General features: G+C 41.3%; 11 protein-coding genes, 1 long non-coding RNA gene and 11 other non-coding genes across 39 annotated transcripts in view; 7 read left to right on the top strand and 16 right to left on the bottom strand.

The window, feature by feature from the left end:
* The window catches only part of sema4f (sema domain, immunoglobulin domain (Ig), transmembrane domain (TM) and short cytoplasmic domain, (semaphorin) 4F), a 136,103-nt gene extending 128,425 nt beyond the window's left edge, over positions 1–7,678 (bottom strand). The window contains exon 1 of the mRNA XM_074624713.1: positions 7,567–7,678. The gene's annotated coding sequence lies outside the window, so the exon portion shown is untranslated. The remainder of the gene's footprint in view (positions 1–7,566) is intronic.
* An 899-nt stretch (positions 7,679–8,577) lies between these two features.
* Positions 8,578–57,544, top strand: m1ap (meiosis 1 associated protein). Of its 2 annotated transcripts, none has more exons than XM_074624719.1 (13): positions 8,578–9,022; positions 12,486–12,749; positions 12,864–13,055; positions 17,081–17,252; positions 48,299–48,454; positions 48,542–48,701; positions 50,701–50,842; positions 51,029–51,089; positions 51,344–51,486; positions 53,283–53,398; positions 53,487–53,568; positions 55,364–55,587; positions 55,969–57,544. In XM_074624719.1, exons 2-13 carry the CDS (start codon positions 12,486–12,488, stop codon positions 56,024–56,026), a joined length of 1,770 nt encoding a protein of 589 aa, XP_074480820.1. In that variant the 5' UTR covers positions 8,578–9,022; the 3' UTR covers positions 56,027–57,544. The 2 variants fall into 2 exon arrangements, with proteins under 2 accessions (XP_074480820.1, XP_074480821.1); XM_074624720.1 differs by lacking the exon at positions 8,578–9,022 and adding an exon at positions 9,124–9,166.
* trnaa-cgc (transfer RNA alanine (anticodon CGC)) lies at positions 13,394–13,465 on the bottom strand. The gene has a single exon. It is a non-coding gene; the product is annotated as a tRNA-Ala (tRNA).
* trnaa-agc (transfer RNA alanine (anticodon AGC)) lies at positions 13,595–13,666 on the bottom strand. Its single transcript has one exon. It is a non-coding gene; the product is annotated as a tRNA-Ala (tRNA).
* trnaa-cgc (transfer RNA alanine (anticodon CGC)) lies at positions 13,993–14,064 on the bottom strand. The gene has a single exon. It is a non-coding gene; the product is annotated as a tRNA-Ala (tRNA).
* Positions 14,203–14,274, bottom strand: trnaa-ugc (transfer RNA alanine (anticodon UGC)). Its single transcript has one exon. It is a non-coding gene; the product is annotated as a tRNA-Ala (tRNA).
* Positions 25,763–25,834, bottom strand: trnaa-cgc (transfer RNA alanine (anticodon CGC)). Its single transcript has one exon. It is a non-coding gene; the product is annotated as a tRNA-Ala (tRNA).
* trnaa-ugc (transfer RNA alanine (anticodon UGC)) lies at positions 27,727–27,798 on the bottom strand. Its single transcript has one exon. It is a non-coding gene; the product is annotated as a tRNA-Ala (tRNA).
* trnaa-cgc (transfer RNA alanine (anticodon CGC)) lies at positions 28,089–28,160 on the bottom strand. Its single transcript has one exon. It is a non-coding gene; the product is annotated as a tRNA-Ala (tRNA).
* Positions 28,512–28,583, bottom strand: trnaa-cgc (transfer RNA alanine (anticodon CGC)). Its single transcript has one exon. It is a non-coding gene; the product is annotated as a tRNA-Ala (tRNA).
* Positions 28,883–28,954, bottom strand: trnaa-ugc (transfer RNA alanine (anticodon UGC)). Its single transcript has one exon. It is a non-coding gene; the product is annotated as a tRNA-Ala (tRNA).
* On the bottom strand, positions 29,325–29,396 carry trnaa-cgc (transfer RNA alanine (anticodon CGC)). Its single transcript has one exon. It is a non-coding gene; the product is annotated as a tRNA-Ala (tRNA).
* Positions 29,740–29,811, bottom strand: trnaa-cgc (transfer RNA alanine (anticodon CGC)). The gene has a single exon. It is a non-coding gene; the product is annotated as a tRNA-Ala (tRNA).
* Positions 57,545–65,518: 7,974 nt separating the features above from the next.
* On the bottom strand, positions 65,519–82,290 carry dok1b (docking protein 1b). The gene is made up of 5 exons (XM_074623020.1): positions 81,902–82,290; positions 70,099–70,422; positions 69,457–69,562; positions 68,415–68,587; positions 65,519–67,851 (listed from the first exon to the last, which is right to left on the bottom strand). Exons 1-5 carry the CDS (start codon positions 81,956–81,958, stop codon positions 66,469–66,471), a joined length of 2,043 nt encoding a protein of 680 aa, XP_074479121.1. The 5' UTR covers positions 81,959–82,290; the 3' UTR covers positions 65,519–66,468.
* A 1,367-nt stretch (positions 82,291–83,657) lies between these two features.
* Positions 83,658–87,056, top strand: nagk (N-acetylglucosamine kinase). The gene is made up of 10 exons (XM_074624063.1): positions 83,658–83,768; positions 84,575–84,659; positions 84,806–84,904; positions 85,012–85,153; positions 85,401–85,511; positions 85,594–85,706; positions 85,957–86,044; positions 86,133–86,230; positions 86,334–86,412; positions 86,550–87,056. Exons 1-10 carry the CDS (start codon positions 83,740–83,742, stop codon positions 86,750–86,752), a joined length of 1,047 nt encoding a protein of 348 aa, XP_074480164.1. The 5' UTR covers positions 83,658–83,739; the 3' UTR covers positions 86,753–87,056.
* A 1,300-nt stretch (positions 87,057–88,356) lies between these two features.
* On the top strand, positions 88,357–93,293 carry LOC141760950 (uncharacterized). Of its 2 annotated transcripts, XM_074624064.1 has the most exons (8): positions 88,357–88,514; positions 90,392–90,508; positions 90,590–90,664; positions 90,768–90,963; positions 91,069–91,137; positions 91,376–91,474; positions 92,758–93,050; positions 93,141–93,293. In XM_074624064.1, the coding sequence occupies exons 1-8, from the start codon at positions 88,491–88,493 to the stop codon at positions 93,165–93,167; spliced, it is 900 nt and encodes a 299-aa protein (XP_074480165.1). In that variant the 5' UTR covers positions 88,357–88,490; the 3' UTR covers positions 93,168–93,293. The 2 variants fall into 2 exon arrangements, with proteins under 2 accessions (XP_074480165.1, XP_074480166.1); XM_074624065.1 differs by lacking the exon at positions 90,392–90,508 and having other exon boundaries at positions 88,375–88,514.
* Positions 93,294–95,683: 2,390 nt separating this feature from the next.
* Positions 95,684–111,797, bottom strand: paip2b (poly(A) binding protein interacting protein 2B). 2 transcript variants are annotated; one of them, XM_074624067.1, is made up of 4 exons: positions 111,523–111,797; positions 100,579–100,745; positions 97,881–98,063; positions 95,684–97,779 (listed from the first exon to the last, which is right to left on the bottom strand). In XM_074624067.1, the coding sequence occupies exons 2-4, from the start codon at positions 100,732–100,734 to the stop codon at positions 97,723–97,725; spliced, it is 396 nt and encodes a 131-aa protein (XP_074480168.1). In that variant the 5' UTR covers positions 100,735–100,745; positions 111,523–111,797; the 3' UTR covers positions 95,684–97,722. The 2 variants fall into 2 exon arrangements, with proteins under 2 accessions (XP_074480168.1, XP_074480167.1); XM_074624066.1 differs by lacking the exon at positions 111,523–111,797 and adding an exon at positions 106,235–106,399.
* LOC141760952 (uncharacterized) lies at positions 111,749–118,951 on the top strand. Its single transcript, XR_012592492.1, has 4 exons — positions 111,749–111,884; positions 114,737–114,857; positions 116,415–117,193; positions 118,346–118,951. It is a non-coding gene; the product is annotated as an uncharacterized LOC141760952 (long non-coding RNA).
* A 1,059-nt stretch (positions 118,952–120,010) lies between these two features.
* On the top strand, positions 120,011–138,121 carry hspa12b (heat shock protein 12B). The gene is made up of 14 exons (XM_074624397.1): positions 120,011–120,919; positions 122,455–122,518; positions 123,012–123,094; positions 124,368–124,492; positions 124,578–124,764; positions 125,064–125,168; positions 125,413–125,529; positions 127,101–127,278; positions 130,963–131,049; positions 133,397–133,501; positions 133,577–133,835; positions 135,175–135,278; positions 135,461–135,651; positions 135,736–138,121. Exons 2-14 carry the CDS (start codon positions 122,473–122,475, stop codon positions 136,219–136,221), a joined length of 2,073 nt encoding a protein of 690 aa, XP_074480498.1. The 5' UTR covers positions 120,011–120,919; positions 122,455–122,472; the 3' UTR covers positions 136,222–138,121.
* A 210-nt stretch (positions 138,122–138,331) lies between these two features.
* On the bottom strand, positions 138,332–144,405 carry cct7 (chaperonin containing TCP1, subunit 7 (eta)). 2 transcript variants are annotated; one of them, XM_074624399.1, is made up of 12 exons: positions 144,335–144,405; positions 142,486–142,569; positions 142,309–142,378; positions 141,498–141,631; positions 141,209–141,423; positions 140,891–141,062; positions 140,565–140,729; positions 140,265–140,453; positions 139,974–140,071; positions 139,738–139,870; positions 139,301–139,507; positions 138,332–139,172 (listed from the first exon to the last, which is right to left on the bottom strand). In XM_074624399.1, the coding sequence occupies exons 1-12, from the start codon at positions 144,338–144,340 to the stop codon at positions 138,945–138,947; spliced, it is 1,701 nt and encodes a 566-aa protein (XP_074480500.1). In that variant the 5' UTR covers positions 144,341–144,405; the 3' UTR covers positions 138,332–138,944. The 2 variants fall into 2 exon arrangements, with proteins under 2 accessions (XP_074480500.1, XP_074480501.1); XM_074624400.1 differs by having other exon boundaries at positions 141,209–141,387; positions 141,525–141,631; positions 144,335–144,404.
* Positions 144,406–148,429: 4,024 nt separating this feature from the next.
* Positions 148,430–154,600, top strand: krcp (kelch repeat-containing protein). Its single transcript, XM_074623495.1, has 13 exons — positions 148,430–148,654; positions 149,169–149,330; positions 149,828–149,909; positions 150,220–150,276; positions 151,090–151,321; positions 151,463–151,561; positions 151,968–152,099; positions 152,226–152,413; positions 152,494–152,690; positions 152,793–152,887; positions 153,040–153,094; positions 153,213–153,310; positions 153,724–154,600. Exons 1-13 carry the CDS (start codon positions 148,593–148,595, stop codon positions 153,966–153,968), a joined length of 1,704 nt encoding a protein of 567 aa, XP_074479596.1. The 5' UTR covers positions 148,430–148,592; the 3' UTR covers positions 153,969–154,600.
* A 7,686-nt stretch (positions 154,601–162,286) lies between these two features.
* Positions 162,287–220,750, top strand: mark2b (MAP/microtubule affinity-regulating kinase 2b). 10 transcript variants are annotated; one of them, XM_074624401.1, is made up of 22 exons: positions 162,287–163,517; positions 184,225–184,392; positions 186,056–186,109; positions 186,944–186,991; positions 188,264–188,312; positions 188,561–188,626; positions 189,032–189,102; positions 189,771–189,827; positions 191,678–191,914; positions 193,218–193,337; positions 194,325–194,424; positions 195,118–195,230; positions 195,610–195,684; positions 196,038–196,086; positions 196,883–197,031; positions 199,570–199,664; positions 203,354–203,503; positions 209,411–209,677; positions 211,865–211,891; positions 215,641–215,679; positions 216,408–216,517; positions 217,849–220,750. In XM_074624401.1, exons 1-22 carry the CDS (start codon positions 163,467–163,469, stop codon positions 218,196–218,198), a joined length of 2,445 nt encoding a protein of 814 aa, XP_074480502.1. In that variant the 5' UTR covers positions 162,287–163,466; the 3' UTR covers positions 218,199–220,750. The 10 variants fall into 10 exon arrangements, with proteins under 10 accessions (XP_074480502.1, XP_074480506.1, XP_074480503.1 ...); XM_074624405.1 differs by having other exon boundaries at positions 195,610–195,648; XM_074624402.1 differs by having other exon boundaries at positions 162,288–163,517; positions 215,644–215,679.
* A 2,393-nt stretch (positions 220,751–223,143) lies between these two features.
* Positions 223,144–243,376, bottom strand: rcor2 (REST corepressor 2). Of its 4 annotated transcripts, none has more exons than XM_074624412.1 (14): positions 243,149–243,376; positions 236,792–236,917; positions 234,514–234,570; positions 233,384–233,464; positions 232,988–233,040; positions 232,674–232,835; positions 232,453–232,577; positions 232,016–232,085; positions 231,556–231,795; positions 230,209–230,286; positions 229,813–229,870; positions 227,874–227,941; positions 227,446–227,607; positions 223,144–225,823 (listed from the first exon to the last, which is right to left on the bottom strand). In XM_074624412.1, the coding sequence occupies exons 2-14, from the start codon at positions 236,913–236,915 to the stop codon at positions 225,449–225,451; spliced, it is 1,653 nt and encodes a 550-aa protein (XP_074480513.1). In that variant the 5' UTR covers positions 236,916–236,917; positions 243,149–243,376; the 3' UTR covers positions 223,144–225,448. The 4 variants fall into 4 exon arrangements, with proteins under 4 accessions (XP_074480513.1, XP_074480514.1, XP_074480515.1 ...); XM_074624413.1 differs by lacking the exon at positions 243,149–243,376 and adding an exon at positions 242,939–243,142; XM_074624414.1 differs by lacking the exon at positions 243,149–243,376 and adding an exon at positions 240,409–240,763.
* Between the last annotated feature and the right edge of the window lie 2,101 nt (positions 243,377–245,477).

A 245,477-nucleotide genomic window follows, 5' to 3' on the forward strand; every position in this document is an offset into this window, starting at 1 on the left:
GTACCTGTGAGGGTTTCTGGACAATATCTGTCATTGTTTTGTGTTGTTAGTTGATTTCCAATAACAAATATATTCATACATTTGCATAAAGCAGCATATTTGCCCACTCCCATTTTGATAAGAGTATTAAATACTTGACAAATCTCCCTTTAAGCTACATTTTGAACAGATAAAAAATGTGCCATTAATTTGCGATTAATCGCGATTAGCTATGGACATCAGGCGACAGTCCTAAAAAAACATAATTTTTCTCATAACGTCTGTCTGCAACGCTCCTGAAAAATCTTGCATCTCAGTAAAGTAAGTTAGTTTAGTAAGTAAAGAACATTAACTTTTAAGCTTCTTTTTTTTGCCACCTAGTAAAATCATTGTAAATACTGACGTCTATTTCATGTATTGCGCTGAATGAGGGGTACTGAGGACTGAAGTAATTGCATGGGATCTTCAAGCTTAAAAGGCCCCACATCACCAGTCTGGTTATATAATGGTGACACAATAAGTCATAGGGATATCATAAACTAATTAATAAGATCATGAGACATACAGGACCTGACCTGACCAGAATAACATCATCTATAACTCGCAGCATTGGCCCCGGAGATGTTGACGTTCGGTCCGAGATGAGTCATGCATGTTCACGAGGACTCCCTCCGGAAGTTTTTTCCCCAGAGAGCATCACTCCTGTTCATGTGGTACATTATGAACACTGACTTATTGATGAGGCTGCAGTCACAAGATCATCAGGAGCCGCTGTTGTTTGGTAGACAATCTGTTTCCTCTGCCATGTTCTCACGCACCCGACGCAAAGCCCCTTGGAATGAGTTGTGAGCTAAGAAGAAACACCAGCTGAGATAAGATGACACTGGAAACAGACCTTTTTGAGGGTGTTGTGGTGATGCGGTACAGGCTGGGAGAGAATCAGCCCGTTAGTATCAGTTTCTAGTTTTGAGTAAATATAAGGAAGTGGCCTCAACCTTTACATCCCCTTCCTTCTCTAAAAAAAAAGTCTCTCTGGCAGCAGACCAGCTCAAACTCTCCATCCATCATCTCATTAGAGAGGGAAGTGTCCCCAGGCTTTCAATGACAAATTAGATTGCCACTGGATATGTAATGGCTGATCGCATTTAGCGGGACTTGAATGGTATCAGTTACACACTGAATTAGCTAGACGGAGAGCTACAGAATTAATTCTTCTTGCAGATGTCTTTCACCAGCCAAGAAAGAAAGAAAGAAAGAAAGAGCTATAAAACCTGCATTAACTGATTTTTTTGGCTGCATAAACAAGTTGTAAACACAACTTGTTAGCACACATTTGCATATTTACCAGGGCTGTCAATCCATTAAAATATTGAATATATCGCCATTAATCGCATGATTGTCCATGATTATTTGCGATTAATCACACAAATTAATTGCACATTTTTTATCTGTTCAAAATGTACTTTAAAGGGAGATTTGTCAAATATTTAATACTCTTATCAACATGGGAGTGGGAAATATGCTGCTTTATGCAAATGTATGCAAAACAATGACAGATATTGTCCATAAACCCTCACAGGTACTGCATTTAGCATAAAAAATATGCTCACATGCTAACATGGCAAACTGCAACCCAACAGGCAACAACAGCTGTCAGTGTGTCAGTGTGCTGACTTGACTATGACTTGCCCCAAACTGCATGTGATTATCATAAAGTGGGCATGTCTGTAAAGGGGAGACTCGTGGGTACCCATAGAACCCATTTACATTCACATATCTGGAGGTCAGAGGTCAAGGGACCCCTTTGAAAATGACCATGAAATGGCACCAAAAATTTAGTGCAAGTTTGGAGCGTTATTTAACCTCCTTCGCGACAACCTAGTCTGACATGGTTGGTACCAATGGATTCTTTATGTTATTTAGATGTATATGATACCAGCATCTTCACTCTAGCTTTAAAACAGAGCCCGCAACAACCTCCAGAAGATCGATTGCGTTAACACGTTATTATCACGTTAACTTTGACAGGCCTATTATTTCCACAACCAGCAGATATGAAGCATCATTTGCATTCATGCATTAGCATTCAGTATTAGTATTTGGAGTTGTGTTTTCGGTCAGCTGATGAATGTTGAGTCCAATAGTCATTCTACTTTTAGCTCTGTTTTTGGTCTCCACCTCCTATTGAGGGAAATACTGTATATGACTCTTCAGCTGCTAAGTGCTAACGTTGCACTATGTTCACCAGCTGGTCGCTAACGTTGTCGGTCTGTCGTTTGGTGTTGAGCAGGCCGTGTACGGTGGATTTATCCGAGCATTTTCTGTTGAAAACAGCTACCTGTTGGAAGTTGAGAGTGAACCAAAACGGTAAAGTCCGGAAAAACAAAACAATTAGCTGAAAGACACTACAACGAGTTGTGTTTTCAGAAAGACATCAATGACCTCTAATGAACAAATATGGTCTACATGGACCATAGATCAGGAAAGAAATGGATCTTCCTGTTGTCTGAGAATCATCCGAGCCGAACATCACTTCCCTCCCACTATTAAATTTATGAAACAGGTCATACTTTTGGCTATAAAGACTGCGTTATCTGATGCTGATGCTGGCTTTGTTAAAGAAGACATAGTCAATGTCACAGAAAGCAGAACTCCCCATCAGACCATTAAGTCACAAAGGGTCTGCACCCATCATTTTACTGTAAAGCGCTCCCATCAAGGTGACTCTACTCTGTAGTAGCAGGAAACACAAAAACCACAGTAAACAGGTTTGGCTTTGTTCTCTGACATACAAAGCCATACTTCACGTGTACACAAGCATACACAACACACACACTTGGCTAAAAAAACATTCCAATGAAGTCATTTTCCCACCCAGATTAGTAGAAATACTTTAAGTATTAGTGCTACCATTGCTAAGCCCAAAACACACACACACACACAAATGTCCTAAAGCCACAATTCCCATAATACTCATCACTACATTACGACCCAAACAGATCCTCTGTAACAAGAGGATTGGCTCTGAAATGGGTCTCATGTGGATAATAGAGCAGCGTGGCTTGTCCCCATTTGTACTTCTGAGCCCCAGCAGATTGACACATCACACATTTTCATTTCTCAGTACGCACGCTTCCATAAAAAGGTTGAAACTAAAGCTCCTGCTGCCCTGAGGGCTCACAGCTGCCACCAGGTAGAAAGCTTGGAAAATTGTAATTTCATGAAAATAATTTGCTATGGAGATAGCAACGATGGTCTCTGATTAAATTGTTCGTAAAGTGATGCTCCTCAGAGCTGCCGGTACCGATAATATATAATTTAAAAACTCAAATATGTGCACTTGAATGTAACGAATTCAAAGAAGGCGTTCCAGTTCAGGTAGAAGAGACAGAGTATTTTCTCCTGAGGGTAAATGCCTTCCGGTGGTTTAGGTTAATCCCATTTTTGGCATGTTTACACTTGTGTTTTACATGCCAGGTCGAATTTAGCTACTCTAAAGAGGCAATACAATGCTCCCTGCTGTGCATTTCTGGCAGACGTCTTCATATTCTCAGTCATCAGAGCTGCTGTACCTGCTCCACGACATGATTCATAATAGCGAACACTTCCCTCTCCTGTCTTTCTTGTCCTTGAGGAATGAAATCTAGTTTCAACATAACAAGAACAACCAATCTCTGAACCCGTGCTGTGAGATTTTATTGCCCCTGTCTACAGAACCAAGCAGGCAGATACCTGCAGGAGTTCAGTGGAAGTCTGGCCGACGGATGCGTGAGAGGTGTGCTGTGCCAATACTGTGAACAAGCAATTTTCACAATCCGTGTTTACTTCTAAACCAGCTTGTTACAAAAAGCATTGCAACATTGCATGACCTAGCTAACATGCTGAAACAGGCCCTTTGGTGTTGCACTGACTTCCTGCACAGACATAATGGTCACAGACAGTCAACATGTAATAACCAGACGGGATGTGGGTATTCTTTTTTTTCTAAACATTTGTAACACTAAAAGGCAACCCTGAACACATTACTCTTATTAAAGGAATAGTTTGACAGAATAGAATAAGAGTAGAATGGACATTGAATTGTTTTCCGTCGTCATTTGACCAGTACGAAAGAAAATAGTGATTGTTGTTAGTTGTTACGGTGACAACACATGACCTTAGGGCTGCACGATTACGGCCAGAATGATAATCAGATTTTAGGGACAAAATATTTTTATTGCACTTTCACATTAAATAAACAGATTGCTTTCACTTCAGTGTTGTGCTACATTCCTGCTAATGTACATATCTTTGCATTAAAATAAGACTTACAATAAGGTTCTTCACCTGAATTCAGTGCATTTTCGTTTTGAGTCAAAAATATATATCCATCAATATGCTTGATTTGATGTGCAGCGGAGTTTTCTATGAGCAGAGCACGCATTTCAAACATCAATATCGCATTCAATCATGTTCATTTAATTGTGGGAAGCCAAAATCGTGATCGTGATTAATATTAGATTGATTGTGCCGCCCTACATGACCTCTCTGGCTCTCTCTGCTTCATAACATGACTTTTTACTCCACTGCTCGTTCGAGTCATTACTGCAAAAGCTCACCTCAGTGAGTCCACGACTTGCCGTTAAGTCGGTTTAGTGTATACAGAAGTTAGCCCGCTACAACGGTCGCAATGGCAACAGATCACATAAAAATGTCCGCCGCTCTGACCATCCTGCCACGTTGGTTTGAATTGGAATGTCCATTCTACTCCTGTTCTATTTCTATGATTCAACATTTTGGGATATACTCTTATTTGCATTCTTGCAAAGAGTTGTTAGAGGATTATCATGTTTGTACGGTAAATATGAAGCTAATGCCAACAGCCGCTTAGCTTAGCTTAGCACAAAGACTAGAAACAAGGGTAAACAGCTAGCCTGGCCCTGTCATGTATTTATGTATATGTGCTCTGTCTGTTGTTTTAGCAAAAAACACAAAACTATTCTTTTCCTACATATTGTTTGTAAGATACATATAAATACAGGCATGTATTGGGGATGGGGATTAATGAGCAAATGGCCTAAATAATGATGTATCCTAGCATAAGTAAGTAGCACAAAAACTAATGACATTGGACCCAGCTCCGTTGTCAGCTCATTAAAAAAAAAAGTTGTGAAACAAATGTCTGTCTGCTATCTGCTTCCATCTGACCCTCTTCAACTAAAACAGCTAGGATGTACTGAGGGGGATTTTCTAATTTCATGCTCCTGTTCCCATCTGAGGGAATTAAACTGAACATTTCTCAAGGCAGCAAACAACTTAACACAACCGACTTAACATTCATTTAACCCAAATCACACAGCGAGTAAAACCGAGCCCAAAAGTAAAAGTCAAAACGGGGCAACTGGACTGAAAAAAAAGCAACTAGTGTGCAAAATAAGTAGTGAAACTACCGGGCAAACTTTCCCACAATCCCCCTGAGTAAATCAAAAAGGCATAACGGATTAGAAGCGCTGTCGCAAAGCTCCTATTGACCTAGAAGTATGTTGTGTTCATCACAACTAAATCAGGAAGCATGTGCGTATTTTATTACGTGTGTGTGTGCCCGTTTGCAAGTGTGTGTCTGAGTGCATAAGAGCGATTAAGCTCCAATCATATCGGTGCACCTAATCCCTTTACATGGGCCTTCGTATTGGAGACTGAAAAGCTCAACATCCGTCTCAGCGGAAGATCCTTGTAGTGAAATCTATGCATTCCAGTGTTAATCTTATGCACAGCATATACAGATGGTACTGGAGCTTCAAGCACTGACAGGCAGGTGGGATGTCGAGAGGAGAGTGAACGGAAGAAAGAGGGAGAGAGGGAGCAGGTGTGTGTGGACGTGATGAACCGGCGTGATAACCAGGGAGGAGGCAAGATTGCCAGTGCCCTTCAGAATCTGATTTGGGGAAGAAAACTTGCCTCCCCACCGCCCCAACCGGCAACATTAAGCACCGATCATCTGGTGACACACACGTACAGGCTGTGCTTTCAACTCAGGACTTCCACTGGGCACAAATTCATCTGGAAATGGTTTCGCCAGGTACAGAGAGTTGGCAGAAGTTATTTATTTTTTCTATCTCACATAAACACACACACACCTCATCTTATCTCCCATAAGTAGACGTGCATGTTTCACATTTCTTCATGTCAATCTCATGACAAAGTAACATGTGTGTGAGTCAGAGAGAGAGAGAGAGAGAGAGAGAGAGAGAGAGAGAGAGAGAGAGAGAGAGAGAGAGAGAGAGAGAGAGAGAGAGAGAGAGAAAATGTGATTTCACAACCCAGCGTTCATCAAAGCCTCTTACACAGACCACAGCATTTTACAAAACCTCTTCCACACACACACACACACATTCACCAAAAAATCGGATATTGTATTTTTCCCCCATCTTGATTGTACCTCCACGGTACATCTCACACACCAATACACCGACACACTGACTACCAAAAAGCACTTGAACCGAGCAGACCGGCCATCAGGAACAAATTTCCATATCACTCCTCCGTTCTGTCCCTGGGCTCCTGGCCTCTCATTCATCTTTCTCTCTATTCATCTAAAAATGATGAATGGAAAATAAACACATGGAAGGAGGACAGGACAAGATGCCAAAAGTTTTAAAGTGAAGTTACACATTTCTAAAAACTTATCTGGATTTTCAAAAGAGATCAAGAGAGAAGCAGTACTAGTGCTGGGAATTTGTTTTATGTGTTTGTTTAAAAACTGTTTTTTTGTGAATGATTATTTAAGTATGCATTGCTCAGTTACCTCGTCATACGATTGATTGCTCATTTCTATGTCTAGGGCTGACCCGAATGCTTGGAAGCTTCGACCATTGCCATGGTAATTGACCTCCAAATTAGTATTCAAATGCTTTGTTTTTTTGTTTGTAAGTATGTAATAATAATGTTTAAATCCCCAAATAGTCCATGAAACAAGGAATAATCACACATTATTAGTTATTCTCAGACTGATATCTCTGTTGTTTAACCGAAGCTTCGAAGCCCAAAAAATGGTATTCGGGACAGCTCTATCTATGTCTATAAAATAGGTGTCAGAAAATAGTGGAAAATGTCCACCACAAGTTTTAGAGGCCAAGGTGATGTCTTCAAATTGCTTAGCAACAGTCAAAACCCAAAAGATATTAAGTTTACTGTACAAGACAAGAGGGTGTGGAACATTTCACCTACCTAGGGAGCAACATAGGGCTACGCATTGGTAAAGTACAGCAGGCACTCAAGATACTACGGCCAAGGTTATCAAACCAGCTCTCCTACTGCACCAAAACCACCGTGAAGACTGTCCTGCTCTGTGGTTTTGAGACTTGGAAAACCACCAAGGCTCTCAAAAGCAAGATACAGGTGTCAAAAAATGCTTATGTTACTTCCTAATGGTGGCCCATCAGAACCACGAATGAGGAACTGTGGACGGTTACCAACGAGGAAGACAGTGACCAGTCAAAAAGAGACAGTGGAAATGGATAGGTCACACCCGTAGGAAGGACACAAATAACATCAGTTCTAGACTACAACCCACAGGGAAAGAGGAAACAGGGTAGGCCAAAAAAATACCTGGAGGCGTTCCACGCTTCGGGACTTGGAGAAAATTGAAGTAGCTGGCAGGAAGCAAAATCCCAGGAACAGGAAAGAGCGAGATGTCGAGCTCTGGTGGACGCCCTCAGCTCTTAATTGGGGCAAAGAGGTTCAAGTCAAGTAAAGTACAAGACAAGGAAAAGCAGCACAATCTCACATCTATAGGGGACCAGATCCCAACAAATGACAAAGAGTATGTTTGTGTGGGACACGTTACAAAGGCTGAGAGGTAGACTACAAGTTTGATATAATATCTATCTAACTTAAATAATAAACATTTCTATTCTGTCCTCTATGCTTTGCCTGAATGCATCGGCACATCTCTTTTTGAGCCACACGTTTCTCACATGAACTGTGTTGCTTCATGTCGTATCCCCCTCCCCCCGTGTGAAATTGAGAAATAACTGGCAAATTTCACAAAAAAATTGGAGAATCGCCTTCCACCGGCTTAGTAGTTTCACAGTCTTTGTTGCAGCTGCAATTTTTTCTCCGTTGGGCGTAGCGTAGCAAAGACGGTGAAATCTTAACCTGCACTTGACCCACGTTTGCACAGTTTGACATCAAACACAGACAGCCCTGTGATGACAGCCTTCCCTGCTACTTCACAGCCAATAGGATAATAGCCAGATTTAAAAAAAAAAAAAAAGCGTATTTCCTTCAGTGGTTTGACTTTTGAAAACTAGAGCCGATGAAAATGTGGGACATCGTCTCAATATGTGGGACGTGGGACGTGGGACAAGGGATAAAAATGCTGTGCAGTCAGTCTTAAAGTGGAACACCTGGTCGCCCTACTCACATCTGAGAAGCTGGAACAAGAGAATGATGAGACAGCTTTGCTTGATAGATGACTTAAACGATTAATCAATTATCAAATAGTTGCAGATTAATTTTCTCAATCAACTAAACGATTAATAGACTAATCATTTCAGTTATTCAAAAAACATTTTTAAATGTATATACATATATAATAACATATTATTTTACCTTCAAGTCAGCCTGAAGCAACAGTTCAGCCCTCTGGACACACCCTGTACAATTCACCACACAATTCTGTGTTTTTATTCAGCAGTAATAAAAGGAATGTTTAAAAAAGTTTTTTTAAAGGTAGTAAGTGATGCATCTCACCGATAGACAATCTTTGCTTTTATGCCTCCATGACGGTCCTGGCGCCACTGCACGAGGCAAGAAGCTGCTCTGACTTTATTTATCTAGCCACAGCTAGTTAGCCACAGCTAGTTAGCCACAGCTAGTTAGCCACAGCTAGTTAGCCACAGCTAGTTAGCCACAGCTAGTTAGCCATTGATTTTTTGTAGTTCGTTGTTTTGCTGGTCAAATCTATCTGTGAGTACTTTCAAGAATATTTCTTGCTTTTATATATTTAGCGTGTTTCCAGCAGAAGCCGGCTGAGGAGGAGAAACTTAACCACATTGCTAAGGTAACTTTAAAAGATAGCTAGCTCATGTTTGCTAAACCCTTTCTGCCGTCTCCACGGTCTGTACCGGACTGTACCAAAGTGTACATCTCCCCTACAGTGAAGCTGTGGCTCAGAGGGTAGAACAGGTCGTCCACCAATCGGAAGGTCGTTGGTTTGATCCCCAGTTGCTCTGGGTCACATGTCAATGTGTCCTTGAGCAAGACACTTAACCCTAAATCGCTCCTGATGTGTGAATGAGTATTTAGGTTAGATCCTGATGGGCAAAGTTGGCGCTTCCAGCCCAGTTACTGGAAGACTAGAAAAGCGCTGTATAAATGCAAGTCCATTTACCATTTACACCTTGTCAGCTTTTATAGAGCTTAATTTTAATGCTTATATATATGGCCAGCATAGCTCATCACATATACACGTGCTTTACTGTGATGTAGTGTTGTGTAATACAGGGAAATTTAGAAAAATAACCGGTTTTGGTAATATTGTTCATGTGATAGAAATTCCACTTGTCACGGATGTGGCAAACAAAAGCTATATTATTTAGGTACTGGACTGAATCTGATTGGGTTTTATTTATGTTTAGAGGTCTAAGAGATGATGCAAGATCAAAGGTGCGAGGGTGAAACGTGTGATCTGGGTGGTGAGGACAGAATTTGGCTTAGAAGAGGAGAAGTGAGTCAGAGAAAGATGAGACAGGTGGAAGATCAAACGGCACACACACTTTCACACAATATGCCTCAGTCTGGTTCACAGATTGTGGGCATCAGCAGGCTGGTTCAACTGTTTGTGTGTGTGTGTGTATGTGTGTGTTTAAACCCTGTGACAGACAAATGATGTAAAGCAGGCCCAGTGGCAGATTTACAGCAACATGATGACAGAAAGTTGAAATATTCCATCCTCCTTTAAATTCATTCGTCACTCAATGTATTGACTGGTGAGACCGCAGGCAAAGGACTCAAATGCACGACTCAAAAACAGGATCTGGGTAAAAAAGTCAAAGTCTTTACTTGCCAAAAAGGGTTCGGTACACAGGTGGTCAGTCAGAGAAACGGCAAACAGATCCGTGACAGGGAGATGACAAAGACAAGGTCAGGTAAACAGGTAACACTAGACACAAGGAAAACAAGGCTGGAACACTAGACACAGGGTACCAAGACAAACTGGCACAGAGCGAGGAAAACACACACATTAAATACTCAGGAGAGGGGGAGAATAACGAGGGACGAAAATAAGGTGAAAATAAAAATAACATTTCAAAATAAAACAGGAAACTATGAATAAATGACATGAAACAAAGAAAAGCATAACCTAAGGAGCAGGGCTGGACATAACACTCAAATACGAAAGGGACCTTGTAAACAAAATTAACCTCTGTAAGTCCTTAGAAATGCAGTACCCAAACCTTGGACACAGGCTGATTCATTGTATTTATGCTATTTCCAGCCCAGTTACTGCCAACCAACTGTTGTAAAGCAGTTGAGCTAGGAATAAATACACAAATAGTTAGTTAAGTTTAGGTATTGGATTAGAGATCTACGGTATTATGCTTCAAGATGGTTAGACTTAACCATCTTGAACTGGACTGCAAGTAGTGATTATTTTCATTACAATTAATCTGTTTTTGTTATTTTCTGTAATTTATTCTATAAAATGTCAAAAAAATAAATAATGAAAGATACAGATCATTATTTCCCAGAGACCAATGCAACATCTTCAAATGACATATTTTGTCTAACACACAGTCCAAAACCAAAAGATATTCAAGTTGCAGTGATATAAAAATGATTGAAACAGCAAATCCTCAGTGAATGTTTGGCATTTCTGATTTAAAAATGCCCCAAACAATTCATTTATTAAATGTATTTTTTGTCGATCGACTAATTGCTTAATGAGTTTATCATAGTGTAGTTAGTATACTGGCCTGCTTTTTTATCAATTGGTCCTCAGCACAACTGCCTCCAAAAGCTGTATGTTTGTGGTAATTGTAGTGTAATCTGTTGCCTTATTTCCTATCTCAACTGTTTCCTCTCCCTCTCTGCGGTTCAGTGGGTTCTCGCTCACTGAGGTGTGGAAATGAAGTGACTAATTGTACTGATGTGTGTCACAATGGGGGGTCATTGATGTTGCTAAATAAAGGGGTTTCCCTTCAGTAATGATGATAATGGTGAACAGACACAGAAAGGGAGATTCACACAGACATCCATTCCATAATGACAGGGTTTCAGATGGTGCGATTGACTCTGTGAAGCGTGAGGGGGTTTTTCCCTCTCCGTTCCTCTCTGGCCACATCGTCCATGTTGCATGACTGACTCTTGCCTTTTGACAACCACTCACATTTCCATCTGAGGATGCTTGTGAAGCTGTAAAAAGGGAGAAAATGTGTTGTTTTTCTTTCCTGATACATATGGATTAGGTTTAGGGCTTATCAAAGCCTTGTGTGTCTATAAAAAGCTTAGTGGGTTTTTTAAATGGAATTGAGAACTAAATTTAGATTTGTGTTAAGTGCTGCTAATTCCCTGAGCTACAGATGTGAATAGTTTAGCTTTAAATAGCTTGTTGCAGCCTTAGTGTTAACATTGATAAAACACTATCTCCAGTGCTCTGTAGATGCTCCATTCTGCCCGTCTTGCTTCAGTAATGACCCCTTTCTCCCACAGGAATCCTTCAAGTTTCTGTTTCTGTTATAGTCTCATCCTTGCGTCACCATGGTGGGAGACTTTTGACAGCACTACTGCCAGTGTTTAGCATTTAGCTGCAATGTCCTTAAAAGTTCAGATGGCTGTAAACGATGAACAAGTTAACAATCAACATTCATTCGCCCTAAAGTGAGGATAATACATAATAAACTCTTAGGGAACTTGACCACTTGAGGGGGAATTTGCAACCCAGGGCGGCAAAATATGTTGTCTTCTTCGCATATGCCTCATGGCACAGTTCCACTAGAACTTTCTGGCCTCCAAACGGACTCTCAAAGTCTAATTTTCAGCTGCCTTTCAGTCATTATTGCACAGAACCTACTTTTAGAAGTCACTTTTTTCACATTAGCCTCCTCAGAAGTGAGGAAAAGCCCCTGAGTTGTGTGAAAACAGAAGCATTTATAACCTAGATTCTTACATAATTTCCCATTTTCTTCATAGCCCATTTATTCGTGTTCTATTTACAGTGGTGCTTACTGCTCATGATAATGACTGCAGCTAATGTGCTTTAATGTTGTTGACTGCATGGGCTGATTATCACTACAGGGAAATGGTTTGTTCTGTTTTTTTGGTCATTTTGGTGATTACTGGGTTTCCTCCGGTTGGTCTCCTAGATTTGCTTGCTTACTCAGGTTTTTAGTTATTTGCGCATGTATTTGAAGCCTACAAAATTCAGACCTGGTATCAATTTCAGCACAAAACATGACATGTAAAAGCCAACCTAATCATCATTTGATATTGAACACTAATATTTTGCGTATGTTGCTTTTAAGATGTCCATGGACAACAGAAAGAGACCAGCGGGTTCCTCCAACTCTGGGAACTTGGCTTACTGGTCCTCCTCGTTTCTGCGACAACCAGCCAGGGTCCTGATCGTGGAGGCGCTGCCGCCCTGGTGGTCAGAGACCTGCACGGTGCTCTGTGATGCTCTGGAGAACTTCCTGTCCCTGGCCTGTAGTCTGGATGGACCCTGTAGGATACCACTACTCAGCCTGTACGCCATCAGCAGGCAGCAGGAATGTCTACTGCCATTCGTGGTAAGATAGATGAAGGCAAAGTGTTTCTCACCCTCCCTTCCCTTTGTTGCTTTCTGTCACCCACCTCATTTCTCCCTTTTATCCCTTTTTTCTTCGGTCCCTCTCTATTTGCAGCAGGTTCGTGGTAACCTGGCCAGGCTGCGTTCCTGTGTGGAGGAGCTGAGGAGTATTCCAGGTGAAGGGTGCATCAGAGGAGCAGCCAGAGGAGGCGAGCTGCTGCGTCAGGCGGTGCTGGACAGTCTGCAGCAGTTTAAACAGTACATCAGACATATCAGCAGCCAGGCCAGCAACAATATGTCTGTGGAGGTGAGCGTAGATAAACCCTCTATATACACAACAATAAAACAATATATTTAAAATCACACATTGTACACAACGTTGGTATTGGTCTGTTAGCTGCTATGACACTGAGGCATCATTCTAATGGGCTTTCTAAAATTATCTCCAAATGGCTGCAAAAGTTAGCCTATCATAAAGTGGCATGATACTCCAAACTAAATCTAATTTGGTGACGTATTCTAGGAGGCTTTGCTGAGAGCAAATGCCATTCACTCAGTGTGACTCAAGGTCTGTTCATTTAATGTCAAAGCATTCCTTTGTGTGGTGCTGTGTTTAAGTACCGCTTCCACAATGGCCGTAAGAAGTGGAGATGCTGGGGATTGAACCCAGGACCTCATACATGCGAAGCATGCGCTCTACCACTGAGCTACATCCCCTCTCAACACTCCTTCCAAGCTTAATTTATGTTTATCTGGCTTAAAGTAGCGTAGTGTTAATGTCACAACAGTTCAAACTCAAGTGATGCAGTGCTTAAACAATGATCACTGCCCTTTGTTGTATAGGAGTGGAGATGCTGGGAATTGAACCCAGGACCTCATACATGCTAAGCATGCGCTCTACCACTGAGCTACATCCCCTTGCAAAGCTGTTACATTCACCTCAGTGTCTACAACAGAAGTTTGGACCACGTCCACAGCAGGATAGCTGGTTTTGAAGAATTGATTTATGTATATCTGGCTTAGAATTTAGTTTCATGTTACTGTGACTAAGCTTCACATTTATGAGTGATGCAATGCTTTAACAATGATCAACCTCTGATCCCATGGTGGAGATGCTGGGGATTGAACCCAGGTCCTCATACATGCGAAGTAGTGTTGGTTTGTTATGACAAAGCTTCAAATTTATAAGTGATGCAGTTCTTTAACAATGATGACTGCACTTTGTTGCATAGTGCCACAAGAAGTGGAGATGCTGGGGATTGAACCCAGGACCTCATACATGCGAAGCATGCGCTCTACCACTGAGCTACATCCTCTCTCAACACTCCTTCCAAGCTTAATTTATGTTTATCTGGCTTAAAGTAGCGTCATTAGTGTAGTGTTAATGTCACAACAGTTCAAACTCAAGTGATGCAGTGCTTAAACAATGATCACTGCCCTTTGTTGTATAGGAGTGGAGATGCTGGGAATTGAACCCACGACCTCATACATGCAAAGCATGCGCTCTACCACTGAGCTACATCCCCTCTTCTTCCTATTAAAACTGTAGAGGGATTGCATTCTCTAGGACAAAATAAGTCTTCATCTTTTGCACAGTGTTATTGTGGGAAGTCATTTCCACTAAATATTTGTCTGTTCCTGTCTCTCCAGATCCATTATGAAGGAGCGTCTCTTCAGCTGCAGACTAGCTCAGACTGAATAGACCCCTTTGATATTCACGCTTTGTACTTCATGCTAATGTAGGGAAAAAGGCTCCACTTATATCTGTTAAATGATGTCTCTTCACGTCCAATTCAGTGTATTTAGCAGCTGCGAAAACATATTGAATTAGAAATGTAATTTGCATTTTTTAAAAGCTTTAAAAAAAATGTATCTGTCAACAGGACACTTTGGTGGCTGAGAACTCTTCACATCTTATATCAGACAGTTAAAACCAGCTCATGTACATTTCAAATCCAGCAAACGGGCTTGATTCCTCTGCTGCTGAGCCATCTGTCTAGGAAGAGTTGTACAAATGTTCAGTGCCTTCCTGCTAGAATATCCGCTCCAATCAGCTATCACATTTAAAAGTATTTAAACCACATTTTCTTTTTTAGTTGCACCCACTTTTTTACAGTCAATATTAAACTTGTTTCCATGTCTAATTTGTTTCCACTCGTCTGTTACATGGCTTCATTATGATTAAAGTGGATGGAATCGTTGACATCAATAAAAGGTCATAGCTGTCACATTTAGTGGAACTATTCATTTCTATGTTATGTAATTCAAAGCCAGCTTTGGGCTAATGTTCTGTACCAGGCTCAAAACTTGAGACACCAATACAGAATTTAAGATGTCAGCAAATGAGAGTTTTAGGGGAAAAGGAATATTAGCTGAAAGCATCTCATTTGTTTGGTCATCAGGGGAGACAACTGAGAAACGAGCCAGTCTCTGTCTTTCTAGTTAAATTTGAACGGCGTGTCCTCTGGATACAAGGCTCTGGGTTGTTGTTGATGAGGATTTCTCAAATCCAGCCAGCTTTATTAGGAAGCTCCGGACAGATGATTACACTAAGACCCACTGTTTCCGACAGCAGCAGATATGAATAGCACCATTAGGGGACAGAGAGACACTAAGCAGAGACATAGCCTGCGTATGTGTGTTGCTGATCCACTTACAATGCGTGTCTTCATTCATATATACGTTTCTAGCATTCATGTGTGCGTGTCTTCCTCTTATCTTCAGCAGGAAGCACAGAGCAGAATCCATCAATAATCCCATTATATTATCATTTACTGCTGCTGTTAATGCGATTCAGCAGGGTGCTCAACATCAGCCTAACATTAGTTTATCAGTGCTCCCCCCATTAGGCATGTAAATGTGCCACAAAAAACTAATTTCATCTCTTTTCATCATCACACATTGTGAGGACTTATTTTGAGCAAATCTACTGCAGAAATCTTCATTATTAAAGCAATAATGGATTAGTAAAAAACATTTTACAGTGCATTACCAGCAATTTTGTTCATTCTCGATGCCATGACGTGTGAGATAATGATAGCACAGTTACAGGGAACATTAAAATGACAGATCCCAGGGCAAGCTGTTTCTTTTCTCAGGAAGACATCGTTTAGAGTTGTGTCATTATAACATAGCCACTTTTCAGTTAGGGTGGAAGTTTGCTTTACTAAGTCTACGACAGCGGTTCTGACATCATGTGATTAATTTAGTAACAGTAATTTACTGTACGTCGTGTCCCCGAAGTACAACAGAAACACAACAGTCAGAGCCAAAGAATGCTTTGCTGCGGTGATGTTGTGGCCTGTTCTTCTGAAGATATGAAGAACTTGAAACACAAACTTGATCTTTTCATAACGCCGCCGGCTGTAAACATTCAGAAGGGAGCTTTTGGGAACGAGTTGTGGGAGGAACAGCTATGTGGCTTAATAATTGTAAATTTAAAACTGATTGATGTTTATTCATTGCGGTTAGGAAGGAGCAACAGTGTCGGTTACACTATGTAGTTGTGCTTTTTTTCCTCCTCTTCAATAAGATGGGAGTAGAGAGGCCCTTTAAATTTACCACATTTTCTGACATAAAGCAGTTGTTCAAAAAATGCAGCCTTGGTCCCTGAAATCATATTGCAAATAAATTTTAGGTATGTTTCAAAAGACGTTTGCACAACCACATATGAAGGCAAAAGTGTTATAGTTGTTTTGAACGGCCACACTGGGGTGAAAAGCTTACTGTCAGAGAGACTGGCCAGAAGTGATGAAATATACAATGTAATACTATTTCTGTTTAGGGTTGTCACCGTTACATATTTCTTATTTGAGTTGATGTCCTTTTCATTCAAGACAGTTTGTTTCACAGAACCATCTGAGAAGCCGTCTTTGGAAACTGTTTGGAAACACTTTCAAAAAAATACTGGCAGGTGATTGGATGAACCATCTGTCAGTCAAACTCTTGCCGAAGCCAGTAGGGAGAAGAGAGAAAACATCTTTTCCATCGAGAAAAGCCTTCAGTGTCGTTCTTTGCTCTTCTTTCAATGAAGAAATACTCTCCAGTTCTGATATAACTGATGTTATTGCAGCTACGCTAACCTCTTCAGAAGTCGCCATTGTTGTTAAGAATGAACAGTCGCGTCACACACACCTAAGCCATGCCCGTAGCTGCCGGTAGCTCCTAACAGGACGCTGATTGGTCCATGCTCTGGCATGCCGGACACAAACGCATTACTTGAAGCCTGACAAGATGGATTTTCGTTTGATATGTGATCCTGCAAGAATCCAGCTGCTGTGCAAGGTGAGATTTGCTGAGGCATTTTTCCATTTCCTCTTGCTCTATTTACAGGTTACCGTGGTGACCAGCCAGCCAGGGCGGGGCATTGTTCGCCAGTTGGAGACGGGGCTCAAAGATGCCGACCTGGTGTCGCTTAAGCGGCTCCTGGTGGTGCAGATCTATAGCGCGGCGGATTGGGGCCAGGTCAACCACTCACCTGAAGCCACACACACTGAGACTGAAGGTAGGAAACCAATATACACCTACACAATGGATCACACACACAGTCAAACAGCTTGAAGGAAGTCTGCTATCTATTTCCTTTACTCCCCCTCACTTTCCACGTACTTCTCCCCTGCGCTTTCTTAATCATCTTCAGTGGAGTCGTGGAGCGTTGACCCATTTATTACACGGCATGTTTGTCACATATCTGCAGTCAACACTCGAGACACATGTCACAATTTATAGAAGTTGGCAACAATCCTCTCAGAAAGGCTCATTTCATAATGATATGTCATTCTTGGTAATTACACGAAGGTTCGAGTGGTGTGGTCTGAATAAGTAGAGAGTGCAGCGAGGATTGGATAGGAATGAAGGGGAGGAAAAGAGGAGAAATAGAAAGTGAGGGAAAAACAAACAGGGAGGAGAGCATAAATGAGAGCAAGTGTAAGAGAGAGGGGTGTGGTAAACACAAGCAGCAAAGTCTTTCTTGTGAAAATATTTATGCGCCATCTGAAATATTCATTCCACGGTGATAAACAGTTTGTATCAGCGGAGAAAGCCACTGAACTGACTGCAACTTTGTTTTCCCAGAAGTGTTTGAGATGCTGGAAACATGATACTAATGATGCTGTGGGTTTTAACTCACCTGACACAGTTATGTCAGTTATGTAATGTTTGTTCTCATTACCCACTCTTTTCTTTACATCAGATCCAAAGTGAAACGTTATGGGTTTGCCCCAGTTCTCCCCATTAAACCAGCCATTGTTCCCCTTGGAGTCAATCTTGGTTTGGAGTGGCAACAGACCAACTTGGTCGTCGGTAAAATAAATCTGCTATTAAACGGGGTGTCATTTGTGAATTGCCCACATCAATTGAAGCCAATCATGGAGCCATCAAAGACCACAATGGAAATAAATCCTGAGCTTTATAGTGTGTTCCTTGACGAACATGCTGAGATGTGAATCTTGTTTTTTATTGTCAGACATACTAAATTAAATCACAGAACATGGATAAGGAAGAACCACAAGGGTGTGGAGGACCTATTTGTGTTGTTAAAAGCAGATGGTATCCAGTTGCTCTGCTAGATAATCAATTACAGGAATAAGAAAGAAAACAATCCGTCGCACAAAATTATGTTTATTTTTTCAGATTTTTCTCAATTTTTTTATTTATGTAATACAAAATATGCATTTTTAACCCTTCAAGATCACATCCCCAGTCATATTGTGCAGCTATTTAACAAAAGATGCGAAGAAGTTTACAAATTTCTTCGTATTTTTATATCAAAATCCAATCAACTTTTCTTCTTTTAAAACAAAATATGACGTGTGCTTACGTAAGCTAGTTCCAACCAATAATATCATGACATCTATCCATCAATCAATCTGCAACTTTTAGCGACAACAGAGGTGTGTGTGTGGAGCCACAGTCCTCTGTTGCCCCGTGTTGCGCTACATTCAGCTGCGAAGGATTTAATTTAAATCCCTCTTGTAACTGTACACCTCTCAAACATCCCGTTTCACTGAGGGATACTCACAGTACAGAAGCTAAAGATGCTCTTGCTACCGTTTCACTGGGACTTTAAAATGCTCACAACTCATGCCCATAGTGAGGCCATGCTTTGTAATGGTAGGCTCAGGCAGCAACCTCCGGGTCTGAAAAGTGAAGCCAATGCTGAAGTGCCTTAAACTTGCATTCTCTCTAATAGCCAGCAGGGGGCGACGACTCTGGTTGTAAAAAGAAGTCTGATTGTAGAGAAGTCTATGAGAAAATGAGCCTACTTCTCACTTGATTTATTACCTCAGTAAACATTGTAAACATGAGTTTATGGTCTCAATCACTAGTTTCAAGTCTTCTTCAATACAGCATGATGTTCATTTAGTAAATGATGGTCCCATTTAGAGTCAAATAGACCATAAAGCAGGGGATGCTTTAGGGCGTGGCTACCTTGTGATTGACAGGTCGCTACCACACCGTTGTCCTGTTTGGGAGTTGTCCGTGTTTTCGTCTTACAACTTTAACCCTTTCACAGTGTGTTTTCAGTTCATGAAAGTTAATTGTAACATTTTGGTCGGCTGAAAATGTCAGCGTTCAGTTGTACTTAACTCCACACTCTCGTTTCACTTCTGGTTCCAAAAAACCAAGATGGTGACGGAAAAAAATGCCTGACTTGAGGCTTCAAAATCGTAGTCCACAAACAAATGGGTGCCGTCACGGTGACTACGTCCACTTCTTATATACAGTCTATGGTCTGACTGCAAAAAAGTCTGTAAAAGTTGTAAAGACAATCAGGAATCACTAGTGTCCCTTCAGCAGCTCTTCTACTACAGATTCCTTTGTATTTACTGTATTCATCGATCAATATGAGTGATGCTTATTCTTGTCTCTCTCCAGTGTCTTATAAAACAAAGCACTGGCATTAAACAAAGAAGTGTTTGGAATGGAGCCTTGGAGACATTGTTATGTAGTTACCACAGTTTGATGAGAGAGAGGCCTACACCCTCTTAGCAGCTGTGATGCCGCTGGGACTAGATCACTGCGTTCCTCCACACACTGTCTCCAAGTGTTTACAGCACTGAGCGAAACATAATAGTCTGGAGCTCTTTGATACTAAAGCAGCCCACACTCTCTGCATTATGTCAACACCAGTGGTGCTACTAGACCACTGATGTCCCACATAAAGCTGCTTTATTAGTAATGGTTCTTTCCACAGTGGAGAAAACATGATTGCCGCTACCATAGCATCCTCACACACTGTGTGATTGGTCGCACAAGCATGTAGGTGGCTTCAGATCCTCTCTACTGAGGCAGTTTCACAAAAATGATGTTTTTGTAGCCACTGTGTAACTGTCGGTTTCAATATGCATCTTCCTGTGTTTCCTGTCACCATCAGTTTTCTCATGAATACAACAAATGTTTCAACTCAAAGACTTGGAAACATGACAAATAATTTAACAGCATTATACAGTACATGTCTTCTTCTTCTTTTGTTTGCTGTGATAATTGGCTTAGTAATATATACAGTATAACCCGTGGGAGTTGCTTGTTTGAAAAAGGTGTCAATAAAACCTTAAATATGGGACCACACAGTGTTTTTGTATGAGGACCAGTGTCCTGAATGTACTCCGTATGGTATTTCAGTCAGAAACATTTTGGATGAAGTTCTGTGAGAATGTAGAAAAGGGAATGGGGTCAGCGCCGCGTCCAAGAGCTCCGTTGACCTCACAGTTCATTTGGCTGAAAAGTGAAGCAGGCTTAAATCCAAGATAAGAAGTTGAACTGACTGTAGCCTGTGTGGATTCTACTTACTGGATGCTCGCAAAGGTCATGAAATTGTGTTTCAAAGTAAGTTTAGGCACGGCTACTTAACACCCAAGTGAAAGTTCGACAGGGTGTTTACTGTGTTAGAAAGTAGTTAAGATACCTGCAGTTGGGGTGTAACCCACAAGATGCAGAGCTGCTCAGAACACACACCCAATCTGCGGTTACTCACAGTCAGAAACATCGGTGAAATACACTCTGGTTCGATTCTGCGTCCAGTTGGCTGTCCTGTATGTATGGCTCATGTTGACACCAGAAAAGTGAAGAAGAATGCAGTTGTAACGTTGGTATATCCAGCAGTGAACTGCAATGACCACGTTGGACTCAAGCCCCCAGGAAGAGCGCCGGTCGGTGATGCCAATTATCGTAGTGGCCAAACGGTGGTACTACAACTTCCATGTCCGTCACGTGATGTAATGGGCCCAAAAATGTTTTTTCCCATAGACTTACATTGGAAAAGAGATGTCTGTAACTCAGAGGATAATTTTTTGAGGTGAATCAACTTCCCAGTTTGAACACTTGAATAGTCCTTATTTAAATCATGAGGTTCTAAAAGTTGTAAACCGCACTAATAGCCGAATACAGAGTTATTTCCCTTCCTCCGTTCATGTGAATGAGAGGCTGGGAGGCGGAGATGGCAAGCCGTGACGAGAGCGTGACGTTGTGACCCCGTGACCGAGGTACTTTTCCACTTGGAAGTCGAGCCATTTTGGCATCATGCGCCACTGAGCAACTTTCATAGGAATGAACGGGGCCCCGCCTCCAACGCTGTATCCAGTTCTTTTAATACATCCATGGTTGGACTGTCTGCAGAGCCCTGAAGCCCCGCCCATGCTGCTGAACAGAGTGCCGTTCGTTTGTTTATTCATAGTTTATTAATATTCAATGTGTCCAAATTGCACCAAATTCGACAAAGCACTCCACGGGTCCTCAGCAATACGCCCGCCAAAGTGTGAAGTCGATCCGATGAGTGGTTCTCGAGATATGCGAAAGACACACAGACAGAGATTCCTTGCTTTATAGTTAGATTTACATAACCCTGAAAGGGCTTGTAGCAGAACTTCGCTAATCAGCACATTGGATCTAACAATTGCTGAATGACCAATCATTCAGTTTATTCTCTCCATTTATAAAGCACTTTGAATTTTCGGTTTTGAGAAGGGATGTGAAACTAATATGTCAAATCTAATACGCAAAAATTTAGGGAGCAATGTTTATTCTGGGAATACTCTGGAATCTGGGCGCGTTGTGGAATCTTAATAGTCTCCGTGTGTGTAAGATGCAGGGCGGGAATGCTCTGTGAGAGAAATACGTCTCACTTAACACCAGACTATTTATTTTAGCTGTATGTGCGTGTGTGTGTGTGTGTGTGTGTGTGTGTGTGTGTGTGTTTGTCAGTCCATGGAGTGCAGTATATTATAGGAAGTGGGTGGAGTATCCATTTTTCCTTTTTGTACTGTACCAAAGTGAGACTTGGAGCTAAAGACATAACTTAACTCTTGTCTAGAATAAAGACGAGTTGTTACATAACTGTGTGTGTGCGTGTGCGTGTGCGTGTGCGTGTGCGTGTGCGTGTGCGTGTGTGTGTGTGTGTGTGTGTAAGGCAACAAACAGGACCGAACACACACCCAGTACAGTGCAGCTGTTTGATAGAAACATCCGTTAGAGCCGAGGACAGTTATGCAAATGTCTCATTCTTTAAAAAGCTGACAGCCGTTGTGCTCAAATGTGTGTTTGTGCGTATGTGTGTGTGTGTGTGTGTGTGTGTGTGTGTGTGTGTGGGGCTGAGATGCAGCATATTTGATAGCGACTGGCAGCACAACTGCGAGGTCTGCTGTGTGTGTGTGTGTGTGTGTGTGTGTGTGTGTGTGTGTGTGTGTGTGCTGTTGTACGTCTGCAGCATGCAGTTGTGATGGTTGAGGTTAGGGCCAAGGAAATGCTTTATGTCACCGAGGGTCCTCGCAAGTATAAAAGCACAGACGTGTGTGTGTGTGTCTAAGGGCTGACGCCTTGATAAGCATCCTGTTTTTGTTGAAACTCAACCAATGTATCCTTGAATCCCCGGCCTGTTCTGTAATCGTACAGCGGAGCACCAGGGAGAAGAGAGAGAAATGGGTCACAGAGAGCGAGATCAGCAGAGAGAGACAGAGACAGAGACGGGGATGATTATGGTACCGGTGGTTTTGGTTTCAGCCGAGTTGTTAACGGAAACAGATTCAACAAGTTGTCCCACCGCTGGATGCATTGGTTCCTTAAGGAAACTATTCATTTCCATTGTTTCGATTCGAAGGAGAAAAATGGAATTGCATTGTTTCCCCTCGGCTACAAAGTTGGTTTGAAATGAAACAAATGAAATCTGTTAGTTGTGCAAAACTCTTTTGCAGATGTTTTGTGATGACAGAGTTGCAAGTGGGATATGCTTAAAGGGCGGGTCCATCTGCGATCTATTTTGTCCATTTCAAAAGGAACGCCCCTCAGCCGTTAGCAAAAAGCAGTGACGTAGGTTATAAAATAAGCTAATCAATAAGGTTTTGAATAATGTGAACGCTAGCACTAGCTGAGTTAGCTGTGATAAGTTTGGAAATAACTGAAAGGGTTGGTTCGGATTTTTTGAAGTGGGGATGTATACTCTGTGTTCTGAGAGGTAAAATTACAGTTATTTCGCTGTCTTCAAAGCCACCAGACTCCATTCACAAAAGTAGTAATTTTACCTTTCAGAAAACAGGAGTTGCTGGTCTACCGCTTCTACCGCCTCGATCGGTTACTTTGTTTGTGTTATTCTGTGACTTTTGGATCCGAAATAAAGTGGCGTCCACACAGTAGTACATTGCTTAGCTAAGCTTTTAGAAAGGTTTGGGAAAATATCATTTTGACGATAACACGCATATGTAGTGACTTTTAACAACGAAATAACTATCTATAAGCCACTGAGGGGCGAACGGGAGAACAATGACCAGTACGCTGTATAACGTTGGGTCAGTTATATTCATTCACAGTTTCACATCTCACCATCATACAGATATCTGTGTATTGTTCTTCCCCTGTCTCAAAAACTTTTGTTTGGCTTCCTGTCTCACACACACACTTGATGCTAATCATCTGAGAGCTTACCTATATGCACTTTCATATCAATGTTCCACCCTATGGTCAATGCTATAACTGCATGCATACATTCACTCTGCGTTATCCAAAAATAAAACAAACAAAAAAACACATTAAGGCTCCAACAACATAAATACTTCAACCATAATTTCAATGTTTGGATTTGAATACATAAGGAACACCACTGGGAAGCTACAGAATGATATAAAAAAGACCAAAATAATGGACACGCCCTATAATTGATGATGTAATAGTCATAAGCTTTACAGTATATTGATCATATTAGATATCTACAAATAAGTAAAAATATACTCCAACATGAACTATTTCTATTTCTGAAGAGTAGTATCTATTCTCAGGGCTGTTGCATGTCCTACTCCTCTCTCTCCTGGCATTTCCCGTCTGTTTAGCTCCACTTTCTGCGAAAACTAGTAGTTGCAACTGCATTTTTAGACTCACTGTGTCATAAAAGCCAGACAGATAATAACTGTTGCACACGAAACACACGGTCTATAAGTGCTGGCTTATTTTACACTGGGCATTCCCCAGAGATGTGGCTCCTTCACACTAAACAGAGCAGAAGAGTTTCTTTTATTATTCCCCATGATGAAATTAGGGTCAGAGTTTAGTAAAATTAGAAAAAAAATTATGCATTTTTATGCAAATAATGTTGGCTGGCCAAAATGGGTCAAAACAAGGTTGTTACTGATTGTCCCAAAGGGGGTGTAAATTTGTTTTTCAGAGTTGGCACACTGCATTTAGTCTCTGTTGACCCTTCTGCGTGTTCTGTTGATGCAATTAATTAAATGTAGTCACTTCACGGCTGTCGGCTTTACAGACGTCATTTTCTAAAATGGTCAGATCTCAATGACAAGAGACGGAAGTAGAGGTGAAGGAGGAGAGGCAGAGGAGAAAAGCATTTAGAGCAGAGGGAGAGAGAGAGAGAGAGAGAGAGAGATACAGACATGAATGCTGAGAAAGGGTGGAATACAAATGTGAAAAGAGGATGAGAAGATCAGGAACAGTGTTGATAACAGTGGTAGTAGGTGGGCTGATGCCCTCTGGCCCATCGCCTGATTGAGGACAAGGAGATGGGGTGACATAACCTGAGGCAGGCATTAGCCCAAATGTCTTTTCAGTTGCCAGACTGCATTTTTTGTGTGTGTGTGTCTCCTCCTCAACAGTGAAATATTGTCCCATCTGTGCTGTAACTTCCAGCAGAGTTTGTCCCCAAACTGCCACCTAAAGTTCCAAAGTGGCCGAGAGGATACGGGGGTAGAGGTGACACAGAAACTTTGATTTGGTTAATTATTCCATGTAATTCTGCTGCTTCATGTTAATTTATTCTGCACGCCAAAGGAAGTTCTTGTCTGGTGTCATTTTCTAAACATGCATCACATTGCAATGCAGCTTCGAGACTTCTCTTCGGTCTCGGTTTGGCGTCACACAAGCACACTCTGTACTCACGCAAACACACACCACACTAAGCTTATATTTACTCTTGAGACAGAATCATGAGTTCTAAAAAGAAACATGTGTTTTGGGAGTGATATTCTTTTTTTTTTGCAAAGTCATCCTCAGCACTAGAGGACACCCACCAAGACAGACAGACACGCACACGCACAGACACACGCATACACACAAACACCGTCTGGAGCAGCTACAGTGATAGATTACTACTGTCTGACTGTCTCCCATGAACACCTGGGCCTTTCTCTCTCTGTCTCTCAGAGGCTGCTTAAACCCAAACAAGATGACAAGAGCAAGCTGGACGAGAATTTGATCTTCGTCATGAGTTTCCCCAAAGTCTGATATCACCGCTCCACTTTACTCCATCTCACCCTTTTTGTTCTATGAAATGTGGTGAAAAGTTGCCTGATTTCCATATCCTGCAGCCCTTTGATAGATGTCAACCAGTACTATACGATATTCAGATTAGTTGGCTTTTACAGAAGCAAGAAGTCTTAGAGTCGTCAGTTGTTGTGTCTTTTCGTTTGCCTGTATTGTCATTTCCAATAGTGCACAGTCAGTTTCAACTGTATCGCATCCATTTATGTTCTATTCAGCTCGGTCAAAGCCGATTGTGTTGATCTTATGTTTTCAACGAAATGGAGATGCTGGGGATTGAACCCAGGACCGCATACATGCGAAGCATGCGCTCTACCACTGAGCTACATCCCCTATGCATACTATATCAAATGTCACGGTTTTTAAATTAAAGTAAAGTACAATATTCAGCTTTTTTCAAACTGCCATAGCAAGGTGGAAGGAATCTAACTGCCTTAACAAAAGGTGCTGCGCTTCGCATCTTTGTAGGAACAGCGGCGCATGTTTGAAGGTGAGAAAAGTAGAATGATGGAACGTGTACACAGCTGCTTAATTTCAGATTTATTTATTTGCAGAGGTAAGCTCATGTATTATCTTTGAAAACACTGACTGACTTTGACTTACGGAGTGGATGTTATTAACCTGAGAGGCCGTCTTTGGAAACTGTTTGGAAAAGGGCAGGCACTTTCAAAAAATACTTAGCAGGTGATTGGATGAACCATCTGTCAATCAAACCCTTGCCGAAGCCAGTCGGGAGAAGAGCGAAAACACGTTTTCCATCGAGAAAAGCCTTTAGTGCCGTCCTCTGCTCTTTTAATGAAGAAATACTCTCCAGTTCAGATAGAACTGATGCTACTGCAGCTACGCTAACGTCTTCAGGAGCCGCCATTGTTGTTTAGAACGCCTCTCCGTGTCACACACACCTTAATCACGCCCGTAGCCGCCGCGCAAGATAAGGACATTATCACCGTTCCATCAATCATCATTTTTACTATCAAGAGATAACAAATCCATTTGAGATAAGCTGCAGTGTAAGAAGAAAGATCTCTGTTTCTGTGTGGTTGTGTCTTCCCAGGCTTGAATCCCCATTAGAGGTAAACAGTACGTATACTGTGTAAAATATATATACAGGTTTGTTTATGTTAGCCATGTGTGGCTGGTTTAGGTTTCCCGGCTGTGAGTGGCATTTCCATGTCTTTTCAGTAGTGGACAGATAGTGGATTATTCCACTGTCCATTTATCTCAGCTAGATAACAGCTAATATTCCTTATATATCCAGCAACTGTATAGTACAGTAGTGCAGTATGCATGTAAGAGATTCTCATATGGTGTCACACAATGACTTCTTCACAGTATTTGAGAGTCAGCGGTGAAGTAGAAACAGGCTGTGGTGAATGAATACACCCTTGTTGAAAGCAGCAGATCTCTGAGTCTATAAATGGTGTGAATGTCAGTGAATCACAGTAGGAGTTTGCATATGAATGATTCCACTCCTAACAAGTTGTTCCACCATCAGAAATAGACATTTCCACTGAGACACTCTGTGAAAAATCTCCATACCTGACAAACCATAATGCCATTTCATTGACTAGTGCATTTTTTTTTTTCATATCTGAAGAAGTATCTTGATATGATACTGAGCTGCTGGAGGCTTGAAAAGCCACCAGCGCTTCATGTCACATAGCTTTTGAACTCCTGTGATGGAATGTGACACCATTCCTCCACAGAAAAATGTCATCATTTGGTATTTTATTAATGATAGTGGCAACTGTCTCAGGCAATGATGCAGAAAAGTTCATCTTACACTCCTCTTCCTCTGTTTCTCAACGGAGACAACTCCAAAATAGCTTTTTGTCTCTGATGCCAAATGAGCATGATTCTGTTGAAAGTTAGATGAAAATCCCATCAAGAAATAACTGAGTGCGTTGTGTGTATCCTTGAAGTCAAACAAACGTATTAAATGCATTTCCTTCCTCATAAAACATTGATTTTTTAAATCCTGCATTGTTTACATCCATATCTCTAGCTTGCAGTCTTCTTCACTGCCTTTGTTGGCACGGTCCTACGTTTCTTCTTAGTGCATTACCGTCATCAGTCCTGTGAAACCATTGGCAGGACTCCATAGAGCTACTAGAGGTCAAAAACTCCACAGGCTATCTTTAAGCGGTGTCTTCTATTCAACGCGGTCACAGCAGGTCTAAAGCCCTCTTGTGCATGTAGCCTGTTCTCTAGCAAATCAATACAGTTGGAGATGCTGGGGATTGAACCCAGGACCTCATACATGCAAAGCATGCACTCTACCACTGAGCTACATCCCCCTTTTACCCGCAGTACAATTTGTAAGTCAGTTTCCAGCATATTGTATCCGTAATGCAGCGGTCCCACCCCAAAGTGACACTCATCTACGTGAAATAGGTGGGGGCCGGAAGCTTTGTGACTATTCACAATGCTGGGGGTGACCTGCAGCAGCTGGCGAGCTAACAGTCAGCTCAGTAGCTCACAGAGCTTGTGTTTATTTTCTCTCTGTTGTTCTATTTACTTTCCTGTGTATCTTTTATCCAAACTCTTATTTCCTCATCCAATAAAGGACAATTATTGTAAAAACATCTGGAGATGCTGGGGATTGAACCCAGGACCTCATACATGCGAAGCATGCGCTCTACCACTGAGCTACATCCCCTCCATAACAAGCTTCACATTTAAATTTACAGATGGGTGTCTGAGATAATGAGTTTGTTCAAAGTCAGCTCGTTAGCTTAGCGGCAAGCAGGACAATAAGCATTTGTAGCATCAACTTATTCTGACAGAGGAGATAAAGTAACAATGGATAGACAGAGTTAACAAGCTGCAACAACTTCTTCAGTTTTGGACTGTCCAGCCCTCTGCCCCCTCATCATCAGCGCTGTAAAGACAGCTTGCTTTTGGGCAACTATCACACAACATCTTTTTGCTTCCTCAAGTGAACCCCCTCACTACAGTTGTTTTAAATCCCACTGGGTCTAGTCTGCAAGTGATTCCTTTTACCAAGATGTGGAGATGCTGGGGATTGAACCCAGGACCTCATACATGCGAAGCATGCGCTCTACCACTGAGCTACATCCCCTTCGTGTGCCAGTCTATATGTTTCAAAGATAGCTGTCTGAGCAAATGACCTTACTCAAGGTCAGCTCGTTAGCTTAGCTCGGTCACAAACGGGACAATAAGTTCACACAATATGTATTTGTAGAAAAAAGTCCTTTGTGAAATATTTCTTATTCTGACAGAGGAGGTAAAGTAACAATGGAGAGTCAGAGCAAATAAGCTACAACAGCCCCTCATTGTCAGCGCTGTGAAGACAGTTTGCTATTGGGCAAATGTCGCACAACATCTTTTTGCATCCCAGCATGTCAAATCCACAAAAAGTGGAGATGCTGGGGATTGAACCCAGGACCTCATACATGCAAAGCATGCGCTCTACCACTGAGCTACATCCCCTCCATAATAAGCTTCACATTTAAATTGACAGATGGGCGTCTGAGATAATGAGTTTGTTCAAAGTCAGCTCGTTAGCTTAGCTCGGTCGCAAGCAGGACAATAAGTTCACACAATATGCATTTGTAGCATCAACTTATTCTGACAGAGGAGGTAAAGTAAGAATGGATAGACAGAGCTAACAAGCTGCAACAGCTATTTCAGTTTTGGACTGTCCAGCCCTCTGCCCCCTCATCATCAGTGCTGTAAAGACAGCTTGCTTTTGGGCAACTGTCACACAACATCTTTTTGCTTTCTCAAGTGAACCCCCTCACCACAGTTGTTTTAAATCCCACTGGGTCTAGTCTGCAAATGATTTTTTTTAACCAAGAAGTGGAGATGCTGGGGATTGAACCCAGGACCTCATACATGCGAAGCATGCGCTCTACCACTGAGCTACATCCCCTTCATACACCAGTCTATACGTTTCAAATTTAAATTGGCAGATAGCAGTCTGAGCAAATGACCTTACTCAAGGTCAGCTCGTTAGCTTAGCTCGGTCACAAACGGGACAATAAGTTTACACAATATGTATTTGTAGCAACAAATCCTTTGTGAAATATTTCTTATTCTGACAGAGGAGGTAAAGTAACAATGGATAGACAGAGCAAATAAGCTACAACAGCTTCTTCAGTTTTGGACTTCCCGGCTCTCTGCCGCCTCATCATCAGCGCTGTGAAGACAGTTTGCTATTGGGCAATTGTTGCACAACATCTTTTTGCATCCCAGCATGTCCAACCCACAAGAAGTGGAGATGCTGGGGATTGAACCCAGGACCTCATACATGCGAAGCATGCGCTCTACCACTGAGCTACATCCCCTTCATATATGTTTCAAGTTTAAATTGGCAGATGGCTCTCTCACCTCTTAACGATAAACATGCTGAAATACTGTTTCTTTTAGACAACAGCAGCGTGACAAAACCGTTCTTCACCAAAACTTTTAATAATTTATCCTGATCAAGTAGATTTTGAAAATAACTTAAAGCAGATGTGCTATTAGCTGGACTGAAAGTTATTAAAAAAAGAGAGCAAATGGTAAGCAATGAACAGGCTAACTATGAGGTAGAATTACATCCTCTTCATTTTTGTAATTTTCCAAAACAATCAATCAGACAGCCATACACACTTCTGCAGCGACTGGCCAGATGGGCCTTTTTGGACACCTGCCTGTGTTCACTGCTCAATTACACCAATCACCTCTGTGAGGTCATGTGCTTTCAGACAAGAGAGAGGAGGTGTGGGGCTAAAATAACTACAGACATGCTCTGGTAGCTGGACTCTCCCTTTGACTCCACATTTTTTAATTGAACCGTCACAGTTGGATTTTTCCACGCACCAGGGGGATGTGGCTATGTGTTACCTGGAAAAGCAATATTTTATTTCCTGCATCCCGTTCATTGATCTCTCGTAGCTTTAACTATCGCCTTTGTTCCCCTCCTCACTATGTTCATTTTGACACGGTGGCCTTGTTCTGGATGAGTGTGTTTGCACCTTTACAGACCTGTTCCACTCACCGAATACAAGTAATGTTCAGTGACACATTTTGTGTCTATATTTGTTTATTTTCATTGCTTTTCTACGTAGTATTTCTATCTCTATGCAAATAAGTGTGCTTGTGTATTTGTGTGTTTTGAACCCTTTTGTGTCTTTCCTTATAATAAGGTGCAGTGTTATGAAAATCCATGTGACGCTTGCTTCTAAAAACTCCCTGTAAATCCCTTTCAAACTGCTGCCAAAATCTGTTTCCTCATCATCATATTTTGACAAATATTCATTCAAACAGTTTTAGTCTTTTTTTTCACGTCACTTCTCAGCTTTGTCAAAGCCTTTATTTCATTCCAACACCTTAGTTTGCAAAATGCGTCTCAAAGTGACAACGCAGTCATTCCATCCACGTATATTTAATCCCAAAATCCAGGTTTCAAGTGACAGCCGTTATTCTATTCAAACACAGCAGCAGCCTGCGGAGGTTGCGTATTATCCCCTCATTGATCTGTCCTCCATCCATCCACCCGTCTGTCTCACATCAATAACCTCCTTTATTGCCTCTCTGCTTTTGCTCTGAGCTTTGAGGTAAACATTATTTTCTCATCCACACACACCAACACAAACACAGCCAGGTGTGCTCCTCCAGGAGGTTCACAGCGCTGCTACAGCCAGCATGGGAATAAACTGAACCCACAGTCACATATCTTTGTGCATCTTTCACGCAAATTACTAAATGCTGAAGAAGCATTACATTATCAATAAAGATGGAGATAGTGGGGATTGATCCTAGGACCTCATACATGCAAAGCATGCACTCTACCACTGAGCTACATCCCCTCAATCTACCTGTTACATGTTTCAAGTTTTAACTGGAAGATGGCTCTCACCTCTGTGATAAAAGTTTCTTTTAAAATGTGCAACAGCATTACAGAAGTGTCCTTTTCAAAATGTTTAATAATTCATTCTGATTTCCAATAATTGAAACAATATGTATCTCTTTAATTTCTTTTGAAAAGAAGGTGTCTAGGGCGACGAGATGTCCTGAAAAACTCAGTCCCGAATCACGAGCAGTTGTCCCGTATCCTGTCCTATTTGTCCCAAAAATTAGACTAAACCCAAGTTTTAACCCAATAAAACATTAAATACTGAATGTTGTGAAACATTATTTTGGTGTTGCCAAACACAGGGCACTCTTCTGTCCGTAGCCTACATGAATTATGGCTGTTGTAGTTTTTTTAGCCGTGTAGAAGTGCTGCGAATTGATAAACAACTACGCATAGCGTTGGCGTTGTTGAAGTAAAACATTTACGGAGGGAAATGAAACCATCCATCACTGATATGTAGCCTGGTGTCCTGGAACCTGGTGAACAAAAAACATTACTGCAGGTACTAGTAGGAGTGGGGTGGGAAAGATCCAAAGAGCAAAGTCTACAAGAAAGAATACTACTATTATTATTACTTCGTTGACACTGAATGTAATGTACTGGAGGCCCCGCCCACTGTGACCACGCCCACACCCAACTCCCTTGTCATGAATTTCAACCATTCTCATCTGGTCATCCTACCGGCATCCCGTTATTCTTATTATTTATGTGTGGTTTCTGATGTAAAAGTAATTTGTAATTGTGCACATGCAAATCATCAAATTACATTCAACTTCAATCCATTTAAAATATAGGAGGTCTATATAGGAGGTTGTTAATTTAAACACAAAACTAAAACTTATATATCTTTCTCATGTACTGGTGAAATATCCTCACAACATTGTTGGACCTTATATCACTTTCAGCTATACTACCTGGGAGCAGTAATCACACTACTCTTTAGTACTTAAATTGACAAATTGATGACTGCATTTTCCTTTAAAAAGCTCTGATTTCCAGTGGTCTTATTAAGGCTACAGGATCCTGAATTAAATGTGATATTAGATATGGAATAAACAATCGTTATTCATGATTCAAATAGGATTTGCTTAGATTTATGGAGAGGTCAATGAAATGTAAATGCTGCATCAGTGTTGTCTGTCATCCAAATCAATGTTAATTTTAATATAATCATCAGAGTATTCCTAATTATTACAATTTGACAAAAATCAAGCGTGTATGAATGGTTTCACCTTGAGAACTAGGAGACTTTTCTATTATATTTACATCTATAGTGTAGTGTGGGAGGGCGACTGATTATGAGGAAAATAGATTTGAGGTAATTATAGTTGTTCAAAATTACTGTACATTCATATTTAAAAGCACAAATAAGAATATGTGTTTGAAATGAAATGAAAACAACTGTTCATAAAACCACATTACTGTAAAAAGAAAAAGAGCTAATCTCGAGTGTTATTTTGTGTTTTGCTGGAGACATTTGGGCTTAAAGGTAAAAGAGAGTCTAAAAGCAGACTCATATCTTGGACAGATAGCTCTTTCAAACTGACAACCCATCAGCCATTCTTGGATCCGTCTCTCAATAGAGAAGGATTATAGCCCATTATATCTCCCCTAATCCTCTCCCTCTCCTCGCAATCTCTCCTCCTTTTCTTCTCTCTCTCTCAAACTGCCCACAGCGCTTGCTGCTCAGTGTTTCCCCCTCCAGATTTGTCTTTTCTTTTCCTATCGGTCTGTCCAGTTTGTACGAGAGATAAGTAGCTTTTACAAGAGACAGATGACAGTTGTTGTGGTTAAAAGAATAGAGGGTGTGTGTGTGTGTGTGTGTGTGTGTGTGTGTGTGTGTGTGTGTGTGTGTGTGTGTGTTAGAGAGAGAGAGCATGTGTGTTTATGTAACTGAGCGTGCATGTGTCTGTTTTTTGACCGATTGTGTCTTATATGTGCTTAAATGAGTGACTCCTGAGTGTCTTTGCACCTTTCCTCTCCATGTTTGTGTGTGTATGTGTGTGTGGTCCTCGCCAATATAATTTCCCCATATAATTTTCACTTTTCTTTGAATCTTTCTCTGCTCCACAGGATCTGCCTTGCTTCATCAAAGCGTAACAGGGAGATGAGAGGACTTTTTTCCTCTTCCCTTCTCTTCTCTCTCCAGCTACTTAATTACTTTCTCCTCCTCCGCCTGCGCCTCCCTTTTCCTCTTTTTCCTCTATATGTCTCTCTTTAGGAGGAGAAATTCTCGGCTATGTTTTTTGTCTCCAACTCTCATCCTCCCTCCTACTTTCTGTGAAGTATCCCATTTCCTTTCTGCTTTTATCTTGTTCTCACTTTATCTCTCTTGTATTACCATAGATTTATGATGTATTAACCTAGATTTATTGTACTCCGCTGCCTAAACCACTTGAGATTTAGATTAGAACTAAACTCCATTCAATAAAATGCTGCTTTCACACCAGTCTGCAGCTGTGAAACCTAGTGTTTAGGATACCAAGATCTTTGTAAGGTACGAAATTATGTATAGCAGTCTCAAATAGAATCAGCTTGTTACTGTAATGAAACAATACACTAAGGGGAGCCTGTTCTCAGTCTATACACGCTACATCAGATCACAATTGACTGTGGGAAATATTGTGGGTGTTCTGCTTTGTGTAATCATGTTAACTGTTACACTGCCTGCAGTACTGTGCTTCTTTATTATCTTTTGTGACTGCCACCTTGAAGACGCTACGCTCTTTTTGTTTAGAAGTGCTTTCCATCTCCTTATTTGCCTCCTGCGGATCACTTAAGCCATTTCCACACCCCACACAGTTGCACTTGGATCAGCATACATCCCGCAAATCCATTTTGAGTCGCAAGAATAATGACTCTGAAAATTTGTGTCCCCTGAGAGGAGGATTATAATCCACTGGCCCACAGCCAAAGATTTATAAAAGGGGTAAGACGAGTCTTCATCCTGAGGGCTCACAATGAGCCTTATTTCTTGTATTACATTACAATAATAATGTGAATGGCAACTTCTCCACTCAGTTTCCCTTCACTCCGCAGGGAGTTAAGACCTGCAGAGCAACAACCCTGGAGCTTTTTCACAGATCCTTTTTGCAGAGCAAATGCTTGCAACTGTGATGCATTAGCTGTGGTCATCAGGACAGTGAAGGACAGCTTCCTGACCCCATATGAGACTAAAGACTTAATCGGCTCAGCCTTAAAGAAGCTCTATATGATACCCAGAGCATTAATATAGCAGTAGACAACTATTAGCTATGTAAAGATATAGAGGAGTAATGTCTACCTGAGCAGAGAATAAAGTAACTCTGTGGGTGTTGTAATCAGAGCTGCTTCGTACTTTGTTGACATTGCCGGGCCGGCTGTGTGTGCTTTTAGTGCATGTTAGTGCATGTTAGTGCATGTGAGCGTGCCCCACTGGCTTCAAATGTAAGTGATCAGGCTGGTCTCATACTCGTTTGTAGCTATACCTACAAAAAGTAATGCACTTTGTATCTAATTCGTATATATCCCACAAAATCAATTTTTATGTAAACCACATAATTGTGAACCAGGAAGTATGTAGAGCGACAAAAATGGGGTAAAAAAAACACCAGACTTTCACCAAGGAGACCAAGTTAACGTTGATTTATTTGTCACGTAACTTCCGTACTTAAGTTACGCCACTAACTCGCAGTTATTACAACCCAAACCACCATCTTACTCTTAAACATAAGTCGTTTTATTGCCTAAACCTAAGTAGTTTCCTGTGAAGACGGAAGTTTATTTTGAGAAACGATATGTAATGAATGGAAATGGACACGTTTTGCTGTAAATTCGTAGGAAAACACACGAAAAATTAGGAATTACTTTTCGAAAGATATCATACGAACAGTTTTATGATGATACATTGAAGTGATGAGGGTCCTCCTTCCGAGCACTAATGTATTCAAAAGTTTAGCTGAAGTAGATATGAGGCTTCAGTCGTCAGAGTTGAACAAATCAAGTGGATATTTTGCAAAGTTAAAGTCTTTTTAGTCTAAAATGATGTCTTTTGGTGACTTTCCTTCCACCTCAGCTCAACGGGCAAACAGATATTTTGTTTCCCCCCTTCAGGAAACCTAAAGATTTTAATTAGTTTAATAAGTTTGTAATTTCATCATGATTGTGTGTTACCCTGGGAGTAACTCGAGGATATTATTGGTGGTATTTGTGACCTGCTCAGTACATCAATCTTGTGCAGCAAACTCCAGCGTAAACCCAACTCCTGTGGGATGTTAATAAACACCATTCCTACATTTTTGTGTAATTGGTTCTGCGTAAAAACAGCTTTCCACCCGACTTTTCTTTCTCAGCTACGATTACAACCACACACCTGCAGTCGTTCACTCCCTCTCAGGCTCTTTCTCTCTCATTCAGTGTGTTTTCCATCACAGTCAGCTAGTTCAGTTTAGTGTGTGGTGAGTAAAAGTGCACAGAGGTGCGCAGGAGGAAACCCCACCCAGACCTGCTGACAAACTGTACATGCACACGCCCAAACACAGCTACTGCAGTACGTTCAAACAGACAGGAAGCACACTGCACACACACACACACACACACACACACACACACATTATTTGGCCATAGATTAAACAGCAAGAATGTAGCAGGAATGTGGATGAAAACTGTATTTTCTCTTATTAAATCATACGTCAATATGGTTTCACCTGATTGATACGAAGATGCATGAATTATAGGAGAGCATGTTTTTCATTTTGCCACACACACACACACACACACACACACATACACGCACACACATGTTGCCAAGGTCAGGCTGTTCACACCTCTGTGTGACGTTGGCAGAGCAGCAGGTGGTCGTACAGATGGAGACCGGCATCACTCTTCACGCCAGGATATGGAACCTATTAGTCCCACACTGAGAGACGGCTGCTTGCTCCACATCACGACCACACTGTATTCTTAATCTAACCCCTCCTAAAATCAGTCTATCTCCATATAAAACTTTTTAAATCTCTAACCATTTTCATCCCGGTCTGTCAGAAGGTCACGAGAAAACAAATCTCATAGAGATTAAAACAGATCATTGTAGATCTACAGAACAGCCCGACTGACATATTCATAACTAAAAAGTTGATATCAACCAGCTGATACATTCAAGGGTGGAGTCTTCCTGTGGTTTGCGGTTTTTCAAATACATATTTTGCAGCCCAAGAGAGCAATTTCAGTCTCTCTTGCTCTTTCTTTCAGAGCAACAGATGGTTCGTTGAAGAAAAAAAGAGCAAGAGAGTGAGCAAAGAAAGAAGCATAGAATCAAAATAAGGAAAAGGCTCCTCAGACTGGCTATTAAACACCCAGAGAGTGCTGTTACACTTCCTTTTCTCCATTCTCTGACTACCTGCATCTGTCCACCACTATCTTGTTCTGTCAATCATATCATTCCTCCGTCTCCATCACCTCTCCCTAGTCTTCAGTCTGGACCGAAATAGGGGGGCTGACCAACCAATCGAAAGTCTGATATTGCCATTCATAGAACCACTAAAAATATACTAAAACTTTTAATTTCTGTGCTTTTACGGCATAAAAATCCAACCTGCTGGGATTGTCTTATCATCACAAAACAGCAATTAAACTCTCAATTTCTAATTTCTGTTTAATTTGCCTGAGGTTGGTTTATGTCTTCAGTTACAATCACCGAAATGAGTCTAAACTGTTGAATTGGCTATCTATATAACATCAGTTAATCTCCCGTGCAGTCTCTGCCTTCCAAATATCCCTCTCTCATCTCTCCTGTAGTGACGCACTGTCTCTCTTCATCTTCTTCATCTTTTGCTCGTTTCTCACAAATTTTTCCACCTCTATTTCCATCTCATTTCCTCTCTTCTACAGAACCTTCTCTCTACAGCAGTGTTTCACAAACTTTTTTTTCTGGGGACCCACTTTTTAAAAATGACAAACCATCGTGACCCAATTCGCAACAGGTCTTATCTATAAATCTTAAGGAGAGCGAATTTGTGCGTAAATGAACGCAAATTTTACTGCCATTTCCGCATCATCTCATGTTATCTTGAATAGGTAAACCAGCCATTTTGAAGCGATATATGTTTGATAAATCACAACTTGTTTTTGAAAACATATACACACGTTAAATGCTTTCTAAATAACACCAAATAAATGCATTTAGGCGGAGTTAACAGGCTCTTGTTTTTTTCCTCTTATCAGTAAAACAAACAGAATATACAATATCCTTTCATATTAGATTAAGTGTTATAAGTAGGCTACAATTATCAGAACAATACGAACATTCAGGCTCCTTCATGTGGCTCAAAGGTGTACTGCAGATATAAATGTTAAATTAAAGACTAATGTATGGAAGAAATTCTGCAAAATTTATTTGGCGACCCTAATAAAATCTCCAGAGAACCACCTGTGGATCTCGACCCAGTCTTTGGGCCCATAACCCAGAAGTCGATGGATAGAAACCATTCTCTGCTAACAGCCTTTTACTGTCATCTGGGCGGTCTCTTCCATTGCTTTCTCACTGACATCACTCTGAATGGGTCAACGGCGTAATCCAACCAGAGTTAATGGTCCTCACCCTGGGGCCTGTATCACAAAGCGAGAACGTGATATGTAATATGAAATGAGATGAAACAGTGATATACAAGCAGGAGAATTTGGTTATAGCGCCAGCAAAAAGTGCGAGGGGTGCTGTAAAACTCATGATCGACCTTAAAAAGAAAGTGGGATAGGGCCCTAAAGTGGGGGGTTCCCCTTGGCCCCCGTACTTCTAGTGTTGCTAGAGCTGGGCAGTCTCTTCCACTGCTTTCCGACTGACATAGTGACACATTTATCGTCACTCTGAATGGGTTAACAGCGTAATATAACCAGAGATAATTAGAATGGGGAGGAAAGGTTATTTAAGTGACTTTGAACATGTCATGGTTGTTGGTGCCAGAAAGGCTGGTTTGAGTATTTCAGAAACCACACACTGTCCTTCCTATATTGTTGCTTTATAGTGGAACTGGCTGTATGTCTACAGAACTGGTTAACTTATGGGATGTAAAGCCCCATTGACTACAGTATTTCTCTAACTACTGATTATAAGAGGACCAAATCAGTGCTCTTTGTGCGTATCTCGGTCCCTCTTCCTGTCCTCTTTATCTGTATGTGAGCATACACAGATAGACTGTGTGTCTCTCTCATCTTGGCTTTCAAGCCACTTAAGGAAAACAAGGTCATTCTTCCCTTCTCCTTTGAGAGGTTTGTTATTTGCTATCACCCCTCCAATCTCTCTACCCCGCTCCCATCTCCTCTCTGCGTCCTCTTTTATAGGTCTGCTCTGTCACCAGCATCTTTCTTCCTTTCCTTTTTTTTCTGTTTTCTCTCAGAAGTGCGAGGGAGTCACTATGGGAGTGAGCTTTTGTTGATTCCTGGAAAGTGGATTTTTTTCAGCCATAATTGTTTTATTCAGGACAACTGTAATAAACTGTTGTCGTTGTCAGGTCCTAAAAAAGTACACATCTGTCAATTTCACATCATCCCTCCTGGTTTCCTTCTCTCCTCTCTTATGTGCCTCCATGAATGCTGTCTCCAGAGCTCCTCTCATCCTCTGTCCTCCTGTCTTTCTCTTCAAAGAAGTCGTCCAGCTGCCATCCTCTCTGAGCCTCCGTAGTGTCCTTCTCTTCCATCTCTCCTATTTCCAGATTCTGCTTGAGACCAGGCAGTTGATCTCCTGCCATCCCTTTACTTCTCTGTGACTGCTCATCAAGTATCTGTCACCATATCTCTTCTTTTTTTCCTTCAGTGATGACGGACAGATAACAGCGCTGTTGTCCCCCCCCCCCCAGTCCTCTTGTCCCCTTCGAGTGTCCGTCTGCTTTAATTGTCCCCGTGACTGCATGGCTTTATCAGAAGTGACCGTGAGGCAATTAGGTCACACAGCCGCTGGTGTGTGGAGTGCCCAGACCAGATGATCAATGTCCTATTTGTTGCGGTCGCAAACTACATCAGTGAGCTATTCATCATTAATGCTCGCACACAGACACACACTGACAGAGACAAGGACAGAGCGTGTGCTGTCAATGTCGCTCTGGATGTCAGAGGGAAACTCCACAGACAGACAATTCATCAGCACTTCCTTTGTGTTTATGTATGACGCGTCACAGTATTGCCTCACCTCCATATCAAGTTGATGGATCGGTGCTAAGTAGGGATGTTTTTATTTAGATTACATAATTAAGTGTTACCCGGGTTAATTGAGATTGATTTCCTAACAGGATAATACTTTTTGTAAGATATAAATATTATATCATTATGGAAAGCTGACATATTTGTGTTATTTAACCTGAAGAGATCATTCTGGTTAATTTCATCTGGGGTGCTGTTGCTGTAGCAACATGTTAATTGCTGAGATCTGTCAATAACTGAAAGCGATAACTTGGTGAGTACAATGCCATCATAAGCCATAGACTATATAAGTGGATGTAGTCACCATGGCGTCACACATTGGTTTTGAAGCCTCGAGTTCGTCATTTTGGCCGTCGCCATCTTGGTTTTTTGGAACCAGAAGTAACACGAGAGGGTGGAGCTAAGTACAACCGAACGCTGAATAATACATTTTCAGGCGACCAAAATGTTACAATTAACTTTCATGAACTGAAAACACGCTGTGAAAGTGTTAAAGTTGTAAGACGAAAACACGGACAACTCCCAGACCGGACAACGCCGTGGTAGCGACCTGTCAATCACAAGGTAGCCCCGCCCTAAAGCATCCCCTGCTTTATGGTCTGTTTGACTCTAAATGGGAGCATAATTTACTAAATGAACATCATGCTGTATTGAAAAAGACTTGGAAGCGATTGAGACCATAAACTCACGTTTACAATCAGCAGCGTAACATAATTGATAGCGCACACATGCACATACACGCACAACCACTCCAGACCTCAGCTCACCATGCAACTCCCATCCTGCTAACCAGCAACCTGCAACCAATTTATCAACATGAATTCAACAGCCTGCTCTGAACTCAGCGGTCAAATGTTCTCACAGAGAAAGATTTCAGTACATTTTCCAACATATGAGACGTAACAATTACAGCACCATAGATTTAAATCCCTGATCCCACACCATAATAACAATAAGAACCCAGTACTCACCCATTAGAAGTTTATCCTACAGGTCTTATGCTACGCAAAGTCATTAAAAACACTGCTTTATGAACCATGTTCTGGTCTTGAGCGACGCAGCGCGACGTGGCACGCCGTTTTGAGCTGAACTTTTGTCAGATGCAGGTGAGGAGGTCGGGAATGCCAGGGTGAGCTGATTAGGGGAATGGCGACAGGTGTGTAGATGGGTGTGGCAGACAGGTGATGGTGGACAGATGGAATATGGCAATGGTTTGATTTGGAGAGCAAGAAATGTGTCTGGAGAAGAGGAGCAGAGAGACAAAGTGTGACAATCCAAGTTGTAATAAACTGAAGTTATCCTTAAATGAGCAATTGTAAGTATTCACTGTATTGAAGAATCACTAGGAAAGAAACTCATTTCCTCCCAGCTCAGTTGTTTTGTATCTGTCCTCTGACCTCATTGGAGGGGAAACAGAAACAGTTGTGTTCATCCATCCATTATCCGTAACCCCTTATCCAATTCAGGGTCGCGGGGGGTCTGGAGCCGACACTGGGTGAAGGTGGGGTACACCCTGGAGGGGTCACTAGACTATCACAGGGCTGATAAATAGAGACAAACAACCATTCACACTCATATTCACACCTACGGGACATTTAGAGTCAACAATGAACCTGCATATCTTTGGACTGTGGGAGGAAACCTGAGAACCTGGAGAAAACCCACGTTAACACGGGGAGAACATGCAAACTCCTTAAATTGGAGCAAGTAATGTTGATTCATCACTCGTGATTTAATGAAATATGTAAAAAGAAACGTCTCCACACTGTAGATCCCTTAAGTGCAATTTATTGGCACATCTTAACGTAGTGACGTTTCGAGCAGATGCTCTTCTCCAGACTTAAGATTAAGTCTGAAGAAGAGCATCTGCTCGACTTCAGGGATCTACAGTGTGCGGACCTTTTTTTACATTTGTCATTGCCGTCTTCTAGCGGTCTGGCACCTGTCTACTACGGCTTTGGATGTGTGTTACCACCTTACATTGTTTCACTTGTGATTCAGCTCATATTCTATATATATTGAGGGACACACACTTAATGTTAACTCATCACTTTAACTTTTAATGCCAAATTTTGACAAACTGTTGATGTTTTAATTCACCTTTCAGTAACGTAGCGAACTTCAAAGTAGTTCTCCATTACCATCATCTTTCTGGAATCAGACAACGTGATGGTTTAAAAGCTTCCATGAAGATCTCCACCATCACACAGCCTAGCGTGTCCATTATCTGTACCTGGTAAAGCTGATCCATATCTAAATGAATTAGTGAAAACAGGGTTGTAGAGAAGTGCTCCGCTTCCTCCTCTGATACTGCATTAGCTCACTGCTTCGTCACTAATTCCCCCACACGAGCTAATGTTACATTGGTCGATGGTGATGAGGACGATGCACTCTTCCTAATGCACGGAGGGAAAGGAAGCATTACTGGGCGTGGGCCAGGGTGGGACAGAGAGAGATGGCAATTACAGAAAGCAAGGAATGTAGTTATCTCTCCAGAGTGGGTTATATGTTATTATATTATTACATTATTACCAAGCAAAAGTAAGTGCCTATCAGGTCGTGCAGACAGAAACAAACAGTTTCACACCGATGGGTTTTAAGAGATGTGGATGGCCACAGCCAGTTAGCTGCATTTCTTTCACAAATGACAACTAACAAGTACATTGATCAAATTAGTCTGAACCCAATTTTGAATTCAGAAAGATCATTACAGATCGAATATTTACATGTTTTCCCCAGAGGCGATTTTCAAATTAAAAGTGACAGCCCTACCCCGTTGGCAGAGGTGAGAAAAATAACCTAACCTTCACTGAAAATGATAATCAGTCATTCATTTAACACACAAAAACTGAACGTCTCAGGGGAAATTACAGCAAAATTGAAGTCAGTACATTTTCATGTAATCGGATTGTGTTTTTAAGGTTATTTGTGTGCGTGCGTGGAGGTGAATCACAATTATATTTGCCCTGTTCAAGTTGTATTCCAACAAGCAGAGATGCACTACGGTGTCAAGTGAAGCACAAATATTCAAATGTTTTTTGTTGTTGTGCCTTAGGTGTGCATCAACATCACTCAACATCTGGAGTCATAAATGAGTCATCTGGACAGGAAAGGCTCTCAGCTCATTAGACAGGTGGAGACAGAGGAGAGATGCTGATGTACCAGTAAGCAGGCGAGGCATTAGATTAGCAGTCGTCCTTTTAAAGGACGTGTGTTTCCAGGGATGGGATGAGTCAGCAGTTCCTGTCATTAAGATCCAAACTGTTGCAACAGGCTTCCAGGCAGCTTGGTGGCCTTGTGGTTAAAGTGGATATAACTGAAAAGGCACAGGTCCCCCCCCCCCACCCACACCTCCATTCATTTTTTAAAGCACTCATGTTTGACTCAAACATGAGTCATGAGTACTTATAAATTTACAACACACACACACACACACACACACCGTACTCACCGATCACACCAGCCCTGTCTCCTAAAAATGACCTTCCTTTACAACTAAACTGCGTTGTGAATTACGTTTCAAGGGAACGTATTTTGTAGCAGATTACGTTTGTTTTTGACGTATCATAAATAATAAGAATTATAGTTCCCAGAAGTCCACGTAGGGAGAAGGTCGGGATGGTGGAAGGGTCAAACAAACACAGGACTCTCACCCAGGTGACCACTGTTGGTGCCCCGTGTGAGACTAAAAGTCAACCTTCACTTATTTGAATTTACGTCTGTAACTCAATAACGTAACAACCGTAGTCATTTTAAACTAAACCATGATGGTTTTTTACTAAACCTCACCAAGTAGTTTTGTAGAATTTTTTGTTTTGTTTTGCTTCAATTTACAACGTTAACCACGTGTTTACAACTGTTGTATGATTAAGTGCACTTGTATTTTTTGTAGTCTTTGTTTTAATTTTAATTGGACGTAGTGTATTTGGGCAGACTAATAGACTTTTGGCATATGAGATGTATTTCTCTTCATCAGCTAACATGTATGAGATCCTAAATATGAATTATGTAAACAGAAATGACCACTAACAGTTAATTTGTCCATTTGTACTTGATGTCACTGGGCTTGGTACTTATGAGAATGCATCTTGTTTGAAGCTTTGAATATTTGATGGAAAGTTTATCAGCCTATTTTAGCTGTAGTTTTGGATTTATCCTATAATTATTATTGATGTCAGTGTGTACTTTATTTATTATTATTTATTATTTTTTTTATCTTATTTCTTTTCTATCTTTCTTTTTCTTCTGTTTTCAATTTCAATTTGTTTTTTGTTATTTATCCTTTTTGCATCGGCAATGGGTGAGGGTTGAGGGAAAAATACCAAAATGTGGAGGGACAATCATTTACATTTGTGCTTTATCTGTATGTTTCTGTACACCTGATGTTACTTCCAATAAATTATTATGGGAAAAAATAAAATAAAATAAAACTGTAACCATAAGAAAATGTGACTGACAAACGTAACTGAGAATGCAGTTTAGTTATACGGGAACATCATTTTTGTAGGAGACGGGGTTGCAGCCACACACACTTAATGAGATCCGGCTGACACCCTGCACCCTCACCTCAGCATGTGTGTCACACTTTATACAGACACACTGAGGAGATGCTAATGAGATGCAGGAGCCCATTAGACTTGTAGGTCAGAGGGATGGGTCACTTGGTCTGGCTCATAGTCTAATAGATTCTTAATCTCTTATTATACCACAGCAGAAAGAACGAGAACGAGGGACAGGGAATGCAAGGAGGCATGGAGAGATAGTGTTGGGAGGGACGATCGATAACACATCAGTGTTATTTCTTTTTTAATCTTGCATACCTTCAGTAAACACACACTTAATGAACTCAGCAAAGACTGAGAAGGAGAGACATCTGCGGGAGGATTTACGGTGTAAACACATTCCTCACAGAGTCAGATAAGCCTGCTGGAGAGAGAGACGCAGACAGCGTCGCATCACTTCAGCTACTGAACGCACACATGGAGGTTAACTCCTCTCACCTATCCTCCTCTGTCAGTAATGTACACACAAGATGAGACTGTCTCCAGTTATTTATGCTGCTGTGAGAAGCTCATTTTCTCTCTTCCTCTCTCAAACACACAGATACACACTCTGCGGTCTATTTACAAGCATTTCCGGCGTCATCCCTCACCCACCATACCCATCCATCTCCTCCCTATCTCATCTAGTCCTTCCTGCTCTTTCTCTCTCTGTGTAATTTATACTTTCTTCAGTTCTTTTCTCTACACCAACTTCCATATTTCTTTCTCTCTACTACCCCTCTCTCTCTCTCTCTCTCTCTCTCTCTCTCACACTTACTCTGTCTCCTCCTCTCTCCGTTTCTATTCCCCAGACAGACATTACCGGAGGGAATGGCGATTGATTTGCTTCAACACGCTTTCTTCCATCTCTGTTGTTCTCTAAAGGATTTTTTTCTCTTATCTCTGCATTACAATTTCCGTAAAGGCATTCACTTCTTTCTCTTTGCTGGCCTCCTCTTCCTTTGACTGTACATGTACTTCAGTTCCTACATTCATGCAGGGCACGAGCTTAAGGACATTCTGTCATCCTGGGGCCGGAAAAAAATAGGATTGGGGAGGATGGAAACTACTTTAGGGACGAATTTGGGACGAGAGTTGAAAGAAAATTCTCATCATATTAGAATGTTGATTTATTAGAATGAGAGGCAAAGTCTTTTGAAGTAAAACCCCCAGTAAACAGTCAATATGTAAACAATAAACCAAACCATGGAGAGTATATCTTTTTAAAATGCATCATAAATGTTGTATTTTATTGTATTTTCATCAAATGTATCATTAAAGTTGTAGTCAGATTGTAGTAGAATACATTCAGTTGCATCATTATCTGTAGGATGTTGTTTTTTTGTTTTTTTTAATTATTATTTTGGGGGCATTTTTTAAGCGTTTATTGATAGGACAGTGGATAGAGTCTTGGAAAGGGGGAGAGAGAGAGATGACATGCAGTCCACCGCTGCCAGGACTGAGCCTTGGCCACACATGGGCGCCCGCTCTACCGACTAAGCTAGCCAGGATGTTGGTTTTAATGGTGATATTGCCTTTGAAATGAAAGGTCCCATATCGTGCTCATTTTCAGGTTCATACTTGTATTTTGTTTTTCTACTAGAACACTACTTTATTTTCCAATACTGTCTGCTTGAATATACCTGTATTTACCCTCTGTCTGAAATGCTCCGTTTTAGTGCATTTCAACAAAATTGCAACGGAATTGCATCGGAACTACGTTGCCTGGCAACAGTTTGGGTCCATGTTTACTTCCTGTCAGCTGATGTCATTAACATACACTGCAACCAGGAATAAACTGGGACACATTTAGAATGTTAATGTTTAAAACCGTGTAATGGTCTACATATTGCATATTTGTGACATCACAAATGGACAGAAATCCCAACCGCTTGTTTCAAACGCACAATTTCTGAATACGGGCTGTGTGTATTTCTCTGTATATTGAGCGTTTTGATAGTTTAACAGTATTTATGTAGCACTTAAACCTGCTTTATAATATAAAAGATATGAAAATCTCACTTTTTACAATATGGGACCTTTAAGTTTTTATACTAGACGATGATAATAAATCTTATTTTCTTTTGTGTTGCTTCTCCACTGTAATCTCCATGGTAATAAAGTTTAGTTTACTTACAACTTACAATAATATTCCTTAGCTTCTAACCTTTGAAATGGGACCAGATATATGCATATAAGCCTTATGGTTGAGGAACTGGTCCTGATTAATTATGGGTAGTATAGGTTGGATTTTGGGAGGATGGTGAAAACAGCTAGTTGAGAGCCCTGCATTCATGTCTCTATCTTTCTAAGTATTTAGGGTTAATGTGAATTGATCCTGTTCTTCCCTTTATGCTTTTTTCTCTGCAGTCTGCAGCTCTTATATCACCGCTGATCCCAAGTATCAGAGAATTCCCACCAGTTCTTTAATCCATATTACTATAAGAGCAAGAGGCCACGAGGCATGTGTCAGGACTTAAAGCAAAGTATCTTGACTTTACGAGATTGTTTGACACATAAAAGGAGAACTCGTAAAGCAGAAGTGCCATTAGTACATGCTTTGTTAATCTCCTCTCTTTCTCCCTTCTTCATCCTTGTCGCCTTCACTCAGCAGGGATCTGACTACGAACGTCCATCAGTTCAAAAACCCTAGCAAACTCAATTCTCTCCCCTCAGATGAAGTACTTATTTCTGGATGTGGAAACTTTGGCCCAGAACCAAAAATAGCTTCCGTACTGTAGATGACAGATGAAAGAAGCACAGACATATTTTATTCTAGGAATTTAAAGTTTCTAAAAGTTCCTGGCAGGGAGAGTTTAAATACTTTGTCTATTCTTCATCCATCTTCTCGGTCTTATCCCCCCCCCCTCCTCTCCTCCTCCGTCAGTACCCTCCCTCGCTCTCGCAGTGCCTCCTCCTGATCCTCTCCTCTCCCTCTAGTTCCATTAGTTATCTCCTGATGGGTCATTAACTATTAAACACCAGATAGAAGGGGAGAGGAGAAGAGGGGCCTTCTGTGAGGTTTGTGTCTAGTTTGCGATAATAAATGGACAATGTGGGATGACAGTGGAGGGAGAGGAGGGTGCGGCAGGTCCATAGGGTGTCTTTTCTTTTCGGTAATGAGAAGTGGCAAAGAGAGGAGAGCGGTGCAGCTGCTTTCTGCTTTCCTATGGGATAAAGTGGGCTGCACATACAGAGAGATTTACATTAACATCTCTAAAATAGCCAGAAAAGCAACAGATTTTAGACCACAATATAGGCTGAGTTTTTTTCTCAGTTCACATCCAAAATGCAGCCCTGCTTCTTCCCCTCAGGAAATCAGTGGCAGGCCTCCTCATCCAGTCAAGCTTAAGAAGGTTTCTGGATGATCCAGAGACACTGGAGCCCTCAGATGACACCAAGTTCAAAGAGTCTGAAGCGTCTATCGAGTCACTGTCAAATTTAATTTATTGGAGTTTGCCTCCACCTAGTGGTCATAGATGAAAATGGTTGATTTGTCCAGGAACTAACGGGTACTTTAGCAACTCATGTCTGTGTTAAACATAGATTTGGAAAACAACATGTTTAGGTGATGTTGAAAAATTGAAAAATAAAAAAAAATTAGAATAAAACCACCCGATCTGACTGTTATCAGGCTTTTGAATAGACGTTATCAACACACATCTGTCCCAAGTGTGTAGGCCAGTAGGGGCCTAATAAATTAAAAGTAGTTTCACCAGGCTGTTGTCACCCATTTATATCAGAGAGACAATGTTCACCATTGTCGTGGCTCATTAGGGCCCGACTACATTGTAAAAGTGAAAGTGAAACTTAAAAGCAACACGTTGTAAAACTGAATGAAACGTTACGTTTTGAACACAAAGAAAACAACTTCTACTTTAGGTTTAGGCAACAAAAAACACTTGGTTAACTTTAGGGGAAAACTTAACCAAATGTTTTGGCTTAAATTAACATTGTTGGTTTCAAACAGAACGTGAACCCCGGTCTCATGGGTGAAAGTCCTGTGTTTTTTTTGCTTGTCCAGTGTCTTTTGCTGATTACTGTTGACTTCTTTTATACCTTCTTTCGCTGATTGACCATGTGAATGGATGACAAAACCTACTATTGGGTGTAGCAGGGCCCTACTGACCCACAGCTATGGGGCTTATAGCCACTGATAACGCCTATTTAATAGCCTGACAACCTAATCAGCTGATAAAACAGCGTCTGTGTGTCCGTCTTCAGACTCTCTGATGTTGGGAACGGAGGTCGACCTGCAGCGGGTGGAAAACAGCGTGTTCACCATGGAGACGGTGTTGAAGGCGTGGCTTCAGGAGCAAGGAGGAGACAGAGAGCACCTCCACCTCCTGCTGCCCAGCGCCCTGGACACACCCATCCCAGGTGCACACAGATGTATCATAGAGATAACAGATGTCATGTTACAGTCATATCTTTTCACACTTATTATGAAATTTATGGTGTGCGTAGTGTGCGTGAAGTGTGACATGCAGGAGCGCCTGATAAGCCCCGCTCTCATCCCCCTGAGCCCCGACCTGGGAGTGAAGACCGAGAGCGTGCGGGACTTCCTGCCTCTCGCTAAGGGATCAGCCAATCAGAGCCAACCGCCACGGAGGCTGAAAGCAATCAAGTAAGAGATAATGGTGCATTAAATAGTCACTTTCTGTTGCTTTCAGCTCAGATCTATCCACATGCTTTTTGAGCGTCACTTAAAAGGAATAACAAAATAGTAGTGCTGAAATATGCATTTCCTTCTTCACACAACTACACAAGCAGTTAAAAGTGATTTGATTCAAAGCCGCAGGCTGATAAGAGGCCAGGCAATGTGTTGCATAGTAAGTAACATGAAAAATTAAAGACATGAAACAAATGTTGAGACTTTTTTATCACCTTTTGTGTAAATCTAACCACGCTGATGATCATTTGACATTATTGTTTAATAGTCATGCATTTGTTTTAAAATATAACCCAAAGGAGTGACAGAAGCAACAAACTAAATCAGCGATAGAAGAGAAGATGAACATTGAATTGTTTGTAATGTTGAGTCTATGAATGGCTCCATTCTGACAGCAGGGAGTAGTGGAATATTTCTCAGATGAAATTCTCCCATCACATCAGAGTCGGCTTTGTTCTGCTGCGATGCTGGAAAACACTCCGAACATCCAGCAGAAAAACTCTCTCCATGCTTAAAAGCCAGTCGAGAAGTTTCCTTAACATGTTTGTGAGGAAATGTTTTTATTCTCATATAGTAGAAACTCATGGGACATGATGGTCACAGAGGTAAACAAGGAAAGGACAGGCAATAAATAACAAACAATAACTGTCAATGTTTTATCGGTCACCAACGAACACTAAACAAAGAATTAAGTCATTTTATACATCTGAATTTGTCTTTATACATCATCTGCAGTAACACAGGTGATGTTGGGCTGACTTACAAGTTGTGTAAGTTACAGTATATAGTGTCCTTAGCTTATATTATATATTAAAAATTATTCCAATGGTGCACTCATTTTAAATGGCTCAGAAATTGTAAATGATATTGTTTCAGTATTTTCACATGAATACAAAGATTTTCATTCCCACTTTTCCCTTTTTATCTATTTTGAAAAAATAAAACAAAACATATAAAAGAGGCAACATATACATATAAACAAATTCAGTACACTAATTTGCATCATTTACATGTATTGCTATGTATTCCATCATGCATTATATCCAGCTGTTATCTGTAACCGCTCATTCTATTCAGAGACGGGGGGGGGGGGGGGGGCTGGAGACGATCCCAGCTGACATTGGGCGAAGGCGGGGTACACCTTGGACAGGTCACCAGACTATCACAGGGCTGACACACAGAGACAGACAACCATTCACGCTCACATTCACACCTACGGGACATTTAGAGTCAACAATTAACCTGCATGTCTTTGGACTGTGGGAGGAAACCTGAGCACCCGGAGAAAACCCACGCTAACACGGGGAGAACATGCAAACCTGCAACCATCTTGCTGGGAGGCAGCAATGCTAACCACCGTGCAGCCCAAGCTGAAATCACTCCTTCTAAAATACGCACAACATCACATATACAGGCGAGCGCTGCTTGTAATGTATGTACACAGGCCCAACCTGGGTCAGCAGCTTCTTCCTCTTCTCTAATTTGCATTAATTTAATGTTTTGTGAGAGTAATTGTGTGTGTGTGCGTGTGTGTGCGTATGCGTGTGTGTGTGTGTGTGCGTGTGTGTGTGTATGTGTGTGTGTGTGTTTTGCATACCGGTCGGTCCGAAAGGTATTGTGCTCTGTGCGTGTGCTTTACATACTGATGAGTCATGATTTACAGCAGGGACATGTAAATGAGGCCAGAGGACAGACGGTCACTCTGCTAACTAATCCATCTTGGCGAGGATGATGTCATTCTCCGTCTCTCTGCCCGTGATGATTTGTCGTGTGTTTGCATACAGACGGCGTTCTGCTGGAAAAATATTCCAGGAGTTTAGAGCATAGGGATGACGTCTTCTTTGACATAAAATGAGAGTGTTTGTCTTTGATAGGAGACAGTTGCCGTGGGTAAAAATAAATTTGTGTCCTTCATTTCATGCTAACCAAGGTTGTGTGTGTGTGTGTGTTTTAGGACTCTGCGTGCAGACGGAGTGTGTGAGAGTGTGCTGTACGGCCTGCCGCTGGTGATCCGCCCCACCACCTGCTGGCAGCTGGACTGGGATGAAATGGAGTCCAACCACAACTTGTTCCACGCTCTCTGCCACACACTCAGGGTGTGTGTTCACCGTTTGTTCATCTTGTGATCTTTAGACATTTTAGATTTTATCAACAGAAACCAGGTTCCTGTTACCTTTCAACAAAATAGCTACTAGGATTAGTCATGTTTCTTTTTGTACCTAGTCTTAAGCTCAATACAAATGAAAGGAAGTGTGTGATGTTAGTTGTTTCCCCTCTCTCAGAGTCGTGACTTGTTCCTGCTGCTGCAGGTGGAGCCACAGAGGGCTGCAGCTGGAGGCTCAGGTCCATATGTGTGTGTGTGTGTGTGTGTGTGTGTGTGTGTGTGTGTGTGTGTGTGTGTGTGTGTGTGTGTGTGTGTGTGTGTGTGTGTGTGCGTGCGTGCGTGCGTGCGTGCGTGCGTGCGCGCGCGTGTGTGTGTGTGTGAGAAAGAGAGAGAGTAATGTTGGGAATCAGTCTTTGTGAGTGCACTCATATGCCCTGTGTGTGTGTGTGTGTGTGTGTGTGTGTGTGTGTGTGTGTGCTTATGTGCAACACAGGTGTGTACTCCCACTACGTCCTCCAGCCGTCCCCGTCTCTGTCCCTCCTCCTGAAGCCGGTGGTCTCCAGAGAGCTGCTGCTGCCCTGCTCTCTGCCCGTCTCCACTCAGGAACCCGCACCTGATGCCACGCACACCATACAGGTCGGTCAGGTGACCTTTGTTCATTGTACACTAATTACAGAAGTAGACAGACGTATCCAGAACTCAAAAGCAGAAACAGATTTTATCACCAATGTGTGAACACTGATACCAGGAAATGAATGTGTGGCTGATGAATAACTGTTTCTCTGAAGTAGCATCTGGTCTGATCAAGTTGGAACCACTTACAGAAAATCATTTATAGATATATACAGTTATGATGACAAATTCAGATACAAGTTGTGGGATGCTGTTAGCAGGGGCTTGGTGGAAAATAGGGATGAATACACATCAATCAAGGTTTCAACCAAAAGATTTCTATATTTTTGAAAAGTGGGGAAATGGAGCAAAAAAAAACGAACAGAAATCCTTCCCAGTCCGAGGTAGTTCAGTCTCTGTAGTCTGGACTTCTCCGTCTTCCTAACAGGTTGCTTGGTTCTTTAAGGGGTTCTTAAACTTTATGTGGCCAGTGACCCCTTACAGGGGGAATCTTTCCAAGGACCCCCTCTTAATCGTAACACAGATTAAGTTTACGACTGTACTCTTAGATGCCATTGGAACTATTTGTATTCTAAAGAATTAAATACTTCAGACCGGTTTCATAGTGATAAACAGAAACACATTTCAATTTGAATCATGTTAAGATAAGATGAGAACATCCTTTATTAGTCCCACAGCGTGGACATTTGCAATGTTATTGAATGTTAATACCTCTTCCTTTTAAACAGAAGGTGATTTTATTCAAATTGCATTTAGACTCAACTTGACAGCATGTATAGCCTAAATTTCAAGTAATTAATCTTAAAAGCTTTCGTAAAATGAACAGCAAGACCATCATAGTCCTGATAAATCCAGATATTTAAACTTACTAGTCTAAAGCTGACTTTCAGGAAGTGCTTCAACTTCAAAATCCTAGAAAGAAAAATAAAGTTTCTATTGGCTCAAAGCTAACGTGGGTGGGAGTAATGGACACAATATGCCTGTTTTATTGGCGCAAAAGGTCCCCACATGTAGATAAGCACTTTTTAAATGATACAGCACAATTTGATAAGTTATAGCTAATATATTCTCAGACCCTCTGACTTTGAGAATCACTGCTTTAAGTTGTCTTCCACTGGACTGAGAGAGAGGCCTGCAGAAGGTAGGTTTTGACCGTGCTGGACTGATTGGAGATCAGCTACAGCCGGTTCGCTCCATGACTGAAGCATGTGATGGCGGGGGAGCTACTGACTACCGATCACCATCCCCAGCTGGCGTCGGTTCCTACAGGGTCGTTGTCTCTTACTCTGGCTCCATCTCCTGTTGTTAGTTGACCCTCGGTGTGATAAAACATCACAAAGTACACTAATATGTACTGTGTGTGAGAATAACCAATAAAACAGTATATTTTTTATAGTAGTAGTATTATTGTTTACTTTTATTGTATATTAATCCCATGACTATAAACATCTCTGATTCTCAGCCACTCACTTCAAAGCAGAGATGCAGAAATGGACACAACGCTTTATTAACTTCATCCCATATGTTGTAATGAAACTAGACTTTTTATGATCAAATTAATGATTTTTTTGTCTAAAGAGATTTAATTTGATTTTAGAATGAAACGTTTGTCAAGATTGTTGTGTATCGTGTATGTTTTGGACAGGATATTACATCCTCGTGTGTACATGCTGTACCTCTTTGTCACTGAGTTCAATGGGTCTATTTGCATGTTGCCAAAGTGGAAATAGCGTGCACACATTTCCAAAGCCCACAAACAGAAGTTGAGACATTCAAATGATGTTTGTTTCCTCTATCAGGGCTGTCTCACTCAGCTGGACGAGGAGTGTGTGTTCAACCCTCTCTCTCTGAGCAGTAACCTGTACCAGCACCTCAGGAGCAGAGGCCTGCTGTCACAGCCACGATACCCGTACAGGTCAGAGGGGAGGGGATGTGCAGCCCTTGTGATAATTATCTGGATGTAACAGATGTAGAGGTGAATGATGACATGATGTTGATTCCAGGCTGCAGCCAGCAGCCGCCCACAGAGACCAGTCTCAACCACTAGAGGGCCATAAAGCCACAGCCAGCAGGCCGCTGCGGCAGGTAAACACAACAGCTTTATGACAGAGTAAAGGTCACGAAGATGTGCTGCTCATATAAACGAACACAATGAGTATTATGACATGAATGAAGTTGATAAGGGAACAATATGTTTATAAACCTCATTTAGGTTGCGTGCAGGGAGTGTGTGCTTTACTAATGCAACTTCCTCCTCACGGCTCATCTCTGTATTTACTCAGTAGATGGCAGCACTTAAATACACAGACACCAGCATAAACCAGCCCTTTATGTAAGAGGTTTCATTTATCACATTCATTTACACTTTCAGATTTATTCATTTTATAATCAGGCCCTTTTAGAAGAAGTACTCCGATTCTTTACTGAAGTCAAAGTTACAAAAAATACTTTTTTTAACTCAACTAACAGTCAGCTAACAGCTACATTTACTTCAAGTATTAAAAGTAAAAGTATTCCTTTTGCATAAATATCTCCTGTGACTGTTCTATTATAATACATTTATGTTATTAATATAGATGCAGCGATGTTTAAGCAGCAGAGGTGGAGCCAGTTTGAACTACTTTATATACAGTTTGGTAGTTTAGTCCAGCAGTTCCCAACCTAGGGGTCAGGCCCCTCCAAAATGGTCACAAGATAAATGTCAGGGGTCGTGAGATGATTAATGAGAGAGGAGAGAAGTAACGACAAAGTTCTGATACACAAATATATATTCTTTTTTTTCTTTTTTTTGCTATTATCAGATCTCTGTTTTTTGTATTGTATTGTATTATTGTATTTAAATGAAACCATGTGAGAAGTTTAGAGGGGAAATGTCTCTTTGGTGGAACTACTAACAACTCAGACGTTGGTATTCCATGAAGTTTAAGTTTAATCTGAAACGTGACTAAAGCTGTAAAATCAATGTAGTGGAGTAAAAAGTTCAACGTCTCACTCTGAATTGCGGTGCAGTAGAAGTATCAAGTAGCGTAAAATGGCAATACTGTAAGTAAAGTACAAGTACCTCAAAAAATGGAGTTAAGCACAGTACTGGAGTAAATGTAAAAACTGGGGTAGAACTTGGTTTCATGTGGACTCAAAACTAAAAATGTAAATACAGGAAGAGATTAGATCATCTCATCGAGTCAAACAAGAAATAAAGATTAGACATATAATGCTGTAAATCATTCTTTAGTTTAGTTTTTCATTGTGAGTTATAAAGACTAATCTGACATGCCAGCACTGTGCTACTTTCTGATCTTCTACACTATTTCTAAAGATAATAGTTTATGTATAACCATTTTTGGGGGGGTTTTGTTATTTACTTTTTATTAGGTTTTCACACATAAACAAAAATGACACAATATGTGCCAACCGGACTCACATTTTTTGTGGAAAAAAACAAACAAAAAACTTTCATTCTTCAGTGTAACGTGGTCACACTTGACCCCCTGTGACCTGAGCGTGTGCAGCCGTTGGCAGTGTGACTCATCGGGGGGGTTGATGAGGCTGCTGACATGCAAATAGTCACTACGGCGGCACAGAACACGGAGAAAATGTTCGTCCACTCTGCTTTCGTTTTGTTCTGTTCTTTGGCACGCTGTCTTTTTAACCTAACTCTTACCACAAGCCTGTTAATGTCTTCTTCCTCTCTAATTCTTTATCTCTATTGTTCCACCTCCTTCAGAGCCTCCTCCTCTTCCTCTTTTTTTTATCTCACTCTTTCGTTTCATGTCTTATCAACCCAAGAAGTGACAGCTCAGACTGTATTATTCAAGATAATATACCAACATATTTAGTTGTTTAAATGTCATTAAATAAGTGTTTTGTTGTCTCCGCTCAGCCACAACACCAGGGTCGCCACCTGGGAATGAACACCAAGGTCAGGGCCACTGTGGCTCCCCTGCCTTCATCCCACTCCTCCTCCTCCTCCTCCCTGGGTCCTCCTCCTGCTAAGGCCTCTCGTCCGGCTCTGACGCTCCTCAGCAGCAGCGGTGGAAGCCGTCGGGCCCCGGCCCCGGCCCCTGCTCGCCAGGAGGAAGACAACGATGACTCCATTGTGATACAGTAAGAAGACTGAGGGGGGTCGAGCGGAAGAAAGTGGGCCGAGAGAGCGATACAGTGACAAAGAGAGAGAGAGCAACAAGTCATTTAACACACACACTCTGAAATCCCTCAGCATCCTGACCTGCCACTTCAAAGGGCCCTCCAGTGAACTACAGTATAGCTTAGTCAGCACACACTCACACACATTTGGCTAATCGGTCCCCCATTGTAAAGTGTGAGTAATCAGGCAGCTCATAAAGGCTTTAAAGACTTTGTAAAGGAGGGGAAGACACACACAACACACTGTACTGCACTCTGGTTCTTTTGATACGTCAATTCATCTCTATTTATTCTCACCACACCAACAGTATTAGCTAGAACCTCTGTGTGTGTGTGTGTGAGTGAGTGTGAGAGTGTGAGAAAGGAAAGTTTCCACTCGCTGCCATCTTTAGATTGCTGAGGCAGCAGAACATGCAAATTGTACACACCGTGAACAATGAAAAAGGCAGGAGAAAAGATGAAAAGAAGGGGAAACAGCAGGACAATGGAAGCCTGGAAGAGCCAAAAAACGGAGGCAAGGGACAGAAAGTTGTAAGGAACGACGTAAAAAGGACACAAGGTGGGTGGTGTGGGAGATCAGAGGGAGACGGCAAGATGAAAAACAGGCATAAACCGGTCCCAAAATTATGATTCAGGCATAATAAAGCAGCCATACCGCAGCTATAATATACTGACTTATAGACAAACACACACATATGCACATTCCATTTCCTTTTTGCCCTTAAGCCCCGGCCCGAACACAGCTTCACTGTTTTAATGAGACGGAGAATAAAGCGGGCAGACAGAGGGGCCTCTCTGCTCTCCTTCACCCCCGCAGCGAGCCCTCTCTCTGGGGGTTGAAAGGCAGCGCGAGGGGGGGGTGGATGGAAGGATGGAAGGAGAGCAGAGACGAGAGAAAACTGATTTAACTGCAGCGTGTTCTTTAAATTAGAGAATATGACGATACGTTTCTACACTGAAGCGAAGAAAAATTTCCGTCGTGTGTTTGAGATTTCGTGACATCACCGGCTGATTACATTCACACACACTGAGTCATATTCATACGCACATATAGGTCAGTTTTGACACATCCGTCATCACATTTATTAATTTATCCCGCGTCAAGGAGCTTTGTCATCCACACACTCAGAGGCTTAATCAGTCTCCCGCCATTCCACCCCCTTGTTGAACCTTATAGCTTTACGGACTAGCCAGTGGCAAATTACTTCTGTGATGTCACAGGACTTCCGCATTCACAGATTACACCCACAACGATCCTTTTGTCTCTGGAGAGAATTTGACCGGACCTCCAAAACTGCCCGCTGACATTTTACCCACTTCTCTCTCTCTCCGTTCTTTCCCTTTTCTCTCTCGCTCACTACTTTCTATTTAATCACCACAAGCTCAGAGACATTGAGTCAACGTGTGTGAATTTCATAAATGTGTTCGAATGGAACAACAGCAGCCTCTCTGTCCTCCAGAAGTTCCTCCTTTTAACCCGGACGACATCAGCCACACTCCTCATTAAATGTCACCAGATTAGTATTAACGGGGCGTGAGCGGCAGTTAACAAAAGTGTCCCTATTTGTGTTTGCAAATTCATTGAATTGAACAGGTTTTGGGAAGTTTTGGACCCATAGCGGCTGTTCTTTTCCAACAAAGGTCTTTGTTCGTTGTTGTTTTCTTTATTGTGTTGACTCGCTCATGTTCCTGTTCAGCTTTCACGTTGTGTGTTTTGACTGTTTTCAATCGAATTTAATGTCTGAGCTGTTAAAGAATTCGACCTGGATTGATGTCATTTGTTCACTCTGTAAATTCATATCAGTTGTTGTAAGTTCTCCATATTTATATATATATATATATATTTATTGACCTTCTTCTCAGATTTGTATTTTAACACTGTGTATGAACTGTGGGTTAATAAACTGTTCTTAACTAACATCTCGGTGGGAGGATTGCCTTTGCTTTGCTTCTAACCACTTTTAACCTTTAACACCCACCAGCTGCAGAGCGCCAGCCCTGTGCAGAGCTTCCACAGACAGAGAATATGAACATGTTATATATCTATGGATAGATTAGACTCTCATCTTTGCAGTCATTGTGGGAAATAACACCCTGTAGTTAAAAATAATCCAAGCACAATGCTTGAGTCTACAGTTGCAAGCTTGAAAATAAGGAGTAAATCTTTGAAAACTTTATGCCCAAATTCATCTCAGAGATCTGACCAAAAATATAGAAATATAGAAAATATTTTGACTGTGAATTAAAAACATTTTGGCGGGTCCAAAATGAATGTTTTGTTTGTCTCTGTGGACGATATCTGACGTTTGGTTCCCACATCTAACAGGGCTTGTGAGCCAATAGTAAAACAACGTTGGTATCAGGTGGTATCTCTGTCATCAGCGATCAAGTGGCCAGTTAGGGTGGAATAAAACCGGCTGAGTATTGGTGCCTTCAAATGAAACTTGTGTTGGGGAGTCGTGTCCACGCTATGCTTGGCGTTCAAGTGGTTAAGTCATGAGAACACCGCCGCTAAGCAACGGCAATATTAACGTCGCTGTTGGCGTCTAGAAGCCATTTTATGCATTATGCACCGAAAAATGAACTTCCATGGCCTCCGCCATTTCTGACAACGTCAACAAACACGTCACAACTCGTGAACTCTGAGCTTTTTTAGAAACTTTCCACTTACGAGGTCGTGAATACCACAAGAGGAGGGCGTTCATATGGACTCATCTCGTGGACACGGTCAACACCAACCCAATTGAAGGCACCATTTGACGGTAAGTGCCTGGCAACCACTTGTTTTGAAGTGAATGCAATTGAACGGGGGGGGGGGGGGGGACAATGTGATATCTAGTGGCTGAATGTTGTCAATGTTGTCAATAGCACCTTTAAAGAAACCATATTGAACTTCTAACCCTTTAAACTCCTCTGAGGTGATGTCAAGAAACTGCAACTGAACTATCTAACCACCTTTAACCTTTTACCACCTACTCAGGGTCTGGAATTCACTTTTTTCACTGCCTGCCACTGTGGCAGGTAAGTCTTTTTTTTTGTCTGCCACTCAGAAATTTGATCTGCCACTTTTGAAATCTATGCGCTAAATGAAGGAATTTAAGATTTTAGATATATTTCATCTTACAGTGAAAATCTTTGTGTCAAATCTTTGCAAATATGCCGCTTCCCTCCCACACTGTAAAAAGATATATGACACAAAGATGTTCACTGTACAAAGATATATGACACAAATATGAATATATCTTTCTAAAGTGAATATCTTTGTGTCATCTATCTTTGTACAGTGAACATCTTTGTGTTATATATCTTTGTAAAGTGAATATATCTGTGTCATATATCTTTGTACAGTGAATATCTTTGTGTCATATATCTTTGTAAATATGCCGCTCCCCCCTTCCCACTGTAAAAAGATATATGACTCAAAGATATTCACTGTACAACGATAGATGACACAAATGTGAATATATGTTTGTACAGTGAATATCTTTGTCATATATAGGACACAAAGATGTTCACTGTATAAAGATATATGACACAAAGATATTCACTGTATAAAGATATATGACACAAAGATATTCACTGTATAAAGATATATGACACAAAGATATATGATTGTTCCACCTGCAGCATGCTAGCACTATAAAAAACGTTCTCTGACTGCTAGTACTATGAAAAAGGATATGAGTCTCTTTGTGGAAGGGCGGCCTGTCGGTGGCCTCTTGCAGGTTGCATATGTGGCAACTAGATTGAGTTTGTGCCAGTTTTTCTGTTGGGTCCCTCCTGTTAATAGTCCCGTCCTGCATTGCAGCTATTTCACAGTGAAACTGTATCTTTATACACTGGCTAGTGATATCTAGAAAGTGTGCAAAACGGCAGAAATTGCATCTCAAGGTAAGTTGCCATTGCCGTGACCTTTGCTGGGTGTTTGGCGTGCATTCACCAGACAAGACTTGCTGATTTTGTCTGCACTTTTAAAGTTTTGATTCATCATTTCCTGAGGGTGGAGAGGTGACCTTTCGCTGCACCATTTTGTCTCATTTTGCAGACAGTGAACACATATTTATGTATCTCAGTCAGCGTGGACGGGACACTGATGAGCTCTGAGTATTTTTGTCGATAGATTTATTGACTTCCTGTTTCTTGAGATGTCTCACATTTGGTGCACGATATTTTAGTAATAATATAATTTTTTTTTTTGTCCATTCTGATCTAAAAAAAAAAAAAACATTTGCAGTCTGACTAAAAGTGCAATAACGTTTCTTCTCATCAGTTTCTATATCTGAGTCAGGATAATATTAGTGCTGTGACTTCCTGCTTTATTCTCAGAGAACCATTTCCTTATTTGCTGGAAATCTGCAGAACACAAGAAAACTCTGCCAGACTGTCTCCCAACCTCTAAGACACTGTCTCTTTCCTGTCATTGTCCAACAACGGCGGCACAGGACTCTAATATACATGAACACAGCGGGAACACACACACATAAGAGTCACAATTCATATGTGGGTTACAGGCAGAGAATAATCACAAGCCGAGCTGAGTGAGAACAGAAAGAGGAAGTGCATCTTTGTGAGGAAGTGAGGAGGTGAAGTCAGGAGGCGACAGGACCTGAATTATAATCCTGCTGACAGATATCTGTAAGTCCTGGACTCCTACGCAGGTCTAGAAAAGTCTGAAAATGTGATTTGCTGATTAGCATGAGACAAAATCATCAACATAAATCACCAAATCTGGTCAAGAAAAGAAGCTCTGAAAAAGTATGAAAATATGAACTTAGTTTAGTCTCAGAAAACTTTGTGTTTTTGCACATTTTGCAGAGCACAGTTAGTTGGTTTAGCAAGGTCACAAGGTCACTGAAACATGCTGAAAAAGAGTAAAAATCACGTTATCGTCAAACTTCACCTTGATACAAATATCCAGCAGAGTTTTCTCTTTTATTTTGGAGGCAATGGAGCGACAACCTGAATGAGAAACTGTCATTTCCTTCAGGTAGCGCTGAGAGCCGAGAGAGAGTGAATGAAACTCTTGCGTGACTGAATGGGTTTTGCCCACGCACTCAGCTAAAAATAAAAACCGGTGGTCTGCAGTGTCAAAGAGGAAACCGGACAGTTTCAGGTGCGTCTGAAGGCAGAACACGGCGATCTTCGTCAGATGTGCGCAAGAGAAAGATTATTTTTATATTTACGGGTGTACCTCAGTCTTAAAACAGAATGAGGAAATGCAGTTTCAGCTCGACGGGTGTTTTAAATTCAGAAGTGCAGCTGGCAGGTGTGAAATTTCCACAAGATTAGAAACAAGCGGGGTCTCGACACGTAGCCGCCATTCAAAAAGACGAGTTTAGTCTTGATTTTTTTATATTTGCTGTTAAGAAAAAACTAATTTCTTTCAGTGTTGCAGCTCTTAAAGATAATTCTAATTCATTTAAAAAGTGTTGCATTAACAAACTTAGCAGACAACAAAAAGGGGCAGATGTCACTATGGTAACTTAATTATTAAGAAGTTATTATGAATCTTAGACTGATCAGTTTGTTAGATGAGGTTTCCATAGTTACCCACACTGGATTTACATTAAAGAGGACCTGTTATGCTTTTGTGCTTTTTCCCTTTCCTTTAGTGTGTTATTTAGTTTTTTGTGCATGTAAAAGCTCTGCAAAGTTACAAAGTCCACGGGAGTTCCTCTCCCCCACAGAAACACTGCTCCTGAACTGCCTGAGACACCTCGCTTGAAGTCTCGCCTTTTTCTTCCGTAACAAGGTGATGTCACCAAGTAATACATTTGCATAATACCTGTGCATTTCAGACAGAGGGTGAAAAGAGGTGCTGCAGCACAGCCGCTATGAGAGAATTAAGCATTTTTGAACATAAAAGCATGTAAACATGTTCTAGTAGAAACCCAAAATACAAGTATGCAGCTGAAAATGAGTATAATATTTCCTCTTTAAAGCTGCACCAATCAATATTTGTATAAGGTAATATATATCAGTGTGTACAGCTTGTTTCGTTGCCCCTAAGTAGCTTAAAATATTAAGTAATGTAGGTCTAAAAGCGAAGCAAATATTTGCTTTGCGTCAAGTACACAAATTTGACTGGACCGTTTGTGTTTATTTGCCCCAAACAGCCAACGTACCAACTGTACGTTTCCTCTGTATGTTTACAAATTGAAACATTCTGAAGTCGCTTCGTCTTCACGAGTGCAAACTTTTGTATTCAATCTTTTAAAAAGTTCTATAGATTGGTTCCCCAGCATTGTAAAGACAGACAGCCTCCACCTGTTAGCCTAAAGGCTGGTTTCAGTGCCTCTTGTTGTTGGACTGATCCTGTTCTCTTTCAGAAAGTCTGACATGACCTTAAAAACAAAAAGAGAGACCTTGACGGGAAGAAGACGGTCACACAATGCTGAGGACAGGCCGTGAAGAGGACAGGAAGACTGTGACTGACGTGATAATAGTCGAAGATTGTGCGTATGTGTGATGTCTAGTTGCAGACATACAGAAATGCAGAGACCTCAAACCTGCAGATAGAACTGTCTGGCCAAAGATAGCGCCATGTGGCTAGAAACGGCACGCACACATACACACACACGCCTACACATGCTAGTCCAGCTGTGTGTGTCATATTAAGTGTCTATCTGTACTGAACTGGCTCCTATTTCAACATTTATCAATAAATCACCACTTTTTTTGCGTCCAGTTTTTTTTTTTTTTTGTGCAAAGTGTCCTGCAGCAAAAACATCAAACTTGTCCAAAAACTGAGAAAACTCACAGATCTGAAACTATGACGTGAGGACTCTGATGTGCTTTCACTATGAAGCCACCAACCTTGAGCACACATAATCACAGAGGAATGCACACATGGAGATATGGCAGCATGCAGACACATAGTCCCACCCTGACAAAGCGTAAACTGAACTAACTTTGACAGCAGCAGGCCTGTTTGCGGATTTCTCACTCGCCTGTAGCTGTCACACACACACACGCGCGCGTTCACCGGCGATCAGGCAAGTCGGTTGAGCTGTTCTGCAGATGTGTGAAAGGTCAAAGCAGATGATGAGAGAAATGTGAAGGTAAGGAAGGAGAGAGGAGGTGACAGAAAGCACAGAAGAGCTTTTTATAACACAGGAACAAGATGTGAACCACTTCTGAAGGTCAGATACCAAATGTGCTTTTACAAAGTCGATATGTTAAGATGCTACTACTCTTCTGGTATTCAGGATATTTAGAAACTGCATTAAACCATTATGAGACACTGAAACTCTTCATTGAAACCAAGATAAACTGTGTCAGTGTTGTGTTGTGTCAACCAACCAGGTGCTATTTAAAGGGGACTCCGGCAAAAATGTCTTGTGGATAATGATGTCAACAAAGTTATCTCATACACATTTATGATAGAAAGCCTGCTTTACAAACAGTTTTGAAAGACTTATCACGCAGAGAGGGATTAACAAAAATATGCTATTGGTTGCATTATGGGAAATGTAGGATCCAGTGATTTTGGAGCACTAAAAGTCAGGATATCTCAGCCTCTGCTGAATCAGTTCTGTCGTCTGGAATCCCCCAACTTGTTGTAGGTTCAATACTAAATCACTGGAGTTTCCCTTTAAAGGAACAGTTTGACATTTTGGAAATACGTTTAAATCAATAGCGTAGCCACGAAGGTGTCACCCAAAGAGACAGCTGCCACACCCAAAACTCAGATGCAGAATTCATTTTAAGTTATAACCTTAGCAACACAAGTTACTATTACTAAACAAAACAACCCGTCACTATCCATCTGCAGCCGTTCTATATTTCTACTAGTGGAAGTCGGCAACCCTACAAACACATTTAGCAGGAAAACAAAGTCCTGAGCAGACGTTACGTGCAGCCGGGACCGGGAGAGGCTGCACAGAAAGCTGCCGGGGCCGGTAGAAAAGTGAGCGGCAGCTGGCAGCGTCATCTCCTGCTGCATTCGCTCGCACTTAGACATCGGAGTTTCGCTCTTGTGAAAACCTTTCATCAATATATATGCTGTGGTTCCACTGGGGTGGCTGAATTAGTGTTAAAACTGCCAAACTAATTTCCGCTGGCGCCCTCCGGCTGCTCACATAACGAGGCTCTTCATCTCAAAGTCCACGGCACGCCCAAAGTGTTTTTGTTCTGGCAACACTACTGGTTTATATGCTTTCTAGCCAAGAGTTAGATGAGATGATCGTTACCACCGTCGTGTCTGACCATTAAATATGAAGCTGAATCCAGCAGAAGGTTAGCTTAGCTTAGCATAATGACTGGAAAGTGTGGAACAGCGAGCTTATCTCTGTGGAAAGGTAAAGAAATATGCCTACAAGCAGCTGTAAAGCTCATTATTGAGCAGATTCCCTCTTGTTTGTTCATTAAGTGTAAAAATGTACATTGGTTTCACAGGTTGATGATGTGCGGGACTATTTCTTGGTCGGGTGCAGTGACTTCCCGGAGTGTCTGCTGGTTGCTCGGCAACCTCACGGTGACGACAGGACTCCAGGCAACAGCCAGGCCAGCTGTTTCCCTCTGTTTCCAGGCTTTATGCTAAGCTAAGATAAGCTAATCGGCGGCTGGCGTCATATTTATGGAGTGGTATTAATATTCTCATCTAACTGTCATCCACAGTTAGCACAGTGATTTGATATTAACTATATGGTGCACATTTCATTTACTTATTTACAAAAAAGAAAATAGTAAATGTTTGACAGATCCTTTCTAAGAGCTGAACCAAAGAGGTTATTTGAGATCAAGCACAATAACATCTATTGAAAAAGCAGCCAGGATCAAGATTCCACTGTCCTCTACAAACACTCGGCTGTTTCCAGTTCACTTTATGACCAGGAATTGGGCAAAGTCTTCCACACACTTACTGTAAATGTGTAAACAGCTTGTTTTGGATCTTCCAAAGAGGAAGTGTTGAGCCATGTGAAAGAAGCAAATGTTGACAGCATGAAAACACTACCATGTACTGTGTGCTCTCCGTGTACCATGCTCCTTTTTTTCCATTAAGTTCACCCAGAGTTTAATGAGAAAGACAGAAGTTTGTCGTCGCTCTCTCTTTCTGTTTTTCTTCCCCCACTCTGTCTGAAAGAACAGAGGAGGGAGGGGGGAGACGAGCTCGGAAATATAGCCTCAACGTGTAATCAAGTTACTTTTGGAGGACTTTCCTGTGCAGAAAGTACTCCGGCAGCAGGTGGGTAAATAAAGAAACGGAGAAAAAAACACAGGGATAAAGAAGGATGATGGGGATAAAAGAGCAGCAGTGACGGGAACAGTCTGTACCTGTTATGCAAGCCAACCAGACACAGACAGGTCCATCCTGCCAGCATTCATCATGTCAGCATCTTTTTCATCTCTTTTCTCTCCATCTCGGAGTCGTTTTCTTCTCACTCTTTCATCATCCTCAGCTCGGGACAAACATCCCCTTTTCTCTGCAGCATTCTGTAACACATCGATTAGCTGTTTTTCTTCCTCTCTACCTCGTATTCCTTTCGGTATCTCTCTCTCTGCAGTTAAAATGCACAGCGTGTCCGACACAAACCAGCCGCCATTAACTGTCACCGGAGCAACCGAACAACAGAATTAATGCAGAGAGGGAGAAAGGAAGGAAGAAAGAAAGAAAGTCTTTTGCTTCTTTTTTTTTTCGAACTTCAACGGTGCGATTAAGTGGTTGGAAACCGACTGAAACAACAAAAACAGAGCGTGGCAGTGGGAGGGAAGTGGAGGATGAGGTCAGACTGTTTTACTGTCCCGTTCGGTCCAGACCAGAAAGTCTCTGAAACACTAAAAACACAGCGTCTGATTGGCTCCTGATGGGACACCCACACACTGAGGGGAAGTCGTGATGCAGCAATAATAAGGGCACATCTATTGTTTACACATCCACTGGGGAGAGATAGTTTAAGTTTCTGGAGCCATTTTTTTATTAATAGTTATATTTACAGACAGCACAGCTGTTTCTCACACATGTGACACATTGCAGGGGATTGATTAGTTTCATATTTAGTCTGTACATAGAAACATAAAGGATTCAATAATATTATCTTGTGCAGGAAGTCACCTCTGTAATTCAAAAGCCACACGTGACCTCATGACCTCTTTATGACGCATTTATGTCTGTTTCCAAGATCCAGTCTTAAAGTCCCATTCTTCATGCTTCCTCCAATGGTAGCATCAATGTCTTTACCCATTTTAGTGGACACTAATATGCCACTACGTCGCACATTAGTGTCCTGGGCTGATTATGTTGAGAGTCATATTGGGTTTTATGATGATAAATCAGTCCAGAAAACACAAAGAGAAAAAAGATACTCCAAACCTAAGCAGTGCAAAAACATGTTTCCCAGTTACTTCATAAGCGCGGCAGACATTTTGCAAAAGAAGAGCCAAGCCGCTCTCTCAGCTCGTTAAAGTGAAGCCTGTAGGCCGGGCTCCTTTTGGCACAATCCAAACGCTTTCTGTGTGTGTGTGTGTTCAAGTGAAGTGGCTGGTTCCAACCACACTGTGGCTTGGTACTCCGGTTATGGGTTTGACCATGCAAACACTCACTCTCTCTTTCCCAAACACACACACACACACACACACACACACACACACAGAGGGTGGCCCTACAACAGTTGCGCTCCATGTCTGAAAATGCAGCCGTTATGTGGTTTTCTCTTAGCTGTGAGCTAATCTACTCCGAATGAATCGACTGTCTCAAATAATTATGCCAGTCCACAGATGGAAGAAATGTCTTACAGCCCCTAAAGGAAGAAAGGCATCCACCAAGTTTTCTGCATTAGCTTTTCTCCTCTTCTCACGAAGGGGATAAACATTCGTTTCAGTCTCTGTAGCGAAAGAAGGATGTCAAATATCTCCTAAATTGTCATAGATGATATCAGGTGATCTCAGCGGCGCCTGGTGGTGCTGGCTGTTCCACGAATTAGGAGATTTCTTCTTTGACACTTGACTGTAAAGCTCCCTCCCCCCGTCTCCTCCTCCCCAAATATTGTTGTTGTTGTTCACATTACTTCCAGGACCTGCGTGTTTCCCGGGGGGCAGCGGCATCGGCTCCTTCCGAGCCCTCCCCGGCTTGGGGGCGGTGACGGGTTTGGGCCACCTCGGAGCCGGAGGTTGCGGCATGCCGCGGTTGGGGCCCAGCTGCGGAGGCGAGTGTCTGTGGGACTCCGACAGCTTGCCGTGGGAGGGGGTGCTGTAAGTTCCCTCCGGTCCCGACGGGGCCGCCACCTCTTCCTGTCTCCTCTGGCTGGGGGGCTCCAAACGGGCTTCGTCATAAATACTCATCCCTAAACTAACGGGAATGTTAGCGCCTCCTTTGGCGCAGCCCTCGGGTTCGTCGTATATGTGCTCCGGATGAAGAGCGGGAGGTGATGAGGCCCCTTCTGCTTGACCTCCTGGGAGTCGCCTGTGACTGTTCACCCCTCTTCCTCCCCCTCCCGCCCCGTTTAGACTCATCGCGGTCGTTTTCTGGTTCAGCTCCAGGCTGATCCGGTCGTACACGTGCGAGTACAGGTCCGGTGGCTTCCTGTGGTTGCTGCCTCCGAGGAGATGATCCCCTTGGCCTCCCAAAGACTCGTCTCCTACTGGTCGGACGCGTGGGTTGGGCACCGGAGGGGTGGATGGGTTGCTTTGACCTTTGATGCTGTCCACTGGGTCGGAGTAGAGGGCGTCGGTGCTGTGCAGAGGCAGGCGGACTGAATCTGCTGGCTCAGAATAAAGACCTGCATGTTCATCAGCTGATGAGAGACCTTTTGCTGCCGCCTGCCCCCTGGGAGCCTTTTGAGGGACCACGCCACCTCCCAAAACCCCCAACATGGCTGGTGGTTCTGGTAAACTCCTCCCCTTGAGTCCTCCTGCTGTGCCTTGCCCCCTTCCTCCTCCTCCTCCTCCTCCTCCATCTCCACCCTCTCTCTTCCCGAGCACGCCGTCAGCAGAGCCCGGCTTGCTGCCGCCGGAATCACCGTCCGCCTCCCGACTGCTGCAGCTGCTGCTGTCTCCGCTTCCTGTCGTTACGATACTGGGAACGGTGCCGCGTATGTGCTGCAGCGACGCGGGGCAGTCCGGGTCAAAGTTGACGGGGCAGCTGAGGTGGCGCTCCTCGGCCTGCACCTTCTGCGACTGGATGGCCTGGTCCACCAGCGTGAAGATCTCGTTGCCTTGCTTGGTCTCGAAGGTGAAGTTGCCGGGGCCCGAGTCGCAGCGTCGGCCCGCCTCGAACGAAAACATCACCTGGAGCAAGAAAGAGAAGGAGAAATGTTTGAATGTATTTACATGTGAAAGTGTGCGTGACTAAATATATATATATATATACAGAGGTGTCTGAATAAAGGCCAAAATGGAACTGAAGTAATGGAAGCTAGTCACAGTTCGTCCCAGCACTCTTTTCCAGTCATCACTCATTTATCATTTTCTTGGCACTACAAGAACATCTGCTTCCTTTTTCCACTGAATTGTACTTTTCACTTTTCTCAGAATATCTATTTATTAATACACAGACTTTCTTCCCTTGCTTTCTTTTTCAGACCTACACATTCAGATCAATGTCGTACATCTTCTTGTATGTGCATAACATCTTGCTAGGTCATCAGTCATTTTAAAACCTTTGTCTCGAAGTGTTACAAAAACAACCACAGACTCTAAAGTTAAATATCCTCTGTGACAGCAAGGCTCAGACCGCAAGGACACACACTGCTGCTAAAAGTATCGTTTGCACTTCCTAACTACGACCAATCGTTGCAGTCTGGGCTTAAATTGAACTCAACAAACTTCCTCTGTCTGTACTCGTCACCCACCCGGTCTCGCCCGTATCTCCTCAGCAGCTTGTAGGGCCACACCAGAATCTTCCTCTTGGTCTTCGGGTCCTTCAAGATCAAGATGTCGTTTTCCGCTTTCAGCCAGTAGCTGCCCGTCAGCCCGCAGCGATCTGACGCCTCGGTACGCTGAACGCTCACCCAGAACTCGTTCACTGCAAGGAGGAGATAGGAGGGGGTGTTTTTGCTCAGGTTTACTTCAATTGTTTTCATTTCAAATAGGGCTGTCAAAGTTAACCAGATAATAACGCATTAACGCAAAATCCTTTTAACGGCACTCATTTCTTTAAAGCATTAACTTGTGATTTTTAGGTTGTAGCGGGCTCAGTGAGAGTGAAGATACTGGCATCATATGAAAACAGAAAACCTAAGGAATCCATCGGTACCAACCATGTCATACTAGCTTGTCACGAAGAAGGCTAAATAACGCTCCAAACTTACGCTAAAAAAGTTGTTTAAAGTTGTTAAAAACCGTCATGTCCATTTTCAAAGGGGTCCCTTGACCTCTGACCTCCAGATATGTGAATGTAAATGGGTTCTATGGGTACCCATGAGTCTCCCCTTTACAGACATGCCCACTTTATGATAATCACATGCAGTTTGGGGCAAATCATAGTCAAGTCAGCACACTGACACACTGACAGCTGTTGTTGCCTGTTGGGCTGCAGTTTGCCATGTTATAATTTGAGCATATCGTTTTATGTTAAATGCAGTACCTGTGAGGGTTTCTAGACAATATCTGTCATTGTTTTGTGTTGTTATTTGATTTCCAATAATAAATATATACATACATTTGCATAAAGCAGCATATTTGTCCACTCCCATGTTGATAAGAGGATTAAATACTTGACAAACCTCCCTTTAAGGAACATTTTGAACAGATAAAAAATGTGCGATTAATCCCGATTAACTATGGACAATCCTGCGATTAATCGCGCTTAAATATTTGAATCAATTGATTGCCAACAAATGATGCAATATTTCCTTAAGATCTATGTGAGACTAGAGTGTTTGGTGTCCGTACCCTCCTCTCTGGAGTAGTAGATGAGGTTTTCAGACATCTGCAGGTCCTGAGCTCCTCCATTAGAGTCTGCAGCAGTACTGCTGCTGCTGCCGCTGCCGCCTCCTCCCTGCAGACACACAGACGCACTGAGTCAACCAGCTGAGAAACACGCCAAATTAGGATTTTTCATAGTGTGTTAATCAGGAGTTTGCTTTTGGGTTTATGTGTGGGAAACGTTCCAGTATAACCACTGGAAGGATAGAGTAGGCACAGAGTGAGAGAAGGGAAAGAAAAAAAAGAGTGAAGAGTTAGAGAGGCTGAGTGTGCAACAGAGAACGAAGCGGATGAAGTCGTCCTCCTGGAAACTCCCTCCAGCTTCCTCTCTGCAAATGTGTGTGTGTGTGTCTGCGTGTGTGAGTGTGCACGATAGAAGCTGTGGTCTGTATAGACACTCCAGGGGCATGTGGGAAATTTTGGAAGACACACACAAACAAAAAGAATTGTTTAAAAAGCAAAATTTAAAACAGCAGTTCTTCAGCCGTTTTTCCACCAAACTAAGGAGATTTTTGTTCCTTCATCTAAATATTTTTGGTCACATTCAGGCTCAAAGTGCTCACATAAAGAACCTTAAAGACTCACACATGAGGAGGAGAAGAAGTGTACCTGAAATGCGATGTCACACATGGTATCCATCCAGTCCTTGGCGACGTTCTTCTCCGCAGAGAACACGTGCGTCTTGTCGTTGGTCTCCACGCAGAAAGCTGACATGTTTTCTTTGGGGCAGCTCTCCGTCAGCGCCGGCAGGATGGAGATGCACTCGGACAGGCGGATGATCTTCTTGTCGAGCTTCCTGGTTTTCTCATTGGACCCGCTTCCCGAACCTCCGCCGGCCCCGCCCCCTCCGCCCGATGGCGAGTCGTAGAACTCGAGGCGGGCGATGCCGTTTTGGCTGGCGGGGTAGAGGACGAACCAGTTCTTCTTCCATTTCTGATGAGTGGGAGAGGAGGGGAAGTTATCGATCAATATTTTTGTTAGGGCTGACAAAGTTAACGCGATAAAAACGCATTTACGCATATTTGTTTTAACGCCACTAATTTCTTTAAAGCATTAAAAGCAAGAGTGAAGATACATACATTTGCATAACGAAGCATATTTGCCCATTCCCATGTTGATAAGAGTATTAAATAATTGATAAATCTCCCTTTAAGGTACATTTTGAAAAGATAAAAAATGTGCGATTAATCACGATTAAATATGGACAATTATGGGATTAATCGCGATTAAATATTCGAATCGACTGACAGTCCTACTTTTATATTATCAATGGAGCAAATGACTATGTGTGATATGAAAGTTATCGCTTGTAGGGACGACCCACAGATAATGATCACTGGACCCAGTAGTTTCCCTTTGATTCCACTCCTACAACATACATACTGGATTATTAAAATTTGTATTTAGCCAATTTCGCTTTCTTTAAGTTTTCATTTTGTTTGCTTGTTCTTATTCAATTTTTGGTTTCGATTTTTTTTTCATATTTCAAGTACATAATCTGTAATGTTTTCCCATTCTGGTGTCATTTGAATTTTTCTAAATCTTTTGTTATTTGTATGCATTTATTTATATATATTATCTACAACAATAAGCGACATAATGAATGTTTTGCTTCCTCTAGCAAAACCAGCATTTAATGCCAGAAGGCTATTTGTGAAGGTTGGAAGGGGATGACAGGAAGAAGACTCTATTTTTGGGCAACACACATCTGTCCTGTTCACATCTGTCTGGGGAGGGAAGAACAATCTGCATGTGGTTTGTTCAGACAGCGATGGGGGAAAAGCAAAATGCAGAGTTTGCTACAAATAATCCAAAACTGGTGAAAGAAGAAAGATGTGAGTCAAAGTAATATTTCCAGGTCTTTCTCTTACTTCTACTCCACTGACTGAGGCTTAATGTAGGAGGCCTGCGGTGATAAATCTAGAGCAGTTTGACTCACACACCAGTGTTTCCTCTACAATCAATCAATCACCAGCAGCGGACCACAGTTACAGGATAAGTCACCAATGCTTTGGCAAAGTGAGTAAAAGTTTAGTGTCACAACTAGAACTGAGACCCAAACAAGGACAAGATGTGCAAAATAAACACTGTGAGCAAATCCCAAGGACGTGTGCTGTGGATCCCAACAAGTTAAAAATATGACCTCGTCCAAAAGTAGGTGACAGGTGCATCAGCAGTGAGGAAGCAACGGCTAACAATGATCTCTTCCTCCACAGGGACATCATGACACGCAATACTGAACAATAAGACGCACAGCGAGTGTGACTCCAGATGTTCAGTGCTAACAATGGACATGATGATGGTGACACACTGCATGGGAGAATATGTGCAGTCACTACAGAAACTAGCATACATGTGATTATGGTAAAACAGTATGAGATACCAGAAGTCAACACTTGTTTGGGAAGTCCCTGTCGTCCCCTGTACCCTCTGGACGTTTGTGTGTGGCTGTCCCACGTCGCGCTATGCCTCATCTCAGCTACATTTCTCCCCCTTGAGCGTGTGTTTTCCCCCAGTCAGAAAGCCGAGCTTGTGACAGGAAGGTCAGCGGCATGAAAATCCTTCGACCAGCGGGGGAAAATCCTGCTAAAGGCGAAGAATGAGACACACTGTAGTGCCACAAACCCGTATGAAAGGGCAGATGAGGTGGTTTGGCAGCGGAAAACTTTAAAAAAGGGGATGTTGAAGAACCAGGTAGATAGCAGGAGCAGTGCAAAACATGTGGCATTTAGTAACAAAAAGGTTTACTAAAACAAAGGGTGAAAATATAAACGCCGGAATTTCAATAAAATTTAATTAAACCGACCAAGCAAATGAAAACTGCCTAGGTAAGTATAGGATAACCAAGCAAGCCTCCAAGTCACACAGAATAATGGACATACTATTAATACAAGTTGTCTAAGTTACTGCTGACATCTCAATCTTATCTATAAGCAATCATTACATACCAAGGAGCACACCATATAGAACAGGGTGTCATTTACTGTAGAACAACCTGACCTATCTTCGTACATGTTAACAGCCCCTCCCTGCTACGAGGACATAATGAGGCAAACCTGTTTGCACATCCCGTCGATTGAGCTGCTGAGCGGAACTACAAGAAAACAATCCAGTGAATGAACCCATGAAAGCAACAAACTAAACAAGCTTGTGTCATGTATACAGCCTAACCGATTATACATCAAATAAACTAAAACATTGGACTGAAATTAATCATAAAGCAGACACAAAAACACTGTTAATGTTGTGGAACAGGGCCTAGTGAAAAGGGAGAATGGCAACTTTTCCACACACAACACTACTAACATTACAATATCAAATTATTATTATTATTATTATTATTGTTTTTAATTTAAAAAATAATAAAATTAAGTTTATTTAGTATAGCACCTTTTATAGAACACAATTTACAAAGAAAGAAAGAAAGAATACAAAATAATTAAAAACTATAAACAGTAAAAACAATCAAATCAATCAATAAAAGAACTCTAGAAATGCTCCCTAATCAGAGATTTTCTTCTTCACTGGCCAGATAATATTTAACAAAACATTAGTAGCGAGTGCATCTGGAAATGAACATGACCTTTATTCAGCTCACAGTGTTAACAACAGCTACAAGCCTGATATGTGACTTTGGAAACTGATATCAATAGTTGAGGGTGAAAAAAAAATTTGATGACTGCATATCAGCTAACATCACTTTCTTTCTTTCTTTTTGTACAAAAACAAACAAACATTTTTGGGAAATTATTGCTCAAATTTGTGTCTTAAGTAAAATATTTGCAATATAACAATAGACATTTTGACTTGTCATTGTAGGAGAAGCACAAGTGTCCCAGTAAGACATGACAGTGTGACAATGAGCCAGCATGCACAATACTGTCTGTTTTGGTAACACTTCATTTTACAGGTCCGCAAATTTCATGGTAATAAGGTGATAATTAGCAAGTAACCTCTTTGGAATTACTGCCAAATTACTCCAACATTTACTTCGAAATTTATCAGAAATTACTTTATTATAAAAATTATTTAATAATTATATTCCACTATTTCCCAATAGCTGGTAATTTATTTAATACATTTCCAGGAGAAAAAATACAAAGTTAATTGATATGCTTTATTTCCATGTCTGCTGATAAATAGATGATAATTAGCAAATAACTTATTTGAAATTTCTTTAAAAACTCCTTGAATCATGACTTTAGCTAGCAGGTTACATTGGTGTAGACAATAAGTCACACAATGGTGAGATTTGTGCCTGATTAGAAGTGTCTTCTATTAGTTTTCCACCTCCGATGAAGAGCAGCCACTTCTCAAGCCTAAGGGCGCTATTTTAACCATTATATGCTATTTTAGCATATAATTATTAAATTATGTTTATAATAAAGTCATTTTTGATACATGTTGAGGTAAATATTGGGGTAATTTGGCAGTAATTCCAAAGAAATTTCAAATAGGTTACTTGCTAATTATCACCTAATTATCGTGAAATTTGTGGAGCTGTAAAATGAAGTGTTACCTCTGTTTTGTATGTAAAATCTTAATCTTACCCTTAATCTTACCTAGTGCCTATAACTAAAGGAGTAAAAGCAGAATATTTCAGGAGTGAAGTAGAAGTATAAAGTAGCATGCAATGGAAATGGTAAAGTTAAAGTACCTCAATGAGTACTTAAGTAGATGTACGTATTTACTTTCAACCATCGGGTTACAGGATGAAGTCTAACAACATGTCAGCTTGTTCACTATCATTCATTCAAGTGGAATTATAGTATACTATATGATTGATTTATGCCGCACAATCAAATATTGAACCCTCTTTGCAGTTTAATAATAAGCACAAACCAGATGGGACTCAGCTGCAATACTGCTGTCATAAATTGTAAACATCACAATTATTGCAATGACAGAAATGACAAGAACAGAGATGCACGCATATATGAAAGCACACTTCATCAATTTTCTAAGTACCAGGTTTCATAAGTCAACACATGCACATGTGCATGCTCGCACTCCGCCCCGATTAACTAACTGCCAGAAAGGACAGGAAATGTGTGGGATTGTCATTACCCAGGATTCTCTTCACTTCCTTCTTCTGCATCCAGGTGTGTCTCAGTGTATGTGTGCATGTACATAATGTGTATGCACATCTGTTTTTATTGTTGTTATTATTCCCTTGGTGCATTGTGGACCATCTGTTTCGCAAGCACACACACACACACATACTGTACACAGCCTCTGACAAACGTGTGATTGTCAGAGGTCTGTATGTGAACATGAACAGGGTGTGAAACATTAACCCCTGTTGCAAAACGGTCTTTAGATGTGTGTGTGTGAGTGCGTGTGAAACAGCTGCTCCATATAAGGCAACAGACCGTTATCAGCCACTAATACACTGAGTGGAAATTATGCAAAAGAGATCATGACAGAGCGAGGGAGAGATACTTCCTCACTGCTGTCCTGCCTGTTCATGAGAACAGAATTAACTACAATAGTGCGTGTGTGTTTCTTCCTTTCACTAACCAAACAATACACGGCCTTTACTGTCAAATCGACCAATGTGTTAGCGGTCACATTTAAATATTGACAGTGCTAAGAAAGGCAACGCTTTGATAGTAAAGCTAAAAAAATGACCAACGCTGCTTTAGATTCAGCGTTCACTTTTTCCTTTTTAACATATTCTCTTTGTGAGTTACTTACAGTATCAGCTGCATCAAGCAAGTGTAAGAAATGAAATCCAATTCCATTGGACTTTATTACTACTATTACTACTTTATTTGCTATTTTGAAATCTTATTTTAATTTTTATATTCCAATTTAGCACATCGGTCAGTACATTAACACCTGGATAGATTAGCTGTCTGTTGAAACAAAGGGAGAATAAAACCATTCTCTCATGATGCCAACAGATGTCTAATATTCTCTGTTGTTATTTCTGCATCAATAACAGGTCTGGGTTCTTCCTGATATTCAACACTAAAGGCGGTTTTGTTTTATCCTAAAGATCATTTTGCATAAAACACAAAAACAAGTCTACTTCTGTCACGTCTTCAAAACTGTCACTGCATTCATTTGTTTATGAATTCACATCACACTTTCACTTCACACGCATATGCCATTGTATTATTTTGAGATACGTGAGATCTGTGTGGTTGAGTGGAAAGTCACCCTTCAAAAGCTGCCGTGACTCCAGTAGCTGTTATTCTAATTATTCGAATATTATTACAATATGTGTGTGTGTGTGTGCGTGTGTGTGTTTGCACACAGACTGCTGTACTGTCCGACGGGTGGGTACATTTATCCACAACTGTCACTGCTTAAACATAGGATCCTCTCTATCCGTCATGATGTTATTTAACTAAACCACTCGACCATGTTCCCACTGGCCACAGACAGACCTCAATGACACATGCAGGAGCAGTGTGTGTGTGTGTGTGTGTGTATGTGTGGTTATCTGAGAGAGTAAAAGTCTGTTAGTGTATCGGAGCGTGTCTGTTCTGTAATGTGTGTTAAAGGGAGGGAGAAGAGGAAAACAAAAGGAAAGCTGTGTGACTGTGAGTGTAATGTGTATTTAAGAGGAGGAGAGAATTGAGTGAGGAGAAGTGTGTGTGTTAGAGAGAGAGCAAGACCTCTGGTTTGACCACAGATGTGCTGCCCTAACCTCAGTCCTCCACTTGGTCTACAAAATAAAACTCAAACATGTCAGGACAGAACCGAGGACAGCATGAGTGGAGTAAAGTAAACAGCACACTGACAAGCTTTTAGGTTGTTTATCAGACACCTGAAACTGGTTAACCAAAACTGAGACACACTGAGCACAAATTTAAATGAAACTATGTTGTAAAAATGAGATTACAGCAAATTACAGTAATGAGTCTTTAGTCTCTTTCACTCTCACTCACTTTTAATCAACCTCTCCAAATGACATCAGAGCTTTGTGTCACTGCAACATAATCATAATCAAAGTACTATTGTTGTGCGTCCTCGTCTGCCTCATAAATGGCTATTTTGGGAGCAGACAAATATTTCCAGGGAGATAATGATGTCCATAAGTAGGTCAAACTGGGTGACACAAGTAACAGCATGCATACAACAACAGAAGGTCTGTGCTACCAACAGGTCAAAACCCAGGTCTATTCAGTTTATCATTTAAAAAGATTAAAAAAACTAATACATTTTCTGTAGGGCTGCAACTAACGATTATTATTTTCATTGTCAATTAATCTGTCGATTATTTTCTTGATTAATCAATGAGTCGTTTGGTCTATAAATGTCAGAAAATTGTAAAAAATGTCAATCAGTGTTTCCCAAAGCCGAAGATGACGTCCTCAAATGTCTTGTTTTGTCCACAACTCAAAGATATTCAGTTCACAGAGGAGTAAAGAAACCAGAAAATATTCACATTTAAGAAGCTGCAATCAGAGGATTTATACTTTTTTTCTTAAAAACGTACTCAAACTGATTAATAGATTATCAAAATAGTTGCCGATTAATGTAATAGTTGACAACAAATCGATTAATTGATTAGTTGTTGCAGCTCTAATTGATAGACTAATGATTTCAGCTCTACCAGGCAGTAAAGGCTAGAGAGAAGGGCGGTCGCTGTCGATCACAGCAAGCAGTGATGCTACAAACATAATCCAGGAACTACCTCAAATTAATGAAAGTTGTTCTAACTGAACTAAAGGCAACTTTAAAAGATCTTCTTTAGGCAATAAAACAGTAAAAACAACACATCCACTGTCCTTTATCTTAAATATAGTCACTGTACTCCAACTTCATCAGAACAAGTGTTCACTGTCAACTGTGGAGAAGAAATGGGCTTTTAATTTAAAGTGTTAGTTCACTCATTTCACAAAAAACAGATTTTCTTATTTATCTTCAGTTTCACATATACATACATGTATAGCATTAACCACATGGTTGACCAGAGCCAGTACCCACCAAACACAGTGATACAGCAAAATGTAGACCGTCGGAAAATAATTTCATGTAATGGAGGAAGTCTATCTAGCGTGACAAAGCATGTCCAGCGTGGTATATAAGATGAATGCAGCGTCTCTGATGTCCCCAGGCATAATCATAATACCATAGAAACAGCCGATTGATTCTGGCATGTCCAAACAGAGACCATTACTTTTCTGACAAATCTGAATCACAAAGTATGCCGTCATTCATCATAAATTCAGCTTCAATCTGCTGAAAAAAAAGTGGGTTTTGTTTCTTTTCTTGCTCGAACACTATGCCAAAAATGGGAACCTGGATTCAATAAGAACAGGAAATGATAACCAACCAACCCTGAACTGAAAAAATAAAATGGTACATTATCCGTTCAGCATGATAGGATAAGGGTTGATTGTTTTCCGTGACCACCAATGTTACTGAAAGACAGCCTCAGTTACAGTTTCCATTGGAGCTGCAAATTGCCAACTTTTTTGATAATCTATTAAATCAGTTTGAGTCATTTAAAAAAAAAAAAAAAAGTCAAAATTCTCTGATTCCAGCTTCTTAAATGTGAATATTTTCTGGTTTCTTTACTCCTCTATGACAGTAAACTGAATATCTTTGAGTCGTGGACAAAACAAGACATTTGAGGACGTCATCTTGGGTTTAAAGAATTAATGCCGTCAATTTCTGACATTTTATAGACCAAACAACTAATCAATTAATCGACAAAATAATCAACAGATTAATCAACAATGAAAATAATCGTTATTTGCAGCCCTAGTTTCCATTCGACAGTAAACTTGCATTACAGAACTTATACTCATACATTTAGGCCACTGCAGCTACAATTTTGTCTGAACAAATCACTCATTTATATAATTAGGAGGAGATGACCGTTATTGCGAAGAAAGCAATATGCAAAGTTATGTTAATTCATAATGATTTGCATGACGGAAAGAATGAAATTTGACTATGGAAAGATTGAAAATGAACGTTGGTCGATGTGACTGAAATGAACTTTTATCTGATTCACACAAACTATAACGATCTTTGTGAGAGTTCCACTTCGCTTCACTGAATTATGCCGTTGTTCCTGAAAATACACCCACTGCAGAGTATAGATGGAGAATTACACACTTTCCTGTCAGGTTAGTTCTTCATTCTACAAATGATTTTGTGTTTCTATTCCAAGAAATATGATTCAGCATCTGAGATGCTACCTGTGATGAACAAATGAAGAGAAGAGAATATCAGACAAATCCCATTAATCCAGTTATTACTTCAGACATGATTCCTGGTCGTAGCCTCAGGGTGTGCAATACTACTGTACTCTGACACACCCAGTCTGTTCAAGTGGCGGCTAGCTCCTGGCTAGAGCTGTCTTCATCATTTACCATCTCCCCACATCTGTAGCCTTTACTGGTAGCTGGCAACAGCTGCTAACATCAACATCAAACCAAAAGCTTTTTGTAGCTCCAGGGTGCTGCAGAACGACAAACTGCATGCAGATCCAAGCATCTTGGATGTAAATATGTGTGTGGCAAACAGACAAGCAGATGCACGTATGGACAGCTAACTTCCCACTAAATCATGCACACAATCACATGTTTTAGCCACAAAATAAAAAGAAATGACAGCTCTACAAGTGTAAAAACTGTAATTACAACAGCTGAAAGTGAAAGACTCTTTCATCAAGCACTGGGCATATTTACTGTATATATAAAAGTCTCAACTGCAGTTCAGACAGCAGCTCCATATCATCACAAATATTTGGCATGCTTTACACATCGGCATTGTTCAGATGTGATTGTGATTGGCTGAGACTGTGACATGCTTTGGATGCTATGAATACCTTTGTAACACAGTGTGCGTCAAACTTCAGAGGAGCGAGCAGATATATTTTTTTCTCAGTGTCCTGCAGTGGTGTGTTGTTAAAACACTTTTCATTTTTCAAATTTCTCCAGTGTTTTATTAAAGGGGCACTTGAAGTTCAGTGTATTCGTCACGAGGAGTTCTACTTGAAAACATAGCTGAGAGATAGCTGCCAATATGCAGAGTGTAGAAGCTGGAACCTATAAATATTACGCATTTTAAGTCATTGTAAAAGATTAAAATATATATTTTTTATACTCTTTATTTGTTAAATTGTGATCACCTCAGTAGTTCTTCTCAGAAAAGAAAGAAAAAGTATCAAACTACTTCACAATAGCCACTGTACATCCCTCCCATATCAACTCACCCCAAAAATTTAATAAATAATAATAATAATAATAATAAAAATAAAATACAAATTCTATATATTCTTTAAGGCAATACTTTTTGTCCATCAACTAATCTAATGGTTCCCAAATTAGGGGTCGAGCCAGTGCAGTGGGGACGCGCATGACTGTGGGCACACGGAGCTGAACCAAAATTAAATTAATTTGATTAATTTGGGAATATTAAACAAACATGAGGACTCTAACGCTGGCAAGACTATCAAGTTAAAAAGGTTTAGTCAGAAAGCCACGTGCAAAGTATAACAAAATCAACAGATTTTTGACAGAAGCCTATCATTTCTCTAGTTTAAGGTCAATATAGCTGGAGTGCCTTGTGTCTTTTATGTGTAACAACTCTGGTGGTTTGGGCAAAATTTAACTTGATTTATTTATTTAATTCCAAAAAGGAAACAACTTGGGCTCTTGATAATATTATTTCAATAAAATTCAACCTTTTGTTACTAGTCTCTCCAGTACTGTTAACTGGATCAGATATAGACCGTGGATACTAAAATCTAAGACACAATGTAAAAACTGTAGAAACCTAGATGCATCTTGGTGGTTTACATCCTAACTGCTGTATAAACTCTATAATGGGAGACTTCAGAAACAGAAACCTTGGTCAGCCGTTGCCGCTACACGCTTAAGTCACATTTTCCGACCATGGACGAGCCTATATGAGTGTGTATGTATGTCCACTGACAGCTCTGACAATTGCATAATTCACCCAGCAAACCTCAAACCAGTTTCAACACTTTCAAATCAGCCGACGACGTTCAGCTTCCTGTGCTATTCTTTTCTACTCTGGTGCTTTTTTATCCACTACTGTTCTCTTCTGCTCTACTCTGCAAAGATAACGTGTTATTTATGAAAATGTTTGTTCATTTTCTATTGTATTTTCTACTGTTTATAAGAGGCATTGAAAGTTGTGTTTTGGGAGTATGAATATCTATTGTGGACTGGTGATTTCAGGGCAGGAAGCAGGGCCACAACGTTTTGTTGATCCATGTCATATGACCAGAGAGAGAGAGACAGAGACACAAAGACCTTCTTACAAATCTGATAAATGAGTTCTTAACCAGTTGTGACCAAAGGCAAGGTTGCATGGAGGCCAAGGACTGATACAGACACACAGACACACCAACAGGTGCCATCACTTTAACATTGAACTCCAGTCCTTCTGTGTGATCTCCTAAACTAAAATCACAGAGAGGCAGAAGCAGCACAACTGTGGCTTGTTGACAGTGTTTGCAATGGTGTGAACAGCTAAGGTGAAGTGGAAATATGTCTGCCACCTTTGTGGGTGATGTGCTTATTGTGGAAAGTCATATTGCATCATGATTTAGCTTCTCTAATGAAGTGAGGTGTCCCCAGCTCACACACTAAAACCAGCTACAACTCTCCAACCTATCCCTTCTATCTTCATTTACTTATAAAAAGTGCTTTAGTCCACTTTGGTTTCATGTATTTAACTGATTGTTACTACACTGCACAGGTTTTTTTACCAGCCCATTAACACATTTCCATGCACACTGGCTCACACACAGAGATGCACAGCAGCAGGTTTACTCCAAACCACCACATCAAAACAAGGCCGGATCAGTGAAACACTGCTATAAACACTTCCTCTCTCTCTCTCTCTCTCTCTCTGCATCTCCAGTAAGTTGCTCTTTGAAGGCTCTGGGCACAATGACTGCTCTGTAATTGCACCAATATGTGCTCTATTTATTTGTCATGACGTAAAGAAATGCTCCTTTGTGGTTTACAACTGGGGATAGCACACTTATGTTTGAATTAAAAACATATTTAAGGGACAATGCCAATTTCAGAAAATACCAACATACTTCTGCTGTGATGATTTGTCTCTATATTTACCTAAACCGACATTAACATGCTTTATTTGTCTCATAAACATATGGTACTACTTTATCACTCCTATAGTGATCCTGAAGATACTCAATAACATCACTATTTCATTTCTATAAGGACTTTTAGACTGTTTATGATGGACAGCAGTGCTGTATCACAGACTTTAGTTAGTTTTAGTGTCATTAAAGAGCTTCATGGAATAGTTAATGTCCTCATATATTACTGGTTTATTGTATTCTTATTACATTTCTATCTCTGCTTATCATGTTGACATCATATAGCATCCTCACTAGCTACAGTTGACCGTCCTAGCAACCATAACTGTGTTATTCTTGACTTACCTTTCCAAACTTTTGATGCTGTACATAAAGTTGTCCCTCCTTCACGTGGGTGTCCATGCCCCCCAGACACTCCAGGGCCACCCTTCCTCTGGACAGACGAGATTTCACTTGAACTTGACTCAAAGAAAGTCACTTTTTAGGGGTTTATTTTTCCCTTTAGCCCCTAACAACAACTTCCCCTGCCCTCACTTCCGCTCCACAGCCGTTAAAACCGTTAGAACCGTTAGAACGCATGTACCGTACAGCTCGCGCACAGTTAAAGGTGTCATGGTGGAAATGATAAAAAGGTCCAAACTGTCTCCGGGTGGTCCAGAGGAAGTTAAATAGTGTCCAAATGTCGCCTGTCTGTCGCCTCTCACTCCTCCTGTAGGGCTGGACCACTGCAAAGCCACACTTAATAGATAACGTGACGCTTCCTGTTGCACCTTTCAGAATAAAAGTCTAATTAATGAACAGCTTTGGGTGCATGGTGGCACAGATGAAGATGAAAACTGAAAGAAATGTTAACTATTTCTTTAAGGAGGTATCATACAGCAATACTGCTTTGTAGGCCTATCATGCAAATAATTATCATGACCATGGTAAGTAGCTTATCAGTGTTGTTTATTAAATTATAATTCATAAAAGAGTTCAGTAGTAACCCAGGAGCCTTTGAGAAATACTTATTAATACGTTCACATTGTTTATGGACTTTACAAAGTTCTAAAGTCAAAACAAATCATGTGAAATTAAAGATGAATTCGTTGTTTATGAAAAAGTTGATATAATTCTGCCCCAGTATGTGTTTTTATTTTGAAATCTGATTAGTCAACATCCGGTATTGTAGTAACTCTGTGTCGCTTGACGCAGCAGTGGGAGTGTGCAGCGCGTGGTGAGCGCTCGAGCCGCTCCTCTTCTTCCTCTCCTCCTCCTCCCACCTCCTCACTCTTGTGTAACTTCTCTGTTGCTTTCTCTGACACACGCACACTTTCTAACGCACATATAAACTGTATGCATAATATGAATTATACTGTAAACTGCATGTAACAACACATGATGTTTATTTTGGCAAATAAACTGCAGGACATCACAGCATGACTATACACCTCATCGAAAACTGATATAATTAGGCCTGCTTATACGAACAATTATTTTAAAGTAACTATTAGTACTTATATATACTTTAACTACAGATATACTAGGAATTTTGAGTAGCCAATGAATGATATGTATTTTAAGGAGCCTATATTGGCAAAGAGAAGCAGAGTTAATGTGTTGCAGATGCCTCCTGCTGGCTCACAGTGTAACTCAAAGTTGTTGTCCCTGTTTTCAGCCCATAACCAAATGGTGCCAAATCTGTCAATATTATACTTGACACTGAGCATGTTTTTCTAGGCCATAATTTGCCAGTGATTCAGATTTTGTCACATAGCAGTGAAAAGCCTTAATACCTTGCATAGACCAACATTTTCTGCCGTATGCTAATGCATGTTTTTCTCTCAAAAATCATCACCATATCATGATGTTAACTGCAAGTTTTCCCTAATTTTGGTGTTCCCATAATTTATCATTGCATAAAAACATAAAAAAACGTGTGTGATTCAAACTGATGTTTAATATTATCTACTATCTTATATAAATAAATTATTTAAAATATATAGATAGAAAATTGGATCTATATATATGGGATCACTATATCAATGACTTTTTCTGTAATACTGCAATTAGAACACATAGGAAAACACGGCTGCCATCTATTGGTCATTTATCAGCATTGCAGGTTGGATATCAGCAGCTGCAACTCTCGCGATATTTGCGCACTTTGACCTGACAGACTGGACCAAAACAGGAAGATAGACATGGCATCAGTTTTCGGCGGAGTAGAGGGGTGAGAATTAGTTTAAATATACAACTAAATATCAACAATTTTATTTTCATGAATTATCAGTTAATGCTGGTGTTTATTTCTGGCTTTTACTCGCATTTTCGCGGTTGCCACTGAGAAATGTACGTTACTAGCCTATAGGATACTGAAAGAGCTTCATTCTGACCACAGACTAGTCCTCTGACTGGGGGGGTTCTGTAGTGTGCGTGTCTCGTGATCACTTCCCCTTACTCACATCTGGTGGGGTACTGTCAGGTCACTGGTTAGATGACATTATGTGTATATATACATGGACATATGGGATCATTTAAAGCTTTTTTGCACTTTAAAACAAAGTATTTGTGTCCTTGCTGCATCACCTGTAAGTTTATATATTTATATATTATATATGACTTTAAGAACTTTAAACATGCACTATCTGCAACCAACTTCGACTCTAACCACTGGCGCCCTTTACACTAACTTTACACTATAGCCTACATACTATATACCACTTTATAGACTGCACATGTACATATTACATTTATTTATTGTACATACTACATTTATTTATTTATTGACGGACTGCACACACTATGTTCACCCATTCACTCTGTATCTTTTATATCTCTATTATTGTTTTTATAATTTTTGTATACCTGTACCTCTCCTGTGTTTCACTCTGTTTGCTGATGTTGCTGCTTTATCTTATCTTATCTTATATCACAGCAAATATATATCTGTCTTTTCCCTGATGTTGCCTCGGTGGTATGTAATCTATGATGCATGTGTTTCTCTCATCCCTCTGTCCTCTTTCTGTCTGTCTCTAGTGGAGGGACACACTCCAAAGCGGTGCTGGTGGCAGCAGATGGGAAGATCCTGGCAGAGACAGATGGACCGTCCACCAACCACTGGGTGAGCACAAGTAGGGATGGAGGTAGTGCAAAATGGATGATTAAGGGGAATTTGGGGTTTGTGCTTGGCGTTTATGTTTACTGAATGCATAAGACCACGAAAGCTGATTGCATAAAGATTTTGTGTGTGTCCATATGTGTATACAGTTGGTCGGGGTGGACAAATGTATTGAAACCATCAACGACATGGTCCAGAGAGCCAAGATGGAGGCAGGGCTGGATCCAAACACGCCACTATGCTCCTTGGTCAGTTAAACTGTTTGTCAGATGCCAATAAACTTGTTGTTGTTGACCTCTAATGAAAGTATTTGATGTAGTGCAACACTGATTTCACTGTGTGTGTGTGTGTGCAGGGCATGTCTCTGAGCGGTGGGGAGCAGAAGGCCGCCATCGACAAACTGATCGCTGACATGAAGCAACGGTTCCCCGCTCTCAGCCAGCACTACTACATCACCACAGATGCAATTGGCGCCATGGCGACCGCCAGCGATTGTGGTAACTAGTCTTTTTGCCATTGTTTCGTTGTAGTGCAGTCAATCCTCAGCACAAATCTTACCCACAGTTACAGATCAGTTGAAGTCATGACCTTAAAGTGTCATAACAGGGCAAGGCTTCATACTTTACCCCCTTAGGTGTGTCTGTATCAAAGTGAAATCATTTATAGTGTGTCTTTATGGCTTAATGAGACCAATTATTGTCATAAAGTGCCAGTAAGCTCAGATTGTCTCTGTTTTCTCTATAGGAGGTGTAGTGTTGATATCAGGGACCGGCTCGAACTGCAAGTTAGTCAATCCCGATGGCTCACAGATCGGCTGCGGAGGCTGGGGTCACCTGATGGGTGATGAAGGAGGAGGTAACCATGGTAATATGTATATGAATCATTTACAGCTTTACTGATTGGATCAAACTCTTTAAGCATCTTTTCTATCTCTCAGCATTCTGGATCGCTCATTTGGCAGTGAAGATGGTTTTTGATGCCAAAGACAACCTGGTCGCTCCTCCTCATGACATTACGCATGTCAGGAAGGCCATGGAGGAATACTTCCAGGTCAGATTGCAACGACAAGGAGAAATGTGTTCATTTATACAAGAATATCAGCTCAGGTTTGAGTAGGGGGATTCTGGGTATTTGAAGAGCCAGTCAAGGTAAAAAATTAACAAGGGCTTGGAACAAAAACACATCAGAAGTCAAAGTAGAGCTGAGTGTCATCTGATTTAGAGAAATCAAGTTTCTCTCTTCTGATGTACTTTGTTGTGAAAAAAATGCCTATATGAAAAACCTGTACAATTTATCCCAGGTGTCAAATCTGATGGGCATGCTGCCGCATCTCTACAGAAACTTCCAGAAGTCCCACTTTGCTGGCTTTTGCAAGAAGCTGGCTGAAGGTTGGCAGCACATCACTTCCTGCTTGGTTCGGAAAAAAAGTTTTGAATGTAAGGTCAAATATGAAGTATTTGTGTCCGTGTGTTTCAGGTGCAGAAGAAGGGGATGCTCTCTGTCAGTATGTGTTCACTCAGGCTGGGAGAGTCCTGGCAAAACATGTAGAAGCAGTCTTACCTGCAGCACAACAGGTAACGTACACACATATGTGTAAACTATGTAAACTATCTCCCTCATTTGTTATAAACATTCAAACATAATTTTTTTGTAATCGTTATATCTCTGTGATGACAGCCACTACTGAGTAGTGACCTCGGCCCGCCCATCCTGTGTGTGGGCTCAGTGTGGAAGAGCTGGGAGCTAATGAAGCCAGGTCAGTGTCCCTCAAATTAACACAATGAGACCTCAACCTATTTCCCCATCACTCTGACACTGAAAGAAAATGAGGTGAAGCAGTAGGAAATTCCACCACATCTCTCTTTGTTTCTGTATTTCTCTGTCTCTGACCAGGGTTCACCGAGGTCTTGGATAAAGTGGCATCATCTGACAAGTTCAAGGGCCGTTTCCATGGCTACAGCCTCCTGATTCTACGGCAGTCCTCAGCACTCGGCGGCGCCAGTCTGGGGGCTCAGAGTATGGGTGCAACCTTAACTATGGATTACAAAGCTAACGCCAAAGTGTTCTACCAACATACTTTTACCAGCATCCAATGAGGGAGCAACTGCACATCCCATAGATCTAGCTAAAGGGAATTGTATTGGCCATTATATAATTATTAGTATCCAGCTAATAACGATGATGCTGATAATAATGATTCTGTAATAATGGTGTATCACTTGATTTGATCTCACCACAAGATACTAAAAAAGTGGGTGAATATATTCAAAATCTTTGCTTTTACAGCTGTTTTGACAACTGAATTGATATTACTTTCATTGTACTGTAATTGTAAATCTTTGCACCTTTACAACACTTGTTTACATTTATAATAAAAAATAATGCCAACTTGACAGAAAACTCATTCTGGTTTGCGAATAATCTCTGATCCCCAAGATAATTGAAGGTCCATTGAAACTGATCCAAAACAAACGGTTACTGTATATTAACTTTCCATTTTTTTGAATACCCTAATATAAGTGTAGGTTGCTCACTGTTTGTATGTGTTATAGTTATTATAGACAGAGAAATTTAACAAAAAGCAACACTTGATTCATCTGCAGGCTTTCTGCATTTTTGTTTTTTACTTGCAGATTGTGCTATTGCACCACCTTTCTTGTGACGTTTCTTCAATGGTAAAGTAATAACTAACATGGATACACATGTACTGAGATATTACTTAATCCATCTAGAAGACAATCTTTATTTGCAACACAACAATTTTCCTGTTATCAATTATATTTAAGACATTTTGTAATTTTGGGAGGGCATCAAGTGCGTCCTGCCCAGTGCGTCAGGGGCGTACCAATTTCGTGGAAGGGCGCACCTGTGGCCCATTTGGATACGGGTGGTATCAGAAAGAATACATTATCATACAGGCTGTGACAACCATGGCCAATCACAATCGCTACTTTCATGTTTAAAACACATGGCCCTCCCCGTCAGGAAGCACTGAGTTTGGACATCCATCTTTTTTTCTCAGAAGAAGCTTCTTGTTGTCTGCAGAGCTTCAACATGAATATATATTCATAAACAGCAGCTCAAATATACTGCCAAGATCAGATGGTGGCTCTTTTAAAGTTGGATTCACATTTTTGGACATGTTGACGATCCTGCGGTCATCATGTTTTCCGTGCGTAATTGTAATTTTACCACAATGATCCACACAGATACACATACATTTTATTTTATTTTATTTTATTTTATTTTATTTTATTTTATCTACAAGTTTTCATTGAACTGTGTGTACTGTCTCCAATGCGTCCATCTCCAGCACGCCTGTTGATTCACAGTAGAAACTAGAATAATTCATCAAAATGACAAGTTTTATGTGCACATAAGCGCGGAGGTTTTTGTGGTTATTTTTACGACAGTCTGATGCTGGTTGCACAAACTTTAAACAGCGGATCTGCCATGAGTAATTGTGGCTTGACAATAAAATGAACTTGAACTCGACAGTGTGCAACATCACTCCCATTAGAGACTGATGGCTGGCTGGCTGGCAGTTTACTGTTGTCATGCTCTGTTTCTACTGACTCTTATTTCTCCACAGATTGTCCACTGAATCACAATATCCCTGTAGGAATATACAGTACCTGGCTTGTACATGAACTATAGCAGTAATGGAACAAGAAGTATTAGTAGCAGTGTGTGTTGCCAACAGAATAGATATAATTTAATTAAAAACAGTAGCAGTAACATTCCACTGGCTCTCCCACTGTCAGCTCAGCATCACTGCTGGCTGTGATGCTCCACTGACATTATCTACCAAAGAACAGTCAAAAAAACCTTCAGATGATTTCCTCCAACCCACTGAAGGTAAATACTCTCAGATTTAAGCAACTTGATTTTGTCTTCGGGTACTTTTCTCATGTTTGAGTTGAATTATGTAATAGTGTGCCTTGTTTTTATGTTGCTCCTGGTCTGTTTTTAATTGAAATTGGGAGCTCCACACAGCTGCTGAGCCTTTTTCTCTCTTATAACCAGGTTATAAAGCTCAAATCTCAGCTCATGCATACCAACTTTCCTCTCTTGAATTATTTTAGTTTAAGATAAGATAAGAGATAAAGATATTCTTTTAATTAGAATTAAGAATTTAATTAGATTAATAACTGAGGATGCACTTTTCCTCTAATGATGCATTCAATTACACATTATCTTTAAACCTGCATATAATGTGATCTGGTGTTTGGCCACTTGGGGGCAGCGGAAACATGCTGGAAACATGCTGTAAACACACACCTGACATGTTTGAGTTGATATGTTTACACATACACAACAGGTATGGAACAACATTAGGATATCATTCATATGGAGTCGTGTTTCTGAACACCTGGTGAATGTAAATCCAATATCCACTCTCCTTTTGGCTCTGTTTACTGTCTCCACTAACACCTGAAGCAAATACCTGACATACCTTAATATGCTAAGTGCTCCAATGCTATGTGCACTTCACCAGCTAGATAGCTAGCTCATTTGCTAATGCTACTAGCTAGCTATAGCTACCTTTGATTTGACAGCTGTTGTTACTTTACAAATACAACAACAGAATATGCTACTCAGACATTAATGCAACAGTAATACAGTTGTTTGCAATTGCCAAAACACAAAAACTAGTACTTGTGGCACACTTATTGAAACCATAATGTTAACTCATGTAGCCTACCTACTGACCAAGTATGCTAAACCATAATCTGAACTACACAGGTATCTACATCAGACACATCATTCATAACTAAAAGAGTTGCGTGTGCTGTTTGCTTAACACTGTCATTGAAATACCACGCTCAACTATCAATTACCTGCACACAGGACACACCTGTGACAAACACCTGGAACCAATTAGATCACTTGAATGCTATAAATAGCAATCAGGTTTGTTCTTTAGTGTGCACAACAATGGAGGCCAACTTTGGAGAGAGAGTTAGAGGACTGTAATTGCAATATACTGTCTTTAGTTTACAGTGCAATACAGCACTTTATGTAATTGTGTCTGACACTGTTATGAGTATACGAGTATTGAGAATAAACAAATGTGTTTGTTTCCCAATTGCATTTGTGTTCATAGTCTATAATATAATAGTGTTTTATACTTAGCACATCAGTGTGTAGTTGGCATTTATGTGTAAAGTTGTGATTCAAAAAGTTGTGAAGTTGTGATGCAAAAATACCATTTTAAGAAGAGTTTATAATATACTTTTGTGTTTGCTTTTGCAAGAGATGTAAGATATGTGCATATTTTTTTGCTTTTTGTGTGTAGAGTTTCGACAAGGAGGGCCCTAGTTTCAGAAAATGTATTTTAGCAATTACAAAAAACAGTAATAAGCTAATAATATATTATATTAGTAGCTCAGTCCATAGGGACTTGGCCAGTTCAAGTGTCCGCATGGACCAAGTACTGAGTGTGAACTAGTAGCTGAAGAGATGCCAGTTTGCCTCTTGGGCACTGCCGAGGTGCCCTTGAGCAAGGCACCAAACCCCCAACTGCTCGGGGCGCCTGTCAGGGGCCCTCGCTCTGACTTCTCTTCATTAATGCATTTAGGTCCTGTTTGTGCAAGTGTGTGTATTTCGGGCCTGTGTGTACTGTGTAAATAACAGAGTGAAAAAATTTCCCCTCAGGGATTAATAAAGTGCCTTTCTTCTTCTTCTTCTACCGTATATGACCCATTGTCATAATGCATGTATTTCACTTCCAGACTGTGGCACTATGCCCGTATGTCACCACTTATAGTCGTGACTATAGACCCTACAGTGAGTACCTGAGGCCTAGAACTGAAGCTAAAGCTACTCCTGCATTCATCAGCCCACATCAGGTTGGATGGATATAGACAGACAGATGATAGATTGATTGATGGATAGACTGACTCACTGACATGTTGGTTGTGGTGTTTTAGACTCATCGTAAAACCTGTCCTATGCATCAATACTTCCGCGAGACCACTAACGGCACCTACGGTGGCTGGTCACAGGTGAACCTCGACAACACACATGCAGCAAGTTCACAATGATGTCCTTTATTTTCTAACTGTTACCAGTGAGGTCACCACCCTCACCCTTCTTGTACTCTCTCAGCCTCCCCCTTTTTCCATCTTCCCTCGCTCCTGGCGTCCATTTGGCATCCTCGTTCCTTCCATGTGCGAGGCGTCTGGGGTCGTTGGCCCGTCCCTGACAGAGGCCAGGACACAGGAAGTGGGAGCTACAACGGAGACTGGGCCTGTACTTTGTAAGGAGGCAAACAGACAGCTGCACTATGTTGTTGGTGGAAAGGGTAAGGAGTTCTCTCTGAAACACACACACACACACACATACACACATACACACATACATCTAAGCTGGCAGCCGCATCAGTACTCAGTCCATTTTCTTTTGACAGCGAATGCGTTGGAGCAGCAGGGGGCAAAAGATGAGCCGCAGCAGAAGATTGATGTTCTCTACGAGGAAGGTAAAATGTCTCTTTTTACTTTTGGATTCATCTTGTCATTTTTCAATAAGGAAACCTTTTGAAGTACTTTTGGCTTGTGGGTCTCTGAAATTCACCAGATGATTCCGCTGTTTAATCTGCCTTTTGTTTTGTAGCCTGATATTGTTTTAAGGGCCTTCAAACTGTAGGTTAAGTGGCTCTTGGAGTACAGAACGACACATCATTTCCATAAACCCGCTCTATATTTGTGCACTTTTAGGTGTGATTGAGTTGTCATCTCATGTCGGTCCGGCCTGCTGTGAAGATTTCCATGGACCCGTCTCCAGAGAGCCCCTGCTCCACCTTCCTGTGGCCAAAGGTAAAACAACTCTGTCACACACACAGAGAAACACACTTGTCCCATGAGACATAACCTTTAGGTTAAGAGGTCAGCCAAGCACAAACTAGCATTAAGTTTACAAAGATGAATTAAAGGAACAGTGTGTAACATTTTGGGGGATCTAGTAGCAGAAATGGAATGTAATATTCATTACTATGTTTTCTTTAGTGTATAATCAATGTGTTTTTGGTTAGCTTAGAATGAGCTGTTTGTATCTACATAGGGAGCAGGTCCTCTGTTTTTACGTTACCTGAAGGCCACCGTAGTTCTCCGACACACTTGTGAAATGCAGTAACGTGGCGTTACCATCGTCTTGCACCTTGTTGCTCATGTTACCTCAGTCTTGGAAAGGGATGAAGAGCAGAGAGGTACTCAGTTGGTTGCAATCTGCAACCACGCCACTAGATGTTGCCAAATCTTACACACTGTACCAGTCATTTTAAGACTGATCACAGATTTTCTTCTGCGTTCATATCAAAAACTGTCAGCCCTGCCAGAGAACATCTTGAACTAATGACAAAACATGCTAACAGATGATTGCAATTATAAAGAAACAAGAATGTCTACAGCCATGCTAGCAGCTCAGAGGCTGCACTTAGCACATTAGTATTTAGAGCTGAACGCTAACATCAGCGGTAAGCAGGTATGTTTACATGCATTTCCCAAAATGTTGAACTATTGCTTTAAAGGTCCCATATTGTAAAATGTGACATTTTCATGGCGTTTATATTATAAAGCAGGTTTAAGTTCTATATAAATACTGGGAAAGTATCGAAACGCTTAATCCACAGAGAAATACACACAGCCCGTATTCACAAACTGAGCTTTTGAAACAAGCCGTCAGGATTTCTTTCCATTTGTGATGTCACAAATCTACAATATTTAGACCATTTCACAGTTTTAAACGTAAACATTCTAAATGGGTCCCAATTTATTTCCTGTTGCAGTGTATGGGAATGACATCAGCTGACAGGAAGTACACATGGACCCAAACTGTTTCCTAGAAACGCAATTCTGTTGCAATTCCATTGAAATGCACTAAAACTGAGCGTTTCAGACAGAGGGTAAATACAGGTATATTCAAGCAGTCAGTATGAGGAAAATAAAGTTTTTTTTAAAACATTAAAGCATGTAAATATGTTCTATTAGAAACCCAAAATACAAGTATGAACCTGAAAATGAGCACGATATGGGACCTTTAAGTATGTTTGAGTAACTGAATGAACATATGAGTGAACATTTGTACTTTTACATCTGATTAGATGCTGAAAGTTGGGATAACAGCGCCTACTTGAGGGGCTTGGAACCAGGTATTGGAGTGAAAAACAGCACCTTCCTTCAGCCTACTCTCAGCCAATGTAGTTGGTGCCCTAAATGCGGCCTCCGTCGTTGCGTGACACCACCTCTGAACCACGCACAGCCAACTCTCAACTACCCACAGCCAACTCTCAACTGCACACAGCCAACTCTCAACTACCCACAGCCAACTCTCAACTGCACACAGCCCAGCAGGAAGCCACAGTTGACAGAGTACCAAGCGTCGTACTGTACTGAGGTAAGAGAAGTTGACTGAGTGTGTGCGTGGCAAACTTTAGCCCTTTATGTTCTGTATTTGTCCTTTATTACCATGTGTGTCTCCTCCTAGTGGGCCTGGCCGACAAGGCAGCAGTGACATTCACCATCGCCGAGCCACTCTGAATGTCAATTTATCAATACAAAGCAGATTAACAAAAAAAAACATTGTTTGTGTTCTGTGTCAAACATGATGAACCAGTTCAAAGCTAAATGTTAAAAAGTGTTACGTCTTCGTCCAATCACCTGCACTTTTCAGGCATAAAAGGTTGCCACATATGAAAACTCCTTCCTAGCGGTGGTCAAGGTATCTTCTTGCCTCAGGATACAGAAGCTGAGGATGAGTCACAACACAGCAGTAAGCCATCTGCTGGCAGGCACTTAAAGGAGACAGTAAAATGTGCTTCTTGTCATCCTGTTGGGAAGAGATTTAAATGTGCACGCTGCAGTGCAGTGGTGGAAGAAGTACTAAAAAAATTAAAATACCACAATGTAAAAATACTTTGTTAGAAGTAAAAGTTCTGCATTCAAAAACAAATCAAGTAAAAGTATGGAAGTATTATCAGCAAAACGGATTTAAAGCATCAAAAGCAAAAGTATTCATTAGGCAGAGTTGTCCCTTTCTAGATGTTTTATCATCTTATATTTATTAAATTATTAGTGTTCATGCATTAATGTGCAAGCAGTATTTTAGCATTGTTGCTAAAATTGAGTTCATTTTAACTGTTGTGCCACAAATCACGGCCGAAGCCAGTAATAAATACAGCCAGCCACAGCAAAGGAAACGTCCACTCATGCTGTGGACGATGCCAGTGGCTGTGGCTACAGTTGGTGCTTGGCTTTCCACCTTAATTGTATTCGGATATTTTATCAAATTAATGATGATTAAATCTGTGTTGTGAAAGCTCTGGTACATGACTGTTGCCAGATATTAAGTTGCAGTCTAAATGCACATGTCAACACACTGAACAGGGTGCTGCCGTGGTGAAAATATGAAGAAAATAGGACCTTTCTCTCTTTATTACCATTTATTATTCAAGAAAATAAACATTTCTCTGGTTGTACGTAGTCAATCATGTTGTTGGCCAAGGACCAGAGATAATCTGGTATGATGACCTTAGTGGCCCTTAAGGTCATCATACCAGATTGACGATGTTCTGCTCGCTTTATCAGATTGTGACCTTCGGTGCACACTGGGGTGGTTTGCAGCGCCACCAGGATGAAAATCTCTAAATCTACTAGCTCTTGATGGTGGTTTGGTATAGGATGCCTCGTGCACCCTCTGGAGGTCGTCTTTTATTCACCAGCATAGTATTCACAGTCTGAGGTGTCTTCGTCTAGAGAGGTCAGTGCTGCTCTCATCCGTCGGGGTTTCCTCCCTCTTCGTCTTTTTCTGAGGCTCTTCCTCCTCCACAATGGGGAAGTAGCACAACACTGACAGCATCATGTGGCCATTGTCTGTGTAGTCAGAGAGAAAGGAGCGAGACATATGGACAAAATGAATACCTCAATTATAACTGCAGGATTATATATATATATATATATATATAACTGAGGCAAATACATTTTCTGTTATTTTTCAAGGTTTACTAGAACCAAACTATCTTTTTTATCTTATGTTGTGGCAGATTTATGTCAATTAATCTTCTATTTAAACATGAAAAACTGGACCACAATATCTCCAAATGATTCTCAAGTAGTACTGAATTACCTTGCAGCCTTACCTAAAGCCTGCAGGGGTCATCATGATGACCTGTGCCGGTTTTGCAACCAAACGACAGTATGTGGCATTCTCCACGTGTCCGGATGTTTGCCACGGGCACAGGTATCTCACTAAACCAGTAAATACTGTATTCACTGTACTTATATACTCACGAATATTTGGGGCGATTGCTCAGCAGAACGTTCCTGAATGAGGAAACTAGAGTAAGAAGGGCCGTGCTCAAGAATACAAGAAAAAAAAAAAAGCTTAGTATATGGGAAATTTCCCCCTATAGTTATGTTGACAATATCAGATGTTATTTGCAATATTTATTATAAAACTCTTTCAAACATATATATTAATTAAATGGAAAATTCACCACTTTTAATGTGGATGTTCAATCTGTGTCGATGGTAAATGTAGTAGATTGAAGCGATACATTCCTCAGTGTGTGCTATTTAGTTCGCAGCTGCAAAATCTGTTCTTCCTACATCCAGCGCCGTCGTTTCACGTGACAGCGACGTAGTTGTATGCAAGGAAGAACTACATGCTATTTCAGCCTGGATTTCTAGTCTCCACCTGTGTTTTTGAGATGCCGCTCAGAAACGTCCTTGTTTTCTTTGCTTGTATTGCAAACTAGCTACGTTTCTAACAGCAAAAATGGTCTCCCTGATTTAGGGTTAGGGGACCCTGGACGTCAGAAGCTCATGCGCAATGCATCCTGGTACATGCAGGACGGCTCTGTGTGCAGGAGGGCTCAGCTTTCTGGGTCAATATAGCACACTGAGGAATTTACTGCTTCCACACATCAACATATAAGGTGGCGAATTTTCCCTTTAACACTAGAGAAATACAAACCGTATCAGGGTTCTTGTCCAGTGTGTATCAAACTGACAAAAGATTGACAGAGAGCATTTTGTCTTTAACATCTTTATTCTTCTTTTTTCATTATTTTTATTTGTATTGAAATTCATACTCTTTGTGTCGTCTGGACCTCTTTTTTCTCTTTTAAACGGCTTCTGTCAGCTAACGCGTCTAAACAAAATCACCAAAAATGATTTCATGTTGTACAATCCACCTGGCGGACATTCCTATTGGCTTCACCAGGGTGCCATTCGACAGCTGAGGTCCAACACTGTGTTGAGGAAGTTCAGTTTTTAACCGAGATGTCACGGTCTCTACTGCGCCGTTTAAGAACACACTTGAGTACTTGTTAGACTGAAAAATTGGAAAAAAAGCTGCATGGATGTAAAGAAGAGCTTTCACCTAAATTCAATGAAGTGCACAAGTGTCTACTTAACACTAATACAGCCAAATACACAAGACATTATTGTCCCTGTTAATACCACAAATGAACAGTGGCATGGAGAACAATGTTCAGATCACAGGATGACAATACTGCCTTTGCATTTTCAACCCAAGATGGCTGAGAACTACAAAAACGGACTAAATAATTTATTAGAATCTGGGTTTCCTAAAAAGCATCCTCACATATATAACTTCTTCCTATTGGCTCACAACTTAACGGAGATTATACTTGCACTAAGGGGCAATGCTTGAGGGAAAGCCAGACCACAACAAAGATTTACGGTTTAAAAGAACTTCCTCAAAGACGTCAACCTACAAAGAGAAGAACAGCAAGGAAGCCATACTGTCTGCCATACTGCTTTATTCTGATTGGCTGTGACAATATTGCCCCCTCACGTTTCCTCCTGCAAACAGGACTGAATGGACACCACAGGTTACTGTACCCAGTAGAGACACAAAATTCCTCATCCTCAAAAACATGGAGAAAAAAAAAAAAGAAATAAAGAGGAGGAGAGGCTATTTGAAAACCTGATTTGAATATGACACTTGATCTGATGCTGGACAAACCAAGTTGTTCCGGCAGAAAGAGGCAGTGGCTGTGTTCCAGACCAAATACTCCCCTGTAACAAGGTTGTTCACTACACCCCATAAATCCAAAAGAGAACTAAAGGATGAAGCCGTGAACAAAAAAATAAAATAAAATTGAGAACTGAGTTTTTTTTAAGGTTCAAAAATCTCTGACCTTTCCTCTATAATAATTTTTCTTACTCAACTTGAATGATTGAGAAACTCACACTTCTGCTCTAATAAACTGGACAAAAGATAAACATGGACTTCCACATAAATTGGGAAAATAACTTCTTATCCATGATTACACCCGTCCATGTCTGTTAAGATCACTTCGAAACAAGCGTGCAGGGAGGGTGGGGTCTGTACTTGGTATGGAACGGAGCCGCCGCGGATACAATTAAGAACCCGCATTTCTAGATGCACGAGAGCGGTGATGTCACAAGGAGCTTATGACGCCATAGGAGCAAACGTTAACGGGTTTGACTGACCGTGACGACGCAACAGAGCGGCTGCAGAAACCCATCAAGTCCCCTGAATTGTTAGTCGTTCTCTAACCTCACTGTCATGGAGACCCTCGACCTACTGACGATGTTTTTAAAATCCGACAGCACACAAATTAACAATTTTCATGTTTATTAGATGACATTTTGTCCTGGTATCACTGCTTGGTAGCTGCCTCAGTTCCAAGGGGACATCAATGAGATCTGCACACTCTGCAGACATCGACGGCGTCATCTGAAATGCAATGATGAGCTAGCGCCCGCAGTAGGGCGGTGCTGGTTATTACACCCCTCCCCCACCCCTGTTCCCAATGTCCCTCAGTTTACAAGAAACAAACAGGAAATAAAAAGATTAAAGAAACAAAAAGAAAAATAAAGAAAGAAAAAGAAATCCCCCCACCCCCCAACTGGGCCTGCCAGCACGCCATTGACTTCAAGTGTGTAGGAGTGTGTGTGTGCGCGTGTGTGTGAAATCAGTGTGTGTGCGGTCGAGGCCGCCAGAGTCTCTGAGAATATGCGAGAACTGGTGTGTGTGTGATGCGTGCGTGGAGGCTCCATGGGGGTGAGGGGGACTCCTAGTATTTCTTCCCCGGGACGAACTCCTTCGCTTCGGGATTCAAGATGCTCTTCCTCTGCAGACAAAAAGACGTGGACAAAGAGTAAGAACATATTCCTTTTGACCTCTCGAGTTTTGTTGTTCTCTGTTGTGAAATTGGATGCATCTGTGACTCACCGCCACTTCCTCCAGGTTGTTGTGGTGATCGCTGACGGACAGGCCGTTGAGCTGCTGCTGCAGCTGCCCCACCCCCTGGTTGTTGAGGTCACGTGAAGGGATGAACCAATCCTGGTCCTCCTCCTCCAGCATTTCCTGGAAGCAGCGCTCCAAGAACTCCTGCTCCAACAGCTCCTCCTCCACCTGGGAGACAATAAAGAGAGAGAGGTCAGTGACATAAATGCACGGGCAGGAAAAAAGAGCAAGGGGATGGATGAACAGAGGAGGGATATATGACACATTATTTGCATGACAAGTAGGTGGAAGGTTCCCCCCAAAGAGAAATCTTCTCAGTAATGTGGTGGCATAAAAATATATGACTCATCCAGGCAAGCAAGAGAAAAGGACTTGAGAGGTTGAGATACAGAAAGCTGAAAAGGGCACTTAATACTGGAAGAAGATGGATTGGGGGGGAGGGGGGGGGGGTATGCTAGTCACAGGCACATCTCTACCTCTACATCACAAACCATGTAACTCAAGTGAAAAAAGAAAAATTTAATTGTGGGTGGATATCAGTCATCAGCTGACCCGAGAAGCTCCGTCAGGGTTGCGAGGAAAAGATGGAGGGTGGGGGACTCCAGAAAGCAAAATAAAATGGCAGGGCTGAATCTACCGGAGAGCTTCAGAGTTCAGTGGGACAGGAGGAAGGAGGAGGGGGGCTGAGTTTGGTAAGAAGCAACAGGACATGAACAGCAAAAGGAAGAGTTAAAGTGGAAGTAGTTCAGGGGCAAATTTATAACATAGCAAAGAGCACAATCTGATGTAGGGTCACGATCTAGGAAAGCAGGTGCAGGAGGGAGGGAGGGATGTTAACATCATCATTAGGGCTGTCAAAGTTAGCGCATTAACGTGTTAATGCAAATTCGTTTTAATGCCACTAATTTCTTTAACGCAACTTGTGATTTTTAGGTTCTAGCTAACTTTAAAGCTAGAGTGAAGATACTTGCATCATATGAAACTAAAAAACCTGAAGAATCCATCAGTACCAGCCATGTCATACTAGCTGGTCGGGAAGGAGGTTAAATAACACTCCAAACTTGTGCTGAATTTTTGCGACGGCCTTTGTCAAAGGGGTCCCTTGACCTCTGACCTCAAGGTATGTGAATGTAAACGGGCTCTATGGGTACCCACGAGTCTCCCCTTTACAGACATGCCCACTTTATGATAATCACATGCAGTTTGGGGTAAGTCATAGTCAAGTCAGCACACTGACACACTGACAGCTGTTGTTGCCTGTTGGGCTGCAGTTTGCGATGTTATGATTTGAGCATATTGTTTTATGCTAAATGCAGTACCTGTGAGGGTTTATGGACAATATTTGTCATTGTTTGTGTTGTTAATTGATTTCCAATAATAAATATATACATATATTTGCATAAAGCAGCTTATATGACCACTCCCATGTTGATAAGAGTATTAAATATTTGACAAATCTCCCTTTAAGGTACATTTTGAACAGATAAAAAAATGTGAGATTAATCGTGATAAACTAAACTATGGACAATCATGCGATTAAATATTCTAATCAATTGACAGCCCTAATTTACAGACATTATAACACTTAGCAAGCTCTGCTAATAAAAAAAGCAAGAGGCTGTTGGTGTGGACATGCTGCTGCAGGTACTGGAGAGAAGGTGAAATCTGATCCTGCGCCTGGTGCCTGAGGGGTTAAGGTGCCAATCATGAACAGCAACGTCCCCAGTTCAACTCTGGCCAGGCCACCTTTGTTGCATTGTTCCCCATCTCTCCTCCCCCTTGTTTCTCGTCATCTCTTGATTGTACACTCTCGAGTTGAAGTCACACAGTGCCCAAAAAATACGTAACCCTAAAAATAATAAACTATAATTTAGGTAATAAATCCTCATCAGACACAAAAACACTGCACAGTAAACCAACCGATACTGGATTTTAGAGGCAGCACAGATATTTGAAACTTTATGATTGATAACACAACGTCATACCCTTACTACCATACTAAAAAAAAAAATTTGTATATGTCCCAATACATAGTATGTAAGAAATACTACAATGTCCTACAACAAGCCAGCATGCTTCTCTGCTATTCTGACTCACAATCCTCTGCTCAGCAGATACATGAGCAAGAGGGACAAAGTTCAAGGCGCAATGTTATGACGAGGTCGTATGTCCCAATTGAAGCAAACTGAATGAAACAGTACGTACTGTGTAAGGTTAGCTGCAGTACGTACTAAAAGTAAAAAGAAAAAGTATGCAGTTTGGAAAGCAGACACTGTTTCTAATTGACCTTAAACATATCCTTGGCATTTCTTGATAAGCCAACACGGGCAGATGTTGGGCTGAACACGACCTTTAAAATGGAGTCAAAGTTGTGACATTGAGACAGAGCCCACCACAACTCTGACTTTGATTAAAGTAATTATTTCCCCCAGATGGATTTTCCAAGATGACTGAATTTGAAAGGAATAAGATTGTGGCATGAGAGAAGGTATGTGTGAGTATGTGTATGTGTGTATGTGTGTATGTGTGTGTGTGTGTGTGTGTGTGTGTGTGTGTGTGGGGGGGGGGGGGGTGGGGGGTAGTGGGGGGGGGGGGGGGCTTTGTTTGGAAAAACAAAAAGGGACAGAGACCAAATAGAAAGATGTGCTTTATGTCTATAAAAAAAAATAGTATGAGCACGCACCTGTCTGTTATACTCTTCTTCATTCTCCATCCACATGTACTCGGCGAATGGGTTGGCGTCGCTACCCTCTCCTGCGTGCCCATTGGCCACTGGCTCCTTCCCCTCCTTGCCCGGAGCGCCACCTCCCGGTGTCTTGGCCACCTCTGGACCGCTCATCTCAGCCGGCTCTGCACGAGAACACAGTTACATGAGAATAACAGTTAGAAAAAACTTGGTAAATAACAAAAACTCTTTATTAAACTTCAGTCCAAAATGTCATCGTGGTATGGTATACTTCCAAAGGCGTGCTCAAAATACTTTTTGACTCCCAAAAACAAGTTCAACACCATGCAAACTTCATAATTTTGTTCCATTCTTGAGGCCAGAGAACTTTGACTCATCTCCTATTCATCAGCGCACAGCTGGGTCACACTGGCTGTTAAACATATCTGATCTGAATCAAGGTTCCAGCGTTTCAGCCCAGGATCCAAATTCAACAAATTAGCAGCATCTCAATTACATTTTAGCCACAGCTGTAAAACTGCTCCCACGGGTAGAAAAGTCTTCATCGAGTCTCGCTGCTCATAAACAATAAAACCGCCAAAGAACAATTTTCCATATCTCATGATATGAATAAGACACAGACTGAATACTGCAGCACCAGCTGGGACTGATCCTGGTCTCCAAAACCACTCTGTGATATCTAAAAATGTTCTTACCGCAAACACCTAAATGAGTCTGAGGGCTTAATAGAGTTGTTGGCATTTTACGACTCCAATCAATCGGTTTTTTTCCCCAGGTTAGTGGATTGCAGTGCTGTGGTAAAAGGCCACAGTGTGTTATTATTAACAAGGAAAACACACATACAGGCCCAGACTGACACCATGAAGACATACAGTGATATTCCCATGCAAACACAGAGAGTTAAATCAGTTGGATTATGCTTATGAATTAATAAATAATATAGCATAATGTCAACTTCCTCATTTCCATACAGTGTTTAGCTTCAGTGTGTGGAGCAAAGAAATGTACTCAAGGAAGATTTAAATTCAAGTCACGGATGGCAAAACCAGGAAATGTAACAGAACAGTAAAAAAATGCACTAAATGGGTTTAGTTTTGACAGATGTTTTTGTATTCAGCAATAAAAAATTTAGATTTTTTTAAAAAGGAAACTAATTAGTTGTTCAGTCTTATTACATATGTTTTTTGGTGGGCGCTACGCTTCCACGACGACGACGGCGGTTGGGACGGCATTATCAGCTGTAACCGCCGTATGAGATCAGCACAGAGCGGCGACCGTGAGCTAGCCAGTGGGGCACGCTTACATGCACTAAAAGCACGCGTGTCCGGCGCGGCTAGGTAAACAAAGCAGGGAGAACTCAGATTACAACACACACAGAGGGAGAGCGACTTCATTCTCTGCTCAAGTAGACATTACTCCTCTTTATCTTTACGTAGCTAATAGTTGTTTGCTGCTATATTAATGCTCCGGATATCGGATTTAGCTCCTTTTAAGACAGCAAGTCAGTGCGTCATGAGTACGTAATGGTGCATGTTGCAATGTAGAGGCTGCAGGTGTTACACATCTGTCCTGCTGCTTTCAGTTGACTTAGATTGACAGTAAATCGCAGTTAAGAATCAATTTTTAGGTTTAGTACAGATGTTTAACTGACATTCTTCCTACAGTGGCATTAAATTAGTACTTGATGTTGAGCTTGACGTGTCAATTGGTTATTTAAGAGTGCTTATGTCATTCAGAGATAATCTGTACTTGCTGCACATGTCTTCTTGCACTTTCTGATGGATTGACATGATTATCTGCTGAGTGACACTTCAATGAAAGCAAACCCAGTTATCCAAGTACAAAGAGCCAGTTCATATTTATGTAAGGAACTTCTTCTCCCACCTTTGCACCGGCTGTTAAAATGCCTTTTACTTTCTGCCACACATGACTATGTTTAAAAAGGAAGTGGACCTTCCAACAGGAATTAAAAAATACCACATTTAATTGCAAAGAAATGGCCATTAGACATGATTATTTGTGCATCCCTTCTTCTGTGACACAGAACTGCTCTGATGAGAAATGCCCACTATAATGACATAATCCTCAGACGGCCAGCCAGCTCGAACAGACTTGTCATGACTCAACCGCGGCCTCGCAGCGGGTAGAGGGGGGAGAAAAAAAAAAAGTAAAAGCGATGATCTCAACCGAGCCCCAGGGTCAGTCCGATGCTGACATACCATGTTTGAATTGCGAGGACCGACTCCCAGCAGCTTTTAAGAAGAACCTGATTTCCAAATTCAGGACATAATGTTAAGTAGACACCTATTCCTGCTATTTCTGTCTTGCTAAAAATCAACACATGAGAGCCAAGTTTGAGGCAGACGGCTGCCAACTGTACACAGTGACAGTTTGGACATACTGTCCTTCAGAGGAGTTCAAATAAACATGTATAATCTAAGTAGGTTAGTAGACTAAGAGGAGGTGTGTCTGCCTGCTTAAGGCTGTGTGTTTCGATCTCTGTGGACAACGATAAGGAAGTCTAATTATGCAGTGCAGAGATTTACACAAGATGTTAGTTATGAAGTTATGAATAGTCAGAGAAGGAGAGAGTGAGAGCGCAAGAAAGACATTCTGTAAAATAATACGACAAGCCTAAATTTAATTCTGCACTAGTTGAGCGAGGCGCCAGGCCAGCGTGTTCAAAGTGTTTGAAGCCAGAGTGTGTGCCAGCGTGTTCAAATTCACTTTTACTGAAGTCCATTAAGTGTTACGGAACAACAAAGACTTTTATCATCAATTGCCAAAGTTTAGTTAACAGTTAAAACAAATGCACAACACTTAAAATGTGCTGCATTTAATTCAATCTATAGCCAAATGTCCTTGAATGAACGGAGGTTAGAGCTAAAATTATGGTTTAAGTTATCTATCAAGCAAAAGTGCCAAACAGATTTCTGATTCCAGCTTCTCACTTGTGGGGATTTGCTGCTTTTCTCAGTTTTATATCATTGGGTTTTGGACAGGTGGTTGAACAAAACAAGCAACTTTAAGGCATCAACTTGGGCTTGTGACGGTCAATTATCACTATTTTCTGACATTTTATTGATTAAACCATAAATTCTTTAACTGAAAAGAAGAATCAGTATTATGTATTGATGAGAAAAATAATTGTAGTTGCCTCTATTAGAGATATTTCTTCAATTAAGTGTGAAATCCATGAAGCTAAAAATGATCATGTGAATCTCAACCCTATAAATCAATTCAGAGTCACTGTAAACATGCCCCTGCTCAGGCAACACAAGAGTGCACGACGGGTGAATCAGCATGAACACGGCAAAGTGGAGACAGCGAGCACTGTGCCATTATGTACTGCATGTCGCACTTAACATGTTCATGTTGCATAACCATGTGTTGGTCACCATGTAATATTTAGTTGGCGGAGCCGCCTAGCATCCTCCATGCCTGCGAGCGAGCAGAATGTGATTCGATCCGATTTGATGAGGGTGAAAGATAAACAGTGGAAAGGTAAAATGTGGCTCTGTAGTAAGTCTACACAGAAAATTTTAAAAAAAAAAAACTCAGGAGAAAATTAACAAAAATTGCAATACGATGAGCTCTAGTTGAGAGTCAAATGACGTCATGTTGCACTCTAGTTGCAGATGATGTCAACATTTTCTGACTGGATGTTCCTGATGACCAACTTCCTCCATTGTATGTAGTATTTCTAGGCTCAAATTAAGCCTTCATCTTGATGAATGCCAATAATAAATGTCAGTTTTGCTGCCTAGATTATGTATTTTTTTCACAGCAAATCTTTAACTTTTCTTTATTTTACCAATCAAATTTTTTAATGTCTCTCCTTAAAACTTACGTATTTGTTGTCGGAGTGGATTTCATATTTTAAATGAAATTAGGCAATGACATCGAATTATGCACAGAAATGAGATCATTACAACAGAGAATTTCCATTTTAAAATTAATTTGAGGTGTACTTCTGTTAAAAAGCAGGGAAAACCCCAAATGTGACTTAAAATATGTTATTTGGTAACTATTTTGATGATACACCAATCCTTTAATTAATCTATCAAGCAAAAACAACAGACATTCACTGGTTCCAGCAGCTTTTGCATAAATGTAAATAAAATATTATCGGACAAAAACATCTGAAGCAACACCTTGGGCTCTGGGAAACTATGATGGACATTTATTTTACTATTGTCTGCAATTTTACGGGTTAGGGATTACTAACCAACTAATTTATAAAGCAAGAATGCCAAACATTTAATGGTTCCACCTAGTCAAAAAGGAGGATTTGCCGTGTGTCACTATTGCAAATCTATTTTTTAGGGGTTTTGGACTGTTGAACTAAGAAATAATCAATTTGACAATGTCACCGTGGGCTCTGGACAACTGTGATGGACACTTTTCACAAAGATTAACATTTTAAAGACTAAACAATTACTCAAGATAATGAACGTGAAAACAATTCTTGATAGTAGCCCTAAAAACACGAGTTAATACAAGTATTAAACGATATTTCTTAAATATAAACTCATGCATCCCCATTGTAAACTGCTTTGGTAAACAACTGAAATTAGTGGGAAAACAGCAAAATAACTTGGGTACTAATGCCCTAAAAAGAACAGTTTAAAAAAGGTCCAAACATTAAACTCCACAAGTGAAAATGTCTGCTGAGAAGTCTTTTTTTAATATTATTTGTCATTTTATAAGAGGAACTCAAGATATTTTATGTAACATGTGGAGAAGAAACATTTAAAACTATCCAACTGAGATTATCTGAGGAGCAACTCCATCTATTGCTGTTTTTTAATATTATTTGTAATGTTATAAGAGCAACCCAAAATATTTGATGTACCATGTGGAGAAGAAACATTTAAAACTATCCAACTGAGATCTGTGGAGCAACTCCATCTATTGTTTTTTAATATTATTTGTCATTTTACAAGAGCAACCCAAGATATTTTATGTACCATGTGAAGAAGAAAAAAACTTAAAACTATCCAACTGAGATCTTATCAGCTGAGCAACTCCATCTATTGTTCATAATGTGTGCATTGAATGTACCAATAGGAGCAGTGAGACTCAGAACAGACGGTTTCACAACAGCTTATGTAATGTAACAGTTAGTGTACTGGAAGCTGTGTCGTAGTAGCTTATAGCAGGCTGATGCTAACGCCTCCTGGGAGCTAACGAGGAGCTAACCAGGTGTTCAGGCCTACCTGTGAAGTTGGTGAAAGGATTGGTGATGCTAAGTGGCTAGTTAGCTAGACAGATAGGTGCACACATAGCCGTGCTGTCAATGGACGGGCCTGTAAGGTGAAAGCTATCTCGGTAACAACAAAGGGGAGCGTTAGCCGCCTGGTTTATTCTCCTTTAACTCATTTAACAGTGAAAACGGCTTGATAGCAAACACACGAGCAGATAGAAGAAGAGGTAGTGAGTTATTTCAACACATAAAGCTCACACCGAGGTCACACTGCGCTCCGGTCGGATGCTTGAGGCCAAACAAAGTGGAGCTGCTATGAAGCTAATGGAGCTAGCATGGCAGCTACAGCTACAGCATGGCAGCATCAGAGCAGCAGGTCAACACAACAACCAACAGCTCCACACTCACGCTAGACGAGCCACTAAGCTCTTATACAGTTATATCTACCTGGCATTGTGCTCTCGGTGTTCGCCTCGAAGTGTTACGTTACGCAAAGTTGTGGCAACTGAGTGCGTGTCCGTGGTTTCTCCAGTGGGGGATTACTCTCTCTCTCTCCGCGCTGCGATGCAACGTAGCTCAACTTAGCTAAATCCTGTTAGCCACCTTTGCTAACGAGAAAGCTGGGCCGGTCACGTGGTCCGGTGCTGCATTCAGGCTATTTCAGGAATGTGGGAACAATTTTTCTTCAACTTCAAACGTAACATCTTCACAACCAACAGTCCTAACCCACAATATATTCAGTATACAATGACATTAAATAAATAAAAACACTGAAAATTGTCACATCTTCCCTGATTTTTTTGCCTTAGGGTGTGTGTTTATTTATTTATTCATGTATTTTTGTTTTGTTTTGTTTTTGTTTGTTTTCTTTTCTTTTCCTTTCACTACTTATGTTCTTTGTACTGCTTGTCTCCATTTTTGTTTGCCCTTAGTTCCTAGTATTGTCTGTTTTTGTTGTTTATATATAAAAAATGAGGCATGATACACACCCCACAGAAGTCTGTATCACTGACATGCACATGCTTCTTAATAAGAATATTTGAAAAGATGAAAATGTTTTTTGCTTCATTTCATTTCATTTGAAGAAACACCACAGGAGGTCTTTCCTACCAGTGGCCATCAGACTTTAGAACTCCTGCCCCTTCTGCAGGAAGGACAGCTGAAAACACCGGACACTGAGTACAAATATTATATCAATATCATGTACAATACTACTTTTTACATTCTCATGTGCAATATCACTGTTCATTGTGTGCAATATTAATGTCCAACATGTGCAATATTACTTATTTTTCTGTTTGTTAGCTTAATTTACCTTTTTTATTTTACTTATCTTATCTTATTTACTCATTTTACTAAATGTATCTTACTTAATTGTTATTCTATTAGGCACTAGTGCCAGAAATAGTACTTTTTTATTTTATACACTTGTATCTTATAACTTGTTGTAATTTTGTTGTATTTTTGAGCAATCTTTGGCACAAGAATTTCCTTTGGGATTAATAAAGTTCTATCTTATCTTATCTTATCTTATATCATTTCAAAATTTATTTTTCGAACAAGTAGAACACAAAAAAAAGAAAAGAAAAAGAATGATCATACCAACAAGTTGACAGTCAGAAACAACTAGTCTTTACATACAATGAAAAGCGTAAGAAAAATAAATTGTCAACACTTGAGGCCTTGATTTACATATTTGAAAAGGAGTGAGAAGAAGTATAAACCTATTTAATCCCACCCCTTCTCCATAAATCAATTATTAATTATTAACCAGCTTCCTTATTGAGCCATACATATACTCTAATTAAATTTTCCTAAATTTGTCTAACTATAATTATTATTATTATTATTATATTATATTATATTGCTTGATTAATGACTTTAACATAATTTCATTAATTAACTGATTACTGGTTTCAGCTCTAGCTTTGTGCAAACTGTAATTAAAAACTTTTGAAATTAGACATTGAAGCTTTTTTTTTTTTACAGATACAGTATAGAGAGTTTTGGTGCCTTCAAATGGGGTCGTATTTACCGTGTTCACGAGAAGAGTCCATATGAGCGCCGCCACCCCCCTAATGTGGTATTCACAACATTGTAAGTGGAAAGTTTCTGAGAGCTCAGAGTTCACGAGTTGTGACGTGTTTGTAGACGTTGTGAGAAATGGTGGAGGCCATGGAAGTACATTTTTCGGTGCATTATAAGTTAATATATTGTAATTTTAGTCGTATATTGTTTTTCTTCGTAATTTTATAATAGTTCTGAGGAAAATGTTGATATTTCCAACGACCTCATCTTTCTCCTCTGTCATTAAACCTTTGCATTTGATACATTATGTTACCCACTTGCTAGCTAAAATATACTGCCTACTGCCACTTTAACGCTGACAAATATTAGTATGTATGCTACAGGTAGACGGTGCATGCGGAGAGCAAATGAAAAACAAACTGATAAGTGCCGTCAGAAACAATTGATGTTTGTTTATTGTGCAGAAAAATATTTGCAGTGATGCAAAAAAACAGACGTGGCCCGGATATGCAAGCAGCTACACCCCAACATCTGGTTGTATCCCGCCACACCACGGTATTTTTTCCATTCCTGTTCTCCCCAGAGGCTAATAGTGCGTGATTAGATGATGGATTTCAAGATTGAACAAGTTCCAGCGGCTCTGATGCACTCTGAGCAGTAAAACACTGTAAATCACTGACCCTCTCTCCTCTACTGTCCATTGTGATGTGAAAAAAGAGCCAGGCTTTTTTTTTTCTGTTCAGGAAAAATGTGTGGATCGTGGTTTGTTTTTTCCCTCCATCCTATTCAATCGATAATAAATATCACAACACAAACTGCTGTGAAATGTAAATACCTTAAGGCTTTATTCATATTGCCACAAAGACTGCTCAGTCAGTCATGACATATTAAAGTAACTACATATAGCTGCCAATTTATTTGGTACACCTGGCTAAAATGAACCAAGCCTAATACATCAGTCCTACAATAAGTCCTTCATGAAGGTTATAATGTTCAGATTTTGTTGAGACTGTTTTAGAAAGGTGTTGATTACATTTTAGTTCATTTTAGAGAATATAGTTTGTGGTGCTGTTGAGTTATAATGCGTTACAGTTGCTCTAGTATAAACATTAGGAAATGTAAATAGAAAAAAAGGAGTATGTAACATGTACATTATGTACACAATGCTACAATACAAACACAATATATGTAAAGAAATATAGGTACTAAAATTAGAATTAAGAAAATAAGTGCAACAGTGCAAATAAGTAAAAACAAAATGCTGAGAAGTGGGATCTATTAAGTGTTTTAAATATAAATGCCAGAATGGTATAATTAAATAAGAATGTCTTGAAATGTACAGTATAAATGCATAATTAATGACAGTATTACACAGTTATTGCACAAATTATTGTACAGTTACTGCATTATACTGAGATGGGTTTCTAATATTTTGTCTATATGAATGAGGTAAATATTATAAACAACATACAAATGATACATTTCAACAGCACCAAAATTACAATAAAGTTGAATGAACATCTCTCTAAAACACATATATAACCTTCATGAAGGAAGGATGTATTGTAGGGATGTTGTATTAGACTACTTTAGTTTTAGCTTGGTGTACCTAATAAACTGACAACTGAGTGTAGAACACTATTTCTTTGATACAGACTCTGTATTGTTAGTTTTAATAAACAAACACACTATCAGGGCTGCAACTACTGTTATTTATTCATTATCAGTTAATCAAATAAAACAGTGAAAAATGCGTCACAATTTCCTAAAGTTCAAAGTCTTCAAGTTGCATATTTTGTCCAAACGAACAGCTCCAAACTATTCCATTTCCAATGACATATAAGAGAGAAAAGCAGCATATCATATCCTCACATTTAGGGGGCGGCTGTGGCTCAGGAAATACAGCGAGCTAATCAGAAGATCGGCGGTTCGATCCCTGGTTCCTTCAGTCCACACATGTCGAAGTGGGCAAGATACTGAACCCCAAATTGCTCCCGAAGGCTGTGTCATCGGTGAGTGAGCGAATGAGCATTTAGATTATATCCTGATGAGCAGGTTGGCACCTAGTATGGCAGCTTCTGTGTGTGAATGGGTGCTCTGGATGAATGTTGAAAGTTAAAGCACTTTGAGTTGTCAGAAGACGCTATATATAAATGCAAGTCTTTTTACCATTTACTTTACAACTGGAGCCACAATTTTCAAAATTGTTGCCGGTACATTTTCTTTCAATCAACTAATCCAGGAGTTCCCAGCCTGGGGGTCTTGATCGTGTAGTGAGCAAGCCACCAGGAAGAGCGGCGGTCGTTGATGCCAATTTTCATAGAGGTCAAACGGTCGTACTACAACTTCCGTGTCCGTCACATGAAGCCATTGGGCCCAAAAATACTTTTTCCTATAGACTTAAATTGGGAAAGAGTCGTCTGTATCTCAGCGGATCATTTTTGTTTTGGTGAATGAACTTCCCGGTATGAACGCTCTAATAGCCCTTATTTAAATCATGAGGTTTTAAAAGTTGTAAAATGCACTAATAGCTGAATCCAGAGTTATTTCCCTTCCTCCGTTCATGTGAATGAGACCCAGACCGAGGCTGGAGCGGGGGCTGGGAGGCGGAGTTAGCAAACCATGACTACAGCGTGACGTTGTGACCCCCCATGTGACCGAGCGATGTGACCGAGCGGACGCTACTGCGCCTGCTCCATGGGCCCAATGGATGCGGAAGATCACCGGACGATCCGGGTACTTTTCCAGACGGAAGACGAGCCATTTTGTCTTCATGTGCCACTGAGCAACTTTCATAGGAATGAACGGGGACCCGCCTCCAACGCTGTATCCAGTTCTCTTAATACATACATGGTAGTGAGTATGTAATATGGATAAATATTTGAAATATGAAAGGCAACACAAATTCGGCTACATTTTTCAGAGTTTCCACCAATCTTGATTATAAAATATTGGATAGTTTTACCTTTTCACACTTCTAAAAAAAAAACACTTTTTGTTTAAGCTGGTTGCAACTCAAAGACAAACCCAAAGGCCCATAACTTATAAACCACAAAGACTGGGAACCAATGTACCAAATCAGCACTACACGTCACAGTCGCGTAAAATCGGGGCTCACAATGTGTACTTGAATGCACCATGTGAACAAACATCCCTCCAGCTCCAACACACCACTACACTCTCTGCTCTCTCCAGACACACTAATGCCTGCGTGGCCTCGCAAATAAAAGCATTTCTGCCGATTAATAACAAACAATCAACACTTTAATTGACTTTGTGGAGGACTAAACGCTTATTATTATGAATAGCAAACTATTAACCCAGTAGGTCTGCTGTATAATGTAATATCACATATATAGTAAGACACTGATCTAAAGCAAAGATATGAAGACTGCATATATATATATTCATGAACTTGACAGTGCTCCAATGGTGTAGCCTACCAGCAATACAACTATTTCTAATAGAGGAGAAGTTTGCCACCTTTTCACCATTTTCATAAAAGTTTTCTCTTCTTTTCTGACTGATATTTAAGGACATACATAAGTGGTTGTAACACCTGAAGTAATGTATGCAAGTTAATATGCGATAGCCTCTTATACATACAGGAAATAACACGAGGTAATTGCTCTTTAACAGACATAGTTAGCTGGTTAGCATGTCTTTCTTTCTTCCTCTGCTTCAGCAATAACAACACACAGACTCACCACACAACTTCAAGTGCTTCTAGGGGGAATCCGACAACCAGCTGTCTGTCGGTGGCAAAACGGCTCTTTTCCGGTCCGGTCCGTCACAGGAAAACCACCTGGTAAACAAATCCTTCTGTTAATTTCCAATACGCCAAATAAACACGCGTCTCGTTTGTCACTTTGCTCGCGTTATTGGCTAAAAAACGGGTTAATCCACCGTTTCTCTGCCCCGAAACGTCGACGGGGGGAAACGTTGCTTGTCGTGGGTCGCGTTTGTCCAGCTGTACACTTCACTCATTGGTTGGCAGCCACTTCACTCAACGCGTCCTAGCGATGCTATTGGCTCACACGGCTACAAGCCCCGCCCCACCTCAATATACGTAAGTAAACAAAATATAACCCATTTTTCTCGCTGCCCTTTTTTTTGTAATCAATATGACCAGTTAATGTTTGACAACGTGGCTGCTTTAACTAGGTCTGACCTTTCTTTAACAGACAATGCTCTAGTTTAGTGTTTGTTAATGCTGTTTGGGATGAGACAAGAGGAGAAAAGTACAGCAGATAAAAGAATGTAATGTGTGAGTGTGAGCAGAGGCGTGCAGATGGTTTTCAGGGGTGAGGACATCCCCACTTTGTGCCTCATCTATTACACTGGAGTCACATCTGTTTTTCAGAATATTTAATAAGTAGGCTATTTGTTCGATTCTTAAAATACGCTCACACAGTAATGTGTTGTAATCTGTCTGAAACTTTCACACAAACACAGAAGACCTATTGAGTTTATTTGATCATTATTCACTGACTATCACAAGTCAAAAGGAGCTTCTCACCTGGTGCTGATCATGTGGAACCTGAAATCACAATGCAAACTGTGCTGTTCGCTCACAGATAAGTCATTATGTATGGTTCAACTAATAAATTAAGACGATCTAGACATTCCTGGTGTATGCTGGACATTCCTTTTACATTATTGTGTATGACATAATCAAATAATAAAAGGAACATCAATATATAGACAACTAACTAGGCCTGCACGATGTGTGGAAAATCTGCGATGTGCGATATCATCGTTCAATATTGCAATGCCGATATGACTTACGATATATAAACAAATATTGAAGTGTGCATGTTAGCTATACTATACTAATATTTTAAATTTAACTAGAATAAATGTTTCTAGAGCAGCAACAGTAATGTTTACAACAGCAAAGTCACCGTATAAACTCTATAATATCTCACTGGAAACAGCGTGATAATAAATACTAACATTGCAGTCTTTAGCCCTGCGGTCCGTTAAATACCGGGTTTCGGTAAACATCCTTAAATAAAAAGATTTTTCTTAATCATGTATCAGACAGTTGCAAGCGATGTGTTTATCGCGCATGTCCATATCGCTATGACGATGAAAATATGGTTTATCGGTCAGCACTACAACTAACTGATAAAATTGTCATACAAGTTGAGCAATGACATAAATGTACATTTGTGGGATCAATCTATGATTCCAAAACACAGTTATTAATAGTATTTTTAACTGTGCTGTGTACATAATGTTTTGTCCAGATGGTTAGAAGAGTCTTTGATGTTTATAGAAATACATTTTAGAAATACAGTAATAAACAACCCTCTGGTCGCTGGGTATTTATACGGTATTTCAGAAGAACATCCAGCTCTGTGACTCAAATGTATTAATAATACTTGAGAAGCACAAACTGGGGCTAAGATGAAGTTAAATAATGGAACCTGAATATTACTTTATGCAGTGATGATGTGACTTCTTATTAAGAAAGGTTATGTTGTTACTTTTTGTGCAGAAAACAGTCCACATTTACCACTTAAATATAAAATGTTAAAGTCATATACCTTATGTCTACTCTAATAGAGCAATATTATTTATTTATATACTTAATATCAATGCATACACCAGTACTTCAATGTAAACACATTGGAGGATTTTGTTGAATAATTTCAAAACAAATTTGCCCTCCCATTGGTTACAGCTTTATTCTAAAGACAAGCCATAGAGAAGTAAACAAGATGAAGAGAGACTTTATTTTGAATTTTTTATCCATGTGTAGTGACCTAGTAGGGAACATGGTAAGACATCCTGTGCCACTGTAGCCTACAAAAAAAGCGTGCCTGTTTTACCCCTCCTGTTCATCCAGAGCTGCCACCTGATTTGCATCTCTATTTTTGGTCAAAGCCAAAAACTCTGAATCAGAAACACTGTTGGCATAAATAACACAATGACAGTGACATGTATGTTGGTGTATGCAGAGAGATATTTCCTGTTCTAGATGCACTCTATCTAACATAACCTTGGTGGAAAAGTGTGATTTTAGAGCCTGTGCTGAAAACTGTGAAAAATAGTTCTCATAACGGCCATTAACTTATTGGTAGCACCTGCAGATAATTGAGGTCCTAATTGAGGTTATACCTCATTAGCTTTCTGGCACTTAAACACTACTTGTCTGGCTGAACTGCCACACCTATGTAAAGAATATATGGCTCATTTGTGCTGCATTTTCAGAAGCCTCATTCAGCCTCTGTTCTACGCACCTCATATCGACTGAGGTGATTACAACTTTCACCTTTAAGCTGTCTTCGTGAAAGCTATGAGAGAGGAGATGTCCCAGGACAGCAGTAAATAAGAGGGTGCATTACCTTAAAATCACAGCGGAGGGCGACTGTAACACACAGTGTGGTGGTTGGGCAGTACGGTGTGTCCCGCTGGCACAAACATTATTATTGTGTTATTAAAGTACTCCACGATATTGGGACCAATCCAAAATAAGGAAAAGAGTTCTTTGTCATAAAACATTAAAGGACCTACAGTACCATGTCTGCAACTGCTTTCCTGTAGCTGTTATCAGCCCTTAGCTCACAAAGATCACCAAATTAGGGTCTATTTTATTCTCAGTTTTTCTACTAATGACAGGGCAGGTAAATGCCACATCTTGTGAGTGCTGGTGGTCATTGAAAACAAGTGACTGTATATTCCTCTGTGAACCTTGCACGACACCACTGCTTGGTCTTTATAACATTCAGAGAAGCTCCACGTCACCGTAAATCGTCACTGTAACAGATTTTGAGATGGTGATGGGGACATGGTTTGTTTCCTTGTGATTACGCATGCATGCGTGCACGTACAAGCTGCATTCAAAACTAGTTGACGACCCTGGCTTTAAAGGATTATTATTTTTATTTTTTTACTTTTTTTTTTTTCTTTCAGCAGGTACAGTCGTACAGCACAATCACATGTTATAAGACACCACAGGGTCATAAGTGTCCTTAGGAGGCCTTCCATGAGCTTCGGCATCCCCACAATGTCCATACATTGTTCCATTAAGTAGGTATGAATAATATTTTTCGTCTATAGGCCCAGAGAATACAATGAACAGGGAGGACAAATGTTTATTTATACCTATATTAGGAGAGAAGAGAAGAGAAGTATAGAAAATGAATTAAAAAAGAATAAATAAATAAACATAAAATAAAAATAAAGTTAGAAAATAGAAATAAAAGAATAAAAATATAGAATAGGAATAATAATAATCAAAAATAAATAAAAAATAAATAGAGAAAACTAAATACGGTAAACAAAAATATAAATATATAATAATAATAAATAAATTAAATTAAATTAAAATAAAGTGAAACAAAGTAAATAGTGATAACAAAATCACAACAAAATAAATAAACAAATACCAACAAAAATGAGTAGAAGAATAAAAAATAAAAATCCCCAAGTTGTTACATATTCATTTAGTTCACATCAATTAAGAAAGAAAGAAGTTATTTAAAGGATTATTAGTCACTCTATTATAGTGTTGTGTATTTAATGGGATGTAGGTGGTTATTTTATACCTGCTAGGCACAGTGTCGTCAGCAGGTGACGCTCTCGCTCTATGCGTCATATTAGGGCACCAGTAGCTGACGTCAGTGGAGAAGAAGAAGCCAACAGTATATAAGAGTTCAGGTGTGCACCTGCCAGCATCTGCTAATCGCTACTAGCATGTTAATATCAGCCTTTTTCTTTTGCTTTCTTTATTAAACAGATATAGACAATAAAGACAACAGCAAAAAAGAAAAATAATGACATTTCATAATGCCAGAGACTTTGTTTTTATTATATATTTTCATTAATAAAGAGCAGGAAAGGTGGCTTGGTTCCTGCCCATTTTTTCTTATAAAAATGGAATTTTCCAAAAATAATAAATAGTTGTATGACACAGCATGTCATTTTCAATCGTATCTGGACTAAAATAAAGCATTACATCAAACATATTTATTTAAACATTGTGCTAATATTACAGCCTATGTTATCACTATGCTATCCCTGGGTTAAAGGGGTGTTTCAAAATAAAAGTTCACACAATATTCACTGTTGATGTTGTTTTATTGTAATTACTGTGAGTAAACTGGGAAAGCAATCTATTATTAATAAGAATAGACCAGAAAACAGCTGTATATTTTCCATCATGTTTAGTTTCCAAAGACCAAATTGTTGATTAATTAATTAATTGATACTGTATGAGTCAAACTCTTCAACCACATATTTGAATATGCTTTTATTTTCAAGGTTGACATATTAACAGTTAGGTTAAATGTTTTTAAGTGACCAAGAAGAGTAAATAATGCTTGGGATTAAGTCTCACAATAATGCAGCATAAATTGATTCTCATGTCCTCATCTGTTCAATAACAATACTACTGTTAAAAGAGTAGCCTCTTGTGTGTTGGTGGCCTTGTAATGTGCAGTGCAGTCGTAGTTAGTATATGGGTATGCTGAAGATTTTCCTATCTTTAACTTTGTTTGTTGCTAATTTAATCCCAAATAGTTAATGTTACGAGAAATCCTTGTAATGTGAAGTCACATTTTCAGGTGATTTTACTTTTTTTCCCCCTCAGGTGGTGTAAACGACCTCATCAAACGTTCTGCAGGAGATGGCCTCATTGAAGTAATCGACCACGGTGAAGGTAACAATCTCCCGATCTCTCCTGATGAGGAAGAAGAAGGTGAGTATGAGATTGGTCTTGTGGATCAAGGTGAGCTCATTCCCCTACTCTCCTCTGGCAAAGAATATGAAGATGGCCACCAACTAATAGAGACAGAGAAGGAGAAGGAAGACCTGGGTTTCTGCTCTGATCACACATGATGATAAAGGCAGTTATGAGACGTCTCATATTGTAGATTTAATACACTGCCCACACCCACATACTGTCTTGGGAGAACAGCAATATCATGCATGCACACATACATTCACTATTTAGTTGCAGACAAAAGCTACTCCACTCCTTTCCTTCTCCCCACCGCTGTTAGATGACGTCCCCTCCCTCTTCTCTCTCTCCTCTATAAATTCCCCCCCTCTGCATATTTGTATTGAATCATAAATAATAAATTCCTTTCCTCTACTTCTTTCTCCCCCCTTGCTCTCCCTCACTTTTTATGACACAATAGCCCAGACTTGATGTCAGAGGGCAGTCATGTTTAATATGTGTGTTTAATATGTGAGTGTGTATCTTCTACCACAGCCTTTCCTGTGGCCCTGGGGCCCCACCCCAGGCTTCACCGGAGAGTTTGTCCAATGCCACTTGCAGGGACACATGCACGCATACACGCACTGGAACATACGACACACCCTCACATGCACATAAGCAGGAAGTGGCCCGTTAGCACGCACTCCAAGGTACAATAATGCCTTTATTATATTCTGCACAAACTCAATATTCCTGCACATTCAAGTGCTTATAGTCCGAGGTCCTGTTAACACTCACCACTGAGGTGCTGTTAAAACTCCAATAAGCAACAGGCCTACAGTAAGGACTTCGGTGAACATGCACAACACATTTGTTCCAGAAACGTTAAAGAAAACAAGGAGTCACAAAGTCCATGCAGACATTTCTACTCCCCCTCTAATGGTTCCCCTGTGTGTTTTACACTCGCATGTTCACACTCCGGGCCCCTCGTGTGTTCAACATGATTGCTTTGAAAAATGGTGCCTAAAGTCATACAGTACTTGTGCAAGGCGATTTGTTTTATGAGAGGTTGTATAATTATTATCACTTTATAATCCACAATACTAGCACAGAGCGAGTGGATCTTCATATTCATGACCATTATTCACCTTGATGAAAGGAAAGGGAAGAATACAATTTTTCAAAAGGAACGTGATTGTGCAGAGCATCTATCACTGCTAAACTTGATGGTGCATCCTTGACCTGAAACAGCTCACTTAGATGAGAGTATTAATACTAATCTCCTTTTTTTTTGTCTGTATAATAGAATAAATAATTGTGTAAGCGAATGTGTCTAAGTGGATATCTATATGAATGCGCGTGTGGATATAGACATATGTATATACTGTATGTATATATATCTATATATGAGGTTGGTTTTCTTTCTTTTCTTTTTCTTATGTTTCTTTTTTTTGTTTTATATATGTTGTTGCTGCTGTCTGTATGTCCTTTTACAAGTATGTGTATGTATTCCTTTAACCTTAAATAAAAAAAAAAAAGAAAGTGAACAAGTGTATATCCAGATATGTCAAACTATTGCTTTAACATGCACTAACATAAATGCATGTTGTGTTTGGCATTATGTAAAGCTATCAACAAGATAGAATCAACTAAACTGCCTTTACAAAAGCGAAATTCCAAAAATGATTGTTATTTGCATCAACGCTATCCTGAGGGGAAGTAAGCGGTTCTCATTCGGGCTGCGGTTGAGATAGGAGTCTATTTAGAGCCACTGGAGGAAGAACAGTATCTTACAGTGTGTGTGTGTGTGTGTGTGTGTGTGTGTGTGTGTGTATGTTATGGGTGTGTTTCCGTCACTCGAGGACTTCTAGGGTCCCAGAGATAATGTGGAATTCATGAGAGGAATGCCGCACAGGGGTTCCTTCCTGTCACCTGACTCCATCACTTCCTGCGCTGGGCTTCCTGCGTCCGGACCTCCAGGGAGAAGGGTGAGGCTGCACCTAGACCACGACTCAAGATCTGTTTCACAGTTTTGAGTCTCTGGGGGTGATGGAGGAGCTTGACCGCGACCCCCCCTGATGGGTTTAAGCAGATCTAATGCAGATTAGAACGAAGCTGCCAAACAGAGGTGTCAGAGGCAAAATATCAAAATTATGAAAAGCTGGGGTTTGATAGCAAAGCTGTTCAAATGCTGCCACACGACTAATAATTAAACACGCTAATTATAGTCATTAAACAATTAACTGGAGCAAATGAATGCGGGCGAGTGATCAAATAAAATGGATTAAACAACGAAAGATGCAAGAGAAAAGAGAAGAATGGCTAATAAAACAGAGAAGGGACAGATGTAGAACAATGAAAAGAGGCAATAAAGTGAAAGAAAGAAGGAGAAAGAAAGAGGTGATGGCAGGATCCATATGGGGCCTCTTGGTTTTTGGGCAGCAAGGGGAGACATGCCAGGTAATGGCTTCCAGACACACACACACACACACACTAATTTGATTTGGAAATCTGACAGGACAAGGAGACTGAGTGTATGTGTGTGTGTGTATGTGTGTGTGTGTGTGTGTGTGTGTGTGTGTGTGTGTGTGTGTGTGGTGTGTGTGTGTGTGTGTGTGTGTGTATATATACCAGAGGCCTTTTCTTTCGAATACTCAAGAGGTCTGACTTCCTCTGCCCATTGGGAGGGGGGCCAGCTAGTCTCAGTGTGTATACGTGTGTGTGTGTGTGTGTGCGTGTGTGTGTGTGTGTGTGTGTGTGTGTGCGTGCGTGTGCGTGTGCGTGTGTGTTTGCAAGCACTGGGGGTTAATGTATGCTTTCAATCACAGCTCTAGTGGGGAGAAATCAGATCCCTACAGCATCGACGTGGATCTCAGAATCCACACATACAAATCTACACACAGCATTACACGTATTGGGTAAGAGTGCAGCAAATGCTTTTGTTTTACTATTAAAGGTACTGTTTGTAACTTCTTTCACGTATAAATCATTGCTGGTCGTGTGTCTACACGGGCGTGTGTCTACACTGTTCAAAGTTATATCTAGTGATAACTTTATCACAAGCGCGAGCAACAGGACGCTGACTTTCGTTGACTTAACGGTCACAGGTATCGCTGTTAACAAGCAATTTAGAGTCCCTTTAAACGGATTGTCACTGATAGCCAGCCATCCATCCATCCATCTGCAACCGCTTATCCCGTTAGGGGTCGCGGTCCGATCCCAGCCGACATTGGGTGAAGGTAGGGTACACCCTGGACAGGTCGCCAGTCTGACATAGAGACAGACAACCATTCACGCTCACACCTACGGGCAATTTAGAGTCCTAAACCTGCATGTCTTTGGACTGTGGGAGGAAACCGGAGTACCCGGAGAAAACCCACGCTAACACGGGGAGAACATGCAAACTCCACACAGAAGGGTCCCAAGCCGGATTCGAACCTGCAACCCTCTAGCTGTGAGGCGCCAGTGCTAACCACTGCACCACCGTGCAGCCCCTTGTCACTGATAGCACCTCATCTAAATGTCGGCAAGAAAGCAAACCAAAAAAGTCAAACTGTTCCTTTAAACTAGACTGAAACATTTACTTTAACAAAACAGAGCAGTAGAATGAAGTTTATCATTTGTTTTGTGTTGACCGAACATACCTGGCTGCTTCCTGCTTTTGTCTGTTATAAAGTTGTACATAAAGGTTATGAAAAGGTCAAGGGAGCAGCTACAGTAACAAGCAGATATAAAGACAAAGAAAGAAAAGATTAAAATAAAAGCGACAGCATGTGAAGAGATGAAAAGAGAAGCAAGAGGAGGACAGGAAGAGATAATTAAACAGAGGAAGGATAGATAGTGGAGGAGTGGGAGGGGATAGAGAGATGACTTAACTGGGTTACACCGCATACTCAGGAATACTCCACCCTCAGTTTCCAACACACACATCCAATCACCACAATCTCCCAGTGAGGTAAATCCCCCAGCATTCCCCCCATATGCGCTGTCACAGCCCTCCCACTCTTCCAACTTGTGTGTGTGTGTGTGTGTGTCACTAGTTTCTCTCGCAGAGCGGAGAGGCGGCGAGCTCGGCTGCAGAGAGACAGAACTACAAATCCAACTTCATTAGGAAAAGTTTGGATTTTCTCCGAAGAAGTAGAACAAGAAAATAGTCCTTTTTCTTTAGGTTGCAACTCGTTTCTCCTTCCATCACGTCTCATTGTGATCTTTTCTGAATAAGGAATTTGGGGAAATGCCTGCAAATCAGCTGGGAAGTCTTACATTTCTAACAAGGGATTTCTAGAGAGCATCCTCTCGTATCCAGTCCCAGTTTCCTCCTGTTCTCCTCCTCTCCATCTCCCTCCCTAGAGACGGACACCAGCCTTTGGACTGGGGATACTTTTGAAGAGGCAAATAAAGGACAAGGACATAGTATTGCAGCAGCATACAAAGAGGTGAGTTAACATTCAAAGAAAGAAATGCACTTATAATTGTTGATTACATGTAGCTCTGAGATTGAATGCATTTTTTATAAGCAGTTTTGGACAAAAGCATCTGTCAAAACTTGCATCATCTGCAGTCTTTTGTTGTCCTTTAGTTTCTAAACTATAAACTTTCATGTTTGTATCATTTTGCTCTGTTATAAACTGTCAAAGCTGCATGTTAATGAGCACTAACGAAGCCTGTCTTGCCAGTAAATCTGCCATACTTCAAAGTGACAGAGCTCTATTGTTAATGGTGCATAAAAGTGGAGTGTGTTGCACAATCTGTCCCTAATGTGCCGTCTCAGGGGAGTCCGAGTTGCTTGTTCTGCTGATCCCCTGCTAGCTCCAAGTCGTGCGTCTGAGAAAGAGAGAGAGAAAGAAAAGAGTTGAGGGGAAAAGGGGGGTAGGGGGGTAAATCGTCCACTGCACATTGATCTCAAAGAGATGACGGGATGAAAGAGAAAGAGAAGGAAAGAAAAAAGTGTGTGCAAGTGATGTGTCGAGTTTCAACCTCTGGTTTTATCATCAGATGGCGAGGACAGACGCTGGGAAAGAAAGCCAATGATGCACACATGCACACATTCAAATGTTTCAGGCACATGCTTGAATAAATGCACGCAGATGTTGCATTCATGTACGCAAAGAAAGGATGTCAGAATAACTCATGGTCTCTCTCTCGCTCACACACACTTTCTAAATCACACACACACACAGAAAGAGATTTAAACAAACACAGCTTTGTCTCATTGCGCTCCTCTGTTTTGGTTTTCTCTTGGCTCAGATCACAGACTGATCCAATGACTCCCAGCGCGCGCACACACACACACACACACACACACACACAAGCCAATGTAAAACGACACACGTGCACAAAGACGCAAAGTAAATGCATGTGCAGGAGGACACACAGTCATGATAGAGACAAATTATACTATTTGATGAATTATATGAATAAAACTATTGAAATACATAGATATTTATATAGATACACTCCACATCTTTCTCACATTTCGTGCACACACATCGTCCCATTCTCTCATCCTCCATTATTCATTTTTCTGTCACACCTGCGCTCAAGATCATAAAGTGTGTCAGTTATAAATGTGAATAAGTGCACAACATTCATCAAGTTACTCTTAACAGTTTCTCTCACTTTTCCACGTTTTATTGTTTGTTTAACCCAGACAAAACGTTGGCTAACATCATAATCATAGTTATATATTTGGTATGTGGCAGACATTCTAATTCATAAACTTGCACCCAAATGCTTCCCCAGTGCAGCCAGTCATTGGCGTCTGAGCAGTTCTAGTAGCTGGGAGCTAGAAGTTCAAGTGTGCTGTGACAATTGGGGTGTGTCTTTTTCCCTTCCCCTCCTTGGCTGAAGAATATCTTTGGTCTGTCCAAAATTGCTCCCTATTCACTATCTAGTGCACTACATTTATTTTACGTCATTTAATCTGGACGCCATAAAGCGTTATGCATCATGTTGGTGTGTTTCCCTGCAGACCCTGGCTCCTGTAAAGATGGCTGACGTGGTGCAGCCAGACCCCAACAGCCTGCAGATACCCGGTGAGACACTCCTACAGTACTGTACAGTTTAATACACATGCTTCATTACTATGGCAACCTGGTCAAAATGACTCACTCTTGTTATCTTTTGGAGCGTGAATAACGCCGACCTTTCCGTGTTCCTCTCCCACTTGGGAATCAGATTCCAGACATTCCAGTTCATTACAAATATTCAATCCCACATCTGCTGTAGAGAGCTTCAGGTCAAGTGTATGAAAAAGAAGGTGTTGTCTGCATGTGAGTGTTACTAGTGTTAGCATCAGCAGTTGATGACAGTCCAATAATGGCTCTTTCCTTGTGATAAGAGAGTGGCTGCGTATCGCTTCAAACACACTGATTTTTTGGCTATTATGTCCATTTTCCAGTGGACGTGCGTGTGGCACTTTTCCAATGCTGAAACATGTTTATAATGAGAGTTTAATAGTTAACCACCACTGCGTATCATTACATCTCTCTTTTCCCTTCCTCTTCCTCTTTCTCCATTCATTCCCAGGTGATAATTTATCAGCCCCTTCATCGCCTGCCACGGCTAGAAACGACTGCAGCATCACACCCCTCACACCCTCACCCTCACCGGTAACTATGCACACACACACACACACACACCACACAGACACTCCTACACACCCTTTCCCCCTATCTACTTATTTTCTTTATATAGAGCTCTTAAACACGACCTGTAAACCCACATCCACCTCTCACTGTCATTAGTGGTTTATAATAACACTTACACTCACAGTTTAAAGTGAAGTGTAGACTTAAAGCAAGTAGCCAATAGAAGAAAATAAAAATAAAAGACCACAATCTGTGGTGAAGAAATAGCTACACTTTGGCACTAAAGGAGGAGAGGAGAGGAGAGTATAAGGAAGTCCATGAAAAACAGCTCTGATTTCCAAGCCAACCTGCTAATTCCACACTGTTTTCAATCATAGAAACTCGTTGTTACTGAAGTGTATTGGTCTGAATCCCACCCAGGCTTCCTTCAGACAGAAATGATCGCCCACATTAGCTCGTTCACTCTGGGATATTTGTAGATGATGAGAATTTCTTCCTTTTTGGTGTTGAACTATAAACAAGACTAAGAGTCTACAGCGATGTTAGCGGCTCTGAGATGCCATACTCAGGCACAACAGCAGGTCCAGGCTGCATCCGAAATCGCATACTATAGCTACACTACATACTCAACAGGTGTACTGTCGTTCAACATACTTTTGTGTGAATAAACAGTAGTATGTATGTCTTTGGACGCACTGAGCAGTAATTTACGTCGTCGCTTCCGGAGAGCCTCCTTGCCAGTTGGAGATGTGTAACCATGGTAACCTGTGCCAACCTCATGTGACCAAAACGACGGTTTGTGAGATTTAAAAAATATATCTTACGTCTAGCAAAGTGAAATCTTATACTTATAGTTAAACTGAAGCGTTATCGATGTCACAGAGCTGTCCGTCAACACTTGTAATGAACGTTGTTGTCACTACTGCATTGCATTGTGGGATATTTATGCTGATGTAGTGTCCAGCGTTGCATACTCTAGTATTTCACCGGAAATAGTATGTCATTCACATACTATTGGTTTCATACTAAGATTTCGGATATACAAAATATCTCACACCCTGTTTTATATACTGAATAGCATGTTAGTGTGGAATTTCGGATGCAACCATAATGTTTTTCATGTACTTAGTTTAGCGAGTTAGCATTCTAATATTTGCTTTTACGATTCATCCTGAGGGACACATGAATGTCTGCACCAATTTTTATGGCAATCTATCCAATAGGAGTGATAATGGGGAGTTCTTGTCCTATAAGTACCAGCTACAGCTCACACCAATCTCCCTCTCTCTCTCAGAGGGTGGAGGTCAGACCCAAGATGTCCTGTCCGTTCTCGGTTGTCGTGGCGATAGACTTTGGGACGACCTCCAGCGGCTACGCGTTCAGCTTCACGCAGGACTCAGAAGCCATACACATGATGAAGTAAGAATCTGAGTTTATTGTCTTCGATTCAATTCTGTTCTGTTATTTTCTACCCTTGACGTCTTTTTCCTTCAACCCCATGCAGGCGCTGGGAGGGCGGCGACCCCGGTGTGGCCAATCAGAAGAGCCCGACGTGTCTGCTGCTGACTCCTGATTTGCGGTTCCACAGTTTTGGGTTTGCGGCCCGGGACTTCTACCACGACCTGGACCCGGATGAGGCCCGACACTGGCTCTACTTCGATAAGTTCAAGATGAAGCTCCACAGCACAAGTGTAAGAGAGATCAGGAGAATCAGATGAGAAAGGAAAATACATTCAGACTAAAATGGCCAATTTTACACATCTAGATCGAGTTGCATTGTGGGAAGTGTAGGATCCAGTGTTTTTGGAGCTTGAACTATGGATTAAAAATCAAGATATCTTGGCCTCTGCTGCTTCAAATTTGACCATTCTTTCATAACTCTTGTCTCGCGACTTTATGAAAGTGCAATAAACAATTGCGGCTTTAAGCATCAAGCAGATGACTTGTTCTTGCAGCAGTGTTTCAACAGTTGTGGCTGTGTTTGCTGCAGGACCTCAGCATGGAGACGGAGCTGGACGCGGTCAACGGTCGGAGGGTCAGGGCCATTGAGGTGTTTGCTCACGCCCTGCGCTTCTTCAGGGAACATGCTGTAAAGGTGCACTTAAAAGCTTTATGATTGCAGTATGGAGCTTCATGGTGGACATGTTTATACGCTGGTTATATGTGTGTGATTTATTTAGATATAGCTTATACGTGTGAACCTTTACTTTGCTGTAGAGATGACTTAAAATGTTTGCTGTACTTTAGCTCATAAAGAGCATTACTTTGACGGAAGCTTATAACTTGACTTCAATTTTGAGTATTTTACCAAAGAAAGTGTTTCACTGGTTGTGTTTTAGGAGGTGAAGGACCAGTCGTCATCAGTGCTGGAGGGAGAGGAGATCAGATGGGTAATCACCGTCCCCGCTGTGTGGAGACAACCTGCCAAACAGTTCATGAGAGAGGCTGCATACCTGGTAGGAAAACACATATACTGACCGATACTAGGGCTGTCAAAGTTACCGCGTTAATAACACGATAATAACGCGTTAACGCAAATTTTTTTAAATGCCACTAATTTCTTTAACACATTAACGCAATTTGATCTTCCGGAGGTTGTAGCGGGCAGATACTGGCATCATCTGAAACTAGAAAACCTAAGGAATCCATCGGTACCAACCATGTCATAGCTTGAAATAGCGCTACATTTTGGCGAGGAAAAACTGGCATGGCCATTTTCAAAGGGGTCCCTTGACCTCTGACCTCCAGATATGTGAATGTAAATGGGTTCTATGGGTACCCACGAGTCTCCCCTTTACAGAAATGCCCACTTTTTGATAATCACATGCAGTTTGGGGCAAGTCATAGTCAAGTCAGCACACTGACACACTGACAGCTGTTGTTGCCTGTTGGGCTGCAGTTTGCCATGTTGTAATTTGAGCATATTTTTTATGCTAAATGCAGTACCTGTGAGGGTTTCTGGACAATATCTGTCTACTAGACTATGTAAGTGTGTGTGTGAGACAGAGAGAGAAGAGGAACAACAGAGAGATGGAAAGAAAGACAGTGTGTATAAAGCATCAGATAAAGGCTGCGTGATTAATGTTCCCATGGAAGATCACTTACACACAGACACACACACACACACATACACACACACACATAGATCATAACGTTGCACTTTTGCCTCCATCCTCCCTTAATATCTTCCCACCAACACACACACTCGCTGTACTGTACATGTCACAATGACTTGTAGGAAGTGTGCGTACACGGACAGGAATGCAGGGGGTCCGATCACAATACACATCAATGAGAATGGACCGACCCATGTGTGTACTTGTGCAGTACATACGCAGTAGTCCATGGGAAAGACTGTGCAACCTTTTACTTTTAATGTCATGCGTTCTCTGTCTGTTCAATTTTTTTCATTTCAACACACACACTCCTACATTATCTTTCATCTGCCCTTCACTCACCCGGGTACATACATAAATAATCCAATGCATACACACTTTCACATGCACACACACCCTGCCGCTGGCTCCCTGCTTGAGTCCGTCGGGGTGTGTGTGCTTCCTGCTGGTGATGATGTCATCACAAGTGAACAATGAGGGAGACCGGCGTACAAACACAGGAAGTGGTGTCCAGACCCCCGCCCTGCACACACACACACACACGCACACACACACACACACACACACACACACACACACACACACACACACACACACACACACACACACACACACACATACACAAACACATAATTCCAGCCACTCAACTTTACACCTAATACATCACGACTAATGCTTATATACCAGCTCTCTTCCGCTCTCCTAATGGCACTTAGCGTATGTATACAGACCAAAGCAGTGTCAACATGCATGTCTAAAAGCATGATGGATTTATGAGAACTGCTTTTTCCAAAATGTCTAACTATTTTCTCCCCCCCCTAAGTATCTGAATTCAATCAAGAGCATTACAGAATAATAAAATTCTGCTTGTACATGTCTCTCTCCCTCTCTGTGTGTCTTTTCTCCTCCAGGCCGGTCTGGTGACCCCCGACTGTCCTGAGCAGCTCCTCATCGCTCTGGAACCAGAAGCTGCGTCCATTTACTGCCGTAAGCTCCGCCTCCACCAGGTGCTCGACCTGAGCTTGCAGCCAATCACAAATGGCCTTGATGTGGAAGGGTGCCGGCCCTTCGACTCCAGCTTCAGACAAGGTAGTGAAGAAAGAGAGAGAGTGTGTGTCTCTCTGTGTGTACTTTTTTTGTGTGTGTTCTTGTAGTCTTGGTCATTAGCATAAGCATGAAACCGCACTGTGTTCCTGGAAATGTTGTTGTTGGATTCCATTTGGGGATTGTGGTTTATGCAAAGGACGAACTGTGTTTGTGTGTGTGTGAAAAAAAGAAAGAGATCTGACTTCAGATACTACTTGTGGTTTTACTCAGATGACTTTGCAGTAGTGTGTGTGTGAGGGGCATGTAGAGCAGACATGAGCAAAACAGTTTTCTAGATTTTCTGCATAGACAATATCAGGTGACGGGCGGTGAGAGCGTAGTATGGGCATGAAACTCTTCTGGTTGAATCATCAGTATAAAATATGAGAAACCGTGTTACAAAATATCTGGTTCTTTGATAAAAAGTCAAAGGTTCAAACCTATACACATAAAAGCTTCAGGGAGACTCAATTCTGTTGTTAAAGAAGAGCTTTGTAAAAAAAAACTCATACTGCGTTCAGTACTTTAAATCACATTCTGAGTCAATAATTAATATGCCACAGATTTATGATCATAATTGCTAAAGCTGTGATTTGAGCCTCTGACTGGCTTTTTCCATAGCACTTTATAGCACGTTGAAGTAGAATTTCTGGCCATCTAAATAATATAAGTCCATTATTCACTCACCTTTTAGATCTGTTTTGGTCCCCTCTCACAAGGGAAACATCTGGGTCATTGGATGCTCCAATCTGAATGTTACCTATCTGTCATTTGGTGCTGGGCAAGATGTGTACAGTGGTTTATCAGAGCTCTTTTTCGTAAAAAAATAGCAACCTATTGAGCCTAAAAACAATGCTGAGTGAACCAAAACAGTAAAGATGTGGTCCGTAAAACCAAAACAATGAGCTGAAAGATGCTAAAGCACTCCATAGAGTTGAGGAGAACTATTTGGGTTACAAGCGACTTCTTTAACATTACACATAGTCATTTGACCCATTGTTGATACAAAACTACTGAATAGTGCAGCTAGAATGGGGGAAAATACTTCCAGAGCCAGAAACTCCTTTCATTTTCTATAGTATGTGGATAACTTTTCAAAATAAAAGGATAAAAGCGACAACTTTAATTTGTTTTTACTACTGAGTGGAAACATGCCTGTCACATTGTCCCGACTCTACATTTTAGCCGCATTGAAAACATTTGTGTTTGCAGCAGCTACAGGAAAACGCTACTAAACTGCAGTAAAGACTGAAAAACGAAACTGATGCATAATTCAGCGAACGAACATGCCATCCAAAATCCCCAGCACAGGCCCACTTACACATATGCAGTCAGTGACACACACACATAAAGAACATTCACACACACTAAACACAGGATATTGTAATTGGAACAAGGTGCAGCGAGACTATGATCTCACCCCCTCCCGGCCTGTCATTCTCCCTCTCCTTCACTCGCATTCATTTTTCTTTCTTTTCCCCTCGGTCTTTCTAGCATTTCCTCCCCCCTCTAACTTTCTTTTTTTGCCAGGTCTTACATTTTTGCATGGACTCTGCAGACACCACACAAACAGACATGCAGTATTTCCACACACACAAACACACACACTTGGCATCACAATCGTCATGGTTTTTACTATCTTTAGCTTTTATTCCACCTCATTTCGTTTCCAAAGATAGCACAGAGGAGTCATTAACACACACACACATGCATTTTATTTTCTGCTGTTTCATGTAAATGGTTTCCAGACTTACATTCATCAGCCTCATACAAAGACACACACACACAGAGGCACATACATTACCTCCTGCGTCATCCAGAGCCTTAAAACAACTGTAAGAGTATTTGCTTTCAACACAATGTGGTCATTGTGCTCAGTAATTGCTCTTTCTTTCTTTCTTTTTTCTTATCCTGCCACAAATCTCTTAACTCTTATTCTAATTATCGTGGTGAGTAGTACTCAAGGGGTTTGAGGGAACCTAGTAAAAAACACTTTTAGCTAAATTATACAAACACTTCAGACTGTCAAACTTATTGCGACACACACTTTTACATCAGGACCACAGCTTCACCCTGTCACTGAGTTTGTGTTATTAAAAGCAAGAGACATAGAAATATGACCTTTTTTTCTAACATTCTCCTATGGCTTCTCTGATCTGTAGTCATTTCTCATCTAAAGCCATTAGGTCTCATTTCGTGGGCTCACTCGCATGTATGGAGCGATATTAAGTGTATCTGCTCCGTCAAACAGGCTGCCAGGTGTTTGGTATTTCTCTCAGCTGTGTTCGAGGGTGTTCTGTTTTCGTTGGCCTCCGTCCATGCTCTTAACCTGCCAGTCAGGCGGTTTGCATGTTGAAGAGCGGAGAGAAAGTTGAAATGTGAGAGCATTTCCAGCAAATTGCTTCTGTCATGCGAAAACATTATGACTCTCGTTTTGGTGTGTTTTTCTTGTTTTACTTAGATCGAGAGACGTTATACTAGTCGTTGAGTAAATGTCGTGACCTCATGGGTTATGAGTCTTGTCTAAACCTTTATTATATGCAGCATAAAAAAATCAAAACATCTTCATTAGGTCGAAAGTTTATGTTTGAGCATGAGTTAAACACAAGCTAAAGTATGTTTATAGATGAATCTGGTGATCGCTTTGTGTGTTCCACGATCTAGCCGCGCCACCATTACTGCTGTGGCAAGTCGTAGTGATTCTACCGTCTGCTAACCATGTTAACTGGTGACTTTCAGCCGAAAGCGTCCGTGGTTTCTCGTAGTAGCTTACGTAAATGGTCGGCGTAGATAATAAACACAGATGAGTATGTGTTTGATACTGATAAAGTCAAATTGAAGTTTTTGCGAGGACACAGCTGCCGTCACTACGAGTAACCCCGACGCATACAGCTGAGAGTCACCAGTTAACACAGATAATGTTATATTTCACAATAACGCCACAGTTAGTTGATTGAGGTTATTTAATCTGTGGGACCACCGCCGCGCCGCCCCGAGACAGTGCCTTTAGCCCACTAATGTTAGCTACGCTAACTAAGCAGTGTTAACTCAGCTGATGTTCTAACTTTTTTCACCATTTCATGCTAATGTTAAGAAGCTGAGAATTGCTCAGGTTCTTCCCAAACTCCTAGACATCATTGTCAAAAGTAACGTTGCATAGAAAGTAAAGGTAAAAGTAGAACATTTTACACTTCTCAGGACAGCTTGCATTCAAACGTGTGCATATTGTAGGAAGACGCCACCGCAGTAATGGTGACTTGGTTACTACCGGTACTTCCCAAAATATTCACAAAAATGTTTGAATACAGGCAAAGCAGTGCAACGTGGTGAAAGATGGTGATGCCTCTTGGGGCCCACAGCGGGAAAAAGTCCGGAAAAGTTCTTGTTGAATTGTTTTATTTAGAAAAGGGGGGCCCAGAGTGATATTTCAGGGGGGCTTTAACCCCTACTTGTGCCCCTGGGACCCAGAAATCCTAGCTATGCCCCTGAAGAACTGGAGAACTACATAGCATAGTGTAGTTTTTCTCAGGAAAACCATTATCCTTTGCCTCACTTTGACTTTTTGAACTGATTTAATGACCAAAGTAAGTGTGTGTGCAACAGGGGTCATATCCTAATATCAAAGGGATAAGTGTGTTGTGTACCTGTGTGTATTTAGCATTGTGTGTGTGTGTGTGTCTGTTGCAGCGAGGGAGCAGTTGAGGCGATCCAGACACAGCAGGACCTTCCTGGTGGAGAGTGGAACCGGAGAGCTGTGGTCAGAGCTGCAGACTGGTGAGACCGTGTGTGTGTGCATGCATGCGTGCGTACGTGCGTGCGTGTGTGTGTGTGTGTTTGAGAGAGGCAGACAGACCCCACATGTCGGAGATATTGATGGTTTTGACTTTTAACCCCAGCTGACTGACTATGAGCAGCACACACACCTACTTTCTCATTTCTACTAACCCTCAGTTTTATTTACTGGGTTCTTTTCCAGCTCAGCCAGTTGCTGTTTTCACCCATTACCTACAATATCTGTCTTGTGTGTAGCCTGAGGTTTTTGAGAATAAAGTCCTAATACTTTGAGAAAAAAAGTCTAGAAGTTACAAGAATAAAATCATAATTGGTTTTTTTTTGTAATTAGTATTTTATTGATTTTCTTTACATGAACACTGTCACATTTTGGTCAACAAATCAAATAACTCCTATATGCAAAAATATAATATAAAAATAAATAAATAAATAAAAATCTACAAAATCATAACATACAAATAAAATACAAAAAAAGACAAAAATCAAATATATATTCCTACATTAATCTTCACCATGGTCTATTCTAATTTACAAACAGACAATTCATTTTCAGACACATAAAGAGTGTTTGTGTGTGTGTGTGTGAGTGTGTGTGTGTGTGTGTGTGTGTGTGTGTGTGTGTGTGTGCTGTGTATGCAAGTCTGGTGTGATGGTGTGTGCTTTACTTCAACATCTGTCCACGTTAACAATGTATTCCAAGTAGTCTCCGCGCTTCGCCACATATTTCTCAGTCCTGTCCTTCGAGCTGAAAGAAATTTGTTGGTATGAAGCCACTTTTGCCAACTCTGTGATCCGCTCCTGAAGAGAGGGCTCACCTGGATTCCTCCAGTTTCTCATAATAATCTGCTTCCCCACCATTATACTGGTATGAATAAAGTCCGTGGATCCACAGCGAGATGTCATTTGTGAATCACTGAGACCATATAGCCTCGGGCAGAACTCAAAGTTGGTCCAGGTAATGGTAATGTTTATTTGATACGTTCATGAACTTTTAACCTGTAGCTCTGAAGCATGGGACATTCCCAGAGTAGGTGAAGAAGAGTCCCGTCAGAGCTGCGTTGTAGCAGGGCAGTTAAGCATTACAATTGTGCATTTTGCAATAAAAGCATCAAATTTGGCACAGATGTTGGTTTATATGTTCTGAAAAGATATAGATTTCGGAGCGCTGCCAATTTGGCCCCTGGGGCCGCCAAAAAGGCACTAAATATTCCAAAATGTTGCAGAAAACTGATTTTATGACTCCTGATGATTTCCAATGTGTGTTCAAGCTGATTAGATCAGATGTCAGAAAATCACAGACATGTTTTTTTTCCTCTTTATTTTTAAAGGATACTTTTTAAAAGCTTTTAACCTGAGAAAAAACAAATAAAAGGAGAATGATCACTGGGGTCAAAGGGTCAAACTTCACCTCCTTCCCTTCATGATAGAATGACAACCAATACACCGTTAGAACGGCAAGATCTTCAGCTTTACATCGGTGTATTTATCTATAGACATCTGATTTTTTTTTACAACCCACAGTGTCTAGTTTTGCCTGAGATGATAAAATCCCACCCAGGAACAATCAATCAAACTCACCCAGTTCTCCGGTTTTACACACAGCCTTTTCTCTCTGTTGAGCCATGACAACAATCTGAGGAGCCACGCTAACCCGCTGACCCTTTCTGCTCCCTTTCCTGTCAACACACACACACACACACACACACACACACACACACAGGAAGGACCAAGCCCATGGGACTCTCTCCGTCTGCACCGTCAGTGGACCAAAGGAGTAGACACCCTGTTTTATCCTCCTCCTCCTCCTCCTCCTCCTCCTCCTCCGCCTCCTCCTCCTCCTCTTGCATTTTCTTCTCTCATCCTTCACTACATTTTTCTACTACTTTTTCTCTTTCTCACTCACTCATACGCGTTCAGGGTGTGGTCTGCTAAACTCAGGGTAACAAAGCCAGAACCAGCTCTTATCGCTGAACAGAACATAAACACACTCACTAGCAGAGGGAGCCAGGCAATCACAGATGCCTGGAGACTGTTTATGTTTGAGAGTCTGCTGGTTGAAGAGTTTCAGGAGAAAACACACACACACACACACACACACACATTGGAAACAGTAGACATTCCACAAAAATGAAGACACATCATCATCCACATTTCCTCCTACTAATTGAGGAGAAACATCATGTTCTTACACTACTGAGTAAAATATTTCCTGGCCCTTAAATCAAACTGATGAGCAACTTTTTCTCATTTATCAAAAATAACAGATTTTATGAAAATGCTTCACCCTGCAGGTATTAAAATAGTGTGTGTTTGTGCACTCTTTGTGTAGGTGACAGGTACATTGTTGCCGACTGCGGAGGAGGAACAGTTGACCTGACAGTCCATCAGATCGAGCAGCCACAGGGAACACTTAAAGAGCTCTACAAGGCTTCAGGTACACACTCTCACAATCTGCTGAAACACACAAAAATATATCCTACGCTTTCCAGAGCTGTAGTTTTCCTTCCAGGCGGTCCGTACGGCGCCGTCGGAGTAGACCTGGCCTTCGAAGCAATGCTGTGCCAGATTTTCGGTGAGGACTTCATCCAGAGCTTTAAAGCCAAGCGGCCGGCGGCCTGGGTGGACCTCACCATCGCGTTCGAGGCGAGGAAGCGGACGGCGGCGCCGGGCAGGGCCAACGCCCTCAACATCTCCCTGCCCTTCTCTTTCATCGACTACTACAAGAGACACAGGGGGCAGAGTGTGGAGGCCGCCCTGAGGAGGAGCAAGTGAGTGTGGGCTGGGAGAGGTGTGTGTGTGTGTATAAAATACCTCTTTCACACCAATGACCAGGGTCGGATCAGGGATGTTCAACCCATCTTTTGTCAATTCAAACCAAGCCAGTCAACCCGGGGTTAATCCCTGGTCAGGACAATTCAGATACGATCTGGGTCACAACCCGGGAGCAATGCATACCAATTAGCTCAGGTGTTAGAAATGGGGATGATAGTGGCATCATCAATGTGTGCAAACACGTAAAATGTCACAGAATGATGCACGTTTTGGGATAATATGGTGAAAGTAATACATACAGCATTTTTATCTTTGTAAAATATTAAACTATGTTATCTGTTACGTGAAGTTGTAATGTATGCAAAAACACACAGACAACATACAGATTTACAGTTTCTATCATTCAACACTCTAACCTACCCACACGTAACCTTTTTTCCTCTGTCTATCCACAGTACCCATTTATCATATATTAGACTACATTGTGTTTTCTAGTATGATAATATAGGCTTCATTTGCAAACGGATTACAGAAACTTATGAAGACTGAAATGTATATTTCACTCACTCCACCATCCCAGTAAAGATTTGCCACATGTGGTAGGCATATTAAAGTTTTTCAGCAGGACATGTGGCAACTGTTGGATAATCTAAGAGCTTGTCCAAATCTAATAAAACTAGTTTATATGTCATGAAGTTTGCTAATTGCTCGATAATGTAATGGACTAGGACTGGGTTTGGTACTTTATAACAGATGGGAGAAGCGACAGATGGATCTTTTTGCAGGTTTGTTTGGAAAATTAAAAAAGTTAAAAGAGGTAACGTTACAAATATAAAATGTGCAGACATGCTTTCATCACAGCTGGCTGTATCGAGAGGTGTTTCGGCACTGTGTGTTTCTGTTTCTATGTGCAATGGATGCCTCTGGCATTCAGCAGCCTTGTTATGTTTGTACCTTGTCCCTCACAGTCCCGTCATCTACCTCTTCATTTCTTCCTTCTTCTGCACCTCAAAGTCTCGCCACAACATCCATGTTGTTCAAATCGTCCGTCATTCACCTCAAATGTATCTGAAAACAATCCTTCTGCCGTCGCACCGTTTGTTTGAGCTACGGCAGCCTGTGACCGTTGCGTCACGACTGTGCGCCCCCCATTTGCAACCAAATAGATTTGTCCCGCCCCGGTTGTTAACACACAATCAACGCAGGTTCAACCCTGGTTGAGCCCTCGGTGTCAAAGGGGTATAAGTGAGGGATGGTAGGTGAGTGTGTCGATTGATTTATAGTGTGTGTAACATTAAAGATGTGAACTCTCTCCTCTGTGTGTGTGTGTGTCAGTATGAACATAGTGAAGTGGTCGTCCCAGGGGATGCTGCGGCTGACACAGGAAGCCATGAACGAGCTCTTCCAGCCCACCATCGTCAATATCGTCAAACACATTGGTGAGAAACACAGAAAGACGAGACTAGTGCAGCTTAATTTACAGAGACTGGTTTTATGTTGACGCTTCCACACTGAACCACCACCTCATGAAACATCCAGCCGTAGTAAACAGAAACATCCACTTTGCTCCAATGAAGTGAACTTTATTTTAAAGATCTTCCCCTTTTTTCTCCCCTGACAGAGGAGCTGATAGCAAAGCCGGAGGTGCGCGGTGTACGTTTCCTCTTCCTGGTTGGTGGTTTTGCAGAGTCGGCCATGCTGCAGAAAGCGGTCCAGAGAGCACTGGGGCAGACGTGTCGCATCATCATCCCCCATGATGTTGGACTGACCATACTGAAGGGCGCCGTGCTCTTCGGGCTGGATCCCACCGTGGTCAGTGCTCGTTACCTGTTAGTAATAGAGTAACTCTTCGACGCGCTCTAACAACCTCTCTCTCTCTCTCTCTCTCTCTCGCAGGTCAGAGTGCGTCGATGCCCCCTGATCTACGGCGTCGGCGTCTTGAACCGGTTTGTGGAGGGACGCCACCCCCGCGACAAACTCCTCATCAAGGACGGCCGCGAGTGGTGCACCGACATCCTCGACCGCTTCGTCTGCGTCGACCAGTCGGTGGCTCTGGGCGAGGTCGTGAGGCGGAGCTACACGCCGGCTCGTCTGGGCCAGCGGAAGATCATCATCAACATCTACTGCAGCGCGTCGGAGGACGTCACGTACATCTCCGACCCCGGGGTCAGGAAGTGCGGGACGATAACTTTGGACCTACCGGAACCGTTGCCGCTACCGGGAGCAGTGGGAGGAGCAGGAGGAGGAGGAGGAACTGGAGGCCCAGAGAGGAGAGAGATCAGAGCGACCATGCAGTTTGGAGACACGGAGATCAAAGTCACAGCCGTTGACGTCATGTCCAACCGCACCGTCCGGGCTTCCATAGACTTCCTGTCTAACTGAGGAGGAGCAGGAAGAGGAGACGAGGATTGGAAAACAGAAATAAACTGATTCTAGGGATGTGTTGAAAGAAAAGCGGTACTTTGGGAGTGGGTGAGATGTTTTGTGGACATCCAGACATTTAAGCTTTACATTTACTCATTAGAGTAGGAAAAACATCAGGAGAGGAACATTGTTTAAAACCTCTCCAGCCTTCATAAGTTCATACTCCTCAAAAAAAGTGTCAACATCTCTTCAACTGAAGGGTAGGACGCCCTCTACGTACAAGAAAAGAACAATTTGTCTGGTTACAGTGGAGTTTGTCACGTCACACCATATAATGATGTCACGGGCTTTTCCTACCCAGAAAATATTCAGAGGAACACTTGTATGAACTCTGTAAACGATTAATGCAAGCAGGTGGCTGAGGTCACATCCCTGCTGCAACAAACAGATAATAATTCAACCCGTCCGAGGCGTATTTCAACTTATACTACCTAGAGTGAGACTCACTCATCTTAATTGCTAATTATGAAGACTGTTACCTGTTCCCTCAGATAATGAATTACACAGGGATGTCTCACAGGTTCTGGTCTTATACCTCATTAAAGACCCATTTCTCTCTCCATATACCAGATATTGATACAACTACCTGGACTGCAGCTGTGTTTCTCTAATGTGTCTGTGATTGTGCGCAACCTAGTGGTGAAAAGACCGAACTACAAGCTGAAAATCACAAGGGAAGTTAAAGCCTCTGAACACACACACTGGTGTTTTCAGTTCATCTGGTTGATTAGACCTCTGCTCAGGACTGTGTGGGTGTGTACAGACTAACTGAGTGACATCTTCCTGAGTCTCCTGGTGCACCTGTTAGGGCGGGACAAATTACACCTTTATCATTCTTATTGGTAGATGAAGATTTGTGACCAATCCCATCATAGCTACACCCACCTTCAACCTGAGCAGAGGTCACATCAGCCAGAATAAGTGAAAACCCCTGTGTGGATGCACAGAGGCTGTAAGAGCTCTCGGGATTCATCACAATCACACACCTAAGGATCCTTAAGGCCTACTGGAAGAGGCTGGGATGCAGGTTTGAGCTCTGGGGTATGACACATAAGCAGTGTTGTAGTGGGTTGTACCCAAAAGATATGACACGTGACAGCTCCTCTTTTCACCCTCCTTGTCCTTCACTGGGATAGACTGTGGCATTATTGCAGAATTTGCATGTTTCTTCTTAAGTACGTCACCATTCACATTCAGGTGTAGTGGTATTATTAGCAGGATAAGAGCTTTATCTGTATAACAAGTTATTTTTCCAGATTATTCTTCACTTAAAAAAAATGGGAAATTCAAACCAACCTGATCCTCTGGGAGCACGTTGATTTGGACAGAAACTAAGCTTTCAACTCAAAAGTCCACTTACTGGCCTTTCAGCCACATCTTGGTCTTTCTCAGCAGATGGAGTTGGCTCGGTTGTTTTACGGCTGTTGTCACTAGAGGTTACCACGTTCAAATTTGAGTGAAGTACCATACAACTGAGCTGATTAAACTCCACCAACTGAGGAAGACGAGCTAAATGCAGTTCAATTCTATGGAGAAAGTTGATAAGTAGACCTTGAGTTAAGATTTGTTTTGGTCTAACTATAGTATGTATTTTTTTTTTTTAAATATAAAAGTCCTCTTGCTGGGGCTTCATCATTAAAAGACAGTCTTTATGTTGTGTTAGCTGTAATTAACTGTATTCATGTTTATGGTCATGTTAAGTAAAAAGATTAAGAACCACTGTACCATGTTCAACATGCTGACCCAGCCTCGTTTCTTTTGAACTGTGCAGGTTGTAAAATTATGTAACAGAGCATCATCCCAATTTTTTGATTCATACCCTTACATTTTACATTAAAATAAAAACGCTTGTACCATTTTTCTATATCAATAACATGCTTTACTTTTACTATTTAAAGACTTCCCCTTTCTCATGACTATTACTATTACCATCAAATAATAAGGCAGGTGTGCAAAGTGCTGTCTTAAGTACAGTACACCTGCAACTAACACACTATCGGGAAACAATCTACTGTCTCCACCCTTGACCAGATGTTTCAAATAACACATAAGAACAGTCAACAGTATGATTTCAGCTGTGAATTTATTGATAAGAATGGTCCAATAAATAGTTTCACACAGCCCAACCAATGAATGGTTCAGAACTGCCTAACAATCAGTGCTCTACTTCCCATGTTACACATCAGTTTGTCACATAACACAAATCCAGATTAGAAATGATGGAACAGCTGCTTCAGGTCAGAGTGGAAGAGCTAACTTGGAGCGAACAGGAGTGTGTTTGATACAAAAGCAAGGGGGGGAACTAACATCATTCTTCTTGTATTTCAATATCATTTCTCAGTAAAATGGCTAACACATGGAAAGATGCAGTGCTTGAAATGTTAAACAGACGTTACCAAGTGAAAGCTTCAGGAAGAAAAAACAAAGAAAACACAAGAACTGTCAGCCATATTTGACATATGAACTTCTTATTTCCCCCCTTTTATTTGTTTCACCACTGCCATTTGCAATGTGTCTGACTGTTAACAAAGCCTAATTTGATCTAGAATTCAAATCCAAATGCAGTTCAAACATGCCGCGCTACATTCAACACAATCTTTGCATCTCTGTGTAAATGAAGACAATCCTCTTCCTGCATTTGGATTTCAATGCCAGTTTATAAGTGGGTTTTGTTGCTTCTCTTAGTGAGCGTGGGGTCTACCGCGCCCTCTGCCCCTGCCGCCGCCAGGAGGTCCATCCATACTGCTGCGTGGGTTCTTGATGGTCTCGTCCACCGACAGGATGAGGCAGGCCGCCTCTGACGCCGCCGTCAGCGCATTGATCCGCACGATAGATGGCTCCCAGACGCAGGCGACGAAGTTGTCTGCAATGTCCTCGTTGTTGATATCTACACCATACCACATACCGCCCTGCAGGGAGACAACAGATGAGGCACACAAATGTATTTCCTGTTCTTCTAAAACTGAAGGACGTAAAATTATGCCAAGTGCTTTACTCAAAGTCTTGTGTAGGATTAGGTGTGTGTTTCGTTTCCTACCTGTGCGTGTTTGGCGCGCAGTTTGTTCAGGATGTTGGTGGCGTCGAAGCCGGCGTTGTTGCACAGCTGTCTGGGAATGATCTCCAGGGCCTTGGCGTACGCTCCGATCAGCAGCTGCTGTTTTCCAGGGATGGTCCTGGAATAATCCCGCAGGTACTTGGACAGCTCCATCTCTATGGCTCCTCCGCCCGCTACAACGGAGTCATTCTGCAAATGGGTTAAGTACAGTCAGCTTATTGCCGTCAGTGTGCACATACGGGCCGACAAATCAAACTGAATTAAAGTTTGAGATCAAAATCAAATTGTGACAAATCTGAGTCGAATCTTAATCTCGTTGGTTTGCATTAAATATGCTACAAGTGTCCTTGAATTTAGCGTTGAGGTGCTGTTAATAAATGACGACACTGTGCACACACACACTAAATGCGTCGACTGACCTTGATGGCTCTGCGTACGATCATGATGGCGTCGTGCAGTGATCGCTCCGTCTCCTCCGTGAACTGTTCCGCTCCGCCCCTCAGGATGATGGTGCACGTCTTCGCCTTGGGACAGCCCTTGAAGAAGTTATACCTACAGACACAGAAGTGGTGCGTGTGAGCTGTCATGACGGCATTGTTTACTCTAAAAGATGTTCATTCTCTGGAGGAGCTGGACAAAATATTTTAACTCTTACCTCTCTCCTCCAACCTGGACCTCCTCGAAGAGTTCACACTGTCCCAGGACGTTTTCTGTCAGGGCTCCTACTGAGGTCTGGATGGAGCCACCGCAGGCCTGGAGGTCACATTACACACAGTCAGTCATGTTCAAGCTCATTTGGACATAAGAAATATGGATTTGCAACACAAATACACTACTGAATTGTACATTCCTGAATAGATCATTTATTTTTACTGTAATTCCTTCATCCTTTAAGAATACAGATGTATGGTTTAAAGACGTGGGGTATTCAGTGTCTGTCTCCTACCATCATGGTCCTCCTCAGATCCTCCTCCTGCACCCTGCCAGCACAGAACAGGTCTCTGTCAGCGAAGTACTGGGTGGCCACATCGCCGATGGGCAACTTGGACAGAACCACCTTGGCTCCTGACAGATGGATCTTCTCCAGTTTGTCGTACAGGATGTTCCACTCTGCGTCCACAATAGCCTGGTATTCCTGCAGAAAAGGGGAAAGAAGGTAAATACAGGGAGCAAGGAAGAGAGACTTATTCCACAACATTTCCGGGCACTTATTACACATCCTGATGCTGCGTTGTGGGCTTCATACCTCCACATTTTTCACGCGGACCTCAGCGTTATCCTTCTCAGCCTTCAGCTCCAGCTCCACGTTGAGCAAAGCAATCTTTGGATTGTCGTAGCGTTTAGGCTGCATCTCAAACCCGGCGTAGGAGAAGGTCTTCTTGAACGCAACCCCAGAGATCAAATGGGAATCCTGAGAAATGTAAATATAGAAAGTATGACATGGGTAGATTGGAAATGTTCCCATGACCGAGCCATAAACCTGTTTCTCTAACCTTTAACTGTTGCTGTCATGTTTGTATTAATAGAGGCAGGTTTTTTGTTTAAGTGGGAGTAAAAGTAAAAGATACAAACCTCAAGGGCTCCTCCCTGGACCTTCTTGATGCCAATCATCTTCAGAGACAGCAGCTCGTCCAGAGACATGACAGCGTCCACCACCATTTTGGAAAAGAAATCCTTCTGACCAGCAATCAGCTTGGAGTTCAGGGCTGTGGCTGCACATTTCTCCAGCAGCTGCCTCTGCTCTCTGAGAGGATAGAGAGGGGGGAGAGAACATTTACAACAAGACTACAACCCAAGGATATAATATAACTTTATTGCTCATAGGATAAATCAAACCTCAAATGCCAGCTGGCATGTAAATAACTTGTTGCGGTGAAAGTGAGCGCTTACTTCTTGTCGCCTTTCTTCACAGGGACGGCGATCTCATTGATCTTGCTGACAGCGAGGTGGGTGGCGGTGCGGAACGCTCTGATGATGGTCTGGGGGTGGAGACCCTCCTCCACGTACGACTTGAGCTGCTTCAGGAACTCAGCAGCCAGGAGAGTGACGGAGGTGGTGCCGTCTCCGACCTGAGGATGGTGCGAAGGAATGAAGATTATGAAAACCTATTATAGGATGTTCTGACGGAGGAGATCCTCCTCTGTGTTGGTGTCGGGTTGAAGTTTTTGTTAAATAATACATTTTGTAAAAAAAATATACTTCTCACCTCAGCATCCTGGGAGCGAGCAATGTCCACCAGGGTCTTGGCCGCAGGGTGAATCACATCCAGCAGTTTCAGGATGGTGGCTCCATCGTTGGAGATTGTGGCCTTACCTGGAAAACACAATCAATCACACATTTTTGGTGAATTAGTGATGTGACGGTGAGGAAATTTACCCACCGGTTAATAAACTTGTGATCGGACACCGGACATTTTACAAGAAAAGACGGCATTCAACACATGTAGAGCGCTAACTTTGATCTTTACCAACTGATGGCTGTGTGTCTGGCCTCTCCGGTCCAGCTTTCGCTGCGGGGCTGCAGGTTTCCACCTCGATTACCTCATTACGTTATGGTTCCCTTATAATATTGGGTTTAAATCTGATGTATTGCTAAATAGGCGCTTTTGCTTTTCACTTTGACACCAAATCCTCTGCCATCGTCTTGTCTGTCAACTCTCTCGTCCTGTGTGTGAAATCTGACTCCGGCTACTCTGAGCTGAGACTCCATACGGAGCAGACACTTTCACTTTCACTTTCAGATTGTAGCGTCCGTTATCCGACTATGTATTGATAACATGCCGCTGATATGCCAAAATGAACTAAACGGGTTTTATTTCTATTAAAAAAAAAAAGAAAAGCAGAATGACTGTGGGGGCGGTGGGCAAGTAATGTAATCGGTGTATGCCTGACCACCGTGTAACGCCGGTAACACCGACTGCCGCAGCAAGCCTCGGGTGAATTCATCCCGTAATCCTTTCCTCCAATCCTTGACTACCCGTCTCTCCTCACCTCTGCTATCCACCATCAGTTTGTCCATCCCCCTGGGCCCAAGGGTGGTCCTGACCGCTTCAGCAATCACCTGGAAAAGACAACCCAACAGGTGCATTTAGACAGATTTAAAGCATATTTGGTAAACACACAGAAAAACACACACACAACCATGGGGAGGAAAGTTGTTTTTCTGACCTGGCAGGCATTGATGTTACTCATGAGCTGGGGAATACCCTGAGATGTATCTGTCCCCTCCTTCAGCAGGATAACTGGTGTGGGCTGGACAGAGAGAAGAAAAGAGGAAGAGCAAAATGTGAAGTAGGCTGTACCCATACCAATCATTTCAAATAAGTAAGGTGAAGTAGTGTGTCCTGGTTATCTAAAAAAAAAAAATGTAAATACTGCTAGCTAGCACACATTTGCAGCCATAGTTTGCTGCTTCAAGAACATTAGAATAATCGGTGGCAACAGTAGAAAGTATGACTGTGAAGTTCAGTTGTAGTACAAATGGCAAAAAAAATGCCATTGTATTGTGTACGATAAGTAATGTGGTTTTCATTTATAAAACTATGGCTGAGCAATAGTTAAATGTTATCGTTCATCATGTTTCAGTGAAATCATATCGTCATAATATGTCTGATCATGATGTGTCATCTTGCAAAATTCTGTTTCCCAAATTAAGCAAACTGTAATTAAAGTCTATCAAAACTAATTTTGTGCAGCATGCTTCATTGTATTAAACATTGTGATCTTGTTTATATTTTCCATATTGTAATACCACAATATCTAAAACTATATTTATATATTAATATGGTATTGAACTCATCCATATCACTCAGCTTCAGCACAAACACAATCTGTCAGTTTTTGTTATATTACTTCACCATTTAAGGCTATAACCTAAAATGGTAAAACTCATAGAGGCTGTGGCTGGTACTGTAGCTGCAGGGTGTGATGCTTTTGTTACTCATGACATGTGTGTCACTGTCGAAAGCCGGATGTGTGTTTACAGTCTGCTAATAATACTGTTCATTGGAGCATGCTACATGTCATAACACCCTATTATACATACTAGATATACTGTTTTATGATCATTAGTTAGCAGGTTTTAGCAGTTGACCGTGATTGTTACTGTTATACAACAAAATGATAATTAATAATGTTTACTAATTATTAGTAATGATATAATTTGTTATTTCAACAGTTTATTGTTGCACTCACTATATATATATATATTATGAAATCATTTGTAAACATTAAAGAAATCATTTTCTAAAACATCTGTAAACATTACAAAGACAGATGGACCATATATTTGTAACACTTTGTTAATGCTTAACAAACTGGTTTGTAAACCATCTATAAACTTAATTTGGATGATATTATAAAAAGGTGCAACTGCTGATTATAATACCTTGTTAAATGGTTAATAAATAAATGTCTGGTCTTTGTTCAGTCAGTCAGTCAGTCATGGCAGCCAAATCTCTGGACAAATACAACTATCTGATTAATACATGTTGAGTTAAATGGTTGTCTGTGTTGGCTCCTCAGCAGCACAGAGCAGTTAGCTAGAGCTGTTACCTAGCAGCTAGAGCTGTTACCTAGCAGCTACACTTGTTCCTCTGCAGCAGCTCATACAAAGAGGCTAATATGACACACAACGCTACAGCAGCTAACTAGATAATAACCTGACTGGCACAGCTACAATGACAGACATCAAAACTACTAACAGAGAAATACTTAATCAAACCAACTCTACACTCTAAGCTCAAACCAGCCAGACGTAGTTCATCTTTTATCAATAACACATTAGCTAGCATCACCGTTAGCATCGTATCCGCCCATTGACGCCCTGCGAGGCTAACAGTCTGGCTACAAATAACACCGTTTTAAACTCATTTTTACAAAAAATATTCGCTTCCAAAGACAGCCGAAAGGCAGTTATCTGAGTTGAGAGTAGTTCAGATGTAAATGCTCGCTGATAAAGTGAAGGATGGAGTCGGATTATAGATCATAGCTTGGTCATAAATGCTAACTCACTCACCATCATCTTTGCAGTTTCCTTCGAGAAGCTTCACACTGGCGTCCCGTCCCACAATGCTTTGCGACATAAAGAGCTGCTGGTGGTGCGTTCGAGAACATGACGCAGCGATTTGTCAACGATATGAATTTTCTATTTTACACAATTTCTGGATTAAAACACCGAATTATTGATAAACAAGCTTCTCTTGTGCAAATGCTGTTAGTATAAATCAATAGTATAGTATGGAGTACCACAAGAGTCACGTAAATAGTAATAGAGCATTTAATTGATTAACAACTAACTGTACAATAAAAATAGGCATTAATAAATGTCTTTACAAATGCATTTTTTAATCTATGAGTAAATGGACAAAATTGTTTGACATTTTAATGGGCAATAAAAAGAAGAATTATGAAATGAATTGGAGCCATAAAGTGTCTAATATCAAATACATAAAGAGGACATTATGAAACCAAAAAGCATATTAAGAAATTGTGTAAAACATGTAAATGAACAAATAAATTATGAAATATGTTATTGCATTGTTGTTATTTTCATAGAAACTGGTTTAATTGCAGTTTTTTTTAATTAATTATAGACATTTTTATTCAAAAATGCCCTTTTTCAAAAGTTTGTCTTTATTTATCGTGGCTTTTTTCCCCAACAATGTCACATTTAACTTAATAATTTCTCTTTTTATTTATTTATTAGTTCATTTATATATTTTACACCGTTTATTTATATGGATTGTTATTTTGCATGTCTTATCTATTAATTTGATAATGAATATGAACTGTTTTCCCAGGGAAGGTTTTGATGATAATGGCCTATCATGAAATATTGATATCTGTGACTAGACATCTTGTGGGATAGGTATTATAATATTATGGTATAGTTTAAACATCATCTTTTGTCTAAAGTGTAAATGACATGAACAACTCCACCTGCTAGGTCATCATACCCACGTAGTCGTTGTAACCAAAGTTATATCATATCAGGCAAACTTTCTGAAGGACATTACTGTATGGAAACATACTCAGACATGCAAAGAGTTCATGTGACATCGTTTTCATGTCACCATCCATTAACAGGTCATATTGAGCATGCTGTCTGGGACTTTGCATACTGTGATGGAAACAAAACAGAACACAGCAGTACGTGCTGGGAATTTGCATTTCATACAATTACAATGATCCAGCTGCACTCTGTATTTGTAGAAGTTGAGATAGTAACTTTCATTCAACCATATGGTTGTGCTCTAAAAGTTTATAAGCTTATTATACAGCAGAGATGGGAATGAAATCATTACAAAACATCAATGCAACCCTGTAATGAAAGGGCAGTTGAGCTAGATGTTTTGTGATGTCATCGTACATGGCAGCCGGCCCAGTCTGTGCAGGTAGAGCAGAGGCTGCACGTAGCTACAGCTGGCTGCAGCAGCTACACCCATGGGCCAGTACTGACACTTCAGGGTACGAGCTGGAACGAATCCATCCATAGGCAAGGTGATGATGATGGGGAGGTAGTTGAGTGTGAGGACAGCCTGGATGATGGCAATGGTGATGAAGGCTTTCTTCTTCATGGAGTTCATCTCTCCTTTCCCCCCAACTTTCTTCACCTTTTGCTCCCTCTTTCCTTCTTTCCTCTGCTCTCCCTCCTCCATCCTCACTGCCAGCCCTTTCCTCTTCTTCTCCGTCACCTCTCTGCCCCCCGGTGGAGGTTTTTTTAACGTTTTGAGAACAGATAGGCTGCAGAAGGTGTCTATGACCAGAACGGGGAGGAATACCACACAAACTGTGGTGGCAGTGCGCTCAATAAGAAAAACGGAAGCCATGATGAAGTAAATGCACCATGAGACACCCAAACATCCCCATCTGTACCGACGCGCCTTGAACCTGGAAGGAAGGAGGGAATAGAGAGGAGAGTCGCACATGATGTTCCACATCTTCCCCGCAGATAGTCAGTTCACATCTCTAATCAAGTCAGAGGTTTTCAGAAGCATATTACAGGGGAAAATGCAAGTTAAAGTTCCTCCAGAGTCACATTATGCAACTGTTTTCACAGGCTGAGACATACTGTCTTACTATATAAGCTGCCAGTTATCATGAATACTGTCTCATGTGTTTAGTAAAAGGTCTTATGTTCAACATATCTAAGGACATCAACCTGTGTGTAGCTTTACCGTGGATAGTCGAGGGGTCGCAGCACAGCCATGTACCTCTCCACACACACCAGACAGAGGAGCAGCGGCTTCATAACGATAACCATCGAGGTCAGGAAAGTCACCACGGTCACCACGTTGTTGCTCTGCCACAGAAAGTGATTGGCAAAGAATATAGGCAAGGCCAGGTAGAAGGACAGCTGGGTGAGGGCCAGGTGGAGGAGGAAAAAGTCTGCAGGAGGGACGCCGGCGACCTTTGACCTTTGAATTTAGCAAATGACAAATAAAGCCGTAACAGAACAGGATGAAGACAAACAAACGGACAATAAAGTTTTGCAAGAATTGGTATTAACAATGAGGATACGGATTATTACACCAAAATGTTTGAAAATATTTACCTTTGCCTGAGGATGCGACAGATGAGCCAGAGGTTTGACGGGGCGCCGACGGGGAATTCAAAGCAGTAGGTGAAGAAGATGACGAGGAGGCCTGCCGAAGGTCCTCCTAATTTACCAGCACCGTCACCATCATCATAAGGATCACACTCAGACCATAAATACGCTGCAGAGTTTCCAGTGGTTCCGTTCATGCTGCAGAGGAAGAAGGAAATGGTCCAGTGATGAAGTTCAGCCTTGAATCTTTATATTGGAGGATTATAAACTAACAAGCAAACCTGGAGGTAGATCATTTGTCCATGACAGGGACAATTTATCTATAAATGACAGACATGCAGGAAAGTAGCCTAGCTGTGACAAACCTTTCAGTGTGTGTGGTGCTCTGAAGGCAGCTGGGTTTGTTCCAACCGTTGGATCAGTGTCGAGGGTTCAAAAGCTGCTGCCTTCAGAAACACTTAGCATGACAGATTTGCATGAAAATTACATGAACCACACACCTATAGTGTATCCTACTGTGAAAATACTGCATACACTTCAGTATGTGTGCTTGATCTTCAAGTTCTGCCATAAGTACAATTTAGTTTTTTTTCCACCTCAAACTGTGGGGACGACAATGGGATTGCATGAAATCTGTATCTGAAATCTGTTTTTGTCATATACCGGAAGAACACACTGATCTGCCATTTGAAATGTAGCTATATAAAAGCATTTGTTGTGTACTATATAACCAAATAACAATTATTAATAATAAATTACAAGATCGGAAGCCCTTTCTTGATTATCAGCAAACCGTCCCATTGGAACAAATCAATGATACTACTATTTGATGATGTGATATATTGGCTATATTGTCTTTTTGCCTTGTTTTTACAACAAGGAAATATGCTTTACATAAGACATAAAGAGGTATTAAGATAAGTAACATAAAATAAGATATTCCTTTATTAGTCCCTCAGTGGGGAAATGTGCAGTGTACAGCAGCAAAAAGGGGATAGTGCAAAAAACAAGAGGCATCAGCTAACGCAGTAAAAAAGAGCTAAACAAAGTGTAACAAAATATGAACCATTTAAATAGAAGGAAGTATAAAAATAGGAGCAGTATATACAGTATTGACAATAAACAAACTATTAACAAAATTGCACAAGTGGAAATGATATTGCACAGTGAGAATGAAATGAATGAATGAATGAATGAATGAAATTTCACCTGAAAATATCAGGTTATTGTCAGTTTTTTAGGAAATACACATATAAATAAAAATAAAATTATAATAAGCTAAAAATTTAATAAAACATAATAAAAGCACAAGAAGTAGCAGTGCATTTACAGGACAGTGCGAGATTTAACAAGTGCTCTTGAACGCAGCTTTTGTTACGTCTCACAGCGGTGCTGAATGCAGGCCTCTGATTGGCTTGTGTGCTGCAGAGCCTGAAGTGTGCTCGATGTTGTCAGCTTGTATTGCGTGGGCGGAGCTCTGGTTCTGCTGTATGCCTAATAGTGCAGGCTCCACCCGCACAGATACTCCCAGCGACAAAACACGCGCTCACTCTCCTTCAGCAAGAACTCCCGCGGAGTTTGTATGTTGTACACACATGTGTCTGTGGCGGGAGATGTCGAACAGAGGGACATAGAGGCGATATCGTTGTTTTGATACTTTAAATAGTGTACAAATAAAGTAGGATAGAAGAACGAGCTGTGACTAGTTGTGGAGGACGACACAACGATGGAAGATTTCGGGATCTATGCTGTTTTGGGAGTGGACGGTCCTCCTCAGAGGTTGCTGAGGTTGGTGTTTATTAAGCATTTGTCATCAGTTCATGTCTTAAACCTTCATCTGTTGCTCCTCTTCACATTAGCCGTGTTTATAGAGAAGGAAACGTCGGTTAGCTTCTCTGTCATTGTGAAACACATGCTAATAAATAATAATAATAATAATAATAATAATAATAATAATAATACATTTATTTGTAGAGCACTTTTCAAGCACAAAGTGCTTTCCAAGGAAATTCACATCATGTATAACAGAATACACTGAAACATAAATAATTAAATAAAAAACAATAGAATGGGAAAATAAAGAAACAAGCATATACATATTCATACAGTTAAATATGCACATATATACACATCAGCACACAAAAGACTATAATTCAGCTGATTGGAAAAGCCTTTCTGTAAAAGTGGGTTTTAAGACTGGATTTAAAAGTTGTGACAGATTCTGCTGATCTAATGCTCAGTGGAAGAAACAGAAACAGAGACTAGTATTCACTTATTTCTTTGTGTTTTTTCTCTGTGTCAGTGCTGCAGGTTCGTGCAGGGTGTGTGTAGCAGTCCCCCCGGGTGTTCACCAGGTGGTGCTGTTCAGCAGCGGGCCGTGGGGGGAGCGGATCTGCGTCAACGCGGAGCTCAACGATGCGGACCGGTTCCCCATCACTATCGGGAAACTCACCCCCTATAACAAGTAGGTTGACCTCTGACCTAGATAGATAGATAGATAGATAGTAACTTTATTGATCCTGAGGGAAATTCAAGTTTCCAGCATCACAGTTCCATAGTGCAAAACATGTTAGTAAAAAGGCAGTAAAAAAGTTTGTAGTGCAAAGTACAAAAAAATATACCAGATATAAAAATACAAGGAGATGAAGAAAACTGTTAAAACTGAATATAGTGCAGGGTAACAGCTGTGATACACAACTATTAAAAAAAAATTAATATAGTGCAGAAGAGACTGTTAAAAGTGAGAATAGTGCAGGGTAAATCCAGTAGCTTAGTCTAAAGTCCTGCAGACCGTCCTCCTTTGTCCCCCCCCCCTCCCTAGAGAGGTGTTGTACAGTTTGATGGCTCCTGGGACAAAGGATTTCCTGAGTTTGTCTGTGGAGCACTTGGGCCTGCTTACTTCTGTAGTAAAAGTTCCACTGTTAACAAAACTGAGTCATCAGGACATTTTCCGTTCTGCAGGTGTCTGTCATGGGAGCAGTGGGAGGAGGAGACGTGGACAGACAGCGTCACACTGAATGTCACTCTGGAGGGAGGAAACCTGGTAAATAAAAAAACAAACCCTCAAATATACTGGGAGTAGCAACACAAACAGCTATGAGAAGTGGTCATTTCGTTGTTCCAGCTAATAGCCAAGCCCTGAGACAATAATTATGAAAATATACACAGTATTTTTTCAGCAATAAATCAGTATATTCTTTATAATCTTTAATCAAAGCAATTTGGTTTTAATATTTCATTATTTATGTATAGTTTCAGACAAATTTGTGTCTTGACTATTAATAAAATCAAATCTATAAGTCTGTTTCTACACAAGGATTCAGTTATGGATAATTGTGTTTTTCTTTCCTCAGGTAAAAGCAGATTGGTCAGAGCCAGAGCTCCTGTCTGTGAAGGAATACACACCAAAGGTAATCTGTGGGAATTATACAGTATACTTTATATATACTAATAATACTAGTATCGGAAATCAGTAGGGTTGCACGATTTTGAAAAAATACCTCATTGCAATTATTTTGACTGATATTGCAATATATGATTTGGGATATTACAGGGAATATCATTTCTTCATAATTATTCTCAGGGATCTGTACCAAACAAAGATGTTTTCTTTAGTCTCTACAATATGATGTGTAGACCAGGACATCTCTGCAGCACCACAATATTTAATTCAAAATGGTAATTTGACACACTTTTAACCTTTAACAAATAGTGCGATTTCCTCCTCATCCTGCGATTTGAACATTGCAATAGGCCAGAAATTGGCCAGAATTTAGACCGCAAAAAAACATAACGAGCTACATGCAACATTCATACTTTAAATAATGTAGATATTTATACTTAACACTTATCAATATAACTTTTGTTAATGTTTACTTGCTTTTGTAGTTTCCTACATTTACCACAATGCCTCTCAGCAACCCAGAATGGACAATAACTTGTTATGTATGGTTGTAAAGTGGTTCTGTTGGAAGCAAAAACCAGAGCAGAGTGAGACTTCTTCACTTGAAATAAAGAGGGTCACATTTCCCCCTGTTTGTGTTGCAGCATTGCATTCTGGTCTATTGAGGCTAATTACAGTCTTGTTTGCCTACAAACAGATGAATGATACATTACAGATAGCTGTTTTTGTAACCGCTCACCTCTCTTTCCCAGTTTACTCTTGCATATTTCAATATTTCATTTGCTAAATGATGAATGACACCGACTGTTGACCGTCCCAGGACACTGTGGCTCCCCTCGCAGCCCGGGAGCTCAACGGCAAGAGGAAGAGAGAGCGAGTATCTGAGGAAGACGGTGACGAGAATAAGAAGACAACGAGAGGGGAAGAGGAGAACGTGTGTCCGAATGGCACCGTGGAGAAGACCACACCTGTGCGAAAGGCCAGAGGTCAAACTAAAGGCAGCCAGAAGCTGTTCAGTAGTGGAGCAGATGCAACTAAGATGAAGGGAACAGGTGAGAGAGAGAACATGTTGTGTGAGGAGAATTATAATATGATAATGTTGTTTATTGTCCTCGGTGTGGAGGAGACAAGTAAAGCATTTCTGTGTGTACTCTTTCTTCTATCAAACCTCCTTCACTTTCTCCATTCTGCAGCTAATGGAGCAGGAGAGGTGCAGGGGATTGTGGGAAGAACGCCTCCTCAGAGTGCAGCCAGGACGAAGAGTAGGTCGGCCAAGACTCCCACTCAGACCGGTGAGTTTGTGCATTCACACCACGTACCGTTTTAGTTCTGTTTTATCTTTACTTCTTGTCGTATATCTTCACCTCTCAGTCCCGTAGCTGCTACGTTGATGCACATCGCCCACCTGAGTTTTGTGTACACATAAACTTGGAGAGGCCATGGTGCATGCAGGTATTTGTAGGTTACAGTTACCTGGGTAGCACTGCTGGAGAATACGCTTATTCGCCTTCTTGCCAACAGTTAGACAGGAAGCTCAATGCCACTGTCATATACTGTATGTTCGTCATGTATGAATATGGAGCCAGGAGATGCCTAGCTTAGCATAAAGACTGTAAACAGGGGGAAGTGTGTGAGATGTGTGTGAGATGTTTGAGAGACATGAACTCTTGAAATAACAAATATCTGGTTTTCCTGCAGCCCCGCTGGTCAGCCCGTCAGGTCGCTGGGGTCAGACTCTGTGTGCCATCGATGCTCAGACAGCTATTCTGATTGGAGGGCAGGGAGCCAGGATGCAGTTCTGCAAAGACCCCATGTGGAAGCTCTGCACAGGTCTGTCAATAAACAACAACTAACATGTTGGAATCTGTGTCATATGAGGCTCCACGGAGAATTTTGTTTCAAGGAGATTTCTGGTGGGTCCGTGTCATAGCAAGTGTCCTTGTCTCTGTCCAACAGAGGACATGTCCTGGTTTGCGGCGGAGACTCTGGCAGAGGGTCCAACACCCGAGGCCAGGATCGGCCACACAGCCGTCTACGACCCGGACTCCAGGCGCATCTTTGTGTTCGGAGGATCAAAGAACAAGAAGTGGTTCAACGACGTTCACATCCTCGACACGCAGAGCTGGAAGTGGACCATGGTGGAGGTGTGTGTGCTTGTTTTAACTCCACAAGTCTATTTTGGCAGCTTGTCCTCTCTCTTCATGTCCTCTCTCGTGTCCTTCAGGCTCAAGGTAAGGTTCCTCCTCTGGCCTACCACAGCTGCAGCATGTTTCGAGGCGAGCTGTTCGTGCTGGGAGGAGTGTTTCCGTGTCCAAACCCGGAGCCCGACGGCTGCAGTGACTCGCTGTACATCTTCGACCCCCACCTCTCCATCTGGTACCAGCCCATTGTAACCGGCGACAAGCCCTCCCCCCGCTCAGGGTAAGATGGTTTGTTCCACATGTCATCTCAGCATGTCTGGCTGGCTCTCAAATCACTTGATTTTCATCCCTGTCTCATCCTCCCTCTTTGTTTCTCTTTCAGCCACTCTGCATGTGTGATGCAGCAGAGGAAGATCTATGTATTTGGTGGGTGGGACACTCCCGTCTGCTACAATGACATGTACATGTTGGACCTCGGTAAGCAGCACACCAGCTGGCTTTTATGGGAAATTCTTGGTTTCATGCACAAACACACATCTATCTGTACACACACAAGGTACATATCTGTGGATAGGGGTGTAAATGCACTGCATGCATAATTAAAATGAAAATGTTTTTGTGTTTTGTAGGTCTGATGGAGTTTTCTGTTGTGAAAACAACTGGGAAAGCCCCCTCCCCTCGAAGGTACACCCAGCTACAACTGGATATTGTACCTCAGTGTTTTTTTAAAAATATTATCAAGTCTCGTGTGCAGCACTTTTCAGTGTTATTGAATGTGTGTGTGTCTCTGTATGTGTTCCAGCTGGCATGGCAGCGCTGTGCTCTCAGACACAAAGTTCCTGGTCCACGGAGGTTACAACGGAAACAACGCTCTCAGTGACACCTTCATCTTTGATATAGGTGAGAGGCAACTCACAATTTCAGACACACTTACATATAGAGCTGGGTGATATAGAGAAAATCAAATATCATCATATTTTTGATCAAATAACTTGATATCCATATTGATGATATTGTATGATTGACCACTGGTGCTTTGACAAAATATTTACACAATGACATAAATAAATAATAATAATAAATAATCATCAGTAATGGACATGATGTGAAAAGATAGATATTCGGATAATTTAAATTAATAAACGTAATTTTGGCCAATTTTGACAGCCCTAGTACATAAAGTGATGTAGACTAGCATTACAACTAGGGCTGCAGCTAGCAATTATTTAGATTATTGTTTCATATGATGACATTTTGGATTTTACATGATTTAAAATAATCACTTTTTTTTTTTCTGTGTTTCACTGGTTCAGACACCAACAGCTGGACACAGGTGACGCTCCCTCAGCTGTCCGTGCCCAGGGCGGGGCACTCCATCATCACCATGGAGACGGCCGATCACCGCCGTTTCTCAGGGGAGGAAGAAGAAGACGCGGACATCACAGACTTGGGCTCCGTCAGCAGAACCCTGCTGGTGTTCGGAGGCGGAGACAACGAGGGCAACTTCTACTCCGACCTGACGACTGTCGCCGTGGAGGATCTGCTCGGCGCTATTTAAAGAGAGTGAGTCAGAGGTGAATCCTCACTCCCCGACCGGATGTGAAGCTATTTCAACACCCCCACAGCTCCTATATTATTTATATTCCTATAGTTTGTCTTTGTTTCCTTTTTGTCGTGTGAGCCCTCTCTTCTTTCTATTATGCTTTTTTTTTAAAGATGTTGATATTGGAAAGTGCTCAGTTTGGGCATTTATTAAATACAGATCTGAAAAGTTGAACTTCATTTCCATGTAGTGCATAACAGGAATATGAGAGCTACTTTTTAACAAACTTCTCCACTTGTGGTTCCATATTAATAAAAAAAATTATCTTGGTTTAAATCATCAAACATTTCAGATTATTTTAGTGATCAAGGACATTACTCAAATTTGTATGTACATAGTTTGAAGCTTTTCAACTTCTTCCTCAGGTAAAAATGTATATATTGTTTCTTTTAGTTATGAATAATTTGGCTTTTCAGAAGCCCCGATATTTGGAATATGTTGCCTCTGTATAGCTGCAGGTGCATTAACTGTATGTGATGCTTCAAATCCCGTTACTGTCATCATTTCCAAAATCTCAATTCCTGTTCCCGTTCTGTTCATTTGCACTTCTGTCTTTACTTAATAAACATTTGTTTTTTTACACTTTATTTGAAGCATAATCTTCCTTTGAGTTGACATTTAGTTTTTCTGCTCAATTCCATCTTTATAAAGAAAGTAAGCCACATGTGCAGAGATGTAGAGACGGTTAAACCCAACTTCAACAAGCTTTTCCATTTGCAGAATAATCAACCCACTTTTTCAGTCTGACATAAGACGGTGCGGTTTACTTTATACCAAGTAGTGTCAAACTGATGAGGTTTGAACGGCCCGTTAACTCCAAACTAACATGAGCTAATGTCAGACTAGCAGAGTAACACTGATGCTATCTTCACAGAGTCGGAGCTAAATGGAGACGTTTTAATAAAAGATTAGTGGAGCTCCAGAGGGATTATCTTCCTTTCTGCTGAGTAGCTGATAACGGTGTCATGAATGTGGCTGTTTTTTAACTTTAATATATTCATCGGGTTACGCAGCCAACTTTGGTGACTTATTCAATATACGAACTGGCGGCACATTAAGTGTTTCCATGGTTGTTCATCCCCCAGAGCAGAAATCATAATACAAACATGAAGGGTAATTACATTCTACAGTTACAAACCCCGCGACCCCTAACGGGATAAGCGGTTGCAGATGGATGGATGGAGTTACAAACTTAAGATCTGATCAACTGTATTGGGTGTCACAGCAGCAAAAGCACGAGAACAGATACAAATTCGATTTTTTTTTAAAGTACAATACATGTATAGTGTCTACTATACACCAAATGTAGCATGAAAAAAAAATTAATAAATAAGGTACTAAAACGATATAGTATATTGAGACATTAATAATCACAAATAAAGTGAGGGGTTAAAGAAGTTATACATTTTATATATTTTTTTAAAAATACAAAAATTGCCCTTGAGTGAGTGGAGGACTCAATATGATTACATTTGACCTGTCAGAAAACAAAATAAATGTTTCACCTCAAGAATTTGACTCTTACAGGTCTGTGAGTTCCTAGAAAGTTTCCTGGAAAGAAGTAATGTAATCTGGTGCTATTAATAGTGAACATTGATTAGATAGATGTTCAGTTTGTTGACTTTATATACAATTGTTGATTTACAGAGGAAGTCATCTTTTATCAGGCTACACTGCAGTCTGTTGTATGAGGATGCGGATGACAATCATCATAATCATCATCATGCAGAGGGAGTCTTTCACCTCAGAGCATACGCTAGAGACCCCACATAAAGAGCTCACATATATATATATATACATATATATATATATGTATATATATATATATATATATATGTATATATACTGGCTGCATTGATGTGCAAATGATTTAACAACTTTTTTTGATATCTTACTATAAAACAGTCTGGCAAAATCCGTTGGAGGCCATGAAGCTGGTTTCACCTACTGGTATTTCCTCTGGTGATACAAAGGAAAGCCCGGCTTCCTAAAATGCTTCAATCAAAAACAAATCAGTTTCCTTTAAGACTTGTGGATACATGTCTTTTTTCCGCTCGATTCTTTCACTGCAAATCATAAAATATGCACTTAATGGGCTACAAAACAAGTCTTCATTACTGGCTATAATAAGTTAAAGTAATGTGGTTGAATTGTTTTTTATATATTAGATATATTTGAATATTACTTACATCATGTGATTGTAGAACAGTCTGTACAGATTCAGCCTATTTCTGGCCCTGCTTCTTACTTCACTCATTCTGCCCACGTTGTGACTCAGCTCCTTCTAAACTGCCGGGTTAAGGAAGGATCTTCATTCATCCTTTCAGTCGGTTTGGCCATGAATTAGGCCAAAGAAAGATTCTCTTTATACTTTGTACACTCACTAATGTTATATGTGTTTATGTCCTCTACTCTCTTCTACTTCTCCTGATTGTCTCCTCCTCTATAATCATGTCTGGTACATCTTGTCTCACTAGGTTACAGTGCAATTAGTGCATATCCCACCTTTTTTTGTCTGATTAACCCCCACAGCCCTGTCAGATGAGCTCAATAGCCCTTCATCAACCCCACCCGTCTTGTTCCAAATGTACTCATTTGAATGGATTTTAAACCGGAGGTCATTTAACACTATTAATCATATAAAGAGGACATACCAGACTTAGTGATCATGGAAGGGCTGCTGTTCAGAGTTGGTGTCTTGTCTGGGCAAGTTTGTATTTGTACTTTTACAGAAGCTAGACATTTCAACCATGTATTATCACTTTAGATTCTCTATTATGACCTCTCTGCTAACTCCAGTTACTCCAAACAGCAGCAGGTGGTGTTCAGGTGTTATAGCTCAGTGGTTTTCAAAGTGGGGTCCTTGAGGGGGTTCCAGGGGTCCCTGACAAAAAGGAGAATCATTTATTTTCCCTATAATGCCATCCATAAGTAACACAATGACAGAATGTATGACTACTTTGGTCATGAGTTTCATACACTCTGTAATAAAACATCCTAAAGCAAAATCAGATAGGGGACCTCGGGGCGAAATCTTATCAAATGGGGGTCCGTGGTCTAATTTGTGCCAGTTTAAGGGTCCTTGACGTGAAACAGTTTGGGAACCACCCTTATAGCTGACTCAGGGTGATGAGAGATGTGTCCTATGCAGTTGGTTATTGTGACAATAAATCCAACTAAAGCTTGTTAGTATATACTGTATGTACAATATATGATTTATGGTCCACCTACACAGGTGTTTCCTGTCTGAAGACTGCATGTACACTGCGCTTAACTGACCTGTCTGACCTCTGAGTAGATTCGTTCCACCTGTTAGGGGGGAGAGATTTTATCATTCTTATAAAGTTTAGTGACATGATGTAAATCTAACGCAGCTCCAGCCGCCTTCAACCTGAGCAGAAGTCTAATTAGACTGAATAATTGAGTGTGCTGCTGGGCCTTTGTAGGATCTGATGAAGTACTTTAATTTGTCAGGTATTTCCTGTACTGGATGAGCCATGTCCATTTACAATTTTTCAATTGATTTCCCAGAAAATGTATTATGTATATATTGTTTTATAATTTGTTAGTTTGATATAAAATTACATATACTGTGATAGAGGATTTTATCCTAATGTGAATCTACAAATGCATGCAATTACAGTAGGTTCAGCTCTAAATATTAATTAACTACCATGGTCATAATTCAATTTTAAGTTACTTTTATTGATGACTAAATAAAGTAGGAAGGTTGACATTGTGATGGAGCCTTTTGTGCAATGAAGTCATAAAGCTCTATGTGGACTCCACAGTTAGTATCTTTATACACCAAAAAAAGTCTGACTGCTGAGTTTATATGTCACCACGTATATTATTTTTTGATGTAAATCAGAAAAAAATGCATTTCTGTGCTCATTTCTACATCAACATTTTTTTAATTACTTCCAAACCTTCAGTAACTGGCTTACTAAAAGTGAAATCACTGCTAACAGCTGGGTAGCTCACACTCCAATGCATACGCATGACAACGTGATAGAGAATTTGGATGATGTTTTAACCTGATGCAGCAGCAATTCATATTTTCATATTGCCACAGAGCGAGCTAAATTCTTCTCGAGATTAACTGAAACGCAAAAAAAAACGGCTGGAGAGACAACCTGGCAGACTGGTGATGTGTATATTGTAGGATGCCAGCCTCTACAGAGAGAATTATTGGCCACATATTAAAAATAACTGTCATTACAGCCTCAATCTGGCCAGATATAGTTGGCACCCTGAAATAGGAAACTGGAGATAAAAAGGCTGATATGTTGTTTAATGTGCGTCCAGTGAGACTTTAAAATACCCTCAAGTCAGCTGCAATTAACCGTCTACACTTCAACCTCCTACTCAGAGTGTCAGCTCTTCTCGAATGCAAAAGTATGGCAGCCAAAATATGCATTTTTATCCAAATATTTATGGGACACACAGCAGGACATAGTCTTAAAATATGCTATATGTATTATAGATAGATAAATAGATAGATAGAGTAGATGGTTGAGGTTATACTCTGTAATATATTCAGATATCCTGCAGATGGCGACACTTCAGCACATTTTACCCAGCACCAAACTAGACTCTTACTCAAACAGCTCATATAAAATCTGTAAAAAAGAAGAAAAAAAATTGGAGTCAATGAGTTCATGTGGTTTATAATTTTATAATTATTTTAAATTTGTCATTTTTCACAAAGCGCTGGTGACAAAATACTGTACAGTACAGGTAAAACCTGCTCTCCTGTGATCCACTGTCAAACTGGACTCGCTCCAACACACTGAAAAAGAAAAACAGGACATATTCTGCCAAGTCAGTTGGATTGGTTTGAGTGTTTACTGATTGATAAGTTACAAGAGAGGTCCCTCTGGTACAGTAACTAGGCTGTATGTATTTTATGCACTAAAAACCAAGCTGTTTGTCTCCTGTAACAGTGGATGTGGATGTGATTTTTCCCCTTGATTCATCGGGAAATCCTGCCAGTTGGATGCTCTCCCAGTCATTACTAACAAGCCTCTCATACCCCTCCATTTCCTGATTTCTTTTTTATTTTCTCCATAACATCCTCGCATTGTGCTAACGGTGTATATTTGGTATTGTGACCAGTCCCTGCGGACCTCCTGATTGACAGAGTTCAGACATCACCACTTCCAATGGCGGCCATGTTTGTCTTCGTCAGTCCTCACGGCTGTTGCTAAGTAACTTGGAGATGTCTACGCCAGCTGTCAGCATCTCACAGTCACATTTATGGGTACATGTTAACAAATGGCACTTTATTTCTACAGCTGTGGTTGCGATGAAGACCCATAATTCAGTTAATAATTGGCTATGGCCTCAGATGGATTCTGATAAAATGATAGGGATAGTGGAGAAGAAAAGTAGATTTTCCATTACAATCCTGTTTGGTTAACAAAGGAAGGAGGGATTTTATGGAGTAATGGTTAAACTACCCTTCAACCAGAGGATCTCCAGGGTCAGCAAAGGTCACCCTGCTTGTGAGCTAGGCTCATTGATGTGCTGCTCTAATATACAACCCCTGAAGAAAATATTATAAACAATACGCCTTAGGGACAATACTGGAAAAAAAGTGGGCACAGAATCAAAACTATAAACAGTAACTTTCAGATACTTGAAAGTTACAAAAAACATGTGCATAATATGTTATTTCAAGTTTATTTCTTGAGTGAAAAGGTGAAAATGAAATTTATTTTCCATAGTTTCATCTATTACATTGTAAAGTTCAGTAACTGACATACATTGAAAAGTGAATTTGTGAAGCACTTGATAATAGCCTACAATATATCACTATTTTATGTTAAAAACAAATAGCAAGTCATGCCTGGTTTGCCAATTTTGGGCTCAATGTTCGAAGTTTTCTATGTATTCTCCATAAATGTTGTAGTGTGGTGTAGCTTAATGAATGAAAAAACATGACGTTAACCACCTCTATCAATCACCCAAGGGAAACCCTGAGTGTGTGACAGGTGAAAGGATACAAGGATGTGACTCATTGTGAAAATATCTGGCAGCTTCTGGAGGTTCCGTGGGAACATCACCTGCAGAACTGGAGTTTCCAGAGAGATACGGGAAGAGGAAAAAAAGAGGATATGTGTGCATACAAATGTTTGCAAATGAAACAAATCTTAAGAGGCTTGAGCTGCTTTGTAGCGGTGTTGTTGGGGATTGTAGCCTCCATGAAAAAATATAGTGATATACATCACCAGCAACAGCAATACTACGCAAACAAAAAATTTAATTTTAAGATCTGTGTTGATTTTTAGTCATTCATATGTAACATGTCACATATAAGATGTCACATAGAAGTGGTGTACATCATCTGAAAGCTGGAACCTGAAGATTAATTTGAGATGCAGCTCAGCACTGTGTGTCAAGTTGTTCTAGTCATTAATCAGATATAAACATGAATTAATGAATTGAAATAAGTTGTGAAAGTGTATAAGGGTTTAGAATATTATGATAGAAGTTTTTGATGGTCATCCCCATGCTCTATTATGCCTCATAAATTGTTGCAGCAATTTTTTGGTTGATACCATTTGTTACACAGATTTGGTGCTGAATTTAACCATTTTTTTACCACTGGAGAATTGATAAAAATGATCAATAATCCCTCCAGAGTACCACATTAAGACACCAAGACCTTGAGGAGCACCAAAAAAATGACATGATGGGATTTGGTTTCAAAACTTTTGACATTTGGAGATTTTTGCATGAATTGCATTTTTCAGCGATTGGATGGCGAGCACTTGTGTTGTGTAAACTGCTCAGAAACCCCCTTATTGTCAATCTAGCTAGGAAAGCCATTGATCCTCTGAATGCCCTATAATATTACTAATACTACTACTACTACTACTACTACTACTAATAATAATAATAATAATACAGTGACAGCTTTCCATCATAAACATGCATGTATGAATTTTTTTGGGGTCCCTGGATCAAAAATGTAGAATAAGTCTGGACACAGGGCCCCTCTAGCCTACAACTAAGGGCCACAATATTGAGTAATAAAGCAGGACCCAGATCATATTATAATGTAGGCTAATTGAGTGGTAGGCTACAAATTTGCAAGTAATCAAATTACCAAAAAGCAACTGCATAAACAGGTGGATTTGGGGCTTTGGGGTTCCTCTGGGACAGGGGTCCTAAACCTGCGGCTCCGGAGCAACATGCGGCTCTTTAGCTCCTCTCCAGGGGCTCCCTGTGGATTTTTAAAAATGGAAATGAATAGCTGTTTTTTGTTTACATTTTCATTTTTATTTATCATTGTTGTAGGTCTATGGTATGACAGTACGACGGAGTATTAGGGCCATATTGAGGAAAAACAAATAAATCTGAGATTTCGAGAATAAAGTCACAAGTTTATGAGAATAAAGTCAATATTATAAAGTAGTAGTTTTACGTGTTATTTTCTTTTTTTCTCATAAAGTTATGACTTTATTCTCGTAATATTACAACCCCTGTTCTTGTAAAGTTATAACTTTATTCTCGTAATATTATGATTTTATTCTCGCAATATTACGACTTTTTTTCTCGTTAAGTTATGACTTTATTCTCGCAATATTACAACCCCTGTTCTTGTAAAGTTATGACTTTATTCTCGTAATATTACGACGTTTTTCTCGTAAAGTTATGACTTTATTCTCATAATATTACAACTTTTTTTCTTTTAAAGTTATGACTTAATTCTCACATTACAACTTTTTTCTCGTAAAGTTATGAATTTATCCTCATAATATTACAACTTTTTTTCTTGTAAAGTTATGACTTAATTCTCACATTACAACTTTTTTCTCGTAAAGTTATGACTTTATTCTCGTAATATTACGACTTTATTCTGTAAATCTCAGATGTTTTTTCCCTCAATGTGACCCTAATACTCCGTAGTACATTTTGCACTTAGGCCCTCACTGCATTAGACTTATATACTATATACTTAGACGATAACCTGTGTTACCTTCATCACAACGCTCAAATGTTTTGCGGCTCCAGACAGATTTTTCTATTCTTATTTTGCCTAAAATGGCTCTTTTGATAGTAAAGGTTGCTGACCCCTGCTCTGGGGGTCTGCTCTGGGGGTCTGGTCTGGGGTCCTATCACAATCCCCTACACACCTGCCATTCACCAACCTGGAGGAGTCACCAGTACAGGCTCGGAAAAAGCCGAGTGGAGCCGAACGCAGACCGAACCTCCCTCCCGAGTCCTCCCGAGTCCTCCTCTCTCAGTCGTGGTGCAAGCAGCAGCCATGTTGCCGTGAGCTTGTTCCGGTATCAGGGCAGGATCGTGCGCATAGACTGATAGACAGACTGCAACCGGGCGCAGCTCCTCTACTCCTCTCTCTCGCTCTCTCTCTCTCCATGTCGCCCGTGACACGCAAAACCCCCCCAGTCTGCCGATAATGGATGTTACAACCTGATGATCGCTGCTTCAGTCTGCTGGTGGATAATAAATAGGAGTGTGTGTAGCGACAGGACGAGCTGGTGTATCTACCGCCACACTGCAGTGCAGCACTGAACGACGACCTTATTCACATCACGCAACACAAGGAAGAGCGCCGTGGTTTCCGTGGGTTGTGAGTTTAGTGGGCTGCTGGACGAGAAGCTAACTAGCTAGCTCTGCTCCCATAGAAAGAACCAGTGAATTAGCTACATGGGCTAATGTGAGCTCGCGCAACAGATTGATCCGCGTTTCTCTCCGGCCATGTGACCATTATTGTGTGGATAACCTCCTCTGGATACCTCGCTGGGGACATTTCGACTGGTTTAGTGTGAGCTGGGAAGGTCGACACCTCGCCGGGAATAACTTTGGCCTGAAAGTTTGAGGAGGTGGTTTCAGACCTGAGAGAAAGCTGCAAGAGAAGAGAGCAAAGCAGGCGTCGACACGACGTTATGAAGACCACACTGGAGAGCAACTCCATGTAGTCAGGGCGACCGTTGCTCAGCCGTTAGTTCCAGTTAGCTCCCAGGTTAGCATGCTAGTAGCCACCTAGCTGAACCTTCTACACAACCATTGCTCCAACTTTTCCTCCAGCTAGCCCGAGTAGCTAGCTGCTCGGTAGCTCGCTGCTCCACCACACCGACACTGACACATGCTCATTGGGAACTGAATGTTTTCACACCGAAGCTAAAAGAAGACATTTAACTTTGTTTTTTTCTACTTGGTTGACAGCCATGGGACGTGCGGTTGTTGCTAGCTAGTCTCCAGCTAGCTGGCTAACTGTGCTAGCCGCTGATGTGGGATTCAACTTGTTGATTCAAGGGCTGATCTATCTGTCTGTCGTGCTGCTAGCTGGCTAGCATCTGTTGGACATTTCCCCCTCTACCATCAGCTAGACAGATTTTAAATGCACAATAGACACTGAAGAATCGTGGTTTCACTGCTCCTAAAACCCTTTTTTTGGGCAACTTCCAGTCTTTTTTAAACATGTCAACAAGGACACCACTGGTGCAAGTCATTGAAAACTCAACCGGCCAGGTAAGACTCTTCAGATCATTTTCCACATTAATGTTATAGTTGATATTTCCCCCTAAATCTGCTTTAGTGTGGATGTCTTATCTGCTGTAGAGAGGGCCCCTGTGTGGCCCTCCACAGTCTCTGGTTGTCTCCAAGCTTTTTTTCCTCTGTCTCTGTTGTCTTTGCCTCACAGCAGTGATTCACCAGCTTGCCTACGCACTCACACTGGATTTCCCACTCTTTGCAGAAGAGAAGAATACATTTAGGTTTCTGTTTAGTCTGTGTGTCGGGGCATGTCCTCCTACTTGACTTTTCGGGACTTTGACATGTTGCAATACAGGCAACCCTGTCAGACTGCTCTGCATGAATGCTGTATAGTTGACAGTACAGAAGCCAAGCATCCACGAGTCAGCTCTGTATGCATTATTGATGATCCATTGTGTCAAAACAATCAAGTGGTGTTTGAGAAATTCAGTTTTTCTCTAAGAGAGGTGAAGTTTGATTTTTGTTGCAGGCTTGGTACATTATGTGTGTTTGTTTTTAATACACAATATTGATTTGCATCTTCCATTGTGCGAGTTTGGCCTTTAAAACCCCCTCCAGTGATAGTCTGTTGTATGAAGTTGTATTGTGTTTGTGCGGGAAAATGTTGACAGGGGAACCTTGAATATATCACAAACCTTGTTGTTGCAAAGAAGAAGTATTGGTGGCTGTGTGACAAAAAGAACAGGCATCAAAGTTTTTGGTGCCAATTCAATCTTGTAAGAAACAAGATGGATCGTTCATTGAACACTCCTGGTACAGATGTAGATTTAAATTGAGAGGTATTGTTAAATCTGGCTCCCAGATGTTAAGTTGGAATTGTCTTGGCGCTGTAGAGGTACAGGGGGTCATTGAAGGCACTCGCAAACAATATATCCTCTTTTGACCTAAATCCACTGACCCTTTGCCAGAGGCCCGAGGGCTTCGAAACACACGATACTATTCCTTCAATACACGTATCAAAATTGCAAAGGATTTTGAGAGCTGGAGATTCAGAAAGTAATTGTGCATGTTTCCATTCAGTTGAGTTGAGAAACACTCTGGTAGTCGCTTAAAAGTAGCTTAAAAGTTTCAAAGACAAAGAAACCTCTCGGCTGTGCTCTGTGAATCATTATTAGAAGGCCGGAATAAAGCCCATTGCTTCCGAGACAGCATCTGTCTTAATCATGTTGACAGTTTTATCTGCAGATGCATTGTAATTCAGAAAAAGCTGCACACACTCACATGAAAACCATTATAGTTTCCGATACAGACCGTGACATGCATTACTTGGACAGCTGTTGACAAGCATCATGTGATATAAAACCTCCTATGAGCGTGGGATGGAAACATTTGTGTGTATACATGTTGAAAGAGTAGCCAGTGGATGATGTCGTGTGTGTGTGTGTGTGTGTGTGTGTGTGTGTGTGTGTGTGTGTGTGTGTGTGTGTGTGTGTGTGTGTGTGTGTGTGTGTGTGTGTGTGTGTGTGTGTGTGTGTGTGTGTGTGTGTGTGTGTGTGTGTGTGTGTGTGTGTGTGTAGCTAAACCCATTTCTATATTTGTGTTGCTTGAGTATCTATAGGTATATGAATGTAGCTGCGGTGAGGATTTGGCATGATGGATTGTTTTAGCAGTTGGTCAGTAGCTTTGATGATTGTAGCAGCATAAATAGAGCAAGTGTACACAGATCAAAACATTAGGTTAAAACCTTTTGTTAGACATTTGTTAATAAATCTGACAGTGGCTATTAAAGATATAACATAATGAATAAGGGGAGCGTTACTATTAAATTGTACTTTTTTTCAATCTGCCCCAAGAGCTACACCCTCTGTCAAACAGTTTTCTACCTGAAGCATTAAAGGCCCAACCCAGGTGTGTAAACTGCAGCTGCACAGCCAACCAGACTGTAGATCTGCTCTTACCAGCCAATAAGGAAACATCTTGGCATTTGAGACTCAAAGGTTCAAAGATTTTGTCCGTCTTCACTTCTTGTACAAATAAAATGCTGACGGAAGTTGTCTGTTGATACCATGATCTCACTGCGTGTGTCGGTGTGTGTGTGTGTGTGTGTGTGTGTGTGTGTGTGTTGGCTTGTCTCACACTATGGATCACTGCTTCCATTACAGGAAAGCAGATTGACAGCTAGGTAGGTAGGTGGGTGTAGGCAAACAAACGCATATATGTTCTTACATGGCTACACCCTTACCTGGAACAGAGGTCAGAAACAATACAGTTGATTATACAAGTCTGTGGCAGCCTCAAACACACACACACACACACACACACACACACACACACACACACACACACGTGGGATTTTTAAGGTTGATCATGTCATAATTGAAGTTTGGTGTGTTTTAAACATATTGAAATAACACACACTTGTACAAACGCACAAATATTAAACATCAATATTGGCACACTATAGATATACTGCTGCTGTGATAACTTTTCATAGTTGTGGCTTGAAAGAGTAAAAAAAAAAAGTGAAAAAGAAACTGCAGTATCTTGGCGATTGATAACCCTCAAACTGAACTTCCTGGTATGCCCTGTTTGTGTGCCCTTTAGTGACGCGCCTGTACCAATACAGCCTCCTGTGTTTTTTTTGCTGTAGTGCTATTGTTGGTCTGAATACTCCTCCTACAGCACCTAGTGAGGATTTAGGGGTGTAAGAAAAAAGTTTTGGGGTCATGGCAATTCCTTAACTGGGTTTGTAGGCAAAGGGTCACGGGCGGATACTCCCACACAAACACAGTCTGTTTTAAAGCCCATGTATAGAAAGCCGTTGGTGTCGGGTCTCAAGATACAGGACAAAATGGCACCGGACATGAAGATGGTTTGAGTGTTGACATGACTGTCTCTGTCCCCGTCGGTATATTTTGATTTGATTAGTCAGTGTGTCGCTAGGTAAAAACAAATATTCTCTAAATATCCTCACTTTGTATGTGTAAAAAGACTGCTTGACTGGAATGAAAAAGCTGTTTTTGTGTGGTAAAAATCACTGACCAACACCGACTACCATCCTGTCACCATAAACAGTCGCTGGGCACAGATCATAAGAGAGCTGTCAAATGTAGTGAAGTGACTTGTGACATCTTTCTGACGGTGTGAAATGGCAAATATGTTGAGTGGCTTTGATCTGACATGTTGCCACACAAGGTTTGGTACTGGCTGTTAGTTTGAGGAACTTATTTGGATATGACATTTATCAGTGTGACACCAGTTCAACCTTGAATATCTGGAAGTTGTACACAACACGGTGATAAAGCAGGTTTATTACAGTTATGAAAGGGAAATGTATTTTATCGCAGGAACTATGTGATATTAGAATTGACGTAAATTGGTTCAAAATGGGGTCCTGCATTATTTGTGTTGCTAACATGTTTGAGCTCTTTGTCCACTTCCCCAGACATGATCAGTTGATTGTCTGATTTCCTGTTTTACAATGTTCCCTCTCTAGTCACAGAGCCACGTCTTCTGAAAAGACAGACTAATGCAGCCAGAAATACTGGTCTGCCTCTTCAATTGTTACTTCATCCTCCATGTCATTGTTTGGGTAGTTGCTCACTAGCCGAGCAAGCTGGATCCTCCCCACATGGAAGTGTGATGGATTTGAACCACTAATTTGTCCAAGCAATATTTCCTGGTTGTAGAAGTCATGTAGAGAAGACGATAAACTAACTAAACTTGATTACAATGTTTACTTTCCAAAAGGAAAAAATACAAGGAACAAGGAAATAAAGTACAAATTACAAGATGGCCCATATGACGGCATAAAAGGCCTGCCTTGCCTACCTGGTGTATACCAAACCTGAGTCCTTCAAAGTTTCCACAAAAACTTAGATAACAATAAGAAAGCCAGCTTTGGCCCTTTTTCTTGAGTTACCTTTCCACGATGGCTGAGTGTGCAGTCTTTTTTTAACCAAATTAATGACTGCTGTCATGTAATTCTGCCTATGAGTATAAACTTACTGTCACTGAACATTGGCCCGCTCGTACGCTACTTTATCAAGCAGGATAAGTGGGGATCGGATCCGTGGGATTCCCGTGGGACAGGAAGACTATTACGTTTTATTGTGGGGCTCGGTGCCAGATGGGGAATAAGGAGAATCATCTGACAGTCATTTCATACACGCAGCTGGCAGATGTTCAATGCTGAAGCCTATATATTTAAACACTTAAAAGTAAAAGTCAAACCTAAAGGTGCCCTGTAGAGTTAAACAAAAGTTATTACATTCAGGGTTTCTCACCAGAATTCATTGTGTGTATCTTACAGTTCTAACAAACGTGCTGTGTGTGATTTTCCTTCCCTTTTAGAATATTTGTAAAGCTGATTTTTAACTCGTGTATTGTTTACATCCATGTTTGCTCACTAGCAGTCTTCTACACTGCTTTTGTTGTCACATCACATTTAGCAGCGGAATAGTGACTGCAAAATGTGTATCATGCCAGTCGCATGCTCATTCAATGTGCGATGCATGTGTGTTGTTGTGCATGTGAACGTTTCAAACCACAAAAACTCTACATGGTACCTCATTCATTCATTCATTCAACCTCTATTTAAATCTCGAGGAATCATTGAGGGCATGCCCTCATTTACTATGATGTGATGTTGAGTGTACAATAAAACAAAAATAAATACACAGAACATAATTAACAAATTACAAGAAGCAATCAGGCAGATAACAATAGAACACTGTTAAAAACAGTTACATTCAAGAGCGGAGTAGTTTGTGATCATGGATTTAAAATCACCTGTAGGAACAAATGTGTTTAATTTTAATGTATTCTGTAAACTGTTGCAAGTTTTTGCAGCACAAACACCAAAAGCAGTTTCCCCAAATTTAGTGTTTGCACGCGGGACTTCAAGCTTTAGTCGATCACTTGAACAAGTCGAATAATGACTATATGACCAATTTAATAAGGACGTGATGTATGACTGCAAGATGTCATCAAGGGCTTTATAAATAAATAAAAAACAATTCAATCATGTCTTAGGGTTTTTTAAAGTTGAAACTCTACGCGAGAAACAATGGTTAATGCAGAATTGGCAACAAAAGAGCCACAGGATTAAGTGGGAAAGAAAGAGATGGAATGGGACCATGCAGAGAGAAGAAGTTGTGAAGAAATTGTGTGTGTGACAGCGGCTGTTCAATTGTTACCTTCCGCCTGCTTGATTGAAAAGTAGTGGGACTGGACTCTATCAATGTTTTTTTCCTGTATTTTCCCCATTTTTGGAATGCAGGATTCGATTGTTGGCCTGGAGAGATTTCAGTGGCTTAAGTCAAAATCATATGGTAAACATCTCGTCATTCCTCTGCCCTAGTTTCCAGTCTATTCCAGTTTGACCTCTGTAACCTGCACAATGACTGAAACGGTGACGGTTGCAGGTTCAAAATGCCGTCAAGCACCATAGCAACAAAAGACAAAGCAAACATAGTATTGGAAATATGAGTGTAACTAAGCACAGTTTGATGTATTTCACATGACACCTTGGGAGTGGGAAAGCCTGGTTGAGCTGGAAATTCAATATAGATGAGAGAGAAACACTGAGTGTGTGAGTGCATCGACACAGGTATGCTGGCGAAGATGTTCCAGTGTTCACCTTTTTTGCCAATCCTTATTCATGCTCCCTTTGGATGAGTCATCTTGTAAGCAATCTATAGCGCACACACATACACACATGCTGTTACGCCCAGGAAACCATAAATTATGCCTCTCTCCTTCCCAGACCAGTCACTAGGCAGATGAACAGAAAGACAAAGCTAGCCAGGGCCCTAGCAACAGAGAACCTGCTGCAAACACACACACTCGTACACACACACACAGTAGATCACACACTCTGTCACGTTCACATTTGTTCTTGCCGGTACAGACACACACACAGACACACACACACACACTAGCAGTCCTTCATTTTCCCATGCACACACAGACACATGCAGTTAGTTGTTAATTGGATCGGCATTACGGTTTGATTTAATTAGTTCTATTAGCCATTTATACCTGGAGTTCCGGTGGACACTTAAATATAGGACAGGCAGGTGCTGTCTAGGTGTTTAACCAACAATGCAGTGAACTTCAGTGCTTTGTGTGTGTGTGTGTTGGATTGTCTTAAGAGAGCAGGGTGAAACAGGCCTTTCCAGTTGAGCCGAGTGGTAGGTGTGGCAGTTAACTGTAGACCTGCGATTTCAAGGGCTTGACGTCATTCAGGTGAAGGAGTGTGGATTTCTCTCACTGCTTCAATTTAAATCTGTTTAGTCATCTGACGTCAGTCTGCCATGAATTCTTTGATTTCTTCCTGTGATAAAATGTGTGTGTTTTGATTTCTAGTAAAGGTTAAATGAATACCTAAGAGAAGTGGTTAAATTATCAAAGATTAGATGAAGTACAACCCAAGTTTCTTTTTTTAGATTGGGATCTTTTTATTATCATAGAGAGAGAAAAATAATAGTTTGCAAAAATAAAGATAAAACTACAGATCCGACTTTTTCAGTCCCGATAGCGATATGTGGGCTTTGGGTATCGGCTGATACAGAGCACCAATCCGATACCAGTGTTTAATTAATAAGCTATATACCTCACTGGGATCATTCTTTTATGTGTAAGGCAACATCAGGCTTGACTTAAACATTGCTTTCCTAACTTTGTAAAACAAAATGTGAAAAGTAAATACATAGATATAAATTTAGTGAATTGTTATTTATTATTAAAATAATAAATCCAGCAACTTAGTAAAAGATCTTCAAAATTAACAGGAATTACAATTTCAAGTGTCAATTTGACCGAATTGGTCAAAACAGTATATAATAGCAGTATATAATGTACATAGTATATAAACATGGAGCTGAATTGAATAGATCGGCCCCATTGTCACCGATATCCAGCTATTCGAGTCAGCATCAGCCCGATCCGGTATCGGTGCATCCCTAAAGCGTATTATCAAATATATGTTGGTCTAAAGTCAAAGTAGATTTTCAAGAAGTGCTATTAAGTTGGTGGGAAACATTCAGGCCTCCATTGTTTGTGCACTCAATGCTGCACCCAATAAGTAGTAATGCTGCTTATTATCCAAAACATATTTCCCAAGGCTCAGACACTGTGTGTCAGAGGTGTTTTGATGTGGTGTTACTTAACACTGCAGCCTGATTCACCTACTTAACAGTCTTTGAAACAAAACTAGTTTTAAATGCTTTTAGTAGCCCCAGCTGTTGAACAACTAGATTCTGTGGCTTTAATCTGAGACCTTTTACCACGCTTATCCTGCGGGATTAGCCGCGTCCATTGGAGGAAAGAAACTTTCTGATCTCTGCTGAGTCACACTGATTCAGAAATCCAGTGAAAACGGTACCATCGGGTTAGTTGGGGTTCAAATCACATAGTGTGGAACCTGTAATAAGCAAACCGTTGTGATCAGGCTAATAATTCCCTATCTCTGATTAATGGAGTGTACACCCAAAAGATATTACAGTCTTGCCACTTGAACCCAGTTGCTTAATTAAAAGTTGTCCTCAAAGACAAATTGGGCTTTGTAATCATATAAAACATCACGCCTAATTAATCTTAGCTTATAATGGTGGCACTCTTCCTGTGATTTAACTGTCTAACACATGTATTATACCATTTATTTACTCTCTAAACCACTATTCCAGGGCTTTCCTGTGAAATTGTTTAGCCGAGGTGATAAGCCACTTAGTTAGTAGATGACTGCTGAAACAATAGTCATACTCACACAGCCAGTATACTGTACAGCATTGACTGTACAATATAGCACCTATTTTTTTTCTCATTTTATTTTAAAAAGTTAGTGGCAGTGGTTTTGGTTTCAGACGAGGTGGTACAAAACCGCTATAAAACACTGTGGGAAACCCTCTACCCCATCTATCTATACATGTATTCATCAGCTTTTCAATCAGCCACCCTGTGAAAGCCACACAGGCCTGTTTACTCTGGCGGCTCGCACTCACTCACACACAGTTGCATAGCAGCAAGAACGAGGGCACGCAAGGAAGTGCTGCGCAGCGTGTCCCAACTGTGACTGCAACAGAGCAAACGGGAGCTCTGAATTGATTTGACACACACGCGCACAAGCACACAAATATACACATACCTTGGAGGTTAGGGTAATCCAGTTCAAGAAAACACACACAGACGACGCTACATTCACAGCAAACTGAGACTCGGCGTGACACCACCTTGCTAAAGTAAGGGGCCTCTCACGAATTTACCTAGCCTTATGTGTGTGTGTGTGGAGAGTTTGAATAGCTAGTATATATCAGATTTTGCCCAGCAGAGTTTCATAAGAGCAAAGGAGCACGCAAGCAAAACATTTATTAAATCATGATTGGAAACATTGTGCAGTTCACTAATATTAAATGATTTTTCAGTCTTGCACTGCAGTGAGGCTTAAGCCAGGAGACTTGAAAGCACACACGAGCACTACAACTGAAAAGCTGTTCAGTTTTGAGTCTGTAGTTACTGGTGGCAGACAAGCTGTAGTGTAATAGTTGGGGATAAACTGGGTCTAATAATGTAATAACGGGGTGCTCCAGGGATGACGTATTTTTGTAGGCCAACCAGGAAGTTAGCATCGCCCTGGGTTCCCTCGACAAAAAGCCAGTGGGATTTTCCATTGGGTTTTGGATTATTGCAGTAAATAAGCTCTGTGGCAAACAAACGTTTGTGATACTTGCACATTTTGTTCAGCAAGATAATCTCCACTACTGAACACCACTTCTATGATTTTTGAAGTGTGAATGCAATCAGCAGAAGTAAAAAGCTAACGTTAGGCTATAAACGAACTACACCAAGGAGGCATTAAAGAAGGACGAGTCTGCGTGATGACGTTTAGTAGTCTCATTAAGCCACTTGTTAGCAACCGCCTTCTTTAAGACACATTAAAGCTTCAAAATCCCAGGGTCGGGTATTTATTGATGTATTTTATGTCGTAGAACAAAACGTTAAAATCTCCATATTTCAGGCATCTAACTAAAAACCCATTGACTTCCAGACGAGAATTGCTAAATCTGTGTTTTAGGACTCATTCCTGTAGCAGTCTATGGGTTAGGTTTAACATTAAGTGTTGAAAAATCCTTAGCTGTGAAAATCCAGGTATGATGCAATCATGTTAATAAAGACCTTTACTAGCGTGAGTCACAGACTGCTTTTTTTTGCTGTTCTTCAGAGTTATAAATGGGTCCAATGACAGCCTCTGGCTTTTGAAACTCATCACTATAAGTGCATATAAAAGATGACACAATTTAAAAAAGGAACTTATAAGGTAAAAGTCTTTGATAGTGCAAGAAAATGATAAAACAACAACAACAACAACAAAATACATTACAGACCAAATGCCTTAAGGTTTTCAGTCCTATTTAAATACATTTTCACTTTGTTTGGCTAGAGTCTGGAAATTAGGTCCTGTATGACCTAAGGCAGCACATGTATTCAAAGTTTCCTTTTATACACTATATATGTGTGTGACCATAGTGTAAAAAGTGCTGCATTTGTTAATTTCCATCCTTTGTCAAACATATATATATATGCAAAACTCTATACACCCCGGTCCTGTTTACTTTCCATTATGAGTTGTATCAGAAGAACTGTCAAACAGGTGCAGTAACATTTCTCTCAGGCATTTGGCAGCTTTTTAACTTGTGTCCTTTTAATTTCTCTCATTAGAGTGGTTGTTTCACATGAGTCCTCCCAAAGTTATTGCCTTCTGGGGTTTTCCTTGTAATTAGCTACTAGTTCCAGTTAGTAGTTGCAGACGAAATTGGTGTTTATATGTGAGAGCTACTATATAGCAAGCAAAATGTGGCGATTAAGAAGAGAAAGGCTTAGAAGTTGTTTCTGTATTAGGATATACTGCACACTACATGCTCTCATTCAAGTTCAACAAACTGTCTTTGTCACATGATTTCTTTTCTGGAAACCCATCTTGGCATTAAAGAGGAGTATAAATAGAAGCATAAACATATGAATAGCATGGTAGGAAAAAAAAGAATGGCGGGAGGGAGGGAGCAAGAGAAAACGAAGGAAGGATGAAAGTGATACAAACCAACATCGAGATAGAGGGCAGGATTCAGCAAGCGACAAATCTCCATGGCAACACAGCCATCACGACCTAGAGTCGGGAGGTGTGTGTGTGAGTGTGTGTGTGTTTGTGTCCTCCCACCTACAAATTTCAGTATAATGCAGCAGCTTTTGTATGTGGTTGTGTTATGTATCCAATAAAGACCCTGTTTGTTCTGAGCATGTCTGTTCCACATATAGCGTTGGGTGGTAGAAAGAAAAATATCTTATTAAAATATTGGCTTAAGTTAAATTGAGTTTGAGGATTGAATATGAAAAAAAATGTTTAAATGGATCCAAGTATTTCTCTTTTGACTTTTTATTTTAGGGCAAAATTTAAGAAATCTCACATCAGCATTTGTCCTACATAGGGCCATCTGTGTTATACCGCCTCAGTTTGACCATGCCCAACACATAAATATAAATAATGAAATTTGCACCATTAAATTTTAAATCGATTCATAGAGCTACACCAAATAAAGCACTAGTGGAACAGCAGCGCTGCTGCCAACGAGTTTTATAGGTAGAAAAGTAAAGCTTAAGAAGTGTTCTTTTGAACCAGTATTACCACCCTTTCTGTCAAGTTGAGCCCATTTTGACAGGATTAATTCATAAACAAAATAAATCGAGGCAGGTGTAGTTAACGAGCATCATGCTCTCATTAACGGCACTCATCTTTCCAGCAAATAGCAGCAGGTGGTTCGTTATAGACGACACATTCCCCAGCTGATCACATGTCAAATGAGTTCTATAAAGGCAGCATACATGCCAGACAGTAAGTTTACATGTAGCTGACATTACAACAGCTCTTTTAATGAGCTCTGCGGTTGGCTGTCCTAACAATTAGGACTGTGTGTCAGACAATGGGCAGCCAAAACCCTCCACACTGCTATGTAAAAAAATCACCTTAAAACACAAGGTGTTTATCTGGAAGGGACTTTAATTATTGGAGGACCAATTAAACAACTATTTGAGGCTGTAAATGATGATATTACTGCTATATTGAAATGACCCAGCCTCCTGAAGAGAAATAACAGTTTTTTTGTTTTTTTTAAAGTTATTTTTTGGGGTCATTTTTACCGTCTTTTTATTGACAGTGGATAGAGTCTTGGAAAGGGGGAGAGAGAGAGAGTGGATGCGGAAAGGGCCACAGGCCGGATTCGAACCCGGGCCACCGCGGTCAGGACTGACGCCTGTTACATGGGCGCCCGCTCTACCGACTGAGCTAACCAGATGCCCATAACTGTTTTTTTTTAATTATTATATATTTTGATATTAACCATCATCTTTATTTGGCACAATTAAAGGTCTTTACACACTATGTCTGTATTTTTCATATGCGTTTTTTTCATCCGTCATCCGATATAAAACGTCAGGTCAATTCAATTTTATTTGTATAGCTCAAAATCACAAATTTGCCTCAGGGGACTTTCTGTACAGGATACGACACCCTCTGTCCTTCATGCACAGAAACCTTGGACTTGCACTGAGTCCGATGCATTTTTTATTATTCTATTTGTTGCGAAAACTGATAATACAAAACACAATTGTATTAATTACACGGGTGCACATGGATAGCAATAGTCCCAAACCGGGGCTAATGAATGAATGACATTAGCAAGAAGCTATCGTTTAGCTGCCTAGTTTTGCAACCACCCCCAATCCCAAGCTGTTCTCCATTACCTGCCACAATCTAGCTTTAAATTCTGCATCTCTGTATTCTTTTATTTCTTTATCGTAAAGTGCTTTGTGCTGGGAGACTACATGAATGTTTATCATGCCATTTTGGATGATGACGTTTGCACTAGGGATGGTTCATGATTTTTGATTTTTCGAATAGTCGTTAATTTATAAAAAAAATCAAATAGTTTATGCGACTATTCGTCCCGTCTTAAAAAATATATTTCCCTTGTATTAACCATTGCAGGCGCTGCCTGGTAGTAACGTTACTACCGGTAAAACGTCAAGGCCTATGGAAGGAGGCTGGGACACGGGCGGACATGGGTATAACACATGCGATTGGCTCAATTTCGGCGAGGGCATACCAGATTTTACTGAGCATTTGTTGTACCCCAAAGATATGACGCGTGACCCAGCCTCCTTCAATAGGCCTTGTAAAACGTGTGTGGCACGTTCAGTTCGGTTGTTTTCTGTCAGCGCAGGTGTGTGTCTGTTTGTGTGTGTGTGTGTGCGCAGGCGCGTGCAAGTGGCGCTGCGCTCCTCGTAGTTTCAGCAGGTAGATCAGTCGTTCCAGCAGCGGAGCATCGTCATTCAACCCGACAGAAACTAAATAAAACTCCCCAAAACCGTCATGGTTTGTCGAATAATAATCAAATAATTCCCAGTGATTTTCGAATCGTATTTTTGCTTTGAATGCACATCCCTAGTTTGCACGGATGGTGGCTCATAGTGGTCAAACAACCCTCTTTTGACGGATGCGAAAAAACACAGAAAATGGAACCTGTTCTGAAAAGTCGGTGTGTCAATGTGATTGACACTACGTGAGGTTGTTTTCATTTTTAAACGTGACAATTTGGGGCGAAAAATACGAACTTGGTGTGCAAAGGTCTTCACTTGTTAATCAATTGTCGCCAGCCCGCCCCTCCATCCCCACAGATGGCCCTCCTATCTTGGGGGAAAACATTGCACCTGCAGCGTGGTAAGACCTCTAGTTTAACCTCATAAATTGGTTTGCAGCCAAATTTAATTAAATTTGATATAGTTTTCCCCTAAGGTTATAATTGTCTGTCTCTGGCCATTACTTTATTTTTCAGTGTGAAATTCAGAGTGCCTGCTGTCTTCAGCGTTCGGTCGAGCCCTTCCTCCGAGTCTACGGAAGCAAACTTAAGTTGTCCGCGGACAGGAAGGGACGGAGTAATTAACTTGTAGTTAATCATTTGAAATGAGAGGGGGCAGTGTGATTACATTTAATTGTTAACAGCAGGTTGTGATGTGATTTAAAAAAAAACGATCTGCACAACAGCTTCTAATAGCTGCCAGTCAATATTTTGGTTGCCAATGTTGGCAGGAAAGCCGCCATATTTTAATTGTGTATAATTGGAGTAATAATGGGTCTCTGTGTAATTACACCCCATAGTTTAGGAATTAAAAGCACATAGAAAAAATTGTTTGACATATTAAACGCAGATTTATTTCTTTGTTTTTCTTCCCTCTGTTTCCCCCAATAACAAAGGAGCCTCAGCTTCTCTAACAGGGTGAAACAAACTAAACAAATGACGGACAAATGTGATTTTCAATTGTCACTGCAGAATAAGGTCATGTAAGGTGAGGCGGGGTGAAGAACAGGGGGAATAATGGTCTCTAAGGCTGATCAGATTATAGCTGATAATTGATCAACGTGATCTTGAGTCACAGTAAGCAGAGCTGAAGCATTTTGTTTTTTTACAATGTCGTAAATGGTGTTTAGTTGTTTCAGCTTAGCCTGGCTTGTCATGGTAATTTTCCAAAGTGTGTGTGTGTTTTTTAAGCTCCTCTCTCCTATTATTTCCCCTACTTTGCCTCCTTACAGTTGATGACATTTTTGCCTATGTTTTCCTATCCTGATAGTACTGTGCTGAACACACTTCATGTGCGACTCTCCTTTAGGGTCACTTTCTGGACCGTACTGTATAAAATTCCGTCTGGTTGTATCTGAGTGGCTTCCTCCCAGAACTCAGATTAGTAAAGGTCAGTGATAATGAGGCTAGAGTCAAAACACAACCAACACTGGCTTGGATTAACATTACTGTTTGTGTGTATGTATGTATGTATGTGTGTGTGTGTGTGTGTGTGTGTGTGGGGGGGGTCATGTGCACATGCTTGTGTTTGCAGTGGGCAGTAAATGACTCTCAGATGCAAGCATCTTGTCAGTGAGTTTTCAGTGTGTGTGTGTGTGTGTGTGTGTGTGTGTGTGTTGTTAATTTCTACCTGGCAGCTGATTTATGTGTTGGCCAGGAACGTTTTGTAAATTATAACCTTTATTGTTATGGCATTTGATGACTATATTATTAAACATGTAACCAGTTCTACAGGATCTCCTGGACAGATTTATTTAATTTAGTAGTCGATACCAATACCAGTGAAACTCCACGATTGTCGATACCAATTCCATACCGTGGTAAAAAACCACAGTAAAACAATATATCCCATGCACTTCAATCAATATACACTCCTTTACTACTGTTTGTATATATATTAAACAGTCATAATTCCCTCTCTATTATCTATTCTATATTGTTGTGAAAACATCTCCTTCAAACAACTGGGTTTATTCAAGTTTCTCACCAAAAATTACTTTTTACAAGATTGCATTTGAACACATCATGATAACTTTAGAATTTACCACACAACACATTTAGAGAGCCTGAATGCATCATAATATAAATCAGTAGCACCTCCCCTGTTGAAATGGGCAGGATGAGAGCTAGTTAACTTTTAATTTCAACACAGATTTGTTGTTCACAGGGGGAAAAAATGTGATGCTTCCGTTTGGCGCGTTGACAGTGAGTTTACTGCATCTCAGACACATTTTCTATCAACCCCGGGATGGCGTTAGTCTCATTCCCTGACAGTAGAAAAATGAGTACCGTTACGTTTTCAGAATTTTGGCATCGACTTTGTACCGAAGTATTGGTTCTTGTGACATCCCTGATTGACAAAGGAGCTTAAACATTAAATCAAACAAACAGGTATACACAGGTTTAGAAGTGAGGTGCCACTGCAGTAGTAGCGTCTACTTCCGCCTACAGCCTGGATTCATCTATAGAGTACACATGCTGGCCAGCCAAACTTCTTCAACTTTTTTGCACAGCTTTGCTTTCTGCCCTCATTTCAGTGTCACCTGAAGGGGTCAACAATGTCATGTTATTGGTTACATGTATGTATCTTTGGGCCGTGTGTTTCCAATTTACAACCTCTCCTCCTTCCCCAAGAGGTCCCTTCATCTGGCGTGAATATCATTAACAAACCCTGAGTTTCAGTGAGTATACGCTAAGCTCAGTATTCAACTGAACTTTGACAGCCTCGCTGAATATGTCGAATTAGATTAGTTACACTGGAATCTTAAGTTAGTAAACTCTTTGCTAAACTGTGCAGTTTCAAGTTGGTATTCATGAGTCACACACAGCATCAGAGAGTAATGTGTGAACAAAACAATGATGTCACTTATTGTCCTCCAACACATCTATAATTATAACTATGGGGAGAGAGGAGAGGTGGATATGTGCATGTGTGTGTGTGTGCGTGTGTTGGGGGAGGGGGGTTTAGCCTAGCCTGCAGCTGCCCAAAAATGAAGGAAGAATCAGAAGACAAAAATAGTCGGACATGAAAGAGGATAGGAGAGGAGGAAGACTAAAGAGTTGAAGACTGTGGAAGACGGGAAGAACTCAGAGGAAACACGCTTGAATCTCAACGTGCTGTAATTTGTACAATGGTCCCAATATAATATCAGTAAACTACTAAAGTAGAAGTTCAGCCTGCTGACTACTGGGTGGATGATCCACTTAAGCAGGAGTTAGACTGAAAGTTTGTCTCCGTCTACTGACCTTCATGTTAGTTGTAGTACAGTTACACCAAGGTTGTACTTGTTGAGCTGGTTAAGTTTAGTTTCTCTGAAACAAGAGAAATGTCTGAGATACTATTTCTTCTTTATGTTTTATAAAAAAGGGATGTAATAATGACATTTGAACTTGTAGAGCATAATCCAACTTTCAGTTGTCTCTAAACAGTCATAAAGCTATACCTCTCTGGTGTTTTGTTGCACTTTGTGTTTTACTTATGGGTATACATTTATGTAAAAGCCCCCTATTATGTTTTTTAAGATGTTGTCCTTTTTTAAAAAAAATGCACTTTTTTTTTAGTTGTGATGTGTTTTATTTAGTTTCTAAAAAGTCACACTGTTGTGGAAAGTCCCAGTTGGCAGTTCACTGGTCATGCATTTGTTGAGGAGGATGTTTTGATTAGGTGATTCATTACACCTCTGTGGTTGGACTGTTTTGTTGTCAGAGTGATGGACACCTAGAAAAGTCCTTTGGATGGTTGTTGTGTCTTCAAACATTATCAGGTTATCTCTCTGGCTCAAAAGCAAAGTATACATCTCAAGTTGTGTCTTATCATGCCATAGGCAGATTTTTGTTCAATTCGAGTGTTTCAGTGAGAGTGAGAGTGAGCCAGCATGCACGATACCAGAAACCCGAAATTCAAAGCAGCTAAATGGAGTGCTTTAGATTTTAAAAGCTTTACATTAATCTCGTCTTAGTCAGCATTGCCATTGACATCTTTGCCTGTTGGTCTGCACTCTCGAAACCAGTGTACTCTGGTTTTATTTATATATAAGGAAAGTTTAACTTTAACATTTGTGTAAACTTTTTTATTTGCATATCTTCTCACACACCTTTTCAATTGCATCAACACAGGATGCCTTATTACTTGCTGGAAGCCTTTGGGAAATACAAATGGTTTGTTGAAGGTAGTGTTGCACGGTAAACCGATACTAGAAAGGTTTTGCAATACCCTGCCTTTAAAACGATACTAAACCCTATTTTATTAGCACTGGTGCTTTGAATGAGAGTGTTTTAATAAAAGCCGTATTTATGAGTTGTGGATGTGCGACAGCAGGGCAGTGTCTGCTGGCATACATATTTTTCTCTCACATGCACGCTGCAAATACTCCGCAAGTGTTCTCGCCGACCGTCCACGGCTTGTCGACAAAGCAGACGCACGTAGCGAAATATGGCATTAAAGTGTTGCAGCCGTGGGTTTTGAGTTGCACCTATACTTATGAAGTTAATAGAATAATAACACGGAGGCTCCGTAGTCTGAACCAAGATGGCAAACTCTTTACTCATAGAAATAGATAGGACAGACATTCCCTTTCAAATCACCATAGCTGAATGGTCAGAGCGGTGTGCCGTTGCAAAGAACTGTGACCATTGTAGTAGGCTACTCATTCTATTTCTATGATCAATACACAATGTTGAGCGTCATTTTCTTTTGAAATAGTGAAATGATCAGGGCAAAAAGGTCCATGTCTGTTCTACTCTCATCCTATGTCTACATCTTGACTGTTCCCACCCCTTCTCACCTTTCACAATAAAAGCCCTAGACATATACACTGCTTACCAGAGGGAATTTAAATTCACTCAGAGCATTTTGCTAAGAGGCAACTCAACCAAATAGCTGACAGCACTGTTGCAAAGACCTTAACCTTTCATAAGCAGCAATGTGACAATGTGAAGGTGGAGAGATGTGAATGTGTAAACAGTTGATCTTAATTCAGAGTTTTTGGTTTGATATTAAATTATGTGAACACACTGTGGTACAATAAATCACTCCTGTTGTAATGGCTTTTCTTCACACCCTCCTTGACATTTATCTTCCATGTTCTGTCATCTATTATTTCATTAGTTTTCCAAATGTTTTAGGTTTTTGCCGTGGTATCTTTTCAGTATCGGTACCGAGATATTTAGGCAGGTATCGTATCATAATTTCGGTATCGTGACGACACTAGTGGAGGGCAAATTGTGACCTCCAGGCGCTATTTTGGACAGCAGTACTCAGTGAGATCAATTTGAAGCTGAGCGAGTGACAGAGGGAGTTAGATCACACAGACATCTGTGAGGACTGATCTAGAAATCAGCTTTGTGAGGTCAGATTTTGGGTCTCATTGTCTTGAATAATGTCCGCATATGACATATTGTCTCTCTCTCTGTCCCCCTCTCCCACATGATCCAAAAATAAAAATAATTTGCTTCCCCCTCACACAAGGCCACATAAGGACCTTCCCCTGTCCTCCGGGTTTAACGCAACTGTCATTTGTTTTTAATCCCAGTTCCCCCGCTTGTGTTAAAGCTTAATCTGGCCTATTACACTTTGTTCAGGTCTGCACTGTCAGCATGAGGATGTGGGGGTGGTGGTTGGGACGCAGACATTAGATCATACCATCTGGAGCAAGAAACACACAAACACAATGAAGTAATCATGGTTATCCTCGTTTCCCATGGCCCGAGATATGGTAACGGAGGGAGGAAGATGTTGATAAAAATGCGGTCTGTCAGTAATTTGGGACGCAGTGCGAGTCTCTAATTTGTTCGAGCTAGAGAGAGATAATTAGGTGAATAAAATGACTTGTCGAGAACAAGAGAAAGAGAGGATGTGTGCGAGCCTCTTCACTCCGCACCAACAGTGTGAATTTCACTGGACCGCCTCTCTCATTGGTGTCAAATCTCCGAGAGGTGTGTGTGATTTATGCCGCCGTGTGCACGTCCGTGTACCACCGCACCAGTGTGTATTCTTGTGTCCGCGCGCTGGTGTTTGTGTCGCAGCCCGTGTGTGTGTGTGTGTTTGCGCCTCGTCACCCTGGAGCCAGTCGTCCTCTCCTCTGACCCTGATCCCCGTCACCTGTCCGCTCAGATCACACGCACACACATAGACACACACACACACACACACAATTGCCGTGACCCTTTCCTGGAGTTGAAACCCAATCGCAGTTGCCAACCATGCAAAACTTGCCAGCACAGCAAGGTTTTGTTTTCTTTTTGTGGGTGTGTGTGTGACTCGAAAGACCTACTGTCTACTGTAAGAGGAACTGAAGCAATTTTACTCCATACTACCATATAAAGAGACTATTAAAATAACTTCTGGCCTTGTGGGTTCAAATTAAAGTCACACAGATACAGTCAGTGAACCAGGAGTAAAATATCTGGATTCATCTGAAGCCCAATATGAATATACTGTATATATAAATGATGAATATTGTGTGTGGGCCATGACCGACTGCAGTGTGAAACATTAACCATAGTAAAACAGTGACAGTAGGAAAATCAAGGCTAAGCTTAGGCCAGTGTCCCAGCACCTTTACTCTGACTCTACAGAAGAGAACCTGTGTTATCACACTTTGCATAGTTTCAGTTTTGGGGCAGTAGCTCTTACTGACATGTGCTCATACACAAATATTAAGTTATGTTATGTTATGCTGCAGCAAAGGAAAATTGTTACTAGAAAATGTTAGAAATAACAGAACAAATACTATCCATCATCATAAGAGGTAGTCCGAGTTTTAACTACCAGACAGCAAATTACAGTTTTTCATGCAACTTAGTGCTGAACGATAGATTGCATTTTCATCGTCATCGCGCTATGAACATGCGCGATAAACACATCGCAAAAGACTGCCTGAAACGTGACGACTAAGAAAATTAATTTTATTTAGGGATGCTTACCAAAACCCGGTATTAAACAACCCGCGAGGCTAAAGACCGTAACATTAGTATCCATTATCACACTGTTTCCAGAGTTTATATGGTGACTTTGCTGTTGTAAACATTACTGTTGCTGCTCTAGAAACAACATTTAGCCTAGATATATTTAAAATATTCAATTCTAATCCGGTTCTGAATTTAAAGACAACCAGGCTGACAAAAGTATAGCTAATATGAACACTTCAATATTCGTTTATTTATCGCGAGTCATATCGTCATCGCAATATTGAGCAATGATATCGCACAAGTTCCAACAACAGCTCTAGATTGGGTTTAATAGCTTTATCTTTTCTCATTAAGTTTGTTGAGTGATAAAGATTCTTTATAAAGTCCAACCCATGTGTTTTATTTAGCTGTTGAAGTCCCTCCAGAAGCTTTGGAAGCTCCGATCTGTATTGGCTGTCTATTCCCAGTCTCCATCTTAATCTTGCTACCAGAGTATAATGGGCGGCTGTCAGGAAGTAGAGTGAGTAATTGGAAGGTCGGTGGTTCGATCCCTGGCTCCTCCAGTCCGCATGTCGAAGTGTCCTTGGGCAAGATACTGTACCCCAAATTGCTCCCGGAGGCTGTGCTATCAGTGTGTGAATAAGCATCTAGATTATCTCCTGATGAGCAGTTTGGCATCTTGTATGGCAGCCTCTGCCATCAGTGTGTGTGTGTGAATGGGTGAATGTTGATATGTAGTGTAAAGCTCTTTGAGTGGTTGAGAAAGGCGCTCTATTAATGCAAGTCCATTTACCAAAGCCTTCCTGAATACAGTAGACTTGGACACTTCACTTATTCATTAATAATTCATTTAGACTTCATAGTTTTTGCAGCGGTGAGTTGTTCTGTTGTGATTGTTCTATATCGGGTATAAGTGCATTTTAAACCCACATAAATGTGTCAGAAAGTGTTGTTTGTAAGGAAGTCATATCATCATATCATAGTTAGGACAGATCCGCACGTGAATGCTTTAAAGATTCATTGCCACATCATTTGATGATAAAACCAGAATTTGTATGAGATAGTGTCTGTTACTGTGAAAGCATTGCTGTCTCTCTAAGAGGCAGCCGTGTTGATGAGGTTACCCAACCTTATTTTCTTTTGAAGCATATTATTAATGTGTGTTTTGTTAGTTGAATGAAACTCCACCGTTCTAAGAGATCAATGTCTCTCAACTCCAGAAATCTAGAAACGGGGCCAGTCAGTGACACCAAACATGAGATGGACATTAAATCAAAGGCTGTGTATCTACGGGGCATTTAAAGTATTCAGGGCAGCTGATGTAAAACTTTTCCTTCGTTCTTTGCTCACTCGGTCACTTTCTATCACTTTCTGCCTACGAGTCATCATGTCCTCCCATGCTTACATGTTGCCTCCTCTCTTTTCAGGAGACCAAGTCGTCTGGTCGCTCCAGCATGCCGCGATGTCGGAACTCCGTTGCCACGACCACATCAGATGACCAGCCGCACATTGGTAACTATCGGTTGCTAAAAACCATCGGCAAAGGCAACTTCGCCAAGGTCAAACTGGCACGACACGTCCTCACCGGAAAAGAGGTAGGCATGCATACACACACACACACACATACACACACATACACACGCTAGATAGATTTAATCTACCCTTTGGTTCCACTTACGGAGTCGCCCTGACTTTCTGAACTTTTTATTTTTAGACACTTTAAGTCACATTCTGGAGAAATGCTTTACCATTCACTCTTTATTTAACTAGGAACTGGCTTGTTCGATGCAAATGCCAGCAATGCTAAGAAAGCCTATTTAAGAAGAAGAAATATAGAAGCCTCTGTGTAGAAAAGTAAGTAAATCCAACACCAAACTGACTGTTCAACTTAAAACGTGAAAATGCCAGGAGAAAATGGTTAGCAGGTAAGGAAACCTGAGCACCTAGTTGACTCCAAATCTTTTAGCCGGTGTCTATTTTATCACCACAAACTATTTTGAGTAGAACAGAAGCATCAGATGTTTTTAATTAGCCGAGATGGTAAAAAGTAGAAAAACACTATAAATGTTTAGACTAAACGTTAATCTTCCTTCCTGGTTGCTGAGGGTAGGGGAGGGCTCACGCTGTGATACACAGTAGGTCGGGTCTGATCCTGGGCTCGCACGGCTTTGGAGACGGTACATCTGCTGCCAGAGATTAGATCGCCATTGTCAGCTTGAATGGAGAAGCCTAAATGTCTCTGGCTTACTGTGAATTCCAGATGTGATGTAACGCGGTGGTCTGTCCCTTTAAGGGAAAAGCTGTGTCTGCAGTGAGCCCATGCTGGGGTCTGTCTGAGGCCCAGTCAAGTACACTCTTGGTCTGTGTGTGTTTGTGTGAGAGCGAGAGAGAGAGAGAGAGGGGTGGGCGGGCTCTGTCAATGTGTGACAGCTCTGTGCCTGACACCCTGATAACACTCCATGTGACTCGCTGGCACACACACACACACACACACACACACACACACACACGCACACAAAGACAGAAAACAGAAAACAAGGGAGAGTCAGAGGGCATGAAAGAGTCAGACAGACAAGCACAACCAGAAAGAGGAGTGGAAGAAAGGAGTTAGTTGACAGTGAAAGACGGATATGGGTGAAAGAAGTAGACCTCCCTTTTCTGTGTCCTTGTTAAGACATAATTCTCTGTTTCCCTCGCCTTTCTCTTCGTGTCCTCTTTTCTCTTGTTCCATTTCATCCCCTTTTTTCTCTACATCTCTCACTTTGAATCCCTCCCCCATCTGTCTCTCTATTTTTAATTTTCTCTCCTTATTTCTCTCTCCTTTTCTGTGCTCTCTCTCTCTCTCTCTCTCTCTCTCTCTCTCTCTCTCTCTCTCTCTCTCTCTCTCTCTCTCTCTCTCTCGCTCTCGCTCTCCATCTCCCTTGTTGGTGTCCTCTGTTGGATTATGAACTATAGACCTCATTATGGCCTGAGTATAAACCATGCTTCCGCTTTGTGTGTGTGTGTGTCCCTGTCTGTATACTGTCCTATTATGCAACTGCCGCCCCGCTGTGATTGTGTGTTTATCACTTAATTCTGTGAGATTGTATCGTTCTGTGTGTGTGTGGCGTGTCCAAAAAGACAGCAGTGTGTATGTGTGTTGTGGTCACAGGCTGTGACTGTGCACGTTTTGTGTGAGCGAGATGCGTCAAACCCACAGCAGCACGTGTAATTAATGAATAAGAAGTGTACTAATAATCCATGTTGTTTTGCTTCTAGGTGGCTGTAAAGATCATTGATAAGACACAGCTCAACTCCTCCAGTTTGCAGAAGGTGGGTCTCTTTCTCTCACACACACACACACACACACACACACACACACACACACACACACGCATACGGGCACAAAACCTCAGTCCTTCCTATCCCTTTTCTCAGAAGTCATTCTAAAGTCACTCTTCCTGCCCCACGTGTCTCTCTCTTTTGCTCTTTCTCTCTATAGCGCTCTCTCTGTCCGACTCTCTCTCTCTCTCTCTCTCTCTCTCTCTCTCTCTTTCTGTCTTTCTGAAGTGGTCTAGTTTTCAGAGAGAGTTTTAATTACAGGAAACAAGCTGCAATTACTTCTTTTGATCGTGGCAGGGTGGGGTCTGTCCACTTACACGCACACTCTCTAACCATGTATGCTTACACACACACACACACACACACACACACACACACACACACACACACACACACCAAACATGCGTCTGCAGACATAAGGCATAGAATACACACTTTGCAGACACACAGAGCACATGACAAGAAAAAATGTTAAGACATGACAAACACACTGACAGGACCAACACATAAATCTAGTGATAAATGCTAACGCTCACACACGCTCACATCGAATGTTAAGACGCATGTAAACATGTTTTTTTGCACGAGTCGTGCAAATGCGTCTTGCCACAACTTCTAATGCGAATAATTCACGATCTTTGAAACACCTACGAAAAGATAAACCTTCTTTTTTCTACACAGAAATAACACCACAACATTCAGAAATGCAATACTTGAACCATACATGATTAAAGCACATTATATCAACATCAAATGTCAAGTTCATTTCTTAAAATCTCTATTTATTTATTACAAAAGACTAACGAATGAATTAATTCCTTGTAGGTCGGGCGGGGCGGGGGTCCGAATGGCGGGGCAGGCTCTTTGGAAAAAGTGGGTTGCATTACTTTAAAGAACAGCAGATGTTTTTGAATGGAAAGAATATTCGTAACGGAGGAAATATTACACACTGAGCTGTTACTGTAAGAGTGTTGCATTTTGGGTTGTTTGTGACTTCAATATTTCCAGGCTAGCTTCTAACCAAATCACGTATATAGCCAAGAAGTGAAAGCCAATTACTCAGCGCCCAGCAGCGGAGCTATGCCTCCGCCATTTTGGACTGTCCGACTACCAGACGCCAGTAAAACGTCTGCCTAAAAAGTACCATACAAAAGGAAAAACTAAATAATTTCATTCTATTGTTATATTCTACGAAAATGGTCTCTGCTGAACAATAAAATATTCTAAATATAATAAGCGTTTTCAGTCCAAAATGGCGGCAACGGCTGTTGTCAAAAAAACACTAGAGTTTCATCTCTTTGCTTCTATACTCTTTGTTTTAACTGTCTGCATACAGTGTGTCTCCCGGATAATTTGCCAGTAAGCCTAGTTTGACCCTAGGGTTGGGCGATAAGCCGTTTTCCAACCGGCCATCGTGCAACAACTGCCGATTGCCGATCTGGTTTGGTCGAAATAAGTTAGATGTGAAAAATACACCGGCTCTACACGCCGTTCTTCCCCGCTGCATCTATTTCTGCTCTCGTTCTTCGGAGGCAGACTATTAAATTAGCAAAATAAAATGAAAAAACATCGGCCAAAAAATCACCCAAAAATAAACCAACCGGCTCTGTACTCAGCCAATCGCTGATAGCTGATATATTCATCCAATCCCCCAACCTTAGTTTGACCTTATCTGCTGAGTTAGAGGAACTAATTTTGTAATGAGTAAAAAGCGTCTCTTCACAGAGCACTGAGTCAGACTTGGTTGAATTAGTGCTTTGACTCATGTCAGAGTTTACAGGCTGCTGAGGGCATTAATGGTTTAACTCTATTGTGCCAGACCTTTGACTGGTATTGAAAGGGATGTATTTGTTTTCCTACTTCCTTCTAGTAATTTGACTCTCATGCTCATAAACAGGAAGTGAAAGTTTTCAGTGTCATCTTTCCCCACAAACAAATACTGACTCTAGAGTCTTTGCAATAACACAAATAGGATTTTGTCCGATGGACACATACATGCAAAATCAAGTGATGAGTAATTTGCACACGAATGTGTCGAATATAAATGTAACTCACAACAACACACACATTCACACTGACAAGCAATACCAACCTAAATCTGATAGCGTATTTGACACAGTACTCTGCTTGGTTTGTTTCTCGCAGCTCTTCCGGGAAGTGAGGATCATGAAGATGTTGAATCACCCCAACATAGGTGAGTCACACGGAAACGTGACTTTCCACTCTGTCGTCACTCACTCAGCACCAAGACTTGATTGGTGTTTCAAGGTCATGTATTCAAGCCAAATCATAATAATACTTCTGTTTCTCTCTCTTATCTCTGTATTTTTGCTTTCACTTCTACTGCCCTCCTGGCCTTTTCTTTTCTGCCCCATGTCCCTTCACTTTACTTTTCCCTCCCCCTCCGACCCGCTGTCTTTTCCTTTCTCTCCCCACCTCCAGTCAAGCTCTTTGAGGTGATAGAGACAGAGAAGACTTTGTACCTGGTAATGGAGTACGCTAGTGGAGGTAAGTGCGTGTCACTGGGAAATCATTCCCCCTGAGGCTTGGCACTCTCTCAAATGGTTCCTGAATAAAAATGCTACTTCCCCTCTTAATGCACAGGCTCTTCAGTACTTTGTAAGTACTTTGTCCAAAGGGTTTTATCAGTAATATCCTGTTTTTTGTTTAGTTTTCTTTGGATACTGGTTATTTACCATCTCTATTCCCTTTGCATTGAAAATTTCTGACATCGTAAATTTGAAAATAGCTTGTTTTTAAGTATTTGTTTGTCAATTGAAGTGTCCATACTTTTTTTTAAAGGACAATACTTATTAGTTCAATGTCCCGTTGACCCAATGCTCTGGCTTTAAAGAGACAAGTATCAGGTTCCAACACTAAAACTGCTCTTGTCTTCTTTCTCTCGTCTCCCAGGAGAGGTCTTTGATTACTTGGTGGCCCATGGCAGGATGAAGGAGAAAGAAGCCCGTGCCAAATTCAGACAGGTTTGTGTGTGTTGGAGCAAATGCCGCTGTTGTTTTAAGGCGTAGGTTATATCGAGATTAAATGAAAAGTTGTATTGCCTCTTTACAGATCCATAACTTTGGTGTCAGCTGTTGAATAATGACAAGTGGAGGGAGCAGAAGCAGCCTTTTTGAGGGACAGGCTTATACTGATTTAATTGTGGATTTAAAAAACGAAGTAGTGGGGCGCCCCGGTAGCTCACCTGGCAGAGCGGGCGTCCCATATACCAAGGCTGAGTCCTTGGTACTCAAAGCTGAGTAGGAGAGTCGAATCCGACCTGCGGGCCCTTTGGAAAAAATAATAATAATAATCTTAAAAAATGAAGTAGCATCTAATAAATTTATAAATACATTTATTTGGGTCTGTGTTATGAAATTGGCTCATGTCAATAAAGCTTAGAAATAAAAAACAAACAAACATGCATTTTGTATTTTAATTGTTTTAATGATTGAGTATTGATCATTAAAATGTAAGCGCTCAAGGGAATTGCATACATTTTGCATCCCTAGTACTTCCTCATGATTGCTTCCTGATGAATTCCTAATGAAGAGCTCTCAGTGTCTTTTACTTCCTTTTAACTCATCCATCTTGTCATCCTTTCTCTCACTCATCTCTCTCTCTCTCTCTCTATCACTTTCTCACTCTCCAGATTGTGTCAGCGGTGCAGTATTGCCATCAGAAGTGTATAGTACACAGAGACCTCAAGGTGAGAACACACACACATTATTGAATTACATTGAGTGTCAAAGCACAAGCTAGCATGCTCTCTCTCTGTCTCTGTCTCTGTCTCTCTCTCTCTCTCTCTCTCTCTCTCTCTCTCTCTCTCTCTCTCTCTCTCTCTCTCTCTCTCTCTCTCTCTCTCTCTCTCTCTCTCTCTCTCTCTCTCTCTCTCTCTCTCTCTCTCTCTCTCTCTCTCTCTCTCTCTCTTCTCTCTCTCTCTCTCTCTCTCTCTCTCTCTCTCTCTCTCTGTCTGTCTCTCTCTGTGTCCACATTAATCTTCATAGGATTTGACTTTCTGAGATGAAATCCTGCCCCCGTGAACAGGCGACCCAGAGGTTAATCACAAAGATGATGTAATGCTCTTCCTCGAGTGCTAGGGCTTAAACACACATACCCATACATCTGTACACACGCACTTGTATTTCTAGACAATTCTCCTTTTGTGCACACCGTCGGATCATCCTTCATATATTTTCCCTCCTGTCTTTGATGCACGTCAGCTAGTGCCAAAAATGAAACCCAACACGCACACAGGTCGAATGCTTCCAGGTCATTTTGGTTCCCAGTATTATGCGGAGCTGTAAATCCTCTTATTGTGCCAGCAGGCAAACCTGTAGACAAGACATTATCATGATTACGGGTTACAGTAACCATACAGGAACCTCTCATCTCAAAGTTATTTTTCACAATCATGGTTATTTTTGGCTTTTTAACATTTTCCAGTGCTTTGACCGAGGTCATGAAACATTTCTACACTTTTAACAGGTTGGCATTTACAAAAAAACGGCAGCATGTGAAATAAGACTTCTGGAGGACAGAGAGTTCTCATTATTGTAATGCGTACCATCCTGCACATTATCCTAATCACTTGATCTGAGGGTTGAATTGTGAAATCCAGCACAGGCTTAATTCTAGTAGGTCCTACACTGCAAGAGCAAATTTTGATGAGTCTGCTGCACAGCAAGACTACAATCACTCTGTTTAGGTCTCAAGATGAAAAACCCAGCATGGCTGCAATCATGTTCTATACACAGTTTATACTGAGAGTTTCATTTTATTGTTCGGCCAACTTAAAGTGTTAATGTTAATTAGCTATAGATGATTAAGTTTGTTGGTTAAAAAAAAAAAAAGAGAGACGCCAGGTCAGAGCCTAGAGATGATGTCAGTGTTGTATTTAATGTGCACACACACACAGACTGAAACACACAGAAAGCGGCAGAGCATTCAGAGCAAGTGAAAAGGAGAGCGCACCTGTTGCTAGGCAACCCCAGCCTCCTTGCTCACTGGCTCACTTTAGGCTTAGGGATACAAACACACACACACACACAGGAATAAACTGTGGCAGCTCACTTTGCCCATTGTGTGCTACTTGTAGGCCCCAGGCCATTACTCTGAAAAAACCCTCTCTCACCCAGCAGTTTTTTTTCCCAGAGAAAGGTGTTGCAGACAGCTATCTGTGGAATAGATTATCTTCAAACTCATTTGCATGTCAGAGAAAAAAAAACTCTTTGTTATACTGACACTGGATGACGGGGTGGCCTGTTTGTTAAACTGTGTTGTACAAGCTCGCTTTAAACTTTGTGACCTTCCTGTGGAGGGGGGTGAAGTGGAAAAAGAGGTTCTATATGTGGAAATGTCACATTACCATATCACATAAAGCAAATTTAAGTATTTGTGTATCATTTCCTGGCACACGTATCCAGAAAAAAAAAGAATGCCAGCATATTAATACTCTTTCCTTTTCTCCATATTTTCGTTTGCCTCCACATCCTCCGGCTCTCTACATCATAATAATGGTTTTCTTTCCTCTCTCTCCCACACTCTATCTGTCTGCAGGCGGAGAACCTGCTGCTGGACGCAGACATGAACATCAAGATAGCAGACTTTGGCTTCAGTAATGAGTTCACTCTGGGGAACAAGCTGGACACGTTCTGCGGCTCTCCGCCCTACGCCGCCCCGGAGCTCTTCCAGGGAAAGAAGTACGACGGGCCCGAGGTGGACGTCTGGAGCCTGGGGGTGATCCTCTACACACTGGTCAGCGGCTCGCTGCCCTTCGATGGACAGAACCTCAAGGTCAGGAAGAGGAGAGAGTGTGTGTGTGCATTACATAAGTCTGTATTCTGTGGGTGGTTGTAGTATTTGTCATGCTGGTTTCTGTTCCCTCTGCCCTACAGAATGCAGAAACTGAACTCAAGAGAGAGTGAATGTGTAAAAGTGATTAAATGCCAACTCAAGTATTTTGTCCTCAAGTGTGGTTTGGTGGTGCGATGCACCAAACCGGCACTGAAACTTGGATTTAATGCTTTCTGTAAACTATAGTGAATCACAATTATTCATACCACCTATCACACTCTGCATTCAGTCAGTAGCCACATGAGTCACTCTGGAAGTGCAGACACATTTTGGGTGGGCGATATGACATTGAATGTGGTGATATTGATATTGCCGTGCCTGCAAACTGCCATCCAGGCTTGCCGAGTATGCCTTAGCGCTGCCTCCTGCTATGTGGAGTTTTGTTTAACACCTACATTACTGGTCTTACTATTTATTTAACAGATAGGAGCCGCACTGATTTTTCTGATTTCACTCTATAATAACAGGTATTCTAAATGTGTCACGTTGATCCACAGGCAAGAAAATGTACAACTAAGATGAATGTCTCGGCACTTCAAAATGCCATTTTGTAAGCCCTAGCACTCAGTTTTTGCAGTTTGATAGATGTTTATGCAAATTCAAAGCCTCACAATGTACTGTGAGCTCTTTGAAAGCTTGTTACATACACGCACTTGTCCTTCAGTGTCTCAATAAATCAGAGTTATTAAGACCTCTCCAGAAGAGGTCAATAAGTTCAGTGGCACACTACTGAAATCTAATATGTGGATAAAAGCCACTGAAGTAGATTACAAACGTTGTTATGTGATGCTGATTATTTGTGCCCGGTGGCTTTTGTTAACAACTGCATTATGTTGAATTAATCACATACCATAACAGTTGAAGAAAATCTAACATCATCAAAATACCAGGAAGTGTATATGAATAATATGTTTTTGTTATGTCACCCACAAACTATAACTACCGCTGTGTTAGAGTCGTAGCTGTTTGAAATGCTAACCAGCTTGTGCTTAGGTGAATGCGGTACTTGTTTAACAAAACTATTAATCATTTGGGGGTGTAACCGCAGCTAATGTTGCTGCTTTCAAGCCACATTAGAGTCAACTGTTTATACTGATGAGAGAAAGAGTCAAGTCCTTTATCATTAAACACTGTTTCATAGACCCTCATTTTCATTAAATCGGAAAAAGGATAGTGTGTACGTTTTGAAGGTGGATTTTTTCGAGTCTGCTGCTGACTTTTCGTGCCCCTTGTCCATCTCCAGGAACTGAGAGAGCGCGTGCTGCGTGGTAAATACAGGATTCCTTTCTACATGTCCACCGACTGCGAGAACTTGCTCAAAAAGTTCCTCATTCTGAACCCCTCCAAAAGAGGCAGCCTCGAGGTACGCTGTACTGCGCTCTCACACACACACACACACACACACACACACACACACACACACACACACACACACACAAGATAATAACTCATAAATCACAGTAGTTAGACATTGAAGTATCGTGAATCTATTCTAGTTGGCTAATGTTTTATTGAGTCATTGTTTCAACTGTGGGATTCATTTTTAAATAATTTAATTTTGAAACTGAGCCGGATTTAAAATATTTAACCTGATAAAACTTTAACCAAAATTGTCCATCTGCTAATAACGATCCCAGTGATTGTTATTTGCTAATGGTGTATGTAGTACATACAGTGCTATACTGTACACCTGGACTTGCTTCACCAGCTATATGTGAGTTTGTTGCTGAAGTGTAAAGTGCTTTTTAAAGGCATAGTAAATACTTGCTAGTTTAGGGGTTATGAGTTTCTAAATTTGGTTGCACTAAAGGTAACTGGACGGTTACTAGTTTTGAATAGATAAGGAATATAACTATTTCCTGCTGAGTAATAGATTGCCAGTAACATTTTGGATTAAAAACCTACTCTAACAGCTAACAGATTGATGCGGTTCAGTTTTCCAGAAATTCACTCTTCACATGCAGTTTTTATCAGTGTAGCTCTGCCTTCAATTTAGAGTCTGTTTGTTAAAGGTCACACCCCTCGTTTGCTTCTTAAGATTCATTTGCATATTGAAGATAAAATAGTCCTGGCTGTGCACATTAGAAAACGAACAGAATAACCGTCAAGACGAGTGGAGTAAACAGATGAATAACGTAGAATGAATTCATTGTGCTTAGCTGACTTCTGTGTCCTTTCTATTGTGTTGCCAATTTGTCTTGAGGCGACTCTCTTGTACTAATCTCTTTACCCTCTCTTCTCTCTCCTCTCTCGTTCCTTAACCTTTCCTCCCTCCTCTGCCTTTTGTCCCTATATTGTCTTTGATATATCATGTCTTCCTCTGTCTGTCTGTCTGGCTTGCTCCAAGCAGCAGATAATGAGGGACCGGTGGATGAATGTGGGCCACGAGGAGGAAGAACTCAAACCCTACATCGAACCCATGCCAGATTATAAGGACCCTAGGAGGACAGGTAGGAACCAGAAAGACACTCAAAAATGATTTATTCCGTTCTCCACCCACGCACAGGCACACTTGAGTACAGGTGTTCTTTTTCTCCACTCTCGCGCACAAGGACCATTCATCTTAAGGCCCAGACACACCACACGGACATCAAAGAACTAGTGGAGATGAAGGCCACCAATTGCGTCGCCTCACGTCGCCTTTGTTTTGGCCGACAAGTTGCACTTAAACACGCTGTTAAGACTACAGCCGACGGTCAGTTAGCACGTACGTTTTGCGCCTACGTGAGAGGAAATAACACTCCACATCAGCAGGTAGTGGTAATCTGTATTAGTCTTTATTCGTCATTCAAAGAGGGAAAACCAGAAGACCGAGGACAGTGGATATACAAGCCTTTGTTATGATACGTACCTGAAACAGAGCAGCGTTTGCTGACCATTTTCACACCACTCTCACTCACCACTTAGCTTCATTCCAGATGGCCATGTCAGAGTGATTTCTCTCACCGACGAGCCCTGCCGCCGACTCAAATGCTGAAACGAACAAAAAGCCTCCGACGCGGGCAGGCTAGAGCCGACGGTGCGGGACACACCGCTAAGATCTAGGCCGACAAACTTGGCCATTGTGTCAGGGCCTTTTAAGGAGAATTATGGACCTGCAGGAAGTTCACCGTTGTAATTCTAAACTGGTTTTGTGCTTGCAGACATCATGCTGACGATGGGATTCTCTCAGGAAGAGATCCAGGACTCGCTGGTGAACCAGAAGTACAATGATGTGATGGCTGCATACCTGCTACTGGACTATAGGAACTCTGAGGTACGCTGTTTCTTTCTCACACCTACACATTTTACACAGTACCATATGTCAGTTAGTATTGGTTTGTCAGAGCTGCACTTACACTGATGTTACACAGTAAACTGTCAAACTAACCAGCTCTTGTGAGTTCATCATTATATACAAGAAAATATAGGGCTTCACTTTTATTTTTGGATTCAAGCCATCAGAACATACAACAAGCTGTCATCTCTGAATTTGATATATATATTTATAATAATAATTATGCTCAACAGTATTCTCTTAACAGTACTATTTTTAGTCCTTTGTGTTTGTTGTGCCCACACCACAGTCTCTCTGCGTCTCCTCCTGACACACACATATTCAGATTTGTGTGTGTTTTTTTTTCTTTTTTCCTCAGCTGGATGAAAGTGGTATCAAGCCCCGGCCAGGAAGTGATGTAAGCAACATAAACGCCCCCTCCCCGCCTCACAAGGTACAATGAGAACACATAATGTGGTCTGCTAACACATAATGAGGTCTCCCGACTGCAGCCAGTGACACAAGTGCACTGACTTGACCTCGTATTTTTTACCAAAGACACTGGGAATCTACTCTGACGTAGCTCATTCGTAGGTTTTACATTGTTGACCTACATACAGGTACATGTGAACCGCAACTGCCAGCTCCTTCCCTGGATGCTTGTATTTGGCCGTTTCACGTGTGAATGGCTTTATAGATTAACTGTGAATGCAGCTTCTGCTAGCATACTTACATCCCGATGTGTGTAAAAACTCTGTGACATAAGGAATACCACACTGACCTGTACGTCCATCTTGCCTCTCTAAGGTACAGCGCAGTGTGTCGTCCAACCAGAAGCCTCAGAACCGCAGCCAAGGTAAGATTGCTGTGTGTGTGTGTGTGTGTGTGTGGTAGAGGAAGTGGGTGAAGCTGGTGTTTGTTAGTAGGGATGTGACGGTGAGGACATTTTCCCACCGGTTAATAAATTTGTGACAACACCGGCTGTGACCGCTCCGTCCTCCTCGCAGGGATTACCTCATTAACGTTACGGTTCCCTTATAGCATTGGGTTTAAATCTGAAATATTACCAAATAGGCGCATTTGCTTTTCGCTACGACACCAAATCCTCCGCCATCTCTCGGTCTGTAACGTCCATCGTCCGACTATCTATTGATAACACGCTGGTGATACGCCAAAATGAACTGAATGGGTTTTATTTCTGTATAAAAAAGCAAAACGACGGTGGGGGCAGTGGGTACGTAATGTAATCGGTGTGTGCCCAACCACCGCGTAACACCGACTACCGCGGCAAGCCTATGTGTTAGGAGAGGGTCAGGAGAAGTGGACAGGGATCAGATTGAGATGATCATTTGTCAGGAGCTCAGGGATGGAAACACAGTATCAGCAGATCGTACAAAGTTATTTTTAAAGTGAATCATTAGATTTCAATCCCGGTGTACAGTAGAAGGGAGAGAGGGTGGAGTGGAGGGTTGGTCAAGCAGATTAAATGAGAGAAGCCACAAAAGCAGGTGAGATTGATTTCTATTAGAACTGATTGATGACGGGAAAATGACAAATGAGTGGCGGAGCAGAAGACGGTGCAGTGAGATGTGTCAGATAAAGAGCACAACAAGTGATGGCCTTTGTGTGATGGACTCTCTTTCTTTTTCTAGGTTCCTCCTACTCTAAGAGGGGTCAGTCAGACAACCGGACTGCAGGGGACGATTCTGGGAGGAAAAGTTCATCAGGCAGCTCCACTAACAAGGTGCCGGCCAGTCCTCTGGGCTCCTCTGACCGCAAGAAGAGCGCCACACCCTCCACCGTGAGACCAAACACACTGCTTACATGACATTCCCTACACTCAAAGTCTCCATCAGAAGCACATTCTAATTAATACATTGGGTATTGTGGTTCCCACATCACCAATATTACCAAATACAGACAAACAAGATACACACTGCAGTTGTAGTGAATGAACAACTTTCCCAAATGTGAGTCGATTGGAAAACAGCTGCTGGAAATTTGAAATTTGAAACTTTTATTCGGAAAGTCAATGTTGCTCTTAAGTGTAAGCTGACATCAGCCATACATTATCTTAATCTATTGTCCAAAGATCAAATGATGCTAGTTACTAATTAAACTAATTGTAGTAAATGGCCATATTACTACTCTCACATAGCGTAAGAAAGTTGAAGTGTGCATCATGTTTATACCAACTGATTGGGTTTTTGGTCATCTTGAATGAGGCCTTTTCCTTATCTCACAACCGCATTACAGTTAAATGATGCTTACTACATTTGTCCAGCTTAAGCGCATTAGTTATACACACCCAAAATATTGTCACGTTGTTTTTTATCTTGGTGTTGATGCAAAACTTCAGACCTTTTTCACAGCAGACACTTTGACTTGTCGTAGTAAGAAAAGCACAGGTGTTGGCTTCTCTATTTAAGTGGCCTAGTAAGCCGTAAACAGGGTGACAATGAGCCAGCATCCACAATACCAGGACCTTGACACTGAAGCGGCTAAATGCAATTAAGCCGTCATTCATTGTAGCGACTACTATCAATTAAAAAGCCGCTAAGAGGCTGAAGTAGGCTCTTGACCGTGACTCGTTCCAAGACGTCCAAAAAGTCCAGATGCGTTTTACTGTTAATTGAATTAAAGGAATTACAAACAATAAGGCTAACTGGAATAACTACAGAATGTAACGTGAAGTGACAGTCAACAGAAGATATCCAAGCCTGTCTCACCCTCTTTGTCTGACTCCTACGGTCCAAGTGAACAGGTAAAAATAGGTGAAACCACACCCCTGTGCCAATTACTGTAAAGGATGATAACCAAAAGAATGTGTGCAGCCTAAACAAATAATAATAATAAACAACAGGCTAAATACACACTTTGTTTTCTACATTCATTTTACTATTTACACCTGTGCTTTTCCTACTGTGACATGTCAAAATGTCTTAGTATCACCCAGCTCTGCACTCAGTTGGCACCAATTACGAACCCTTAAGGCTGTATTATAACTTCTTCAACAGTGTCTTTCCATATGACACCTACCAACAAATGTTTTACGAGTTTATAGCTGAAAACTCGACTTAAAAAGATTTAGAAATGATCAGGAAAGTATTTGAGCATTGCACTGCTGTTTTCATATAAGTCACCTGAAGAGGCCTCTTCTCAGGACTATGAGGGCGTGTACATACTGTTGTTGATTGACATCTGGGTCGCTCTCCTGTTCATTTAGTCGCACCCTGTTAGGGCGGGACAACTTTTATCGTTTTTATTAGTATGTAGACTTCGGTGACATTGTGTAATTCCCAGTGTAGCTCCACCCAACCTCAGCCGGAGCAGATGGTTAATGTGTCAGGCAGGGTAATGGAAAACACCTGTGTGCGAATGCAAGGCCTTTAAAATGACAATTCAAGAACTCTGAGGTGAACATGAAATGGTTTTGTAATTGTATGATTGTGCAGTTCATTTTGAAAAGCTGCAGAAAACTGACTTTGTAACAGGAAATAATCGGTAACACTTCATTTTACAGGTCCGCAAAGTTCATGGTACGTAGTTAATAATTAGCAAGTAACCTATTTGAAATTTCTTTAGAAGTACTGCCAAATTACCCCAATATTTACCTCAAAATGTATCGAAAATGACTATTATAAACATTATTTAATAATTATATGCTGAAATAGCATCTAATGGTTAAAATAGGGCCCTTAGGCTTGAGAAGCGGCTGCTCTTCATCGGAGTTGGAAACCAAAACTAATAGAAGACACTTTTGATCAGGCACAAATCTCACCATTGTGTGACTTGTATAACCTGGAAGCTGTTGTCATGATTCAGGGAGTTTTTTTAAATGATTTGATAATTATTATCTAATTATCAGCGGACATGGAAATAAAACATATCAATTAACTTTGTATTCTTTTCCTGGAAATGTATTAAATAAATTACCAGCTATTTGGAAATAGCGGAATGTAATTATTAAATAACGTTTATAATAAAGTAATTTTCAATCAATTTTGAGGTAAATATTGGGCTAATTTGGCAGTAATTCCAAAGAAATTTCAAATAGGTTACTTGATAATTATCACCTAATTACCATGAAATTTGCAGACCTGTAAAATGAAGTGTTTCCTAATAATCTTAAGTGAAGATATTAATTAATGTTAGGCAATTAAAGTCACCCGTCCCTGCTGATCGGGGAGCTTGCTCGAGGTTGTTCCATTAATAATTGGTCACTTTTAACGCCATTTCTCCATCCTCCGACCACCGTCTTTAACGCTGTCCTCAATCTTATTCACTTACATTTCTATATTTCTAACTTTCTTCATATTTTGTTCCTCTCTCCTTTCAGAATAGCATCCTGTCCACCGGTACCGGTCGCAGTCGGAACTCTCCTCTGACTGAGAGGGCCACGCTGGGCCAGGGCATCCAGAACGGCAAGGACAGGTAGACACACACTTATTTATATACACGTACAATGTAAAAAAAAATTTTTTTCAAAAAGACACGGGCAAGTAAAGTTACACACAATCGTCCTTTCTCTGTCGTCACCGGCAACTCAAGTAGTTGCAGTGAGGCAGCCCTGCTTCCTCACTAAAACACACACACACACATAATATAAACACACTCTCACCATGGTTTGTGAATGAAGCAGTCCCACAGCTGTCTCAGTGACTGAATCCCAGACCTTGGCTGGTGCTCTCCAGAGCTCTGCCAGCTGGCTCAGGGAAGGCCCACAGCTTTACCCCGGGGTGGGGTGAGCCCTCCCGGACAAGGAAATCAGGCTCCGTTGGGAATTTAGGCCAAACCTCCAGTAGATTACAGATTACCCGTGATGGGCTGATGGAGGCCTGCCAGTCAGAGCAGAGGCAGGGTTCGATGGACACGCACACCCCGCTTTCACATACACATATGCTGACACACGGAAACCTCATTTGTTCTTTAAACTCTTATCCTTCTTTCTGTTCTTTTCCTTTGATAACATATTCTTTTTTAATTAACTTTGACTTCTCACAACTTGTAATTTAATCAAAGTTTTTAATCAAAGTCCAATCAGGGATAGAGGTTAGAGGTTTAGCAGGTGCAAAACTCAACAGAAGGTCAAAAAGGCAATAATCTTATAGTAATGAAAAACGAAAAGCAGGATTACTGTTTTTTGTTTGTTTGAGAAAATTAAATTAAATGACAGTCTACTATTGGTTTAACCATAAATCAAGCTCCCTGTTTTTCACTAGTCTTTCATTGGGATATTGCAAGGTGTGATATTCCCTCCCTTTTCCCCGTTCTCATTTCATCCTTCCAACTCTCCTTTCTTCCTCAACCACGACTCCAATATGGACCAAACAAACGTTGTGTCCGTTTTTAGAGTTGCCTGATTGTGGACTTTCTAATCTTCATTTCGAGGCCATGAAAACACACCTCCACGCGGTCATTTTAGCCGTCGGTTGAAGTCGTCGCGTTTGTCGCCCGGGATTGTGAGCCTCTGCTGTCGAATATACGCGTCCACACACACACACACACAACCACTCACACATCACTCATGCTTAACCGGCCATATGCTTTGTGTGCTTTTTCATGAGCATTAAACATTAAGCCAAACCATAATCCCTCCTACGACGCAGTGTTCATTGTCATTACTGCTTTGTTACCTGTTCATGACTCAGTCTCAAATGACCCCCTCATTCCCAAGATGGTGCCCTACCTACAACATAATAAAAAATATTAATTTGAGTCTACGTTCAGGCCGATAAATCTGATAAGTTTAGAGAAATGTCATCAACTTTCAGTCTAAGCACTACTTAGTGACGATGTGGTCATTTGAGACAGCATTGTTTTTGTTTTTTTTAGCCCTGTGGGTCTATTATCCATGGTAGGCTCTGCTAACTTAGTGGTTGTCATCTGCTTTGATTTGAAAGTTTATTTGATCATCATTAATGCTTTGAAGTGTGGGCTTTTATACTTGTTAAACCCTCCCCTTCCCCAAATTTCCTTTTTACCCCTTTCTGTCCTTTTCTAATTTCCTTCGTCTGGTGTTCTTTTATCTGCGTCTGAGCTCTTGTCCCGCTGGATCTTAAGTCACTCACATTTTCTTGGCACCTCCTTTTTTTTTTCCAGCTTTCTTTTTTCCTTCTTGTCTTTATATTAATCTTCTCTTTCTTTTTCTCCCCTCTCTCTCTAAGGAGATTAGGACGACTTGTGATGGAATATTAACTCTTAGTGGCACTATATGGTCCCTGTACTTGCCTCTTAATAGGCTTAGACGTACACAAAAATATCTACACACACAGAGGCAGTACACGTACAAACTATTGACACACACAAGCTTAAACATACATGTCACACATGCTCAAACTCTTGCCACACGCTGTCCAGTGAATGCCGTTATTTTTCCATCACCAGCCGTACTAATCTGTCAGAAACAGTGCTTTTCTCTCGGCTATGTGTTTGTTTTCTGTGTAATTAGCAGCTGTTTGGTTGACCTCCTATAAATGTCCCTCTCTCTCTCTCTCTCTCTCTCTCTCTCTCATTGCTCAATCCTCTGCTCTCCCTTCATCTATCTCTCTCCCTCTGGTACCACTCTCCCCTGTCTCTTACTGTGTTTGTTTCCCTCTGTGGATAAAGTCAAGTTAGAGCTTTGTAGCCCGTAGCAACCTTGCCGATTAAGAGAGGGTTCAGGAAATAGCCAGTGGTCTTTTGCCTAATTAATTCAATGAACTATTCTTTGTTACAGATATAGTTTAGATTGTTTGCAGGAGAAAAGGAGAGGAAGGATTGGAGAGGGAAAGTCAGGGACTTGACAGGCAGAAGAAGTCACGAGACAGGTCAAATCCATAAAACTGTAAGGTCAGAGGTCAGAGTGATTATCTCATAACAAGACAGTGAACTACTTGACTTCATGGAGAAACTCAACACCTTACATGCCCATTATCACCAGAGGAAGGGCATAAGCTAATTGTTTTTAATACAGATTTTAACGGCCTCATAGGTTTGTAACTAACGATTACTTTTATGATTGATTAATGTGCAGATTAATCTTGCTTATTTTGTCCGACCAGCAGTCCAAATCTCAACGATATTAAATTTAATATCACGCGAGACTCAGAAAACAAGCAACTATTCACACTGGAGAAGCTGGAATCAGTGGAGTTTTAAGGGAGACAAAGAATGTATTATCTAAGTTGATGCTCATTAATAGTTTGTTTAGCAATGAATCAGCTGATTGTTTCAGCTCTCATGTCTGAAATAATAATACTTTATATTACATACTATATATAACAAAACTTTGTTTTTAGGTAGCACAATTCTTACAAAACCGTACGATGCAATGTGCTTCACAAAAGATGAAATATACAAAAAAAAAAAGTAATTGAAAAAAGCAGCAAGGATTTGAAATTAGATAACAAAACAAAGAGATATTTAAACGCTGAAGGGATTTGTAAGAAAGATGTGGTTGGAGTTAATTTGACTTAGGCCTACCCAAGCACCTCAAACTGTGTTGATAGTATATTTAGACCTGCTGGGGAGGACCAGTGAATGGGGTGTCTTCAGTCTTTACGAGGTGACTTGAGTTGCTTAACGCATCTCTGTAATATTGGTAACCTGACTTTGTCCACAGAACTTGTCTTGAGTGTGTTTTCAGTCTTCCTAGCCAATAGAAAAGTGTGTCTTAAAGTTGGTCTTTTGTGCTCTGCCTTTTATGTGAAGTAGATTTTAAATGAAAACACAGTCAGCCTTTGATTGTGGTTCGTGATTGCTTATTTGAAACGATGAAGCAGCAAAAAGACCAACTTCTCCTCTTTGTTCATGTCCTTTTGCTCCGTGTTTTCCGTCTCTTTTTGTCTCTACTTCCTCTGCTCTTCCCTCCACCCTCCCCCCCTCCCTCCCTTACTGTGTTTGATAAGTGCTGCTTCTAACCATGCTCCACCTCACCTCCCTGCCCGCCCACACACAAACCCCGCCCGGTGTGTGAATGTCTGAATGTGTCATACTCGTGTGTATGTTTGATTGTGTGACTCGTTGGTGCGTTTGTCCTGCGTGTCTGTCACGTTTGCGGGTGTGTCTGCATATGTATGTATATGTGTGTGTGTGTGTGCGTTGGGCGGGGCACTCCTCCTGTTCCTCCCCCCTCCTCCCAGCCTAAACACTCCGGGCTCCCGCGCCTCCACCGCCTCGGCTGCTGCCGTCCTCTCCTCCTCCTCCTCCTCCTCCTCGCGTCCCCGCCACAACAAGTCCCTGTCCTCCTCCAATCATCCATGCCCCTCTGACCTGCACGCACCACGGCCCAGGCAAGTCTCTCACTCACTCACTCATTCTCACACACACACACACACACACACACACACATGCTCACATCTCCCTCAGCCTTTCAGCACGTACCACTTTACTCAGCACAGATCATCCTCCTTCCCGCAACAACTCGACGGACAAAAAGGAGAGAGGAAGAAAGGATAAAATGATTTGTTGGCTCTGAAACCTTCCACCACTGCTAGATTAAAGGGACAGTACCAACAACTCTTTGATTACCTTTTTATTCATTTTTACACAGTGACACATCCTGGCACACAGCAGTGACCTCGTTGCCAATATTTTCCCTCCTCAAAATCATGAAATCGATCAAAGAGTTGGATTTTCCTCCCTAAAGAGAAGCTCTTTTATTTAACACAAACTGCTCTGCTTGCCAACAGCCACCTCAGACTCACATTCACATGAGCAAACATAACACACTTCCCTAGCTTTAACAGTTTCTTTATGGCATTTATTCTCAGATACTTTATACCTTTTTGGTTTAAATTTGCCTTTTAATCAACTATAATGACCTTCTACGGTACTTAATTTAGATATTAAGAAAAGTCGGTAACACTTCCTTTTACAGGTCTGCAAATGTCATGTTTGCAGACCTATAATAGTAATCTATTTGACATTTCTTTGGAATTTCTGCCAAATTACCCCAATATTTACCTCAAAGTTTATCGAAAATGACTTTGTTATAAACATTATTAAATAATTATATGCTAAAATAGCATCTAATGGTTAAAATAGGGCCCTTAGGCTTGAGAAGCGGCTGCTCTTCAAAAACCAAAACTAATAGAAGTCTCTTCTGATCACGCTCAAATCTCACCATTGTGTTACTTATCATCTACATCAATGTAACCTGGTAGCTAATGTCATGATTCATGGAGCTTATTAAAGAAATTTCAAATAAGTTATTTGCAAATAAATTCAATTATTTTATTAAATGTATTAAATCAATTATCAGCTATTGGGAAAAAGCGGAATATAATTATTAAATAATGTTTATTAAAAAATAAAGTAATTTTTGATACATTTTGAGGTAAATATTGGGGTTATTTGGCAGTAATTGCAAAGAAATTTCATATAGGTTACTGGCAAAAGATCACCTAATTACCATGAAATTTGTGGACCTGTAAAATGAAGTGTTACCGAAAAATGCACTGACAAAGTAAAAATACGACTCAAGAAAGAGATCAAGAAGTTTCCGAAATGGAATATTGTTGAACCCAAAACAAGACAAGAAGTCTGACCTATAAAAATTGTACACTTATATTCCTTCCTTTTTTTATTGATGGGTACCATGTGTACAGTCTTGGAAACATATGCAGTTTAAATTTAGTGTAAAACTCCTTCACGGTTATATTTGTTCCCCCTCATGGATACCCAGAACCAGGAAGTATTTATCATTAGTGTAGCAGCAAAGAGACTACATGACACTTCTTTATCTGAAAGCAAGAAATAGTTTGTTAAATGTCTTGAAATGCTGTTCTGAGTATCTACCTATATATATTTATATATTTCCCACTACAGCATCACCATAGTGAGACGTCCAGCATTTCTAAGACCAGCCATCATAGACTCACCAGTTACTTAGCAACAGCCAGGAAGTAGATTGTGGAGCTCAGAAAGCTGTGCAAGCTAAACTCAGTGTGGAAGATGTTGACATATTTTGGCCAATCAGTCACTCTCTCACCACCCAGCGGACCGTAACCGAGCAGTCGGAGCTCGAGAACAAGACGAGCAGGTTTTTCACCGTACTGTACCTCCCGACAGACGGGAGACGTTTCTGTTTTACTTGTTTGGTTTCCGGACAGGAAATACACAGACACATTCAGAAACATTTATGGAGCAGCAGGGATCAGGTTTCCACACGCAGCGGTCTCAATAGATAATAAACTATGTGTGCAGGCCAGCCCTTTATATGAGCTTGGTTGTGAGGCGGTCTTCAAAGTATAACCTCATTTCTGTTTACATTTAATCATTAAAGGAAAGAAAAGACTTTGGAGATATATCCAGAAATACCCCTTTAGCCTCGAAGCCACCAGGCCATCAGGGGCACAATGTAAACAGACTTGACAGACAAAGATATTCTCCATCTACGTAGATGGATAGTCAACAGTAATTACAGTTTAATCAATAATCACAATCATAAAGATATCCCAAAAAAAAGAGAAAGATATTTTTTTTTAAAAGGTGCTCTGGGGAGAACCAGACAAAATGTACATGTAATAGTTGTATTGATGCATGTTTCTGTGAAAATGTATAATCTATTGCATGTATATATATATTTTAATAATATTTAATATTCATGTTGTGTTTGTGGACAAAAGGATTTTCCCTGGCTTAAAAGTTTCAAAGGTTGTTTAGTGTCGTCTCCTCCAGCCTCAATCTGCTGTGTAAACCCACCTCAGTTAGGAAGTTGCCTGGGAAAACCCCGTCTTCACCTATTAGGCGTTAACTATAACGTGGCGTGGCTTGTTGAATGAAAGACACGGAGTACTGACCTGACTGTGTCTTGTTGGTCATCTGTGTGTATTTGCTGTCTGTGTGCTTGGCTTGTGTGTGTGTGTGTGTGTTGCTTTGTTTAGCTCGCCTGCTTGATAGCGTCTGTTTCAAGGGCTACTTTGATATTTTTGAGTTTTAGTCCACTTTTTGCCGTCCCACGTGTCACATTATACGGTGGACGGTCTTTGAACGTGTTCCTCAGCTACTTTAAATGGCTGTCTGTCTGTGCAAGTGTCAGTCGAGACCTCAGAGACCCCCACCCTTTCTGTGACAGTTGTCTAGCGAAAACAAATGTCAGGCTAAAATTCCTGCAGAGCAAATGTCAAGGTGGCCCTCTGGCTGTACGTGGTTTTGTCTGCTCCATGTTGAAGTCTTGTTCTGTTGCATGCGTCGTTCAGCAGTGAGCTTGGGCTGTTCAGAACCTGGTTGGGAACGCTGGAGAGAAGGTACCCGCTCCAACACATAGACTGTTCCCTTAAAATGAGGCATAGGCACCTTTTTCTCAGAACATAGTCTGTGCCCTGAAGTCCCACCCATTCCTGTTTTTATCCCCGATTACCCTTCTGAAGAACGTTTCAAACACCATTCTCATGAATTTGCATTATTTTTTAACAACCTGAGTGTTCATGGTGTACAGTGATGAAGCAAGCGACGCTGCACACTGGCAGCTCCACATTTGTATAACGTAGAGGTGCGGTCTACTATACGCAAATCAAGTATGCCTAGCATGAAAATGATCCAGCTGCACCATGAAGACACATCAGCCTGCATACACCTCATGCCACACCGCCTTATAACACTCCTTCTTTACAGTCCGTCACTACTCTTTCCCTTAAGTGACAATGAAAAACTTCCATATGTTGAAAGAAATAGGAAAATATGAACAGCTATTTTCCTCTTTGGTTATGTAGTCCTTCCCAATCAACATGACTATAATACGTCACACTGATCCCCACTAACTTGCCTGATCCAGCCTTTCTTTCCTCGCACCTTTATCCATAGATCGTTTCTGTGTGTATTTCGTACCTTGGTGCACAACTTGAACACATCCACATCAAATTAAAGGATGTGTTGAAGCTGTCCATCACACCGTTAGACTGTAACTGAGAAGCCTCTTTATGTTTCTGTATAGTGTTGAGTGTATAAGAGGTCTGCATGGGACTGATTTCTCAACCCCTCAGATGATTTTTGACCATCACCGCTTGCTCCAGCAGATACACCATTCATCTATCGACCCCAAAAAACAAAACACACGTAGTCCATAAAAACTCACAACGCAGCTATTCAGCTGCCCTATTTTTGAAAGATGTGGGAACTACAAGATTTTGGATTGTGTCCCTCTTTCTTGATAGCTGATGTTTCATGTAGCAATGGATACAGACCAGATGCTGTAATGTCAGACTGCAGATTGGCAGTGATGGCATGTCTCTTTGCAGATCAGATGGAGTTAAAAAAATCTGTTACCAACTAAATGTGAAGTCTAAAAAGAGAGAGAGAGAGGGAATTAGAATTGGACATGTGAGAGATATAAAATAAACTGGTCACTGGATTTAAAGGGTAACTTTAACATTTTTCAACATGTCATGGACCCTATTTTCTCATGTTTTTGTGTCTAAGTGAGTAATAGGGACAACCATTTTTGAAATTGGTCCAGTACTGAGCGACGGCGCTGTAGTCGGCAGCTGAGACCGGGCGATTCTGGCACCGTTAGTTTACGTCCACTAAAGTGCTTGTTTTTCCAACTGACTGGCTCAGATTATTATTATCATACGTGTCTGACAACATTATGGAGAAGGACCCTACAGAGAAATCAAACCTTTTTCTTTACCTTAGCTTGATCCGGTTTGTTTGTTATTGTGTCTAATCAAGTCTCGTTGTCTCGGTCTTGTCTGCCGCAAGAGGTTAGGCCTCATCCACGTTGTTGAAATCATTTCAATAGTTAGCCATGACATTGAAAATCTTTTTAGATAACACTAAGCTACGCGTTCTGTACTCCAACACAACAAACTCTTCCCGGCACTCCTCTCTCCAACTCTCACTCATGTTTCCACTGTTGTCTTTCGGCAGACAAGACCAAGACAAGGAGACTTGGTTAGACACAATAACAAACAGACCGGATCAAGTAAAGGTAAAGAAAAATGTTTTATTTCTCTGCAGGGTCGTTTCCATAATGTTGTCAGACACTTATAATAACAATCTGAGCCTGTCTTCGGCAAAGACGAGCACTTCAGCGAACGTACATTAACGGTGCCAAGCGATTATACTACAGCCTGTTTAGCGGCTGGCGGCTGCAGCGTTCTCTCTCAATACTGGACCAATTTCAAAAATTGTTGTCCCCATCAGTCACGTAGACACAACAACATGAGAAATCCAGGTTGACAAATACCAAAGTTACCCTTTAATGGTGGGCAAAGCATTTAGTAATTACACCCTCTCGTATTTTCAAATATGGAATTTTGTCACGGGGTGATGATGTTGACGACCCACATTAGCGTAACCATATCCTGCACCTGCAACATGTGTGTTATGTGGTATATCCCAGTCCCATTGCAGCCTTCTACAGTGGATGGTCTTATTTGTATTCACTCTTTCTGTATGTTCTACTCTCTGTATTTGCCTGTTTTGTCTTTCAGTCTGTGTGCTTTTGCCATTTTCTGTTTGCTGTGTTTGCCGTCTGCTGCAGGTGTACCGCTGCCACACGCTGGCATGGAAGATGAACACATGCTTACAAAGCAAATGCAAGCTTTTAGCTCAGTGAATAGGTGCAGTGTGCAAGTGTGTCTTTGTCTGTGTCTGTGTGTGTATTTGTGTGCAAGAGGGAGGGAGAGCTCGAGGTTTGTGATGCTTTGCCCTGCGGTCAAAGAAAAGAGGATTAACTGTCTCTGTCTCTGTCTCTGTGTGTGTGTGTGTGTGTGTGTGTGTGTGTGTGTGTCAGTGACCTAATGTGGCCCTAAATATTGACATGGCTGACTTAAGGGATTATATGAAACATCAGGGCGAGCAGACGTTGAGCAGACATAGATACTTGTATGACATTACACTGAGGTAAGTAGCACATTAGAAGGAAGTGATTAGCGTCTAATTGTTTGTTCCTCTCCCACATCCCTCCTCTTCCACTCCCATCCCCTCTTTATTACTTCTACCTTTTCATTCCATCCTTTATTTCCTGCTTTTTCTTCCTCCTGTCTCCTGTCCAATCTCCGTCACCCTGACTTCTTCTTCATTTGCACCTCCTCTTCTCTGCCTCTTCTCTCATCACACCTCCCAACCACTTCCCAATCCCTCTCCCAATATTTTCGCACCTCTTTTCTTCTTCTCCACCCTCCCCTCCTCTGTATCACCTTTTTCTCTACCACTCCATTTCCCTCCTCTTTCCTCCCACTCATCTTCTATAGTGCCCCAGCTCAGCGGGCGCCCGGCGCCTCCCCATCTGCCCACAACATCAGCAGCGCTGCCGCGTCGGACCGTACCAACTTCTCCCGAGGGGTGGGCATCCGCAGCACATTCCACGCAGGCCAGCAGCGGGGCGCCCGGGACCAGCAGGGCTCCGCCTACCCCGGAGGGCCCGCGTCCCCGTCACTGTCACACGGCAACAGCCAGGCCCGGAGGACACATGGCGCCACGGGAATTTTCAGCAAGTTCACATCCAAGTTTGTACGCAGGTGAGTGGCGGAAAAGAGAGGCAGGAGCACGGGCAAATGGGAAGGGTGAATATTCAGATTATACTCTGTGGTTCTAGTGTCAGAGAGACGAGAAAGGAAGTAGCCAGACAGATAGGACAGGAGAGGATATGTGGCAGAAGAAGAAAATTCGTAGTTTAGTAAATACAGAGCAGTCGTGGTAGCAGCTGTTCTATTTATTATCCTGCTACTTTGCAGCACAAGTACAGTTTGAAGCTTTTTCTGAGTATTGAGGTTTCAGCTTTAAAGAGAAAATTACTAGGTTTGAGTTACAAGTCATTTCATGTGCTCATTTCCTCTCAGGAACAGCGTACCGTACATCCATGTCATCACTGGTTTTCAGAGTATTTCTTTAAAGGGGCTGGTCTCATCTCATCCCTATCACTAAACTTGTGCTGATCTGTAACTCCGCTGGGAGTAGAAAGGGAGAGGAAGGGAACAGCTGTGTCTCCTCTATAATTTGGTTTGGAGCAGTGGTGACTGAGGAGTAATTTTGGTTTTGGTTGCACGTCTGGCCTAGTTTTCGTCTACTGCAGGTTGCAGCACTAAAACTGCTCTTCTGGGTACCTGGTTGTAATCAAAGCTAAACTTGTTTTTATTTAGATTTTTTTTAAATTGTCTCTGGAAGTGGAGTCCGCTTTGTAGCTTTTTGAACTGTGCTTGGTAAATACAGTGAGGTGAAGACAGTACATTGTGGTTATAAAAGTGGAAGGGAAGGAAAAACCTACCAACTCTTTGACTCCAGTGTCTTGTGACAACTCGACTGCTATTTCTACTCACCAAGTCCATCTGTTTCTACTAGATTCATAGAAAAAAACGACTAGATCTAAATCATGTATGAAGGGTGATGAGGTCTGTGTGTGCAGCTGAGTCCGACTGGGAGAAAAGCAAAAGAGCGCAGAGGAGACTAAAAAAAGGAGCAGCGAGGCTGCATGTTATAATCGGAGGCCGCCGTCAGAATGGAAGATATGGAGGAGAGGAAGTGACAGGAAGTGAGGGTTTAAAGGTGAACGAGACTGAAAGAGGAAGGGCCAAGTGAGCAGCGAAACGCTGAAAAGCTGCGAGCAGTTTGAAATGTGTGTGAGGAAGGGACTAAGAGAGAGCACACGCTTGTATTTTTGATGATTTTTAGCTTGAACACAACAGAAATGTCGTGTCTTGCCTGCATGCGTGGGTGTCGGTGTAGAACTGGTGTGTGTGTGAGTGTAAGAGGCGGAGGTACAGGCACGGCCACTCTCTAGGCCTCCCACTCAGAGATACTGTAGCTCCGTGGCGACAGTATCCATGGTTACACCGGAGATATCACTTTCCCCTCAACTATAAATACCGCTAGTGGGGACACCTTGACACACATGCATGCACACACACACACACACACACACACACACACACACACACACACACACACACACACACACACACACACACACAACTTGGCGTGCTGGTAGGAAGTTGAGGCGGTGGAGACAGAGAGATTGTGTTGCATTTGTACAGTTTGACCACACACACACCTATATATACATGCACTAAAGCTATGTGTTTTATTAACATATCATATAACCTCACCGCTGCATTTTCCTGCTTGGTCTCCGGTGTACTTGCATGTGTGTGAGATTAAGTTCCTCAATGTGTGTTCAAGATTGCTTAACCTGTGCATTTTCATTTGAAATGTGTCTCTGTGTGTGTATAGGAGGTGGTTTTCTCTCTCCCTTTTTTTTTTTTATTATTATCACATCTGAACTTTTCACCTCACGAACACTTCTTTCCAGGATCACCCAGGACTGCTCTGTGTGTGGAGGAGGGGGGGGGGGGGTGACTGTGTTCAAACTGGGTCTCTTAATGGAATTTTCCCACAGAGCTCATTAAATCCCTCTGAGGTGTTTCTGGTGTGCGTTTTAAAAAAAATGTCTGTTCACACATTCACAGCAGTAATCTTGAAACACATTCCGGTTGAAAGTCGACGGCAGTTAACACTGATTTTTGTTGTTTATTTTTTGGGGTTATGTAATGTTGTGCTTGCTGCTTCAATCCCAAAATGAGCCAGTTTGTCTTTGAAAGTTTGCTCCTCAGAGGGCAGCTTTGTCTTTTTACAGGAAAGTCATAAATCTATACGTTTTTATATATACGTTTGTTTCTCTTTCTTTCTTTATCCCTCTTTTTGTTTTGTAGAAATCTGTCGTTCAGGTTTCCGAGAAGGTAGGCAACACCCCCAACGTTAAATATAACCCCTTTGATATATATATACGTTTATTCTCTTCTTCATATATATTTTTACATATATATATATATTTCCTCCTCTTTTGGTGTTTTCGTGCAGCTTTCTGTTGAGATCTTCCTTTTTGTGTCTTGAGCCTTATCTTTTCTCCTCCTTTTATTTTCTGTGGTTGGCCCCCTTTTTTTGAGCCTTCTGGTTTTGCGTGCCGTGTTTTGGCCCATTTTTATTTATTTATTTATTTATCATTATTATTACTAACGTCCACCTCACCCACCCAGCCACCCACTCACTTAACTCACTCACTCCATCATCATGCGGCACAATAACAACACTTCCTCTTCGTCACTCCATCGTCACTCCCACCCACCCACCTCCTCCTCATCCCTCCTTTTTCCATTTATTTACCAGGTAGAGTGTGTGTGTGAGCTCGTAGATCCCCCCCGTAGCGTCCCAGATTTAGGTCGAGTCTTAATGGTGCAATAGATCAAACTACTCTCTTTCTACTCTTAACCCGCTCCCTTTCTTAGCTTCAGATGCAGCTTCTTTTGAGCTTAATGGAGATCATACTCTCCAAAATCGCAGAAACTGGCGAGGTAATGGTGTAAAATGCCCTCCCTTGAACAAGGTCCTATACTAATTTCCTCATGTCTGTAAGCATATGAGAGAGAAAAGTAGGCTCTGATTGCTTTTTAATGTTGCTAACCATTATCCCAGCTAACGCCACCCACCTCCACCAAACTACCACCCATCTCACCTCTCCGCTCTCATCGGTTCAGTCACTAGACTCAAATTAGAGAGTTGCGTTTCTGGTTTTTCGGTGCAACTCCCACAGGGGAAGTCATTTGTAATTATTAGTCGCTGGCTGTAGTTGTGGACGGAGGCAGAGAGGAGGAGGAGAAGGACCCGGGAGGGACGGGGCTGCAGTGTTTTCTCAGGCTGCACTCTTTTTCTGGAGGCTGCACTCTTCCTTTCTTTCATCGCTCTGTTCTCACTCTGGCACTGGCTCTCTAACAGCAGCAGCAACAGAACTGGATGGCTTTGACCTACTCTGGCTGGAAAAGACCTTTATGCTGTGAACACACACACATACACACACACACACACACACACACACACACACACACACACACACACACACACACAGATGACACTTGATGCATACATTTGCACCCAAACATTTACATGAACACACACACATCTTGTCTCCATGTATATATTTGCACTCTGAGCAGATGCTCAACACATGGTGACACATCTTAACATTTCTACATGTACATGCTGAACACATTTCACAACCACATTTATCTCACACACACACACACCTGCTTTTTCGAGTGTGTTGTCTGCTTTTTACCAGCAGGTAGAGCAATTTCCCTTTTAATCCGGACCATTGCTCCACCTGGTGGTTACAAGTTGTAACATTATTTTATTAGAACAGTGTAATGATGAACTACCTTTCATTTTTTTTACAAGTAGCAAAGCCTTTGGCCTATTTAAGGAGTCATGAATCATTACATTTGAAATATGAGAGCTAGAAATAATAAATCTGCCTCAAACATTTGCCCCATATTTATATATATTTTGAGTGTATGAATAGATTCTACTTCAATGTGTTTACACTCCATGTAGTGGACGGTAAAAGTTAAGGTTCAAGTAATCATCTTATCAGTCCTTTGTTTTCCCTTGATGTCCCCTCCTCTAGGAGCCATTCTGCATCCCTTCATATTTAGCTTAATCATACAGAGCATGCAAAATGGCACAACGTGCTTAATTTGACATTGTTTACCTCTATTATTTAAGAAATCCTTGTGTACATTTTTTCCACTTGTCATTTCCCATGTGCTACATTTTAACCATATTTCTGTTGCAGAAGGTGTGATATATATTTTATTTTTTTAATGGGGCAAAAAAAAAGATGTCTTTTCCCACAACAAAATGAATTTAAGACCATAAACTGTTGAATTTGTCATGATGTCATGATGTTTGTGTCACTTTCCTTCCATTGTCTGCATGTGTTTAGCTTTGTCTGCTTTTCTCCGTTCAGTTTGTTTGTTTATGTTTTCAGTCTTTTGCTGGTATGAGAGAGAATATTTATGTGTGTGTGTGTGTGTGTGTGTGTGTGTGTGTTACATATGTGTATTGTAGGAGTTTTAAACAGCCTCTGTGTAGGTCCAATGTTACTAATACAGGTTTCAATGCAGTGCTGGGATCATTAACGAACCTAACCTAACTCCTTTAGCCGTACGACTCGCCCTCACCGTGCCGACCGTTCTGTTCCAAACCATTCCATCCTGGTCCAAAACGTTCCATCTCACATTTTGTTCGCAACATGCCATTTTTGTAGGAACCCATTCCATTCCATGCCATTCCACTCTGTTCTAAAACGTTCCATATTCCATTTTGTTCCCAACATTCGGTTTTGTAGGAATCCATTCCAAGCCATTCCACATTTTGATCTAGATTTTGTCCAAATGTTCCATTTAGTTCCATTTCTATTCTGGTCTTTACCCGTTCCAACTTAGCCTAGTTATAACGCTAGTGTAGTTTTATGAATCACTAAAATAAAACAAGTTGCACCACACTACTTCTTACCTAGAGATTAGTTGATGCTAAATATTTATACTTATTACCTAATAGGTGTAGCTGTTGCAAAGCTTGCTAATATTTGATATTTTAAATTACTTTTCCCAAAAATAACACAATATACCTCAAATTATAAAACATTATGCTGATACTAGTGGTTAGGTTAGGTTAGGTTAGGTTAGCATAATCAGATACTCCCTTCTCACTGGATTACAAACAGCATTCTTCTATATTAACTCTAGGACCCGTATTTCTCCATGTACACATATATATACTGTATATATATACACCTAGATTTTCAAACAATTTGTAGTTATATTTAAAGAGGACCTATCATGCTTTGGGCCTTTTCTCTTTCCTTTAGTGTGTTATATAGTTTTTTGTGCTTGTAAAATGTCTGTAAAGTTACAAAGCTCAAAGTCCCACCTTTTCTTCTGTAACGTAGTGATGTCACACATTTGTATAATACCTCCCTAGTGGCTAGTTTGGCACGCCCTGAAACAAAGCTAGTTAGAGCAGAGCTGGAGCAGAGTACGAAGAGTTTGGTTTGGTCGACCAATCACAACAGAGTGGGCCAGCTGACCAATAAGAGCAGACTGGAGCTCAAACAGAGCGTTTCAGACAGAGGGTGAAAAGAGGGTCTGCAGCACAGCTACTATGAGAAAATAAAGCACTTTTTGAACATTAAAACATGTAAACATGTTCTCGTAGAAACCCAAAATACAAGTATGCACCTGAAAATTAGCATGATAGGTCCTCTTTAAAATATTGAAACTAGTAGTTACTAAGAACTGAGGGAAGGACTTTACACATAAACAACTCAATCCATTTCTTGCCTCATCTTTTCATCCCACCGAACACTCATGACGTCTCCTCATCGAGGAGCCGGTTACTCAGAGTGGACTGGCATTGGGATCTGCATTGTGGGCTGCGGAGCCATCAGGTGGCTCTGGTTTTTAAATTTGAACCGTCGGAGTGTAAATGAGATATTTGGCGTGGACGCTCGGTGTGGTTGGATTGGAACATTCAGGCAGGCATGGCGAGCAGCGCAACCGTGTTCAGCCGGCTGATTTTACTATCTGTGTTAAGAGTCCAGTTGTTGCCCTTAGCCCTCAAAAAGACTAAACTTGTGTTGATTTTTCTCGAGGAGTCCGTATGAGGGAGAGGGTCGGGATGAGGGGAGCAGGTGAGATACAGAGCAGCCCCGAAAACAAAACCCCAAAACCCCCCAGACTCCCAAAACCGCCTGCCAATCAGTAGACTGGAGCCAGTCACTAGATGATCTCTGAGCTTGTTGTGAATGGCTGGGAGAGGGAAGGGGGGGGGGAGCTGGGATGTAATTGGTTGGTGATGGTGATAACGGCTTGACCAATCAGGGGATGGGAGATTAGCTGTGAATGGTAGCATCCCAGAGAGTGAGAGTGGCGGTGTGGAGGTTGACCTGCATGTGCGTGTGAAGGGAAATCAGAAATCAAGTACCCAAATGTGTGTTTGTGTGCAAGCAGACTCAAAATTCACCATGTCACACACACACATATTTTAGTAACCTGAGAGATGTGCACACACAAACACACACAGGGGTACTTAAAAGAAATTTTGCTTTTTGTCTTCATTCATTTCCACGACCTCATCATCTCCCTCTTCCTCTCAATCATCCCTCCTCCTCCTCCTCCTCCTCCTCCTCCTCCTCTTCCTCCTCCTTCTCCTTCTCCTCCTCCTCCTCCTCCTCCTCTTCCTCCTCACCTCCTTTTTTTGTCTAAATGTTTCTCTCAATTCTCACACTTTTCTTCTTTTTCTCTCTTTGCTTATTGCTTCCTCATCCTCTTCCTCTCCTCCTCCTCTCTTTATCTGCCCTTTTCTTTCTGTCTTCCTCCACCTGTCTCCTTCTCTTCCACCCTCCCATCCCTCACCCAGGTCTATGCTGAGCAGCACAGTGGACAAGTCGGAGAAGACGTCTGGCGGTGTCCTCTCCTCTTCTACCAACAACGATGAGAACAACTCCTCACCAGGATCTGGTAACACTGGTACGTTGTTGGCTTTTATTACCATGTTCTGATGTTGTCAACAGTAGGAGAAGAGGAACAGTCACTGCTAGGATTTTCGGTAGCTCTCTAATAATGATATCTTCTCCAGCTTACATTATGACAACAGAGTTTCCTCAGTGTTGCTGCTGTGGTTTCTTTTGCGACACAAGATGAGGCTCTTTATTACGGCTCTCTAGGGTCCCACAACTTTATGGAAGTGCAATACTAAATGACTGGAATACTCTTTACCTTTAAGCCTCGTTTCCACTGCAGGAACTTTCCCACCGAACTAAGAACCTTTTGAGGAACTCGTTGCGTTTCAACCGCAAGTACTGGAATGTTCAGGGTGGAGTTTGCAGGGATGACCGTCGCTGATTGGTGAAACACACACACAGCGCCGCCGCTTCAACGGCTTCAACTTGTGTACCGCTTCATCCATAAACACGCTGCATTTCTCTTTGTTTGATCACATATGTAAAGTTTGGCTCTGCTGTGGGCTTCCTGACTTATTACAAAAAAAGACAGTGGGGAAAAAAGAGAGAGAGAGAGAGATCGCGAGGACGAGTGGTACCTTTAGTAGAGGGAGACAGTGCGGCGGTGCTGTGAATGAGAGAGCCCTCATCCCGTGTCATGTTGATTTTTCATAAGTTAGCGGACTAATTTGCCTAATCTACATGGGTCTTTAGACCGCGGTGGAAACGCAGAAAACAGTGGGCTGAAGGAACCTTTTAGTTCCTTGAAAAGTAGTTCCAGGGACTAAAAGTCCCGGTGGAAACCCGGCTTTAATCGAATGAATAACTGAAAGATGCATCGATGGTTAAAATGCTCATTAGTTGCAGTTTAAGCTGAGAGAGACTTCCACCTTTCCACAACATCTTTGTCAGTTCCAGTTGTTTTCTGTCATTGCAGCATTGAACATCAAATGTCCTGAAAACACTTTTTCAATTGTTATTCAGACTATTGTCTTAATGGGTTTTATATCAGAGAATACAGCAGTCATTCTGTCCGTCCCGTTTTTCATTCTGCTCTCGTTTCTCCACTCTGGTCTCATTCTTCTTGTTTCTCTACACACTTGTTCATGTTTTTCAGTCCTTGCTCCCTTTTCTCCTTTACTTTCCTCTCCTGTCTCTGTCCTCCTCACTGCTCACGTCCTCTCAGAACTCTTGGCCCCTCAGATCTGTTCACTTTTGTCCATTCTGTGCCGTCCCCGTCTTTTATCATCCCTTATTTCTCATGCAACCATCACTTATCACTTGTTCCTCCCGCTCGTCTCTTTATTCCTCTCACCTCTCTTTGTCTCTCCACCCCCCCCACCCCCCCCCCCCCCTCAGGTGGCACCGGCACCCCTCCGGCCATCGGCGGCCAGAAGGAGTCGGCCAAGCCGCGCTCGCTCCGCTTCACCTGGTCCATGAAGACCACGTCGTCCATGGAGCCCATGGAGATGATGCGGGAGATCCGCAAGGTGCTCGACTCCAACAGCTGCGAGTACGAGCTGCGTGAGCGCTACATGCTGCTGTGCGTGTCGGGCAACCCGGCGCGCGACGACTTCGTCCAGTGGGAGATGGAGGTCTGCAAGCTGCCGCGGCTCTCCCTCAACGGCGTGCGCTTCAAGCGGATCTCGGGCACGTCCATCGCCTTCAAGAACATTGCCTCAAAGATTGCCAACGAGCTCAAACTGTGAGTGCGGAGGAGCAGCAGCAGCGAGGAGAGATGAGATTAAAGGGTGGAGGTGGAGGTGGGAGGGCGAGGGGGTGATAGCGAGGATGCTGGGGGGGCACCGTGGAGGTAAGCTAAAGGGTGGGATCACTTTAAAAAATAACTCGATTGTTATCTGGACACAGGTCTGAAGTAGGGCTATTGGTTCTCTGAGACTAGAAAACATCTCTTTTCTAGGAGTTTTGTTCCCAACGTTCACGAGGCCCTGCCATTAGAAACTCCGAGTTGATTTCCTCTGAGTTGTGAAGTACTTACAGACCGAGGTCTTCTCTCTTCCCTGCTGGGTTTGTTTTTTTCTTTTCGTCACGTTCTACTTAGACGTTCCACTCTTCTGCATGTCCGATCTGCTCTCTCTGTTTTTTAGTAGTCACACTTTGATCACTTTGACCACTCCTGTCACTTCTTCCTGCTATTTATTCAGTTGTTTTTTCTTTCTGCACGGTTCTGCTGCCGGGTCTTTTGTGGGTAGGAGGGAAACCGGGTAATAAAGATAAATGAGGGGTTGGATGGAGGACAACGAGAGAGAAGTGGAGGAATCGCTGAAAAAGAACCTTTCTCTCTGAATCTCTAACGAGTGGCGATGATCGACAGAAAGTTCAGAGCCTTATTTTGCTGGAAAACTCAAAAGGAGTTTTGATCGAATTTGTTCTGATTCTCCTCCAAAACGGACTCCAACTGAGCCAGGACTTTGGTTGCTATAGCCCACGGTCTCTCTCTCACACACACACAAACACACACACCTACATATGGACATTGGATGGAAGAACTGTGCTGTTGGTTAAAGGACCCTCTCCACTCTCCACTCTCCACCTGCACACCCAAACCTCACCTCCCACCCCAAAATGAACTTTAAAAAAATCCACCTGATCCATCCTTCCTCCACCTCCCTCCTCCCCTCACACACACACACACACCCTCTAACTTCAAACTGAACTCAGCACAAACACATCCATCTTTTTTTCGCCTCTTCACTCCCTTTTTTTTTCTTCCTCATTTTTAATTTCTCTCACGCCATCAAGTCCGAGGAGTCCAGTTAGACTTGATGACGTCATCGATCGTGCGCGGGCTTCAACCTGGCTTCAAGCCCGTACTTTATTATTATTATTTTTTTTTCTTCTTTTATGGCTTTTAAAAAGAGTTGTGCACTGGAAAAGAGGGGCATACGGGGAAGTGGGGAGGGAAGGACAGTTGGTGGACAGTTGGTGGACGGGGTTGTCGATGGATTTTATGTTGCCTTTCTTTGTAGAATTTAAATTTGGGGTTTGTTTTTGTTGTCAGCACATAAATGCTTGAATGATTTATTTGTACTTTATTTTTTAAATGTTGGTATCACATCGGTTGGCATCACGCCTTCATATCCAGAATGTCAACCCTGAACCGACGCGTTTCTTGTCCCTGTTTCTTCCCCCCCCCAACCACCCACCCACACACCACCCATCCGCTCTCTGCTACACGTGTTCCCAAAGGGCAAACAAGGTGTCTTTGGTAACCGACAGTATGTGTGTGTGTGAGTGTATTATAAAAGATCACTGGAGAAAAAAAAAAAAAAGAAGAAACGACGACGACGAATGGTGAATTATTTTCTTCTTCTACTTTTGATTTGATAATATATTTTTGTGTCGTTGGAAATTTTGGGTTTGTACAGATTTGGATTTTTGGAGGCGGGGGGGTGTTAAGGGTCACGTCGGATCACGTTGGATCATATCATTGCTGCCTTTTCGGTGTAGTGCACCTTTAACACACAGCTCATAGTGTATCGGATTAAACACAACCCCCTCCCAAGTGCAGACAGCAGTCCTCGGTGTATTTAAACATGTTGATGATGATGATGATGATGATGATGATGATGATGATGATGACGACGACTACTGCTCGTTCATTTTTCTGGCCATTATTTTTTTGTTCATCTGTCTGTTCTTTTAAAGGCCTTATCGGTCCAGAATGGCTTGAAGCAGAGAGAGAAAGACTTCTACGCCAAAACGTTCGCATATCAGAGCACATGTTCACGTTCGAACCAGAAGACGTCACTCCCTCTCACGTTGCGTTGATGCTCCAGTTTATGGAAGCAGAAGAAAACACACACTCACACGGGGGGGGTTAGAGAAAGGAGACGACGACGGGTCCCGTCACCTGGTTGTACCTAACTTTTTATTTCTTTCTTTCTCTCACGATGACACACTGTCGTTTTTATTATTTTCCTTTCAGTTTTTAATACGTCAGATTTTTCTTTTAAAAGTTGATCATTGTATTAAGGTGCTGGGTATTGGATTCTAATTATTATTCTGGCTGTTGCTGTTATATTATCTCTTTCAGGGTTGATTTTATTTTACATTATTTTTCGTTTTACATTGCTGTAATTTACATTGATTTTAAATGTGTTTTGAGCAAACTGTAACTGTAGTGGTGGGTTTGGGGATGGGAGGGGTGATCAACTCCTGAAAAATGTATTATTTGTTTGTTTTTTTTGTGCAAAGACAAAATGATGAAAAATTACAATGATAGTAATAAAAACAATGATATAATGATAGTCTGCCTCTGAAATCCATCATGCCAAAAGCAGGATCAATGTGTTAAGTCAGAGAAGCGTGTGCCCTTCCAGGAATCGCGAGGTCCATTTAGTAGTTGAAGCTCTCGGTCATATCGCATGATCATCCTCAACAGTTTCATGCAGTTGTTGATGTTCAAATACCTGTTTTTCTGAGCACTTCTTGGGGTAAAATTGAAATATGAAAGCAGTCCTGAAGCTTAACAGAGAATCAGTATGTTGCTTATGGACACTTCAGCAGGTCAGTGAACCACAGTTTCTCTGTTTCCAACACCTCCGTATGAGTTCAGCATGTGAACATATATACTGTTAAATATTGTGTTTTAAATGTCATTCCCCTCTTCATTGTACTGCAGCTCTAATCCTGTAAAGACAAATGAAAACAAACATGTTACCAGTTGAACAGCCTTCAGAACAAAAGTGTAATTGCTGTTTAACTATTTGAAACTATTTGGTGCCGTCAACCAGCTTTCAGTTTGTTCTTTATCAGTTTGTATAAATGACAGTTTGAGATTCTGCATGAACATGAAGATGAAAACATGCTGCTGGTTCAACTCCTCTGTGTTTGTGGGACACTAGCGGTGATGCTCTACATTAGTAGAAGGGGGCGTTAACAGACTAACTGTTTCCTGTGCAGGTGTGTTGGTAAGTCTGAGTGGAAATGACTGTCTGGATCACTTTCAGGTGTGCAAGAAGTATTCCTGATGATCAAAGGATGGTTGCACCAATTCCATTTATACATGTAAGTATATCTTTTTAATATATTTTAGACTTATTTTAGGCCGAATTCCAAACCACCTCCCTATGACCTCTAGGTGTAAGATGTAGGGTTTACACCAACATCAACTTAAAGTTAATAGATTGTATTTAGGATCAAATATAGCCTTGTCTAGTCTAGAAAGCAGTAGACATGTTCCTTTGATTGTAAATTGATGCATATTCATACAGTATATACACAACATTTATTTATTATATATTTTTTACCCCTATCAGCAGCAATAACCCCATCATTTATTATATCTTCAGCTGTGCAATACTACAGTACAATAATTTAGTGCAATAATCTGATTTACTCCGGCATTAACACTGCATTTATTTATACAGTACATTTAAACTAATATTTGTATTTATTCAACCATTTTTGCATTTTTATACACTTAATGATAGCTCCTATTTTTCAGCATTATTATTTGCAGTTATACATATTTCTCATTTGTATTTTCTTATATCTCTAGTGATATATAAATATATATTTATATATGTATATTTATATATATATATATATACATATATAAATATATATTTATATATGTATATATATTTATATACATATATAAATATAAATAACAGATTGGGAGCAAAACATTACTCAATTTCCCCCCAATGATCAATAAAGTATTTCTGATATTTATTTATATATTTCCTCCACGGAGAGAGGGAAGTTCATCCCGAATTGGCCGCTGTATTTATAACCTACACATTTTAAAGAAGGTTCTTCACTGAGCTGTGAGTGGGACTACAAACAGAGTTCACTCCAACACAGAGTGGGAGGGTGGAGGGGCCGGATTGGAGTTGGGCCGTAGAATCACATTTCTGATAACAGTCCCTGTGTAGAATCATTGTAATACATATACAGCATATAGGCAATGTGACTGTCTGATTGGTCAACTGAACTAAACTCCTCGGACTCCAGCTCCGCTCTAACTAGCTTTGTTTGAGGGCGTGCCAAACTAGCTGCTAGGCAGGTATTATGCAAATGTGCAGGCAGTTAAGGAGCCGTGTTTCTGTATGGGAGAGGAACTCCCTTCGGCGTTGACAAGACCCGCCTTGATTTTACTTGATAAGTCATGCAAATTAACTAACAAATTTGCAAGTCATCTAATTAACAAAATGGTGATGTTTAGGGGCCCACGTTGCCCGCTTTGTTATGTTAAAACACTGCAGACAGGTCTGACGGGGGCCTTTATGTGGGGGTTACCTGTAGTATGCTCTATTGGTTTGGTCTATTTCCTGGTAGGTTGGGTAGAAAACGTGTTTCCTCTATTAGAGATGGTACAGAGTGGTACAACACTGGTGCCCTCTATCCTGCAGCATCGTTTTTACAGCTGCCAACATCTGTGATAACGACTGACGTGAACAGAAGGCATTTCAATCATGACTTGGTGTGAAAATGATTGGATCCCAAGAACAGGTAAAGCCCAACACCGAGCCGGTGTGTCCCCAGCCCTGCTCAGGAATGTGGGAGCTGCAGGTGGCCCAACCTGTTAGGAGTCAACAGATGGTGTTTGGACAAGACTTGGCATCTGATAACATGATGAAGCTCAATAACAGTGTGTGTGGGGAAAAAAATGCTTTAATGCTGTACTATTTGGTCATTTCTTTATTCTAGAAAAAGAAAACATTTCTCAAACACAAACAGTTCAGTTTCCACAATGTAAACAACTTCTCACATACAGTACACACAAGCAGTTTTTGGAGGAAGGGACAATTGTAAGAAAACAAGTCCAAGCAACGAGCCACGTTAAAGCCAGACGTAGTGATGGGCCGCTTTAGTTCCTGCTCAGTGCCGTGTTAAAACTCAACGCTGAAGGCCTGAATTAGTGGAGAAGCACTGAACACGGTTTAAAGAAAGGTTTATACACAACGTGTGATCCCAGATCTGCTTGAAAAGGCAGTGATACACAGGCAACTAGACTATGAGGAGGGGAAAGATTCAGCAAGGGGCAGTCTGGCAGATCAAAATAAATCACAATAGAACCACAGCAGAATATCATTCAGTCATTTGTTCATGAGGTTGCCTGATATCACCACAAGCCCTGAACACAAGCAGTGATTTAAAGGAACATTTCAGAGGCAGACAACTGTACTGTGACAGGACAGAGAAGCCCAACAGCTGGCCGACATTACAGCAGAAACTTCTTTCGGTTATACTTTCACCTCAAATCTTCTTCTGTTCACGAACAGGACTTTAAACTAGGAGAGAGAAAGCAGCCTTTAACTGGACTCAGAGGGCTTTTAGAGAGTTGTCATCACATCAACACGTCTAACAAAATACTGAACTGAATCACCTCGACTAACCTGAGCTAGTTTCGGTTGTCCTACAGAAACATTAAATTAATAGTTTGACATTTTGGTCAATACACTTCTTCACTTTCTTGCCAAGATATAATTACCACTCTCATGTCTGTACGGAGTGTGGTATCAATCTTCTCGTCTAACTCTCAGCAAGAAAGCCAATACGTCTGTTTCCCAAAATGATTCCTTAACACACTTTTCCTGTGTCTTAACATGTAGGAAGCTAGGAAACATCTTCTTAGATGTGCAACAGTTAATTGGAGACATGGGATGTCTGAGGGACGGTGAGCTTTTAAAGCAATAGCAGACTTTGGCAGAACATTTTATTTTTCAGTGTACGGTTATCTGTCGGAGGTCAAGGAAAGGTCAGGCGTCCCGTTTACTTTGTAGAGCTACTACTACACATATTTTCCACAGAGGCTAATGTTCAGCTGCTCTCCACAGCGGCCAGTGTTAGCGGTTGACTACTGAAAATCTTCCTCCAAAGTAATGGGCAGTAAGCAGTGGGACAGTGAGAAACAAGCAAATGTCTTCTGGAAATGTGAGACAAAGTCCAGTCACGTGTTTAACTTATTCTCCTTAGTGCTCAGTCAATAATCATCATAAGAATAATAAAGAATGCACTATCTAAACTACTTACAATTACTAACTGACTGCCTAAGGCTCACTTTTAAAGTCTAGTCAAAAAAAGGGGAAAACATCACTCCAGTTAATACTAGTAATACATGGCTAGGAGAGAAGAGGGAGACCACATCTCTCGCTCTTCTTTCCATTTTCAAACCAACAGCTTCAGCTTTTAAAAGCCGTAGCATTAAACTCATAGCGAAGCTTCGAGTGCAAAGCTCGGTTTTCTTTGCAAAAGTACCCTTTTCACTCCTCGATGAGGGTCCGAGTTTTAAAGTGAAGCTCAACAGGAAAAGGCCTGTTTCTTCACATCGTTTCTGAATCACTCAGTAATCTGCATGACCTCTCAGGAGGAGCAGGTTCCACTCCCTGGATCAATTGATACCTGCCCAGTGGAACCTACAGTATAGATATATAGATATATATATATATAGTGTGTGTGTGTTCAATCACACTCCTCCGCAATCCAGATGTTCAGCAGTTGCCATGGAAACGAGCAGGTGGGTTTCGCTCTCTGCGGTCATGACTTTCTTCAACAGCTTGACGATCCAGTGTCTCTTTTTGTGTTGTTCAGGGAGGGGTGTGCAGGTAGTGGTCCTTATCAGTTCCTAGCTTGTTTGTAGTGTGCGTGTGTGTGTGTGTGTGTGTTTATGCTAGAGAACGATGGTCTGGAGGTAGGTGTTTGTCAGTACAGTAAAGGGGCTTCTAAGTGGACCCTATGGGGGAGTCCTTCCACTCTTCCTGCATTGTCAGAGCTGTGATGTCACCTTAAGGACCTGAGCGTGTTATCGTGTGGTCGTGATGTGTAATGGTCCCGGGAACAACGGCTAGGAGTGATGGAGTTACAGGGTGAAGGAATTTTCTCTGGAGAGAAGAGAAAGTGTGTCTGCATGCTAATTTGTGTGTGTTTCTATTCCTATTGTTGTATATATGTAGGTGTGTGTGTGTGTGTGTGTGTGTGTGTGTGTGTATCAATGCGAGTTGGGCTGCTCCACTTTGAGCCCGACCAGCGACGGTGGCATCTGCCCTGCGGCGGCGGCGGCGGAGGAGGAGGAGGAGGAGGAGGAGGAGCTGGGAGGCGAAGCCCTGAGGCTGGAGCTCCCGGTGGAGGAGGACGAGGTGGTCACGGCGGGCCGGATGAGCGGAGGCGGAGGGTGGTTGTGGGGCGCTCGGTTCTGGAGCGGGCGCGTCTGCAGGGGAGGGGGCTGGCGGAGGAGGCTCGGGGGAGCCGAGGGAGGCGCCGGGCGCAGGAGCGGAGGAGGCTGGGAGAGGGAGGAGGGGGTCTGGGTGGAGGAGGGAGGAGAGGAGCCGCCGCCGGCGTCCGAGGGGGAGTCCTCCATTTTGACCTGAGGGGGAGAGAGGAGGCAGAGGTGAGGAGGAGGAAGGCAAACAGAGGAGACAACAACAGGAGATGAAGTCAGATAAGGAGAAAGACAAAGAAGAGGGAGGAGGTGGAGAGGAAAGAGAGGGGAAAGTGAATAAAGACAGATGTTTGCTCTTTGATGAAGACGAGACACATTCATCTTAGGACACAGGAGAGAACTTAATATTACAACCACCTGCTCCTTCTGCGCAATCTACTCTGATAGGTTCATTTCACCCATCAAATCCACTTCAGTCACCAACAAGCACTCTAGGCTCTGAGGAAGCCGACACATGGATCGTGGGATTCAGCATTAAGTTGATGGTCCCGTTAATGACGCAAACTTTATATCTTGCAACTTTTTCTCCTCCGTTTATTCCTCAGGGTCGATGCTGTCTTGGATTTTGGACATGCTGTATTGTATGGCAAGAACGTAAGCACTAAGGACACTCAATCAAATCAGGCACTAAAAGCAGCCATTTGGTGTAGTTCTCCAAGTTGCACGACTCTTTTTTCAGTAAACCAGGCTGTAGTTTTTACTCTTCATGTTTTTATACGGTCTAATTAAAGGTGTTGTAGAAACAAATCACTGGCACTCACAGATAAAGGGTCTTTCTTAGTTTATTCTGGGCAAAATAAACACGTTTTCAGCTATAAGCCATCATCAACTTTTGTTTGCCCAGAATAAACTAAGAAAGAGTCTTTATCTGTGAGAGCCAGTGATTTGTTTCTTCTGTTCTTACTACTACCTGGCACCCGATACTGTTCAAGATTTGGAGACGAGCTCACTGCTACTTTTTTGTACTTTGTCTAAATAGAGGGGTTATTGACAACATTGATAACATTCAGCCACTAAATGTCACATCCTTCCTCCCCCGTTCCACTGTATTCACTTCACAACAAGTCGTTGCCAGTTCGTTGCACAACCTGCAGATTTTATGGTCGACTGGTGTGAGACTCAGACAGTCATGTCAGGTGACGAATCTTTTGTGGTCGAGTGATGAAGTCATTTTGCAACATGTAGCTACAGGTCTACATTAGCTGTGTGTGCGCGACACCGTTTTTTCCACACTAACTTACAGCTTGATCGCTGACGACACAGAGATACCACCTGATACCTGCGTTGTTATACTATTGGCTCACCTTGTTAGAAGCGGGAACTGAACGCCAGATATCTTCCACAGAGATAAACAAAACATTCATTATTGGACCCGCCAACATTTTTTAAATGATTAATTCACTTTTAGGAAAAGCCATACTTTTATTCGACACCTTTCTAAAAGCTCTATAGATGTATATATTTTTTGTATTATTTGTCTACATAAAAATGTTATCAATAACACCTTTAAGGTTTACAAGAAAAATATGAATAACTATAAGTAGAACTTAAACCAGATGACCAGTAAGCCAGTCAGGTTTCATGATTCTGTGAAGGAAATTGATTGATGAATGATGAACTTAGAGAGTTAGAGGAGAAGGTCAACATCATCTTCTGGTTTACTGTTTCATTCTGACTGACTTGTTCAGACAACTTCGTTGATTATCTGAACTAGGAATAACTTGAGGTGTTCTTTATATAGTGTGTATCTCCTGTTCACGGCTCACCTCGTCCTCCTCTGCAGCTCCATCTGCGGCGGCTGCCATCTCCTCGGCGCTCCTCCTGGGGTCTCTCTGGTCTCGGCTGGTGGCCACCTGCTCGGCCGCCCACTCCCTCAGCACCTCGTCCAGGTTGAAGCGGCGCCGGTAGCTCACGAAGAACGAGCTCACCTGAACGGGCGGAGACGGAGAAGAAATGAAGGATGGCAGAAAGTTGTGCTGCGTTCAAGGACGCGGAGGCAGAGATTGGAGGTCAGTAGACAAATGAAAGGAGGGATAATGGAGATTATAGTTATCCTATAAAGAAAAATGCTCATCTAGACGGAGGGATGAGGGAGAAATTGGGAGAGATGAAAAGCTGATAGGCAGCTCACAGAGAGTAAACTGCCGGGTGGATGGAGGGTCAGACTGAGGTCAGAGTAAGATTTGATGCTCACCTGAGCTGGTGTCTTGGTCCCGATCACCTCAGCGATGGCTGCAAAGTCTTTACCATAGCGACGGATTGCTGCAAAGAAGAAAAACGTCAGGTTAATGTTACGTCTTTGCATCACTCTCAACCAATTCATTGCCATCAAAAGGCTACAAAAACAGTCTGCTTTCCTTCTCTCTGTCGGAGGAATGCAGCAGTGTGTGAGAGGAGAGACAGGACGAGTGAATGTAGTGTGAACGGGCTTGTTGATGCGTGTTTTCTGTTAACCTTCATCTGAGGTCGGCCGGCTGAGTGCACCTGCTCTTTTCCAGGCCTGTCCTGTTTCACCCTTATATCATAGACAAACATTCAGGTCTTTTCAGCTTTCTCCTCTTCCACATGCATTACACAGCTGCAGCTGATGGGAGGTTAAACACTTTGCTCAAAGGCACACTGACAACAGCTGCTGCAACAAAATGCATCTAATTCATTCAGAACTTGACACCAATTTATGCGGTTGGGTGCCGTGGCATGTAGAGCTCTGTGTCCGTTAACAACAAACAATAAATAACCTCATCAGCCATGAATCCTCCTCTAGTGAATAACCCTCACTGAATGTCCCTCTGTAAGACAACGGTCTCTTTAATCGACTAAGTGCCGTGGACACTGATTTGGAACAGTAGCTGCTTTACTTCTGCCGTAACTTTAATTCACTTAAATCACAGCTGGAATCTGAATCTCAGTAGCTCCTATTTATCACCGCTGCATCCAATTATAAATGGCAGTACAATAGGAAGACATCCATTTTTTTGAAAAATGGAAATAAACACATCATGGCTGTAAATGGAGTGTCAGATGGTAAAATTAAGACAAATAAATGAAATATTTCCAACACAAAACAGGCCTTTCTGTCTAGTGTTAGTGGCTATCTATTGCACATTAACTTATGCTGCATTGTGGAATAATATGAGTCCACTACATAGGGTACAATAACTTAGACTATACAACAAATGGCGATTACACTATACAGTGAATCGTGAACAATTATGGACACAGCCTGTGTGTTTTTTAGGACTAAGCACCACTGCAGTAATACAACTCAACCTAAGCAGAGGGGTGACTTAAAAATTAGGACTGTCAATCGAATAAAATATTGAATTGCAATTTAATCGATTTTATCTGTTCAAAATGTACCTTAAAGGAAGACTTGTCAAGTATTTAATACTCGTATCTACATGGGAGTGGACAAATATGCTGCTTAATGAAATGTATGTATATATTTATTATTGGAAATCAATTAACAACACAAAACAATGACAGATATTGTCCAGAAACCCTCACAGGTACTGCATTTAGCATAAAAAATATACTTAAATCATAACATGGCAAACTGCAGCCCAACAGGCAACAACAGCTGTCAGTGTGTCAGTGTGCTGACTTGACTATGACTTGCCCCAAACTGCATGTGATTATCATAAAGTGGGCATGTCTGTAAAGGGGAGTCTCGTGGGTACCCACAGAACCCATTTACATTCACATATCTGGAGGTCAGAGGTCAAGGAACCCCTTTGAAAATGGCAATGCCAGTTTTTCCTCGCCAAAATTTAGTGCAAGTTTGGAGCGTTATTTAGCCTCCTTCGTGACAAGCTAGTATGACATGGTTGGTACCGATGGACTCCTTAGAGTTTCTAATTTCATATGATATCATGTATATCATATCTAGCTTTAAAACTGAGCCCACTACAACCTAAAAGTTGCGTTAATGCATTAAAGTAATTAGTGGATTTAAAACAAATTTGCGTTAAAGCGTTATTATCGCATGTGTCAGTGCCGTGCTTCTACAGTACTGACACATGCAGTTTCTGTGTGTGTAAAATATAAATATGAATATGGTAGGAAGTGGAGCGCCGGTAACACAAAGTGACTCCGTAAGAGGGGAGGAAGACGATGCTGCAGCTTTTACTCACCCTGCACAGCCAGGAGCTGCTCCTCTGTGGTCCAACGAGAGTTCATCTTAGGGACAGGCTGAAAGAGAGGAAGGGGGAGAGATTAGAGTAGGGAAGGAGGTAAGAAAGAAGAGGAGAGGAGAGAAGGGGGTGAAAATGACAGCAAGAGAGAAAAGAGCAGATTAAAACTAATCTCAGTCCCACAACGGGTGAAATAATATCTGGAGGGAGATGGGGAAGGGCAGAGTGAATACATGAGAGAGGAGAGGGACAAACTGAAGACAGATCAGAGATGAGGACAAGTGAATACGGTTAGAAAACAAAAATCAAAGAGGGGATGTATGAAGGATGTAAAGGAGGGACGGTATGGAAAGGAATGAGTGGAAAAAAGAAAGCTGTACAAAAAAAAAGACTTACCTCAGCAGGTTTGAAAGTGTCAACACCTTCATTTAAGCTCTGTTTCAAACAGCTGTTGTTCTGTTTAATAGACTGGACCTGAGAGGAGAAAGAGGGGACAGCGTAGGAAGTTGATTGGTTAGTTGCACTGATACACAAAGAAGCTTCTGTTACTTTAAACATGCAGTTGTGGTGTTAAATTGTCAACAGTAATACTATACGGTCATGTTTTCTTGGAGCAATTCTTAATTTTCTTGTTGGAACCTGCTTGTAAAATGTAACAGTAAAAAACAAAGCAGCCCCTCACTGAGACTGAATTCATTATATTTGTCTCATAAAAAGGTGACAATTTATTAATATATTGTTGCACCATAAAGCTCTGGAGGAGGTGTTAAATTTTCACCTTTACTGGCAGATACATGGTTATAGACACATTAGAATCTATCGGTGTCCCTTGACACTTCTCTCAGATCCTCAATTTATTATCTCCACCTGGAGATTATGTGTTCTGTCGTGGGTGTGTGTGTGCACCTCTGTGTCTGTCTGTCTGTCCACAGCTAATCCCGCATACTAATGGGCCTGTCAGCCTGATCATTTTTGTGCTCATATAGGACTGTATGCTCGACAAGGACCTCTCGTGGTTGCAGTGATTCACACTTTTTGATACCGTTATTGACTGCTGACTCCTCACTTCTCTTAACCGGCCGGTAGGAGTCACAAGTAATCAACAACTGCTTCAGGTTGGACTATTGTTTCCGCTAGGGATTACGAATTATTCCTCTCTTGATTTGCACGCCTGCGTAACACACTTTCATGTATGTATGTATGTATGTATGTATGTATAACTATCGCTTAGCAAATGACAAACTGAACCGAGCGCTGACTACAACCGAGCTCTGACTACAACGGAGCGCATCTCCTTATGTCAATAGGAGGAGAGCTGGTTAGCTGTTAGCAGCCGGTGTGCAGCAGATTCCTGTGGTGGGTTTGGCTAAGAAAGCTAACAGCTAACGGGCTAATACAGAAAAAAATGCTAAAAGCTAACAGAACTAAACAATCAGCAGTTTCTGTTCAGAGGAAGCGTTAAACAGTCAACATGAACACAGTGAACTGCAGTGGAGTTGCACGGAGCCGGTGCAGACAGCTGCATAGATTAAAATGAGAGTGTATCTCTTGCATGAGACGTGAGTGAAAAACATGTCTGATTCGGTATGCTTGCAATCTAGATAGTTGGGCAATTTTGGTTTGTATTCATTCAATCTACTGAGTGCACTTATCTAGTTTTAAGTGCATTTACATCTTCAGTTTAAATGACATAAGATGCAACACAAGGTTAGATTAAAAATACTCATACATGAAGGTACATACCTGTCTCTTGAGTGACACCAACTGGGTGTCCAGCTGTCTTGCAGTTACCACCCCGGAGTCGTGGGAGGCTGACACCTGCATGATGTCTCCCTGCTCCAGGTACATGCCCTTGGGTGGCCTGCGGCGGGCTCGGAGCGGGTGGTGGCGGTACTGAGCCCCGATATTCTCTTTCTTCACCGGCCCAGGGCGACTGGGGGTCGCCTTGTCAGAGTTAGCGTTGTTGGGGTTCTGTTTCACTGCCTGTGTGGACGGAGAAATCAGGGTCAGAATGAAGCCTTTTTTACAAGAACAGCAGCAGTTCATTTATGTATTATAAATGAAGTTGAAATTGAAGAATGGAGAAGGCATCGATTTGGCTGGGCTTATCTCCTCAGGCAAGTCATGACTAAGAAAACACAAATAATAGTTTACATAAGCACACACACTCAACACATGCACTATTAAGTTTCATACTGCTCACCTCTTTCTTGGCGTCAATCTCAAAGTCACTGTCACTACCAGGGTCTCCTGCTTCCTCAACGTCATCATTACTGCAAGAAGAAAAACAAGGAATCAAACACACCCATGGTTTAGCATTGTTCCCTGCCAATCGTCTAAATTCTGATTTCTGATTTCATCAAAAATATTTCTAAAATGCTCGAGAATGTCAACTGAAAATGACAAGAAATAATATCAAAGTATCTCATTCATATTCTCGTTTCCCAGGATGACATGCTCATCGAGTGTCATTTAACTACGAAGCTTTGTAAATGTCACTTCTCAGTGGTGTTTTTGAAACCTTATTGTTTCCTTCCTGCTCAGTCCTTCCTCCAATATTCATTCTCCCCTCCGTCCGTCCCTCCCTCCATCCGTCTTGCTCCCTTCAGGGGATCATTAAGGTTTCATGGTATCTCATACCTGTCTTCTTTCTCTCGCTTGCTGATCAGCCTCCTAGCCTGTCGGTCCATGACGGAGGTCCTGGTCCTGGTCTTCTTCCAGCTGTAGTAGTACTTCACCAGGCTGGAGATCAGCTTGTCTGGAAGCTACACACAAACACGAGAATCCAACAATTTTGTATTAAATATTGAAAATGTTTTTTTTGACAATTGCACTGTGTGTTTATTCCCCCAGTCTCTCACCATCTGCTGGATGCGGTGGAAGCTCTTGCCGTGGAAGCTGAAGGCCTGCTCAAACAGCACTTTATCCTCCACTGTCCACTCGTCTGGGAAGGGGGTGAAGTTGGCCAGGTCGGCAAGTGAGCGCTCCACGTCGTGTTTGTGCCATAATAGCATCCCCAGAGCCTGAGCGAGCAGATAGGACGAAGACGGGGTCAGGCAAGCAGGGACAGTGGCGAGTCAGAAGAACGAGACACAAACGAGCAGTGAAAAGAGAAAGATATTTTATCTTGTGTTTTTTTTCTGATGCATTTTGATAAGTGAAAATGATGCCGTACCTGCTCCATGTTGTATCCATGTTTCTCTTTAGCCATCAGGATGTACTCGTCCACTGGGATAAGAAGAGAGAAAAAAAGGGTTAAAAAGAGAGGAAGCATCAGTAATAGAAAGCCATGAGGAGATATAGTGCAAGAAAAAGAGGATGGAAAAAAGAAACCACAATAGTATGGTGGACGGAGAAGGATGGGGAAAGTAGAGAAAAGAGAAGAACAAGAAATGAATGAAAGAAATGAAGACAAAGAGGGCAAGAGGAGAGAGAGAGTAAAGTTTTAATTGTGATTCTCTAGTCAGCATATAGCCATTAAACTGAAGGTCACATTGTTAAGCTTGCACCAGTGAATGTAAGGTGACATAGGTAGGAGTGTGTGTTAAGTGTGTGTGTGTATGTAGCTTACACATTGCATCAGAAAGCTGAGGGTTGGGACACCAGACCAACATGCTCCTCTGGTCCTTCTCATTGTAGCGGGTTGGACTGTCTGGTAATGAAAACAAACAAGGACAATTTGTGATTGTTTATAACACAAACTAAACACATTCAGCATTTAAATCCATATATTATTTGAGGTTATACATATTTGAATCCTTCCAAATCTTCCAATCTCTCTCTCTCTCTCCCTGATTATCTACTCAAACTTCATATTTATTTTTACTTTCTCTCCTTTGTATGTTTTCTCCTGTCTAGGCTCCATCTTCCTTCCTCTTCATTAGCCAGAAAAACGAGGAGAAGACGGTGGCACATCGGCCGTTTTGGGAATTCAACACCTGTGTTCTGCCAAAATCCAGACGCTATACGTGAGTTCTTCTCCCCTCATCTGGTGGTTGTGAGACAACTTCATCTATGGTGATTTTTTCCCCCAATGTTCAGCGACTTCACATCTACTACCAGGTAAGGTTCAAAACTTGTACATCTTTTCTTTCCTCATGAAATTGTATTCAAAACAAAAGAACAACAGGCTGACAAATTAGCTTTATTCTGTTTCAGTATCGTACTGTTTGATGCCCATTTGCTGAAGCAGATATGATAAATAAAATAAGGGGTTTGAATATTGCAGAGCTAACCCTTTTATTTATTAAACTTAAAGACTTGACACCCAGCTCAAAAGAAACCTTTCAATGCACGGTCTCATAATACTAATTATTTAACACATTTTCTAACTTTTAAGACTTAAACTTTACTTTTATATGATTAATTATGCCACAGATACTATGTCAATAGAAGCTGTGTGGAAGAAGCATCATGGCTGTGTTAAACATCACTATTTTTGCATTCCCCGTTGCTGAACAAGGACAACCTCTGCAACACGTGCGAGTGTCTACATTTTTCTCTCTCCAGGTCTGGTCATCTGACCTTCATTTCTCTCATCATCTGCATTCCCCTCCTTCCTCCATTTCAACGTCCTTCACATTTCTCCTCACCTCTATGTCTCCTTCTCAGCCCTGATTTCCTCCCTCTCTCTATTCATCTTCCTTTTTAACTCATCTCTGTCGTCTCCCTCTCTCTCGTGCGTTTCCTCTCTTATCTTACCTGGTTTGAACTCTGGTATCTGGGCCTGGTAGTCTCCTCCCACTCTGATCATACTGTCTGTAGAGAGAGAGAGAGAGAGAGAGATACACACACACAATATGAGTTTCTGTTTCCCAGAAAGAAAAGTAGAGGTGTAAAGATAGAAGAGGATGAGGGACAAGTATTCCCGTAGATTTCCCCAGAAGTTTCACAGCTGGATAGACTGGATCATAATAAGAGACAGAAGGAGAGTCATCTACAGCATGACAGAGTAAATAACTGAGAATGATAATCATCTTCTATACTCTGCCCTCTAACAGGCTTCACTATTGGTTTAGCCTATCAATGCTCTACCTCCACAATAGCAATGACCGTTAGAGGGCAGAGCACGTACTCTTAGAAGTGGATTTACATCCAAGTAACTTGACAAAATACTGTATCAGCTTGATCAATATCCAAAAGGGATGTCCTGATCACATTTTCTTGGCCCTGATCCCGATCTGGGTTCATTAATATTGTGCATTTGTTGTTTATTTTACCAAAATGTTGATTAAATATCTGACACGTTGAAATAATAGCTGCAGTCGACTTAATCCGAACCAATTGAGTCCTTGTGGTTTGTGAGAAAAACATCTATTTCCAAATATGCCAAAGACACAAATCAACATACGCTGGCAAAAAGCCTCCAACAAGTCTTAATGGTTTTTTTTGTGAAACTGAGGACAAAGAGTTCTCCAAAACAGAGCTCTGGCTTTGAAAAGTACAGTAAAATTTAATAACAGGAATGCTGTATTACATTTAAATTATATATTGTGGGATCAGGGTTAGTGGAGTTTAAGCGCTGCCCATCAAACATCATAACTTGATTGTGACTGATTGTAAAAAGTGATGAGTGATGTGCTGTTCTGATTCATTACTGCTGACCGAACATATGATGTGATCAATCGATTAATCATGAGCAAAGCTGAATCAGGCATATCCTGATACATCTCATCTCGCTATTAATGTAGTTGCAAGATGATGGTTTAAAGAATCGCCTAAATCATTAAATACACTGCCTTTGCTGTGTAAAGTAGCGCCATTTCTCATTTTCCCTGACGCTTCATAAGCCTTATATCATTATTTCAGGCGAGGTGGGGCACCTCCACTATAAAACACTGGGAAACCCTGAGGATATGTAATTAGTTTGCAAGAGTGCAAACAATCCTCAAGTTGTCAGCCTGTGAGAAACACACAGGGAGACTGCTTTTAATCAACTAGTGAAATTATAGTGGTTCTAATGGTTTTAAAAGACTAGAAACTGCTGACTGTTTCAGTCTTCACTTATTCCATTTACTTTATTGTTCTAAACATTTGGGTTTCTGAACAACCAGGACACCAGAAAGTTTTAATCACAGTATATTACTTGTCTCTTTTTACAAGAGAACAATTCAAATTCAACAGAAATAGCTTAATATCTTAAGGCATGATATTTTTAGCGTGATAACATTTTCAGCATGTTCAGCACCTAGTGACATATACTGACAGACACAGATGGGGGGGAAAAGAGAGGAGAGTACGACAGCGGATGGCAGACATTAAGTAATTAGCGCTGTGGTAAAGAGAGTAGAAGGCGAGGAGAGAAGAGAGACTGTGAGCGAGGCAGGGAAGCAGACCAGGAGGAGGAAGAGACAGATTACTGTTTCCTCAGGGAGAGAGGACAGGAAGGGAGGAGACGGGGATGATAGAAACGGGAGGAGATGGTTAAGAAATGGGTGGAGACGGGAAGACTGGATGGAAGGAAAGAAGGGGCATGAAAGGAGGAGGAAAAGGAAAGATGGAGGTGACTGGAAAACTGAAAAGGGATGGAGGAGGCGAGGATGAAAGTGGGAGTTGCAATGTTAGGGATGTTGGCTTTTGATGCACCTACATTAACAGGGGAAGTTAAGTGCCTTTTGAACGTTCCCTAACCATCCCAGTTAAACTGTTTGATCTAATCTATGTGACTAGTGAGATTAAAAAAATGAAAGATCAACAGCAAGTCAGTGGGTGAAGGAGAGAACGGAGGAAGGAAAGATGTATGTGGGCAGAGGATAAGAAAGATGGAAGAGTGTGGGACGGGGGTGGAGGAGAGAAGGAGGACAGGACAGAGGAAAGCAGTGTGCAGGGACTGAAGAAGCACTGCAGCGATGCAATGAATGCAACCGAAACAGCTGGCATATCTGTACAATGGAAATGTGTCTCTACTGTAAGTACACTTTACACATGCAGACATCAAGTAACTAAATCACAGTGAAATCAGTAGATTGTGTGTGTCTACCATGAGCATGCTCTTCATCGCTGCTCTCCTCTTCAGAGTGTGGTTGGCTGTTGCCGTTGGTTACGGTCTTGGCTCTGCTCCTGGACAGGACCCCGGCCCCCGAGCGCTCCATCACTGAGGGCATGGCTGCAACAAACAACAACACAAGACCGTAAATATATAATTTCACTCCTTACACGCCACCGTTCATCAACAGAATACCTTTTCTGTCTTAATTTATGATTCAATCTCCCATAAAACTCTCACTTAAGTCTTTTTTCATTCGTTTGCCTTCACTTGAAACTCTATAAAACCTAATTCACTCTTGTAAAGTAGAACGGCACCTTATGCTGCTACCTTGGAAGCAATCCCATTATTTTCCCTTGAGCTGAGTTTATTTTCCAAACACTCTTCTACTGTATGAGAACTCATTCACACTCAACAACTCTCAGTTATCTCTCCCTGACCCAAACTATCATGCAACGGCTAGAAATTGGTCACCTGGGAACCACACGAATGTGCAAGCTCAGGTTTTATTTCAGCTTTGGACAGATTTCCAGCTGCCTAAGACGTGCCGGCCAATCACAACCCTGTATCTAATATGGGGCGTGTTTGATATGAAGACCGTAAAGAGGAGCGCCTTTGAGGCATTTTCGAAAACAACGAAGATGGCTGCAGCTGATGTGGAACTTTCGGTTGAAGCCAGTATCGCGGTGTCAGTGTTGAACGAACTGGATGGTATATTTTCGCTAAAAGAAGAACAATCAACTGAACTTAAGGCTTTTCTTGAGAAGAAAGATGTGTTTGCCGTACTCCAGACAGGATTTAGCAAAAGTTTAATACACCGCTATGCACCAAGTTCCGCCCTAATGGGCTGTGATTGGCCATCTACACCGGGCGGTCCCAGTGGTGGTTCCAGACTAATTCATATTTGTGATTCGTTCTAGCGATATCAGGCTAAGAACTTGGTGTCTCGCAAATTAAAATGACCTTGCTGCACTGGGATCAGTTCAGTGGGACATAAGGTGATGAAGATGCCATTTGTTGGCTAAAACACATCTTTTACAGTTTGAGGAATTTAGGCTCAAGTTCTGATCTTCTTCCACCAAGTATTGACCTTAAGAGCACCTGAACACACAATCCACAAGCACTTCTTTTTCTTCTTCATCACAGGACCCAAACTGATTAACTCAAGTCTTCCTTTATAACTCCAGACTGACAAAGAAGCTTTATTTGATGTGAATTGGCCACATTATGGTCAAAATCCAATCAACTTAACAGGGTCTGTAAAACGTCTGCCAGTGATATCGATCTGGCAGATCGGCCCGGTGCATCACTGTAATCAATTAGTCATTTAAGAAATTTTTTCAAACAAAAAATGTTGATTATTTCCTTGTTTCAGCTACTTTACTTCTTAGCTTCTAAACAAGATTTGTTGCTTTTCTTTATCTTATGTGATAGTAAAACTGAATATCTTTAGGTTTTGCAGATTTTATGAGGACTTCACCTTGGGCTCTTGGAAATTAGGCTGGCCCACCTTCACTACTACCTGACATTTTATAAACCAAATGATCAAACGATTAATTGAGAACAAAATCAACAGATTCATTGGTTAATTTCAGCACTAAGAAACACCATTCTGACATATCAAATCAGAGTATTACTTTTAGCAGCAAAGTAATCTAAATTGTTGACATTGAAAAAATTACTGAAGATTTTTAGAATTGAAATGATTAGTCTATTAATCGATCAGTTGGCTGACAGAAAATGTATCTACCACAATTTTGATAATAATCATTTACGTAATTCTTTGAGCAAAAAATGCCAAAAAATCTCTATTTCCAGCCTCTCAAATGTGAATATTTGCTTTGTGTTCTATGATGTGAACTCAATATTTTGGATTTTTGGTTATTGATTGAACAAAACAATCTAACTTGGGCTGTATGTAAATGATGATGGACATTTTTCACTATTTTCTGACATTTGTAGACCAATTAATCAAGTAAACAAATCATTAGATTAATCAATAATGAAAATGATCATTAGTTGCCGCCCTTAACATTTTTCTGTGTATGAAAAACACTAAAAAGTGAAGCTGCTTTTGCCCTGGCCTGACCTCATATTCTGTCTATGCATATTCAATTTCACTATTAAGATGTCCAAAATGTGATGTCCTATTTTTAGCCTGACATCATTTCCAGTCTGCAATATGAAAACCTATGCATCAGGTCACAATCTCTAGCACACCGTGTATTAGGGGTGTACATTTATGACCAAAATGATAATCGCAATTATTTTTTATCAATATTGCAGTCATGATTATTTATCACGATTATTCATTGATTTTAGGGACAAAATATTTGTAACACTTTAAATTTTAAATAAACAGAGCACTGCTTTCACTTCCATGTTGGGCTACATTTCTGCTAATGTACAAATCTTCACATCAAAATAAGAATGGTCCTTATTTACACTCCAAGAAGCAAAATAAAATTGTACCAAAACCTTTGGGCTTGGGAGTTGTCGATGTTTTCGGCTTACAACTTTAACCCTATCACCGTGTGTTTTCAGTTCATCAAAGTTAATTATAACCATTTTGGTTGCCTAAAAATATCTTATTCAGCATTCGGTTGTGCTTAGCTCCACCCTCTCTTGTTACTTCTGGTTGCAAAAAAACCAAGATGGCGACGGCCCAAAACCAAGATGGCAACGGCCCAGAACCAAGATGGCGACGACCCAAAACCAAAATGTGACGATCAAAAACCAAAATAGCAACAGCCCAAAACCAAGATGGCGACGGGCAAAAAACCAAGATGGCGACAACCAAAAACCAAGATGGCGACAACCAAAAACCAAGATGGCGACGGGCAAAAACCAAGACGACACTGGGACACATTTAGAATGTTTACGTTTAAAATTGTGTCTAAGGGTCTAAATATTATATGTTTGTGACATCACGAATGGGCAGAAATCCTGACAGCTTTTTTCAAATGCAGAGTTTCTGAATACGGGCTGTTTGTATTTCCCTGTGGAATGAGTGTTTCGGTACTTTCACCGTATTTATATAGGACTTAAGCCTGCTTTATAATAAAAAACATGAAAATCTCACTTTTTTATAATATGGGACCTTTAAACATAGCAGTCGATCATGTTCATTTAACTGTGGGAAGCCAAAATTGTGATTTTCGAGTAATATTCGATTAATTGTGCAGCCCTATTTGTATACACATGTGCCTCTTTATAAAAATCCATCACAACTGACAAGTGGCAGCATCTGAAAAACGTGGAAAAACGTGTCATTGATAACATGAGAGCCCTCATGCATGAGGGGGACTCTTATTTTAAGTGTCATCCACAGGCAGTGCTATATTATGACGTGGCCTCGTATGCTCTCTCTGGATCTCTCTGTATATCCGGGCCAGCGAGTCTCACAGCAGCACAAAAGACTAGACGGTCAACTCAGGACACAGCAGAAAGTAACCCAACTAACCTCCCTCCTCCTTCTACACAAACACGGTGCGGTACACACGACACTAACAAAGAGCGATATCACTCACAGATCGCAGAACAAAACACCAAATATGTGCATCTTAAACGCGAACATGTGCTTTCTTTCACACAGCAGCAACTCTACTCACCTAACTTGAACTCCGAGCAGAACAAAGCGTGGAGTTACAGGACACACAGACGGAAGATATTAACTTGGTCCTCCACATTAAACATGAGCAGTTATGCTTCTGCAGAGGGTGAGGGGCAATCTTTACAACCCGACAGCTACCAAACTCCCGCAAACAATACAAGTGTCTGAGGCTCTCTCTGGGGGTCTTTGTCTCTCTCGGCTCCCACAACAGCTGTCCCCTACAACTTCCCTCGAAACTCACACCCTCCAAACCTACACACATACATATCTGGCTATTCACCTCTCAATCGATGGATTGAAGTTTGGGAAATAGCCACAGTGAGGACAAACATGTATAATCCCGCCTCGGTTCACTTTCAGAGAGAGTTTTTGGGTTGTGGTAGCCTCGGACACTGCCAAGATAGCCTCGATCTCTGGCAGACTGACTGTTATGAGCAATAAAACTATATATAATGCATAACTGCTAACCAGACTAAACAGGGGCTATTTGTAGGAACATGTTATTGCTCAATATGCTTAGTAATTCATTTTCACAACCTCTCACCACCACAAGGAACTTTTTACTTCTCAACTTTATGGAAATCTGACATTATTATGCTACACAAAACCTAATCCATACACACTGCTAAACATCAAGGTAAAGTCTCTAAAAATATTTAATTTGTGCTATATCAGAAATAATAATAAATGCTGGTTCTTCATTGATGCATCATTTTTGAGTCATACTGACAGTAGTAAAGTGACTAACATGTGCTCATGGATCTCTCAGTTTAGTGATTTTATAGTGCTATTTTAATAAAGATAACACTTTAATTTGAGTATGGGGACACCTTTTTAAGTAGCATTTTATAATCTGTTACAGTTTGTAACAGATTATATATATATACATATATATATAGACACATATGTATACATATATATATATACATATATACGTATATATATATACACAAATATACATATATTTACTACACATACTATATATATTTTTTTGAATATATATATATATATATATATACTACTGACTACTACTACTACTGACTATGACTACTACTACAGACGCTGCTGTCTGCTACTGACTACTACTACTACTACTGACTATTACTACTACTGACTATTACTACTACTGACTACTACTGACTACTACTACTACTACTGACTATTACTACTACTGACTACTACTACTACTGACTATTACTACTACTGACTATTACTACTACTGACTTACTGACTATTACTACTACTGACTATTACTACTACTACTGACTATTACTACTACTGACTATTACTACTGACTATTACTACTACTGACTATTACTAATACTGACTACTACTACTGACTATTACTAATACTGACTACTACTACTGACTATTACTACTACTGACTATTACTAATACTGACTACTACTACTGACTATTACTAATACTGACTACTACTACTGACTATTACTACTACTGACTACTACTACTGACTACTACTACTACTACTGACTATTACTACTACTACTACTGACTATTACTACTACTGACTATTACTACTACTGACTATTACTACTATTACTACTACTGACTACTGACTATTACTACTACTGACTATTACTACTACTACTACTGACTATTACTACTACTGACTACTACTACTGACTATTACTACTACTGACTATTACTAATACTGACTATTACTAATACTGACTACTACTACTGACTATTACTACTACTGACTACTACTACTGACTATTACTACTGACTATTACTGACTACTACTGACTATTACTACTGACTATTACTGACTACTACTGACTACTACTACTGACTATTACTACTACTACTGACTACTGACTACTACTACTGACTATTACTACTGACTATTACTACTACTGACTACTACTACTGACTACTGACTATTACTACTGACTATTACTGACTACTACTGACTACTGACTACTACTACTGACTATTACTACTACTACTGACTACTGACTACTACTACTGACTATTACTGACTACTGACTATTACTACTACTGACTATTACTACTACTACTGACTACTGACTACTACTACTGACTATTACTACTACTACTGACTACTGACTACTACTACTGACTATTACTGACTACTGACTATTACTACTACTGACTACTACTACTGACTATTACTACTACTACTGACTACTGACTACTACTACTGACTATTACTACTGACTACTGACTACTGACTACTACTACTGACTACTACTACTACTACTGACTACTACTACTGACTACTGACTACTGGCTACTACTACTGACTACTACTACTGACTACTGACTACTACTACTGACTACTACTACTGACTACTACTACTACTACTGACTATTACTATTACTGACGCTGCTGTCTGTTGGCACCAACTAACTAACTCTCTCTCTGTGGATCATTATAACTCCAGTTGTTTGTCTTTCTGGACGTTAAACTGTGAACAGCAGCAGTTTGAACCGTCTTAAGTCATTTCTGGAGGCTGAACAATAAAGAAACAATCTACATTTACCTCCTCTCCTCTCTCCTGTCTCCTCTTTCCTCTCCTGTCTCCTCTTTCCTGTCTCCTCTGTCCTGCCTCCTCTGTCCTCTCTGAAGTGAGACCTGAAGTCAGCCCTCTCGCTGGGATGCTAACGCGTTAGCCGGTTAGCTTGCGGCTCGTCCCGTCTCGTTACAATAGTAACGTGAATAGTTGGAAGTGGAGATAACAGTCTCACTGTACCTGTGTTCTCGTCTCTCTCCTCTTCACTCCGCACTCAAAACTTCTGTCCGCGGTTTATAGTCCTCTTCGAAGCGCTGAAAAAGACAACAATTGCGTCTAAAAACGTCTTAATTCTGGTCTAATTGATGAGCGCCGTCGGTACAATGAAGTGAACTGAGAGAGAGATGGAAGCAGCCGTGGAGTGTGTGCCGGGGAGACCGGACAACACCCGGGGAACAGCGAGGTGGTCATCCGCCCCGATGCGTTCGCCTCTCCCAACCAACCAGCCGTTTGGATTGACAAAAAGTAGTCCTGTGAAACTATTAAGTGTAGCCTACTCTTAAATTAAAATGTTGTTGCTATACACACGCACATTGACACGATAGAGGGATTTATTTACCAGCATCGTACTGAAAGGCTTTTTAGCAAATTAAATAATTAGAAAACTACCTACCTGCGAATTCACACTATGATTATAATCCACAGTTAATCTCGTTTGAATAGAAAGAGATTCTTTGTTATAGAGACAGCAGCAGTTATAGACTCTTAATCTGCTATCTATCAAAATCCCATAAATTAGGGACTACTTGCCAGTGTGTCGGCGGAGGGATTCGTCAGCTGTGCATCTCTGTGCTGAGGCAGGCTGTCCAGACTTGTACTGATGTATGCATGGTGGAGAGAAGGGCAGCAGTGGGCTACTAGTCAACCTAGTGTGTTTGTGTGCGTGTGTGTGTGTGTGTGTGAGTGAGAGAGAGAGACTTTGTGCATGAACTGAGATCAGATAAATAGCCTCAATGTACTTAGCTTTTTTTTTTTATTTAAAATATGTCGAACAGTTCAAAGAGTTGCCTCCCCGTGTGTGTGTGTGTGTGAGTGTGCACATGTGGGTGCACAGGTGGATGTGTGTGAGTTGAATAGGGATTGTTTCAGTGATAGCTGTAGAAGGGTTACTCACACCTGATGCTGCCAATAAACACAATAACCCCCACAATAACACACACACACACACACACATGCTGCTACCTTTACAAGTGCCTACTGCTGACATGTAACAGCCTGTTACTCCTCCAGCTTTCCCTCTCTCTACTCTCTTTGGCATCATCACCTCCTCTTCTTTTTCCCCCACCTCCTCTTCATCATCTCTCATTTTCCCACCCATCTCTCCCCTTTTTCTGCACCTCCTCTATTTGTCTGCTATACTTCTTTATTTAATCTCCTCTTTCTTCTCCTTCTCCACTACTTTCCCTCTTCCTCTTCCTTCCACCTCCTGGATATCTGCCCTAATTCTCCTCCTCCTCCTCCTCCTCTTCCCCCCTCTTTCCTCTCTCTTCTCCCCCTGCCTCCTTCTTTCCATTTCCTTGCCTCCTCCGCTTTCCTCCCCTCCTTAACATTTCTCCCCCTCCCTCCTCTGCTCCCCCCTACTTTCTCTCTCCAGTCATTCCTCCTCTTCATCTCCTCCCTCACCTCCTCCTCCTCCTCCTCCTCTTCCTCCTTCCTGTCTCCCTCTCTTCCTCTCATGTCGCTTTCAATTTCAACAGTGTGTGTGTGTGTGTGTGCGTACGTGCAAATTCTTCCCCTCCCCCCATCCTCCCCCTACGGTGATACAGTAGGCTAAAGCAGCTTCGCTCCGCTCACCTCCATGGCCCTCCCCTCTCCTCTCCTCTCCTTTCCTCTCCTCTCCTCTCCTCTCCTCTCCTCTCCTCTCCTCTCCTCTCCTCTCCTCTCCTCTTCCTCCCTCTCCAGTCTCATTTTCACCCCTGCCACCTCCTCCCCTCGCCTCCTTCCCTCCTCTCCTCTCCTCTCCTCTCATTAGTCAGTGTCCATGAAACTCACCATTCCACTGTCTCTCCTCTCGCTCAGTCCTCCAGTCCCTAACACATCCTCACTAATGAACAACTGCTACATCTCTCCCATCCCTCCCTCCCTCCCTGCCTTCACCTCTCAGCTCTCCTTTCATCCTCCTCCTCTTCTTCTCTCTGTCCTCCCCTCTCCTCCTCCTCTGTCCTCCTCTCCATTCGTCACTCCGTCTCTCTCTCTCTCTCCCTTTCCTCCTCTTCTCGCTCGGTTTCTCTTCGATCTCTCAGAACTGAGTGTCCCTCCCACTCTCCCTTTAGCTCACTCTTGTTTCCACTTCTTTCCTCACCCTCCCTCCCTCCCCACCTCCTCCCTTCTCTCTCCACCTGTCTCCTTCCTCACTTTTGTCTGTCTCCCTCCCTCACTTCCCCATTTTCTCTCCTCACATGTCCACACACAGCTCTCCCTCCTTCCTTTACGCCTCTTCCCCCTGACTCCCATCCCTCCCCCCAACGAATTCTCTGACTTTCTCTGTTATCTCAAGAGATGCCTGATC

The sequence above is a fragment of the Sebastes fasciatus genome, chromosome 22 (assembly GCF_043250625.1).
Source record: "Sebastes fasciatus isolate fSebFas1 chromosome 22, fSebFas1.pri, whole genome shotgun sequence".
Lineage (NCBI taxonomy): Eukaryota > Metazoa > Chordata > Actinopteri > Perciformes > Sebastidae > Sebastes > Sebastes fasciatus.

What these genes read in the sequence shown, in the direction of transcription:
- m1ap (XM_074624719.1), top strand. Translation starts at nt 12,486, where the DNA reads ATGTCCATGGACAACAGAAAGAGACCAGCGGGTTCCTCCAACTCTGGG. An exon ending in CGGAGGCTGAAAGCAATCAA is followed by an intron (nt 48,702 to 50,700) that starts GTAAGAGATAAT and finishes TGTGTGTTTTAG; the next exon opens with GACTCTGCGTGCAGACGGAG. An exon ending in GGCTGCAGCTGGAGGCTCAG is followed by an intron (nt 51,090 to 51,343) that starts GTCCATATGTGT and finishes TGTGCAACACAG; the next exon opens with GTGTGTACTCCCACTACGTC.
- dok1b (XM_074623020.1), bottom strand. Translation starts at nt 81,958, where the DNA reads ATGGACACCCACGTGAAGGAGGGACAACTTTATGTACAGCATCAAAAG. An exon ending in AGCATCAAAAGTTTGGAAAG is followed by an intron (nt 70,423 to 81,901) that starts GTAAGTCAAGAA and finishes CCCACTCATCAG; the next exon opens with AAATGGAAGAAGAACTGGTT. An exon ending in GGAGATACGGGCGAGACCGG is followed by an intron (nt 67,852 to 68,414) that starts GTGGGTGACGAG and finishes TTCTTGCTCCAG; the next exon opens with GTGATGTTTTCGTTCGAGGC.
- nagk (XM_074624063.1), top strand. Translation starts at nt 83,740, where the DNA reads ATGGCATCAGTTTTCGGCGGAGTAGAGGG. An exon ending in ACACGCCACTATGCTCCTTG is followed by an intron (nt 84,905 to 85,011) that starts GTCAGTTAAACT and finishes GTGTGTGTGCAG; the next exon opens with GGCATGTCTCTGAGCGGTGG. An exon ending in TCTTACCTGCAGCACAACAG is followed by an intron (nt 86,231 to 86,333) that starts GTAACGTACACA and finishes CTGTGATGACAG; the next exon opens with CCACTACTGAGTAGTGACCT.
- LOC141760950 (XM_074624064.1), top strand. Translation starts at nt 88,491, where the DNA reads ATGATTTCCTCCAACCCACTGAAG. An exon ending in CTATGTTGTTGGTGGAAAGG is followed by an intron (nt 90,964 to 91,068) that starts GTAAGGAGTTCT and finishes TTCTTTTGACAG; the next exon opens with CGAATGCGTTGGAGCAGCAG. An exon ending in CCACCTTCCTGTGGCCAAAG is followed by an intron (nt 91,475 to 92,757) that starts GTAAAACAACTC and finishes ACATCTGATTAG; the next exon opens with ATGCTGAAAGTTGGGATAAC.
- paip2b (XM_074624066.1), bottom strand. An exon ending in AAGAAGAGTATAACAGACAG is followed by an intron (nt 98,064 to 100,578) that starts GTGCGTGCTCAT and finishes ATTGTCTCCCAG; the next exon opens with GTGGAGGAGGAGCTGTTGGA. An exon ending in ACAACCTGGAGGAAGTGGCG is followed by an intron (nt 97,780 to 97,880) that starts GTGAGTCACAGA and finishes TTTTGTCTGCAG; the next exon opens with AGGAAGAGCATCTTGAATCC.
- hspa12b (XM_074624397.1), top strand. Translation starts at nt 122,473, where the DNA reads ATGGCTGACGTGGTGCAGCCAGACCCCAACAGCCTGCAGATACCCG. An exon ending in CGACTCCAGCTTCAGACAAG is followed by an intron (nt 127,279 to 130,962) that starts GTAGTGAAGAAA and finishes TGTCTGTTGCAG; the next exon opens with CGAGGGAGCAGTTGAGGCGA. An exon ending in GCCGCCCTGAGGAGGAGCAA is followed by an intron (nt 133,836 to 135,174) that starts GTGAGTGTGGGC and finishes TGTGTGTGTCAG; the next exon opens with TATGAACATAGTGAAGTGGT.
- cct7 (XM_074624399.1), bottom strand. An exon ending in GTATATTTTTTTTACAAAAT is followed by an intron (nt 141,424 to 141,497) that starts GTATTATTTAAC and finishes ATCCTATAATAG; the next exon opens with GTTTTCATAATCTTCATTCC. An exon ending in TGCGCGCCAAACACGCACAG is followed by an intron (nt 139,173 to 139,300) that starts GTAGGAAACGAA and finishes GTCTCCCTGCAG; the next exon opens with GGCGGTATGTGGTATGGTGT.
- krcp (XM_074623495.1), top strand. Translation starts at nt 148,593, where the DNA reads ATGGAAGATTTCGGGATCTATGCTGTTTTGGGAGTGGACGGTCCTCCT. An exon ending in CATGTACATGTTGGACCTCG is followed by an intron (nt 152,888 to 153,039) that starts GTAAGCAGCACA and finishes TGTGTTTTGTAG; the next exon opens with GTCTGATGGAGTTTTCTGTT. An exon ending in CACCTTCATCTTTGATATAG is followed by an intron (nt 153,311 to 153,723) that starts GTGAGAGGCAAC and finishes TCACTGGTTCAG; the next exon opens with ACACCAACAGCTGGACACAG.
- mark2b (XM_074624401.1), top strand. Translation starts at nt 163,467, where the DNA reads ATGTCAACAAGGACACCACTGGTGCAAGTCATTGAAAACTCAACCGGC. An exon ending in GTTGAATCACCCCAACATAG is followed by an intron (nt 188,313 to 188,560) that starts GTGAGTCACACG and finishes CCCCACCTCCAG; the next exon opens with TCAAGCTCTTTGAGGTGATA. An exon ending in CCCCCTCCCCGCCTCACAAG is followed by an intron (nt 195,685 to 196,037) that starts GTACAATGAGAA and finishes TGCCTCTCTAAG; the next exon opens with GTACAGCGCAGTGTGTCGTC.
- rcor2 (XM_074624412.1), bottom strand. Translation starts at nt 236,915, where the DNA reads ATGCCCTCAGTGATGGAGCGCTCGGGGGCCGGGGTCCTGTCCAGGAGC. An exon ending in AAGCGAGAGAAAGAAGACAG is followed by an intron (nt 232,086 to 232,452) that starts GTATGAGATACC and finishes TTCTTCTTGCAG; the next exon opens with TAATGATGACGTTGAGGAAG. An exon ending in TGGTGTCACTCAAGAGACAG is followed by an intron (nt 230,287 to 231,555) that starts GTATGTACCTTC and finishes TTCTCCTCTCAG; the next exon opens with GTCCAGTCTATTAAACAGAA.